This window comes from Simochromis diagramma, unplaced genomic scaffold (assembly GCF_900408965.1).
Source record: "Simochromis diagramma unplaced genomic scaffold, fSimDia1.1 OVJJ01000317.1, whole genome shotgun sequence".
NCBI classification, from domain to species: domain Eukaryota; kingdom Metazoa; phylum Chordata; class Actinopteri; order Cichliformes; family Cichlidae; genus Simochromis; species Simochromis diagramma.
In genome coordinates this window covers 1,658,580-1,935,912 of record NW_024386994.1, presented here as the reverse complement: position 1 = coordinate 1,935,912, position 277,333 = coordinate 1,658,580, and the positions used below count along the sequence as shown (strand labels likewise).

Here is a 277,333-nt window from a genome sequence, read left to right as displayed (position 1 = left end):
AATAAGGCGCTGCTCTTGTTTTTCATGTCTTCTCTAACACCGAACCTGTGTTTGCTTTACCTTCACAGTTCATGTGACTGCTGCACGCCAAATTATGGAAATTGGAAATTCTTGCTGTCACTTACTTGCTTACATAATAACCACTGGGTCAGTCTGAAACTTGTGTTATAATACTCAATGGAACTTCCTTCAAATTTAAAGCTGAATATTTTTTTTCTCCTTAGCTAAGTATCATTAACTCACATCATTATCTCTTATCAGTAGCAAGTATTTGAAGGGCACGTTGATAACATCTTAAAATCTAAATAATAACAACATTAAGATCATATGATCTTGTGTAATTTAGCTTCTTTTTTTTTTAAACACACTATATAAAATTATAGAATTATTCAAATTGCCATCTGTGTACAAAAAGCAATTACTAATGTAGCTAGATCTTTTTACATGAGGTTGCAGTGCATTATTAAACATTACTTATTTAGCATCAGCATTAGATTATTAGAATGACATATTCTTATGAGTGAAACTAAGACTGTTTTTCATCATTGAACCACTGCTTTACTTTTGCTAAAATGCCCTTTAAAAACTTACAACTTAAGACATTTATTTAGCAGTTATACATAAAGTCTGCAAATGTGACATAACAGTAAACTTCCAGTAGAGGGCGACACAGACAGAAAAACGCAAAGGAGTTGACTCATCATTACTTAGGATAACTAATCAGGTGACACCCCAGTTTTGATAAAATCACTTCTTTATCTAACGAGGAGGAAACCTGCTGAGGGCAAGCTGTTGTGAATGTGTGTGTCTCAAGCCATAAAACCTTTTTATGTAAGATGTCATGCACAGTAGCACCAGTTGCCTTGAAGAAATAGGCTGATGGTAAATAAAAGGATGTTATACTACTGGCCATATATATCAATATATTTTTCCCAGTGTGTGAGCACTGCATGAATTTCCTTTTGTTTTACCTTTACTTATGTAGCCTACATTGTTATCATCTACTCATACTAATGTTTGCAGTGCATTTATATTTATCACTCTTTAACATCTACACATTATAATGTCCCCCAACAGAATGTTACAAAAGAGCCAATGTCCAGTCTCAAATCCTGGATTATACTGGACACTAATTTGGCGAAACTCTGGGTATAATATACTAATATCCTTACCTGCTGAATAAAGTCTTTCATTTTCCCCCAAAAAATTCCTTTTTGTATCCACCATCAGATTTATGTATGTACGTAAAGTCAAACTCTGCAAACACAACCATGAAAGGATGTTTCTCCACCACCCTGTCTCTAAAAGCTTCTGACTTAATGCAGTCACAAGCTTTAATGCAGAAGCTGCTGTCTATCAAAGAAAGCAGCCATATTCTTGTATTATAGTACATTTCTCTCTTCTTGGTTTATTTCAAGCACTTTTAATCACACATTTGTTTCTTTTTGCTTTGAAATTTGATCAGCTGCGTTTTCATTTATAGCGATCTGCACTCATCCTTAAGATGGGCTGACCCGGTCACTAAAGAGGTGATGACTCACCATTTGTAGGGGCTCAACGAGCAAATAGAAACTATGTTGCTGTAAATACCCCGCTGAATCACTACTGTGTAAAAGTACAAGTTTTAAAGAGACATTTGATCAGATAGAGGGTGGGGTCTCATATCTGTATTAGACATTTAAAGTATTTTACTTTAATTATTCCATATCACAATAAGTCACCTTAACATGCTTTATATTGTAAAATAAAAAACTTAAGATTACAGCAGACCACCCACTATGAGCAAGCACTTTGTGACAGTGGGAGAAAAAACAAAACAAAACAAAAAAAAAACCTTTTTAACAGGAAGATGCCTCCAGGAGAAGACCAGGCTCAGAGAGGGTTGACTATCTGCCATGAACGGTTGGTAGAGTTGAACAAAGGTCTTAAATCCCTTTAAAAATCTGTTCTTTCAGGTGCAAAAATGGTTCTTTGAAAGATTTTCCTCACATCTAATTAAACCTCACTATGCTTATTTACTCCTAAAAGATTTGTTTTGTTTTTTTAAATGAAAAAGAGGGTAGGAGGGGGTGTGTGAGATAATGGCCAACCAAATACTGGAAATAACAGACGATGCTTCTTTAAATTCAAAATAGGCTTGCTTAAAATAGCCTGGGACAAATTTAACACTGCAGTAGGAACAGTTATATCATCCATAATTTTTCTTTTTACAACTCAGAAGACACCATTGTGATCGTCCCCTAATTATTACACTGAAGTACACTCGCATCAACATAACATCCTAATCTAATGTGGTTTGTTTCGTATATGTTAAAAAGAAAAAAAAAAATGTATACCAAACAATGAAAAGTCCTTTATTGCCATCAGAACATGAGTGAGAAAACCAGAGACAAAATCTGACAGAGTGAGGAGTCGACTGTACAACCAGCATCCACGCAGACGCACGTGCGCGCACGCACACACACGCAGCAGTCTTTCAACAGGACGCGAGGGATACAGATACATTAGGGAATACAGTACTCACACAATGAGGTATAAAGGTAAACACAAACATACCACGCAAGGCTTCATCCTCCACTCGCACACATGCAACTGAACCAAGGTACAAATACTCAAGTGTTCGATCATCCTCTAAAAACACAACATACAGGTGAGCAGAAATGTAAAACAGCAGCATCTGGGTCATCTTGAGTCAACCACACTCCCATTCGTCTGTCTCTCAAAACCTTTGGTCATGTGGATGCTTGCTCGTCATGCACAATGTCGCCCTTTGTAATTTCACAATTTAACACTTTTGAAACTCTGAAAACTTGTAAGTAAAAGGAACCGGTCCCTTCCTGACTCGTACCCGCCAACAGAGTGTGTGTGGGGGGTTGGGGGTCTGGGCAGATATATAAGTATTGGAGGGGGAGAGAGAGAAAAAAACAGAAAAATCAGTCACAAATAGTTCTTTTTCCTCTCTTCATGGTAGAGTTTCTACGTTAGTTGGACATTCAGTGTGTACATTAGCAGCAATTCTAGTGAATGAAACAATGGCTTTGTAAGTCAGATTAACAACACCCCTTTTTTCCTCATGCACAGGACAGGCACCACCTACTACTCGAATGGCCATGCAAGTTAGAAAAATAGACTGCAAACTCACAAGACAAGAGAAATCAAAGTTCATCTCCACAGAAGAGGTTGATTTCACTTCAGTTTTTTATTTCATATTTTCTACGATGTGGAAAGAGCAACAAAAAGAACTTGAGAGCGACAACCAAGACAACAGTAACAACATGAGCAGAGAGCCGCTGAGGTTTTCGAGTCCGTCTCTTACTCCGTATGCCGAAAACAAAGAAAACAAATAAAAAATTACCCCAAACCGCCAGGTACAAAAGACGGACAACCTCGCTCGCTCAGAGTTTTTGGGTCCTCTACTTTTGCACTACGCGGGCGACCACGCCGACCTGGTGTGTGTGTACCTGTAAATGTGGGCCTGTGTGTCGTGTGGCTCTCATGTCATTTTAAGCTGTCCCGTTCCCACAGTCTGCAGTCTCCAGGCTCTCCCCACCCCTTCCCACGTCACTAGCAGCACCCGTCCCAGAAAAGGTGGTCGCGCTCCCTCCCCCCCCTTCGTGTGCGTCTGGAGCTGTGCACTGCAGTGGTTTTAATCAAGACACTAAGTGTGGCTGGAAGCTAGCGCCGCCGCCCCTCTGACACAGAAAGAGGCACGGTGTAGTTCTCTCTAAGTCGAAATCTTAACAGTTCAAGTGTGCGGTCGGTCTGGTCTCAGCCCATCCTGTTTGCGGGGCTGCACCGGGGTGCCGGCCCTGGAACAATTCCAAGGACCTGAAACAGGCGAGAGGAGGAAGAGACGCATGCCGTGACAACGCCCCTCGGGGCTACGTTAGGTTTTCCCAACGTCATCCGCTCTCAGTTTAAAATTTTTGTTGTTGCCAAATGTCTCAACTGTTCACACACAGACAGACACACGCGCCGACCCCGCTCCTCTTCCATTCCCCCACACTTACCTCCCCTAACGCCGTCCGTTCTACGCGGAATGAGAACAAGCGCCTTGAATTTCGCGTTTGGCACCAGATTGAATTTTCCTCACATCGGCCACCCACGCCATCTGTTTCTGCATCCTCTTTTTTTTGTTTTTGTTTTTCCTCATCACTCCCTCACAGATCTGTTCTCTCCTTCAAACCAAAAACAGAAAAAAAAAAAAAAAAAAAACCTGGAAGAAGAACTCATTTTCTTCCCCTCAAAAACAAACTAAATGGAAAAAAAAAAACCTCAAGTTTTTTTTTTGTTTTTTTTTTATGTGTTTATATATATATATTTGTTTTTCAAATTCAAGGCACAATGTCTATCTGTATTCCAATCCGTCTTCACTCCCAGGTTCAGTGTGCGAACATGGCGTCACATGAGCCGGACTGTCTGCTCATACAGCTTTACATCTCTCCTGTGTGCACTTTAAACACCGTTATAAAGAGATGCGTCTGTTTTGGTTGAGAGAGCGACCGCCGAGTCGAAACCAGTGATAAACAATGAACAAAATTAACATTAACAGAAATAAAGACAAACAGTTCAAAACAAAAAACAAACAACAACAAAAAAAAACAAAAAAAAAAAAAAAAAAAAACGTCTCGTCCTGTTTCTCGTGTTTCAGTATTTTTAAAAATCAAGTCATATCCACCAGCTCTTTTTTGGCAAGCTAGTTGTTTTTTTCCTCTTTTTTTTCTTTTAAATAAGCACTAAGTACTGATAGATAGGATAGCATACACCGTTAACGTGTGGTTTTAAGTAGATGCGTTTGTCGTTTTTTTGTACTTTTTCACTCTCGTAGTATGAACTCAGGTATTTTGTCAGGTACTTTTTCACTCATCTGTTTAAGGTTTAAGTTAATGCAAGCAGGGACAGAGTTTGCCATGGAGTCTTGCTCTAGACTTGGGTTCGCAAGGGTTCGCTCGTCTCTTTATGAGACCCCGTTGACCAAGGTCAGGGTCTCGCTGGCCGAGGTCAATCCTTTGCTGGGGGAACGCTTCGAGGGCGTTCGCTCTTCCTTCTTGGCGGTGGTGCCGTTCTCCTGCGGGTGCAAAACGTAGATCAAAGTGAGAATTGTCACTGAGCTAAAGCTGAGATCACTGCCTTGTTTACCACAGAATTAGATCATTTTTCTGCAAGCAGGAGGGGAACACGGTGTAACTATGCTTTTTTTAAGTACATAATAGCTGCCCTCACCCTGAGTGCTTCATCTCATGAACAAGCTAAAACTGCAGTAGCCCTTGTTCTGCTCTGCTGCCTTGGTGAACGTAGCGTTAAGAAAGAAAGGTGATAACCAATGCTGTGAGAGATTATCTCTGAGGGGCGTTTTAGTTTCTGTCATGGCAGCAAAAGCAAAGATAGCCTGGCTAAGTTCAGCCTGCTCTGTGAGAGGAACTGTCCCCTGGTGAATCAATCACCTCATTCACTTAGAATGAACGCAAATGACAAAATGAACTGCAAAATGTAGCCGATATATAACCGAAACATCGGGGTGGGGGGGGATAGTGTCTGTGCATATGTCAGCTTGTACCTTGGGCTCAGGGGCAGCGTGGTTTTCCTTCTGGGGCAGGTTCTGTCTGCTCTGGGACTCGGCGCGGGATATGTAGTCAGCAACAGTCACTGGAAACATTGAAGTCTGTTAGCTAGAACAGCAGCTGGGGGTGTGTGTTCATTCTGAAAGTGGAAAGTAAAATAGCTAAACTAGTAAAAGGACAGCAACTCACCACTTTCTGGCTGTCTGTCACGGCTGGTTGAACCTCCCTCTGGGCGGTTGCCACGGTTACGGCGGCGGCGGCTTCGGTTGCGGCGCTGAGGCCGGGCTTCTTCATCTAACAGTCAAATTAGAAAATGTAGATAATCTCCCTCCAAAAGTTTCGGATTTCTGCTCGACTAACCACGAACGCACGGCAACAAGTTTCAACAAGGAGAACGCAACACCGCAACTCTCACCTAGTCCGTTCTCACTCGGGCCGGCCTGGCTGTCCGACTCTGCAGCTGCGTCCATGACACTAGGCTCCTGGTCGTTCCGGCGGCGGCGGGATCGTCTGCGGCGGTCTCCCATGCCTTCACTGATGTCTGCGTCAGCCAGCTCTCCTTCACCCTCCAGCAGGGAGTATGGATTACTGTCTGGGTCCTTCAGTACTGTTCAGGTGACAAAACAATAGTTTAACACTTGTGTATCGTTTCTTCCATTTAATGAGTGCAGTTTTAACATAACGACCTGCAATAAACCTTTTCTGACTGAAGGATGAAGCTTAGAGGTTTTTCAGGTTTTTCTCTTCACTTCATTAAGAGGACCACACCTTTCAGGCTCAATTACAAAAAACTGCTTGCCCGCTGCTTCTCGGAAAATCTTCAGTAGCTGCTTGCACCAAAAATACATTTGGTTTCTTAATCTTAAAGTTCTTATATAGACTGTTACTAAGGTGGATGTTCATGTTAAACTTAGCAGTCATAAATAAAGAAGTCAGCTCAAGTAAGCTGCAAGCTCGGGCAAGCTCAGGCTTCAGACAGCTGTAAAGAGAAGAAAATTGTTTTTCCCATTCTTTGTTATGATCTTTTGGGAGAAAAGGGATGCCATATGTGTCATTAGGAACAAAGAGGGCTACCTGAGCTGATTGAGTTCGAAGGCTTGGATCCTGGCCCTCCGCGACCTCGTCCTGAGTTGGATCCTCGGCCCCTACCACCCCGTCGGGATCCCCTCTCATCGTTGCCTATTCCACGGGGCCTCTGGTCTCGCTCGGTGAGGTCCTCTGGCTCAGAGGCATTGGACAGTTCAGAGTTTGTGCCTGCATTAGGTAGACAATCAAATAAAAAATTGTTTTTAATTTATTTCATGACTGAATCTTATGTTGTACTATAACGTGCGGTTGTAATAATACAACCGCACGTAAAAGTCAAATTTGAACTCTGTAACTCTCACCATATCCGGAGTACTGACTGTTGGAGGCCCTTCGCCCTCTGCCGCGGCCCCCGTAGGTTCGAGTGTGGAGTGAATTGGTGCTTTCATCTGTCAGGTAGCCTTTCTCTCGATCAACACCAGGGCCCCCGGTTCGGCCGGTAGGCGCGCGGTACCCAACCCCGATCTGACGGAGCTGCTCGTCAATCTGCAGGCGCTCAAGGCGCAGCTGCTCCACCTCCTACAGGTCGGGGACAAATCGCATTTAAGAGCCTGTTCCGAACAGAAAGGACTCAAGAGTCCACTCACACAAGATTATTCTGTTGGGCCTAGAGCTCCCATCAGCTGTGGGCCTTGTTTTGCTTTGGTTCTCTTAATAAGCCTACCGCTCACCACTAGGTGGCAGCAATTGGTGAAGTTCAACCTGAGCATTCTCACAGAACACCCACTTTTGTTCACCTAGTGATTCTTAACAGATGGACCGGCTGACTGCGATAAACATTAATTTATAGTCGAGGGTTGAACAAGCAGCTGTATCTGTCACACAGACACAGGCATGCCTGCCATCAATTGCAGGTTTTTTTTTTGTTTTTTTTTTAAGCAAACTGCTGCCTTTACACTTTTAGAAATGCACCCCCCCCCCACTTACTAAATCTCTAAAGGATAACAAAGAGCTCCACAGTCTGCTTGCTCACATGTTCTCAGTCAGTTTAAGTCACAGATGCCGAGTGGTTTTGCAGAGATTGTCCAGTTGGTTGGATCTCTGTATCATCTTGCTGGAGAGGATACCACATAAGCAACAGCCAATAAACCGATAACCTCTCCCACAGCCCTCTAATAAAACAACTTGACAGCAGGGATAAACTTAAAGGTATCAGTTTATCAAATTTGATGACACCTTCAATAAATTAAAAGCTTCTTTTTTCTTTTTTTTTTTTAAATAGTAGATGAGTGGGCAGTGGTGACTAATGGCAGTTTAGAAGTGGGTGATCTAGAGGATTTAGTGGGGAGAAGGGTCTCAGTTCACGGTGTGACAGCTGTCTCCACCAATGACAGCTGAACCTCAAGGGAGGTGTGAAGGAAGTGAGGGGCGACAGGAGGGGGTCTGATGTTATTTTTGAACACTGAGGGTCCAGATAGCTGGTAATCTATACTCAGGCATACTCTCCACCCCATCCCGTAGAGAGGAGCTATTTATAAAAGCACATGAGGTAAGGGCAAAATAAGGAGCTCTCAGCAGCTTTCCTCATGTGGAGCTGGAAAGTCGAGAGACAGGTGACCGATACACACCTACTCCACGTTCCCAAAGAAGAAGAAATAATTGTTGTGGGATGAACACATGTATTCAAATAAAGTCGAGGTGGCAGAGACAGAAAATACACTGTTTTTATCTTTTTCTGTCACAAAAAAAGACAAAAAACAAAAAGCAGTGGTGCCATCTACTGGTAAAAATGGAAGACTGACAAACCTGGAGATAGGACACGTGGTACTCCAACAGAGCCTGAGCGTTGCTGATGTTCTCCTTGGTTCCCACAAACACAAAGGGAACCATGCCCTGAAACAACAGCAGAGAGGAGGAGGAATTAAAAGCTGAAGGTCTTTTTTTTTTTCCCCTTAAAGAAAGGAAACAGATAATCATCAGTTTAAACAATGAGCAACTGAAGAGCAACTATATACTTAAATTGCACACTCAACAGGAGCATACCAACCCATCAGACCACAGATGGCTAACCAGCCCAGTATAACATATATGCTGTGCAGTGGGCTGTGTGTGGAAAGCAAAGCAAACTCTGTGACAAAACAAGATACAAAGCAGCAGCAGAACGAACAGAGTCAAAGCAGACAGCACATGGGACGCTTGCACGCTGCTGCAGTTAAGTAGCTTTTCTGATTGGAGAGACGAGGGAAGATGGATGGTGGAGGGGGGAGGGTTGGGGAGGTTATAGGAGGGTCTGGGAGAGCAGCCGATCGGTCCATTCACCTCTTTGCTGCTGGCAGTGTCGTCCCTGCCAGCCCCCTGCCTGCCTACCTCCTCGCGGGGAAGCTTTTTGTCGTTGTCTCCTTCGATCCTGACACGGACCACGCCCGACTTGTCCACAATCTCCTGGATGACTTTGCCGTTTTTGCCGATGACTTTGCCTGCGCAACGGGGAAAGCGGAAAGGGTGAAAGAATGTTCCAATCAGGAATATGGTGTGGTGATGAAGCAGAATGTCAGCAGCAAAATGAACTCAGGAATGTTATGTTGTTCACTCACCTACAAGGTTCCTGGGTACCTGAAAGTAGTCTTCCTTGAACTCGAGATACTCTCTGGCCTGCTTCACTGCCTCTGGGGTCTGTAACAACACAAACAATGCAGTGTACGGCACATAAGAACCAAAATGAAAGTATGCACAGCAAAAAGTTTTTTATTCCGTTTCAGTGCATTATTCTGCGCTAAAAAAAAAAAAAAAAAAAAAAAGAACCGTGGCCCTTATGAAGTTTCAATTTTATTTATACAGCACTAAATCCCATCAACAGGTGTCTCTACCTTACAGTAATACAGAGAAAAATCCCACGAATCAAATGACTCCTTTTCAACAACCACTTGGCAACAGTGGGAAGGAAAAACTCCCTTTTAACAGGAAGAACCCTCCTACAGAACCAGGCTCAGAGAGGTGCAGCATTCTACTGTGACCGGTTGAATGTCGGGGGGGGAAGACAGACACACTGTGGAAGCAGTGCTGCTCTAGCCAGGACTCTCACAGCTTTGCTCAGACTCGGATGTTTGCAGTACTTCTGCATTTATCCGTTCGTTGTAAGCTAGCGAGTTCTCATTAACTTCTGCCTGCTGTGCTGCCCTCTCTCATTCAATAACAGCCACATGCACAAGTCTAGTGACCAAATATACAATCTAAAAAGTTAGTGCTTAATGCAACTCTCACATTAATTAGATAAAGTAATTAAAATCTGTTTCATTATTATTATGCATGTTTTTAAATTATTATCTCCAGTGGCTTCTGGGGCAGGCGGGGGTGACTGGCAACGGTAGGGTAAACACTAATTGAGTTTAAGACCAAAGTCCAAATCTGAACACAGACTTTGACAAGCAGGCAGTTTAGCTTCTCTGCATTTCTACGCACTGGCAAAAACTGTGAAGAGTCAATATTCTCAATCCATCACTCATAATCTTATGTTTTAAGACATCCCTACATCCAATAAATCACCTCATGTCGCTAATTAGCCTATAATTGCCATCTCACACTGGCAACAGCCTGAATGGATCAACTGAATTGTTATTCCATTGGTCAAATCAGGATTAAAGTTTTAAAATAGTAAAAGAGAACCAAACAAATGTTATGGTTTCAGTGCTTCAGATGATATTTGCCCACCTACATTCACTAACAGTGAACTCTGTGCTGTATGTAAAAAAGGATCATTTGTTTTCTCCTGCTTGCTTCTCCAAAAACAGCAGCAGAAAGCCTCCTTAACCAGCGTACCTCTCCATAGATCCTGAACGTGCAGCTTTCCTCCTCCAGCTCGATCGCTGTAACACCAGGCACCTTCCTCGCTTGCTGGATGTTGGCACCGTGGGAGCCGATGGCGAGGCCCATCAGGTCCTCCCTGACCCTCACCTCCTCTTGGTACGCCGATGCTAACTGCTTACTTGTCTAGGAGAGGGGAAACGCAAGGTTGCTTGCCAAGATGCATGGCTAGGATTTAAATGATCAGGGAGACACATGTAGTTGACAGAATGTATTACCTCCAAATGTTTGGTGGCTTCTTCATTGCGGGACATTAGCATAAGCTTGGTACGGATGCTCCGGAAATGCATGTCGCTCAGAAGAGCTGCACGCTTTACTGTGGTTTCATTTGTGGACTGAAGACACAACATAAGACACACAAGGCAACAAAGGTTCAGAATCAGGTAAACCAATACAACAAAAGCCATAACAGACATTCAATGCCCAGAGCAAGAAATGCTTTGAAAAACATGTTCCTAAACCACAACAGACAGTCATCCGGGACGTGTAGTGCATGAACCCCTTATTAGAGAGCCCTGAACTGAAATTTGGGTTAATTCTACAGTGGTAAACATGGTGGTAGATGTCAAACTTTAAGGAGAGGGAAATTAAAAAAAGGTTTTTAAAAGTTTATTTTGGGCCAAAGGCTTCACATTTTTAAGTGGCTTTTATCAGAGTTCTCTAGCAGGTCCCATAGATGGTTTTTTTAAATTGAGATAATGCTTTAAAATAACTGCCCAAATAAAGCATTGCAGAATGGCTGCTGTGTGGCCAGACTTTTTTCTGGTAAAGCTATTCAACTCTAGCAAATTTATAAGACTTAAGCTCTTCGCAATTTACGATTCACACTTCTCTTTATTGACCACAATCCAAAGCACTGCTAAAATGCTCTTTCTGGAGCTGAAATGTTAACTCTTTGCCATCACTATGACACAGTTGTAGTTGAATTATTCCATGATTCAAATATCCCTACGCTGGGCCCAAACATCCAGGAGTTGGGATTTTAAGATGTTTTTAAAAGTTAGTCATGTAGTGAGCTCGACTTAAAACTGTTTACTTTCAGGGGATCTCTTATATTTCTTAAATACAGAAGCATTAGCAGAAGTATACAGTCCTATAGCCTTTACAAACATTTGTGAATGAATGTCTACACACTCACAAAGTAGCAGTGTGTGTATACGGTACAGTACTTTTGTGCATATAATGTTAGCAGCATTATCTGGATTCACATCTCTTCGTCTGTCTGCCTTCCCTGATGTTCACATTTGCGAGTGAGATTTTTTGCTGCTGCTTTGCATCATTTCTTCACGTGATGACATAAAACAAGGCCATTAACTTGATCATGAGGCGTCTGCTGAAGTGTGTGTTCAGAGTACTAACCAGCACGATGAGCTCATGTGTTTGGGCACTGTAGAAGATGCAGTTGGCTCCGATTGCTTTCCTGAAGTCTTTGTGAATGTTGTCGTTTGCACAGCTGTCGATAAAACAATCCAGAGCAGGGTCGATCTCGTTATTCGTTTGGCAGCACTGAATCACCATTACACGCATGATTGCTGACAACATATGAGAACTCTAAGGGAGCAAAGTGCTTGGATGTGTAGAGGCATGAGTGAGGGGTTGTTTATATGCAGGACTCACATGTCCCTCAGGTCTTCTGGGACGGGGATGGGGATCTTGTGGAAGGTGTTTCGAGAGGCAGGGCTGTTGGGGTTTAGAGGCCTGATGCGCTCTGACGTGACTATCTCGTTGTACGTGGCGTCGCAAGCCGCATATTCGATCACATAGAACTGAAAACAACACGGGAGATACAGATTTTTAATAAAATAGACAAAAACACAGATATATAAAGCTCCGATGGAGTCAAAGATGTCTCGAGATGCATCTCTGCGTCTTGCTGCTAATAAAACTACACTCTGTTGCTACTTTCTTCTATTTCATATACATAAAATCAAGTGAAAGAAGATGCATGAGAGTAAAGATACAGAAAAACACGACAAGTAGTGCAGAAAGAGTGCAGCAGCAAGACCAACACTGCACACTCCACGCTCAAAGGACTGAATTAAAGCCATCAGTCAATGCTAGACATTCCTGCAGGCTCTTATCAGACTGCTCCAAATAACAGCACTACAGCAGCAGCAGCAGCTCCCTTGGCACATTAGCCCTGCATAGCTGTCCTTTCCATATCCCACTGACCCACTATTCAACCTGCAGCTGGTGCCTGAGAGTCAGAGCTCCTTGTAATTATCTGAAAAATTTTAAAAAGACTGGTCCCGTGCAAATCCACTTTGACACAATAGGTCAGGGTGCAGAAGACACACAGAGTGAACGGGACAGGTAATTTGAATGTACAATGTCAGAGTCGATTAGGACAAACTCTTTGGGCCCATTACCCAGCAGCACTTCTTACTACTGGCCTATATTTATTTTACACACAGCATACTGCAGTACTCAGAGCTCCATAAAGACTTACTGGCAGTACAGCCAGAGGCAAAGTGAAAGACGACTGCTTACTGATTAATAAACAGAGAGGAAGCTGACCTAGGTGGATTCTATCACCGCTGCGTGATATCGTCTTCTCAATTATGATAGTTCCTTTCAGCTGAACAGCTCAGTGAAAGCCTCAGGAACTTAGAAACAGGAAGTAACTATTGAGTTTTCAACATATCCACAAAACAAAGATTAGGCTGGATTAAAAGAACAACTGTGTATTAAAATGTACTGAAGTGTTGTCTAATGATGGGCAGACGTTCAAACAGGGCTTGAAACGCAAAGGTAGAGGATGTTATACATACTAGTCACTCTTGCTTTATTATATAAGAGCAGGAAATATAATTTCAGTTTGTGTGTTTACCCACTTATCTCACTTGTTCAAAGATTTACTCTCAGCAAACACTTACTTCTCCCTTCATCATTCTGACCCGCGCCAGCCACCAGCCGCATGGCTCCTGTTCGTTGGCCCTGGAGTAAACCTGGAGAGACAGCAAACAAAAGCTGAACCACAGACAAAAGACAGAAACACGCTCATCCACTTTAAAATAAAAACAAATTGACTAAAAATCAAATAAATAAATAAAAAGCATCACCTTGAAAAGAGAGAATGAAGCTGTTTGACTTTGAATGGGACTAATTTAACCCAGAACACCTCAGGTATTAGTTTAGTGGTTAGTAAAAACTTAACGAAACACTTGAATGAACAGCTCCCACTAATATTATGTGGATTCCACATCTATAACTCCCATAGTCCCAACTTTAAAAGATTTTTGGCACACCTTAAAAAACCGTTGCAACGAGACATTTCTGGTACTTTTTATCTAGAGCCACGTGTCCTTAAACTTGCATTTCCATGAAAACAAAAACAAAACTCTAATGCTAAATAGATGCAGATGAGAGGTCTCCACGACTGGGACGTGTTTCAGTTATGGAGACATCTCAAAACAATCGAATGCAGCACTTAAATGATCTGCGGGGTCCTCAGATCTCAGTCAGGATTGTTAAACTCACATTAGTGACAAAAATTCAAATTTAACTATGTCACTCTGTAAAAAGCGTGTGGGCTGGATCTATGCTATCGTTTTAGTCCTTCGTAAAAGACTGCAGACCAAACCATGTTTATAAAAGCCTGAACACAACACATTTAAACAGTTACTTGATGGATAAGCACATATTCAACAGTCCAATAAACTCTGCCACACAGTATTTGATGCTTTTTATACAACTTCCTGTTTGTTACTGTTAAATGATTCCAGCTAGCGGATTAACTTTGGAAGGAACTGCTTCTTTCATTAGCTGTTAGAGAAACGGTCAAAAACACGTTTATTGGGTCTGAATACAACATCACCCACAGCAATAGAAACACATATGCACACATTTTATATACAATGTGTTTTAGATGTGACCTGTAACGTATTTAATCATTATATCAAGATCCATGATTCAAACTTCAGGCTTTTTAAATGAGCCTCAGGAACTCTGGTCATGTCTGAAATCACTGGGTGTATAGCAGACTATGTGATAATATACATCACATAACATAAACTGTAAGTACTTCCAATTAATAATGTGGAAAAAAGTATATGTGATCTAAAATGTGTACCTATCAAAGACTTCAGAATTTTCCAGGATTTTTGAAACGACAGGTGAAAAGTATCGGCGAATAATTATCTGACTGTCGGAGTGAAAAACAAGGCCTTGAGACATAAGGTCGGAAAATTTATGTGTATGAGCTGAGTCAGACATATGCAAAGAGCCAGGCCTCACCTCCACCTCCTCTCCTTCACCAATTTCCTTGTGATAGTCGGCTGGAGGAGGCAACCGCACGTCACTGAAGGGCAACTGTCTCTCTGGCTGCCAGCTGTGGAGGAGACAAAACACTTGTCAACCTACCGACAATCACAGGTAAATAAAACGCTGTTGGCTGAAGCTCTTCTAAGTCACGTCACACTCGGATTGTAATGGTATGGGTACATATTACCCACTCGCTGCTGTGTAGCACATTTACAGACATAATAACAATAACAGTTTTAAAGGTTCATTAGGTTTAATGAGGAAGCCCAGGGACCGTGGCTGGTCAGTAAGTGGAAAAGTTGTCATTTTACACTCAACAAGAATTTGAAAATGACTCAGAAGCAGAAAAGTGAAAGACGCAAAAACTAAAGCTTGAGATTAATATACAGTATATAGCAGCTCATTCAGTTTGATCTCTCAACTAAGTTCTTATAGGACTTTTCTTTTGAGCTTCCATCCTCCTTTGTGTTTTGTTTTGTTTTTTGTGGGTGGAGCTTTATTATGTGGTGTGGGTGGAGCTTTTATTATAGAAAGTAGCAACGATGCTTTAACATCGATAACAAAACAAACCAAAGGCATACAAATATCTTGATGTTTAATTGTTTATCCTCTACAGTCACCCCAGGACAAAGAGTATCAAGACTTGTTGTTCGTGTTTGTGTAATAGAACAACATAAGCACAAAATCCAGCTGTACTATACTTGAGCTACAACAAACCAACCAAACCACACTCACCAGCCACTCTCTTTGATACACCTTGCTAATATTGGGTTAGACTCCCTGACACAAGGCAGGATGGGATCCATCCTTTTGTTTATGCCCTACCAAATCCAAGACTCCTCAGTTTTGGACTCCTCCGCAGTGATTTTCCAATTTTCTCTAATCTGCCATTGGTCAGCCTGTGCTAACTGCAGCCTCAGTTTCCTGTTCTTAGCTGGCAGGAGTTGCACCTGGTGTGGTCTTCTGCTGCTGTAGCCCGTGTGCTTCAAGGTTCATCAGGTTATGCTATTCTGCATACCTTGCTTGAACAAGCAGTTATTACTAGTTACTGTTGCCATTCTATTGTTGTGTAACACTCTGGCCATTGTCTTCTGATTTCAACAAAGCATTTTCACCCAAAGGCCTCTTGCACCGGGATGAGCAGGGCGAATGGCCGGATTTGAGTCTGACCCGCGGCCCTTTGCCACATGTCTTCCCCTTTCTCCTCCCCCTCCCTCCCTCCCTCCCTCCCTCCGCTTTCCTGTCACTCTTCACTGCGTTGTGCAGTAAGGCTGAAAAAGGCCACACACAAACAAAACAAAACAAAAACCTCTTGCATTGGGTCACTGAATATTTACTTTTTCTGACCAGTCTCTGTAAAGCCTAGAGATGGCTGTGAGGAATATACCAGTAGATGAGCAGTTTCTGAAATGCTCAGAACAGCCCATCCAGCACAAACCATGTTAAAAATCACTTAAATCACCTTTCATCTCCCATTCAAACGCTCGAACTTCACCAGGTTACCTGACAAAGTCTAAATGCCTATATAAATTTACTTGCTGCCATGTAATTGACCAATTAGATATCTGTTAATGAGGAGCTGAAGAGATGCATCTAACAGAGTGGTTGGTTACTGTACAAAATGCTGATGCTTCCATACACTGATAGAATAACTGTGCACGTGTCCTTGCTTACGCAGGTTCTCGCCGGGAGATCCCTTTTTACACACCATTGGAAATAAAAACAGAGTTAATGTTGCACGTGTCAGATCAGGAACTCTGGCAAGAGGCTTATCAAGCACTTCACTTCCTGGTTAAATAAAGTTTTTAAAAAAATAATAGTCTATTTCATCTTTATCAACTGCACAATTGATTTTGCCTTTATGTGTGATAAACAGAGAAACAAATATTCATTCAGTCCAGTCCATTGAAAGGCTTGCAGCTGTAAACGCCACTCTATTAAAGCAGAATCCTTTCAGATTAAGAAAGGTTAGACTCCAGATTTTTGTAAGGATTTCAGTTATTCTAAATTCAATTAAAAATAACCTCACTTTCTTTGAGTTAGAGGCATAGGGTATTTAACTTGTGTGGTTCACTCGTTGGCTTGGAACATCTCGAACTGGTAACCTGCACAGAATTTCGCTACCTTGGCTCCCAAGATGCCAAAACAAAGAAGTTATCTGAAAGCCGCTGGTTTATAAAGCCTTGATGGGTTGACGGCTAAAGCTTGACTTAAGACTACTTCCCATCCTTAAGTTGTGGTGGAGGGTTAATGGTACAGGTTACGACGTAGATCTGATGCAGACGTATAATTCACATGTAAGGAACATTTCAGTTGCTAAATTATGAACCATACAGACTCTGCAGGTCATCGAGGGCCAGTTTCATTTATGCTCAGTCAAAATTAAACATGGAGATGCAATGTTTAGTTTTTATGCCGAACAAATTATCAATGAACTCCCAGAAACTGCAAACTGCTGCAACTCAGACCTTTCAAATCAAGCCTGAGGCACTTTGTTTACCACTATTAAATAAATTAATAACTAACTTCTTAAACTGTGCTTTACCTTTACTCCTTTTCTAATTGTTTTATTGGTTAAATTTAAACCATAAATTTAATTATAAGTGCCCTTACACCGTCTCATGCTTCTCAACTTAGCTCATAGACTGTTACATTCTAAATGAAGTACTTCTGATTGCCTTGGGGTTCAAATGTGTATTAAACTTAAACTTGAAACACTTGGTTGAATAGTTTGATATTTTCATCAATTTTGCCTCCCCATTCATTCTGTTGGTAGCAGACAGCAAAGTGCATCTGCCTTAAGCAACCAAGTCACGATTTTCAGTGCAAATTTAAATCAGTCAACATCAGAACAAAAAATATTTTCCACTAACCAAGTCTTAATTCTTTTTAAGACCTTTGATGGATTTACGTAAGACCTTTTTGCTTCTATTAAAGATTTATTTTTAGATTGATGAATTCAATGCCTTTTAGAATAAGGATGAGTAGGGACCCTTCAAAATGAGTCATCTTTTTTTAACATTTATATTCTAATGACAAACAACAGAAAATGACATTAAAAAAAAAAAAAAAAAAAATTATTCCGGGCTTCTCATTGATTTTCTTTCACAACCAAATTGTGGTGACCCCAAATGGGTCTCATCTTTCACTATAGACCAAAAACGTGTACAGTTCATTCACCATCTTATACAACCAGCTGCTCCAACACCTACGTGTGCTCAGGGAAAGTAAAAGGAGAAGGAAGGATGGATCCCAAAAATGACACAGGCCACCCTGTTGCCACCCCTCCCAAAGCACATACCATGGGTCACTATTTTTAGGAGCTCCCTGATCTACACGCTGAGCCAAGTAGATAAAGAGGGACGAGTTGGGTGGTGGAGGGGTGGTAGAAGGGGACAGTAGGTGGGGCTTGGAATATAGGAAAGCATGCCACCAGGGTGGTGGTGCGAGAGGTGGGGGTTAGAGCAGGAGGTGAAAAAACCCTTAGAGACATGTATGGACAGCTGCATGCCAAACACAGGTGCTGAATAGGACAATTTTTGATGCCTTGCAACATCCTAAACCAGGCATACTGCAGCTAAGGCTAAACAGGAGAGGTGCACAGGAAGAGCATACTTACTTGTTTTCAAACACAATTGTGAGCGAGTCTTCGTGGACATCTTTGATATAACCCTAAAAGACAAAAGAGAGAATTTTTATTCCCATGAATGCACAACAGAAAGACAGAGATGGGTGGGGCTGTGAGCATTTGATTTTTTTTTTTTGTGTGCATGTAAACAACACAGGCGGCTGTGAGCAATGTTAGACTGATACTGTGACTGGAAATACAAAAGGGAAAAAAAAAAAAAAAGCGCATCTTGGGCTTTTTTAGAAGCCAAGACATCACATCGCTGACACAATTCTCTGGCTGTGAATTCTGTGTTGGATAAAGTGACGAGGAACACTGACTCCTCCTGACAGCACAGACAGCCGGGAAATCTCTCACACACACGCTCACTCCCTCTCTCACACACACACACACACACACGCGCAAACAACAACAGAATTAAAATCCAGAAGCGAGCCCTCTTCACTGTGTGTTTGTGTGTGGGAGATTTAAAGACAACAATTTTACACAGGACTGTTCAAATGAGTGCGTGTACAGGCATCCGGGCCAGCCTACAGGGGACAATCATTTGCCTGCCCATTACGAGAGATCACTTGAACCTACTACTCGTCCATCATGGCTGTCCACAGATCTGTCTCAGCATGCCATAAATTTTAAGCAACCTACTCCCCATTTGTGGTGTGGGTGTGTCACGTCTCTCGGTGTGACACGACCATATATGGGACAGAGGGGTTGTACAAGTATTCTTGATGGTTTGTACTGTAGGGGGTGGGGATTCACCTGCTGGAAAGATGCTAATGTTCAACTGAACCTGGATAAAATAAATGTTTAGACACGAGGGAGATCCTGATGCTCCAAAATACTGAGGTATAAATTTGTACCTCAGTGTTTTGTTTCTCATTGATTATGAATTAAAAACAAAAATACCTATCAAAAAAAAAAAACCTAATTTAAGTATAAATTTCAAGATTCATTTTTATTTCAAAGTTTGCCTTCGATCCTTTCTGTTTCAACTTTCCCTACAGCTAGATGGTCAGGTCACTGTTGCAGCAGTTTGATGTCATCCGGCTACAGGACAAAATCCAACCCTGCTGACTTAGACTGCAGCAAACGGTGACATAGTTCTGGTTCTGGTGTTGGAGGGGCATCTTTCACCAGTACCTGCTACACTGTAGCTCATCAAGGCTGCAGAGCAGAAATTAAGGAAACCGTCTCTACCTTCAATCCAAGACAACACAGCTGTGGTCTAGCCGCAAGATAAGACAATTACTGGAGATGCAACTGATTTGTGCTCCATTATTTACTGTCACAAAGTATTATAGCATTAATTATTAAATAATTTAACAAAGTGTGGGTGTGCGCCCTGGGTACGGAAATGCTGAGAACACATAAGCTCCACACGGGAATCATGATACAGGAAGACAGAAACATGATACCACATTAAAAGTTTTCTAAAGCCACTTTGGTTTTGATTGCATAGATGTCACACCATTTTTATTTTATTTTATTTTTTTGCAGTCTACTCTCAGATATTAATGCTAACCACCACTGCCTCAGTTTTGAGAAGGTCCTGGTTAGCATTCACACCATCCATCCCTCTATACTATACGTCATCGCAGGGTTCCAGCTTCAGAGCCGATTGGCCTTTATCACAGAAGTCAGCAATGCCAACCGATCGGAGTTACAAAGTAATCACCCTTCAGTTTCCACAGATCACATGTGGTGAGACAGCTGTGTGCATGCCCTGTCAGGTTAACTGCCCCTTACACAAGGCACTGCTAGGTTTGTACTACAGTTGCCCGTGTCCACACTTCAGGCTTAGGCCAGCACACACGTGGTCACTAAGACCATTTGGAGAAAAGATGCCAGGTCTGCAACATTCCTCTCACAGATTTTTCAATATAACCAGCCACTGATCAGACTGGGCTTATAATAAAATATAAATAGATGAAAAGAAGGCAGTTTAATGCACAAGCTTCAGTGACGTAGAGAAAAAAAAGGGAATGTCACAATTTTTAAAAATTAGTCTTCTCAGTTTTCCCCATTGTGTTTTCTGCTGCAAAAGAAACCATATAGAGTGCCACTTTCCTGACACTTTAATAAACATGATGCCCATTCATAGCTCAACAGAAAACAATAAAGTGGTAACGGGGTGAATGGTGGTGGAATTGAATAAAATCCTTTTATATCCATGTGCCAATCACAACAGGAAAGGAGGAAAGTAGCAAAGCTTTCACCCCACTCACCTCCATCAAGGGCAAAAATATACACTAAAGAGAATCGCAGCTATGTGTCAATGACATCGGCTGAAAGAGCTGTGAAATAATGGACACAGCAGAGTTTCGTGGAAAGTGTTTGACGCCAGAGCCAAACTGTCACCCCGTAAAACAGAACAACAGGTGAGGCAGCATGAGGAGGGTAAATATAGGGTCATCACTAACCCACCATGTGCTCGACCGGCCAGCTGAAAGGTTGAGGGAAAAAAAGACTGAAGACACAGGCAAAGAAATGGGCTATCTGAAAAGCTGAATCAAAGATGTTCTCTAAAACTAGACAGAGGGGGTGAGGGTTAGTAGGGTTTATTTCCCTATCCCCCAAAACGGTTTAGTGTCTCCTCAATCTGAAGCTGGCCCTTAAACCTTACAATCTCTCTCACAGACCCAAACCTGTGAGTCTGACCACTTAAGACATCTGAGAAAAAACAAAAAACAAAACATACTTGATAGTATAGTTTGGCTGCCATCTTAATGTTACGTCGTAAACAAGCTGTGACACAGCAACAACAAAGACCTGAAGTCATGTGTCTGCATGTGAAAGTGATCTTTCTGTTTAAAATCAGGCAGAATTGAAACCAAAAGCGTCAGTCAGAACAATAAACATGAGACACGCCGTACAGCGCTGTAGCTGAAACCTGGGCTGGGCTACAAAGCAATTATGAAGAATGTGAGCTTTGATGTAGCATCACATCACACTTGCACGTAGGAGCTGCACAACAGCTGTCTGATCAGCAGCTCGCTGCCCTTTTTAAATGTTTCCATCCAGGGTTTCATTAGCGGACCTTCCGTGTGTCGCTTCAAAACTGTTTACAGCGTGTTTTCACGCTGACATGTGATAAAAGAAAATGAACACACATAGGCCATGCATGGTGATGTCAAGTGTGCCTAGCCTAACTGCTAGCTACGGCTAGCTGCCTACACCACAATGGCCAGCCCTAATTGAACGCAAAACCATCCCTGTTCGTCAGGAGTGGACCCACGCTAGCATTAGCAGAGTACCAGTTAGCGAGAGCTGCGCTCAGAAGAGCGAAACCTAACGTTTTGAGAAGGAAACAAAACTTTAACTGGGACAGCTAGAAACTACGTTTGTAACCTGGTTACCTTGTAGAAGGCCCCGTTCGAGCCGCGAACTTCCACGGCCAGCCCGTCCATACTTGTCGGTAGATCCCCACGGCTGTGCTTGTCTGTAGCCGCTGTGACTCCCTGCGAGTCCGGTAGCGTTACCACCCCCAGCTTCGCCGGCCCCTCGCCGCTACCCGGCCGCTTGTGGATTTCCAGTGTTTCGGGTGGAGGAAGAGGGGCAGAGGTGATGGGGTTGGGTGTGATGGTGTCAACTAATGCAACGCAGACGCCGTCTCCAGCACCAGTGAGGAGGAACCGCTCTCTGTTTTTGTCTCAGTGTCGGATTTGATTGCCGCGACCTAAAAGGGACCGCCACGAGCGATGGCGAGGTCTCGACGTGCGCGAGGAGAAACGAGCTAATGATGCTACCGCTGAGGATGCTAGCTGATGGGCAATTAGCTGGGAGGCTAGCTATCAACACCTTGATCCCGTCTGTTTTCAGGGATGCTAGTAGGCTAACATTTGATAGCCCGGCTGCGTTTGCCTGGCTGTGCGTGTGGCGCAGTCGCTGCGTTGAAAAGATTCTTTTCACAGAAGTCGTCACCGGGGGTCGCTTCTTCGGTCTATGGTGTAATTTTTCAGCGGTGTTTCTTTCCCAAAAAAAAGCATTCGTGATGCACTAGCGCCCGGCGATTCCTTACTCCAACTACCCGTTCCCTCAACACACACACACGCCGATAGAGTGAATCAGAGAGGGACTGAATGACCTCGAACACCCCACCCCTCTACACGGAGACCCACCTACCGGGAAGTCCAACGTTATAATTGGCCGAAGTAGCTGTCGGTTAGCTTTAGCTTTCATTAATTGGTCAAGCGAATAAGGGCTGGTCTATAAGCGCAACCAATCACACCCATAGAGTCGCATCCCAGCACAATCCATTGGTTTTATCCCTTGTCAGTTACAATTTTACTCGAATTGACTGGCTCCCATGTCTAAATTTGCCCACTCATTGATGAGTGAGGACCACTAGTTATTGTGTAAACAGCAGTAGAGTGAAGTTACTATTTGTGGACCATTCAAAGTTACATTACTCTGTTGAAACAGCCACATTGAGACTGGAAACGCAAACCTTTCCGTCCAGTGGAGATCCACAAAGTTTAAAGCTGGCTAACGCTTACTGGGATAGAAGTACACGCAGTGTTGGCAAATCTTAGGTAAGAAATCCTTCACTGAGAAGACCAGATATGGACAGGGACTGTTGCGAGGAAACAGCTGCGAAAAGCAAACATGAGAAGTCAGAGTTCATGTGGAAAAGACACTCTACAAGAATACCAGTATTGTGCAGCCCCATATGTACATATAATATGTATGGAAGAGAAACTGATAAATACAGGGGCTGATGTAGCCTGTAAAGACTTGACAGGCCCAATAAAAGAATAAATAAATAATCTACTTTAACAATGGTGAACATACTGGGTTTTATTGCCTGTAAATAAACAGGGCAGTGTGCGCCTTAGTCCTGCCAATCACCCCCTGCTAGTAATGTTCTGCTTGACATGTAGAAGGATATTTCCACGTCTTTGAATCCATTTTCTTTGCTGTATAATCAAAAACAGAAAAAGCAAGCAGGAGAAATCCCACAGCCAAAAATCCCCCAAATTTAGTGGAATGTAAAAACTTGATTGTCATTTATTAAAGCACAACGAGACATCTGCTTCTAATATCATATCTCCTTGGAGGTTCAAAGCGATGTTAGTTCCGTTGCCAGCAACCGCCGTGGTGCGAGGTGATCATACAAGCCCAGGGCACGAAAACAAAATCATCTTAAGGACGAGGAGACTGACAGCCAGCATGAAAACACGAGAGCCCCATCTCTGTCCAATGAACACCCTCTCCACCTAACTTGCAGCACATAGTTGATCATATATAATTTGACCATATACACATAATTTGAGTCATTTATTGATTTTACTCCCCAACATCGAGCTATAAGAGTCAAAGCACATTTTGATTATTCGTCAATTTTATTAACTGCTTGTTCAAGGAAAGCCCAGAGACACAGCAGTGCATGCCTTATCCTCTGTCATGTGGTTGTGAAATACCTGTTTGTAGATGGATAAGATGCCAATTATAAGGAACACAGGGAAAGAGAACCCAGAGGAGACAAAGCAAAAGTCCAACATCTTTAATCGGAGGTTATGCAGATAGTGAAGCAAACAAACCAAGTGAGCAGTAAGCAAAAAGTGAAGATTAAAAATCAATTTAAAAAAAACAAATGAACAAGAAATGAACTAAAAATGTGATACAATTAAAAGTACAACAGGAAAATTGAAAATAAAAAGAATATCGAGGAGCAAAGGACACAAAAGAAAGAGAATATTCTGATAGTGTCATAATGGCCAAATGCGTTCTTTAGCTTCTAGTTGTTGTTACTGTAATTGTTGTTTAACAACAACAAACATTCAGTTTTATCTTAAGCCATGTCACTTTATTAATATTAATGTCAAAGGACGTTTAGTTGTTAGTGGGAAAAGATTAAAATCTCGATATTTTCCGCTTCAACACCTCACGCTCTCGTGAATAGCACGTTGCCGTCACCCAGGGACCGCTGTATGACCACGTGGTCCAGTTAGCCAATAAGAAGGCTTCCGGCAAACGCGCGCAACTTGATTCAGGAAGTACGTGTTTAAGATTTCAGCTCGTCTTCGTGTTTGAAAGAAATAGTTCACAAATCCACAAACCTCCTGTATGTTTGGATACTAAGGACAATAATTAATTGGAAAATGTCCGGTAGTACCGAGACAGCAAACATATCGTCGCTTGGGAAGGGTGACACTTTGCATCAACAGGGTAAGAAGACAAGTGGACTGCATATCTACTAGTAACCCTATATTGTAGCAATAACAGAAAGTAGATGTAATAAATTAACGTAGTTTAAAGTATTATCTATTAATGTATAAATAACGATGTTATTGTTAAATACGAAAGTAGGCTCTTAGCTTTATTTTCTTGCCAAATTTACTATTGTCCGTTTAGTTTGGCCGTCCTTAATTACTTCTCTGCATTTTGTGCCTTTCCCCTCAGTCCTCGCCTCCTTTCCACTGTGTCACATGACTGAAGAAGATCTGATCCAGAACCCGCAGTTTTGTAAACTCCTGGCCACTCTGGCACAGCATGTGGATCAAACCGGACTCACCGCTCCGCTGAAAACAGAGCTGGACAAGGTATCTGTCGTTCCTGTTCCTATTTGTTCCTATTTGTTTTTATCAACACAGAAGTTAATCAGTGTAGAGTTTAAAAAATAATTCAAACTGGGTCATGGAACAGTTTTTCTTGTATTTTTTTTGTCTTGTACTATTCAGAAATGAGGAGTCATAATTTGTCACACCTCTATGGAAATGAGATTTTAGTTCACTCATTATGATTCAATAAATAGTCTGTGACTTACTGACCTCTACTGGCGAGAACTAAGAATTGCAACAACATGGATCGACCCTTTCTCTGCTCAAGAGAACAGTCTTTTTTTTTAAAACTGAAAAATACTGGAATAAAAGAAGCTGTTTGTTTATTTATAGTTTTAAGAGAGCTAACTTAACCTCTGTGTCGTTTACCACAGAAACAGATTATGTTCGAATAACCTGCTCACTGGCAAATTTTCTCCTGCAAAACCTGAAAAAGCTGTGTGGATAGCCAGACATGTAGTGAGCGCTACATGGACTAAACAGCTGGACTAAATGTATCTTACAATGGGTTTTGTGAATACAGGCTTCAGGCAGTCTGAATATGTTGTAACAATATTTCATTTCAAAAGCTTTATTTGCATTGGATTGGTCATCAGAAGCCACAGAGTCAGATTTTTACATGTAAAGTGGAAGTTTCAGGTTGGACTACAATGTTAAAATCACAGAAGTCTTTTATGTTTGGTCCATATTTGTATTACATTTTATTTTCATCTCCTATAACCTCGTCAGGTAACAGGTGAACGATTGCATTTAAAAATGAAACTGAATTCAAATAGAGACCCTGATCTTTATTGACGGGGTTACCATTAATGCTTTGGTTTATTTTTCCAGCACCCATAAAGGTGCTTAATTCAAGATGGAGCGACTCATCGTTACCTAAGCCTGATCAGCTGTTCTCGACTCCAAATCTCAAAGGTTCCTGTCTCAGTGTTTAGGGTCTGGCTCCAAGTTTGTTAAGCCTTCTTTCTAGAACTGGGACAGGATCTGACCGATTTTGTGAGGTACTGTGTGAGTCCTTACATGTGTGAGTGTTTTGGGTTTTTTTTTTTTCCCAGGCTGAAAAGAAGCTGCAGATTCAGAAACTTCAATGGCTGCGCTCCGAGAGCCTGCACAGAGGGCTGCAGGAGATGATCCAGAACCACTGTGTCAGGAAGCACCATGCCACTGTACCCCCTGACCAGAACATGGTACATTTCACTTTTTTACGCAGTTTAAAAGTGCATAAAGAGCTATCAGTGAGCTACGGACAGGCTAACAAGCATTCGTTGTATGTTCTTTGTCAAATTTTGAGCAGATTTTCATCTCGCTGTACGGCTGAAACGACTTTATTGAATGTTTTTATAGATAAACGGTCAGATAAAAGTTTATATTTATAGACAAAAGTTTATCACATGGAGTTTTTAATCGATTAGGAGACTCTTACTAATGATGGTCTTAAAAAAAATACATATAACAAACAAATAATGTGCGTTTGTTCCTTTGTAGTTCTATGAGACGATGGAGAGGTGTCTGCTGGTGGCTCAGTGTGTCAGGCAGCTGGATCCCAGTAACACAACAAACCAGGACCAGCCGTTGGTCCTGGGCCTGACCCCCCAGCTCGTGATGGAGCTCATGCCTTCCGAGAAGGTGAATCATAAAATTCAGTACATGCAAGTTAAAATCTGTTTGGGATGTGCTGCATCTGTTTAGCGTAAACTCATAAAAACATGCACACCACCAGAAACGTTTGGGAAACTTCTTTTAATATTCCTTTTCTTTTCTTTTCTTTTCTTTTTTTTGATAATGAATTCAAACTACAAACGCTTTCCTCATGGCCACGCTGTATTTTCTTTACTAGAATGTACAAAGACTGAAACAGGGTCTACCAAGACAGCTGGAGAAACATCTCAAAGAAAAGTGTCTGAGCCTTCTCTCTTACTATCAGCCTGAATGGGGTACAGCAGCTACAAACACTTTCACCACATGGCTTCATACCACGTCATTCTGTTCGCTCGACACAACGATTAACCTGCTGTTTTGTGATCTCTTCTAGAGCATGAGAGCGAGGGTCTAAAGATGACCAAGCTGTCTCATCTGTCAGCACAGCTGGACAAAGAGAAGAAAAGAGCAGAAAGTCTGAAGGAGACGTGCAGAGAAAACACGGTTCTTCTGCAGAGACAGACTGAGCTCTACCTCACTGTAAGGGAATGCTTTTAGTGGGGATATCGATCAGCAGGCCAGTCTATTCCATGCAGTTCTGTGTTTACTGTAACGCTATAATTTTACTAATGAATACCAGTATAGTGAATTACTATTCTTCGATTTAATTTTTTTACATTTTATTTCTCACATTAAATTTTTACTACAAAGTTGAGAAAAAAAGTAAGTTTTATGCTTTCATCAATCATCCCAGGCTCTTTCTTTGAGTGAGGGATTCAGCTCATTACATTAACACTGACAGTGGATTAGCAGACACCTGAAGCCAAACTATTGGTATCTTATTAGAAGTGGAAAAAGCTGGATCCATGAATTCCTGCACCTGTGATTTTCTGCACACTGCATCATTCATCAAAATGCTCATTCTGACTTGACTAAGTGGTTATTATCCCGAGACCAACATTTATAAGGTATCCTTGAGGAAAAACTGCATCAGCCAATCATTGTTGTCTGGTTCTGCTTTTTTATTTTTGATGAAATTAAAATGTATTACAAAGTCCTGATATGAGCAAGTCACCACACAGCAGCTTCCTTGGATAGTTAATTTTAAACTATTATATAAACAACTTGAACCGCAGTCAGATTTGATAAAACATGGTTTTAAAATGCTCGGGTCAGAAAGCCAAAAACATGGGGCGCTAGTAGTAATAAGCAAGCTTGCAAGTCACAAAGTCACAGTGCTAACTAGCTTCTTTTTAAAGTGATAGCACTGCAAACATGAATTGGTCGAGGCACTTGGGGAGGGGGGGGAATAAGGATATGCTTCGAGGAAATGTACTCACCACATTAAGCTGCATGAAATGCGTAAATGTGTTCTGTTTGCTTAGTCACTGTTTGCTCTTTTCATACACAGGAGCTGACAAAGTGCATTCAGCTTCTCCAGTCTTTCATCTTGAACCACAGGCTGAAGATCCAGACAGATCTGGACAGGAAGAAATTGGATTACTTTGAAGGCAAATGTGAATTAATCTTGCAGAAGATAAAGTAAGCCGTTTTCAGTGCTTCAGTACATCAGACTTGGTTTCTATATAAGGCCATTTGCATTACTCTAACGCTCTCGTAAATCAGATAGTTGGACTGAATTTCGTACTAAGAATGTTTTAATCCAGTGCTGATAGTCCAGTCGTGACTCATGGTCAAAAATGAGATGCATTAACTATACACACATTCCTGTTTCTCGTGTTCATTTTTAAAGGGCGGAGATGGTGGAAATCCAGCTGGATACATACACGCCTGACTCGATATCTGCTCACAGAAAAATACGGCAAGACTAAAATTCTTCTGTTGAAGCTACATTCTGACTGATCCCTTTGTCCAAACCTAACCAGCTCGTCGGATCTCATTTTCAGGGAGAAGCTGGAGTCTGAGCTGAAGGCGTGTAAAGCGGAAAAGCAGTCTGTCGAGTTAAAGCTGGCCTCCTTCGAGATCTTGGGCAAAGACTTTGAGGCGCTGGCCGAGGAGTACTGCAGATTACGGCAGGAGATGGAGATGAAGAACTGGGCACTGAAAGAATTCACCCAGTATAACAACTAAGTGAAGGGCGTATCTGATGCTGACACATGCCAGCCTTGCCCTCATCCCGCTCTGGAATTCCACAGAATGACATGCTGGCTTTTAATTGTTGGACACAAACTGTGGGCCTTTAGCCTGCAGTAACTTTGTAGCATGTCCATATTATTTCAGATAACAGGACCTCCTGAAAGTGCCACTGAAGTGGTTCAGGCTTTTTAGTTTAAACCTGCTTTGCATGATTCACAGTTCAAAACAGAAACAGTCTGATTCTTCTTCCCTCTGCCAGAGCTGCAACGTCCTTTGACATCATCTACGAGCTGAGTCCATTGATTCAGGATTAATTATTGATACTTTGCTGAGATCATCATGATGAGGGCATGAATATGAATTTGTGCCAAGAAGATGCAAAATGTTTGCATGACCTCCACATGTTTATGAGTAATGCAGAGATTAATAAAGCACTGTAAGAAGCACTGTTACAATAAACTTATAATATCTTTCATGTGGCTACATTAACATTTTGGATTGCTTTCTAATATTGACATTATTGTTATTATTATTAGTGGAAATTGCTACATCTTTATGGACACTGAAAAGTGTGCATGTCAGTTGTAGATGGAAGAGCATGAGTGAAGCATCTATTCAGTGCCTCGGTCCAACGTTGTCTGAAGATAAAAGTCTTCCTTTAACAGTTTATGTAACTATGTAATATAAATTTTCGATTCATTTATTAAACTTACTAACAGCCTGTGTTCATATTGTTGTGTTTCTTTGAGCTGACGGCTTCTCTCACTGCAGGTCCTGACAGGCACACAGCATCCTTTCATACAGGCTGGTGCTCATGTGTCAACACTTGATCCTAAATGAAATATAAACTTTGTCAGCACAAGAAAACTGAAGTGCATGCAGTGGGACATTAACATGAGTGTGAGTCAGCTGCTCTCATAAAGCTATGTACCTCTTAAACGATGCCTGACAAAGTTACCTTATATTATAATAAAAAGTTAAAAAAGACTGTAACTGAAACAAGCGGCCTCCCTCACTGCTAAACTGAACATTCAAACATAAAACTGAACCCCTGCAAACTACAGGTGGCACTTCGTTTGCTGCAGTTTGTGGAATAGTCCACAGGGTGGCAGTGTACTATTAGCTTTACCTGGAGCCAGCTATGCGCTCTAATAAATATATATAAAGGGGACACATACTTAATTTATTCCCGGCATTCTTTAACTCTTATAGAGCAGTTTTGCACATTTCAAAATAGTCCTTGTTTGTTTTATTCCTGACCTCGCCACAACCCCTTCTTAACTCCCTTCCTCTTCCATTTAAACCAAATTTCTTCCCATTGGCTGCCCCTCTGAAACAAAAGGTTTAATCAACAGATAGATAGATAGATAGATAGATAGATGACACACTGACAGTATGTTAGATATACAATAAAAACTAAAGATTAAACATCACAAAGTTCAAATTTTCAAATTTTCAAAGAAACAAACAGACAATTTGCTGTGGCGCTGTACCCTTGTTAAGTGGGTGGATGTGACCAGAAACATAACGTATACAGACATCAAACCATGGGCGTAGCAACTCTGTGATGGGCCAGGGGAGGATATTTTTCTGGGCCCTTGCCCCCACGTTATACCACATTCTGTGTGTGTGTGTTTATATTTGGATGAAGGGGAAATGGTAATGTTTCAGTCTTCTATAATCAGAATTTCATCTGTTCAGCTTTGCACTCAGTACAGCCCTTGATAACACCACTAAAGTCTAAAGTCATCCTGATCTCCTCTCTCCTTCCTTCCTTTTCTGAGCACCGCTTTTTTTGTTCTTTTTGTGTGTCTTGATAAACATCATTAACAAAAACAAACTCCTCTAAAAGATTCAAAAGAAAATTGTTGCACAGATAGCTGGTAGAGCTGACTTATGAGACGAATAATTATCAATTTGAAAATTCAGAATACGTTTTAATGACCAATACATCACTGTGATTTTTAATTTCCACAATAAATAGTTAAAACAACAAAACACAGCTTTAAGCTTCTCATATATTTTGAAACTGATTTTGTTTTTGTTTGTTTTTTGGAAGTCTTGATTGTTAATGTGCCTTTCTGTACATCACTTATTAAATCTCGTTTTTGTGATATTTTATTTATGGACTTCTACTTCTTTTTGTCGCTTATCCTAGTAATGTAAATTTCAGGCTTTTTTTTCAAGAATAAGTAATACCTAAAAAGCCCACCTGTGACGCTAAAAAATGTAATAAACTCTCCAAATGCGACCTGTGTTTGCAGTCCTTGTATGTGGACCGTGTTATCATCTCACACTGACGATCTTTGAATCTGCTCTCCGCCGGGGCGGGAGAAACGGAAGTGGGTCCGAGTGAAGCATCTCACGCTGTCAGCCCCTCTTTGGTCTCCTTCCAACATCATCAGCAGCAGCGGTGGCAGCACCACCACCAGCAACGGCCCCGCCTCGCGACGTGAACCGCTGGCTGGTTCACCTCCAGCACCGTCTCACATCTGGCTGTCAGGAAACAGCGCTGCCGCCGCTCCGTCCGGTACCGCGGCATGCTCATATCCGAAGAAGAAGAGGAAGAGGATTTTTATTTATCTAAAAGCTGAGCGAAATGTCTGAGGTGCGAAAATTCACAAAGAGGCTGAGCAAACCCGGGACGGCCGCGGAAGTCAGACAGAGCGTGTCGGAGGCTGTGAGGACCACCGTGGACCTTGTGGTGAGCGGAGCTTTTTAAAGGCTGGCTGTGAACCGGTCATTTTAGCCACCAGGGATAATGTAACTCATAGCCGACCCCCTCCACCCCCTCCACTCTGCCCTCCCCGAGGAGGATAAGCCTATACGGACTAGTCCTCCTTTCTAGGTGGCTGCTCTTCTTCCTGGACTTTTATGTCTGTTTTGTGAGTTTTCGCGCTCCGTCCGTGTCCTCATTATTACATCTTTCTGTAAAGCCCTGGTATGTCTGCATAACTGCCACTGCTGCAACCTGTGCAAAGGCTTATAAACCAGGGTCACTGTGGGAGCAGATATATGCTTTAAATCCACTCCACGTGGTGGCTTGGTTTTTCTAAACGGCCTTTATTTGAAATAAATAAATAAAATGACAGCGTCCTCCAGCACACACGCTTTCTCAGCTCTGTGCGGCTCCTTTTGTGTGCTGGCGGATGAAGAGCAGTGCCAGTTGGACAGCTGCAGCAGCATGGCTTCCCTGTCCCTGCCTTGGAGCAGTGTGTGTGTCTGTGTCTGGCTGTGAGTGCTCGCCTCTCTGTTTCTGCTGGAAATTGCTCACATTGTGCATAGAGAAGCCTGTCTCCGTAATTGCTTTTATCACATTTGTCTCGATGGTTGTGCAAAGCAGAAGGTGTTCTTTGAATGAACGTCGATGCTGGTGGCTGTCATTGGGATTAGGCGCAGTGGCTTGAAACGAACAGCGTTTAGTATCCTGCTGATGCAGCATTTGTGTGTCAGGGGAAGGATTTTCATAACAGTAAATCGAAGGCGTGACATTTGTCTTGAAGTTAAACCACAGTGATGTCAGCGCAGCATTAACGCTTGCCTAATAATGACTTGTTTTCTTTTTTCTTTTAACAAAATGCATCTGCTAACTCATCTGCTTTGTGTTTGTGTGACTGCGGCTTCTTGCATCTTTTTCCTTTTAGTTCTAGGTTAGTTTGGATAAGAGATAAACTCTTGTTCCCCTTGAGATCAGTCTCATGATGCTCATCTTGAGTTGTGTGATGTAAGGCGTTTCCAAGTTTAAAAACCCTGTGATAAGGCACTGATTGTTTTTCTTTTTACAGAGGTGAGAGTGTTGTGTGGTTGTGTGTATGTCTACTGTTTCCTGTTTTAAGGTTGGGCTGCAGCTGAGAACAAATGCTGTTTTGTGGAGGGTGCACGGCCTGTGCTAATTTCACATGGGGATTCCCTTGGGCATGCTGTGACCAATGCATCCTCTGTGACTGTGTCTGCGGATTCATTCTTAGCTTAGTCTCAGGAGAGTTGGTCTTATAGGAAGAGGACTCTACTCCTGGGCCCGAACAGGAAAAAAATAACTATCTTATCAGTTTCTAAGGAGAATGTTGAATAAAACTTAAAGTTGGGCTATGATACTCATTACAGGCTCCATATTTTTATTCTTGCTAGATTAGATTTCTGTAATTCATTTCAAGTAATCAGTATGTCTGCTGGGCCTTGGGGAAGCCCCTCACTATCTGAAGCAAGTTGTTTTGATCTCTTCTCTAGAGTGCATAAGGCAAAAACTGTTTGTTCCTAAAGTAGTAGTAAATTCTTTAAGTAGGAATAATTCTCCAACCGTCTTGAAGAACATTCGGAGCTCTGCTGTGGTTATCGGTCGCTGTCGAAGTGTCGAAACACTGCATCAGTCATGTTGAGGTCTGGGTATTGGTACATCCATGACTTTAGAGTTATTTTGTGAGATGGTATTGCATGGTGGATTAAAATCTAATAGTTCTTTTCTGCCTTCATAAATTCATCAATTTCGACAAGATCCCAAACACCAGTGAGTGAAATGCAGTCCCAAACCCTCATAAGAGCCTCTGCTGAGTTTTACACATGGCTGTAAAAACTCACTATTGGACTTTTCTCTTGAAGTCGTCTGACTTTTTCTCATCTCTTTAGAAGATCTGTTTTCACAGCTTGTTTGTTTTTGAGCGTTGTGTAATTTGACATACTCCAGCCTTTTCTCCCCATTTCCCTTCTCTAAGAGTGGCTTCGTGACAGTCCCTCTTCTATTGAGATCATTGCTGATGATGTTTCAGCGAACAGTCGATTAATCAGCTGAAGGCCCAGATGTGTCTCTCAGGTCCTATGTCAGGTCCTAAACAGGACATAGGACTTCCTGTTTCTTAAGGACATGACTTTCAGACACTGGTCGTCTGGTGTAAACAGCTTTTTAGTCCTGATACTTTTTCGCTTATTCTTCATTTGTCCACTTTCCTTCATTTTTTTAAGGACATACTGCAAACTATGTTGAAATATACCACGTTTTTGGCTAATAGGCTTTTGTTGAAATGGACATAAAAAACTACAGTTTTATGTTTGTGTCATCTTTGATATTTTTCATAGATTCAACAAAAGAAATGGGAACAAATTCTATGTTTTTGCGACAGGCTGTAATTACCAACATTAAAATTGGCTCTTTGCTAAGCTGTCTGTGCAGACATCCCCTGATTAGGTACCTGTTTTATGCTTGAATGATTCATATGCCAGCGTTATGTGGGTTAACGAAGCAAACAAACAAAAAGCACCCAGGGTCCAAATCAAGACTTTAAGGATCTTCAGAAAGCTCGCAGAACTATCGGTCGAGACCAGTTTAAAAGATGCAACAGAATCTGGATCCTTGGAAGCCAAATATTTTTGCACAGTATTATATATGAGATAAAACATAGAAAAACTAAAAGGAAACTACACAATGGAGAACATGTGGGTTTTTGTCTGGCCTCGAGCCAACTGTGTTCCATGGAAATTCCCATTAGAGATGTGTTAGTGGTTATTGGGCTTCCTGCTGTTCCTAGAAAGTCCTGCTATCAAATCCACATCTGTGTGTGTGTTTTGTTTTCTATTATATTAAATTGCTTTGAACCAATTGGACAATGATGACGTACTGATCCTAAAATTTAAACCGTGTGATTACCGCTCTGTGTTGTGCCGGTGTCTCTGGCGTTATTTAATCTGACTTGATAAATGTGAGTCCTGCTGTGTGTTCTCAGGTAATCTGATAACAAGTACACAGTGATTTATAATTTCAGAAAACAGCCACTGGGAGTTGCTGGTATCTGTGGTGTGTCTGTGGTTCACACATTTGCCTTTCATGCAAAAGTCCCCTGGTTTGAGACCAGGAGGAGTCATAAACCCAGCCTCAGGGGTCAGAAGGTAGTGTGTCCCACGTGTTGGTTGCAATGGATGAAAAAATAAGGCCAATATAAGGATCCATCTGCTGTAGTGCCCCACTGGGGAAATAAAGGAAGTGGGAAGTAGCTATAAAAATGTTGGAATCCAGCTTTTTAAATGTGAAAATGAAATATCTTTGGATTTTGGACTAGTGGCTCAGGAAGCCATCGATATATTGGCTGAATGTCGGCTTTGGCAGATATGGGGGTTGATGACTCATATCAACGTTTCTACAAATACGGTAGCATTTTCCAAAGTCAGTGGCCATTTAATCTGTTGAAGAGTGAAGAGATTTTTTAAAATCTATTTTATAAATGGAATTTTTTTTCCCTCGTAAAAAGAGATATTTGATTGGTCAAATAATTGAAAATTAATAGCTGAGCATCATCCTTCAGATGGATCCCATTCTAAGGGTCTTGGAGTGCATCTGATGGTAGTCCCAATAGGAGCATTGCTGCATATCCGCTAGCTCCCCAAGGACTGCAGGTTAGAGCAGCACGCCAGCTCCCAGCAGATCTCTGGAGCAAAAGAAAGACTTCCATTGCCAGCTGGCAATTAGCCTCCATTTGACTGCAGAGTGATAGACTCTGTGGGAAAGTGGCTAAATGATACCGAGCACTGCCGCAAAAGCCGTCAGACTGGAGAACCAGTCATAAGTGAAAACACAAAGTGGGAAGAGTCGGGCCTAGCTGATTGGCAGTGACTAAACTTTCAAAATAAATCGATGGCTAAAAAAGGAGGAATAAATGCCTAAAAGTTGTTCCTAATTCCAAGTTTAATCGTTAGCAAGTTTTTATGTGTGGGAAATACTGTACAAAAAACAAAAGAATTGGTACTGGCATGTGATATGAGTCATATTGGTATTTTAAATATAGCTTTGTCATAATCAGGGTATCTAAATAAAACAAGATGTCTGAGTGCATCTTGTTTCCATGGATTATTGTCAGATATTCTGTAGACAATCGATACAGAAATCTATAAATATATAGATTCATTTATTAATAAATTCTATAGATATCCTGTAACCCATGACATTACGGAGAACACAGAGAACAGAGACAGGTGTAACTAAGAACAGATATGCTTTTTTTCTAGATTAAGTAAAGATTAAAGATCAAGTCGTTGTTTTTTTTTTTTTTAAAGAGACAGGAAGTAAGAGAAAGATTAAGCAGACGTATGTTTGTGCGTCTCACTTACACACAGATTGGAGTACTTAGTGGGGTCAGCTGTGGGACAGTGGAGCTGCTTTATGCTGTATGTGACTCTAATGTCAGTGTGTGTATATACTGTGTAAGCTCCCCTCTTAAAAGTAATGAAATCCACTCAGTCACGTTGGAGTCGCGAGTGCCTTACATCTGCAGAACCATAATGGGACACAGACATCTGGGAATGCATGCTGCCCAACATCATCGTCATCATTGTAGTCCTATGGAGGCGGGCTGGGAGTTGTGCTTTGTACTCAGTGAATGTAGCTCACTGATAGCTGAGAGAAGTGAGTGTGTGTCCTAATTGGAGGTGGCAACAGTTTAGATGGGAAAGAGCCTCGACTGCTTTCAAGCTACACCCAAGTGTTGCGCTACATCCCTTTGATTGTTTTCAGCTCTCTTTGTGCCTCTCTGTTTCTCAATCAGTGACACCGCCTGTGGCTGCAAAGCTTCTTCAGTAAAAGCAGAACTTGCTCCTTCACAACTTGCTTCCTCTTACTCCCTCCTTCTGTCTGTAACGTGATCACCGTTGCAGTGGAGGCAGTGCGTGCTGCCGAGCCTGTCACCTCTGACTTGTAGCGCTGCGGTTCAGGCTTGTTGCACATGACAGGAAGCAGAGCTGCTGTGTTGGGTGCAGGGGCGGTGCACAGCCATATGTAATGGTTTTACCAGACTTGTAGGTGTTGTTTTGCTGCTGCTGGGTCTGCATGTAAAATGATAGCACAGATGCTACATAGCAGCATAAATAGGAAAATACTTAAATCCACATAGCACAAGTACCATTAGGGTCAGGAAGTTTTTATTTAAATTAGTGGTTTAAAAAATGCGAGACACAGGGTTTGTGTGGACTGCCAAGAAAGTCAGGCTCTGGTGGAAAATTGTGGAGGAACATGTACATGTACCACACTTCTTTCACAGGCTAAATTACTGGTTACTTTGAAAAGGGAGAACTTTCTCTTCATTTATGGCTCATGCACAGATGCCACCATATTCAAGAAGCCGACATGCATTCCTGAAACATGCACCCTGATTTGAAGATTTAGGGTTTTGGAGAAAACGAAAAGCATTTGTTTTGGTTTAAAAGGAAATAAAATTGATCAAAATGGCAATAATTACCATGTTAAAACTCAAACTGACTGTGTTAGCACATCTGAAATTATTTCTGTACAACTTTATTTGTACAGCAAATTTGAAAACACAGAATTACAAAGTGCTTCACGGTATCAATAAAAGCCAAATGTTAAAGATTAGAATACATGTTCCAGCATACAGACACACAATCAGCTGTAGGGTAACAGATTCATTCATAAATAGATGTAAACTGTGGCCCAAAACAAGGGGAAAAGATTAAGGTAAAGCAAACCTGTAAAAATGTGTTTTCAGCAGCAGTTTGAAACAAAGTTTAAGATCAGATCTGGTTCTAAAGTAAGAGCGTGGAAGTGTTAGGAGAGCTGGATCAGATGATTTGTGACGCTGGCTGCATTGATAGTCTCAGTAGCGCTCATGTATAAGCAGGAGCCTGTCCAAAGTGGATGTAGCTAGTTGTTTGTCTGGAGCATCATCTTTAGTTTCTTTAAAAATAAAGTTAATAAAGTTATCATTTGAGCCTGGAGTCATCTATTACAAGTCTTACCTTGGGGTCTCCCACTTTCCCCTCTGTTCTAGTTAGAGCTAGTCTGCAAATCTGTGCACACATTTGGATGGATTTTCTGAGCTCAGCTCTTCGAACAAGCATACAAGCAGAGCTCTTATTTTTTGCCTTTTCATCTTTTCTTTAAAAAAACAAAAAATAAACAAAGTGCAAAGTGGTCCCACACTTTTTAGCGGTACTTAACTAAACTGAAGAAGCCTGCACTTGTCTAAATCCAGCGCACTTTCGAAGATTGTAATATGCCCCAAAATATCCAATATGTCAGGAAGAAATTTGAGGAAACGATACAAAAAAACAGCTGGCATTTTGGTTTTGAGCTTCAACTTTACTTTTTCACACACTGTAAAAAATACAGCCTAAATAGGGAGTGTATAGCAATATATGAGATGTTGCTGAAGACATATATATTTTTTCAAAAGTGAGCAAAATATGTTTTAAGGCTCTTTTCATGCAATCAAAGGGGTGAATGCTATATTTGATCATAAAGCTGGATATTTCCAAAAGGCCTATGTGAGAGCTTGGATCCAGCCGGAATAATTGCACAGGTAAACAATCCTAATGATAGGCTTAACCTAAAGTGAAGAGAGAGGGGGGCAAGCAGGAGCCAAACTACTGCCTTTCTGTTGCAATAGAAGCACAAAGCTCTAATCTCAGCTACATGAATGGAAATATGACAGAGTACAAGGTGGAAAATCGCTCAGTCAGTCTCTTCCAGCTGCAAAGCTCAGTCAGCTCTTTACAACTTCGGCTCCTTATATTCCCCACTGCGTCTGCCCACTAAGCGTGTATCAGACTGTGTAGCAGCGGCTCACTAATGGGGCACAGACGCTGATCAAATCCATACAGTCTGATTTCCTCCAAGCAGCGTGGTGTCGCTGAGCCAGAGCCTTGTCGGGCTAAGCTTTTCATCACTTTTCTCTCTGCTTAACTTGAGCTTAAAATGGAACTTTGTTGGAATTAATTTTCAATCCTTCCAAGTGGGCTAGATTTATATGTCAGATCACATTCTGACCCAGTTGTGGAAAGCTACAGTGAACAGAGGCTGCATGCCTCTTTAAGACACCGTGGAAAGGCCCATTTGTTGTCATCTACTTCTCTATGAAACTTAAAACAGGAAGTCGCGATAGTTTGTTGTGGTATTTGGTTGAACTTGCTTTTTTTTAGTTTCATTATGTCTCTGTCAAGCTTTATCAGACTTCATGAATCGATGAAGTTGTTGCCTTTGCTATCCTTTCAGTCCTTACCTGAGACTTTATCTTCAATTTCTTCCTTTTTGTCATCTTTTGCTTTATTTCCCCCCCATCAGCCCACATTTCTCCCAGCAGCTGTTTTCCTGCACTGTGACAGCCCTCTGAACTTTGTGGTTGTGTCTTTAATCTCTTGTGGCTCTGCTGAAGCATGGGTGGTGAGGAGTTCCAGAGGTGAACACTCGTTAGCTGCTTTCAAACAGCAGGGGTGCGCAGGGCCCACCAGAACCACAGAAAAGACAAACATAATTGGTGCACTGAAGAAAAAAAGTTTATTTGAAACGACATGTGTTGGTGTCCTTTCCTTCCTCCCCCTTCAGGAGCAGCCAAAGATCATTGAACCGCTCGACTATGAGGCTGTGGTGTTTCAGAGAAAGGCTCAGATCCACAGTGACCCCCACAGAGACCTGCTGCTCTGCCCTGTGGATGATGTCTCGGTGAGTCCACGCCATCCTTCCTGCAGTTTCTCACAGAATAACCATGTGTCAGCTGTTTTTTATAACAGGTTTAAACTGTTATTTTGTATAGATTTCTTTTGTAATCTGCAACAGTTCTGTTTATTGTGCTACATGGAATATAAGCTTTAGATCTACAATATTGTCAGGTGCTTAGTTGTTATTATGCTCTTAGTTTAGTATCCTTATCAGTTTATTTCTTATTGCTAGCTAAACTTGCTAGCTAAACTTTAACTCTGTTTTGGGCCCCAAAACCACATTACACTGTTAAAATAGCAAAAATCCAAGGACAATATGACATTAATTACCGTCGTAGCACTTTAAAAAGTAACGATTTGAACATAGTTACTTTTTAAAGTAAATTTTTTGAATCTCAAGTCATTCCTGTTATTTCAAGAGTTACAATAGTATTCTCCCAGAAGGTTCAAGTTAAAGGAAGTGCTCATTCGCAATATAAACTAGTGCAGGGCTTAACCCGTCACATATGTTGCCTCTGTCTTTGGCTCCGTCTACGGCCTTTGATTTATGGATCTTTTACAAATATGTTACGCTCAAAGCACCTGCGCTGAAATTTCCACAGTAAACAGCCAAAATCAGCTGCTTTTTCAGTCTGTCCGAGTCAAAGAGCTGTGAACTATTACTTTCCAAAGGACGTTTTCCCATCATTAATCACTGAACATCCTCAAAACACTAGGCCCAGTTATTCACGGCTGAGTCCAGCTCTCACATACGGTCCAGTCAGGTATTTATTGCTGTTGCTTCAGACACATGTGGTTTTGTTCTAGTGGTGCATCTGTTTGTGTCGACTCTTCTCCTTCGTACTGAGAGAATTTGTTTCTCCGTATATTTGTCTTTTGTTTTCTCTCATTCTCTTTTCCCGTGTTTGATGTTATGAGAAATATCTCCATCATGCACCATGCATGTGAATCCACATGTGGCTCATTTTGTGTTTGCATGCGTACAGGAGTCTCAGATCTCCCGGCAGAGGAGGACCGTTGTTCCCTCTGTGCCCCAGAATGCCGAGCGGGAGGCTAGGAGTCTGTTTGCCAAAGAGGTACTACAGTTATTTTGCATTATATTATCATATATATCATTAATTACAGTCTGCTCAGTAAAGAATACGAGTAAAAATGATCAACAAAACAGGCTGTGTCTTGATGATTTCACACCAGCCTGCATGAAACTGACCCTGACGTGTTCCTTGGGAGCTCATAAAGAAACGGGAGTACTCACCGTCCAGTCGTAAACACGTGCTACGCTGATGAAATATTGTATTAGCAATGAAAAACAGACTTCTCTGGCACGATGCAGTCATACACTGCTGCTCTACCAGGCTTTAAATCTGTGTTCATCTGCCAGCCGTCATGACTGCGATGTAGCACGGAAACAACTGTCATAGGGGCAGTTAAAACAGACCCTGGGCTTGCTCAGCATTTATTGAACAAAGATCCATTCAGATGACTTGCAGGAGACTTTTTGCTTGCAGTTCTATGCTGAATTAAAAACACAAAAAGTCCACTTAAAAGTATCTGATGCTTTGCAGACTTGTATTTTGAGTTCATGAAAAATGATCGAAGTTGATTTGTCACCCCAAAATCCTCCTCCGTGATTTACAGTCATTAAAAAAAGGTCTGCTTGCTGGTATGGCTCGCTTTTTCCATTTGAACGTATCCACTGCTAATCCAGCTCTCCGTGTTCTGCAGTGCATTAAGATGTACAACACTGACTGGCACGTAATCAACTACAAATACGAGGCTTATTCTGGAGACTTCCGCATGTTGCCGAGGTAAGGAACATGAGACAGAAATGACTGGAATAAACTGAAAATGTAGTTTGGATATATGGGAAAATATACAGGCTAAAATAAGGTAAAACAGCCAGATGTGTAACATGCAGCGGATTTCCTCAGCTGGATCAATGTGTTAGTGCAGCTCTGATGTTCAGCCAGATGTTCCTTCACACAGCAGGTGCAGTCCAGATGTAAAGAATTTATTTCCATGGTGATAAATCTTACTGAGGAAATGACTTTATCACTGCAACCATGAATTTTGAGAAGTATTTTTGAACATAAAAAATACATGAAGGAGGCTGTAATCTGATCTAGCGTTACAAACAAGAAAGACATAAAGAACCCAGATATGTGACGTAGCTGTCCTCAGCAGAGGGGGAGAAGGCCAGCTTCATCCATTCACCCTCTGTTTTGTGTTTTTAAAGCAAAGGCCTGAAGACGGACAAACTGCCAGCTCATGTGTTTGAAATCGATGAAGACGCCAAAGACGAGGTGAGTAGAGCGGCCTGAGTGTGGTTAGATCACAGACGTCGTTCCCTACAGGGAGGAGGAATGATAGGCTATTGACTCACTGGGCCCTTTATGGACACATTGTGTCGCGTGCACGTGCACAGCTTTTAGTGCTCTTCTATAAATCTTGCTCAGAATTTCAAAGCCTTCTGCTCAGCGAAGCAGGTATTACCCGTGTCTTGCATGTTCCGGCTTGTCGTTCGACCCCTTCTTAGACTGACTGCAGGCCAGTGAAACCAGAACCCTTATAGTTTCTATAAATAGCTCTCATCAACCCTCCTCCCCCTGCTACCCTCAGGCCGGATGCAGATAAACTTAGACAGAGGAAATTTAACTGAAGGCAAGTAAATGCTGCTGCTCTGCTGGCTGCACAGGGAGGGCAGCTCAGGCTTCTGTTATTTTATCTCTGCATCTTTGTGCATCCATGTTTTGATAAGATGATAAGAATAGTAGCACCTTTTTACAGACCTGTCAGTTTATGGGTTAATAGCACTCAGTCAGTAGATGATAATAGCAGGTATAGACTTGAGTCGCAGCTGTCAGGAGGACAGCGAGAGCTGTGTGTCAGAGAAGGTACAAGAACCCTTCTTGCTCTGTGTTATGATTTCTGCATGTTGTATTCCTTCGAGTGGCCCGATGCATTACCATTATGTGTGTGTGCGTTTGTGTGTATGAGCGTGATCATTAACAGATTTGTTTTCTGTGGTGGTGATGAACAGTCCCATGATATTTACTGGATGAGATGGAGATGTTACACTGACAGGACAAAACCTGAATTATGATGAACTGCTTCATGGGATCCCAAAGAAATTCTCCCCACACACTGATTTATGTTCATGCTTTCTCACTGACAAAGTTAATACAGCTCTGCTCTAATTAACAAACAGTTCTCACAACCACAGGAAAAAACAATTGTTTCTTCATGGCAGAAAATACTACAAACAACGATATTAACGTGAGTTGACCGCAGTAATGAAATCCGTCTTTGCTGATTGCCAAGTGTTTGTGTTTGTGTGTCAGGACTCGGCATCGCTGTGCTCCCAGAGGGGAGGCATCTTGAAGCAGGGCTGGCTTCAGAAAGCCAACATCAATAGCAGCCTGTCTGTCTCCATGAGGGTGAGTCAGCACCAGACCTCCTGTCTGTTATCACAGCATAACAGCAACAAGTGAAACAACACAAACATGTAGAGGTCAGAATAGGAGCGTAGGTGCAGCTGCAATTTGTAATGCTGGAAAAATGATACACCGTTAAAGCTGCATCGATGTACGTGACTTTGTCCTGTAACACCGTCCCACCCAGCATAAACCCTCACTTTCACAGTCCTGAATAATCAGCCCACATCATTTTACTTTCCCAGTGAAATTGCTGCTACTGTGAACCAGTGCTATATGGATAAAGTTAAACTGAATTGAACTGAGAATGTTTTGAATGTCCAGGATCGTGCAAATAAGTTCAGCATGCAACATATGAGACGTAGCGCCATGAGAAACATACAAACCCAATTCTGAAAATGTTGGGGTGGTATGTAAAATGTAAATAAAAACAGAATGTAATGATTTGCACATCTCATGAATCTGTCATTTATGAACAAAGGAACACAGAGATAATTTATATGAATTTAAGGACTGGGACCACGCTTCGATGCATGCCCCTTCCAGTTCTCTGTCTACATACAACCCCTGTTTGTTCTCTTTTTCGTGCCCCTCCCTGTCTTTTTCAATTCATTCACTTCTCATTAATACATGAGAAATACTCTGAGGCTTTCCCCAAACCGCATCCTTAATTTGTGTACAAGCTGTCTGCCATTATCTACTAGAAATGCTGTCTAACCTAAATGAGGATATGGTCTCAGATAGTGAAAGTATATAAACTGTTGGAACTGACAAACTGTACCATTTTAAGAATAATATTTGCTAATTTGGAATTTGATAACAGCAACTCATCTCCAGAGTTGGGACAGTAACAACAAAAGGCTGTTGCTGAAAGACACAGCTGTATAACTTGCAGTATCCAGTGTATCTGCCCTTCATTCTGGAATTTTAACTACATTAGGAAGGCAGCACATGAGCTTGAAGTCACATGTCATAGTGTCATATTTTTGCTGTCATGAGTTGTCAGATGAGTCATACGAGATGTGCTCTGGATTGCAGGTGTTCAAGAGGAGGTACTTCTACTTGTCTCAGCTCCCCGATGGCTCCTACATCCTCAACTCTTATAAGGATGAGAAAAACTGCAAGGAAACCAAAGGATCCATCTACCTGGACTCCTGTATAGATGTCATCCAGGTAGACTCAGTACAATTAGGAACCCAGCAGCAGTGGATAAAGCTGTTTTCTCTGTTGTGACCATGTTGGTGTGCTTAATTAAACTCACTGTGTTTATTTCCCTCGTGCGCTCTCTGCGAGGTTTCAGAACTTGGCATGAGCTCCCACCCTCGTGAAATTCAGCGTGTTTCTGTGTCTTACTTTCCCTTGGGGGCTTTGGCTGCTTTAATTGGGCAGATCTGCTGCATTCCGGTGACTTGGGCAGAAACGTCAGCTTCTAGCAGATTATGAAGAGCTGTTGCTGGCTCATGGCACAGCCTAGTACCTTGATTGCTCCTCAGGCAGAGCTGACCTGGCTGAGAAAGCAGCCAGGAAGCTTTCAGTTTAATGAGCACGCTCAGAATATGAATGGGGGGAGTGAGGGAGTTCATTCTGGCTCATGGATTTAATGAGGAAGCTTGAGTTTAGCATGGAAATCAGGTTTTGTTTGGTCATGGCCGAATAGCATTGACTCTCAGTTTGTTTCTGAATTTAAGTTGAGATTCTTCTGATTACATTTGATTCCCTACGCTGTGCTTTTAACGGCTTATTTAGTTGTACCAAAGATCCTGTAATTCTCATCAGTTTCCACCTGTTAGTCAAAAATCAATCAAATATGATGTTTCTTCCTCAGAGTCCCAAGATGCGGCGGAATGGCTTTGAGCTTAAGATGCAAGACCGCTATAGCCACTTCCTGGCTGCAGACAGTGAGGCAGAGATGGAGGAATGGGTGGCCACACTGAAACAGGCTCTGCAGAGCAGCACAGAGGCTGGCCAGGACAGGAGGAACGGTGCTGAGTCGCTGGACTGTGTCCTTGGTGAGCTGTTCTACCAAACTTTGAGCAGTTACATGTCCACATTATCTTTCAGTCAACATAGTACTTATAGTCTTATTTAAAGGTTTCTATAGTTTCATAGTCAGTTTACTTTAAACACTGATTCTAACCACGGGCCTATCATGTTTTTTTCCATTGGTTTCCACGTTACAGTCACACATATGCAATTAGCAGGCGGACTCCTTCACCTGTAGCCCCTGAGACAATAACATGCTAGTATATCAGCTAACTGAGGAACAATGGAGTTTGTGTATACAGGACAGTGCAACAACCTTGAGCCACCGCTCACTTCTATTCAAGTGGACTTGAATAATGGTTCTCAAGACTTTCTGAAGGTCCTTCAAAGTCTTTCTTGGACTCAATCCTGAACATTGTCAGAGGAGTATTTTTTTGTTAAGTCATTTACACGGACGTGTGAATCGATCAACCATAAAAAAGACACTTAGGATAAGTAAATGTGTCTACATAGAGCAGACAGAGGGAAATAAACATTTTAAAATTGTATCTTTAGGCACTTTGTTGCAAAAACAACAAATGTATTCCCATTTATTTTGTTAAATCTACGAGAAGTGCCAAAGATAACACGCTGACAGGCATAAAATACTAGTTTTGAACCAAGATGATATCAAAAGAGCTATTAGCCAAAAACTTGGCATAATATAATTTCCTTAGGGATTAATAAAGTATTCTGATTCTGATATTACTGAATGGTGTGGAAAGAAAGAAAACTGAGGAAACTAGATAAGAGGAGAACAAAAGAAGTATTAGCATTAAGGGAGGGAAGCTTTATAGGGACTTGTAGTGTGCATGGTTCTTGGTGAACAGGCATTCATGTGGATTACATGTACTGATGTCTGGTTATTGTCCTTTTCCTCTCAGATGATGACACGGCCAGCCAAGGTAAAGGCGAGAGCATGCTGGAGAACTCGGGGAGGAGCTTGCACACTGAACTCATCAAGGTATGAAGGAATGATAGATGATTAATGAAGCTGCGTTAGTTGGGCCAGACTTACCAAGTGGGTCAAATTAGTGTGAAGCTGCAGAAATGTGCTGAAGGGAGTGGAAAGTTCTGTGGCTATTAACACCGCGCTAATTTATGAACACAGACCCAGACGGGTCTTTTCAGTAACCATCAGCAAATTCTACACAGAGCTGCTCTCTGCAAACAGCCGTGCATGTGTTAAAATATAAGGGTGAAGTCCTCCATTAGAAACTAAAGGGGGTTTGTCACCCTATCAACCTTTAGCATAGCATAAACAACTAAAAAAAAGAAGTGAGCAAACTTTAAGGCATTAAATTCAACTAAATGTACATCTCATTTTTGCATGTGTTCTTTGTGATGCTGCAGATATCTGCAAAAATCAAAGGAGAACAGTCTGACTCACAGCCACCTGTGGGCTACAGCTACAGATGCATAATCCTGAATACAGATCAGTGGTTTGTTAAATCACACTGTGGCGCTTCAGTAAATGACATAATAAGAAAGCATATGAGATGATTTAAATGAGACATTATCTAAAAAATGAATCGGAAGCAGAACAAGTTCAGCATCTCTTTTATTTGTGGTGCTCAGACAGAGCCGCTCTGATGTGTCTATAAACCCCAAACTACACAGCAACAACAAAGCCCTCTGTTGCTGCTGTTCCACTCTGTTTGCTTTGGGCCACTGCAGCAAAGCTTTTCTCTGTGCACGTAAAAACAAGGTCGAGTTTGTCTGCAGGCTGAGCAGACAGTGAGAACAGAGGCGCGAACAGGAGGAAGAGAGGGGAGAGAAATGGACTCTGAGGGCTCTTACCTAAACCTGAGGCTTTGATTGGGCTCCATTGGACGCCCTTTGTTTTCCCCCTTTTGTCCCTTGACTACATATCAACCTTCCTCTGTCTTTTTCTGTTTGTGTAAGTTTACAAGCAGCTCACTGTGTACACTGTACCAGACCATTACAGTAAGGGCTGCTCTTCTACCTGTGGTTGCTGCCTCATTCATAAATGAAGTCCATGCAAATAAGCTATAAAAATCTGTTGCAATAAAGTGTGCAAATAAAAGAGAAGGAACGCAGTGGCTGAAGTGCTACTGTTTAATGTGTTAGAAGAGTTCACAAAAGGTATCAGAGATAGTTACAGATTTTTTTCTTAAAATGTGAGAGTAATATACATATTTTGGATATTTATGTAGAAAGAAAATGTAAAAAAAAGCCAGACTTTTATCTCTAAAACATATCATCAGTTGATAACTTCCTGTTTATGTCTGCTTCAAGTGTTAAGCAGTTCGTTATGATAACTCTTTAACTCGGGGAGTCCTGAGGAGGCCAGGGCCCATGAAGGCATTGAATATTTTAATTTAGAGTTTTGGCGGGGACGTGGATCGAACAGAAACAGATGGGAATGCTGTTTGTTGTGGAAACAGTTTCTTCATGTTTGTTGTGTTGTTTGTCCCTCAGCCTTAAAGGGTGATTGGGGTATTGTTGTCATCACTCCAGCGCAACTTTGTGAACTCGATACCTCGAGAACGAGGCGATGTAGGTTTTCAAATTTACACCATTTGTTTGTATAGATAAATAAATTCATGGGGGAAAAAATTCTGCAGTTAAAAAAAGAGAAGAAAGAAACACCTGATGGATTTTTAGCTCGCTTACATCGCTGCTGTCTGTCTGCAGTACACCAGGGAGACAGACCAGCTCAGTAAGATGAACAGGAACGAAGGCAGGCAGAAGCTCTCCTCTCTGGATCCTGAGACACAGGTACAAAAGGTTATTCCTTTAAAATGCTTAGCTTTCCTGTGATTTATTTATTTCACTATTGATTCACCCTGTTTGATCTCTCCTCCCCCTTCCAACTCCTCATGCTCATCCTCCCTCCTCTCCGCGGGACCACTCTCTCCCCTCTCCTGCTTTCTCACTCTCCTCCTCCCTGATATCCAGAGGCTGGACTTCTCTGGGATCGAGCCAGACGTGAAGCCCTTCGAGGAGCGTTTTGGTCGTCGTATAGTGGTCAGCTGCCACGACCTCACCTTCAGTCTGCAGGGCTGCGTGAATGAGAAGGGCGAAGGTGTCCTTACCAATGTATGTCATCACCTTTGTTCCACAACACAGCTGTTCTGTGGTTTGCTACTTGTGCTACTGTTACATTAAACAGGTAAAAAAAGATGAATCATGGCCGCAGTTTTAAATAGGATGGCTTTGAGCACAGTCGCTCCATCTACCTGCTCTTTAAAGCATCAAGAGCTGAAGAGAGTTGAAACCAGATATTATCTCTTCGTGCTGAGACTGTGAGGTAGCATAATGGCTCATTATAGATTAAGACTCATGTTCAACAGAGTACATCACTACTCCTTCTAAAGGTATGTCGCCAGGTTGAAATCTATGGCTTTGACAGTGAATTACATCCTGAACCTGAGGATACGTTTCTTAACTGCAATACGTAGCTTTCCTCTTCACACTGCAGATTTTCCGCCAGCCTCTCCCTCTGTAGTGCTGCCCCACATAATACACCTTCATAATTCATGTCAGTCTGGCTGGAAGCAACGGAAGTAGCCAAACTAGAATAACGCAACTCGATATTGTTGCATTAGCACTAAAACAAATCTTTCTTTATTTAAGCCTGAGGCATGGAGGGTCATGCAGAAATGTTTAATGTGTGCCGGATGAGGAGCTTTCAGTAGCGTGAGGTAGCATTTTTGAGCATATGTGAGCTCGGCCTTTGTCAGGGCTTTAGATCGCTTTAGATATAAAACACAGAGCTAGAACAACTTCTCCCCCTCCTCCTTTTCCTGCTTGCTGATGCATTAGAAAGGCTGGCAGGAGAAATCATCTGACTCATTTGTGGTTTGGAAGCAGCACACGCTCTCGTTCCCTCCTCTTCTTCCATCCCTTCTTTCCCTCGGCGGTCTCAGACAGCTTTAAAGTTCACTGGATGGAGCGATTTTGTCCATCGTGCAGGAATTGCAGGTTTCCAAAATAGAAAACTTTTTGCTTGTGCTTGAGGATGACACACTGAGAGAATATAAATATTTTTAGACTTTTATCCATAAATATTTTGTCTGAATCTAGAATTTTGATTATTTCAGATTAGACAGATTAAACCTGTCCATTGAATCCTATTATAATAATTATAAATATATTCTTGAGCTCACACATATGACTCTCATGTTGTATTTAGTAAAACTTTGCATGTTGGTTGGACCCAGAAGTGACCATATTTGGGCAAAAGGTTGCTAGCTGATGTTAGCAGGCTGCATTACTGGTGGGAAGAGTGTGCATTATTGCTTAATTCATGCTAAAACTAAAGACTCATATGACCTGATTTCTGAGATTTTGTCTTAAAGTGAGATGTTGTAAAGTAATAAAGGTACGTGCTGGACTGCAGCCTGTAACCGTCCCTCTGCTGACTCGCAGGTGGAACCGTTCTTCATCAGCCTCGCTCTCTTCGATGTCTCCAAGAGCTGCAAAATCTCGGCCGACTTCCACGTTGAGCTCAATCCACCATCTGTCAGGGAGATGCTCACCGACACCTCCGCTCAAGCGTCTCCTTCATCTGACTCGGACGGTGGTGGAGGGAAGGACGGGGGACAGGGAGGAGTCCTCGTGAACGGAGACTCAGGGAAAGGAAACGGCCTGCCGCTGCTTCAGAGGGTGTCAGAGGCTCTGCTGCGCTTCCCCACTCAGGTAGGAACTATAATAGCATGTAGACAGGTGTCTGATAGAGAAAGTGACTGCAGCTGAGTCACACAGTCAGAACTGGGTGTGAAAGCTGAGTCACACTGGGTCATACAGATCTTGCTGCGTGGAAAACAAAATATTTTGTGCTCTTTGCAAAACTTTGGTGCTGGAGCTGGATTATTAAAAAGAGATCCGGCATGTTTGTCATCCTGCTGCGTTACAGGTTTAGTTGATGTGAAACTGAGACTGAACTCTGCTTCTGGTTTTACGTGACCTATGGTCAGTTAGCTTATATATAGAATACACTGAAAATGAGTGTTAATTTATTTGGGTGGGGCTTCCCTAATGACCGTATTGCGGCGGACATCCCACAGAGCGAAGAGTAAAGCAATCTGAACTTAAGCTGCTGTCCTTAATTATAAAGATGACGGTGTCATTATGTGAAATCCATAACAGGAAATATATGAAAAAACCCTAATAAACTGACATGTTGAAACATGAAGAGTCGATCGTTCTTACGAGAAGAGGGAAAACGTGTCTTTGAGTAACGCTCTCCTTCGACAGAGCAGGTAGAAGCATGCAGAAACTAAAAAGTAATGAGAGACTGACTCAAACGCAAGCAAATGATGGTTTTATGAGCTAGAATTTATAGAAATCATTTGTCTTGCATTGTTTTTATCACTTTCTGCACTTTTCTAAGCCAAGTTGATGGTTGGAGGCGGCCCTCTGTCATGCTTAGTCTTTAAAATGTCTACACACTGTTGAGCTCTCATCTGGTTCTGTCACATAGGTTCAGCTTTGCCATATTGGTTGCAGCTGGCCCAGCACAGCCCTGGCCTCAGTCAGGACTGCTGACACTGTGTGTGCAGTGAGTTAGCTGTTTTGGCCAGTGCATGATCTTTTTTGTTTTTTCATTCATTTCTCCACTGTCATGCTGAGTGTGTCACAAGCCAGCCTTTGGTCCCCAACCAGACCTAAAGAACTGTGAAAGGATCCCGTTCGGCTCATTCGGCGAACATTTGCAAGTGATTTCAGAATCACTTTGCTTCCTGATGTGAGCTCAGGCCTCGGGATGTAAGCTTTATGTCCTGTCACTTCGTTTTGCGGTATTTTAAGTCTAGAGTTTATTTGGGGAGAAATAATGTGCATGTGTGAGCGTTACTCTTGGCTCAGGCCCTTCTGCAAACATTTGCAGGTGCTGTGAGCTCGGCGGACACACGGCCTGTTCTTTACCTCTTGCCGCTTGGCCCGTTACAGCGATGAAGTCACTCAACAGGGCCGGTGCCTGGTATAAACCAGCAGCGGTTATAAAACAAGCTCACTTTCCATTTCCATGACGGGAGAAACGAGTTGATGAACAGCGCAGCAAAAAGCAGGAAAAAGCTCAGAGACGAGGGGATGAATCAGGGCAGAGAGTGACAAACGCAGGATTTCTGCAGCCAGCAAACCAGCAGCAGGGCCGCCTTAAAGCTACAGGCATGAAAAAGTTTCATTTTTGGACTTCTCTGCCAGAAACATCTGTGCAGCACCAGCAGAACGCACATGTACACACAAATATATGCATACAAACAGAGCGGCTCCTGCCTCTGTGATTAGTGTGCGATTATAGGTCTGCAGACCGCAGTTTAATTTAGGTGCATTGGGTGTGTTCCAAGGACACAGGCTTCACCTCTCATCTCTGCAGTAGCTCTCAGGAGGACGCCACAACCTCTGGACCCTCTTTATTACGCAAGTCACAAATCTTACCCATTTGAGTTTCAGCATTTTCAGCAGTGAGATGGTTTATCTTTGCACATAAAGGATGTGACACTGTTTATGAACTATGAGGAAAGTTTAATGCCCAAATGGAGCATTTACAAGCTTTTTTTTAACCACACTGTAAGAACTGGTCGACGATGAGCGGTGAGGAGCAAATAACGTCAAAAACTGAAAGCAAAAGCAGCTGTGTGTGGTTTTAAGGGCTGTGAATGAGGACAGAGGATGGGCAGGCTTATGGCCTGGAGTGTAACCCTGCTCTGTGTGTGTGTCTGTGACTGGCAGCATGCTAGCCTCCTTAAAGATAAGTGTTAGTAATGTCCAGATTGTTATGTCTGCATCTGAATCAGCTGCTTCCTTGGTACTGTCATTCAGTTTTGTCACTTATGCTTATGCTTTTTTTCTATTTCCAGAAATTTCTATTGAAGTTTTTATTAGTCATACCAGTGCGAGCAGCATAGCTTAGTCTGATTGTTGTTACTGTCGCCTTTGTTTGCTTTACTTGAACTTGGAAGCTTAAATGCAGACGCATCTCATCGGCCCTTAAATAGACGTGTGAGCACCATGTGGTTTTCCTGTACAGCTTTAGCATCAACCATTTCCCCTGAATCGATCTCACACAGAAGCAGGTGATGAATTTAAGAGTGACTTTTAAACTATCACACATTCATACAGCGCTTTATTCCACACCTTTAAATTCCTTTTACCTCTCTCACACACACCACTTGATTGAATGACCCTTCCAAACAGGAAGTCAGCAACCGTTCAAGCTTCTGTGCCCACAACTGTGTTCCTGGCATGACCACGTTAGGGATATCTGTTTTCACTGAGATCATACAGAGCCGTGAACAGACTTTGGGAGTGAGAACGTGTTGAGCAGTCTGATAGGTTGGCGTATCATTTGAAACTTTGGCCACGTCTGTAGTCAGAGTTTCTCTCCATAGAACTCGGCATCTCTCCTCTCCATTCACAGTAGCAGATTTCTCGGAAGAGCGTTCTAAGAAAAGACCCTCGAAAGCTGCCAAATCAAATCCCAACCACATGTCTTGATTGCTAGGCCTCCTCAGTCATTTCTCCCTCTCTTTTGCAGGGTATCTTTTCAGTGACTAACCCCCATGCAGATATCTTCCTGGTGGCCCGTGTGGAGAAGGTGTTACAGAATGGCATCACCCACTGCGCTGAGCCATACATGAAAACCTCTGACATCACTAAGGTACGCTGCCATCGATTTTGACCTCGTGGAGGAGACGGTGGAAACCGCTCCGGTGTTGACTTGATGATGTCTTTCCTGTGTCTCCTCAGACTGCTCAGAAGGTGCTCAAAGCTGCCAAGCAGACATGCCAACGCTTGGGCCAGTACAGGATGCCGTTTGCTTGGGCTGCCAAGTAAGACAGAAATAATTCATGAGTCAAACCTCTTAATCTTGTAAATAATCTGTTTTGATTCAACTCGGAGTGATCTCATGTGAACGTGTGCAAAGGCATGAGCATAATAACATGATACAATTAGGTGTAAAGCCTCATCTATTCGTCATAGAGGGAGAAAATAAGATAATATTTACTTTTTGGACCCCAAAAGTTTAGGAATTTCTCAACTTTGAGGTTAAATAAAGTTCGTGTAAAAGAACATTTACTTGCTTGCTGATCTAGTTTGATCTGGATTATATTGATAAACTTTATATTACAACATCCCAGTTATACATTTGGCAATAAAACCCATTCTGATTCTGATTCTGATGAAATTCAACATCCATAATGAAGAGCAGTCAGTTCTGCTTTTTATTAGCTGCTGTTGGAAGTGCAGCTAATGAAAAGCAGCACAGAAAACTTCCAGGAACTGTCCGGTCTTGACGTGAAATTAGAATCTGTGACAGATTTTACAAGCCTCACGCCCCACCCCCATCTCCACCCTCATCCCCACCCCCATCTCCACCCTCATCCACACCCCCATCTCCACCCTCATCCACACCCCAAGCCTCCAGGCCTAGTGGAGGCTTTCACATGTAACTGGTAATGCTGTGAGCTATAAAAATACTCCAGGCCAGCACAGAAGTCACACCTTTTTCTAAATGGTGTGAAAAATGATTAAGGGACTTCAGGCGTCATTCAAAAATGTTAGAACCCGCTGACATATATCCAAATATCCAGTAGAGATCACACAAAGACAAAAAGCCTCTTTCATACAACTGTTCTAAACTATAATCTGGAAGAAGAACAACAGCAACAAAAATATAGAAACACAGGGAAGCAGGGGAGTCTGTACAGGAGCAAGTAACTCTTTAATAGAACATACATGAAGAAAACAAGTGTTTTTAAACAGTGAAAGCAAAACATTCCTTTATACTTCATACTTTATACTTTATACTAAAATGTTGGTATTTGGTTGCACGTATGAGGCGAGAACTGTAATGAACCATGTGTGTTGTGGTTGCAGGCAGGTGTTCAAAGACGCTCAGGGCAGCCTGGATATGGATGGGAAGTTTTCTCCTCTCTATCGCCAAGACAGCAGCAAAATCTCGACTGATGACCTCATCAAGCTGCTGGCCGACATCAGGAAGTGAGTCAACACCACTCCTCTGCTATTTAAGCTAGCGCTTAGTTACTGTGGCACAAAACCGTCATCCAGGGGTACACTTATGCCTTTAGGTCTATATTTCACATGCCATTGCCTAAGAGGAAGTACCCAGGATTGTCATTAGGGAGTTCATCACATCTAAAGCACACTTAACCCTTAAAAGGACAGTGATCTTGTACTGAATCTCCTTTTCCCTGTCAGACCAGAGAAAAGCAAACTTCAGATCATCCCTGGACAGCTGAACGTCACCATCGAGTGTGTCCCGCCTGATTTCTCAAGTAAGCAGCTTTGTGGTGTTCACTGCATAAAACCCAACAATTCCATTAAATGATTTTACATTGGCCATCTCTGCATGGGATGCAAGCAGCTACCTGTCTGTCGAGTGTCTGGGTCTGATGTTGAGGAAATGATCTCCATTCCTGAATGATGTAGCCTGCAGATATGCAGTGGTCACTGCCTCTGATCAGCCTAGTATATCCCAGTGATGTTCAATAAGAGACATAAATGATTATTTAGCCACTTTCTGATCCATAAAGCCTGAACTATTAAGCCAGTGTGTACGTGGGTCTCCGTAGATCTGCTGAAACAGCCGCAGGGTGGGACGCTAAAGCAAAAATCGCACAAGCACAGGTTGGAGCAGACACTCTGTTCCTTCAGATTTCCACTAAGAGCGATCAGACTGGGCTATTAGCATGCTGGATGCTGCCTTGTAAAAGCCTTGTTAGCATGTTCTTTGAAGAACAACAGAATCAAATATTCCTGAATTAAAATTTTGTTAAATCTGGGAACTTTTGAGAAGTTAAATTTTTAGATCATCCGTATTATCAGATGGAATGATTCCCACAGAGAGCATGTGACACGGCGTGTAGGCAGCGTCAGGTTTCATGTCTGGGTTTGCGCAGTGAAGGGTTTGTTTTGTAGCTCAGAAATGACGTTAACTGACATGACACGAGAGGCAGGGACACAGCAGTGGAGGTTTGGTCCTCTGACTCGACGTGTACTCTGTGCCCCAGACACGGTGACGTCCTCTTACATTCCCGTCAAGCCCTTCGAGGACGGCTGTGAGCGGGTGTCAGTGGAGATCGAGGAATTCCTCCCCGAGGAAGCCAAGTACAACTACCCCTTCACCACTTACAAGAACCAGCTGTATGTCTACCCCCTGCAGCTCAAATATGACAACCAGAAGACCTTCACTAAGGTGCGTGAGTTAGGATGAAAAAGATGTGATGGGTGATGGTGCTGGTACATTTTAAATATTGCATGTGTTACTGGTGCATACTGAGAACGAAGCGTGCGTGCGTGACCGAGCTCAGAGACACAGTCGTTCTTACTGATCGTCTGCTTGGCTGACTAATGCCACCTTTCCTCCGTTGCAGGCTAGAAACATTGCCATCTGCATCCAGTTCCGAGATTCTGATGAGGAAGGTGCTGCTCCTCTAAAGGTCAGTGTGTACTGCAACATGTGACTTTTTCTAGATGCTGTTATGATAAAGGTCAAACATTTTTCAGGTTTACCAATAAACTGTGATTGTCTTCAGACTATCATTGACATGATATATTGATGTATGAATTTATAACCAGATGTGTAGCAGTGGCTGGGGGTTGGAGCGGACTCATCGCTACATGTTCATGCAATCTGTCCAGTGTGTTTGAGAAGTTCTGCACCTATATGACCTTGCTGTTCCCACTGTTTCTGTTATATATAGCAGATGGTCAGAAATGCATTAACCAAGTGCAACATTAAATCACCGCTGGCAGCCATATATAGGACAGAGAAGCAGCCACTGTGACGTCAGCCATTGCTAGCAAAGAGCTGCTGTGAAGCCTCAGAGCATTGTTACAGTTGCCACCTGGCTGTTGTAAAACTGGATGTGATGAGTAATTTGCATATCTTGTGGATAAATGAAAGGATGCTGCACACTAATAATTTATAAGCCTAATAGGGTCAGCTGGGGTCACGGCAGATAGCTGCCCCTCCCTGAGACTGGTTCTGCTGGAAGTTTCTTCCTGTTAAACTGGAGTTTTTGTTCCCACTTTTGCCAAACGCTCACTCACGGGGGGGTCGTTTGATTTTTGGGGGTTTCACTCTTTCATTGAAGCGTCTTCATAATACAGAATGCTTTGAGGCAACTTTTTTGTGATTTGTTGTTGTATATAAACAAAACTGAAGTGAATTACTTACAAGGTAGGCCCACTCTAATTCAAACCCTGTTTTGCCATCTTTTTTACCTTTGTGGAGACTGTTGTTTACAAAATGAACATTGTGCTGTATGAAATAAGATTTCAAGCTAGCGGCTGAGACCATAAACTCATCAGGAAAGTTGTTTGTGACCTCAAAGATCAACGGAGGTCCGTTTTTTCAGAGACGTTTATATGCACTAGGGCTGGGTATCGTCACTTATTTTGATTCAGATTCACAAGGTCCCGATTCGATGTGATCAGATTCGATTTGAATCGGGGAAATTTTGCCTCAGACTGTCAGAAATATTATAATTCTGATCATTTATCAGTACATATCCATATTTTTATGTCTATAAAAAGAAAGCTGACACTTGTGAGACTTTATCAAAGGTGTGAGCATCACAGCAGATGCCTTTATGTCAAAGTAGCTGAGGACAAAACACAGAAAAACATGTCAGAGTTTTTCCTGGCCTGTTACAGAGGTTAAAGAGTTACAGAGGTTTTATTAGAGGCACAGCTAAGTGTTTTGCAATTTGGCATCATTTTAAGAAGTTTAATTTTCTTCAGTGAACAGCAGAAATGAGGCTTTGTTGTCAGAAGTCAGTTAAATTAAGTGGCCGCAAGCGAATAATGCAGAAAACAGAGATTTTTAGATGCGAAAGTGTTCTTAAAGTACAGAGAGAGAGAGAGAGAGAGAGTTGTGCAGGAAGTTTCATTATATCGTGGTGGAAGCAAAGCAGCAAAAGTAAGAGGGAATTCATGAGGATGTTTATGACAAGCGAAATGTGAAGCGTAGTTTGGATCTTCTTTTGCTGCTGGTTCAGTCAATTTTGTTTGGAGACAGACAAAACTGCAGCTTCAGAGTCTAGTGCAAAAAAAAGGACGTAAACACAAAGCACGGACCCGCCAACGCATCAGAATCTGTGAGCTTTTGGCTTTTAGCCCCGATGGCATCTCTGCGTACGTGCCGTCGGGTGAGAAACCTGACATCTCACTGATTCTGATGTGTTGTGCAGAATCCGTGTACCTGCTCTCATTTGGTGTTTGGTGGTTGTCGAAATTTTGTGAGGTTTAACCTGAGATTCTGTCGTTTTGGGCAAAATAAATTTATATTTAAAAATCGATTCAGGATTTTAATGAATCGATATCGTGTTATTCAAGCTAAAATCGATTTTAATCAGAAAATCGATAATCTAAACCCACCCTAATATACACTTCTTTGCAGCCAGGAATCGCCCCTCTGCTGGCTGCCAGAAAGAATGCATCGGCTTCAGTTTTACAGACCCTGAAGCTTTTTTTTGACATTATTCTGTACATCATTTTTCTTGTCTTATGTGGAATATCTGTTTTTGCCTCATTACTTCTAGAGCTTGAAAAGGAGAGTTTATAGACAAGGAACAATGTATGGAAGAGAGAGTGACTCACATCTGTGTCTCATAGTTTTGTCAAAAGACAGGCTTAGGGTGATATCCTGGCTCTCTACATAGCTCAGCAAAGATAATGGAGAGAAGAACATAGGAAAGGTTTTGAAATGCTACAGTCAACATAACGATAAAAAGGACACAAGGAAACAAACAGAGGAAGACCAATACAAAAAAGTGAAGATTGTTGAAGAGGCGCACCAGAAGCCCGGATTATTGTTTGAGAAACAATAACACTGCAGTGGAATGTCCTGGGAGAGATTCGATCAGTGACAGGGGCCTCAGATATGATAAACTTTTCCTTTTATTGCTTTTTACAAAGTGGACTTGAGATTGCAGCTGAGGGGCCCAGGAGGAGAAGGGAAGCGCTCGCAGCAACCAGTTATTATAGCTGGCAACAGAAGATAATGAATGGTCACTCTTTTTCTCTCTGGCCACACATTTCAAATATTTGTGGTCGGAAATAGTCATCAAAGCTCTGCAGATTGTTTTTCTTTTCACGTTTCTTGAGGGAGAGAAACAGAAATTCTGAGTTTAACCACGAAAACATTGAGAATTTTCAATCAGCGGGCAGTCAGACATATTACACCGCAGCTAGAAAACACACAGATTGACCCAGACGTGGGTCAGACTGCGTTCCAGACAACGCTCAAAGTACTGTGAGGCAGAAAGCTGTTTACAAACAGGAGCAGGCGGCACACCTCTCGGGAGATTTAATCAGAGTTAGCGGAAGCTCAGTAAGGTCCTGGGGTTTGCATAAGATACAGCCGGACTGAGAGGAAATTCATTCAAAGCCTTATGGAGTCGGAATGTGAGGGCTGAAGAGGATGGAATTCTCAGAGGACGGGAATTTAAAGTGCATTCATTTCCATTTCATCGTTGAGAGACCAGTTGCTCCTCAATCCTTGAGTTCATGGTTGGAGTGCTCTCATTTTTGCACCAGTGGCCGACACTTTAAGTCATGTGTGGTACAGTTCATGTGCTAACATGCCAGCCTTTGTGATAGATAATATCAGAAGCAGCTCCTCCAGACCTCCTTCGGCCCCCATCCTGACTCAGACAATCGTAACTCCCATCAGCCTCTTTGCCTCTGCAGTGAGGGCTCTAAAGGTACACATCAAACCATGCACCACCTGCACTCATGGATCTCAGATCTTTCCCCCCGCCTCTTTCCTGCTCCACCTACAGCTTGTTTCCAGATTTTTTTTGGGATTTGTGAACCCTGTCCTCTCTCACGAAGCCTCTCCCATCCTCTGGGCTCGTCTCCTGCGGAGGCTTTCAGGCATTTGGCTCCTGTAGCTCTGTCCGTCCTGTTGGCTAGCACTGCACATTCATGTTCATTAGAGATGACAACAATAGTTAGCATCCTAATTACAGTATCAAGCCATCACAAGAGGTTGGAATTTTTTCCCTCGCCTTTGTCACCCCTCATTAGAAACATCCTGACCTGGTCAAGCTTGAGCTTGTTGCGAATTTTAATTTTTCCCACAGAGTTCTTGCACTGACTCCTCCTCAAAAGTGATCATCAGAGGTCAAAAGTCACCTTAAAGCGGTCGTGACAGTTCGCTGCCACACCCTGAGCCTGGTCCTGCCAAAGGGTTCTTCCTGTTAAAGGGGAGTTTTTCCTTCCCACTGTTACCAAATGCTTGCTCATGGAAACGGGGTAGGATCTCTATTATTAGAGAACCCAATAAAAGACCCTCTATTGTTGTAGGGTCTTTACCTGACAATATGAAGCAGCCCTCGAGACAACTGTTGTTGTCATTTATTGAATTGAATTGACTTGTTTGTGTCATCATGTCCTGGAGGAAGGGCTCTGCTGCTCACATAAAATAAGTCCGTGAGTTTTGTGCAAGGTTCGAAAACCCATAGAAATTGTCACGCTGTGGCATCTGTCTAGTCAGAGCTCAAACATTTTGCGATCTTAGGTCGTCCTTTGTAGTTTCTCAGGCTATGTTTAAATCATTGCTGATTCAAAGTGTAATGCATGATCCATACAGGCTTGCTCACTCCCTCGCCTTTTGTACAAATTATGGCAGTAACCACAGCTTCCTGAGCGCTTACTCATCACTGTGCCCGTAAAATCAAAGGAGTCCAATAACCAATGTGCCTCTTTGCCTTTCAGTGCATCTACGGCAAGCCGGGAGATTCACTCTTCACCAGCAGCACCTACGCAGCCGTCCTGCACCACAATCAGAGCCCTGACTTCTACGATGAGGTGAGCTCATGTTGCAGGCTCGACCTTATTTCTTCTATGGCATCGCCTTTCAATTCATATTAAATTAGATCAAGTTTGCAGATTTAGAGGGAGTTGAGTGCTTCCAAAAACTGAGAAATGAGTTTGATTTTTAAAAGAAATTTAGTTTATGCCCTTAAATCCTTTTTTTTTTCCCTAATTGGCCGTCTTTAGTACTGACATTCCTCAGCAGCACTGAGATAATCCCATAAATCCGTCTCAGGAATGGGCTGTGATCTCGCACTAAACTGACCCGACAGTCGGTGCGCACATGCACACACACACAAATACAGCTCAGCGAAAGAGGTACAGTTAGAGCGGTAGAGCAGAGGGGGTCCATATGGTCTTGATATCAAACGGATTAGGATCTTAAGCTCCCCCTGTGTGCACCCACATGCATGCAGGAACACACAGAAGTGCACTCTGTGGGATTTACCTTCACATTGTTCAGCTTCCAGTCACATCAACCAAAATTTCTGCTTCAGCAAGGCAACGATGATCTTTGTGCTTCTAAATCTGTCAGTCTTGTTAGTTCCATAGTGAAGTGCATTTAAAAGCAACATGTTGGACACATTTATAGTTACTGATATTATATAAAGGGTTCTGATTTTGTTTTTCACACCTAAAATTTGTTAACTTTTATATCTTAAGGATATATCTTGTCTGGTCTTTAGACTTTTGTCTAATTTACCGACAAGAGTAAATTTAAAACAGAACGATGCATGAATCACGTGTTCTGGTGATATAAATGTAAGAGCCGTGATATTCAGTCATGGCATTGACAGGCTGTTTATGACGATGTGGGTCTGTGCGTGTCATCAAAACTTTTTTGTGTCATTTCCTGTCAATAAAAAACAGCATGTGTGGTTGCAGGGAAAATCCATCTCCCTGTTGTTGCTGCCCTCTGGTGTCTCAGTGTCACAGCAGCAACTCCCAGATGAAACAATGCTTTTGCTGTTGTTGTTGTTTTTTTGATTTCATTTTAAACATTAATTAAAGGATAAACACATAAATAAAAAAGCACAAGCAAACCCCTTTCATTTTCTTCATGGAGAGAAAATGCACAAAGTGTTCAAATTCATGCCAGAAACACTCAAAAAGAGAACTGTTACACTACAAAAGCATCCCAAACGTCTCCAAACAGCTCCAGTTTCTGTTTCAGTACATGTGTCGTTCTCTGTAGAAGATGATTTGACATCTTTAGTGTGTGACATTTACTCCAAAACAATGCTGTTAGCCTTTCGCCATCTAAAAAATATCATTTTCATTGATGTTCAACTTTTTTACTCAAATAAAAGTGTCAAAGTACAGGCTCTGAAATGTACTCACAGTAAGAAAGTAGCTCTTTGAAGTTCTACTAACAACTTTCATACAAAGGTAACTGAACCGATATTAATATAATAATATCATAATATTAGTACATATTATTCAAATTTAAATTCTAATTTTAGTAAATGTAATTAGATGCAGTGAAACAACAACTGAATTCAACAAGATGTCAGCAGTTTCACTGTGGCAGATGTCCGTCCCTTACACTAAACTGTTTATCCTGACTTTATACCAGACAGAACACAGTTGGTATAAAGTTGGAATTCAGTGCATGAATCTAATCTTCATCAGCTTAAATGCAAATGCATCTCTGCTACACTTGATGTAACCTAACTCTGACTTTCTTTCTTATCCTTCTCCATCTCTGAGTGAAGCTGGCTCTCTTTCTTCTCTCCCTGTGAAATCCAGCAGGTGGACCTGTAGCTTGTAACACACTGTGTGTTTGCTGATGTTCGCTGAACTGGTAGAAGCGTTGCATTTAAAATGACCTATTCTGCAGCACAAGCTAGATTCTGAAGTACTGCTATCACAACTTACACCTGCACTCACCTGCGCCCACTTTAACTCCCAACTCTATAGATGATACTGCTGAAGTAACAAGTCTGTTATGAAAATGTAAGGAATAGAAACTACAGATATTTGTTTAAAAATGTAGGGAGTAAAAATAAAAAGTAGTCCAAAAAAGCTACTCAAGTAAAGTACAGATACCTGAAAATACACAAGATGGTTATTTTTAGATGCCTTTTGTTGATTTTATGTTAATTTTACCTCTTAATAATTTAGAGGCTGAAGGAAACCCTCACTGTCAGTACATTTTTGCAGGTTTAGAGAAACACTAACACCATTATGGTTAATGTAACCCCCCTCAATTTGAGCAAAAAAACATCAAAAAGACAACAAGGAAATCACAGCATGTGGCACATCCTTTAAAATGTTGCCTTGGCAGTGCTATGTAATACCTATATGGTATCCATTATTGGAATCAGTGCCTCTAATCTAAACATAATCGTTTATGTGTGAAGATTGAACTGATGGTGACATAAGAAGATTAAAACAGCGACCTGTTCCTCTGTGTGTGCAGGTGAAGATCGAGCTGCCGGTTCACGTGCATGAGAAACATCATATCCTCTTCACCTTTTACCACATCAGCTGTGAATCCAGCAGCAAAGCCAGCAGCAAGAAGAGGGACGGAGTGGAGTCACTTGGTGAGAAATTTGGCTTAATGAAGCTTTATTAAAATGTTGGTGAGCACATTATTTAGCTTGTTAAAATGCCTTCTTCTAAAGCTCGGCTGCTTTTGCATGTTTCAGTGGGCTACTCCTGGATGCCTTTGCTTAAAGATGGGAGGATGCAGTCGTTGGAGTTCCAGTTGCCCGTGGCTGCCACTTTGCCTGCTGGATATCTTTGTCAGGACACCAGGAAGGTTAGATTGTAGCCATGAAAACGTTCTGGTCAGCTCTGTCACTGTCATGCTCACGATGTTAAAGCGAACGTTGACCCCTCAGGTTTTAGCCCTGAAGGTTATTGCAGTTTTGAGGGAATGTGAAAAGTTTGCAGATACTTTATTGACTCTGTTTTGTCTATTATCTTCTTCGACTGGTCTCAGGCTGATATCAAGTGGGTGGAAAACGCCAAGACACTGTTTAAAGTGAGGACCCACGTAGCATCAACGATATATCCTCAGGTACAATTTGGTTCTTTTGCTTTTTTATGCACAAATGAAGGTTTTCAGGAACACTGACATCCTGTTTTGTTTCGCCGCAGGACCTCCACCTACACAAATTCTTCCAGCACTGCCAGCTGATGAGAACAGCATCAGAAGGCAACCCAGCAGAACTGATCAAATACCTGAAGGTAAGATGCTGTGAGGCAGTGCGTAGTCAGTTTTTTAGCTTTGGTCCATGTGCAGTTATTGATCATTTACAGTACTTCCACTATATGTGTCATTCGGCAATGCACTAACAGATCGATCATTTTTGTAGGGCGTGCATCATTATGACTACTTATGAGCTTTCACAGTCATTCAACAATCAAAATACCTTTCAGTGCTATTATACAACAGCCTCCATTAAAGCAATAAAAGGCTTATAACACAGTTTATTAAGTTAATAAGGGATATGGATGGATGATGGCAACCCCAAATGCAACAATGACAAAAGATATTGCCAAAAAACTAAATCTTTTTAGACATTAACCTCTTTTGTACTGAATTTTGTATGAAAAATCATAACTATTTAAATGCTAGAGGAAATCAGTTGAAGTATTTGTCTTATTTTTGAGAGTTTTTCCTTTGGGAAAACATTTTTATGGGAGGACTAACATTTTAGGGAGCAATTAACATGTGCACGTGGGGAATGAAGGCTGGCCCGGGTGGTCCGACCCAGCAGGCAAACTGCTGCAGGTCAAAGTTTTGCTGTTTTGGCAGCATAAGTGGTACCAACAGAATGTCATTGCAGCTAAGCCCATCTTTTTTATACAGTCTATGCTGTGAATATGAAGGAAATGTGTCAGCAATGTCTGACAGGGAATTTCATTACATCAAGCACAGAGATTCAGCTACAGATCAAGACAGATTTTCACATATATTTCTTATCAGATAAAATAATGCCGAGCGCTGATTTTATATCTAATAGGCTACAGTTTTTCAAGATCAGGGAGATATATATATTGTGTGGAGGCGTGTAATCACGATTCTTGTAAATATCTGGGAGTCAGAAGTAAAAGTGATCTTGTCTGGCCTCTTTCCCTCAGTGCCTACATGCCATGGAGACTCATGTCATCATCACCTTCCTGCCAACAGTGCTGATGCAGCTGTTTGAGGTGCTCACAGCCGCCACCAAAGAAGCCCACGAGATTGCCGTTAACTCTTTGCGGTCAGCTAAAAAACAAATTCTTTGTACTTTTACTGCTTTTACTCCTGATAAAAGGACATAGATTGAATTTCCATGCTCTGTGCCCTCAGTGTGATCATACATATAGTTTCCAAATGCCACGAGGAGGGACTGGAACACTACCTGCGCTCTTTTGTTAAGGTAAGCTGCCGCAAACACTGCCAGCCCGTGTCAGTTTCTGCTTGTGTCTATAAACTAAAGTGCTTTTGTTTTACTGTTCTCTCTCTTCTTCGTAGTACGTGTTTGTAACCAACAATCCTGCATCAGGAAACTCAGTGACCACTCACGAGTTGCTGGCCACAGCTGTAACAACCACCCTCAAGCAAACTGCTGATTTCAACACCAGCAATAAACTGCTCAAGGTGCGCACTCAGTCGCGCGGATAATTCATGCATCCGTCCACACGTAGAACCAACTTTAAGCAGCAGATGGTGCAACTCTCTAAGAATGGAAACGAAGGGTTCTGACAGCAGTTGTCACCAGTTTCGAAAGAGAAACTTGTTCAACATGTAGCTGCTTGTAGGACACTACACTTCTCATGTCTCTTCCAGTTTCCCCTGACTCACTCTGCTTGTAATGTACTCCCATTATATTCCTAGGAAGATTGCGTAATGGGTAACCTTTCGCTCTTTTCTGCAGTACTCTTGGTTCTTCTTTGAAACCATGGCAAAATCCATGGCTCAGTACCTGCAGGAGGAGAACCGCATGAAGGTTGGTAAAAAGCGTTTTTCGCTCAATAACGCTGAACAGTTCAAGAGTTTGTAGTCTTTAACTGAAAGTCTTATGTGGACTGGATGTTGTTATAAGACCTAGTCCACATATTGTTATGTCCGCGTAACCACATGCGATGACACAAAACACAGACACCCAAAGAAAACTCATTGTGTACTTGGCATTCTGATACCACGAGCCTGTGTTACATCTGAGTCTTTGCCAAAAATCCTAAACATTCAGCAGCAGGCCGAGCTGCGCTGCTGTTTGCTGCTATACAGAAGCAGCTACCCAAGTTATTTAGAGACACTATAAACCTTTTAGTCTTATCTATATGCTGGGAATGATCTGTCTTCATAATATGGGTGGCTGTTTGACTTTAAAGTGATGTATCATTACATGCTATTCCTCCCCACTCTTTAGATGCCACGGGCCCAGCGCTTTCCGGAGAGTTTCCACCAGGCTCTGCAGTCCTTGGTGTTGTCCATTATGCCGCACATCACCATCCGCCACTCAGAAATCCCAGAGGAGGCTCGCTGCATCAACTTGAGCCTGGCGAATTTCATCAAGGTGTGAACCCCAAAGGCTAAATATGAAACCAGCTCAAAGAAGACCTGTTGCTCATTTCCAGCTGCTTATTTTTATTCATGGACTTTGCTAGAGTAGGGCCTTTTACTGGGCCTTGCTGTAGTCATTCAAGGCATCCCTTGATTTAAACAGGCTGATTTAGCTCCTTCTGATTGGCAGCCCTTCATAAGCAGACTGTTTACAACGGCAAGCTGGTGAGGCTTTGTTCTTTAAGCAGCTCTTTAAGCCTAAGATAACCATTTTAGGTACTCTCTTTGAGGCCCTTTCCTTAATAGGGATCACTGTTATTTATATATGACGGAAAATTAAAAAAACAAAACAGGTTTGCTGTAATTTTAGTTCAGGGTGTATTACGAGCCTGAACTTGTTGTGATCCGTAAGATTATGTGTTACTGCTGTGCCTCAGGACACGACAACGCCGCCTTTAAATGCTGATCTCAGACAAAATAGTGCATTGTTTTGTCTGAGATCTCCATCGTTTTGCATGAATTTCAGCAGCTTGTTTTCTCGTGTCTGCTTTCTCTCCTCAGAGGTGCCTGACTGTCATGAACAGAGGTTTCGGTTTCGGCCTGGTCAACCACTACATGTGTCATTTCAGCCCTAAAGATCCCAAGGTACGTGTTCCACAGAGCTGGGCAACCTCACAACGTCAGAGTGGAGGTGTAGCACATGTGTGACAACCCAAGGCTTCAATAATTCAACAATAAATAGCACATATCAATAATATTTAATTTATTTGTTCAATAAAATGTTAATAAAAGTGATTTTATGAATCATACACACTGTTATTGATTATAGCTGATGTAGTATGTTTTCTAATAAAGGTTCTATTACTTCTCAGTGAGTCAGTTCTAATAAAGCCGCTTCCTGCTCAGGGGTTTCCTGTCACGTACAAAATTTCATAAACGTATTAAACCATCTGTTGTAAACACAAGAACGTAAATATTTTACAAACCTGTGGACAAATTGTTTACAAATCTTAAAATCATATTGTTGTTTGTTAGTGAAATAGACTGAATGGATGTTTCTGAACTCAGCTTTGTGCAGGCATACTCTTCCTCTCTGAGATCAGAAATGAATTAAATGCAATATTAAACTCTTTTAGCAGCTTTCTTGTAAAACTGTGCGTTTGAAAAATTCATGCATGATTGCAATAATTATATTCGCATTAAAAATATTATTACTGATGGATTAACCATTACAGAAACATGAAAAATGAGTTATTATAGTTTTATATTTATTAGTTTTATATATATTTATATATAATTAATTTTTAATTTCATTTTAAATGTTTGTTTTTAGTTAGTTTTGAGGGCAGCTCTTCTTATTTCAGTTTAATTTTAATTGTTTGAAAATGTTTAATTTTAGTTGAGTTTTTATTCGCTTCAGTGTCAGTTTGAGTCTTTATAATTATTACTGTACGGAGGGCATATGTCAGAGGCAAATTTAGGTTTTTAGGAAGTTTTTTTTAAGGTTAAAACAACAAAACAAAAACTAGTGAAACTACTCAAACTAGCCTAAAAAATTTTATCCAAAAAGGGGACATTTTTTCCCCCCCTGGAGCAATTTATTATTGAATTTTCTTAAACACGTGCATCAGCACTGCTGCATTCTAAACATCAGTTGCACCTTTATGTTTGCAGATTCACGGCATTCATTATTTATTATTAACCACCTTAAAGGACAAAGATCTAAAGTGAACTGAAGCGTGCACTGGGGCGTTTTCGTGACCGCCTCCACGACGTGCGTGTAGTCGCGCCCTGTCTCATGCTCACCTGTCGCTGTGTCTGATGTTGAACAGTTTCTCCCAGCCTTCTCTGTTTATGTTGTTTGGATTTGTTAGTCAAATGTGTTGCTCTCGCAGACGCCCCGCCGCGGGCAGCTTTTGATGTTACATTGAGAATTCTGTTTGGCCAAAATTTGCATATTTGTGTGCGAACCGCACTCTCGTCTGTTGGCCACAGGTGCTGACCGAGATGAAGTTTGACTTCTTGATGACTTTGTGTAACCACGAGCACTTCATCCCTCTCAACCTGCCCATGGCTTTCGGGCGCACCAAGCTGCAGAGGGTACAAGGTAAGAGCGCGCTGTGTAGGCCTACTTTTTACCGCACACGTATCCACTGACCTGCTGTCACATGACCCCAGCCCTGACCTTTTTCTGACATGCATCCACCACACTGATCCTATTAACCCGCCTGATTGTTTGGCCCACAAACACACCCACACACACACACACATTACATCACACCTATCCGCATTAGTCGGATCTCTGGTGAACAAGGTTTGCCAACACTTTATCGCACAACCCGTTTTACACGACACCATGAAAACAAACACTGGAGTGCGCGCTGTGGAAATGCTGCATGGATTGTTTACAGTTTTACCCCGAATGTCTTTATTTTTACTCCACCCCTCTCTGTTTTTTGTTGTTTGTTTGTGTGTTTTTGCTTGTGGTCAGATTTTATTCCGTATGCGACGGAGCTTTTTGGGCCCGTAGGTAGGTGAAGCCCACCGCACCCATTGACACCACCACGTTTGCTGACACCTTGCACATGACTGCTCCTCCTTGTCCTCACCTGCACTAACCACACCGCCGCCAGTCTCTGATTTTTTTTCCCTCCCACCCACCCTCATAGGGCACTCATTCCCCTCACACTCGGAATAATGCTAATTCCGGGCTCTTGCCTTCATTTTCCTACCAGGGCCCGAGCCTGCGTGCTGTAGAGGAGAGCAGCTGGGCTGTTATGGGAATCAACAAATCCTCTTTTCCTAATGCTTAATTCACTTGATTGTTGTAAACACCAGTCAGAAGCATCTCTCATGAAGCTGTGGTTCTCTCTCGCTTTCCTCCGCCTGTCTGTCTCTCTGTCTGCCTGCCCGTGTCTGTCATTAGAGGAGATAATTGGAGATGGTTTCTGTTTTCCAGGCTGCACTGCCTGTGTTAATATTAACCCAGGGCTGCTGTTGAACTCCATGTCATTGTTTCTGTTGAACTTCTCATTTTTTAGTGGTCTGTTTGTTTATTTCTCTTGTCTGAATAACACCGAAAGATCATTTCCAGCAGATTTCCTGATGAATTATTCAAGTCCGCTCCGCTTTGTGTGTTGTGGAAACGTTAATGTCCTGATGAATGTGTTCCGTGAGTTTGTTGCATAGTGGTTTGGAGTGATGCACTTTGAATGATTGAATTTGCCACACTTGCTTCTATCAAACATTATAACTACTGAATAAGACACATCATATCGTATAAATCTGCTGTGTTTGTGTCGGTGCTTGTTTGGTGCTTTTAATGCAAAGCGCTCTGAAGCATTTATCTTGCAAGGCGCCGCAAAAGAGAAAAGCCAGGAAGTAAAACTCTTGAGGGCCAAGTTGTGCACTATTAAGCCAGGATGTTTTTTATTTATAGTTATTTAGTAAAAATATGCAGTCTGAGGAGAAATTAAAGGAAAAAAACAAACAAAAACAGTTCATTAGCCGGATCATTGTTTACCTTATGAAACATTGATTTCAGCTTTCGTGACTGGTCTAAAATCTCCTATATCCAATCAAAATGCATGTGTTTATAATAAAATATAGCTTATTTACTCACATGCTTACTTTCAGTATGTTTCAGAACCTAATTTTATATGTCATTCTATCGTGTTTTAAGGGTGTGAGAAAATATGGGAATATCACTTCCTGGCCGATGAGACGACAGAAAAGAATAACCTCACCAGTAGTTCTAGGAACCCAGTTGTAACTCCCAGAATATCCAAAAAAAATATTTTTATTGGGATTCCCGTTTTTTTTTTTTGTCATTCACTCTTGCAGCTTGTCCACAGTTTCTGTCCTTTCCAGCCTTCAGCTGCCTTTACTGGGTTTTGCAGGGCTGGATGATGCTGGGCTGATTCTATCATGCTAACCTTTGTTTCAATAAAATTTTGTTCCCATTTTTCCTGTTAATAACTAAAAATAGTTAAATGTGTCGTGCAGACTTTTTGTGGTTTGAGAAGTGAAGCATACCAAATGAAGTTCAGAGCACTGCCCTAAGGGGCCTAAAGTGTGCTAGCAGAGTGTGTTACACAGCTGCTGAGGTCGAGGATTTAGGCTTTCCCTTTAACATCTGCAGCTTACGTTGTTACATTATAGACTGATTGCTCACAGGGAAAAAAAATGTTGTAAGAAGTCGATTCAATTAGATTGGAAACGGATTTTTACCAGACCAGAATTTACTGTTAGGAAATTTCACTTCAGCTCATCCTGATGCTCTCTCACTTCCTGTTTGGCCCAATCACAGAGCAGAGTCTGGAGTTCAGTTTGACGGAAGAATACTGCCGTAACCACTTCCTGGTGGGGCTGCTGCTGAGAGAGGTGGCTGACGCCTTGCAGCAAGCGCCCGAAGTGAGGCAACAGGCCGTGGGCATCCTCAAGAACCTTCTTATTAAACACGCCATGGATGATCGCTACACCGCTTTCAAGGTTAGGAGCATGTAAACAGAAATGAACTAGCAGAGGCAGGATGAGCAGGAATGTGGACGGAGAAAACGGCAGAACAATGATTTATTGTTCTCAACGATTCTGTTTCGGAACAATGCAAAATAATAATGAGTTCCAATGATTAAAGTATTTGATTTGGCATTTACCCAATACACACCTGCATTAAAAACAAAGCCTATCTTAGAAACAAAAGTCTGAAGAGTCTGAATAAGAAATAAAGGAGACATTGTTTAATGTGTAATACATCAATCATCAACAGAGGCCAAATGTCCTACCAAGTGAGCTCCGCATTTTTACCCATAAAAGTAAATGAAGTATGTGACACAGGTCACCACCTGTGCATACCTTTCTATTTTAGTTTAGATAAGATTGTCTCTTATGCAAACCACCTAAGTTAGAGTGCAGCCACAGAAAGGTAAGGGCTATGTGTAGCTAACATTAACCTACAATAATCATCTCCTTTTACTTGTTTTCAAATGTTTATGGTTTCAGAACCAGCAGGCCAGGATCTGTTTGCTGTACCTCCCACTTTATGAGCTGCTCTACCAGAACTTGAAGCAGCTTTCCGCTCAGCCTCTCATCTCCAGTCCTGGGCTGGGCCTAAACGTGAGTCACCTCACAACGCTCCTTTTCTTGGGGATTTCTGTGATGTAACTAAAAGTCAGCTTCACATATGAATTGGCTGTTGTGCTGTAAGATCTTCAGTCAGGCATAGACTTATTCAGAAGGAGTGATTGTTGTAATTCAATGGAATCATGAAGCATACTGTACAGTATGTACCAGTCTATTTTTATGACCGTGTTTATCAAAATAAAAATCTGATAAATCCTAAACGCTGTTTCATCTATAATTAGGGCCTCATAAGTTTCTCAGTTCAGTTCAAAAAGTCTCATTTACAGTCTTCCAGTTTCAAATAATTAGTTGCAAAATCCTTAATATGACAGCTACTTGTCGTATGAAGTACTAAACAAAGCCAGATACATGATGTAAAATCGAGGTAAGGAATCTTGACTTTTTCTCTAGCACGTGTGTCTAAACTAGCCTGTCTGACAGGACTGAAAATGACAAATGAATTAAAAAGGTTAGTTTACCTGTGCTATACAATAGGGCCCAGCCTACTGTGCTGTCGCTGTTGACCTGTTTTCAGTTCAGCAACATTGTGAGGCCTCTTGGTGGATGTGGAGTGAAAATTCAAAATGTTAATGCGAATTATCTTGCAAAGGTAAAGTCTAACACCTGGCTTGAAACCATCTGCCAAGGGCCAGCGTGGCCTGCAAAGCTTGGTTTTGGAGTGAAATTAGCCTCAAAAGGTTTACAAATGTGCGTGTGGTCTAATCCACAAACACAAGCTAACATTTACAAATGTTTACAATGATTTGTGTGCACATTTTTGAGTGCTAACAAATGTATACTCCAAACCACACACAAATACAGAGCAATTCAAACACAACGCTATTTTGAAAAAAATTGATGGGAGACGGGAAACACCAGGGTAACAAGTCACAGCTGAAACTGATCAACAGCAATGAGACAGGGGAGGCAAAACTACACGTCAACAAAAATATCAAAACACCAAACAGTGAGTGAGAGTTAACAGGGAAACACGGGAGGGGGGGAATATAAACTGAAGGTCCAGGGATCAAAGAAACAGACGTATTCATCTTTCTGATGTCCTGAAAGTCAAAGTGGTTGTTACAAAGATAGCTGAAGAAAGATCCCCGACTTGATCCCAGGACAAATACTCTCTGCCAAATCAAACATGCAGAGCTACCCGCTTTGGTGACCTCCTGTGGATAAGAGAGTAGTCAAAAGTAGCTTTTAGCTTTATTATTTGTTTTCCTTGGCAGATGACTTTAATGTCATGTAGTTTGAAGGAGCACGTTTCAAGAAGACTGCAAACCCCAGTGTCGCTGACGCCACTCCAGTACTGGGATTACTAGCATTACTAGCCAGAGCTTCCGAACTATTCCATCCCAGGGAGGTGATCATAAGACAAAATCTTGCAGCATGAACTCTGACCCACAGTGGGCACACATTCATGGGATCCTACAGACTATAAAAGTTTTAATGTCACTCTCTCCATTTTAGATTCAATTCAGTTGTTGCCAAATAGTGTACCGTGGTGCCAAGTGCAGTGGATTTTGTGAAAACTGGTCTGGTCTGGTATACAGATCAGTTAAAACCCAGTGCATCTACAGAAATGTACAGCAATAATTTTGGTAATTACTGTTAATTTAGGGCAGCTGTAGAATAATAAATTGGTGGTCCAATAGATGTATTAAGCACCGTACGTGCTGGGAATCCCTCCTGTGTAATGCAGGAATTCTCAGACTGAGTGAGTAAACAGTAAAAGATTGCTCCGAGGAAGCTAAAGTGGCACAATACATTCTGAACAAAGGTGCCAGAACTGTTACATTTTGTTTTCACCGTTAAAATATTTCCTCAAATTGCAGGAAATAGAATGTCGAACATCTGCTCTTGGTCTGATTATAATATTCGGAATGTGCCAGCTCACCTCTTTGCAACACAGTTTTCACTCGCTCCATCTTGTGGTTGGCCAGGGCTCCAGAGATGACCTAATATCCACAGACATGAGGAGGATCAGCACAGCGATCGAGAAAGAGCACGGTGAGTAGAGAACAATAGAAACCGTACATATGGCGTCTTCCTGTTTACGTTATTCATTATGATACAAACATATGGCTTCAACACCCACTGATCCATTAGCAGCACTCTGTCTGAAAGCAGCAGCTGTTGGCCAGACAGACATCAAACTTCTTAGCCAATCCTACAACATTTCTAGTATTTTATTCACTACCAACATGATGTTGAAATCAGATGAATAAGATCAGTATCAAACAGAAGTTGGAAAAATCCTCGAAAACCCAGTGAACGTGGGTGTTTTACTGAGTTACAGCAGCTGCTCATTAGGTCAAATACACGTTGACCTGAGAAGATTGGGAGGCTAAACTGTTTTTATTCTTCGAGACCAAAAGGGTTAAATGTTTAAAACAGGGACCACGTAGTCTTGCATTTTGGTAGCGTAAACAGGCCAAAATGGGGAGATTGAAAGTAAACAAATATGAAAATCAAAGCAGCAGAAGCAACAATGTAATCATCTGTAGTCTCAAGTAGAAAGCCTTTGTTTATTCCAGAAAAGGAGTTCATTAGCTTCTTATTCCCTGGTGACACAACAAGGGTTGTGTTCTCAGACATCACGGTGCTGGACTACTGCGTACAATGATGTTCACAGGCTCAATGGAATGAGTAATGGTGTGTTGTTCCTGTATAGCATATTGGCCCAAACATTTCCTGAGAGTCCTGACGTAAGAATGGTTTCATACGTTTTTATTTAGAATTATGAATTTGTTTAATTTTATTGGAAAATATAAAGAATTTTTCACTAGGAGCTACTGTTAGGAAGCTTTGTGAATACGAGACATGGAGTGTAGCCAAATCTGCAGTCTTTGGACATTTATATGTGTTGGTTAATTCATTTCCATTCATATTGAAATTAAAGAGCGCTAAATCACAACAACTGTAGCGTCACGGTGCTTTAAATTGTACAAAGAAAACCCCAACAAACCTATTTTGGTTGCAGGTCAGCCAACTCAGAATGGCCACGTTGTGAGGAGGGAAGACTCCAGAGGCTCTCTATTTATGGACCCAGGAACACCGGACAGCATTGAGGTGAGGTAACATTTCATTTTAGCCCAACAGGTTAAACATATTAAGGGCAGATTGTCAGTCAGTTCATTTTTAGATAAATAAACCTAAACATACCGTATGCAAAGCAGCCTTGAAACATGCGATATGCAAATTTCGGTTTAAGTGTTTTGTTCACTGGTAGGTTTGTTGTCACTTCCCAAATCAGGAAATTCTAATTAGTTCTGAAGTGCTCAAACTTTTGCGCTGCTTTGTTCCACTTTAACATTTTACTCACCGGACGTGGGCTTCGTGTAGGCCACGTACACACACGGCCTCGGCGTTACATCTGAAGCCTTCGCGGCTCACTTTCTGGCAATGATGTTAAAAAGCAGCTGCATGTTACTTTTGGACAATGGCGGTGTCTTCTCAGCAGGAAACCTCTGTAAACTCAGAGCCAACATAAACTCTTCTCCTGCTCTTCAACCATGACTCATTTAGGAAACATGTGACGTGGTTTGTACTGGAAAACGCCACCTTCATGTGAACCAGCGATCATTCGCGTTTCGTGATGAGATGCCAGATGAGCAGGCGCCCGTGCTTACAATTCAGTCGCAACGTGAGAAAGTGCTAGTCATGTGGATTTGACCTGTAAATGACAGTTAGACGAAACCCCTGACAGATTGAAGAAAAACACATAATGAAGTTTAAACAGAAAAAGCACTCTGAAGCTATATCGTCCCCCTAAGGCCAAGGTGTAAAGACAAGTGAAAAATGAATAGGTTCTTCCTTTTCTCCGTCTTTGCTTTTCTGCTTTTTTTTCCCTGTAAATCTGTATATTTTTACATCCACGATTCACCTCATCAGCATAATTCTAAGAATTGTTTCTTGTCACTGCTTTGTGTAATCAAAGGCAATAACATGTTTGTTTTGTGTGTTTGCTGATAAGAGATATTAATTGCGAAAGCAACCTCTCACATACTGTTTGCGCTCAGGATTTTTTTTGGTAACAAAGGTTTCATCAGTGAGCCTGTCCTCAAGTCTGGGTTTAAATAAATTATTCTCCTTCTGTAAAATACGACCGTTTAGATCCTCTGACACTCAAAGATTTTCCTCTAGTGCTGGTCCTAACCAAACAGGAAGTAGGAGTGCTTTAAAATGAGTTAACGAGCGTTTTCTGTGTGTTGTTCCAGCTGCAGAGACGCGCCTCAACCATGAGCAGCAGCACCATGCCTCCTATCGGCAGACTGGGACAATATGAAATCAAAGGCCTACTGTTCTCTTTCCTGCACATCGCCAAGACCTTGTCAGAAGGTCAGTGAGGCTCTATAGCCACATTGCACATCACTCACTCAGAACGTGACTCGACTACCTGTTCTGCTATTTCTGACAGTGATCGCTCTGGCGGACTAAAACCATATAGCCAAGTGTGTCCACTTTGTCTTTTTGCCCACAGACACTCTGATGGCCTACTGGAACAAAATCAGCCCTCAAGACATCATGAACTTCCTCAGTTTGCTCGAGTGAGTAGCTAATGAAACAACAGCCATATGTAAATATTAAACAAAACTATACGTGTGTTTTAACTGCTCTATCAGTCTTGTGTCAACATTCTAAGTGGATGCAAAAGGCGCCTCGTGCTTCATGTTTTCTCCGCAGGGTCTGTCTGGCTCAGTTCCGTTACATTGGAAAGAGGAACATCGGCAGGTAAGGCTGGAAAACAAAGCTGCGCCTTTGTATTATGTGTCATATTTACCTTATCTGTCAGCGCCTGAAATTTGAAACCCAAATAAATTTAGTTGAGTTTTAAGGAAGCAAGGTGCCAGGTCATGTTTCAATGAAATACACCTTTACTTCTCTTTTTTTAAATGTATTAAAATGTTCTGTTTGGTATTAATCAGCTTGTGTCGATCTTTTATTAATTATCAGGTATTAACATATTTGTTATATATCGTAATACATCCAGCTCAGTGAGAGTTACAGGAACAGGGTCTTATGTTATTCCTCTTCCTCCTTCCTTCTTGCTCCTGTTATTATTGATATAGGAGCCAGGAGGCATGTGTGTCGAAGCTGTTCTCGTCAGGTGGAAAGTCTCAGACAATGCCACCCATGCGCTGCAACCGTGCCAGCCTCATGCAGAGCAAGATACACCAGTTCAACACCATGGAAGCCTCCTTCACACTCAACATAGGTAAGCACTCCCACTAGTTCACATGCAAGACGTCAGGTTGCAAAACACTTCACATCTAAGATTCCTAGAAATTTACAGGAATTGAAGTCGTAATGGAACAGTTAATTCTTCCAGCACCGCACTAATCGTCAAGAAATCATGTGGGTAAAGTGATATAGATTGCATTTGTGTTCCAGCCGAGGGAGTCTGCATACAGTTGAGGTTTGCACAGGAATATTTCATATGAAAGACAATAATTCCACAACCAATGATTTGTTTGTTAAAGATTAGGCTTGCAGAAAGATTCACAGCAGCACAGGAGAATCTGGAGAGAGGCGGTTACATTCCTAATGTGGCACGCCTAGTCTGTAGTGACAGTCCTTCTTGTCCTTATGTTCACCTTTTCTGTTGAAATGAAAGTGTTTCTTTTGAAAGTGTTTAATTTAAGAAATGTATGAATGTGAAACGATTAGTTTTGCTATTGTTTTATTTGGTATTATTTGAGGACACAAAAATCTATAAGTAGTAGAATCAGATGCAAGGAACTGGAGGCAACTGGAGCTACAATAGAGCGTGCACACTAACACTCCCATCACATCATAAACCAAGTGCACGTTCCAATTTTGGCATTAAAAAGATAAAAAATGTTCTGTCTCAACCTCTGTCATGTAAGTGCTGCTGCATCACTGCCTGTTGCTTCAATCCTTCCACCACACCAGCTCCACATGTAGGCACTGGTAGGATGTTTGCTGGTCACGCTCCAATTTGTGTGTCATATTTGCTGGTGCAATGAGTAGTTGAAAAAGTGTGTCAACAACCTAACTGTTCAGCTCTTCTCTGTGCATGTGGACGAGGAAAAAGAAAACTTCTTAGTATGACACTAATTTCCCTGTAATCAAAAGGAATTTAAATGTATTTTATTTACAAGGTAATTAAGATTTTCCTGCAAATACTTAATACTACCAGTCAGGTTTTTACTGGAAACAAATAGTTAAACTAATTTAAAGTAAATTTTAATAGTCTGTAAGTAATACTTCTTTATTATTTGGTAATTTGTGGAAAAAACAACAGCATTTTCCCATCTTACCCTGTTGTAGGCTGTATTATGAAGGGGTTATTGTATAAGGTCACATAGGCCTGCAAATGTAAACTGGTAAAGAAGAACAGCCCTTATCACATTTATATTGGTAAAATAAAAGGACAGTTGAATGATAAATAATAAATGCACATCAGCATAATAAATTAAATAAAGTTGTAAAAAGGCAAGATTACGATTTATGATTATTTACATTTTTCTACAAAATTAGCATGAAATTATACACTACTTAAAATTATTTACAGTATAGTCATTTCTTTGTTTCCTGTAAAAACCTGACTTGTTATTCTAGTGTCTCTACCTTTAGGTATTTATAGGTAAATGTAATTACATTGTAATTTCAAATAACATTGGTTGAAATGACATTTGATTACAGGGGAATTACGCTGTTAGTCGCCGACCATATTACAAAGTGCTACTTAAAGAACTATTAGAAACTATCAGTTCTGTTGCAGAGCAGCAGTTTCTCAACCGTGTGACCACTGATTTCACAAGTGCTAAAGTGTGAAAATCACCAAAGAAAATTGTGCCTGTCTGTGCAGTGTCTATTTGTGTCTGTCTACACGTTGGGTGAGTGCCGAGTATTTGGTTGTGCATATGGGGTGGGAATGCACGTCTGTGTCCGCGTGTGCCTGTTCGTCTGTGTCTATATGTCAGGTTGGGTCTTAGACTCAACCTCTCTGGGTACATCTCAGGCCCTCTAAAGTACGGAGGCCTATCTCCCCTCACCACACTCCCTGCCGGTGGCTGATGCCCTCAGACGTTGGTGTGTTGGTGGTCCTTGTCGTCTGGGGCTGGGCGCTCATGTATGTACCGGCTCACTCCTGGTGGCCGATTGGCGGGGCCGGGCGCCTGTGGCCCGGCTGGGCTCCTTCCGAGGGGTGGGATGCCCTCAGACCTCTGGCCTCTGGGCCTGAAGCTCGGTCCTCTCTGGCACAGCTGGCTGCCGGCAGAGCCCGCGGGCACGCCACTGCAACCCCCTCTGGCCTCTGCTCCGTAGCTGCGGGGTGACCTCTCCTTTGGGGCTGTACTCAGCTCTTCCCAGGAGGGTGGCACGGTTCCCCCCCCTTTGGTGGTCCTCCTCGGGTCCTTGTACTCTGGGGCCTCTGGATATCTGGGGCCTGGATCTCCTCCATAGCTGCTTCATACCCTGGAGGACGGGGCTGTGGCTCCCCACACTCCCTAGCAGATCGTTACATGGAGAAACCTTTGGAATACAAGCATGCTGATCCACACAGGTGTGCACACAGGTGTACACACGGGTATTCACAGACGCGGACTACAGCTTTCTTGGCTGCTGCCTCAAAGCACATTGTGCGCTGTTTATCTTGCGTGCTGCACAATATCGTTTATTATTTAGTATCTACTGTTATCTACTGCTAGCTAGTTTATTGTGATGGTGCTGTTTTTTTATTATGTTGCTCTTTGTTGTTTGCTTTCTCTTCTGTTTTTTTTCTCCATACAGGTGATCCAGGTGTTTTGTTTGTTTTTGTTTTTCTCTCTTCCCCCCCCTTCTCACCGTCTCTTCTCCCCTTTGGTTTTCTTTCTCTCCCTCTCTTTCTTTCATTCTTTCTCCCTGTCCTATCCCCCAGTCATGTCTGTCCTGTTTGTAGCAACTGAAAATAAAATAAATTCATAATTATAATAAAGGTCAATCAAATGGACCAATATGGCAAGGCCATGATGATCCACTTGGCTAAAGATCCAAACGGGACACAAAAAAAAAGAAAGAAAAAAAAAAAGATGTGTTGTCAGCGAGATGAAGAGCGTAAGAACTGAGGGATGACCGGGGGTATATGCGCAGGAGGGGCTGTGTGTATGTCGTCACAGATCATCCACCTTAAAGGCGTGAATAAAGGTTTCTTCAGCCAGGAAATGCAAGGGCGCGATATCCCATACTTATGCGTTGTACCGAGTTGAATCGACTGAAAGGAAACAGTTCATCATGGGTTGAAATGCCGCTCCTCCAAGACAGAGCTAGCCAACTGACTCTCAGGCTGTGCTTTCTAAACAGACATTATCTTGAGCCACTGACCGCAGTATGTCGAGCTCTAAGGCCTCTCTGGTCTTCACGTAATGGATTTGCAGCAATGCTAGATTAATGCAACAGTGTGTAGAATCACCACGGAAAACGCTGTTGCAGAAAATAAATGGGCGTGTTCACCCGCATACAAACAGGGATTTGCTTTGCTGCATCTTAATCTTAAACATAAACAAAAGCTATGACAAAGCTCTGCTTGTGAACTTAGCATTAAAATCCTCTATAAAAAATTCTCTGTGGCTTTAATGCAGTGTTTGCTGTTTACAGGATTCTCAAAAGATTTGCATGTAATAACCTGTGTATAAAATGATTGTACATGTACCCTATAGACTGATGTGTCACATGTGTTCGCCTTGTTATTTTGCACTTTACCGAGAAACAAGTTGTTCTTATCTCTGGCTCTATGCTAATAATGAAAAATGGACTTGCGCTGGATGTTATGTTCTTTAATAACATTTGGTACCTACTAGGAGTATCTTAAACAAGATGTAATTACATGTTGATTTGTGCAATTAAATCAGTCAATGAAGCATTTGCCTAATGAGCTGTATGTAAATTACTATTTCAAAGCAAGCAGGAAATCAGTAAACACAACAATACTTAAGAATAACTTTGCAGTCATCAGTATTTTCTGGATAAAAGGGTTACAATTAGAATCTGTTCTACACCACAATGTGAACCATTAGCATGCACAGCACCTCAGGATTTCTTTATGTCTCCATGTGTGTTTCTGTGTTTCAGGGGCAGGGCCGTCAGAAGCAGAAATCCACCATCAGGCCCTGCTTGAAGGCAACACCTCCACCGAGGTCTGCCTCAGCATCCTGGACATCCTGAGTCTGTTCACTCAGTGTTTCAAGGTAAGCACTGCACACACAGTCCAACCACACAGATGGTAGATAAGCTTTTAAAGTGATTCAAATGTCACTGAGTCCTTAAATAAGTGATGTGCTTGTTATGAAATTTTGAGTCAGCCTCCGTGATGTTTAAGAGGTTTTCAGCTCTTAATAACACTCAGAGAAATCTTAATATGTATGCTCATCTTTTCTTTACATATTTCTGCAAGTCACCCGAGTAAGTGCTGAGTCTGATGTTGTCTAAATGAACGATTTAAAAAATAAACACATTTTAAACAGTTTTCTGTTATCTTTGTTTAACCTTTCGTGGCTCTGCCTGCTCCACTCTGTGTGTAGTAGAGGGACACACACACTTTTGCCTTTTATGTCTTAGTGAGGACATCTAATTGACATAATGCTTTCACTAGCGGCTTACCCTAACCATCAAAAATGAATGCATAACCCTAACCCCTAGCATAAATCGAATCATAACCTAACAGTAACCACATTTTGAGCCTCAAAAATGTGTTCAAACTTGTGGGGCCTGGAATTTGGGCCCATTTTTTGTTGTCGTTGTATTTATGAGAGGCTATTCAAGCATTTAAAGCCCGTTCGAGTTTAACCATCACCCCTGAGTGCCAAGCTAAACCCAAGTCCTAGTCTTGACCTCATGTTTCACAGTGGATGGATGTCTTTGCTGGATTTGTGAAGCTAATTTTTTCATCCTTCATGCAGGTTCATATCATTCTGGGAGAGTTTGATTCTCTGTTTTATCGGCTCTGCCTTTGTTTGACGTCACAGCTTCCTCAACTGCTCGGTGTTGTTTAATGCAGCTTACCTAAAGACAAAAAAACAAACCCAAAAACCAGACTTGGTCCTTTTGCTTATTATCCTTAAGTGGAGATATGCTTTCGAGACAGTTCTGGACCCCAACCAGCCTACTGAACATCTGGTGTTGTTCTCAAGTAGTCCTTTGGGGAGGATGGAGTGAAGTTGGACATATTTAGATGTCATTCTTTTTATTTGTTGGCAGCTGTTGTCTGGCTGGGTTTTTCTCAAGAAAGGTGCAACCAACAACCTACGCAATTCGCATTGCCACATTACAAGCAGGCTCACATATAGAAGCTTTTATTGGGTGTATCCTCATACTCTAGCTGTGGTTTTTTTTTTTCGAAACAGTAACTTTATCAATGGCTTCATCTGATGCGAGCATGAGTACTGATACTGACACTGGATCCCAAATTGTAGGGTCCCGAAATTGATGGGACACAGTAAAAATCAGCCGCTGCCATCAGTCGTTGTCATCTCGTTTGCTTTTAGTCGATGAGAACAGAATGAGATGCGCCTAAAACGTCCTTCTGTAAGCAGGCAGCATCGTTCAGCTCATAAGTCTGCTCACACATCAACAGTGATGTAGGAAATTGGTGAATATAGTTTGCACTAAAATTTTGTGCATCTATTCTTGTGTGTGTGTGTGTGTGATTCAGAACCAGCTGCTGGACAGCGACGGTCACAACGCACTGATGAAGAAGGTGTTTGACGTCTACCTGACTTTCCTCAAAGTCGGCCAGTCAGAAGCTGCCCTCAGACACGTGTTCGCCGCTCTGCGTGCTTTCATTAACAAGGTACGTGTTCACATTTGTACGAAGTGTTGCTGCAGTAGTAAAATCAGTATGACTCAGATGATGCCTGGAGCAGGTAAACATGCTGTGTTTTTGATGACCGGAGCTGATATACTTTTTTGTTTTTGTTTTTGCCACTGCCTAAAAAAACTTTCCACTGTGAACAATGAGATGAGTGAGATGTCTGGTTCCAGCCTTCACACAGACGTTCTCTCTCATTCCATCTAATAGCTAAAAAAAAACCATAGGTCACACTGCTCCAATAAAGTAACCTGGCTTTTCAGTGTTTCTCGTGTTTTCTGCCTCGTTCCCAGCCACCGGCTAGAAAAATGCTCTGAAATGTGTCTAATAGGGCTGCCACAAACGATTATTTTGATAGTCGACTAGTCACCGATTATTTTTGCGATTAGTCGACTAATCAGATCATCATCCATTGGACGTAAAACGTACAGCTTATTGCACCAGCAGCATCTGCTCTTGTATAACTATCATTAGTTTACAGCTTTAAGTGTTTAAGGTATGTGCTAACTAAAAATAAAGACAAGATGATAGTTTATTAAATTTTAATGAAATTTGCAGATTGTTTTGGAGAAGTTTAATAAATTCCTTGCTATCTAAAATATAACGGGACACCGGAGTATATTCTCGAGCATCTCACACTTCTGATAATCAGTTGTCTGCTTGACGTTTATTCAGCTGTGCAAAAACTATAACTTTAATCTCAGCCAAACCGATTTACTCAGGAACAAATAAAATACTGAAAAAAGCCAAACAATAACATTTTTAAGTTATGTATATATCATGTTTAACCTGAGTAGCGAAAGACAGCGGTGGGTTTGAAAACGATTTGCCGGGTGTCCGGTGTTCTCACGGGCTCTAGTGAGCCTTGAACCCCGGCTAGCTATCGAGCTAGTGGGTAACAGACGTCTCCGAAAACGTCGGAGCGCTTTTGAAAATATGTGGCGTCTTGATAAACTGAGCAGATATTTGAAGTTTACACAGCTACATTCTCGCCTGAAAATATGTTAAACGTTTATTTTGTGACCCAGAAAGAATAATAAGAGTAATATTAAAACTAACTAGCTGCTGCCATTGTTGGAAACTGAGCAGGGCCACGCTGGGCCACCCTATGAATTCTGGGATAGGTTGGGCCACGAAGTATACACCCGACCCATCCTTCAAATCTGGAGAAATGAAGGGCGCATTTGTCGGCCGCATTTGTCGGAGTCTTCGAATTTGGACAGCCTTCGTCGTGTCGCTGTAACGTAATCGGCCTACAAATGCGGGCAGAGGAGGATGCGGTTCCTGAATTTGGACACAGCTACGATACCGGACACTCGGTAGAACAAAGAAAACAAAATGAATATGTACAAAATCCAATACTATTCCCTTAAAAGTCCACACAGCCCCGGTAGTCAGCTCTCTTGGCAGAGGTTTGAGTGCTTGTGTTTAATTTAACAACACAAAAAACAAAAGCTTGTCTTTATTTGCTTTGGCGGTCGTCATTCATTTATTTTAAATGCTGGATGAAGATGTTAACACTATGAACGATGACCCCAAAGCTGTGAGCCCCTTCATTTCTGTTATAACAATAACTTACTTGCTTAACTGATGTGAACTTATCATAGATTGCAAGAGGCAAATATGCAAACATGGTTTTCACATAGGCAGAGCGGTGTCTCTGGGTTTTAGCCGCAGTTTTGTGTGGCTAAAAATCCACCACACAGACAAGCTGAGAACAGTCTGTTTGTCTGTTCTCAGCAGTCGACACACAGTCGCGTGTTTTTCTTCTTTCTTCTTTCAGTATTTGATCTTTCACACTCCAAACGGAAATGTCTTTACAGACTCAGTGATCTTTTGCTTTCTTCTGCACATCATGTTTATATATGTTGGAGTAGTTGGTAATAATGGAGCCTTCTCTGGCTCAATCTTGTGCTCCAACTGAGCGGTCAGATTCATCCAGGTATCGCACACATTTATCCACGCACGACACCTTCTAACAGAAGAGCTCGTCCTCGTATCAGAAACATATTGATTCTCCTTCAGCTGGCTTTCTTTGATCGGTTTCCATGTGGAACACATGCGTGAAACTTGTGCCGACTGTTATTTTAATCAGGGATTAGCCGCGCTCTCATCCGGTCTGCTTGTTTTTGATCCACTCATTTATGCTGCGTTTGGTAGAAATTAGGCCTTTGTTAGCAGACAAACAGAACTTTCCACTTCCAGAAGTGGATTTTTGCTATTGTGAGTATTGTGACTGCCTGAAAACTGGAGAACCGGTTAATGATAAAAAGGTGATATGGGCAGCGAGGACTTTAACAGCAGCATTCTTTTGCAGTAAATAAAAAAATGTAGATAAACATTTCAGATTTTCCCCCTCATTAGTTAGAGACAGAATATCAGTTTTTGTGACATTTTATTATTTATTTCGTCACAGGTTTATATTTGTAACTGCACTAGATTAAAACTCTTACCGGCAATCGTAATTCCTGGCAGCAGCGTGCTGTGTTTTCCTGTTAACAGCCAAACCTTTGCTGTTCTTGGCCACACAAACACTGGTAACAACATAGCGCATCGAGACTAATTCAAGTCTAAACACGACTCAAGACTTAGCTGGTACACAAGACTCATGAGGCAGGCATTGCAATAGTGTCCTTTAGTTCATCATATTATGAAATTATGAATTATGAAATTTAATAATTACACTAACAACTACAGTGTATCGGCAAAACATTTAAATAACTTAAAACAGTTCAATTTATATGTACTAGTTTAAACTAATCAGGGTCATTACAATGTGAAAGAAGAACTAAAATGTTAACAGGTCTGTCTTTTGTTACTTCCTGACAATAAAATCACCAAAAAAAAAAAACCCAAGCAAAACTTTGCAATAACCTTTTAACACCAAGTGTATCATGTTTGATACACAGGTTGATGATGCAGATGTTTTCTAGACCTTTGATTTTCCCCCCAAAACCTGAATAAATTTGACGTTTTACGATGTTTTGATTGAAACGTGCTGATGTCATCCTGCTTATTTTTAACAGCACCCTAATGTCTGACCTTTGACCTATGACGTCGAAGGATTATTTACCAGAGAAGCGTATTTTATTATCTCCTTTACCTAGTTGTCGTGCAACTCTCTCCATGCAGTTTCATGTGATATATTATTACTCAATATGGTTTCTTGAAATTTTTTTCAAGGTGAACTTTGACCTTAAGTGCTAACAATGAAGGTCAAATGCTTAGCCAACCTAGGTACTTAGCCTAGGAGGTCTACTATGTTTTTGTGAAGTTTGAAGATGATCCATAAAAAATTGTGGGTAATATAAAGTTTTTAGTTGTTTTTTTTTTAACGTTTGTTGTGGTTTCATTTTTATTTTCAGCCAAATCTAAATGGACTTATTATTAGTATCTACCATAACACAAAGTTTTAATGTGATATCTTCACGGTGTATCAAGCCCTATAATCCTGAGAAAAACAGGAATGTGACATAGAGTTAATCAGTGATTTATCGTTTTCCTGCTGTCTTTCCTACACACTCACTCTATTTTCTAACTCCAGCCCTGTCCTGAATCTGTCTTTAATACACTAACCCGTTGTCCCGCCAGTTCCCTTCGGTGCTGTTCAAGGGTCGCGTGACGCTGTGCGAGGCTCTGTGCTGCGAGGTGCTCAAGTGCTGCGTCTCCAAGCTGGCCTCTCTGCGGGCCGAGGCGTCGGCCCTGCTCTACCTGCTCATGAGGAACAACTACGAGTACACCAAGAGGAAAACCTTCCTACGCACACACCTGCAGGTAAAGTGTTAATGTTGACAACTGTTGACATTCAGCACTCGGTTTTCTTTTCTCCAAGCACACTCCTCTGAGCAATTCACGTGCAGTAAGGGAGGAGAAGAATGTAAAGTGTGTTTAATTGCAGACGGTCTGCTGAGTTTCTCTTTCTATTGTCTCGCAGTGATTAGTGCACATACTATTTACTGGATCGTGTGTGCATTTCCTCCTTTCATTTTCATCTTTCTCCGTGCCCACTGCCCCACCCCCTCCACCTTCCCCTGCTTTTCTTTCCCGAGTAGATCATCATTGCAGTAAGCCAGCTGATTTCTGACGTGGCGCTGACCGGCAGTTCACGCTTCCAGGAGTCTCTCTCCATCATCAACAACTTTGCAAACAGCGACAAGGCCATGAAGGTATTGTGGAAGTCTAGACAACCAATCACAGCTGGCACCAACAAACATTCATTGTTACCATTATTCACTGAGGAGTGTCCAGGTGGATGTATTGTAAAATCAATCTGTAGATTGATCTAAATCCACAATTTCTTCATAGATGATAATAATAATCAGCGAATGAGCTTTATTTTTATGCTCTTTTCGTGTAAATGAAGTGTCACAACAAGTCGTTACTCATTGCTTCATGATTTTTTTCACTATAATTCACCATTTTTCTGTAGTACACACAAAGCACGGTGCTTCACTTCACTTAACAGGACAGAATGTGATGATTAGGAAATCCCGAGGTATTAGTGTTATAATTCAAAAACAGTAATTATAGTATTAAAGTATTAAAGATGTTATGACTTGGGTTTTTTTTTAACTTGTTAATCAGGATTCAGACAGTCTAGTTAGCAGTGGATGATTAACCACCAAAGTATCTCTGTTTTTGTCATGAGTTGTTTGGAAGAGACTGTGAATTAGCCTTCGACGATCTTCGATGACCTGAAGGTTAATCGAGCCTGACTTAACCTTCAGGTTGTTCCTGCTTCGTTTCTCTTGTTCTTTCATGAGCGATTGAAGGGAGCAAGTTTCGCTCCCCTTGTTGTTTCTTTGTGTTCTTAAGAGCAGCCACACAATCACACTTGTGAAACATTATTCCTCATGAGAATTTGAATCATTGCTTGAGTGATGTAATTTGGTTAAACAGTAAATACCGCTCAGGAGGTTTAGATGACAGATTCAAGTTACTGCTAGGACTACTAGTGTGAAGTATGACGCAGTGTTTTAAGGCGTATAGTATTTACTGATTAACTTAGCAGAACAAAGTGACGATGAGAATAAAAAGTTTACGTTTCAATAATGGCAAATGTAATCTAGCACAAATAAGAGGTCACAAACAACCAGCTTGTTGAGAAACTGACTGGACTCTGCAGCATCATGGAGCTTGCTGGAGACTTCATCTGGATGAATCTGGATACATTTCACACCTCACACGGACCCTAACAATCACCCAGAAAAAATGCTGCTTTACTACGGACAAGTCCATAATAGATGAGCTGGCGTTGCTGTGCCACTTGCGTAACTCGGTGATATTCTTCCTCCACGCAGTGTCATACAACAGTTGGTTAATAATGACTAAATGATGACTCTGATTTGCTCTGACTAGCTGGTGATCTGGTGTTGTTCCCCCCTCCGGCATTTCAAACAAATTGGCCTTCATGGCAACTATCAAAGATGCAAATTACGACAAGTTTTGGCTCAACTTGCTCTTAATTGCTCGGCAAAAACGCTTTCGTGCGATTCCTGTAAATAGCTTCCTCCCCAGATACGATGCTCTGAAAAGGAAACAAATACACAGGAAGCACAGGCAGCAGCAAAAGCTACTGCGTTCACACCTTTAGTCACTAAATTGTCTCAGTGCATTGCTGTTGAGTAAACCCCAATATTAGTATTTTAATGCAGAGTAAATCTGGTCCTACGTCTCTTGCACCTTCTTGTGGGTAGGACCTTACATAACGAGCCAACCATATGCATGGGTAAGATTGTAATGTAACTGTAATGTAACAAAGCAGTAACACACATAAAATGAAGGCTGGAACACAATATGGATGACCTGCATGTTGTCTGCTGTCGCTCCTATCAGAATAAGAGCCTTTTTTTAGAAGATTAGAAAATCATCCCCCACGCTGCACTTAAAACGTTTAAAGGAGTTAATTTTAGTCTAGCAGCAGGATGCAGGCCACATCTGAAGGACAAAGCCCCGCTCCTGTTTCCTCCTAGATTTGTTCCCTTTTTAACCAGTGTCTGTATGTTTGCTGCAGTCCACAGCTTTCCCCTCAGAAGTGAAGGGTCTGACCAAGCGGATCCGCACAGTTCTGATGGCTACAGCCCAGATGCGAGAGCATGAAAAAGATCCTGAAATGCTGCTGGACCTCCAGTACAGCCTGGCCCGGTCCTACGCCAGCACCCCTGAGCTGAGGCGGACCTGGTTGGACAGCATGGCCAGAGCGCACCTCAAAAATGGAGATTTGTCAGAGGTATGAACAGGAAGACTGTGAGTGATTCTGACGTCTGTGTCTCTCCCTTTTTAGTCATTATCTTTGTATTGTTACAGTCATGTGGATAGCGGTCTGTAGGAGAATAACGCGGACAGGCAGGTTGTGTTGTTTGACCAGACATCTTTGATCGCACATCAATCACATTCACGCTGTCTGGTACACAGACAATGAGACCTGCAGAATTAGTCCTGCAGGCCATGTTTTCCTTTCTCAGCTGCAGTGGTGTTAAAGTTAATCCCAGATGCTGTCATTTCAAACTGGACACTGTAATATCTATAGGCCCAGCTCAACATGTATTTGAGTATTTTCAGCATTTAGTATTTTTATTGTTATTAAATGAAACTTTAAACATACAAGTCCACTTACTTTTTGCCCCCTTTTCTTTTCTTTTTGTGTTTTTGGTGATGCTGCAGCAAAAGGTTATTCAGGGTGACTAAGAAACAAAACTGAATGCTGCATCCTCTGCCAAATGAAACTCAAATGAAAATTTTCATATTAATACCGTGAATACATCCAGTCCCGATGTTGTACAAGGAAACGTTTGGTCAGGATTAGATCATGGGAAAGCGAGTTCAAAGGTGAAGACTGATATAGAACTTGACCCTGGGTCGTGCAGCTGATGCGCTGTTAAGTGCAGGTCAAGTGTATTTATTTGGTTATTTAAAAGTTGATATTTATATAAGGACTTTTCTCAAAGGATTTTTCAAACTTTTCAGTATAAAGTGAGCCAGTTAATTTAAACACTCCAGAGGGATTGTAACATTAGATCTGTTTTTATCTCTGCCAACGAGGTTTTTGGTAGCGTTGTGTGCGTGTGTTCTGGACTTTGTAGGTGTGTGGACAGCGGTCAAATTAGCGATGCAGTTTAGCAGACATCGAGGTGTTCAAGGTCAGCTCAGTGATTTATTGATTTATTATTGATGTGAGGGTCAACATGATAATAATTCTATGTAGAGCTGCTATTCTTTTTATTTGCAACATATAGGCGTAGAATTATCATGTTAGCTTATTGTGGCCTTGTTACATACAGTACAGTAACAGGTTATAACAGTTTAAATACACAACAAATTACATTTATGTGCAGTGTTCCTGAATACGTTTTTTGTACTTGATGTTTATTACTAAATATTTAAATAATGAATTGAATGCTGCACATGTAGCCACACGAAAACGAATTACTAATTAAAATCATGTCAAGTTTATCCACATGGGTTTCAACAGGATGAACATTTTTATGTACAATCAAATGAGTGAAGTGAAAATAACTGCTGAGCTTTTCAGCTACTGTCTATTCCACATTATGTCTCTTCCTGTGGAGAAACATATTGGGTTAAGCTTCAGTAAAGGATAAGAGAAAGTCAAAAATGGCTTTCATGCCTTAGAGCTATTTCGCACAGTCTGAGAAGACAGTTTCGTTTCAGTGGTAGGTATGGCTGTAGATATCTGCCTGAATGACTGAACACAAAAAAGTCATTAAATGCAGCCTCGAAAATCATGTGTAATGATGTTATGTTGCTTGAAATATTATTGAGCAATTGCCAGCTGCATTTAAACAGTGTGCCCTGGTGTTAAAAAGTTTTTTTCAGTGTGTTCTGTTCATGATGGCCTCTTCTTGTCTCCACAGGCTGCGATGTGTTATGTTCACGTGGCTGCGCTGGTTGCGGAATACCTGAACAGAAAAAGTAAGGTCCCCCGCCCTTCTGTACACAAGAAATATTTTGATCCTTCTTGGCATTGTGTGCCTAGTGTAACTGATCTGCTAGAAACTCGTGAAGCAGCCTTTACTGTGGACCTCCTGGTGATATACTTGGCAGTTTGTTTGTGGCTCGCTGTTGTCACAATGTGCAAACACTCCACAGCACAGTGGAGTCGCAAAAGCAAATTCTCACAATGCCGTATGTTATTTTTTTTAGGGTATCTTTATCTTATGCAAAACTGGCTGTAAGTCTCTGTAATCCGCCAAACAAATGTGTGGTGGATATGCTGACAACAGTTGGTAGACGACAAAGCTTATCTCTGAAAATTTGTTTAGGTTTTAGTCCAGCGGTATGTATGAACTGAAGCTACCTTCCATCAGGTAGATTAACTATCACCAGGCAGTTACAGCATGTTGGGAATCGAAGAATATCCACCTTTCATGTGTTTCATTTGGTTGTGGTTCACACCTATCTGGATTTTCGTGAGTTCTCAGTGTCACAAAAACACCTGCCACACCTGCTGGGGGAAATAAATAAATAAATAAATAGAAAATGTGTTTTGTAGAAAATGTTCTAGTGGAGGTTTTTGTGAAACATTTTTTGTTTTCCTCACTCATCTTTGCTGTTTGCTTACCAGAGTTGTTCCCCAGCGGCTTGGCAGCTTTCAAGAAAATCACCTTTAACATCGACGAGGAAGCTGCCATGAAGGAAGACGCCGGCATGCAGGATGTCTATTACACTGAGGTGTGGCACCTGTTCAGGAAAAATGCTTATTTAAGATTTTCTGAAGATATAGAGATCAACCCGACAACCCAGTTAAACAGTCGTTTTACCTCAAATAAAACAGAAACAAAAATAAACAGCTTATTTGTCACTGAATTTTGTACTTGGATTTATGTTTCTCAAGCAAAGCATCAAAAATCTGTTTGGCCATCTCTACTGTAGAGTGTTTGTTAAAGAGGACCCACTGTGCTCAACACAAATTTGGATTCAACCCTTTCATGCATGAATTATGACGACCTCAATCAGGATTTCTTTTCTTAAGTATTTTTATTTGTCTTTAGGCATGAAAAAAATGTTTCAAAGAGTTTTTTACATGTCCACTGGCTGACCAGTGGGTTGCTGGGTATGGAGTGACAGGTTCTTATGATACACGCCGGGTTACAGGTAGAAATCCAGTAGAATGATGCTCCCACTGATTTAAGTAAAACCAATATACATGTGTAGATTCATTCCAAATGGTTCTCATGTTTCCGATCTCGTGATATAGGGACGTGTTGGGTGCCCGGAAGTGTAATATACCAACGATTTGTCACCTAGCGTAAAATGTTACGCTATGGGAGTGAGAACGTGTTGGGAGTGACACATCAGTGTCCAATGTACTGGCTTATGTGCGAGTATACCATCAACACTGACACAAATACCAGAAAACAGCCTTTGAATAGCTGTAGTGACCACTATATGTGAAAGGGTTAAAACTGTGAATTCAGTTTATTAATCTAATAAAAAACAACATAATTTTTAGTTTTAGATTTCTAAAATATTTGGAGTTTTCTTGTTTTTATAACAAATGGGGTTTCCTAATCAGTGTGTTCAGCACCGTTACAGTGGTGGATACTTATATTAGACCTTTCAAATAATACGATGAGCAGATATAAGACATTTTTAGGATCCAAATGTTTCAGCACCGAAGATGTGAAGACGTGTCAGACTGAATAGGCTACTGTCATGGGAAGAGTCAACATTCACAAACAGGTGTTAAAAATAATAAGACTTCTAGCAGGAGCAGCTAAACTTAAATTTTTATTTAATTTTAATTTGGTCATGTTACATATGCAACACTGGCTGTGAGAGTGAACCATCTAGGAGAAACTTGGTCAAAGGGGGAGGAGCCTAATTGACTTGTTTCAGACAGAGAATGAACTGAGGGGCTGCCCCAAGGCTCAGTACAAACTGTAAATGATGCAAAGCTACTCTACCAGAGTCCACAAATAAAAGAGGAAATGAGCATAATGGGTCCCGTTTTATGAATCAGTGTTAACATTTTAAGGACATTTCTTTTTCTGCCATTGTTTAGGAAGTGTTGGTGGAACACCTCGAGGTCTGCGTGGACGCGCTGTGGAAAGCTGAGCGCTACGAAGTCATCACACACATCGCCAAACTTGTTATCCCCATTTATGAGAAGCGCCACGAATATGAGGTAGCGTGACATCATCCTTACACGCATCCGTCGTGCATAAGGCTGTGTTCCTGTGAGTGTCAGGAAATGGCCTGCATTTACAGAAGTGTCCTCTTTCACATGAAGTTCTCAGTAACTTTACCTGCACAGCGGGACGTCATTTCATCCCTTCACAGTGCATATTTTCACTTTGCGCACCTTTTCACCCTGTAAGAATTTGTGGTTGATGATTATTTCGGTTTGACAAATGCAGCTTTAGTGGATTTGGAGGGTTACTCTGGGAGTCATGAAAGTGGCTCTCTGAAGACCTGCCACGGAGAGTTTCAGTTTAAAATCAGCCAGAAATGACACCTTTTCAAAAGCGTGTTTTAAGTGTGATATCAAACTGCGCAAAACTGCAAATGACTTCAATGCAAACAAGACTTCAATGCAAACTGTGCATCGCAGGGTTACTGGAACTTGCATGTAACCATTTAATGATGCAGAAAATGCCTAAATGTTGTTGTAGGTGATTCTAATCTGCTGTTAAGGAATTTCAGCTGCTAGAACTTAGAAGCAAAGTTCCCTCTAATTTTTCACGTGTCTGAGCGAGCACACAAACCTCCTGAGCGATCCCTTTGACCACTGTGAGCGACATCAGACGTGTGCACTGTGGTCACGCCAGCATCGAATCCATCCAAGTTACATGGTTTATCAAAATAATCAAATTACAGCGTTTACATTTATGTTAGACTACTTTTAATTAACTGCTTTAACCCAATTACCATGAAAATAATGACCAATGTTGGGCAATTAATTATATAGTTACTTCTTCAAAAAAGTAACTCAGTTTGGCAAACAACAAAGTTTTTTGCAGCTATTTTTTTTAAATGCAGCCAAGGCGTTTTTAAATAAACATTTCAAACTATTTATAGAACAATCAGCTGTTCTGCATCAAATCTGATGCCACACAAATTATTCGTGTCACTCCAAAAAATATTTCTGTCGACTATGAGATAAAGGAGAGCAACAGCCTGATACCTGCAGGCCTGATAACAGGAGATGTATCACTCTGGAGTTTGTTTTTGCTCACAGGCGGAGAGCGCTTTCGAGCCTTTTTTTTTTTTTTTTTTTAACGCCGATTTCATCGTTTCTTCCCGCAGTAAATATAAACAACGACAGTATTCAGGAAGAAAACCAAACATTGCATTTTTTTTATCACAACTCTGGTTTTACGTGGCCTATCAACACAAACTAAAAGTCCAAACTTTTTCCGTCATTTGTTCCGTCTGTCCTGCTCACATCTCCAATGGTTGTACACGTTGTCATCAACGTGGCTTCACTCCACATCAGCCACGCCGCTTTGCCAGCTAAAACACCGGTGTCGGCACATAAGGACGCTGTCATAGCCTGTCAACAACGTTGATTGGCTGCGTATATACGGTAGGCATTATTGGCTGGACTATGGGATAAGGTGGCATCGTTCTAATCCCATATGGGAGCAGCCAGTCACTTACTAACACTGCAATACAGCATTGTTAAAGTTTTCATTTTAATTTAAATTCAGGTTAGATTTTTTTTGTGCGCAACGCAGATTTTCTGTGCGCAGCTTAGAGGGAACATTGCTTAGAAGGCATACCAAAGATACCTGTTTTATTGGTGACCTTTAATCTCTGATCAGAAACAAATATCAGCGCATTGATAATAAACCCGAGCTTCAGTGATTTACAAGTTTGCCACAGTTTGAGGTGACACAGATCTCTTCGGGGTCGTGGCAGGAAGGGAATCTGGCACAAAAATAAGTGGCAGCTGCCTGCTGTGATGACCCCTTGTGACTAAGAAAGCTGCCATAAATAACTATAACAAAAAGAAACTTTTTATTTATTTTAAATCTCATGTTTAACAATTTCCTGCTACGTTAACCTCTTGTCTTGCTTGCAACAGTGTTGCATTTCACTGTTATATTTATCTTCTCTGTCGATTTTTACCACCAGTTCATCATCATCATCATCTGATAACGTCTCTGACTGGAGCAGGCGGCACTAATAGGGATCATTTTGTGCAGAAGAAGAGTCATATGATGCATGAAACATCTCCTTTTACTTCAGTGCGCACCAGTCTGAAGCATTGAATGGTAGAGGACTGTGAGCGCTCACCGAAACGTTCCTGTGTGTTTAAAAACTTAAAGAAAAACAATTAAAAAATGCAGGAAGCATCTTGAGTTTGAAATCAGAGATGTCAGCATTACAATCCTGAGGAGCCACTGGCACTGGTGTTTGTGTTAGATTATTTACTGCTTCATAACTTCATTTCAGTCTGTCAAATACCAATTTGACCTTTCAAAACGCCCAGTGTTACACTTTCTCTCACGAGTATATCTGGTTATATTTTGTGCTTTTAGCAGCTCTTTGCTCTGAATGGAGGAGGTCTTTCGCGGCATTTCACCCCACTCTTTTCCTCTTTTTTTTTTAAGTACCTGCTTAACCTGTTCCGTCATATCTTTACTGTGCTCCACTGCGGCAACATGTTGTAACAGCATTGAAAAACAGCATGAACCAAATGTCAAAATGACAATGTGTGCAGTGCGTTGGCTCCTGCACTGGATGTGTGTGCAGCTCAGAAATAGCAATGCCTTCTTGGCGCCGTTAGTCTACTGGGGGCTGTGCTGGAACAAGTCTGATCCACAGACGTTCCAGTACTTAACCTACATCAGGGATGAGCGGCTAACCAAATACAACAGGACACCTTGACTGGTGTCCAGAGTCCATGCCCAGGGAGGTCATGGTTGGCGTCACACGATGTAGCAGCGACATGTTTGGCAGAGCTGTCATAATATTTTGGTTTGTCTTGATATACAGAATTGCTTCTTTGAGCCGTGGGTTTGCAGTTTTGTTTTTTTTCTGTATACAAAAACAAATAGACTTTAATTCGTGTGTGTTTTGCCGAGTTGCATAACTCAAATTCCTGTGCCGGCTTTGTGTGTACGGCCCACTTGCTGCGATAAACAAACAATCGCTAACAACAGGCGAGCTCTGATGGCATCTGTTCTACTTTTTCCAGAAACTAAGCCGACTGTACGAAACTCTGCACAGAGCGTACAATAAGATCATGGAGGTGATCCAGTCGGGCCGCAGGCTGCTCGGGACCTATTTCAGAGTGGCCTTTTATGGACAGGTGAGGTCAACAAGCAGCTTCTGAAAGCACCCACACACTCACGAAGACTGTGTGAAATGTAAATGTTGAGTGTATACGGGGCCTGGTGATGATTCAAATAATATAAATAACAGTATTAATAGTCTTGTCACCTCTTTGCTCACTTACAAAGAGGTGAAGAGTCGTCTCTAGTTTCTGCGGTAGTTTCATGTTAATGGAGAGAGACCAAAATCACAGAAAAAAACACATTATCGATTTGCATGTCACTGAAGGAAATAAACATTTGATCCCCTGCAACACAGAATTCTGGCTCCCACCACAGACTGGCTGTGTGCCCGCAGGTTGCAATCAGTAGTCACTCATTCAGTCAGTCAGTCAGTCACAGATGCTCCGGATCTCACATAGTAATGCGTCTCTTCCAGTCTAACCTCTCCACGACCTTGGGCAAGACCAAAGATGTGTCAAAGGACATCAGGGACATAAAATGCTGACATCCAAATTAATTTCTCACTTCTTTAGTTGATATTCTGTCTCTCTCCTTTAAAATGAAACTACCATAAAAATTAGCCGCTGTTCATTTCTTTGTAAATGAGCAAACTTGCAATTTAGGCAGGGATCAAATAATCATTTCCCCCACTGGGAGTCCTCAGACTTATGTGTGAAACTTTGCTATTTTTGGTCATTCTCGCCTGTTAGGTTTATTAGTGGCTACTTCTGGCTTCTTTGCATGTTTAAGCTAACAGCTATGTTATCGTTGGCTGGGAAGCCAATGATGTATCAGATATTCATTTCTTCTGTTCTGACACCATCCCAGTTGGGTTAGATAGATAGAGCTTCCTCAAAAGTGTCGATGTTATGCTTTTCTCTATTAGGCAAAAGAAGAGTTGTTTCATGTGTCAGAGGTTTCAAATATCTATTTACTCAAACTACAAAAGCAGGCAGTTAGCAGGAACAGCACGCCTGCTAATTTGTCTGTGCTCATGTGCAGGAGAACAAACAGGAAGAAATTACAAGCTGTACAAATCTCTTTGACGGACATTTCAGCATTGCAGTTATATAAATACAAAGCAGGATGTTCCGTGTTTTTTTATTTGAATGAAGCTGTCATGTTCCAGCCAGTCCATGTAAGGAAAAAGACGTCATGCTTTTGAACGTAAAAGAAGTAAATTGTTCGATGTGGGATCATTAGGCCTTGAAATGCTTCTCCTTATTTCTAGGGTAGTCAGACATTATTGTGTGTTCACTTTTCTGGGAAAATGTCTCAAATTCAGACTTTAACCCTGGTCTGCGAACTACTAAGCTAAATGTTCTGCTTCAGACAGTTTGTTCCCTCTTGGCTTTATATGATGTCTTTAATATGGCGATCTGTTAGCACAGAAGCCCCACCCTCCTGCTGCCTAGTCTTTCTATTTATGTGAGGACAGCCAATCAGCCAATCAGACATTTGGCTTGAAGGAAGAGGAACCAAAAAGTACTTTTTCAGAAGAATAAATGAGGCCAAGTCGAAGGTAACTGAGGATTATTTAGAACTGTGAATCAGTTTCTCAGCTTTGCTTTGTGTGATTCAAAGCTGTGAGTAAAAACAGTCACCTACACAATCTTAAATTATAACGGTTAGAAAGTGACTATAGGCAAGATTTGAGGAAGTTTGAGGAAAATAAAGCAAACATGTACAATGTGACATCCTTCAGCATGCGCCATGTGGTCTGTGACTGCATCTTTTATGATCATTTACTAATCAGTAAGGACATTTGTATTGAAGAAAAAGTTGAAAATTTAGTACTAAGCAGTTTTGCAAAGTTTTTTTTAAGTTGTTTTCCAATATAAATGTGTATTTTGAACAGGGCTTCTTTGAGGAGGAGGACGGGAAGGAGTACATTTACAAAGAACCCAAACTGACCGGCCTGTCCGAAATCTCCCAGCGGCTGCTGACGCTCTACGGGGAAAAGTTTGGGCCAGAAAATGTCAAGATAATTCAAGACTCAAATAAGGTACAGTAGATAAATGGAGGAAGGAAAGGGTGGGAGACGGTTGGAATACTTTAATTGGCAGGCTCCTGTTTTTGTGGAAAGCAGAAAGTAGCAGAAATAGAAATAATTAATTTGGCAGTGAAGCCACACTCGGGTGTTTACTCAGAAAATATCATTTGTCCAACATAAAGTGATCAGTTTCCACCCGTGGATTTTCAATGAAGTCCCAGTTGGTGGTTTTAAAGACTGTTTCTTTGTCTGCTTTTGATTTCAGAAGAATTCAGTGGGTTATCTAGTGATCTTTCTTTCTTTAATAACAAGACTTCATGTTGCTTCTGGATGACGTTCTCATTTAGCTTGCTGACTGTTTGCCTGCAGGTCAACCCCAAAGACCTTGACCCTAAGTTTGCCTACATCCAAGTGACCTTTGTCAAGCCCCACTTCGAGGAGAAGGAAGCGCCAGAGAAGAAGACGGACTTTGAGAAGTGCCACAACATCAGCCGCTTCGTGTTCGAGACGCCGTACACGCTGTCGGGGAAGAAGCACGGCGGGGTGGAGGAGCAGTGCAAGAGGAGGACCATCCTCATAAGTACATAGAACACGTTTAGAAAGCAAACACGAGAAGAACGTCTCATAGAGTTTTGCATGTGGATACGCCACATTAGTAACACATTCTTCCTCCGCCGTTGCACATTTCAAAGGCAAAAAAAAACACCTAGTAGCAGTGTGCAGAAACATGGGTCTTTTTTTTTGTAGTTGCACGTCTGTCTACTGAATTATCAATAAATACTGAACTGTATTAACAGCTGGTTACTGTAGCAAGTGACAGCTGGACATTAGTCTCCTCTGAGCAATGAAGAGCACCTTTTTTTATCTATTTATCTATTTCTGTTTATGTATGCTGAATGCTTGTATCTCTCATTGTTTGCGCACACAAAAGTTCATATGTCCACTTCTGCTCGGGCATGTCAGACAACAAGAATTCACCCCTACAACATGTCACTGTCTCTTCTTTTTTTGTTGATTTTTCTTTCATTGTTTGTTGTATCTGCAGCGTAACATGACCTAACAGGTTCTGCCTGCGCTCTTGTCTTTAGCTGCCAACACTTTCCCATATGTTAAGAAGCGGGTGGAGGTGGTGGCTGAGAAGCAGGTGGAGCTTAAGCCGGTAGATGTGGCCATAGATGAGATGAAGGCACGGACGGCGGAGCTGATCAAGCTCTGCTCCAGCCAGGAAGTGGACATGATCCAGCTGCAGCTCAAACTGCAGGGCTGCGTCTCTGTGCAGGTAAAGGCGAAAAAAACCAAAATGTAAACTTTCTCACATGTGCTGCACAGCTGATCACTCACTTTTATTATTATTTTTACACTTAGTTTTTCTGTGAAGAGTGAAACGATAAGCGCTAGCCCATCTTAACTAATAAAAAGGTCCAGTACAAGACAGCGCTGCTCATCACTTTGTATCTCTAGCTATCAGAAGCACACACCACATAAGGCAGGGAGATGAATTGTTTTGAATTTCACAGATTTTCTTTAATCTTAGAGAAAGGTCATTCTAAAATCTGTGTTGTTTTAGTTTACAGATTACCAGTGTTGGTCAAGTTACTTGAAAATGGTAATTAGCTACCAATTGCTGATTACTTCTCCAAGAAAGGAATCTTGTTACTTTACTGATGACTTATTTTCAAAAGTATTGCTGAGTTACTTTTTAAAAACATGATACATAATACATAAAAAAGCAATAGACCTTTCAACCCAGCTCTATTTTTCTGCATAATTCATCATATAAAATTGAATCAAATGAAAAAGCCTCTTTTTAAAACTTGTTTTATTAGTTTTAATCTTTTAACTTTATGCACATTGCATCAAGCAAAAATTAAATTATATGCAACAGCCTCTGACTGGAAGAAATGTCTTTAACATTTAAACCTATTTTCTGCATATTCCAGCATAGAAAATAAAATAATGTTTTGTGTTTATACTCACTCTTTCAAATAGATGCGAGTAAAACACAGCAGAGAATAAATAAAATCAAAGATTCAACGGCTCTTAAATCTATTTTCACCTGTATAGCAGGAGGGCGGCAGGCGGAGGTTTGCCCAGTGACCCAGCGGTCATGTCACATTCAGCGTGCTAGCTGTTTGCTCAGATTTGAAGTTAAATCTTTTGCTGTAGAAAGAAGTTTTCCTCTCACGCAGAGTGAACAGCAGATGCTAATGTTTTTGTCACTTTTTACGGAATCAAACTCAAAGTAATGTCAGTACTTCCATGCTTTAGACGCTGCACTGTTGTACTCTCTCCTGCACCTACTATACTGTCCATTGTTGTTGTTCTATGGCATTTCTTGCACACTCCCACTAAAATAGTATTTATAACTTATTAAGCATATCTTCTTTAGGGGGTGAAACCTCAGTTGACTGGCCATAGGTACCTCCAGATTAGTTGAGATAACAAGATTTACGCATAAATATCATTATAGATATTTCAGTTTTCTGTCTGTAGTTGACTTGTATTATTTCTGTCTTTTACATGATGATGAGTTATAAGTGTCATTCTTGAGTGAAAATGCTGATGGGGGGGGGATTGACCCTCCTCCGTTTGTTTCAGTCATACAGAGCACAGGATGAAAACGTGCAGTTACCTGGGAAATCCTCACTGACTCAGTAGTTACAAAGTAACAGCTCCATGGCTGAACTTCTGTCCGTAATAAGGCTGTAAATCTAAGGATGACTCAGAGCTCTTTCTTGGAATAGATTAACTGATAACCAGGCAGAAGATGTGCTAAACTGAAAATCTGATAATTTTGCTGGCTTTGTGTTTTTTTCCTCATTTTTCACAATCACCCAGCGGACATTACCCTTGAACAAGGCTGTGCTGGCAATGTGTCTGAAACCCCTGTTTTACTGTCTTTAGGTATTTCTCTCAGTGCCGCAGTCTTTCACGTTTTCACTCTTGTAGATCACCGAAGGAAATTCAAAGGGTTGATTCCAGAAACTCCCTCCAACAGTCTCCTTTTAGCTTTTGCAGTTTAACTATTAGTTATTAAATTAAATATTGCAGTTTTTACCAGAGGCTAACACACTTTTCCTGAAACCATTCACACTAAACAAACATTTCCCGAAGCTTATTGTCTGTACAGTCAGCTGGCATTTTTAAAGAAGTCAGACTTTGCCATCAGAGAAGACACGCAGGACTTTTGAAAGCTTCTTAGAAATCACGTTTACATTGCAAATGTAATTACTGAGCAACTACAGTGTGTCATCGTTTCTTGTGCGGTCTGGACCCGGCCACACTTTTTATTAACACCACATAGGATGTGTGGCCTGGTCAGGCAGTCTGCCAGCTTTAACCTTGGATGTCCCGTCAAGCCTTGCTTTGCATCTATGGATACTTCCCACAACCTCCCTAATGGAATTAAAGCGGTTTCCTTTCGTGTAGGAGTTTCTGTCAAAACACTCCCACTACTATGCTGAGAATAGATCCCCTGTTTACAAATGTGCAGTTTTTGATGACGAGAACAGGCTGGCGCTGCTCCAGTTCCCCTTCCTGTTAAAGTCACCTGAAGTAAGACTTCAAACAGATGTGCTCGTGAAGCGGCTGCTGTTTTGATGTACCATTTGTCCGAATGTTTACAACAGGTTTTGTTGTTGTGGTCTTCTTTAAAGCTCTTATGCAGGGCAAATAAGGTGTTCATCCACCCGACCTGAGTGCACCTCCTAAAAACAAGTACATCATTCACTGTACCTGCGTGATGGATGGGACTGAAATTCATAGCTCTGAAGTGCCTCTCTATTTGCCCTGTGACGTGGCATTTCAGTTGTTTCTGCCCGTGAGGGTAACGTCTCTTTTTTCCAGTAAGCTGACAATTCCTGAAACTTCTGTTCCTCGCTGTGATTGGTGGACAGTTATCTTTGGCCACATGGCCACAGGCTCGATGTCGGACAGTTCACGTTAGCGACCTCCACTCTGCTTCTCTTTTCTTCGTGCATTCTTAGTCTGCCATATACTTCCAGGCGGTTGAATGAGCTGAGGTGCTTTGTAGTGCAGACACAGTCCTGTAGCACTCTTTGCTTATGATTTGTTCTTGTGGAACATCAAAGAACTTCTAAGCATTTGAAGTTTGTTGCATTCCTCATCCAGATGGTTCAGGATAACTTTAACGCTACACAGTGGAAGGAACACAGTGTTCATGCGAGCACGTTTCAGGTGGCGATTAAGGGAGCGCTCGATTTGCTTTTGCTTCGCCTTCTGTCGGTGGTGCACGCATTATCAATATCGCTCGATCGTGTTCGTTTAATTCCGGGAAGCCAAAATCACGATTGAGATTAAAATTCGATTAATTGCGCAGCCCTGCTGCTTTTCTTAATGATTTTTCTTAATGATACTTTTTCTTAATGTATGCTTGACATAAACTGGAGATATACTGATGAAGTAAATTTCATTTACCAGATTCCATTGCTAATGTTACATGTAATCAGATTAAGTCAACATTTTGGGTGTAAATAGTGTTTTTTGAGTGCAACCTTCCTGGTATCTTGTAAGAATCTGCTTCACCAAATTAACTTTGCGTTAGCACTTTACGAGAAAGTGCGTTCAGATGATAGTGAAATGTGTTTGTTGTTGTGTGTTTATTTTATGACTCACTTGGGCAGAGTGCCAAGTGTTAACTGTGTGTATTTTTTATTATTAAATAAGTCCCCGTAAAAAACGAGTACAGAGCTGTTTTATTGCTGTTTATAGTTAGAAAATACAGACGTTCCTTACACGTCACTTGCAGACAGTCATAAAATCACTTGTATTCCCTGCAATCCACCCACCACGTTTGACGCTTGGATGAAAGATTGTCAAAATAGATGAACAGACTGACAGAAAATTCATGAGTTATTAGTAAGAAGCGATAGTGGTGAAACCGTGCTGGGGGCTGCTGAGAAAGTGAGTGGCATGTACCAGTTGTTATCTGCGTGCACTGATCAGTGAAGAAGAAGAATGCGTTACATTTTGAGGCATGTTTTTCTGCAGGTGAACGCAGGCCCCATGGCGTATGCCAGAGCATTCCTGGATGACAGTAAATCCAACCAGTCCGGCAACAAGAAAGTAAAAGAGCTCAAGGATGTTTTCAGGTATATGTCTGCTTTATGAGTAGAAAAAATCACAAGGGGCTTATTGGCTTACCCTCACTTTAACTTGTTGACATAATGTCTTTCGCTTCTGATTCCAGACGTTTTGTCGAGGCTTGCAGCATGGCGCTGGACATAAACGAGCGTCTGATCAAAGAGGACCAGTTTGAGTATCACGAGGGCCTGAAAACCAATTTCAAAGAAATGGTAAAAGAGCTGTCGGACATCATCCACGAGCAGGTAATTTTATTTCCCCGAGCGCAACTCATACGTCATTTGTCTGTGTTAGGAGTGGGAAAATCCCACAGTGCATTAATTTAACCTTTATATTTTGTTCCGCTTTGAAGAGGTGTGTGGCAGAGAGGTTCCTGCAAGGCAAATCAAAATGTAGTTCACTAAAAATTTATTTTTCCGCTTGCGGTGCACACAGGTGCAATCAAAATGACCACACTCATAATAAGGTTTGAAGACAAAAGTACCAAATTTAAATTTGGCTGCAATCCCCTTTTAAGGTCATTAAATGGTTCAGAAATGCACCGCTTCCAGCTCTATTGCCACATTTGGATCCTGCCCTGATAGTCCTGTTCTGACTGCCTACAGAAGCACTTTGTTGACACGCTCTGGTCTACCGTTTTTAAACCGACTTAAAACCACTATCTTGAAACTTGAATATCACTTTTGGGAAGCAGAACAAATTCTCATTTGGTAAGTGAGATCTGGTGGTGAGCCACAACTCACTATCATATCCAGATACAACAATGTGTGCACAATGGCATTTATGAAAATGTCAGGCCTTTGTACTAAATGTTTTCCCTGCGATGCATCAGGGCGCCGCACCACCATTTGATGTTGATTTTCAAAATCATGGTAAACAGCCCCATGATGACATAGGCAGCAAAGGCACTCATGAGCCTTTTGAACCTTCCCATTAAATAATGGAGGTCGGAAAGACATACAGATCATGTCTGTATCAGGTCAGTCGGTCCATGACCAATTCTGGACATCTATACGACGTCCAAGGTCAGAAAATCGGACATCCTGCCGTGACCCAACTTGGACGTCAATATGACGTTCAACATTTGAACGTTGGACTCGGTAATTTTTTGGGACATCATGTGGACGTCTATGACAGGGTTAGGAAATTTACATGATTGTTAAATGTAAAATCTTTTTATTTACATTTACAACATGATATGTATAAACACGGATTATGTATAAACAAACACAATTTATTATGCGTTAGCCTACTGATTTATTCAGTACATGTGGGTTGGTTTTTTTGTTATTGTGGTTTTTAATTTTCCTGCTTTAACTGGTTTATTTTTTTTTATTAATCAACTTACTTGTTTGTAACCAGTTTAAAACTTCATTATTTTTTTAATATTAAAAACTTTGAAATATATGTTAAAAATATAAAATAATAATGGTTAAAGTATTTAGAACAATGTTGGAATTCATTTCAATAGGAGTACAATGTGTTTAACAAGTTCAAAAGTGCATTTGCATTATATATAGTTTGTTTTTATTTTAGTGAGGTTGGTATCCTGTCTTATTGTAAAGAGTCTTGTCAGAGGAAGTGAGTGTGTGATCGGAAGTAGCACTGGGAGGAGTTGTGATGGAAAGTCCGAGAAGTTTGTGCGAGTGTGTTTGTATGAACTGGACTATCTGCTCCACAGTCTTTGTCGATGTGCACGTTTTGCAAACTGTCTGTGAGAAGCTCAGGACATTTCTGCTCCCCCGAGCAGCTGCTCACTGTTGTTTAGTTTAACAGCCCATCTGGAAACATGGGAATACAGAGCCTATACATGTGGAAGCATTACGAAAACGATATCTAAAATGAGTCTAAGTTTGACATTTAAAAGGCGTCCACAACGACCACGTTTGGACTATAAATACCCCGAACACGGAGGTTGTATGGACATCAACACTAGAAGTATAATAGACGCCTGCCGTTATAAAACAACCCCTTCAGTAGAGCAAAATTGTATGTCCAAAAGTGACTTTGTGCAGTGGGTTGTTTCTGGGTCGTTGCTGGACAGCTGTCAGGTGCAGGATGAAACCACGCAGCTGTAAAAGGTCAGAACAGGACTTCCAGGGACCGATCCCAATTCACTTCAGAAAGAGTCTGTCTTAGAGTCTAAACCTTTATATGCTGGACACACACTGAAAGATTCATGTGTAAAAGTCACTTCTGTGCTGGATTTTGCACCGGTGTGGAGAGTGGATATCTGAAAAGCTGGGCAAATGTCCACATCGGCAAACGAGCTGCCTGTTTTTAGGCTGATATTCAGAGTTACCCTAGTCAGGGTCAACAATGAAAAACTGTGCTTCATGCTCGATATAAACGGGAATGCTGGTGCGCTTATCATTCAACGTGAGCCATGCCAGTTAAGTTTCATGAACACAGGCCTGATTTTGTGAAAGCGTATGTTGAGATTATTTGACCCTTTCGGTTACGTAACTCACAGAGCGGTTTTCAGAAGCAGACTTTTGATTCCTCATTTTCACCACTGGGCACAACCAAACTGGAAGTGAGATGTGATGAGTGACAGTGGGAAGAAACAGTTCCTAGAAAAAATTATTCCCAGCGTTACAGAACACTGCTTGTGTCCTTTGCCTTCTAGTTGCACGGTCTTCAAAATCCTTGACAGTAGAATTTAGGCTAAACCAAAAAATGTTCGGCTTAAAAAACCAAATGAGTCGGCTCTTGTGAAACACGTCTGTGTTGCAACTGTAACAGCGATAAATGAGTTTTTATGCGTGAAAAAACTGGTCGGTGTTGCTCATCGCATTTGTGCATTAGTTTGACGTCTCTTCCCGTAAATGATAAGTCATGATGTATTGCTGCACAGCTGCCACACATCCCGTTGGTATTGTTAGGCCACATTTTCATTTGTTTTTGTGCCTGCCGATTTTTGATGTAACCAAACTAACTGGTCTGACTTTTTCTCTCCATTATGCTGGCCTTAAGCTTTAAGGAAAAAACCCAAGGTAATGTGCGACTGTGTGTGATTTTGTTTTTTTTTAAGTATGTGTTTGATTAACACTAATGATGACTGTGCACTTTTGCGGTCAATTTCTTCCAGACACCTTATGGTTAAATCTAAACGTAATCTAAATACATTTATCTGGATCCCCAAAAACATTCCAGCAGCAATCGATACCTGGGTGGTTAATAGTCAGGTCCTAATTAGAAATAAAACGGGATTAAAAGGAATGGATCCGACAAATGCTTGTTTAATGTCAAATAAAATGCATTCAGCTGGAAAGATCTTTATAATGCATTCAGAGGTTAAAAGTGGTTTGGCAGACGAGACACATTTTGCACACAGTTACTTCCTCCTTTGACAAACTTGTCAGATCACACTGGGACACACTGTCATCAGTAGCGCTACCGATGGCGCTGAAAACAATGCAAATGAGAGACGCCTTTAATCAAGTCCTGTTTACAGTCACACTGGTGTCCTGGTTAAGGTTTGACTATTTGCGTGTCCGCATATGTAAAAACAGAATCCCAATAAAAAAAAAAGGATCTACTGCCATCTGAATTATTCCCAAGCAAATTAGACTACAGGCAAACATACCATCCACTTCGCTGCCATCTGTCACCTTGTGTCTTATGTCACATGGGTGTGTTTTTAGTAGGAAGGCTTCTCTCCTTGTTAGAATAAAACAAATATAGTTTTGCACTGAATGGTCAAAGTTTTGATCCTGTTGATTTGAGGCGAGGTGCTGTTGTTGCGGGGTCATCGACAGCTGGGGAACACCCGGAGGATGCTGTGCAGCCTCACTGACTGCTGAATCATCTGTGGAATGAAGAAATATTTGCTTTTGTTTGCTTTACTGTTGCACCTTTTTTGTAAATATTCCTCGACATAGCTTGTTGACCCATATGGAAAAGATGTATATATATCTTATAAAGTTTGTATCTGTCTTGTGCGAAACTTGTATGAAAAGCATACAAGAGTGAAAACAGATGTAAGATCCCTTGAAAAATTATATAAATGAAACTTGTATGTTTTGGATACTTACTAAAACAATATATGAAAGTGGCCACTTTCATGAGTAAATCATATAAGCCTATGATTCACTATATGAAGTAGGCCACATCTTATGCAAGTATTTTATAAGTTTTTTCTATTTCTTTTCCATATGGGGAGGTCTGCTAACTGTGGAGGCTCAAATAGATCATAGTAATGCCAAGCTGTCGACAACCTTCCTCTGATTTATGAAAGCTCTGGCACTGCCTGGATGAATATCTGCTAGCTAAAGTAATTTTCATGTTGTTGCATTTTATCTTTCATAAAATAAATAAAGTGACATGCATTTTAAGTCGATAAGACATTATTCTTCATAACCTTTTTCACTAAGAGTGAAGATTTTAGTGACATCACCCTTTCCAGTGTTTAGTTTTCATTGGAATGACGGATGATATTTTTGACTTATTACAGGGCCTCTTAGTTAATATTATTCTATTATTTTTATATGAATATTTTTTAGATTATAAATATATATGTCACCGTATATCAAATTTTTCAAAGGGAACCTATTGTGCTCATTTACATTCTTGGATTCTATTAAAGCAGCTTTACTTGAAATCACAATTCAAGTTTGGGCAAGCACTTGGCGACAGTGGGAAGGAAAAACCTCCTTTTAACAGGAACAAACCTCCAGCAGAACCAGGCTCAGGGAGGGGCGGAGCCATCTGCTGTTTTTGGACAGGATTAAGACACAAGACAAAAGAACCCTTAAGCCATAATGATCCACTTGAGAAAAACACCATTGGGCATCTTTCTTGGCCTTCAGATAATAATTCTGATTGTAAAAGTAGCAAACGGGACAGGCATTTATTTTTATTTATTTTTTCAAAAATAAAAATAAATTTTTACTGATTGTTAAATGTATGCCTAAGACGTCTAAAATACAGATGTGGTAGGCTTCTCCAAGATCTGGTCACCTAGTGGTCACAGAGCTTAAACTAAATGGGGTGATTTAGCCAGTGTGATGCCCAAAGCTGGAACCAGCTGCCCACTGAGGTCAGGACTTCTCCAACTGTATCCATTGAAATTAAAAGAAGCTAAACCAGCTTTATTCACTATTGCTTTCAACTAACCGAGTAGCTGTTCCATCATTGTTACCATTGTCGTTTTTATTTATATTATTTCTGTCTTCTTTTTTTTTAAAAATCCTGTTATTTTTGTTTTTCATTTTTCTTGTAAAGCACCTTGAATGACTGTAGTGTTTGGTTCCATATAAATGAAATACCTTGCCTTGCCTTGCCTTGCATGACCTTCTCAGAAAACTATCTGCACTTTGTGGCAACACAGTACACAAAAACTGTGTTTTTGCTGCTTGGAATTAATATGCTTCATAAACACAGTTTATTGATCAACCATAGAATAATGCATCCGTTAAACACAATGTTTTATCCTGTAAATGTATCTAGCTTGCTCACAGTGCCATTAAGCCATTATTCTGCCAGTGCAGGCTTATGCCATTTTCACATCTCTCACAGTCTGCGCTTTGACTCAGTACATTCTGAAATGTTCTGCATTTGACAAAAAGTACCCCACTGTTGAAGATTATGGCCAAAATTCTGATCTTAGTCTCTGGTGAGGGCAGGGCGATGCAGGTGCACCATCACCCACTGTGGTGTAGGCCACTGTGCAGTACTATAAAGTCCAGCTTTAGTGTGCACTCAGCTTGCATGTGAAGAACACCAACTCACAGTACTCAAAGTGTGTGTCTGACACTGATTGTGCTTTTGTTTTGCTTTGACCCCAGATATACCCGGAGGATATGATGCGATCGCTACTACAGAACTCCCTCCATGTGTTCCGTGCCATCAGCGGGACGTCCACTGACCTCGGTTGACCTCCTGCACACCACCCTCCGTCTCTTGCGGCCACCCACACTTCTGTATATCCTTGCACTTCTCCCTTGAGGACCTGGATTGGTTTATAACAGGGAATTTGTCAGTGCAAATCTGCCCAGCTATGCATGCCAAAACATTCCCCCTGGTGAAGATGCCATTTGGCTATCAACGGCATCTTTGCTGGATGTGCAGTGGACAGTGGGGGTAACAGCTTGCGGCACAGCACTCAGATTTAGTCCTCAAACCACAGCAGCAGTAATTCTGAGAATGTATTACAGCAACACCATTTACGTGTCTGCATGTCAGGTTTAGGTGTTACGCTCAGCTGCATTGCACTTTTTTCCCCCCCACCTTTACAGCAAACTGCCAGACTGACTGCTGGTTAAACAGTTTTTCTATTTTCTATTTGCAATGCCGCCCTTTAGATCTATGCAGGACACTGCGCTCCGTCCCAACTTTCACAACTTGAGTCACCTTTTTAAAGACAGTAGCACCTTTAGATTGCGTGTCAGTGTTTGTGGCGAGAGGTTTCGTGCTACCATACCGGCTCAACTAGTTCAACTCTTTTATAAAAGGCACTCTAACCGAAAGCATTGCGAGACTCTGTCTGGCAAAGGGTCGATGTTTATGTGCTAGCAGCGCATTCCTGACGACTGAGGAGAAGGTGATAAACAGATAAGTCACAACTAAAGAGCAGCAGCTTATAGAGCGTCAGGGCAAAGTTACTACCATGTTTATTCAATGGCAGGCCTCTTGTGACTGCTCCAAAGTCACAGTGAAGACAAGACAGAGTCTTGGAATAAATCTGACAGGAGTGGCTTGTGTAGTTTAAAAGTTGTCAAGTGCATTGTTAAGACAAATCAAAATCCCTTTGGAGTAACAGTGTTCTGGACTGTGCGCGCGTGAATGCATAATATAGATTGCTAATTCTATTACAGCTTGAAAACAATCATTGAAATATTATTATTTTTGGACATTTGAAATGAGAAATTGACAAAGCGATGACAGCGTTGTGATGAGATTTACTTCAGTGCATTGAGTTATTAAAGACCTGATTTTGGATCCAGTGCCTTTGTGCTCTGTCTTCTGAAAAGACTCCTTTATCTTGAGTAATAAGAAGCCTCACATGCTGGTTATTCACAGTATTTCACAAGTGCTACACTGAAATTAGCAGACAGATAAATAATATTTAAGCAGATGTACATAATTTGTCAACATGCTGTAAAATAAACTCTGTATCCATGTATGTTTATATGTACTGTATGTATGGTGTATTATATAGCCACTTTTTTGGACTCTTGTTGGTCCAGAATCCGTCCTAGCAGAGATTTCTGTTTGTCATTTTTATTGCATTGTTTACTGAGGTGAAGCTGCTTGTCAAACTTCCTTTGTAAAATCCCTTTTTCAATAAAACCTGTGGGGGGAAAATACTCATTGCGTTTGCCTAAAATGATGTTTGAACTTAAAGACAGTAGTTGAAAAGATCTCTGTAGGGCTTTTTTAGTATCGCTCATACATTCTTTCTCCGCAGATGTGGCTGAGGACGCCGCACTGGCCTTTTAAAGCCAACATAAACAGTCTCCCAAAACATTTTCATTTCCATCACAGCTGGGAAAGCACAGGATGAGCGTATACAGGCTGTGTCCAGTGTAGGTACAAGCAAAACCCAATTATCTGGATATTATTTAAAAGGCTTTTAAAAAAAAAAGAATTGTCAGTAACTGAATCAAATGATGAAATGAGAAATTTGATTTTTGCTCATTTAATGTCAGCAACATTTTTTTTTAAGAGAAAACATATTTCACCAAGACAGTACCAAAGCACATTCCTCATATATACCAGCCTCGTGTCATAAGTTAAAAAACAAAAGTTGTTAAGTGTGACACTGCCTGTCAGCAAGCCTCATTGTTCAAAACACTTGAGCCATCATGAAATGAGGCCTGGAACAAATCCTACATGAGACGATCATGATAAAACTTTCCAAATGCATGAAGACGTAGATGATGAAATTATTCACAAATCACTGCACGTACAGCGCCCCGAAACAAAAACACAAAAAAAATGTATGGCTTTTGTCTGCACACTCGATTCTGCTTGTCCTAGTGAGAAACAGGGTTTATGACTGGATTATACTATCACATGTCTCACACCACACATGAAGTGTCGCAGCAGCAGCTCGCTCGGAGGTTTTGGGTTTTCAGGCTTCATTCGCTCTTTGGAAACCCTCGCTGGGGTTTGCTTGTTCCTCTTTCAACCACCGGCTGCTTTCTGCATGTTGAAACAGGCGAAATCCACCACAAAGTTTTCAGCAGTTTTCTTTACAACCGCAATTACTGTAGCATTAATTTAGTCTAATATCATCCACGGAGGCTTTGAGCTTGACCCATAACCGAATAAATCTGAAGTCTAACACAACTATCTATGTTTTTCTTGGCCTTTCCTGCACCCGTGTTATCAGTTTGGCCCACTCTATATTGTTTATTGCAGCATAAAGCCATTACCACATAGATAATAAGCTTAATGATTCACAGACTCATTTAGGGCCTGACGACTTCCTGGAGGAATGGATGGACACTTGCGGTTTGATATATCGCACTTAAGATCACACGCATGCGTAATGTTGCCCCCATTAAGAGAGCGACGGGAGCAGCTTCCTTTATTCCCCAAAACGATTTGTTGTATGGACGCTGGATTCCCGTTTCCGACAGCGTTTGGTAACCGAGGTTGCTTACGCATTTTCACTCCGTGACATGTCGTAGCTTCGTTGTCATTACAGTTTCCTCCCACTCGAAACAACTCCGCCCCGACCTTCCCGGTAAGGTTCAGTGGGCACGGAGACAGTTAAGGTGTAGCTGGAGTTTTGGCTTCGTTTTCTCGTTTCCCGGTTTCCATTCACTTTTTAGAGAAAAAAAACAAGCTTTTTTTCTTTTAACCTAGATGGTCTGTCGCCGGTATTTTTTCCTTTTACATAGATATATATACATTTATTTTCTACTTTGATTCCTAGAGGGAATCAAACGAGCTCCTGAAACGCTTCCAGGAATAAAGTCCGGACGCTTGGAGGCAACATGACTGTCGCTCAGCAGTTTTTCATCTTTCTCTGCGCGACCACCATGACTTTCAACTGTAAAGCAGGTAAAACACTCATTAGTTGTTATCCCAGTTTTAATAATAGTCTACATCTAAAAATTGTTCGGTTAAAGGGAACCTGTCGGTGAGCGTACCCAGCCCGTCAAACCAGACTTTAATTAGCATGTTTTAGACGCACGCGCGTTATTCGTTAACCGAGCGTCTCGAGCTCTCTAACAACTTGCTATTTATTAGCCAATTAAATTAAAGCACTTTTGTGGTTGTAGTTTGTGTGTTTTTGCCCTTGTAAAAAATAATAAATTAACGCATAAGTCAGATAATATTTAAATTTTAAATGTAAGTGCGTATTTTTATTTTTATTTATTTATAGTTATTTCTGTCTCCGCTTTCCTCTCACCTTATCCGGGAATCCCACCCTGAGGTTTCTTCCTCTTCAAGCTTTTCCTTTCCGCTGCACTAATAGCACTTGGTGAAGTGTTACTTTAAGGGTCTTGACCCTATTACATTAAGTGGTATTATTACTATTATTATTATTGTTATTATTATTGGCATGTAATGAATTATTGCTATGAATAAACGAATTGGAAAGCACATTAAACTTGACCTCGGTGGTTTTGCGTTGTTAATTCTAATCCCCAGTAACAAAATGTGTTAATGTGTTAGGGATCCCAGGATCTGGCTAATTCAGAGAGCTCTTTGGAACACATTCGCTGATGTCTTTCTGTTTGAGTATAAATTCAGAGTATATTTCTTATTCTTATGACTTCACTCAGTCTCCCTCGATTTTACCAAGTGCACCTTAACGGTTAGTTTGCGCTTAAAGAGGCTGTCTTTCACTGTACAGGTGCGCAGCGCAACCAGTTGCGGGGGAACCTGCACAAGTGAAAGTGTAACAATGACAGAGGCAAAATTTAAAAGGATGTCTCATATAATTTAAATTAAATCATCTCCCCCATTATTTTTGATTCCAGGACATCTGTCTAAGATATGATATCCCCCATTATGTTGTGTCACTTTGCATAAAAAGCCTGTGCACATATACTGTAATCCGAAGAAAACGTCAGCGTCACATTTTCAACGCCGAGCAGCTGCACTTTATTGTGTGATTGTAAGATAAATCTAAAGACGCATTCATTTTTATGACAAATGAATTTAAAATGACACATTCATATTTATAATCATGTGTTTAAAAAAAAAAACTACTAGGAATCACTGCTGTCCTTTTCCATGCCCAGTGTGGATGTCAGCGCATTTTACTACACCCTAACACTCCATGTGTGGGTGGTGCCGAGGACATTTTGCATATGATTCAAGAGCATTTCCAACCAATCTAATAGTAAAAACAGAGGTGGAGGGGGAATGTGAGGAATGTCCTCCAGTTCATGTACAGTCAGGTGATTTTCATGCTGGATATTTCCCTGATTTGGAGCAATTAAATGATTTCATTTTTCCTAGGTATTCCTAGGTACAATGACATTTTCTGTGAGTTTGCTGGTAATAAATCTGATCATCTGTTTTTGGAGATGACTTTGCCAAATTACTGCCAATCAACTACCATTATTGCATAACAGAAGCACAAAAAAATGATATATATAATGATGTATAATGATGAGAACAGTTACAGCTTTACAATCTTCAGCTTCAGTCCGAGGTATTACAAAACACATCAGTGTCACAATGAGTGTCACATGGAACTAATTGCAGACTGCAGCGAGTGTTGTGAAAGAGTTCGTGGGAAATGTCATTTCTGGCTTCGGTGGTAGCCCACCGCAATCGTTTCTGAGCAGCATTGATCATTTATGCAAAGCTGGGAGTAACAGCTCTTCTTATACCTGCAGATTATCAACTTCCCGAACCAACAGATGTGACATATAGGTGGGATGACCAATTTCAAGTGACCGTGTCCTGGTCCTGGAAGAAGCCAGACAATCTCCCGAAAAACTGTACAGTCAAATATGCAGTATCCAGATATGAACTACCGCAGTCAGTTGAGGTAATATAGAACTGAAAGCCAGCAGTGAGACAGGCTGACATTAGATTGGTGAAACAAAGTTTTAACCTGTATTTGGTATTAGTTCTTATTAATAACTGTTTTTTCCATATGTAATGACAGTTTTCAAATCTATAAAGAATATCCACTTGACCTATCTGGCATTTTTTTCATGTACCATAGACCTACTATCATCAAACGTATGGCAAATTAGTCCAAACATGTTTAACGACAATATGAAAACAAACAAAATATTAATCAAATTATAGTTTTTCACAATGGTGAATTTATTGACCTGATAAGTTAAAATAAATAAATAAAACATAATTTATATTGAACAATACAGCGCTGTAAATAACCCTAAAGTTAAGTTAAAAAAACACAAAAAGCGTCATTTATCTAAAAAAATGTTTTCTATTTATGAAAATAAAGTGCCCTTAAAGTGGATATCAGACAGAGTGCTGGAGAACTAAGAATTATTTAAATTTCACTAAATATATATATATATTTTTTCCAGCCATTGCCCCGAAGCCTAGTTAATCATTTCACAGTGAAGTACTTCACAGAAGATGAGCACTCTGATCACTGGAATATCAGCATTCAAGCTGTTCTAGATCCTGTGTGTAGTCACTGGAAGGAAAGCAGACCTGTGATCAAAACCATTAAAACTTCAAAGCGTCGCAGTAAGTACCAGAAAGCTGAAATGCTGATATATAATAACTTAAGTCCTTCTAGAATTATTTTTTTTTAAATATATATCTATGTGTGTGACTTAATTCTTTTGTTGTACTTACAGCTGAATTGGTGACGGACTTCAGATGTTCACTTGAGTCTCACAGAACAAAGTGTTTCTGGAAACCAGTCAATGAGTCAGTCAAGCTGAACATCAGCTACAGGTGAGCATAAAAGCTGCAAACAACAAAAGAAATGTAACGCAGTCTCTGTGTGGAGCGAAATTTTATCTAAAGAAAAAATATAGGATTAGTGCCGTGAATCAGCACATCATTAGTCAGGGGTTCTGTGAAAATGAACTACTGCAATACATTTCTGTAGCAGTACTCTGTGTATGGATGTTACAGAGCGACGAATATTGGACAGCAGTATTTTGTTAAAACCTGCTTGTGGCTTCATCAGAATCTTGTGCCGATTTGAATTATTTAACATTCCATCTGAATATTAATCTGGGAACTTTGAAGGAATTACATGAGCCATAATCTGAGTCACTGGCTGAAGTGAAAAAGCTTTTTATGTTTTTCACTTCTCTTGTTAACTCCTGATTCTGTTATTACAGGACTTCAGAGGAACATGATAAAATCAGAGCATGTGATGGGTCCACCGGCCATGAAAAGGATGTTTGTTATCTAAACGTGAATAATCTTAACTTTGGCATCTATGTGCTCGTGGAGACTGAAACTGGACGCAACACCCTCAAACCTAAATTTGGTTGGTGTTATTTTTAAGTTTTTATTGTTAATGTCATTCCAAACTGTGAAAATGAATATGAAATGTTAAAGTTTTTTTTTTTTTAACAAGTGTTTTGTTATTTCCTCAGTGATACCTTTACCAAAGATGAACATCGCAGAAGATAAAGGCTATCTCGACCTGACATGGGAAGATCGAGGTCCGGCTGTTGGAAAATGTGGATTAAACTATATTGTCTGCATCACCGAGTGCAATAACGTCAGAGTAAGTTCTCACATTGTGACGTTCTGCTTAAGTGTTTTATGAGACGCTGGAATAATCTCATAGCTGAACATTTCTATCAAATATTAGAAAAAAATTTATTTTCACATTTGTCTGTCTTAAATCCAGATATTATGTCAATGCTACAGTTGTTCCATACTGACAAAGTGCAACATTGGTTTTGTGTGCTTCTTATTTTTCAGACTCTCCACACTAAAGAGCCACCTCTGAAAATCCTCTATAACAAAAACTGCCAATACAAATTCCAATACAGTGTGCAGACTGATCAATACTGCATCCCTTTGTCCAGTGACCTCAGTGAAGTCATAACTCACGGTAACTGTCTAACCAGTATTACTAATTATTAATATGAGTATATTTAAATAATTATATCTACATTATCATGAGGTCCCATTATGTGCACACAGAGTTGTACAGTGGGGCAAAAAAGTATTTAGTCAGCCACCGATTGTGCAAGTTCCCCCACCTAAAATGATGACAGAGGTCAGTAATTTGCACCAGAGGTACACTTCAACTGTGAGAGACAGAATGTGAAAAAAAAATCCATGAATCCACATGGTAGGATTTGTAATGAATTTATTCGTAAATTAGGGTGGAAAATAAGTATTTGGTCAATAACAAAAATACAACTCAATACTTTGTAACATAACCTTTGTTGGCAATAACAGAGGTCAAACATTTACTATAGGTCTTTACCTGGGGCCCGTTCTTCGTACCTCGCTAAGTAAGTTAGCTGGATTAGATTGTTGACGATTTCGCGTGATCTTGGATCGTTCGGTTCCCCGAAGCCCATCGGGGACTTGCTGCCATAGCAACAGAGCCGTAAGCGTAAACCTGCTCGGGAGCAGGTTTACTTTATGTAAACAGGATTAGATCGCGGCCACGCAGGTATGTCCGCTTCATGTATACGAAAGCAACAGCAATATTCCACCACTGTTTCACCATAAATAAATAACATCAATGTAACTGAAGATAATGCAGCATTTGATCCTTTTATTGATTTCACACAGATACATACAGGTCATTTCCTAAAAAAGGGAAATGTACTATTAACATTCTATTACATGTATGTGATTATTACAGATGTAATTCATATTTCAGAGTAGTAATTGCAAATTACTTCGTGTAATCAAGATGGGAGACCACGGCTATAAAAGCGAAGGTGGATTTGGGAAGTCTGTCGTAGTCATGTCCTGTCCGTTTACGCGAGCCACCCATTGCGGAAGGTGCAAGATTGATAAGGAGAGTTTTCAGAATCCAGCGTATATTGCGGGACAGACAGGATCCTTTAGCTCAGCGCTACAGTGTGCTCATTGAGAGATATCGATATTCCCGTGAGGGTATTATTCACTTAACCAACTTGTTGGCGAGGGGGTGCAGGACCACCACCTGTCTTTTGTTGCTCTGCCCTTTTCTTGGTTGCTGTTATGAACAAACAAACAGATTATTTCAGGGTCTCTTTCCAAGAGACTAAAAGCAATATAAGTGATAAATATTACCATTCTGTAGAATATTCTTATATTTCACTTTTACTTGTTCCCATGTTCTAGTGGGTCCTGTTGTGGCTCTAATGTGAAAGGGGATATAATATAACATAACATAATATAATGTAATATAATATTGGATAATATAGTGTAATATAATAAATCTACCCTACCGCCTACTGGTGTTGGCCAGAGGGGCCGATGGCGCGATATGGCAGCCTGGCTTCTGTCAGTCTGCCCCAGGGCAGCTGTGGCTACAACCGTAGCTGCCTCCACCAGTGTGTTAATGTGAGAGTGACTGAATAGTGGCATTGTAAAGCGCTTTGGGTGCCTTGAAAAGCGCTATATCAATCCACTCCATTATTATTGTTATTATTAAATCACTTACGAGTTTAATTTGTCAGCAACTTTCTGCCAGCCCTCTCTCCTTGCTTTTGCAGCCTTTGCAGTGTTCCCTTGCGTTCTGATTAAACTCTGAAACTCCTGAAATCCCTCACTCAAGAGTTCTTGCTCTGCTGCCGAAAAATACCGAGCGCGCTCCTTCGACATTTTCGCCGACCAATCAGAGGGTTGCCGATCAATGTTTCTACTATCGATGCGTAGCCCCTTTTACGACACCCAGTGATCTCACATTACTTCATCCAGCTGTACTGATCGTCAACAGCAGGTGTGTTCGGGGAACCGGATTAGCGAGCTCACGGTTAGCGCGATGGTTTGATCTTGGATGTAGTAAGCGAGGTACGAAGAACGGGCCCCAGGTTTGCACACACAGTAGCTGGTATTTTGGCCCATTCCTCCATGCAGATCTTCTCGAGAGCAGTGATGTTTTGGGGCTGTCGCCGAGCAACACGGACTTTCAACTCCCGCCACAGATTTTCTATGGGGTTGAGGTCTGGAGACTGGCTAGGCCACTCCAGGACTTTCAAATGCTTCTTACGGAGCCACTCCTTTGTTGCCCAGCCTCGTTTCATCTTCAAAGTTCTCACTGATGGAAGGAGGTTTTGGCTCAAAATCTCACGATACATGGCCCCATTCATTCTGTCCTTAACACGGATCGGTCGTCCTGTCCCCTTGGCAGAAAAACAGCCCCATAGCATGATGTTTCCACCCCCATGCTTCACAGTAGGTATGGTGTTCTTGGGATGCAACTCAGTATTCTTCTTCCTCCAAACACGACGAGTTGAGTTTATACCAAAAAGTTCTACTTTGGTTTCATCTGACCACATGACATTCTCCCAATCCTCTGCTGTATCATCCATGTGCTCTCTGGCAAACTTCAGACGGGCCTGGACATGCACTGGCTTCAGCAGCGGAACACGTCTGGCACTGCGGGATTTGATTCCCTGCCGTTGTAGTGTGTTACTGATGGTGACCTTTGTTACTTTGGTCCCAGCTCTCTGCAGGTCATTCACCAGGTCCCCCCGTGTGGTTCTGGGATCTTTGCTCACCGTTCTCATGATCATTTTGACCCCACGGGATGAGATCTTGCGTGGAGCCCCAGATCGTGGGAGATTATCAGTGGTCTTGTATGTCTTCCATTTTCTGATGATTGCTCCCACAGTTGATTTTTTCACACCAAGCTGCTTGCCTATTGTAGATTCACTCTTCCCAGTCTGGTGCAGGTCTACAATACTTTTCCTGGTGTCCTTCGAAAGCTCTTTGGTCTTGGCCATGGCGGAGTTTGGAGTCTGACTGTTTGAGGCTGTGGACAGGTGTCTTTTATACAGATGATGAGTTCAAACAGGTGCCATTCATACAGGTAACGAGTGGGGGACAGAAAAGCTTCTTACAGAAGACGTTACAGGTCTGTGAGCGCCAGAGATTTTCCTTGTTTGAGGTGACCAAATACTTATTTTCCACCCTAATTTACGAATAAATTCTTTACAAATCCTACCATGTGAATTCATGGATTTTTTTTTTCACATTCTGTCTCTCACAGTTGAAGTGTACCTCTGGTGCAAATTACTGACCTCTCATCATTTTAAGTGGGGGAACTTGCACAATCAGTGGCTGACTAAATACTTTTTTGCCCCACTGTATGTTCGTGTTTTTATCATGTACTAATCACATCACTGACAGCATATTGATTCAATGATTCAAGTTTCACTTCATCTTTAAATTTTGTGTCAAACTACATGTTGGTGCAGATATTGTAATGTAGGCCAAATCAGCGTGAGGCTGCAATCGGAAATGCACCAATTAGTGTATAAAGTTCTGTGGGTGGGTAAAGTCGGGTCATTTTAATAATGACTCATCATCATCAGGAACTTTGTTCTTTTTAATTTACAAGAAAATAACTCACAGTCACTTGGACAGCAAGGAATCAAAGCAACACTGTCGTATACTAAACAGTATATTTTAAGGTTTCACATTAATCTAACACACTCCATAAAACAAATAAATAACTAAAATGCCTTTGTCTGATGTTGCAGTGTACCGTGCTACAAAAAAAAAAGAGTTTTGCAGGTGCTGGCTCACTAATTTGAGCTATGTTGTACAACAGGAACACGGCTAAAAGCAGAAAATCCCAGCATTCATGTGATGGGTGGTTGAGCTATCTGTTAGTTAGTGAAAGCTCTATACAGCCTTGCTTTTTAGCTGTTCTCCATCATGTCTAATGGCACATTTTAAAATGAATTTACAAAACGTATTGTTTGTAAACTTTGGAGCACTGAATTGGGATCATCAATTAGAAATTAGACACTAGCAAACCACTGTGATACACAATATTATGTGCAACACAATGTGCAAAAAGGTTGAAAATCTCCTAAAAGCTTTACCAGGAAGTCTCTCTTGTTCACTCCAGGGGAGAATAGGTCTCCAGATGAGATGCTGACTGTGATCGCCATCGTCGTCCCAATTATTCTTTCTGTCTCCGTCATTCTGTCCTGCTACTGCTTCCAGAGGTACGTGCCAGAATGATTTCAAAAGTGAATGTTTGTGTGCAAGTGCAGATTTTGCAAAATCCATGTTTTAAACAATGGTTTTGCACAGCATACAGTATTGTTGAGTTGATTTAGTCAGTATCAAGAATGATTTGTGCAGTAGCCTCATTGCACTCAGAGAGACATTAAAAGACTAATGTCAAAAGAAGCTTCTCCTACTGCGTCTGTCAAGCAATAGTTAACCAAATAAACACTAGTATGGAAGCTACCTGAGGAGGTTTCTTCTTGTAAAAGTTTTTTTCCCTCCTCACTGTCAGTAAATGTTTGCCCCGGGGAGAGGGCTGAGTTTCTCTTTGCTTTTCATGTAGTGAAAATATCTCCTGATGTGACTTTGGTGTAATTTGATTTTATAAGAAAAGAAGATAATAGAATTGATAGACCATGGCGAGTGGCTACTCTTGAGGACTCTTGAGGACTAGTGTTTAATCAGTAAACAGAATGGTGATGCCTCTGAGTGGAAAGGTTGACAAAACTACCCCACCTGTAGCCACAGGCAGGTAGGTGTGGCCTGCAGCAAACACGTAGCAAATAGCAGAAGGCTTAGTCATAGGCCCAAATGATTAAAAACCTCTCACCCTCTCCTGCCAGACTGGGCCTTTATACACACAGACACAGCAGAAGTGAAAGCACTATAACCTCCCATAGTGCTATGAACTCTTATGACTTAGCAGCTTAGTTTATTTACTCTAAGAAAAGCTTTCACACATTTTTATGTCATAACTTTATTGAGTCTGTGGCGTGATCTATGTGCAGGGTAAAATAATAAAGGTTCAGACTAGAGCCTGGCCTATACAGGATCTTTAAAACTGATATTTATGTTTGGTATTTTAAAAATCAGATATTCTGTTTGTTGTCAAAACATAAATAGATTTCTTTTACATTTATGTAGTCACTTATTTACTCTTTTGTGCTCTACATGACTCTGGATAAGCTGGTTGTTGTGTTTGTGGTGTGTTGCCAAGAGGGAAGATTCAGAGTGCCCTCTGGTGAAGAAACTCTGTAACATCATGGCATGGTTGTGGGGTGTTTTTCCCATGTGTCATTTACTGGCCGCTATTAATGCCAATGCTAATAGATAGGCAAGTAGCTAATATCAGCTGGTTATACTGAGACCTAAAGTGATTCTCCCAGCACCACAGACTGGTGTGTCAGGTAGAGCTGCATCGATAAAATAGGTAAAAATATGACCTACTCTGCCATTTTCCAGCTGTGGATTTGTATTCATGGACCTACTCGACTAGCTGTGCATGATCCATAGGTGGAAATAATATTTATCTAATACTGGAGTTTCATATCGTATCTGTGTGAACGTCTGAAGTTACAAAACATACTGCTGTGACAGCCTCTTTCTGCCCTCATCCTGGCTATAGAATTTGAATATTTTATTACTACTATAGCTTCTAACTATTTAGCACTAGCTGGTAATGAGGAGTGAAGGACTGTTTAAAACTGCTGCTTTAGCAAAAGTAGCAAAAGAATACTTCACATGAAACTGTATTACTGTAAAATTGCACATAAAGTATCAAAAATCAAAGGATTTACTTTGCAGAAATATGTTTCCCATCAGTGCTAAATGAATTAATATTATTGTTGTAGATGTTTAAGGTTGGACTTATTCTAAACACTTTCGTTCCTATACATATTCTGTTTAATCTACACTAATGCCTCATATCCTATCAAATCATAGGTTTTCATCATGATTTTAGCATGTATTTTAATATTCATCTATTCAAAAAGAATCAGAGCTGAAATGAAAGACCTGAGCATGGTCTAACTTGATTTAAGAAAATATCTATGGTGGGATTAAATAATTAATGAAAAATGAAGGTTGTGTATTAGTAAACTAGCTGGGTTAATTGTACGTTAGGTCAACCAGGGGGTTTCTCAGAGATATTGAAAGTGCCGGTAGAACCATCACCTGGTCAGCTTGCTTAACTTTATTAAATTTAAACGTTTCTTACATCACGCATGTCGGCCAAAGTGGTCACTAAGAAAAAAACCTCTTCTCTTACAATGATAAATGAGAGCGCTAACTCTTATTTCCACAACTCTTATTTCTGGTAACTGATCTCAGAGCAGTGAAAGCAGAGCCAGCAACAGCTTAGCTAGCCCGCTAATGTTTTGTCAGTCTTCCAACAAACACCAAAGATTTACCCACAATGCACATGTACAAAAAACTAACCAACTGCAAGCTGCTGAACACCTACCCGTCCAGATTTCAGTGGCTTCAGTGTTAATTGTGCTTCCAGAGACCTTATCCACTGGTGGCCTCAAGATGGCAGTGGTGTAAAGGATGGGTCCAAACATGCATGTTTGAGGAGAGGTCTGCTTTTTACAGTTCACCTGACATGCTCTGGGTGTGTTGTTTGTCCTGACTGAATGCCAGTGAATCATGTAAAAGGTGCAACATGTTTTCAGATAAGATTTAAGATCTTTAACAATTAGTTAAAAACTTAAATAAAAATATAATATTTTTTTTGATAAGAATTTATGACAAAAATAAAGACTATATACTCCTATAGACACTGTCCTGTAAGAAATCCAGATTTATAATAAGTGTTGATAAAACAGCAAACATGCAGACACACAGAAATAACACTAGACCTTCAAAGAGTCCCTGTTTTTTACACGAACTCCACCATCTTCCTTTTCTGCTGCTGTTTTCTTGAAGAAAGTGAATTGGTTCACTTCAAGACATAAAAACGACTCTGCTTTGAATCTCAGTTGGTGTTATCTTACCTGGCTAAAATACTGGAATAAAAACCAAAGAAACCTAGTTCTCACTTTTGGTTCTTGAAATCAATGAAAGAACTTGCAGGTATCTGTACTACTTCCCTGAAAAGTATTTGAATGATGGTTTAAATTTTCCATATGACGTTGTGTAACATGATTTCACACCACAAGGTACTTCCAAGGTATTTCCAGTGTCAGAGTCACGCCTAAACATGAAGTGTTGGGGTTTTGTGTGTGTGTGTTGCAGGAACAGGGAAATCTTTTGTCCCAGGATACCAGATCCTTCAACAATATTCAAGGAAATGATGATGACTGGAAACAGAGATTCTAAGGTATATACTTGAAAAAAAAGTCTAGTCAAATGCTCTTTCTGTCCTCATAAATACTAATTTTTACACTGCTGTGTTTTTCAGTCCAACTCTGAAAATCTGTACGAAGCGGTGCCAGAATCCACTGAACACATCATCCTTGTATCTGAAAACACAATTCCTCAGGAAATCTCCTAATCACACATGTTCAGAGGAATGCTCGCAGTGCAGATGGACTTGAAGGAACATATACATAGTAACTTAACAGCAGGTTGAAAACATTTAGTTTCACTTGCCTTTTTTCAGTTGAAAGTTTCATACCTGTTGCAGGTCTGACGTGTGCTGTGGGGCACCTCTGCTGCACTGGTGAACACCTGTGTCCGTGTTTGCATAAAAAGGAATTTCACCTGCTAATAAGTAACTCTGTGGGACAGTGCAGATCCACGCTGATTGAGCGTGCTGTGGACAGGATAAAGAAATGCAGTAAATCTTCGGAATTTGCTTCAGAAAAGCTGCCCGACCGTGGACCCAGAAATGTGAGTGGGATTGATATCCTCATGCTGAGGCAGAGGAAGATAAGGGGAGGCTTTGCATTCCCGTTGGAAAGAGAAGACCAGAGGAGGCTGATTAATCTGGAAGATGTTCTAGTGGTAACAAGAGCTGACTTTTCCCTGGATATCTGCTGTAAGTCATAAAATGGAAAGAAAAACAAGTGTAATCTTGTCACAACATGAACCTTATTTGTACAAATGAAAATTTGACTGCCATCCGGAGTCACCTGTGCAGGAATTAACTAGGATGCAAGGTTTTGGTAGCAAAAAAAGCCCCAAACTGTAGAAAATACATCGGGATGAGAGCACACTGCTGGGCTTTAGTGCTGGGTGACTGCGACAGCCTACGTATACTTCTCTGTTTTACCATTATTGGTGCATGTGAAAAGAACTTTCACCTTGTCCGTCTAAATATTCACTTGCATGAACTCTGCTGGCAGACATGTTTTGGATGGCATTATCTTACTAAAGTTAAGCTGTATAAAAGATCTTTGATGTGGCATTAAGAGTTTTCTGTCTTTGTACAAAACTTTCAAACGTTGTAAAGAGAGAAGTGATGTAAGTACTCCAAGAACTGTAAACATCTGAACATATAATAAAATAATTACAAACTTTGACGTCACACTGTCAACTCCGTGCAGCGCTATTTTGACTTGGCATTTAACACAACCAAATGGAAATATCACCTTGAGAGGGAAATGCTCTTCCTTGAAAAGGAAGGAAGGAAGGTGAAGTCCAAAGTAGCTCCAGGGGAAATGGGGGCTTCCAACACAACTTTTGAGCTTTAGAGACTTTTTGAGAGAGATTAAAAACATGGATTTGTTTGGGGGAGGGAAACGTGTGTTGATCTGTGTTTTGGACGTGATAATGTGGAACCCGCTCAGCCTTTCTTGTAATAGTTGCTCAAACAGAAATGAGCAGCTTGTCTCAGCATCTGGATGTGTGTATTTTCAGTGAGCAGGTATTAACCTGAATCATTAACATGTTTTTGTTCCTGAAAGACAGTAACAAAAAAATCCTACCCATTGTAGACTAAACTGGAGGTTGCAGGGGGAGATACTCCCCGAGGATAAGTACAGAAGCTCAGTTTTTTAGCTCATTCTTAAAACAATAGTCAGGTTCCTGTATGAGCACTGAAACAGGATCTCATGATGTAAGTGAAGAAGGGCAGAACAATAACGCTCTTTCTAAAGCTTACATGAGGCTTCAGACACTGAGTTTGGGTTTTTTATCATTTTTTAATGATCAACCTATTTTTCCCTTTTTGGCTGCTGTGAAGTCATAGCAAACAAAAATAGGCTTTAAATAAACTGACGCATTTGCGTGAAATCTTTAAAAAGTGAGGCCATTGCAATGCAGTTGTAAACCTGCACTTTGTTCTACTGGCCAGCAGGGGGAGTTGTTGCAAAAACAAGTGTATAAAGGTTTTAGGCTGGACATGTGGGTACTGTATGAGCACACAGTGTCTGTTTATCAGTCAGATCCAGCCCTGCTCAGCTGATTTCAAAACACTGAGGTGACAATGACAAAGAACTTTTTTACGCCACTAAACCATGTATTGTGCCACAGACGACAGTCCATTTTTATAAGTCTTTGCTTGAAGGTATAAGAGTGGCTGTCCATGCTCTTTCTCTGCCTGGGGAAGAGGGTCAGACATCAGTTACTTCATTACTTACACATAGCTAGTAGTGGGTTGGACCTCTTTTTGCCATCAGAACTGCATCAGTTCTTCATTGCATAGATACAAGATGCTGGAAACATTCGTCAGAGATTCTGGTCCATATTGACACAACAACATCAAATCTGCAGCAAATTTGTTGGCCGCACATCCATGATGTGACTTTCCTGTTTAGCCACATCCCAAAGATGCTCTATTAGACAGCAATCTGCTGACTGTGATGGTCATTTGACTCATCGTTATGTTCAAGTTTAAGTTTACGATGTTTTAGACCAGTTGGGCTTTGTGACACGGCGTGTTGTCCTGCTGGAAGAAGATGGGAATACTGTGGTCTTGAAGGGATGGACATGGCCTGCAACAATTCTCAAGGAGGCTGTGGCAGCTAAATCAACATTTGGCTAAAAAAAAAAAAGCCCAAAGTCCCCAAAATGATCCCCAAACCATAACACCACCACCAGAACCCTGAAATACCCATACAAACCAAGATGGATCCACGCTTTCATGGTATTTGTTCCAAATCTTGACCCTACCCCTCAGATTATTGAAGAAGTCTTTTGACCTTCCTCATTTGCACATCCTCAATTGCTCTCCTCCCCCTCCTCTCTCTCAGGAACGATTTCATTGGTCAACATAAACCAACCACACGTAGCATGAAGATAATGGACATATAAGTAAATACTTTTATGTGGGTGTCAAACATTTAACCTGTTTGCTATCACGGACGTGCGTGTTTGTGCTTTCAGTTTTTGAGAGGACAAAGGAATAAGACTGATGGGCAGAAAAGCGGAAATCTCAAACATGTTTTATTCACAATAGCACAAAGAAAACATCAGATGAGTGAACTGAGACGCTTTACTATTTCATGAAAAGAAAAATATGAACTCAGTTTGAATTTGTTGGCAGCAACGCATCCCAAAAAAGCAAAAAATAAATCAATAGGAACAAAAGACTAGAAAAGCAAGTGTTACTGGATGCAGCGCATTTATTCCACCAGCTGTTTTCAGCTGGATTTTCAAAGAGGCAGAGTTCCTCCGAAGAAAAGATTCCCGAGGTTCCCATTTACATCTGTACTGTTAAACAGAGTTTCAACATCTTTTTGGGAATTTGGCACCACAGCGGCATTTATTCAGAAGCTTCAGATATCTACGAAAACTAGTGAGGCAGGCAGCGAGGAAACTACTGTAAATATGCTCATACATGACGTGACCTTGCTTCCCACCTGCAGTCAAAATTAAATATAAAACGGCCATGTGTGACTCTCTCACTGCCCCGTTTCTTTGACTACACCAGCCAAGAATGACATGAGAGGTGTTATTTTTCAATTTTTTTAACTAATGTATCAACAATTAAATTGGGTCTACAGCCACGGCATGCACCGCTAACATGTAAAAAACATGAAATATGAAGGTACAAGTTTCACAAGACATCATTAAAATATTATTTGCATGCACCACGGTGTAATGGGCACAGATGGTAGCTTTGCAAAACAGAAAACTGTCTCTTAATGTTGTGACACGCTGAAACATCTCAAGGTTACAATAACAATAGCATGTGTTGAAAGCAACAACAGCTGTTGTTCCCGTGTGCCTTTTGCTCATAAATACGTGATCACACTCAGGACACCAGGTCCTACAAGGCATCACAAGCTAAAAACGCAATGACACAACATTTCAGACATTGCAGCTTTAAAAAGGTAAAATGTCCCTGATAAACTTGGATAGAACAGCATAACAAGAAATCTGATTATGTTGTCTTCTTAAATAACTGAACATCAAATGTACAGTAAAATATTGTTTTTTAAAAATAAATTTTAATCCTGTTGGAGTGATGCTTGTGAATGACTTGTGCAAACCTAGTGTTGTTAGCTGTCTACGCCTGCTTGGCTGCAAGAAGACCATGTTAGTCTACAACTGGTGCAGAGATGCAGAGTCTGATGTAAGCACATGGTTACACTGTGTTGGTGTATTGTGACCTTTGTGCTGCCCTCTTCAGATATCTCAGGCAGTCGCGTGTAAATACTTCAGGAAAGTAAACACTCGGAAAGCTCCTGGACCAGACAACATTCCAGGTCGAGTTTTCAAAGCATGTGCCCACCAGCTGGCAGATGTCCTGACATCATGGTGCGGCGACAACAACCTGCTGCTTAACGTCAGCAAAACCAAGGAGCTCATCGTGGATTACAGGAGACTGCAGAGAGGAGGCCACACCCCCATCCACGTCGAAGGAGCAGAGGTGGAGAGAGTCAGCTGCTTCAGATTCCTGGGCATCAACATCAGCGAGGATCTGAGCTGGTCACACCATGTTGGCGTGATCATAAAAGCAGCAAGACAGCGGCTCTTCTTCAGAAGATTCAGAATGAACCCCAGAATACTTACAAACTTCTATCGATGCACCATTTAAAATATTCTGACTGGTTTCATCAGCACTTGGTACAGCAGCTGTAATGCTCTGGACCGCAAAGCTCTGCAGAGGGTGGTGAGATCAGCACAGCGCATCAACAGGACTGAACTGCCAGCCATGCAGGACAGCGCTGCATAAGTAAGACGCAGCGGATCCCAGCCACAGACTTTTCACACTCCTGCCGTCCGGCAGGCAGCTCAGGAGCATCCAGACCCGCACTACCAGACACAGAGACAGTTTTTACTCACAAGGCCATCAGACCTTTGAACTGCTGATATTCCATACACACCACTACACACTCACTACAATTACAGGACTCTGCACACCGTCACTTCAACAAATGCCACTTAAATGCTCGTTGCACAACTTTGCACAACCTGTAAATACTCTTGCACAAACGCGTAAATACCAACTCGTCTCAACTCTCTAATATTTAATACTTTTTTTCTCTCCTTTTCTGCACACTCTCTATATGCTCATGTAAAGCTGAGGAGCACAAGCCAAAGAATTTCATTATGGATAAATGTGGCTACACTTTTTATCTGTACATGACAATAAAACGTGAAACTTTGTCCAAGCCTTTAAACGTTTTCACATACTTACAGACTACCTGCAGGTCTTAACACGTTCTCACTCCACACAGCACATTCTACCTGCTGTTGGGGGACCAGCAGCAGCCAATGTTTGTTTGTTTTTTTGTCTTTACGCCCCTGTTTGTTAGATTTTGTTTGGTTAGAGTTCTGAAACTTACAAATGTGTCTTAGTAGTTGTGCAAAGGTTTATCATAGGTTATTTGTTTTACATAAAAAATAGAATATGTGTACTGAAAAATATGACTTCTAAAAAAAGGAAGAAAGCACAACATGTCAGTGCGTGCGTCAGCGTGTCTACATCAGAAGGAGGAAGCGCACCACCCACTTCCAGCCTCCCACTATTTTTCTGTGCCTTCCTCCCAAGAAGCTGGAAGCGAAAGTAGATCAGAGACATGGCAGACGTCTCTCTGCTTTTGTCTTCTGAACAGCTGTGACCACACAGAGTCTGAGAAGCAGGGGACCCCGTTTCAAGAGCGCTTCCCCCGCTCTCCTCACAACAGAAACTCAGGAGATAGAAAGTTTTCAGGGGGAGAGCTGAACACACGGGATCAGCAGGATGTTCCCAAGTTTGTTAGTTCTGTGCTGCCTGTCTCTGACGATCGAATCCAGTCACGGTAAGACGATCTACACGTCCACGCTTACAACACATTTACCTGGGTTTTTGTTATTGCCTGCTTCTTTGACACCTTTTCCCAGTTTTCTCGCTCGGGTCATTTGCGGTGATTCCCACTAGTGACGTCACGTCTGGCATTCGCCACTGTGTAGCGGGACAGTAAAACGGACTCTGGAAAAAGAGAAAACTTTGTGGGAGAATGTGTTTCGTGTAAATCGCGCGTGTAAATCCTCTCGGCGCACCCCCATGTTAGTATTCCAATCCGGATTCTGTTTACGTGACAGAAACAGGAGGAATCTGACTTTTTTAAATTATCCACGTAGAAATCTGAAAGCAGGATCAGATCTGGTAAATAGACTGTTCAGCGGTCTGCGTAACAGCACCTGGCAGTTACGCAGAAGTGTGAATGTTCTCTAAGCCTTGAGGGAAAGATTTTTTTCCTCCTGAGTGACTGGCTCAGCGCAACAGCTTGCTTGGCGAGCCACATAAATCGTCTTTATTCGCTGATCCTGCAGATGTTGACTCATTTTCTGTTCTTTCTCCTTCTTCACTAAGGCGAAATCTTACCACCACGAAATGTGTCCCTGCGGAGGATTAACGACTTTGATCATAGCGTGACCTGGGTACCACCAGAGAATTCTGTCGGATACCAGTATAAAGTGTCTACAGATGCAAACGGACAAAAATATGAATCCACTGTAAGTACGCTTATGTGTGTATATGCTTACTTTACAACCTCGTATATTCATTGTGATTACACAACGTTTATACCCCATAATTTAAAAGTCTTTCATCAGTTAATAACCAATAATTCCCGGAAAGACCGCTGCTAAGAGACTGCAAGTAATCTCAGAGGCTCATTATTTGCATACTGCTGAAAAACATTTTCAGATATGAAAAGTAGGTTTGCGTAATTTCTAGATTTTGTATAGACAACCGCTATTTTAAGTTTTGAGGGGAAGACTGTGTTGTGTTACAGCGTACCGTTTCTCCAGCTGCACTCTTGTGGACCTCACATGTTTTAAGCCATGACAGCTATAGCTGTGTGTATGTGTGGCACTGAGTCCTGGGCTTTCTAGATCTAGCGTGGTAACCGCACCACTGTTGTCTTCACCCTCCACATCTTCTCTCAGCCTTTGGTGTTTCTCGGGCTTCTTGTGTTCCTTCTTCCTGATGTTTCTCTCTCGGTATTGCTACATCTATTACCACAACCCTTTTCTTCTGCATGTAGACCACAACTATGTCTGGTTGGTTAGCCAGTTCTTCAAACAAAAGATCTGGGATTGGTTTAGACTGTTTACTCAAATTAGTTTTTTTCTTCTCTTTTTCTCTTAATAGCTGGGCACTTCCTTAGTTTTGCAGGGGTTAATGAATGGAAACGTCTTAAATGTGTCTATCAGAAGTTTTTGGAATAAGTCATCAAGCGAGCCAGTGGTCGTCAGTGAAACTAATCCAGGTAATTCTCACCACTGACTCTGCTTTGTTGTAAAAAAAATGCTTTTGAGCCACATATGAAGCAAATTGCTGTCTATGTGTTTGATTATTAATCTGTGTCTGTGTCTCTGTCGCTCTCAGAGCTGGTGACAGATTTTCAGTGCTACGTCCACTCCCCAAAGCAAACAAACTGCTCATGGTCACCAACCGGTATCGCCGCAGATCTCCGTTTCTTCTACAAGTATGTGCTTTTTTATTATGCAGTTTAAAGAAATAGAAATTCAGCATTACGCAGTACAGGTAGTTTTGTAATTTTGCAACACTTCCTGATAGTCAGTGGTCACTCTGAGCTGAAGTGGAAGTAATGAGCCAGAGTTCAATCAGGGCTAAATTCTTGTGTTTAATAGCTCTGTCTTTTTTGCCAGCTGCAGGCTGTTTGTTGGGGGTGTGGGGATTTATGCATACAAAACCAAACCATATTTGGCAACGTAACATTAAATGAAGAGGGTTAAGTGTTAACTCAAGCCAACTGTAACACGCCGGAGCCCTGATATCCCAATGGACTGCCGTTTAAGGTCATGTATTTAAATAGGCAAAACCTAAGCAAATTAAGTAAACGTCTTCACAAACTTGAAACAAATATGTTGCAAGTAAAAAGAAAAAGAAAAAAAGAAAAAACAAAGAAACCCAAAAGCAAATACTGAAATGAACTAAAGCAACACAGCGGTTTTCTGCATGACAATCCATAAAAATGAAGTGATCTTGGACACAAGTGTGGATCATGTGTCCAAAAACGCATTTTTATTTATTTAACTTTTATATTGCCAATCCAGAGCATAAGATATGTTACCAGTTTACATAGGAAACCCAAGACCTGCTGAATTGTACAAAGAGAAACTCTGCTGCTCGTTCAGTGTAGTCCTATTGCCCTCTTTTGTTTTAAAGGGCACACAGAATTATCATAAATAATAATTTAACACACATATAAAGGAAGTGGCAGCTTCCCACTCTCACTCTCTTTGTCACATAAACAGCAACATGACTTTATATTAAATGTATGAGCCTCACCAAGGGGGAGGGGAGATGTGTCATGAGAGAGCATAAGAACATTTCTTATTAGAATGAGCAGCAGGACTCAGTTACACATTAACTCAGTTTTTGCATTGGCTGAACAAAACCAGAATTATTCACCCCTGCTCTTACCTAGGGCTGTCCCAGGGGAGGAACCTGGAGGCAGGTCTGTGCTCTGACACAGAAGTGCTCTTTTGGGGTAAAATGGTACATTTAATGTGCAGCTTGGTGATTAAAGGGCTCCTGCATTAGAAGAAGGTATTTTAAATTTTCATCCACACTGCCCGGTAGCCAGTCCATCAAAGATAATATTGGAGAGGTATATGTTTATACCTCTGTGTGGAGTGGGCCACAGAGCTCCACTGTTATCCATGACCCTAACACTTAAATGAGGTGTTTCTGCTGTGAATAACCTACCACACCCTGCGGAGTCAACTAACTTAGATAAATGTCTCGCGAGCTGTCGAGCGTAAAGTGAGAGGTTTCTGTATTACGAAAGTGGCTCTGTTTTTAACTGGCTAAATCACTACGCTAACTTGTAGCGAACACGTAACAAGTTCAGGAGCAGAGCATTTTTTTGTAAATCGGCTATAAGCACCACATTTTCACTGAGTCTTTTATTTACAGCATTTCAAGTGTATTATAAATTCTCTACTATATATATACTGGTGTTTTATATGTGCAGGTTGTTAGGCGTGAATACTAAAACCACTGAGTGAAGAGCAAACTGTGCCTAGTGTGGGTGAAATTTCTGTTATTAAAGTCTGCAACACAGTCAGCTGTGGTCAAGCTAATGTAATTGCTGGATGCAGGAGAGCTAACACACATCAAACATCACAGTTCTACAGTCACGAGAGCACTAACCTTGGGATGTCCCAACGTCCCTTTGATAACATCACACACACTCTTTGTATCTTTTCAGTTACAACAGTCTTTTGTCCCACCCGGCTGTTGCTGGCCAGGGAAGACTTTCCCACTATCTTTTTTCCAGGAAGCACCTGGCACTGGTCTTCTTGGGAGTTTCCCTAACAATTAGAGGTTAACTTAGTGAAACATCGTTAAGCATATCTAAGAAGTTTTCACCAGGTCATATTGACACACACACATCCTTCATCTAAGAAGGTCAAACAAAATCCAACAGTAAAGTTCTAAAGACCTAAATCTAAATGTGAATTTCCCCCCCGTTACACTAGCATTATAAGGAATTATAATCATTATATCCTCATATCATTATAAGGGAATGGGTAGGGGGCGCTCACGGGGATCATTTTTTGTGGCAGAAGAGTCTTATGACCTGTGAAATGCTGCTTTTTATATGAGCACGCTCAGAAGCTGAAGCAGAAAGCTCTGCTTAACAGTGATAACTTTGATCTCCAGCAGGGGTTTTAGGTTCAAACTTATATACCCCTCTGATCTTGCTAAACTCGTTGATTGACCTCTGGGAAGGTTTCAGTACACAAATGTACACAATGGCATTCACTTGGAGAGTGTTATTCCTCATTGTCCACTGATTTTGTCAGGATGCTGTTGAAATCACTCAAAAATGTGAGAATTGTGTGTTTAAGTTGTTGCTTCAAATGTGTTATGACTGCACTCTTGTATCCAAAGCACAAAGGCTAACTTTCACAATAGCGCCTCTATTGCCTCACCCGTCGACATCGTCGAGAAGTTCATTGTCAACATAAACTTTTTAAAGTGTCTCAGATAACGAAGGTGACAATGACAGTATTATGTGAACATCATGGTATTTGCATAATATTGTTACCAAGACGAGACTGAATCCAGAAGTCACTCCTGTTTTGTTAGGCTGCACAAAGACCCATTTTCCTATGAACTTTTGTCTTCTTTGTTTCCCAGTGAGAGCGCAAATAAGGAAGTAAAAGAAACTGTTTAATCATACAGTTTCATAGATGTTAAATTAGTATCTTAAATTAAAATGTTTTTGTTTTTGCATCACAAAACTTTACAAAACATTGCATAAAACTGCAGCATCGCTAGTCCACGTAGCAAAAGGCTGTAGTTCTAATGAATGTGTTGACACTCTAGGTTTCAACACATTCATGTGTCACAATTGTGTCCAAACTTGTACTGTAGGTACAAATATTGTACATGGTATTGATAACTGGCTGTTTCCCACCGGGTGGCTTCTTTGTTAAACACAGTTATTACATTTTGCATTTAAAATATCCAACAAAATGTCACGAGATTAAAGAAATACTTCAGATTTTATTATTTTATTCGGTGGCTGAGTCCCACAGTCTATGTGATGCTGTTGTTGCACATTAGCAAGAAACACATTTCCCCTGCTTATTCTATTCACCAGCACCGAGAGGCAAAATCATGTCAGTGTCTTATTATTAGTTCATTGTTTTGTCCTTTCCTTTTGGAATATACCGTGTGTTGGTAAAAAAGTAAATCACCTTTTTCTTTATGTTTCCAAGGTCTGAGGTTGAGTGGGAGGAAATCGTCAGTGGAATAGAAGAATGCCCATCGTATACTTACACTGATGGTCTGAGGACTGGCTGTTATCTGCCAGTGAACACACAACATATTATAAGCGTCTTGTTTAACACAACACTGAACAACAAAACTGTCAGGAACACCTTCCTTAAACACCTCATTCGCTTTGGTAAGCTGTGTAGTGGTCAGTGCTAATTCAGAATTTAAAAGTAATGCGAGGGGAAACTTGTGTTGAAATATTTTGTGCTTCCTCATTCAGTTTCTGGGGTATAATTTGTTCTTTCTCTCCTTTCTTGGAAATATTTTAGCTGTTATCATGATGGTGTGTGTGTGTGTGGGGTGGGGGGGGGGGGGTGGCATGCATCTGTGTGTATCTAGTAGTGTTTATTGTATGACACAATCTAGAACTGCCAACTTTTCGAAAGGCAAAATACACACTGGTTTGCATTATGATTTGCATTCAAGGCACCTCTGGCTAGCTTGTACTAACTGCAACATCTGTCTGTTATTCTCTGTGCAGTGAGACCACCGCCCCTTAACTGGAAAGTCGAGAAAAGTGGGAATCAATTTAATATTACTTGGTACCCTCCTGAAGTGATTGCACAGGACGAGTGGGAATATATAATAAATTACACTGAGTGTGGTCAACGAAAAGTAAGAATAACAACAATACTATCTTACTTTGTCTGTCACGTCCATTAGTTTAAAGTAATGTGTGTTACGATTGTGTTAAAAAACGAATAACTGAAAGCACTTAGAGAATGAGTTCCAGCATTAGAGTGAAGTTGGAGGACACGGTAAGGAGTTCAAAACATTGTGTGGGAGCTCATATAAGACATGGGGTCCTTTGTGTTAAAAGACGTCTGTTAGAGGCTAACTCATATTTCAGTGGACAGATTATATAACCTTTTTTTTTTTTTTTTTTAACTGGGAAAGTCTTGGAATCCCCAGAGGGGGAGGAGGAAGTGGCTAAGGATCAACTTCCAGGGCTCCCTCTGGAACAGGACTTAGCTTAAATACAACCTTAAGCCATGCTAGCATGATAGCTCTTGGTTTGGGAATAATGGTAGCCATCATATCCAGAGAAAATAAGAAGAGAAAATAAGGAGAAAATTACAGACTTTTCTCCAAGCAGCTGAAGCAGCTTTTTATTAAAAAAAAAACAACCCTCATCAGTTATAGTGGCGGTTGTTATTATATTTGGCAGAAATCGACAGGGTCCCAAGTAGATGAGTCCAAATTAAATATTTAAATTTGTCCTTTATGGTTACGTGCTGAATTTTGCAAACTCACTGATGTTTCTCTCAGGATGAAGTTTTAATCAACTGATTCAAGGCTCAAATCAATCGTTTCCCTCAAACACTTTTCACAGAGTCCAATAACACTAAAAGAAAAAACATCACACGAGCTGGACCGGGTCCCTCACTGTAGCTACAGCATAGCTATCAAAGCAAAGTATGGAGAAAAAGGAGAAACACCGTGGACCAACGAACAGTATTTTGGTAAAGTCATTTTCTGTTTTGTCTCTTTTTTCTAATCTTGTGTTAATAAAAACAGAATGCACTGACTTATTATTTGTTTTTAAATTATAAAGGCCAAACATTCTTCTCTGGGGTGGCTCTAGTGCAGGTCATCTGCTAATCAGAAGACAGTTTTATCCCTGGGTGTAAATGGATGAATGAAGCCGACATTTTATTTTCTCTATTAAAAAAAGCTGAAAGGGAAAAGTAACATCAAAGGCTGAAACATGAAACAGTTTCATTGTTGCTGAAATGAATGTTTATATGTGTTTGCATGCAGAAGCAGACTCAGGCTTCAGTCCATTAGTGTTTCTTGCGATTACAATCCCATTGGTGGTTGCCACCCTGACAGTCCTGACTGTGATGTGTTACCAGAAGTAAGTAAAAAGTCTCTTCTTCTTACTGAATGGATCCTGTTGTTCGTTGGCTTTGTTTTGGTTTTATTTTGTTCTGCTTTTTTGGGGCTGCGCTAACCTCTGATATCTAACTGTCTCTGTGTAGAAACAAGGATACTATCTTTCCCAAAGTACCAGAGCCTCGGGATCTCCTCAGTGATATCTGCGACAACAACAATAAGGTGAGTTTTTTGCTCTTAGGTGCACTTGTGTGCTCGTTTCTCCTTTTCTTTTTCTTTGTAAGGCCTGATAGTGCATGCTTCTCATAATCACCGAGGTACTGCAAATTCTTAGAACTGCATTTGTTGTTGTTGTTGTTGTTTTTCTTTGAATGCCAGGCTTTGGCTTTCTCTTAAACACTATCACATTTTCTTTTCTACTTCTTCTTCTTCCTCTTTTCAGACGGTCCTGTGCAACTTTCAGGCCATGGCGGTGGAAGAAGACAACTGTAAAATTGCTCTTGTGGTAGAGCCCAAAATCAACAAGCCAGACTGGTGATAAGTGCCCGACGTCCCCTCGTGCTCCCAAAGAAGAAGAGCAACTAGAAGCAGCTGCTGCTGCTTCAGCACTTTGTATTTAGTACTGCTAAAATCTGACGCCATGAGTCTCACAGGGAAATACAACACTGCATGTCTTTATCATCCCTATGGAGTGACACACAACATATACCAACGCATTAAGTTGATTCTGTATTCACAGCAATGGTCCCATGGCATTTTTATCCCTTATCAACATGCTTTGTTTGCACACCGAAGTGGTTCCTTTTTTGGAAATCATGTCGGTTACATAATCGAGCCTAACACAAACATCCATTTTAGTGCAGGGTCACAGCTTTGCATTGCACCGCCATGTGTCAGACACTGTGAGGCTCTTTGGACCCGTCTGCTGCTGATACAGATGAAACAACAACAACTGTAACCCCATCGGCAGCAGACAGTAGGCGGCACGGATGGTCGTGAGCTGAGCCTGAATGTTGAGTCAAATCAGAACAGCGTCATCCACGCATGTATCCCAACAGACTTACTACCTTTGCACCGCTTACAGGGCTGCGAAAAAGCATTTGCCCCCTTCCCGATTGCCACACTTAAACGTTTTATCAAGGAAATATTAGCATTAGGTAACACAAGTGAATATAAAATGCAGGTTTTAAATAATGATTTCATTCATTAAGGAAACAAATCTATCCAAAACTACTGTTTCCTATGTAAAAAAGTAACTAAAATGTAACTAAAAAATTGTTGGATGGCCTGAAATATGTAAGTGTGACAATCATTTAGTTGGGCAAATAATTTTTCACACCGCCCCAATGGTGTCACTGTCACAGCTTAAATGTTTTTACTTCATATATATGGAAGACTTACTGAGCCAGTCTGCTGTTGACCTGTGAGCACTGTCCCTGTCCAGCTGCCATTAACTGTATTAACTGCCTTGGATTTCTTGCAGCCTGGTATGCTGTACATAAGAAACAAAGACATGCCCAGCTTTCTGAGAGTATACAATGTAATGAATGTATCACTTAGTTGCCTACTTTACTAAGAGTAAAAAACAAAAAAACAGGGAAAAGATTTGCCGTCTTTTGTTTTAGACGGCCAGAAGGCTGAAAGGTTATACCCACATGTCCTTATGAATCATCAGCCTCATTGTTTAGTCTGTTAGTGGACAGTAGTCTGGGAAATACCTCATGCTCTTGGAGGAAGGAAATGGTGAACTTTTTATCAGAAGCAGAGGCTGTTAACAGCACCATGTTTCTCCAGCAGGCCTTTAACAGAGGATATCAGCCTTGATGAAAGTAACACCCTGTGCTTGTTTACCTTTTTACTTTTTTCTCAAGTAGAGATATAAACCACCTTCTTAAGTTTCTTTTTAACTAATGCTTCCACGTTTGCCCCGTAGCCAGTCACACGGCTGATTCGTCACCTCAGTGGTGCTCACGGTCGAATGTATAGTTTGGCTTCTCCTCCTGGACACTGAAACGCAGTGTAAAAACACAGAAGTCTTTGTGTGATAGTGTTTAAATGTTTTGATGAAATTATTATAGTGTTTAATGCTGAAAATAAGTTTATAATCGACTTTATTTTACTTCCTCTGATCTGCTTTTTTTAATGTCCCACAAGTAAGATTGTTTTTCATCTTTTTTTCTTTTTTGTGGTTTTTACACATTTCTCATGAAGTATTGAGTCTTTCTCGTGTTTGTTTGGGTTCATGTGGGACTTCCAGATAAGCTAACTGAGCTTAGACTTCATGTGGAAAATACAGAAATCTAATTTCTCCTCTAAGAAATTTTTTTTGCTCTAAGTCTCAGCAAAAAAAGTGAGTAAGTATATTTTTTCTCCATATGTTTCTCATCGTGTTAATTTTAAGAAGACTGTATACTAAATAATGCATACTTAATATTGTGTATAAATATAGATGGATAATAGATATAGAGAACTAACTGTTTATGTTTCTGTCCTCGACTGTTTCACAAGACAAATTGGACCAAACAAGCCATTTGATGCTGTCTGTTTTTTATCCTTTAAAGTATGCTTCCTGGCAGCTTGCTGCACTCTTCCTGGGCCCTGTTCCAGGAGGGAGGTTCAACAAAACTTCGACTTTAAAAATAAACTCTGAGTTGATTGCCTTTGAAATCGCAAATTTTTTCCCCCTTCAGTTTTCAGATCCAGAACAGTTGATCAGAGATTTCGATGAACTCTGAGTATATTTACTCTTTCATGTGCGTGTTCAGGATGTTTATTAAGTAGGGAAAGAAAAACCATCATCAATGGAGCTCCATTATCAGGATTGCCCGTGGGTAAATAAACAGCAACGCCTCCGTTTTAATCCTGTGGACCGAGGAATGTGAACACAGCGCAGACTGTGGCATTTATCTTAAAAAAACAAGAGGGGAGAAGAGAGATTGTAATGAGCTTATCATCACTGCCAGTACGAAAATTTGAATATGCAACATATCATTTTCCAGAATGTTTGCTCTTATTTAGTCAGCTTTAATTTTCATTAGATAAAGCCAGAATCCAGGCCAAATTCAAATTTGCCTCCACAATACGCGAACAGCTACAAGTTCTGCTTTTGCTCATCTTTGCTGTACGTATGTGGCCGGTCTCTCTGGCCACGTGGACAAACACCTGATAGGGGCACAACGTTCTCCACAGCCACTGTTTCTAGATGGCGTGGCAACATGGCGGCTTCTGCAAACCAGCGCCTGCTCCTGTTTATTTTCTACGTTTATGAGAATGCATGAATTTGTTGGCAGAGGTAACTGCACACGTTTCAGTGAGCAGGAGGCCAAGATTTTTTTTTATGTGTCGTGTGTTAGATAGTTTTTCTTTTTTTACACATTTCTCATGAAGTATTGAGTCTTTCTCATGTTGAATTGACAGTTTGTTTGGGTTCATGTGCGGGACTTCCAGATAAGCTACTTGAACTTGGACTCCAGTTTCATGTGAAAAATACAGACATCAAATTTCTCCTCTAAGTCTCAGCAAAAAAATATGAAAAAGTATATTTTCTCCATATGTTTGTCATCGTGGTAATTTTAAGAAGACTGTATACTAAATAATGCATACTTAATATTGTGTGAAAATATAGACGGATAATAGATATAGGGAACTAACTGTTTATGTTTCTGTCCTCGACTGTTTCACAAGATTGGACCAAACAAGCCATTTGATGCTGTCTGTTTTTTATCCTTTAAAGTATGCTTCCTGGCAGCTTGCTGCACTCTTCCTGGGCCCTGTTCCAGGAGGGAGGTTCAACAAAACTTCGACTTTAAAAATAAACTCTGAGTTTATTACCTCTGAGATTGCAATTTCAGTTCCAGAACAGCTGATCAGAGAAGTTCGAGGAACTCTGAGTATGTTTGAAATGTATATGTCATGTGCAGATGTAACTGCACACAAATCAGTGAGCATGAGTAAAACATGTTTTTTTTCCTATTCAATAATCTCGAAAAATGTCTAACTGTGCCTTAGTGTCCACTTTTTCTCCGAATAACTACATTTTTAAATGGATTTCCAAATATATTTGAACAACAGCAACAAATTTCCTTAATATACTATTGTGTTCTTTATATAGTTATTTTCCCCTTCTGTCATTTTGTCATCATACTGTAACCAACATGCACCTCAGTCGTCTGTACGAGTATTACCAGCACATAATATTTTGTGATCGGAATTTCACAATTTTGAATTTCGCAGCAAACGGTTTCTCAGATCCACTTCTGCAAATTATTTTTTCAAGGGTGTCGAGACAGTGTCAAAACTTAGGCAATACCAGCAAAGATTCAGAAGCAAAGCGAGTAAAGGCAGATCAAGTTTCACTGATTAGGGTCTCTGATCTAACAGAAATCAAAACCGAGGTATAGCGGGCTCAAAGAGCGCCATGTGTCTGCTGCTGGACGTAAACGGTTTATTTCCCTCTCTGAAGTTTCAGATCCCCTTAGTAGTAATGGCATCACACAACTTCAGAAGAACATGTTTCTCTTCAGTATAAGAAGGAAGTTGTGTAATCTGCTTGAAATAGAAAAATGTGTGACCTGGAGAAACCAAAGATTCTTTTCTATAAATGGTCTTCCTTACGTTTTCTGTGAAGTGGCTAGCTTCTGTTAATCTTTCGGTCTCTAAGCCTGCATGCATGCGATTAAACCAAAGTCCAAATATCAGCACTCAAATTTCAAGCTGAGGGACGTGTCTGTGCTTGTGGACTCTGAGTCTTGTGTCCATTTTAAGGATGCCAGTTACATTAGACTTGGGTGAATGTTCCTTTGCAGGGTAGACGTGGGGAAACCGGGGCTGGTTGTCACATTGCTGGGTGTTGCCACTTTAGAGGCCACTGGGGAATTCTATTGATATCATACAGTTTGTAGTTTTCATGGGTCAGAGTAAGTTTTCTTGGTTTTGATGTTATTGTATTAAAAAGATGAGACAATATTTGTCTTTTATAAAATGGTCACTTGTTAAAAAGCTTTGATTTAAATCAGTTTTTCACTAGCCAGCTAAAGGTTAAAACGTTGAGAGAAATGTTTTTGTTTTTCTTTCTTTCGTTTTTGTTTCTTTGTTGGAACAATGGTTTGTGTTGAGCCATACACCAAAGGAAGTATGATGTTGATGTTTTGTGTGCCAGAACTGATTACGTGTTGTGATTACCCCTGGCAATTCAGGGAGAGAGTCTAGATCAAGACTAGCAACCTTAAAATGGAGATCCCTGAAAATTTGCTTACCTGGATGATCGAGCACACGTGGAGACTTAAAAAGGTTTAGAGTCGGTTTGATATTGATGTCATTCACTGTGGTTCTTGTGTTTACGCTGCCTTGCTCACTATTGCGCAGGTTACCTTGTGGGAAATCTTGCACAGACTGTTTTTGTCTTTTAAAAGATACAGACAACTGCTTTCATTAAAAAAAAAATAAATATAAATGTTATCATTGATATTTTTATGGAATGTGGAAGTCGTTTTGTGTCAATTCCTTAATTTTACTTCTCTTAATTCACAATAATTACCACTGCTTGATCAGCAATTCATGCAGAACAAAAAGTGTAGCAACCAACCCTACTGTCAGCAAGACAAGTGTCTCCACAGCTGTACGACGGGACGAAACCCGGAGTGACATGGAATGAATCGAGATGTCTCACTCTGTGGTTTCTGGGGACGTGCACAACTGGATTCTGATGCAACCCTGGTGTAATGCCAGCAGGATGTCAGTCTCTTTAGTGAGTCTGCGCACCATTTCCACTCATAAACATAAAAACGACGGTGACGGTGGCCTGTAAAATTGACATTACACAGATATGAAATACTACACACAACAGCCGACATTAGAAAGCCATTTCATTTAAGCGTATTAAAGGCCGCCCGCTAAAACAGACGTTTAATTTATGTGACGCTTAAGAAAAGCCTTTAATCGTTTTCGTTACTAAATCCGTCAACTTACCGACACTCAGCCTAAAAAATAAAACGTTTGGTTATTTTGCTCCCACAAAAACCATTTTCGCTCTGTGGGGCTATTCTAATAGCTTGCGCTAAGATACAATAATAACGCTTAGCGTCTCGATGGTGCAGTTTCAAAATTAAAGCCCCAGTTACGAACACACGTTAAATTATTATCTGCAGGCTTCGCGGCTTTTATTTTTTAACACACTAATTCTGGATTTCCGCTTACACAGAGGCTAGCTTGACGCACTCCTCCCCTCATCGCTGTACAACAGCGGCCTCTCGTGGTCAAAACAAGGCACTGCCAATATGTCGGCTCAGAGTGGTCCTGATGCTGCGGGGATGCAGAGAGCGGCGGTATGAGAGGATGTGAAGTATGTAAACCTTGGCAGAGAGGGGTAATCCTGGCGCAGTCTCTGTGGCGCAATGGAATAGCGCGCTGGACTTCTAATCCAGAGGCTCCGGGTTCGAGTCCCGGCAGAGATGAGTCACTCTGTGTGCCGCACGGCAGACCTGCGATATTTTTCTTATCAAATTGTGCGGGTGACATTTTGATTTCATATGATCATGCTATTAATAGCGAGCCTTAACTGGGAGCTCAGAAGGTTGATGTTCAGCTACACAGAGCACACAAACATAAATTTAACCTCGAGTACAGATTTAATGCAGGAGCTGCAAACATGAGCCTGCCTGTTCTGTTCTGATATCCCAGTCTGATTAGTTTATGCTCTCCTTACGTTACCTTATTTATGTCCTCTTTCAAGTCCTCACGCCTTTGGTACTGATTTAGTATTTATGTCTCCATTTTCAAGAAGCTTAAAACCCATAAAATAGATTTTATAGGTATATTTATAGCCATAACATCTTGGATTTTAAACATTGGGATTTTTCCCCCATTATATTTCTGTGTTTAAAAGCTTTAGTAAGAGTTTGATGAAAGTCATTTTCCAGTACCTGTGACCAAACATAACAATCCTAATCCAACTTTGCAATGTATTTTACTGTATATACTGCACTGTATGTATTTTAATGTCTTTTATTTAAAAAAAAGTGAAAACATTTAGACTTTTGACTGTAGCCAGTGCAGTGTATTCATAGCACCGCAAAAGCTTTTATCAGCCAGCATGTAGATGACTTTATTATTAGTAGTATTATCGTTATTATTATTGTTATCAAAATATGATTACCTCAGGTTTTATCATTACTACATTTCGCCTCTAACATCCCCCGGTGAAATGTGTGCCTGCGCGCGCATATATTTTCGGGCATCTTGCTCTAGTAGTGGTCAAAGAACGCGCAGGGTAGGTCTGGGTCCTGAACGCAAGGGGGCGCTCCAGCATCAGCGTAATCCCCGCTACTTACAGCGAGTCGGGAGGAACCAGCTCAGTGTGGAGACCTACTGAGCTGTGACAGCTACAGTAGGCCTGTCACGGGAATCCGTCACTAAAACCACTCTCCTACATGATGTGGCAAGAATAAGGACATGGGGTGTTTAGTCACCACAGTGGCATCACTGCGCAGTCAGTATTATTCTAATGATGTCGCTGCGGATTCTGTTGCTATAATAATAATAACAGAAAAACTAAAAACCCTTGCTGTAACCCAATGCTTGTAGTATCTCCTCTTCTATTTTAGGTGCACTGTGCTTATATGTTGGTCATAACAACATTAGTTGTACACTACAGCCAATGTCATGACATTTGATTATAACATCGGTTTATTACTCTAAGCCGTCTGGATTCACATTAGTGTAATAATAAGTTTCTGTTCAAACAGATGACCTCACGTTGACCTTAATGTGTACATGTTGATAATTTTAGGGTTACAGCTTATTTCATTACCTAATTCCACACAGTAAGCAGGAGAAAACAAGCAGTTCGGGCTACAGCAAATGTGTCAAAATGATTATGCCTCTCTAAGCGGGTTTATTTTTTTATTTTTTTATTTATTTAATACCCCCCCCCCCCCCTTTTTTTTTTTTTACGGTGTCGGCCTGCTAAAGATCCAGAGGGAGAGGGAGAAGGGGGCAGTGCTGTGGCTCTGCTGACGTGATAGAAAGAGAGAGAGGAATGTGCCGCTAATGAGAATATGACGTCAAGTCGGACAGATTACTACACAACACCGGAAGTAGCGCGCAGGGTCACACTCAGTAAACGTTTACATTTATTGTATTTCACTATCATTTTTGTTTTTACGTATCATAGAAGGTTAAGAAGAAATTAACGGCATTCGAGCCGTTAGAATATTATTTCTACTCGTCTATTATTTGAAATGAGCTCTCACATTTTGTCAGAGTTCCCTAAAAAGTAAAAGTAATGCAAATAAAAATCTTAAAGTCACAGTAAACCCAACAGTATAAAGACCTTTCATACAGTGCCTCTGAGTAAATGCTTAGGAAGCAATGACATAGCTACTTAAAACCGCCTGCTTCGAATTTTATTTTGTTTTGACGCTCAAACCGGAAGTAAGGTTTGTCATTGCCGCTCGCTTAGCGCCTCGGTGTAGTAGAAAACGGACTGCCGCTTGAGAGAGCAGGAGAGAGGTAAAGAAAAAAAAGCAGTGAAATGGTATAAAACTCGAGCCAGTGCAAGCCTAGTAAGGGGAGAGACGAGGAGGGACAACGCCAGAGGATTATTGTTCTGTCTGTAATTACCGTCAAAGTCCTGTAAACTCCCGCTTTTTGATGCTGTCCTCACGGAGGTTTGAGCCAATAACGGACTTATTGGTCGGCTGAACCATGCAGAGGCTGCTCCTCCTGAGTTTGGTGCTGAGTTTTCAAACTGGTAAGACTACATTTTCTCTTTCTTTCGAGCTCGAATAACTCAAATGTTTGTGTGTGTGTGTGTGTGTACATTAAGCTCAATGCACACGGAGCCTGTCTTTAGTTTTTACTGTGCGGTCTGTGTGTGTAGAAACTAACGAGAGGGGATCTGATATGATTTCATCCTCATATGAACCGCAGCGATGGATCACCTTGTGAGCGCGTGTAGCTGCGTACGAGCACGCAGAGCGCGCGCGCGTGTGACTGCACCGCGGCAATTACACTCTTTTTTTTTTAGGATTATTGTCGCGCGCATCTGGCGTGCGACTACAGGCGTTCGATTGTGTGCGCGCGTGCGTCTAACTTGAACATGACTGGTGTGGCGCGCGCTCACCGGCCTAAATGACCTTTTGCGTATTTGACAAACTGCCAGCGCCGTTACTCAGACGGGTTGTGAGGCGCTGAGGACGTGACGGGAATGACAGTGATTGACCAGCGCTGCTCTACATGCCAGCAGCACTTCCACGCTGCTATCGCCTCTGAATGGCGTGTCAGTCAATGAGAGCTCTGCCACCATCTCCTGTAGTGATCCTCTGTGCTGAGAGGCAGCCGTCTCCCCCCCGTTTCCCCTCTGTCTGCCTCGCGCACACACACACCTCTCTCCTGCTCTACCTGTGCGCCTCATCCATTTCACCCTCTCCTTTGGCGTCCTTTGTGCATTTAAGCAGCAGTAGCCGCCATGCATCTGCACCCCCTCCCAACACACCAGCACACACACACAGTACCTGTGGGGTGCCAGGTATGCTATTGGCTTATGATAATCACAGCTGTAGCCGAGTTGCTAGGAAACAGGAGGCTGAAGGAGGATGAGGAGAGGATAATTTCTCTAAGCTACCTGTTTGATTGAGGCATATCTGTGTGTCTTTGTGATTGCACAGCCACAGCAGACCTCCTATACCCCCCCCCCCCCCCCCCAATACACACACACACACCCCTTCCCTCACCTTGGATGACTGGGGAGTAATGCAATGCTGGCTGCTGGGTGGCCAGGAGACCACTTCATCATAGGTAGGGGGCGTGTTTGGAGGAAAGGAAGGTATAGAAAAGGATGATGTCACCTAGTCTGCCAGGCTTTGTATTTTTTATTTTTTTTGCTTCTGCTCAGCATCCACCCAGTAAGTGCTGCTGAGGGTTCACATAAGCACGCGAGGATGTACACGTACTAGGGAGCAGGTTCGCCTTCGTCTACATATTTGCCAACCGATGCGGCAGCACCACCACCGATCCCCCTCCTCGCCACCCTGACCCCTTGTTACTGTCACATGCCGTTCCCATTTCTCCCCCCTCATAAACCATTCAGTCCACATGACTGAATGTGCATGAGACACACTTGCTCGCAGCCTGTTTTACATGTGTGAAGCCCTGCGTCCCATTGTCTGCTACAGCTGTATAATCCATTATTACTCCACGCTGCGCTCTCAAACCAGGAGATATCTGCTCTCTGAAGGCTCTCCCCGAGACGTGATTAGCAGGGCCGTACATGAGGGCTCAAATGTTGCCCAGAGATTTTTAAAAATTTTTTGCACTGGGCTACAAAAACAGAAGAGGAGTTGACATAATCCAGAAAGAGCTGGAATTCATATCACCTCCAAAGAGATAACAGTTGCTTTCGGTTTGGGAGCACAATTTCTTTTGCTTCTGATCCCCACTCTTATCTCTTCATTAGATGGGTAAAACAGTATTCCATAGCCTGCAATTTGCTCACATATAATTGCCTGCTAGTGTTAATGATTGGATGGTTATTAGTGGAGCAGCTAATTAAAGCTTTGGAATATCAGAATGTTCTAAGGTATTTAAAGTCAATGCAAGCGTTAGTTTGTCTGTACTAGCAGCAGGAGTGATTGATTCAGGATCCCAGCCTTGTATCTACATACCAGCCTAGTAATAAGTCCTGAGCAAGCGCTGCCATTAATGCTGCTGTTAAATGTTACTGCATAATCAATCATTGCGAACTCGCTCCTTTAACTTACTAATGAGCGTTCAAGCCCCGAGGTTGGACTTGCAGCACTGCACCTATAGCCAGACCTCGGGCCTGAAATGCTGACTCGGACAAAGGCTCCAGTGCAGGTGTACCATTTGTCAGCCTCTGTCCTTTTGTGCACATCCAAGCCACGAGCTGCTGCTGCCTGTACTGTACTCTCCAGCCCTGAATCACACAGCCGGGCTGTGAATCACAGACCTCAGACGGATTCCTGTGTTGTCCTCAGCTAAGAAAATATTCACATGCTGGAAGAGTCAGACACACTCAGAGGGGATTTTACACCCAGAGAAAGAAGGGTTCCTCAGGGGTTGTTTGATCAGAGAAGCAGTGGTTCAACTGCGATATGTTAATGACTCAAAGTGGGCTGTAATAGCTCAAATAAAAATGAAGAATTGGGAAAGGCTCATAAAGAATCCAGTGTGGTGCTAAAACACTCTGTTAAAACTGCTGATATACAACATTACATACATTCTTGCCAGTAATAATCTGTGGCATTTCCTCCCTCTGAATAAATTCACAGATTTCTTATCTCTGATTCAGGCATGGTTTCTTTTTCATTAGCATGGGAATATCCCATATCACACAACATATGGCGCTTTTTTATTGTCCTCACAATAAATAAAAGAAGGATTCTGTAGTTAGTCTGGGCTGATCTCACATAGACGAGCCTCACTTTTTAGCTCATGAATGCATACTAGGAAAACAATATCCAGGGATCAAAAGTTTGCCACAAAATGATGCGATTCATTTGTTTCGACTCAGATGATGGCTACGGGAAATTAAAAAAAGAGAGCGCAGCACTAGTAACTGATGAAGAATAAAAGTTCCACCTACAGAAACTTGTCCTCCAAGTGGATTACCACTTTACACAACTATTTATAGCGATATGATGCTTTTTGAAAGCTCGCTGCTACGGTTTTTGAGGCTAACGAACCAGTTTTTTTCCCCCTATACTGAGCTCTCTGTGGCTCAGAGTGTAGATCCGGAGTGACAGACTGTATGTAGCGAGGCAGAAGTCTGTTTTTAATTTTGATCCCAGTGAGCAGAGATATAGCTCTGCTGCATCCCACCGTTAATATGCGAATTGGGGTCATGGTTTTTATGTGATTCGAATGAAGCCTATTTACCAAAAAAGCATCTCTAATTGACATTAGCCACTGAAAGCAATCACTGAACCAGCTGTAATATAATGTACATGTACGCCCGTTGTTCCCCATTGGGTTCCATTCAATCAAGAAATTCTTGGCATCTCTGTCCCCCGCGGGTGTTTGTCAATGTGTGACATGTTGATTGCTTCTCTCAGTTGATATGTTTGTTTAAGGGCATTCCTCTGGACACGAGTGTCCTATTATGTTTTTTCAAGTGGCGCTCGGGAGGAGGAACGTACTCGCGTGCTCTCGGATGATCCAGCGAAAACCTCGAAGAAGTATGCAGTTGGATAATTCGCCGTCAGACTTGTGGTCCGAGATGAATTCGGTCAAAAGCGGGCGCGCTTACTTGCAAGCATCCTCAGCAGCTATGCACGTAAATGTTCCTCAAGTGAAGCCCCAGGATTTAAAGGCCTCATAATCTGATTGTGTTTGACAGGCCGGCGGCATACAAGTTATAAAAAGAAAAAAGAAAAAAAAAACTTCCCCTTAAAAATGTTTCTTTATGCACAGTCCCCCGAGCAAGAGAGAGGAACACTTTATCACATCTGACTGAATCTATTGGCCTTGTTATTTTCCAACATGGCACAGCCACATTTCTGTAGCAAGAAACAATTTGAGGTGATGGAGGGGTTACAGGAAAAAAAATAGAAAAAAACCCCCAAACTTTTGCAAGGCAGGAAGGGGGACAGTGAGAGGGGGGGGGTCGTCCTTTGGGCAGGTGGGTGAAGCAGGAATCGAGAGTGATTGCACTCTTTTTTTTGTTTGTTTTAGAGGTGGTGAGGTGGGTGGGTGGCGGGGCAGTATTGAAGTGTAGGACGAGGTTGTGGATGAAAAGAAAAGCGAGCCGGGAGTGAGGAGAGAGGGACCAGGACGAAGGAGGAGGAGTGGTCGGGAGGCCAGCGGCATAGAGAAAGGGACTATTACTCAGGCTCGACTGCTCCCTCAGTGGGGACAGCAAAGCTGCTCATTCACACAGAATATGGTCGAGTCCGGTTCAAAGGCTACGTTTGCGCTGGAATCACAACTGATTGAACCCACATCTGAGGTGCCAGCCGAGCGCTTCCCCCGCTCCGTCCCCACTGAGGTTAATTGCCATTAGCCGGTGTCGCCGTTAACTTTCTTTTCTGCTCGTCTTTGACTTTCTGTCTCAGCGTGATCCCTTTTCTGCTTACCAAAGTTCATTCTTTCTCGCTTTCTGTCCCCTCCTGGACTTCTTTTTTTTCTCACTCCCCTCCCCTCCCCACCTCCACCACCACCATTACTTCTTCTCTTTCCATCTACCCCTTTCTCTCTTGCTCGCTCTCTAATAAGTTCCAGATGTGGTTCTTGCATTCCTCTGGTCGGTGGAGAGAGAAAGAGACGGGGTGGGGGGGGGGGGGTAGGGGGTTGGGGGAAGAGTGTATGAGTCGGGGAGGCAGTGGGGGGAGGGGACAGGAGGAGAAGCACATGAATTAAAACAGGGAGCACATGATGAGGAAGAGGAGCCCATGTACTTTATCACACAAAGAAATGTGTGCTAGAAAACATGCACACACACAGAGGGAGAGCGTGTTAGTGTGTCTGTGTTTTTGGGGGGTGCGGGTCCTGTAACCTCAAAAGTTTTGGGACATTCTCCTCCTCCTCCTCTTCTTCCCTCTCTCCCCCGCCTCCTCCTCCTCACCCCCTCCCTCTTCAGGAATGTGGCCTACGCTGATGATGTCACTTCATTTCTCTGCTCTCCCAGTTTCTGCTGCTCAGCAGGGACAGGGTCTGAGAGAGAGAGAGATTTGACTTGTTCCATCCATCTTTCCTTTATGATAAAAGCATTAGGGTCAGCCGTCCAACTAAATCGGTTACCACAGCGCGGCAACGCTCGCTGTCCTCATGTCATGGACTATAACAGCCTGCAGGCTAAAATGTTGCGGACTGCAAATAATGAGCGAGCCGTCTTTTAGTTATAATAATCATCAATGGCTTCAGAGTCGAGTCCTTAAAACAATGTTCTGCGCGTGCTTTACTTTTGTCAGACTACAGCTGCCAACTTAATGCTCTACCCTCAAGGCTACGTTTACCATAACCCAGTGTGCCCAAGTTCTTAGAAGCAGATTAACCCAATTTACATTTTGCCAAGTCATCACGAGTTTATATGAAGACACACTGTATAGCCAAAAGTACGTGGACTTCAACAATTTAGGACAGGGGTGGGGAACTCCAGGCCTCAAGGGCCGGTGTCCTGCAGGTTTTAGATCTCACCCTGGGTCAACACACCTGAATCAGATGATTAGTTCATTACCAGGCCTCTGGAGAACTTCAAGACATGTTGAGGAGGTAATTTAGCCATTTAAATGAGCTGTGTTGGATCAAGGACACATCTAAAACCTGTAGGACACCGATCCTTGAAGCCTGGAGTCCCCCGCAACCCCTGCTTTATGGAAATCTTTCCTCAAGATCTTGGGCGCTGATGTTTGGCGATCTTCCAGTTTATCCCAAAGGTGGGGGGTGCAGCTGATTGGATGGAGGGTTCTGTGCAGGCTGGTCAAAGTTCTTCCACAACAAACTGATAATGTGATAAAGCTGGAATGTGTCTTTCCCAAACTGTTGGCAAAAACGTGTTTAAAACACCACTGCGTTATTAAATCATTTTCTCTAACTGGAACGAGTTAAAAAGAACAAAAACACAAGTGCACTACAGTTTTGGGGACTATACCAGCTGTTGACAAAGTCTATTGCTGTTTTGTGTTATTTTTTTCTTCCATGCTTTTGCATCATATTTGACATTTTTTGTATGTCGTCTTAAGAATCTGACTAGGTAAGTAAACCATGAGTCAACTGCAGTTGTGGAACAGCTCAACATCTTGCTGTTGGAGTCTGCTGAGTTGGCCACCATTTGTTTTGTTGTCTTTTGGTGGGAGTGATTTTTAATTTTTAAAAAATTGTATGTTATTTTTTAAGTTTTCCGTTCCAACTGCATTGCAACATATTGCCTAACACAAATATTTGGCCCACGTAGAAAGCTACGATACAGATCAGTGAGTTAAAAAAACCAGATGTTTGCTTTTGTGAAAATCGTTTTCTGTATTTCTTATCCTCGTCCCAGAAATCCTCGCTTTCTAGTGTGTTTTGGTATCCGCTGCTAACAAAGAAGCTTTCTTTTCAAAGAGACACGAGACACTGGAGGTGATATTGGACAGGGGGGAAGGGGGTGGGGGTATGTATGAATATTATTACACTCTAGCAGGTCAAGGCCCCCAGCTTTTATGGGATGCTTTTACTGACAGATGACATTGCAAGAGGCTACAGTACATACCAATAAAATTAGATTGCTCTGGATTGAATTAAAGCAGACCTTGGAAGGGCTGATTTATTGATGGGATGCTGCTTGTAAAATAGTCTTGCTGGATTCTGTCTCTGCACCATACTGTAACACGAGGTGGATTGAGGGACCTTGCCTGCTTGCCCGATCGCGAGGATTTCGGAGGCAGTGTGGCTGCTAACTATCGTCAATGTGGAACCACTGCTGGGAATCACAGGTTCATTATGATATTGATTGTGCCATTTGAATTCGGTGGCGACCCATGTGGCGCAAGCTACACAGTGCATATCTGCAGAGTAGCAGCTTGATATGTATGTATCCTCTTGTTCCAGCTTATCCAGAGGACAGCTATTGTTAGTTCTGCTCACCCTTGGTTACAGCAGAGTATCTTTTGTCAGTCGCTCGGCACGCTGGCCGCACAAAGGCTTGTGGATTACCAGCGACAGGCCGGCTTTCCAGCGATTGAGCATATTCATGTGGCCGTAATGTGTCAGAAGCCTCATCCGTGAATTATCATATTACCCACTAGTGATCATAGGGTTGCCATGGCCACTGTGTCTATCATTGTGTCAGTGGTCCTCACTGGGCTGTAGCCATGGTAACAATGTCTGTAACAGAGGTTTGGTACAAATAAAGCTCTTCAGATGTGAAATGTATGAGTGGAGCCCCAGAGAATGGAAGGGTGGCACACGCACACTTTCCCAGCGCAAATATTCATGGAAAAACGACTCTGCACACCTTCACAGGAGCACGTGTGCACACAGTTGTATCAAAAACGGGCAAACAAAGACCGAGGAATAATTTTCACCCCCCCTCTCCACCTGCTATTTCCAAATAAACCTGCCTCCAGAAGAAGAAAGATGTGCACAGAGATAGAAAGGAGGGGGGGATAAGGTGGAAGGTAGAGGGGAGAAGGAGTAATAATTTCTAAGTAAGATGCCTGCCAGACAAAAGAAAGTGAATAAGCAATGAGGAAGGGGCATGGCCACAAAAGAGAGGAAGAAAAAGAGGGGTCGCTAACTGCAAGTAAGGGGGAGGACGGCTAGGTAAGGTGACAGAGGAAAGGAGTGAGCGGGCAGACAATGCGGCAAACAAAGGAAGGAGTCTCTGAGTCTTTCTGTTCCCTCTCCCCTCTGCCCTAATCTTCCCTGTGCTCCGTCCCCACCTCCAGGAGACACCTTTGTGTTTGACTGACACGGTGTCAGCAGGCGCAGCGGGTCGCCTCCTTTCACTCGCTGCCTCTCTCCATCTATGTGACTTGCTTGTTCCTATAGCGCCGTCACCATGGTGATGGGTTATTATGGCCATCCTGCCAGGCGGCCATGTTGTTGAAAGAAGACAGGCACAGGTGGTAGAGTTCCCACAGCCAGCTAAATAAATGGAGAACGTGAATACACTTGAGTTAGCGCTAAAAGCTTTGGCTGATTTATCAATTAGACATTAATTGATCGTAGTTTTGATAGTGGAAGGTTTGTTTTAGTCTTTAATTTTAATATTTGAAACAATCTGAGCACTGCGGGGTAAAATGTGCTATAGAAATAAACTATTTAAGAATGGAGGCATTCAGCTGCGTAAGTATCAGGGTTTGGTTTGAGGATAAACCGAATCTGTCAGCGCTAGGTTTGGGTGATATGTTTTTACCCAATTTGCCAATCTGACATTGCCAGTCCAACAACTGGTGACTACAGATATGTTTGAAGAGTTGTATGTGCAACTGGTGCTTTGCTTCATGGTATTTAATATTGACCAGGTCTACACAGGACTTCATATGCTAGTCTCTATCTCAATTCAGCAAAAAGAATGGAGACTTCAATTTCCGGGGCTATTTAGCCATGAGTTTTCATGGAAGCAGATCACTCAGTTAGTATTATCTCCTGTCAGGCCATGGAAGATTATTAATTTGGGTTATGATTATCATTTTTTACTCAATGTCCAATCACAGTGAGGGGAGGAAGGCGAATTCTATACCAACCAAACGTCACATCCTGCTTGTAACAGTGCTGAATAAGATTGAAGGATATGTTAATGTCACTGTTGAGTGGGTCTACCGCTGCCTCCATGTGCCTGAAAAGCACTTACTAGATGGGCCAAACACATGCTTCGGTATACACATCCCCTCAGTGGAAATGTAGCAATGGAATAGACCAGGATTTATATGGCAGTTTTCCTGTCTTACTGATGGCCCAAAGTGCTTTAGACGACAAGACGTTTCATCTCTTGCATCACATACATTTTGTGCTGGCAAAACTTTTGAAGAACCAAAAAAAGACATAAAAATACTTATTATATTTCAGTGGCACGTGATGGGGATACATGAGGTGAGTAATAACAAACACACAGTGTTATTTCAGTATCTTAAACACTGATGTGGGTTCAGAAATACACAACAGGTGCTTCCCTGCTTATTGTTTGAAAGAAATAAGTAGTTTTAAAGAATCACCGTAGACTCACATGTGAGTATATTTTATTGACCTAACAAAGAGACAATTAATAAATACATTGAATAAATATATTTATTTAATGTAATTAAAAATTCTTGCCATTCATCGCATATAGAGTAAATTGAAATGTATGTAGGCTACATAGTCTGAGTATTTTTACACGGTGCGGTAGGGCTTTAAAACCTCATATATCCAAGTCAGTTTTTCAGGAAGAAAAAACAAATATGATCACAGAGCGACACACACACAGCTACATGTATGTTATATACAGCAAACAGCGAGAGGGTGAGCCAGTGCGACTCCTATGGCTGCAACTTTGTCCTGAAACAATGATGTCATCCTCCATCACACTTCACAGCTCGGTGTCTGTGGACCTCGCCGTCTCTTTGTTCTCCCGCTCCTGCATCTCATTTTCGGCAGCCCCTCCATAGCACCAACGCATCGGCCACACACGGCGGCGATATGGAATTAGAGAGATAACAGAATCAATTTAGAGGGGATTGATTAACGGCGAACAGAGAGGGAGTGAGGGCTGAAACAGAGAAATAATGAGAGCCCAGCGTAGCCGTCTGGCTATTAATTGAATAGGTGGAGGGAGGATGAGGTCATTGAAAAATGTTTTTTCAGGAAAATGGGTGTACCAAGCACGAGGGAGGGTTTCATCAGACACAGATGCACATACGCGGGTGCGCTCGTAGACGCGTTTGTACAGAAAACTTTTTTTGGGCAGTTACTTTACACGTCAGCTGTTGCTATGGTGACGCAAGTCCGTGATCCAGCCGAGGCGGGGGATTGGCTGGAGGAGAGCGAGGGAGAGGAAGGCAGGGGGACTTTGTCGGAGGGGTACGGGGAGGGGGCCAGACACAAAGATAATTAGATCGATGCATAACAATCCATACAAATGGCTTTTTATTTAATAGCATCTAATTCAATGAGACTGAATGCCACCAGTCAAGCCTTTGCCAGAACTGTGGATTGCATGGCATCACTTCCAGCTTTGTCTCATATCCCACTGAGGTGAAGCAAACGTGTGTTTAAAAGGTGCAAACAAGTTTTGACAGTCGCCACCTAACAGCAGAATGTGCGGCAATTTCAGAAATGGGGGACGTATAAGGAGCACACTCGCTAAAAATAGCTCTGAACGTCTTTGCACGCATAAACCTTTTCGGTGATTTTCAAATGGATGGTTCATTACCTTGCTATTAAAACACCATTGCGTGGTGCGAGAGGTGCTCCCGGGCTAAACTGCTGTAGTAGTTCACACTGTGGCGATGTGTGGCCATGCTTTTGGTGAGTCACCCGACGAGGCAGCATGCGCTCGCCTTTGGCTTTGTCTGTGCTTTGACAAGCAGAGGTTGGTGTCTCAGTGTCTGCAAGGGGCTGTTGTCCTTAGCCCCAGATTAATCCTAATCCCTTTCCAAACTTTGGCTAGGGCTGTACTTAATCCCAGACCAAACCGAGACCCATTCCCAGCGGAGATGAAGATGCGCCTCTGGCTTGATGGTTTACGCCAAGCTGTGGTGTGATCCATGTTCAGGAAACCGCCTCTGTGTGTCAATTATATGGTTGGGGTTTTGAGTGGTTGTGTTTATGTGTGCGTTGACAGGAAATGGTTTGCCCATGTGGCGAAGGTTAGGTCATCCTTGCAGCCTATTTGTGTGCGGGCGCGTGCGTGTCTGCAAGCATCCCTTTGTGACCGTAGTTTGTGTGGGGACAGGGTGCTCGGAGTCTCCCGGTGGTGTCTTGGGGATCGGTGACTCAAGGAAATCAGGACACACTCTAAATTTGTCACTGCAGCATAACCCACATAATGAGAGAATACAAGCTCTCTTGCATGCACTCTCCTGTCTTTCCTTCACTCTGGCTACTCGCCGCTTGTAGATTTCCTTCTTTAAACACACAGAGACGAGCACATACACTCATGTTGACAAGTGTTAACTGTGTAATATGGAAATCAGAAGGCGATGAGCACATGTTTAAATGAGTCAATGTTTTCAGTCTTCAGCCTTTGCATGGGTGTTTTCTCTGCAGATTGTGTAGCCTCCACTCAGGAGTATTCAGTTTGGATTATGTTTTTGGTTTACTGAGGGAATACCTTCAGCTACCGTTGCAGAGGTGGTGGAAGGAAGGATTTACTTGCCCTCAGGCTACTGTCGAGGTTGCGGGGTAGTTTAAACCCAGATAAACTCTCTTTACAACATGTATAACTGAGAAAGGCTTGTCACGCTTTTTAAGACGCTATAAATCCACACTCCGCATCCCAGTAATTAGCTTTAGAAAAGTGCAACTTTCATTTAATTGGGGTGCATGCAGGAAAATTAAAGGACAAATCTGCCATCAAAAATCTGCCATCGACAGTGATCTTTTTTTGTAATGGCAGGCAATATCCAAGCTATTTATTCCTTTTCTACCTTAATCACCTCTGCATTAATGTTTTATTTACATTAACTGCTCAAGGCACACTGGATCTTTACACACTGTACCATCTCATTAGATCCGGCGTATGAGAAACAGATTCCAGCCACTCCTTTGATTTATCTCGTGCAAAGAGAGCATGCCACACCAACGCACTGCAATCAGCATTTCTTTATTTCCAATGGAAACGAAGACGTTGTTCATAATGACAATCCCACTGAGACTTATTATCCCTGCTGTGTTTTTGTGTGTTTCGGCAATAGACTGTATAGACTTTTTTATGAAATCTCCTGAAGTCTTGATGGCAGTATTTTGGTTGCTGTCAGGTTGTCTTTTTTTCCTGGAGCCAAATGTAAATATATTTGGACAATAGGGCTGCCACAAACGATTATTTTGATAGTCCACTAGTCACCGATTATTTTTGCGATTAGTCGACTAATCAGATCATGCATCCATTGGACGTAAAACGTACAGCTTATTGCACCAGCAGCATATGCTCTTATATAACTACCATTAGTTTACAGCTTTAAGTGTTTAAGGTATGTGCTAACTAAAAATAAAGACAAGATGATAGTTTATTAAATTTTAATGAAATTTGCAGATTGTTTTGGAGAAGTTTAATAAACTCCTTGCTATCTAAAATATAACGGGACACCGGAGTATATTCTCGAGCATCTCACACTTCTGATAATCAGTTGTCTGCTTGATGTTTATTCAGCTGTGTAAAAACTATAACTTTAATCTCAGCCAAACCGATTTACTCAGGAACAAATAAAATACTGAAAAAAGCCAAACAATAACATTTTTAAGTTATGTATATATCATGTTTAACCTGAGTAGCGAAAGACGGCGGTGGGTTTGAAAACGATTTGCAGGGAGTCCGGTGTTCTCACGGCTCTAGTGAGCCTTGCCCCCGGCTAGCTATCGAGCTAGTGGGTAACAGACGTCTCCGAAAACGTCGGAGCGCTTTTGAAAACTTGTGGTGTCTTGATAAACTGAGCAGATATTTGAGGTTTACACAGCTACATTCTCGCCTGAAAATATGTTAAACGTTTATTTTGTCACCCAGAAAGAATAATAAGAGTAATATTAAAACTAACTAGCTGCCGCCATTGTTAGAAACTGAGCAGGGCCGCGCTGGGCCACCCTATGAATTCTGGGATAGGTTGGGCCATGAAGTATATACCCGACCCATCCTTCAAATCTGGAGAAATGAAGGGCGCATTTGTCAGCCGCATTTGTCGGAGTCTTCGAATTTGGACAGCCTTCGTCGTGTCGCTGTAACGTAATCGGCCTACAAATGCGGGCAGAGGAGGATGTGGTTCCTGAATTTGGACACAGCTACGATACCGGACACAGTTTCTTCTTCTTCAGGGGCTTAACAGCAGCTGGCATCCTTGTACATGCAGTGCTGCCATTTTTCTGTTTCAGTCCGTTATTACACTCTAGGATATCTAAGAGCATCTAGCTCAGTCTGCATCTTTTGGTACTCTTTTGGCTGTGTGGCTACACTCCAGACATAGATACCTATTTGAGACTTTTACTCACCAGAACTAAAGCAGACTTTTTCAGCAAATAGATCTATTGCACAAGAAATTCAGCTGACTAATTCCATTTTGGAACATGTATACAAAAGCTGGATGTAACCACTGTTACACTGATTTTACTCGCTGATTCTTTTGTGAAGCCCAGATCTTTTCTTGGCTTTTCTTAAACGTCTTGGTTTTTTCAAACCGGATATGATGTGAATCCGACTGTGAAGCTGGGGAACGCCCTGTTCTCATTGCTTAATAATTTGCAAATTGCTAGTCATTACCCAATCAGCATACCCTAGTTTATCCATAGGCCTTTGTACTAGTACAAGCCTTTTAGCAATGTAAGGAGTCTATAACTGTAGCCCATTAGTGATAATGCAGGTTTTCAGAACCTGGAAGCTACATCCATCTTTTATATACCGTCAGTGTTTTAGAACCAGCCTCCTGATGGGAGGAACTGCGGGCACTTAATTTTTCAGGTTCATTTTTCACTCGCAGTGTCTTCTGCTTGGTTTGAGCACATTGATTTGACTGTGCAGCTTGCAACTTTGCTTGATTTTTAAATCACAGCAATGAAAAAAACCCGTTAGAAAACAAACAGATCTAAAAAGAACATTAATCTGGCATTGCGCGCACGGGAGTATGTAACATAAGTTTTTTTCCAACGAAGCTGCACCCACTTCAATCAGTCAGGCAGCATACAGAGAAAAACATGGATACGAATCTTTAATAATGCAAATAACACAGACGTGTTTTTGTGTGTGTTAATGAGGAATCTGTTGCTTACGGTAAGAGGATATTGGAGGATGATTTCAGGCCCTTTAAGAATTGATGTTCTTTTATTTTCAAAACAGACAGATGTAGATTCTAGTTTGAGAAATGCTTCATGTTGATTTGCTAGTGTTAGACAGCAATCACAAGTTCCTTATTTATCTCAACACAGTGAGTCAAGCTTGTATTGAGTGCCCATTAGGAGGATCATGTAGCTTTGGACTAATGTGCTTGCTCACTACTGAGAGATGACTTTTCATTATTCTTAGTTAAAAGCCTTTAACTAAGAACATTTTACTCCCAACTTCTCAGGGCCACTCACTTTTGCTCTGTCATCTTTTTTTAATCTTAATTCATCGATTTAGTTCTTTGGGGTCCTCAGGGAGCAGATTAAGGACTAGAATATGTTTTTTGGGGCAACACACTGAATTATTCTTGGTATGCATGCTGCAAAGCTCCATCTGCATCCAGTTCCCTTTTCACCGTGTATCCTTGCACACCTCCTTTATCTTCAGAATATTAATGTGCTGCACTGTCAGGAGCCATTGTTGTGATTGGTACAGAAATCTTTTTGCATGACTGGGTTCTTTTGTATTATCAGGCATATTGAACCTCTGCAGATCACACCAAATATGACATGATGGGGAGAGAGTGCATGTCTGTGTTTGTGAAAGGGATGGGGAATGCGAGAGATGGGCACTGAGGGTCATGATGGGGAGGCAGGAGGTGGGGTGCGGAGGCATATGGCAGTTGTTAAAAAAAGTGAGAGAGATGGAAACCTTTGGAAAAGCGCTGGAGGGCTCAAAGAGAGTGTGAGGGAATGAGTGAGAAAGAGGGTGTAAGGGAAACAGAAGGGCAAAACAAGTGATAAAAAAAAGTGGAGTGGACAAGTGAGAAGAAGAGATGGAAATGGCAGAAGGTGAAGAAAAAAGGAGTGAGGGGAAAAAGTGAGAGGAGAGAGAGATGGGTGAATGGGGGGATGAGAAAGAGAGGGAGAGAGAAAGTGCTAGAGGGCTGATATTTAATGTGATAAATGAGTTGTGACAGCCCGCCTCAAACCCCCTTCCAACCAGCAAAGGAGAAGCAACACAGAAATAGAAAGCATTATGGGTAAAAGGATATATACGGCGTTATGTATGTAGATAGAAAGAGAGAGGTGTGTACACACTGTAGGAAAGGAGAGGTGGAGGAAGCAAAAGGACAGTTATAGACAGAATTATAGATGTACAAAGTGAAGGAGGCGAGTGGGGATGCATACATATACACCAAAAGCAGGGAGTGACGCGAAGCAATTTGGGTAAAGGACGTACAACGTTACAGAGAGAGAACAGAAGAAGAGAGGCAATGACAAAGGAGGAGGAGGAAGGTGGGGGCTGGGGGGTGTGTACAATGCAGCAGTGGGTTAATGATCTACAGTACGAGATTCTTCGAAATAACAAGTGGGAGAGAGGGAAAAAATGGAGGCGAGAGACCGAATGGAAAGACTGAAGATTTGAAGCAAATCTTGCAGCGGCTGTCTCTCGTGTATCGTACGTGCACCATGTCTTCAGGGGACACCTAATTACAACTCGTCATCGTACTGCATGAAACAGTGGCTGAAGCCCCCCCCCCCACACACCCGCTTTCCTCATGGTGGTAGTGGGCTACAAACTGGAGTGAGAGAGTGTGGTAGACAATGACAGCCACTGTAGTTTTGGTTGGGGAGTGGAAGCCTGGGAGATGACTCATAGGCAGGAATGAAGAAGGGAGAAACAAGAGGGAAACGAGAGGGAGGATCGGGGAGTTTTGGAGAAATAAAAGTCAGGAGTGAGGGAGAAAAGGGGGTGTGAGACACCCTATGGCTGAAGTTGTCAGTTTGATCTCCTCTCGTGAGTGAGCGTTGACTGCCTCTTCCACTTCATTCTTTCTCTTTCTTTCTTCTCCAGTTCTGCTCTGATTTGCTCTTTTCTGACACCCCTGTCTCACCACGCTGTTCTTTGCTGCCCTGCACTTAATGCCCACGAGCCACTGTGTGATCAAACGTGGTAATTATGGCCTTCCGTTGCTGCTGGGAGAATAAAGTTTGAATCAATTAGCCATAAAAGGTATAGGCCGATACACTTGAACGAATGATTTTTACTTAAGCTTCTCTTTAGAGTGTACACATAAAAATATCTTATAATTCCATAACTTATCCCTCTGTTTTCTCCACCAGTTTGGACAGCGAGATTCTCTCAGGAGCCAGCAGACCAGTCGGTGGTGCGGGGCCAGAGGGTGATCCTGTCCTGTGTTGTATTCAACTATTCTGGCATTGTTCAGTGGACCAAAGATGGCTTGGCTCTGGGCATTGGAGAGGACCTCCGAGGTGAGACATCATACAGCCTCCCGAGGCCCTTCTTTCACTCAGTTGAGCATGTGACTAAGATTGTTTTATTATTAAAGCTGATTCTGATATCTTTGGATCGCAGCAGCTCTCGGGCTACGTTTCATGCTGCGTCTTTAGAGAAGCAGAAATTTTGATAGTGTCTGGACTTTTTTTTCCCCCCCTGATTCTCCATTCATGAGGTGTCTGGCCTACAATATTTACAGTGCACATGGGTAAAGTTGTACTGTGCTATGGCACCGAGCTAAAAGTGGGACTGCAGAAGGCATCAAGGTGCTACAATTGTTTAGTTTCTTTTTGTTTTGTTTGTGTGACTTTTTCCGACAATCAGCAAAAATTGGAAATGCACAAACCAAAGTACATGCAAGGCAAACGGGATGACTGAATTCCACCTTAATGAGAGCTTCTGCACCTGCCACAAAGTCTGAGTAGTAGGGCAGTTATGGAATAGCTTGATAGCATGTTGAAAGGCTATAGAAATAGTGCAGTGATTTGCTCTTAAAGTTTGGAGGTTTTATTAAAAGTTCTTTAAAGCCATGTGAGTCTCAGCTGTGCTCTGGGCTAAATGTGATCATCAGCACAAAACTACCGTCTATGATGGCCTCACAAAATAAAATAGTTAGCAAGACAAAGTTGCTAGAAGCCTGGCTCCAACATCATGGCCTTGAGAGGGTTTTTCAATTGGACTGGTTAACACTGAGGACCGCCACTGATATTTGTTTTTGTAATGAGTTAATCTGCAGAGTACTTTCTTGATAGGGTAATGAATCGCTTTGTCTAAAAGTAAACCGGTAATAATTTCCATAACCCAATGCCACATATTCAAATGGTTTTAGTTGACCAACAGTAACCACCAAACATCATCCATTCAGTGTGATGCTGTGTATGCTAAAGAAAAGCAGTTAGACTTTCACCGGGTCTATGCTGTGGCATGGTAGAAACATTGTTGCTTTTGTTTCTCTTCTGGACTTTGAGAGTTTTGTTAATAAAGCAGAACACACTGCCACATTGTGAATGATACACTCTTGCTCAGTGTTACTAAAGCCTGTCTCATTGTAACTGTGGTATCTACTGGTTACTAAGTGTTTTTGCTGGAGAAAATGTTGGTTACAGGTGTGCCTGCGCGAGTTTCCCACAGTGATAAAAGAGGATACTGTCATATTAAAAAAAAGACACAGATGTCTCATCACTTACTGTTTATTACACTCACAAATATCCTTTTTGATAAAGTTAAGGCTGGACCAAGTATAGGCTGATAGGGGCTCATTTCATTGTTGGGCTGTTCTCCAGAATCCTGCGAGTGTCTTTACATTATAATTCAAAGCACCTTGAGGTGATTTGTTGTGATTTGGTGCTGTATAAATACACCAGAATTGAATTGGAATCAGATTGTTGTGGCACACTGTGTACATCTTTCAGCTTATGATATTTTTAGCCATTTCCTCCACATATCTTCAGTTTTTTTGATGGGAATTTCTAAACTCCCTTGGGCAGGTTTTGTAGACACCCTTCATTTTGACTAAGGAACATCACCACCTCTGTATTATTAGCAGTGGGTGACACTGATTAGCTGCCTGCTGATTTTTATTGAAAGGGCGATTCATCGCTATATACGTAACCCTCCTTCTGTTATGAAGCTCTCTGCCTGTACTGTTTCCATTTTTACCTCACATGATTCCTAGTCTGATTTTGCCTGACTTGGGCAAAACTTGGGGGCAAATGATGCATCTCATCGCTTGTTTCTAACATAGTCAGAACTGCACTGATTAGCCCAAAGGGACTAATGCTGGGGCTGTGCAATTACTGGTCTAAACAAGTGGGTACATTTTTAACTGATTGGTCCAGAGGGGCACTGCATCATCTGTCTCATGTTGTTGCCTTGCATTTGTTGTTATTGTTTTTCTGCAGATGTTGTCAATTTATAGTGTACACATTTTTTTCTGCTTGGCTCTGGATTACTTTTGTTTCACCATTTATTCCTCTCCTCTCCTCTCCTCTCCTCTCCTCTCCTCTCCTCTGTCATCTTATTCCTTTGTGACCTTCCCATCTAAGATCCCTTGTTCCTTTCTTTCTCCTTTGCTCTCCTTCTTTCAGCTGCCACTGTTGCACTGAGGCCTCTCTCATATTCTTCTTTTAACTTGTCGGGCTCGTCTCTCCTTAGCTTGACACACTCTTATTTCATCCCCTCCTCTTTCTGTCATCCTTTCTGTCATTTCTTTCTCCTTCGGCCTGTCCTTGTCTGTCCTGCCTTTTCCTCATTCCTCCTTACTTTAGTTGATTCATATTATTACTGTAACAGTCTAGTGCCTAAAGCTTGAAAAACAACCCCCCCCCCCAAAAAAACAAAAAGTGAATGAACACTGGCCACTTAGTGCACACATACTCTCACTCTGTGTGTGTTGTTTGTGTATGGAGCACTGTCCCTCTGCCCCCCACCACCATCCCTGCTTCTCTGGGCTTTTCATACGCTTTCTCGCCCTCAACATTTCACATGCAAATGCACGCATATACAAGGCACACGCATGCACAAATGCATGCAGAAAGAAGGACGCGCAAGGTTAGGCGAGCTGCAAGGCTCAGTTCAGAGGCTGCACATGCAAACGGCAGCAGAGATCTATTTTTTCACATGTGAACTACGTCTGGGCAGCAAACATGAATTCTGCACCATGGACTAGAGTCGATGTGAGTCCTCTAAAACGTTGCTGTCATAATGCATTCATCTTTTCCCCCTGCTGGGTAAAGAGAGCAGGGATGCCACCTAATGGTGAGAATGTATAGTGTATTGTCACACAACTGGGTTGTATGCTGGATGGGGGAAGGGAAGATTACAAGGCTGTGTCTCGTGTGTGTGTTTTACTGTGCATGCGCATCATGAAACTAAGTGAATGCATGCTTGTTTTTTTTTTTTAAATCAGTCACGTCATGTGGCCGTGCTTTGCTCTGTTGTCCTTTACGCTGATGGTTAAAAGGTCCAATTTCTACCTCACGTATGACACATATCTGATGATTTAAATCTGCGTGAACTTCAGCAAGCTGCAAGGTATTGCAGAATATGTTGGGCCCTTGAGGCATGTGACTATGGGTAGTTAGTATTTGAAGGTTCAAATATAAAAGATGAATAAAATAAAAAAACATAAGCACACAAGACAACATTGATACGTGGGAATAGATTTGAGACTACAGCTAAAATGTCAACATAAGAGTGGAAATACAGATTAAAAATGTCCCTGTTGCTTGTCTTTTTATTGTTTTCAGATGTGCCGGAACCCTAAACAGATATACAAAGCAAGCAATAATATAATATGCACTCTTTGTTTGTTGTGAAGCTATATCCTTGGTTTGTGTATGTGTGTTCCCAGCCTGGCCCAGGTACCGTGTGCTGCGGGTCCAGGAGTTGGGCCAGTACAACCTGGAAATCCTGTCAGCTGATCTGTCCGATGACTCCCTGTATGAGTGCCAGGCGCCAGATGCTGCCCTGAGGTCCAGGAGGGCCAAACTCACTGTCCTCAGTATGTTTGTGTGCATCTGTGTCTTTGCACATGACTATGGGATGCACGCAAGACGTGTTTGATTCTAACTGCGCTCTTTTTCTGCTGCAGTCCCCCCAGACGACCCAGTGATTGATGGGGGTCCGGAGGTACTGCTGAATGCAGGGGAGTCCTACAACCTGAGCTGTGTGTCTCGAGGGGCAAAGCCGCCCTCCATGATCGAGTGGCTCAAAGATGGTCTACCTGTGGAGGGGGCTAACAGCATCACTGTAAACCTAAAAAGATAAACCCACACATGAGCCTAGAAATACTGAACACACATACACAGTATCTGCAGTTCTAACACTCCTATATGTGCGTATCTCTCTCTGTCTTCCTATCCTCCAATCATCAGGAAGTGCTTCCAGACAGGAAGCGGGTGACCACACGGAGCTACCTGCCTATCCAGCCGGTTGACACCGATACTGGGAGGAACTACAGCTGTGTGGCCACCAATCTGGCTGTTCCCACTGGCAAAAGCACAACCGTCACTCTTAACGTGCACCGTAAGCAGTGATTTTCTTAATACAGACAAGTTAGCAAACTGAGAAGAAAAATAATGTATTCCACATCTCATTCAGATTCCTTGACTGAAGCATAAATACATATATTAACAGCAAATATTTACTACAGAGACAAACACAAATATAATGACTGTTCCCCCTGCTACTTTTATTATTATTATGTTTATGACAAAAAAGAACAAGCATCATAATTTTGAATGTATACCATCTGCCACCAGATAAAAGCTTTTATAGCAGCTATTAAGTAATGCGCGGCAGCCATTTTGCATCAGCCTGTCCTCCAGATTGCTGCATGCATTAGATGTGCTAGGGCCTGCTCTTATGTGAGTCTCTTTTGCTCTCTCTCTCCTCCAGATTCACCAATAGTGACCTTGTCCATTGAGCCTCGCTCTGTCCTAGAAGGGGACAGAGTCACTTTCACCTGCCAGGCTCACGCCAACCCTCCTATCATGGGCTACAGGTCGGCTTCATTCTCATTTTCAGCATGCTTCTTAAAGTAGCTGCTACAAAGTCAAAGTGACAGATTTTAGTTTCAGACTAAGTTATGGTTTCTTTTAAATCCACTCCGTGTACTCAGGGAAACAATTTTAGGTTTCAATTCATGTCACACATGCTACTCATCTTTGTGTTTTTCCGGGTTTTTTTTTTTAGTACATCTAACGCACTGTATTAAATCCTAGATGGGCTAAGGGCGGTGTGGTGCTGCAGGGTGCCAGGGAAAGCGTGTTCACCACCAAGGCCGACCACTCCTTCTTCACCGAGCCGGTTTCATGTCTTGTTTTCAATGCTGTGGGAAAAACCAACGTCAGCATCTTGGTGGACGTTCACTGTGAGTCACACTGTAGTCATCTCACTATGTTCAATAAGTTGCGGCCCACTTCACTCACTACGGTCCAGAGTCAGAGGGATAAAACACACCGTTGTTGTGTCTTTTTCTCCGAGTAGCTTTTCCCCTTTTAGTCCTACTGCATTATTACTCTCTCTCTCTCTCTTTCAATCTCTGTCTCCAGTCGGTCCAATCCTGCTGGTGGAGCCACAGCCAAAAACAGTAGATGTTGACTCTGATGTGACCCTCAACTGCAAATGGGCTGGAAACCCTCCGCTCACACTCACCTGGTTCAAAAAGGGTTCAAACATGGTAAGAAGCTAAGAGCCCACGCTTTGCACATTTTCCTCTGTACTTGTGCTCACACTGTTTTTACAGGTCACACTTTCTTCCCAAGTGTTTACAAAAGCGCCCGGTCATCGAAAAGCATTATGTTATATTTTCAAACACTATCTTTTATATTTATAACTTACATGAAACTAGGTTTTGATTTGTTGTCTATAGTAATATGATTCCAATTTAGTAACTCTATCCTGATCTATAATAAGCAAAAGGTATTAATAATATTTAATATTTCAAATATGTCAATAAAGTTCTTTTCAATTTGAATTTTAGAAAATCTGTTTGTTGACAAATGTCTGGTTAACTATTAGTAACTTGTCGCTCACATCTATTGTATTTCCCCCCAAAAAATGGTAAATTTAGTTGGTGTTTGCAAATAATAACCTGTATGTAAAAAATGCGTGTAGTGATCATGACATCACTCACTTACAAAGTACCGTTTTTTTTATGGAGGATCGGGAGATGATGATTTCATGATTTAATATTGACTTGTGGAAAAAACTATGAGCTAGAAAATAAGACATTAACACAATAATTCATTATCTGATCATTTCATGGACAATAAAAATGGGAATTATAGATAAATATTTCTAAATTAACTATTAATATATTAATAAATACTTCAAATAGAAAAAGGATTTACAGAAAAAATCTCAATAAACTCTCAATAGGAAACCTCATTTAACCTCATGTAGTTAAGCTATTGGATTAGCTGCTCCAGTTAGCATTTAAGTAAATGTTTGTGCTTGTTTAAGGAGACTTAACCTCGTGTATGACTGAGCCTGTATAAGAAGTATGCAAAGGGACACTGCAGTGAAATGATCCTCTAAGTGTGCTCTGGTGAACTCAGCCTGACCACCTGTTATAAATAACGTGCTAACATGGCTAACCGTAGCATCACTTTTAGCCTCATGTTAGCTTTTGAAAATATTACTAGCACTAGCTAGCTATCGTTTTTAGTAAGCTAATTTGCTTTTCACAAACAAAAAGCCTGTCACATTTACACACAGTGTTAGAGCAATCACTGAAACATACAACCTTTAAAATAATTATTAAAATGCTCTCATCAGTCCAGATATTACCACATAACGTTCTGATGCTTAAAAGACTTTAGACAGGGTGATTACAATGACAGAACATCAGTTCAGTCATTTCTTTTATTATTGATATTCAACAAAGTATGAAACACTGAATTATGAAAGTGCAGGAAAGCCAAGGACACGTGATTTCTGATAGACGGATCATAAATGGCCCAGCATTTTTCAAAGAATGCAAGCTGTCCAATTGTATGTTGGTATTGTTTCTGGAAATTGCACAGTTGGATTGATCAGTTCTGCAGAGCAGGGCATGGTACAGCTCAGGGATGAAAACTCTGTCTGTTCATCATCTACCTGAAATTGAGTTATTCATTATTTTGCCTGTTCTTATATCTTGTGCTGCTCAACAGAGCTGTAGACAGGTATAGACTTCTGGCTGATCTTGATGAGTGGTTGTTGCACAGAGGATGCAAAACACTGATGTTTGTCTCCTCGCCAGGATTAAGCCATCCCTCAGCTTTAAGGTGAAGGAAAGTGGCATAGAAGAGATTCAAGGAAATATTCAAATACGTCCCTCAGCAGCTGCTGATGAATTCTAAAAAGAAGGAGTCAAAAATACTTGCAGGTCACTTTCACCGTTCACTTAACAGTGACATCCAACTGCTGATAAATTTGAATAACTCTGATGTATAAAAGAACCTCAACCGACAAATGCATTTTCTTTACAAATGTGGCACAATTTAAGGGAAAATAAACAGGCTTTCAAATGGTACGAGATTTACTGACAATAAGCAAATCTACCAAACTCATACATCAGATGTGGTGTGATTTTGCAGGACTTACGGTATGTTATTAAACCTTTGATGGCTAGGTGTGCAGTGCTCCTTAAATGGTTTTCATTGCTTAGATTTGTGTCAAAGTGTGTGCACTTGTGTAATTAAGACAAATGAACAGAAATCAATAGCATCATCTTTAGCCTTTCTCTTGATAGAGCGCAGCAATACAAGGACTGACAGACATAATCGCCCTGTCAAGTCTTTTAAGGCTTCAAGTATCAGAAAATTATGTGTTAACATCTGGACTGATGAGCCCGTGTCTACTGCCATTTTTGTTTTACACACAATTCCTCTTTTTAAATAGCATTTTTGAAAATCAATTTTTTACACTGTAAATTTGAAATGTTTTTTTATTGAGAGTTATTTTTGTTCTGTAAATCCTTTTTTCTATTTGAAGTATTTATTAACGGGATAATAGTTAATTTAGAAGTATTTATATTTCTTATATATTCTTTCTTAAATATCTATAATTCCTGCTTTGGATGTTGATTAAATTACTGTCTAAATAAATAAAATAAACATCACAAAATGCTTTATTTGATCTCTGACTCTTCTGGACCTCCATATTTTTGGCCAACACCCTGCTTCTTTTTTTTTGTTTTGTTCTTTTCTGAGTTTAAAATGACCTGAGATCTAAGCCATTATAGAGGGAACCCTATTCTAACCTTTGCAGAAAGGTAAAGCAGGCATTTATGGAATGAATTTTGGTGTGTGTCACTTTGACTCTTTATGGATTATTTGCCAAAACTTTAACACAAGCTTTTAATAAAAGCAAAAATAATGCTTCTGTTTTGCCTAGGGTTAGAGTTATGGTGGGCACCAATGACAGCTCAGATCTCAGAGGCTCAACATGGGGCTCTTTGAGAATTGACTTGCGTCTGGAACCAGCCTCTAATGGTTATTCGGCACACTGCAGTTTCTGGCTTTATATCTGACTGAATTTTTGAGGATCAGCAGTTACCTCTTTGTGCTGTTGCTACCATAAGTGTCACCATGGACTGTTTGGTTAGCAATAAGGCTGTTTATGTTAGCTGCGGTGACTTACAGTGGGGAAGAGACCATCACTAAGACAGTAAAAGAAATGGGCTTGTTACATGTCTTTGTTTGGAAACTGTGATCTGCCTTGGCCAAAAACCACATCTGTATAATCAAACTCATTCAGGTGTTTTTCTTTCTACATGCTTACATATTTAGACATAATTTAACATGGCTAATTTTCAGATGGATTTGGTTGCTAAGCGTCTTCAAAACCTTTGTGATAGGTTAAAATTGGATGTGCATGTTTGCATTGTTGGCAATTTAGAGTCAGAGTGGAAGAACACGTATACTTAAATACTATCTACGATGGGATCTTTTGAGATAATACACATGGACCTTTTCTCTCCCTATACACTGTACATGTGGACCTTTATTCTGTTTATTCCTTGCTGCAGTTTTGCAGATGCCTTGTTTATATTTCTTTTTTCACTCCCCCACAGGTTCTGAGTAACAGCAATCAGCTGTTTCTGAAGTCGGTAAGCCAGGCGGATGCTGGCCAGTATGTATGCAAGGCTATCGTCCCACGGATTGGAGTAGGAGAGACTGAGGTCACGCTCACAGTCAACGGTCAGCAAACATCAACACAGTTTAATGTGTCACTGCTTGTAAACGAAAATGTTGTACTTTCGAAAAGGTCAGCATCTCTGTAATTGAAAAAAAAAAATTGCTATATGTCTAAAGTGGAGGGCACTTGTTTTTGACCATCCTACACCTCCTTTTGAACAGGTCCGTAAGGTCAACAGTTAAAAAAAGAAACGAGTGATAAGCTTGGGTTTAGCGGTTTTTAGTAGTTTCTTTTACATTTATGTTAAATGCATCCACATGTTCTCTCCCTGCAGGCCCACCCATCATTTCCAGTGATCCAGTCCAGTATGCCGGGAGAGGGGAGAGAGGAGAGGTGAAATGCTACATAGCTAGTACACCTCCTCCAGATAAGATAGTAAGTGAAAGGAAATGTGACTCATTTGTGGCAAAAAAAAACGAAGATAATTTTTTCTACATTTTAGTCCAGACCGAGAAAAACGCCAAACCAGGAGAAGCTTTGGTCACAGAGACAACAAGGTTGTGCCTTTTAGTCCGACAGCAGTATCTATTTTATGGTTACTGTACCTTCCTTTTCGTAAATGGTTCTTTTCCTGCATGGCGAATGCCTTTAGGCACCGACACTGTCCCCTTTTCTATTTGAGTGGTGACTCACCCTTAAACTCTCCTAGAATGTTCTTCCATCCCATCACATAAACAAACCAACACTAAGCCGGCCCGCTTTTAGCTCTGCGTCAGAAATCGTCCTGGATGCTTTCCCTGCTTGGTTGTATCACAGAAACGCAGCAGTAGTAGCTCCGCGGCTCCCCCGCCTCTGTGACTGATCCATCCTGACTTGCGTTGCACGCTTCTAATGCAAGTGGCGGTGGTTTGGGCAGAGAAAGATTTATAAAATATAAAAGACTGGGGAAGAACAGTTGTCCCAGTAAACGCCATAGCCAAGAGAATCTCCTTCTCTTGAATAAGTGGGCAGATTATGGAAACATGTGGGCTTATGTATAATTAACTCACCTTAGCGCAGTACTTCAGTGCTGAATAATACAGCTGCTTTTAGTGGCTTTAAGGTTGGAGGGTGTGCAAGATTCTCACCAGCTCATTCATCTATTACTGTCATGTCATTCTACAATGTTAGTGTGACACATTATAGCCAGTTGGCATTTTTAAAAGAAATATCTTAACAGCTACGATCACCCCTGTTGTGTTGAGAAAAGCAAATATTTAAACAGCGGTAATTTAAAATTGTTTTATTCATGTTTGAAAAACTGAAAATGTAGTGTGGCGATAGCACAAATCATTAAACTGCCAGTTACTTAGATCTTCTGCATTTATTAGCCATACTGTGAACACTTTTATGTAACCAGTTCTGTTTCAGATACCCTTTAATGTGCTTGAATACAGAACATTAATATGTATTTGTGCACAAATGCATAACTGGAAGCATTTGACTTGACTGTGATTTGATAGCTGGGGTGGGAATCATAAAGTAAGTCATAATAATATCCTCATATGTTTCCCATGGTAACGACGGTATCACAGGACAACTCCTGCTATAATGGTTGCAAGAGTAGGACTCGTCACAGTATTTATGTAACTTTATTATGGAGTGAAATGAAGTAGTGACTCCTGCACGGCTACAAAAAAATCATGACATTAGTGCAAAACACAGTGTGATGTTTTTTTTCTATACTGAGCAGGTCTTACACAGCTTTCCTGACTACAATGAATCTGCTCTTGAAGCCTTTTAATTGAATCTGATTTAGTCTAACGGGGTTTGTGCGTGCGCGTCAGGTGTGGGCGTGGAAGGAAAACGTGTGGGAGAAGGAGAAGGGGACGCTGCTGGAGAGGTACACAGTGGAGCAGAGCAAACTGTCATCTGAGGGCGGTGGCGTCCTCTCCACCCTCACCATCAACAACGTGATGGAGTCCGACTTCCTGTCCACTTACAACTGCACGGCCTGGAACTCCTTCGGCCCGGGCACCATGATCATCACGCTGGAGGAGACCGGTGTGTTTCACATATATTTAAAGAACATTTTTCAGTGTTCTGGAGAAAATCTCAACAATGAAATGACCATCTAGTGGGAAGGAGAAGTGCACACAATTATTCAGAAGTTTCACAAGGAAAGAAGACAATGATTAGAGTATGAGTTTAAAACAAAATATGCACATAAATCATAGTAAAAGCTGATTGTGTGTATGCATATAGCGACTAAAAGATGTTTCCTGCTTATATATTAAATTTTACATGTCTTGTTATGTAGCTTCATAAAATATTTGTTCCATTAAAGCCTTGCTGCTGCAGCGAAGAGCAGACATCTGTAACTCACTGTTCCTCTCTCTCACCCTCTCATTACAGAGGAGGTTCCAGTGGGGCTAATAGCTGGTGGGACCGTGGGCTCTACAATCCTCTTGTTCATATTCCTGCTGGTCCTCGTTCTCATTTTCTACCGGCAACGCAAAGGCAGTGAGTCATACTCTCCATATGCTTTCACATACATTATAAAGAAAATCTGCAAATCCATTGTTTCCCATGCCTTTTAAGGGAGCATCGCCGATTAAATGCTTCATTTAATGCCAAAAAACGGGCAGCAAACCAGAGAAAATCAAACACCTACGACTTCCTCTCCACCGTATGGATGCAGGTCCCCTCTGAACTTGTTCCCTTCAGCTCACGAAAACACACCGACTGACAAGCGTGTGTCAAGCTGCATTCAACCTCGCCGTGTTTTGCTTCCAGGTCGGCGCGGGGTCACGCTGGGTAAGCCCGACATCAAGGTAGAAACGATAAACAAGGAGACCCACAGCTTAGAGGAGGACTCTGGCAGCGTGTCCACAGCTTCGCGCATGGTCAAGGCCATGTACTCGGTGAGAAGCGGCAGGGTGTGTGCGTCTGTGTGTGTGTGTTTGGGTTGAATACTGTTTACACAGCCTGTAGTTGTAGAAAAAAACCCTCAGATTAACTCGGTAACCTCTTCCTGCACCACACTGTGGCTTTTGACTAAAGAAAAACACCATGTTTTTTCCCTTTTAATCTCCCCTTTTTAACACTTTCAATCCCATTTTCTCTTCTCCTGTCACACTCTGTCGCCTCCTTCCCTTTTCCTGTCTCCTCCTTGTTTTTGTTTTTTTTTGTTTTGTTTTGTTGTTTGACGGTTTAGTTTCTCCCCTCTGTGTCCTTCTCTCCTTCCAATCAGCCCTTTAAAGATGACATAGAGCTCAAGTCTGACCTCCGCAGTGACACCCTGGACACCCGCCAGGAGTATGACCTCAAGGTGAGATCACACAGATGCCAGAAACATTTGCGTATGTCAGTTCAGGAATGAGTGTTCTTCAAAACGTTGGAAAAAAGTACGATTTCTGAAGCCAGATTTTTCCTTTGGGCTAATCGTCTTTTCAGCAGAGATGTGTTCTGCCTCATTTGCTGGTGGTATGCTGGGAATAGTGTAAGTGCTGTACTCAGTATCTGTGAGAATGTTAGAGTAGGATATTTAAGATCAAATTTTTTCAGTGCAGCTGGCCTTAATTGCTGGAGCTCTTTTGGTCTTTTCTGCCTTTCCCTCTCAGTCCAACTGTGATGTAACTCTTCCCTCTGATTACATAGCGAGCTGGCTGCAGAGTCATTACAAGACAAAACATAGAAGAAGACAAAAACTCCATAAATTGGAAAGAAATGTTTAAAAGAACAAACCAGGTTCAAGCACACTCTGCCTATTTAGCTGGCATGAATCATTTACACATTTTGACACTGTGGGGTTGGGCTAAGGTGATGAATGAATTTTCACGCAAACAGCTGCCAAAATGTTCTTCTGAACTCCCCGCGCCCCCACCCTCCACCCACCATGAATATTTTGTGAGGGCAAACAAACCACCCCACTAGCTGAAGTGCTGCCTTGGATCACTTTGAAGAAACAGAGACATGAATCCGCCCCAGGAGGTTGTTAGATCACCCCGACAACTGCCTCAGCCAGACTGCTTTTTTAAAAAAATTTTGTTCTTCCTGCTGCCTGAAGCAGCAAAACAGTGAAGCAAAGTTGGGTCGGAGAGAAGTCTGAAAGACAATGAAATTGCAGAAACATGTTAGATTGAGCTGAAGAGCAAATTGCGATGTAGTGAGCAAGGAAAGCATCGTTTCATTTTTAACGCAGGCATCCTGGGGTCAGCCCTGCGTGTTGTCCTGCTGCTCATGGACGTTTAAATTCAGCAAGAATCAGAATTTCTTCTTATTGTTAACTTGACTAATCTGGTCTCCTGGGATACAAAATACACAATAAGAATACCTGCCAAATAAAAGCCCAAATTGTGTATATACACTGGAAAGTTGATATCTCTGTGAGTTGCTAACAGCAGTTAAAAACACACGTAAACATAACTGTAGAATGATGTACAAATTATACAGTTATTTGCAGTTTTATCATCGGTTCATTTTTGACAAAGCATTGATATTTCATTTTTAAATGGCCCAGTTATCGTCAGCTTTTTAGGACACCCTTAGTGTAATGTGCATTTTCTTGTTAATTGATCAACAGAAATGCATTTTATATTTGAGTGAAATTCATAACAATAAAACAAACGGTGAAACTTGTGTGTTTCTGTTAGCAAATATTTGAACTGAAACTAATGAGATATACTCAGTGTACTCTTACATGCTGTCCTCTTCCTTTCTATAATAATTTTGACCACTGGTTAAATATTGGTTATACATTTTATGTGCATAATTTCCAGCTTTTCATTAAAATTATTACGCATGCAAATAAAAGTCTAAATGTAAAAACTGACAAGCAGGGTGACACGATGTCACGGTTCTCTCAGCTGTCGGGTTTGATAGGGCAGTGCTGCAGACGAATCATGCAGGGTGCTTTAGCCTTGAGTGTCACTTTAATTTTTGAAGACTCCCAGGAAATCGATTTGCACTCATTTCTGCAAAGGACTCGAGCAGCTGAGTCACGATTAAGGAGCAAACTGGCCACACAGCACGATTTTAATGAATCTTCACCTTGATGTTAAACAGCTTAAAACTTGCGGTTAGCCCTGACCTCTGACCTTCCACGACTACAGAAATGTCTCTGAGAGAACAGAAAGGAACATGATTTACTACAGAGACCTTTGAACTTTGCTAAATTGTTAAAAAATCATTAAAAATAAACTCTCTGAACTCTTTTTACTCATTCTTTCTTTTGTTTCCTGCTGTCTTGTTTCTCTCTTCAGGACCCCACCAATGGCTATTACAATGTGCGAGCCTCCACCCACGATGAAGTCCGTCCTGCCTCCCATTCCACCATGCACTACTCTGACTACCGCTCCCCCACGGGAACACCAGGGGGAGCTGCATCTATTAGCAGCAGCACCGGTGGCTCAGGTGCTACAGCCAGCGGAGGAGCCCCAGGGCCCCCTGGCCCCCTAACGTCACCCGGACGCCCACAAGCCTGCTACGACCCGCGACCGCCTTCCAGACTGTCCCACATCAGCTACGCCCAGTTCAACACATTCACCCGTGGGGGCCAGAACCAGCAGCCCCCAGCTAACCCTGCCCCTGCCACCAGTGACTTCCCTGGAGACTGCAGCCTCTTGGACTCCACTTCCCAGCTGGCCTACGACAACTATGGATACCCCTCGCACTACCAGACCTACCGAATGGGTTTTGCACCATCCAGCTTGGCTCCTCTGGAAGCCGGCCCGTCTTACGAGATGTACGGGGTAGGATCTGGGGTGGGCAGCCCTGGGGTTGGGGTTGGCCCAGGAGGCCCAGCTCCCTCGGGATCAGAAACTGGACTAGGAAAGTACGGCAGCTCCACTCGCTTCTCCTACACCTCACAACACTCTGACTACTCCCACAGCCGGCACACACAGCGGATGCAGACTCACGTGTGAGACAGAGATGCATACCCGCCTCACAGTCTTAGCTGCGCATGAGGAAGCATCTTATAAATAGAGTCACACCTGAAAACACTCAGTCACAAATTGACATGCACACATTATCACACACTAACATGAACACACCCTACTAAACACAAACACAACTACAGAAGACAAAAAAAACATGACACACACACACACACACAGGCACAAAGTCAGACAACCATGCCCGTGAGACGGGGGTAGGGGAAACAAGCAAGGAGCGAGCAAAAGAGAGGGTGGATAGGAAGGAGCTTAATGAGACAAGGGAAGGGAAATTCCACAGTTTGGAATTCCCTCACTCCCGATGCGTTTGTAAATCTGAGCTCTGAAAGAGCGGACGGTGCAAGTCACAATCAAGATGGGTAATGAGAGCAAGAACCCGAGAGAGGACAAGAGATCGCTGATCTTTGGAGCCCATAGCCTTTGCTGTGAACTGACGTTGTAAAATGATGAGAGAGCGTCTTAAAAGCAAACTGAAAAACATAGTACAAACTGATCGGAAGAAACCTCAACCGGTGGAAGTCATTCCTGGCCGTCATTTTAACTTTTCTTTTTGCTGGTTGACTTATTCAGTGATCATAGAGCACATATACATAGTAGCCCAGCGCGCCCTCGTGTACAGTGGCACTTGGCCGTCATGCCTGTCAGGCAGGGTAGGGGACTGTTGGGCTGGGGTGGGGCGGGGGGGCTCGGGGGGGTTGTCGTCATTTTGCACTGCATCAACAGTATTCATGCTTAGACGTCTTAGACATCTATATCTGTGTTATGTCTTCTTTTTATTTGCACACAAGACTAGAGCTTTGTATTCTATTTTTTAACATTACAGAATTATTTTTGTCAGTGTAAAAACATGTAATGTGTACGTACGGACCAAAACTTTGAACGAGAGCGCACGTAGCTCGGGCCTGAGGGAAATCCACTGAGACAAGAGTGCCAACAGAAGAGCCTGAATTCAGGTTGTGTTTCACATCAGAAGGCTGTATCAGTGTATAAAAGAAACCTAGTGCCAAGTGTTCATGTTGTTCTTCACCTTAGACCATGTATATGCAGTAGAAGCTCCTACTATTGGCGGCTGTTGCTTTACAAACCAGGCTTGGGGGCCTTGAGTCATTCCCAGACAGTTTTTGTAGGCTGGAGCCTTTTTCTCCGAGCTCCGAACTACAAGCCTGGTGCAGACGGAGAGAGAAAACACAGATGTTGGGTTTAGAGTGGCCTTATAGAGGAACATGTCATACATTTCCATTTTTGAATCATTCCTCATCGTCCGTCTGCCAAAAATGGCCAGAGGAGAATGTGTAAGGAGAGGTTTAATGAAGGCTTGTCCACAATATTGACATGTAGTAGTGTATGACTGTGAGCGTGTGGGCGTGCGAGTGTGTGTGTGTGTGTGTGAGAGAGCGAGAGAGAGAAGGATCAAGGGGGAGTGCGTGGGCGTAGGCGCGCACATCGATTTGTACAGCGTGTTTGTATAGATGCGTGAATGACTGCGCGTGTACGGGAAGCATACTTTAAACACGCGGCGCCCCAAACGGAGCGCTCGCGTCACTATTGTATGCACTTGCGTGTGTGCATGTCTGTGTCTAAAAGTGTGTGTGTGTGTGTGTGTGTGTGTTTAAAGTATACGTCCATATCATTTCTCTCACAATCCTGTTACAGTACTTTTATACCTCTGGTAGGACTGTATCCTGTATTATTGTGTCTTTGAATTTAGAAAAATCCAATGTTTATCTTATTGTACTGTTCTTCGTAGCAGAGAAAACTGTTCAAAAGATGTACAACGAACGTTATCAAACTCTCATTTTTTAATTTCATTATCTTCAATATTTTTTAAAAATGGTATGTAATTATTTTTCCACAGTATTACATAAATAAAAGCACTGTTTTTTATAAAGTGTGGCATTTGTCATCTTTGAGTAGGTGGAGATTTTTTTAACATGCACTGCTGGAGCTTCAATTCTTCATTGGAGAGCCCATTATAAGTCTGTAGTATGTTTATAGATGGCAGTACAAAGTGTTTTAGAAAAATAATAATAAACTTTTAATACTTTATCTAATTTTGGGGTCCTAATTTTGGCTGGTTTTGTAAAAACATTGAGTAAGTTCAATAGCCTGTGATTCTTTTTACCTTCCACTGCTGTTTTATATCCAATGTACCTGCTAGAGGTTACCAGCATGGGAGTAATCATTCAAATTCTTCCCATATTTATTAGGATCTAATTATAGTTAAGTTTAAATACAACCAAGACTGCACATGGATTACTGACTGGATGCACCATTGTATGATAATATAAGTGCAATATCCATCCAGGACAGAGAGACAGACAACCATTCAAGCTTGTATTCATGCCTGTGGTCAAATTAAGAATAACCAATTAACTATTAGTATAACTATTAGTAACTAAATGATGGATTGGGATTAAATAAGTTTATGCATCTTCCTGTTCCTTTATTAACATGTAAGTTATTTATTATTATTAATGTTTTGTTTTCCTTTTGATTTGCTTTTTTTGTTTGTCCTGTTTTTCTGTTTTTGTACTATTTTAACATGTTCAAAATAAAGATACAATACAATACAATACAAATTAACCACCTGCATGTTTGTAGGCAGTGAGAGGAAGCCAGAGTACCTGGGAGAACATGCCAAATCCACTTAAAAGACCTCAGTGAGAATTAGAAGTGAGAATTATTGATGTAAAAATGTAAGTTATGATATTAAATTGTTACTTTCATTTAATAAAAGATATTTATAATATATATATATATATATATATATATATATATATATATATATATATATATATATATATATATATATATATATATATATATATATAATTCTTTATATTTTTAAATCTTCGTAGACATAAAAATAGAAAACAATGAATTGAACTACATTTACCGACAGGTGGCAGACACGACACCACGACTACAGAAGAGGAAACTCTTCTACGTCACTGGCCGGAGGTTGTCTAACAGCCAAGATGGCGGCCACAATGTTGAGGTCGCTTAGCAAACTCGGACGTCCTTCAACAAAATTGTTATTAGGCCATAATGTGCTGAGCCCTGGCTGTGCGCTGCTGCAGAACAGGTATGATAGCAAAAAGACAAACCGTGACTCCACGAGTTATCTTTGTCCTCATGACGGTCTTCGCTTAGCTCCTCACAGATGTGTATGCCGAGAGGCTCATGCTAGCAAAACGCTACATAATCCGGCTTTGCTGCTATAAAACATCGCAGGGCTCGCCCTGTGCAGTTTAGTACTATGAAACTAAATGGAAAACATATTCATTGGCTGCTTGGCTATAACGAGTGCCCTCAGCAGCTTGTTTAGAGGATAGGTCAGCATCTCCCACTGTCGGGTTAACTGGAGATCTGCTGTCAGCGTGTGTCAGTGTTTACTACATCGGTGTTTCATGGTCAGTGAGGTCAAAATGGTTTTAACGCATAGACAGAAAATTAAAGGTTTTGGCACAAGGATGAAAATAAATAGATAATTTGGATGATTTTGGAGGTGTAGTACGCTATGTTTAACTCAGCTCAGGGCTTCAGAAGGTCTCTGAACCAAATTCAGGGGGATATAAACCTGTAACTAGCATTATGCAATGCTAGTTACTGACATATTTATGCCTCTGTATATTTGCAATATTCAGCATTAATACGTGCTATTTTATTACCGTGGCTGTATGTTACAGGACTCATGCAGTGCTGTCAAAAACATGTACATGCTTACTACTTCTATAGGAGTTAGGAGGGCACAGAGCAGGCAGATGGTGCTAATCAAATGCATTTGAATAACTGATCCGCAAATGTTACCAAACTAGCTGTTTGCTAGTTTTAGAGCATTCAGGTGTGTGTTAATACAACGCCACATTCTTTCCAGGGGTGGAAATCCCAACTAATGCAATCCACGGTCAGGCTGTGCAGTGCTCAGAGGAACTGGAAAATCCCAAGAGCTCCATCTTAGACTGTACAGGCCTGAGTTAGCATGTTAAGTGTTTAAATTCATGACAGTTCCCAGAGAAAAAGTTTGCAAAGTTGCTTCTGAAACCCCCCCCCCAAGATTTAATTATCATTTAATAATAGTATGTAAGTTCACGCACAAATCAGTGATTTGCTGAATGACATCACTTACAGTTTTGGCATTGTCCCACATATTCTGGAGGATCTGTGGTTTTTTTTCTCATTGCATTGTTGCTCTCATGCTAAGTCTTTGGAAGGCTGTACCTTTTCTGGCTTCCTTTTCGTACACAGTTGTTTCAGTGTCTTCAGGCTTCTTTCTTGCATTATTACCACTTTTTCCACTTTACCTGGAGCTCAGCATATTTCCTTATGTAGACATGGGGCCTTGGCAGTATGCAGAGTGCACAAGCCTGCTGGTTCAGAGTGATTCTGATTTACTAACATACACACAATGGCAAGACCAAAATAGGCCGGTGCACACATTTCATAAACCTGATGGTAGTTTTGAGTGTGTGTTTGTTTTTGCGTGGAATAAGAGTGTTTCCATAATGTACTTATCTGCCTTCACACACATATGAAATTCATCAATAGGATTTAATATTATGTCTGCACAGAATTTCAGCTGTAACAGGTTCAGTTCTTCTGGGAAGGCTTTCCGCAAGGTTTAAGAGTGTGTTTATGGGAATTTCTGATCATTTTTTCATAAATACATTTGTGAGGTCATGCACTGATGTTGAACGAGAAGGTTTGGGTTTCAGTCTCTCCTTTAGTTCATCCCAAAGATGTCCCAAAGGGTTGAGGTCAGGATTCTATCCACGCCAGTCAAGTTCGTCCACACCAAACTCACTCATCCTTGTCTTTATGGACCTTGCTTTGTGCATTGGTGCGCAGTCATGTTGGAACAGGAAGGGGAAATCCCCAAACTGTTCCTACAAAGTTTGGAGCAGGAAATTGTCCAAAATGTCTTGATATGTTGAAACATTAAGAATTTCTTTCACTGGAACTAAAGGGGCCGAGCCCAACTCCTGAAAAACAACTCCACACCATAATCCAGTGCAGTCACACAAGTACCGTTCTCCGGTCAACCACCAAACCCAGATTCATCCTTCAGATTGCCAGACAGAAGTGTGATTGGTCACTCCAGAGAACACGTCTCCACTGCTCTAGTTTCCAGGGATGGAGAGCTTTATACCACTCAATGCAGCTGCTCGACGATAAAAACCGATTCCATGAAGGTCTTTACGCACTGTTCTTTAGCTAATCCGAAGCCCATTGAAGTATAGAGGTCTGTAGAGATTCGGTCTGCAGAAAGTTGGTGACATCTGCACACTCTTCAGCATCCGCTGACTCTGAATGGATGAGTGAACACTTAAAATGAGTAAATGAGGGACAGCTGTTTCAGTCGCAGAAGTAAATCTACAAAGTTTCAAAGTCCAAACCTCAACCTCATTGAAACACTGTCGGGAGATTTTAGGAGAGCCTGCAGACCTCAATGATCTGAAGCCACATTGTAAAAAAAAAAAAAAAAACTTGGCCAAAATTCCTCCACAATGACATGAGAGACTGATAAAGTGATGCACAAAACAATTACTCGACCTCAGTTCTGCAAAAGGTGGCCCTCCAAACTACTGAATCATTGACATATTTTGTTTTTCACGAAGAAAACTTTCCATCTCTGCATGTTTCCTTAATGAGCTACCTCTAACGATCAGTCCTCAGGTTGGCAGGCTCAGTTCCAAGTAACATCTGATAATGAGGTTAAGGCTTTAAGCAGCACGTAGGTAGCCTGAGGCACCACCTTTTTGTACTGCAGGATCGTGTTAGCACTGATAAAGGTCGCCACCCAGCCTCATACCTACATCGCGTTAAAAATAACCTTGCTGTGTTTCACAGGCAGAAACAATGGCAGCCAGATGTGGAGTGGACGGAGCAGTTTGCTGGTGCAGTCATGTACCCCACTGCTGTTAATGAGAAGTGGACACCGCCCCCGTGGAATGGTAAAGACTGCTGTTCACCAACATCTACTCGTTTCAAATATTACTTTTTTCTTTTAATTGTAACTGAAAGGGAAAATAATGAGCTGCCAAGACTGCGGGAGAGTTGAACACAGTCCAAGTCTAAATGTATCATGTCAGCCTTTGGCAGAGACAGAACGGTAAAACGTTTGACTTATTTCCATTTTTGTCCTCTGTGTTTTCTGTCTGCCAGCCTTCATTAAGATGGGAGGCAGGTATTCAGTGTCTGACTTGCGCGTTTCTATTTCCACAGTGCAGTTGATTTAAGATGTGCTCATAGTTTGGGCAGCTTGTTCCGCATTATGGTTATTTGTTTGATGAAAACAAATGTGCTGGTCTGTCAGACTGGTCGAACTTTAGTTTGCTGTTTTGTGCTCTTTGTTTTTCAGACAAAGATCCTCCTGCAGAGAAGGAGGTGTCCAACCTGACGATTAACTTCGGCCCTCAGCATCCTGCAGCTCACGGTGTGCTGCGTCTTGTGTTGGAGCTCAGCGGGGAGTCTGTCAAGAAATGTGACCCACACATTGGCCTGCTGCATCGTGGCACAGAAAAGCTAATCGAGTATAAGACATACCTGCAGGTACTGAACAATGGGATGACTTAAGTGGTCTTTGTACTCGCCAACTTCCAGCCATTACATACCTGTTAAATTATTTTGTATGCATGTAAGTGTAGGGGCAGTTTGTATTATTTTTGTAACCATCCTCATTTAAATAAAACACGTTCTGCTGCAGGCTCTGCCCTACTTTGACCGCCTGGACTATGTTTCCATGATGTGTAATGAGCAAGCCTACTCTCTGGCTGTGGAGAAGCTGCTCAACATCCAGGCCCCACCCCGTGCACAATGGATCAGAGGTACTGAGCATGAGTGGTCAAATATGAAAACTCCTGAAGAAAAAATATTTTAAAAAACTATTAAGTCTGTCAGAAAATAGAAAAAAATAAAAATTCTATAAATGAAATAAATATAGCTAGGGGCAGGGATAGTGGGTAAAGTGGTCGGAAGGTTGGGGGTTCGAATCCACTAAACGGCTACCCCGAGGTACCCCTGAGCAAGGTACCGTCCCTACACACTGCTCCCCAGGCGCTGGATTGGTGGCTGCCCACTGCTTCACTGAGTGAATGGGTTAAATGCAGATGAGTAATTTCCCTATGGGGATTAATAAAGTATACATTACATTATTGTTATGACTGTAAGATGAATCTAATTTAATGTTGTGCACTTTCATGGTACTTGCTCAGCATTGTTTTCTCTGGAAGTGTAAGACCTTCACTGGGCAAAAACAATGTTTTAAAGCTTGATTTCATGAGCATTTAACAAACGTTTACATTTTTTTGAGTTTCCAACAGCAGTTTTCTTTGTCTGGTATGTTTGTTTTTGACCCTTTGCTTTAAGATGCAGTTAAAAATGACACACTAGGGGGCGCTAACTAAACATAAGCGCTGCTACTGTCTTCTATTGGTCCATTACAAAGTTCACAGCATAGGCTGCACGGAGATGTACGCTCAGTGTGTTTCTGTGCCACAGACACGTGCCTCTCACCTTTAGCCTTGTACGGAACAAATGAGGTTTCTGGTAGAGATCAGGCAGCCACAATTGCACAACGTACATGAACTTGAAGATCTGAAAAGACTACATTTTCCAATGTGGAGAATTGGAAAATGTAGTTGTGGTTGCTTGGATTCTTCCTCAACAGGAAACAGTGAGAACCAAGGATCAGAGTCGTAGTTTTGTTTCAAAGAGGATCACTTTAAAGTCGTGTCTGGCAACAAAAAGCGTCAACTACTGTGTTGACTGTTGTGTTGTGTACCTGCCTTTAATGTTTAGGCTCTATTTGTGAAGAGTTAACTTGACATATGAGCTATCTAGAGCTAACAGACCCTCTGTTCTTGCACTCAGTTAGTGTTCCTGGAGCTTTTTTGTATCTGATTGAATTGATTGATTTGACCAAGTAATCACCAATCTAATTTCAAGAAGCATTGAAGTGTTTAAGTAGATTTTTTTTATTTTTATTTTATTTTACGTGGACGCTAACAAAACATGTTGAACTCAAAGTAAAGTAAAACTTCACCAGTGAGCAGCTGGAACCTGTTTCCAGTTTGTTGAGCTCTGTTCTGTGTCGTTTGTAGTGCTGTATGGAGAGTTGACTCGCATCCTGAACCACATCATGGCCATCACCACACATGCTCTCGACATTGGCGCCATGACTCCCTTCTTTTGGATGTTCGAGGAGCGAGAGAAGGTAACGGAACAACAATCACAAGGTGTACTGTGGTTCTAATCTGGGGATTGTTCTAGTTTTTTTGTTGAGTCAAGCCTGCTCCCAAAATCGCTGTATCTTTGATTCATAAACAGTAGCTATGTTCTCATCAGTTAGTGGCACAGTGACCTCCAGCTCTTCAGGTGTTTACTCAACAATATCCTGTGTATGAGTCAGGATGTGGGCCACGTCTGACTTCACATTTTCACTGAGTCACTGAAAGTGTCCCAAAAATGACAGGACTGTAAAATGAGTCAACCGTTTGAGTCTGAATCTTCTGCTGGCGATACAATGTGATGATCTGAAGAGAATCCTGGTTTACGGCATCCAGCGTAGCATGAAATGAGGAGTTTGTGGCTCCACGGTGATGTTACTTAATTCCGGGTTGCTTTGATAGTGAGATTCGGGTTGTCTGTGTTTTTAGGTCAGAGTGTTACTTATCTTCTTTTTGACAATACCCCACAGATTCACTAAGGGGTTCAGCCAAGTCAAGCAAACACAGTAGTAAGTGGTCATCAAAGGATTTGGTGTTAGTGAAATGAAAACTGCATCATCATAAATCCTGACAACAGGTGGAATACGCAGTCCTCCAAAATCTACGGCTACACGGTTGCATAAAGTACTAATATGCTGATAAAACAATGGTACCCCGAATAATCAAAGTCTAGAAACTTCACACTGAACTTCAAACATCTTGCATTCGGTGTCTGTTGACTAGACACTTGATTGCAGTGGCACCAGCCTCAGTCTACTCATTGAGAGTCTCAGTTGTCTCTCCCAAGAACCCCTCAGTTTTTGAATCAACTTCTTTTGAGAATCCTCTCAACGCTGCAGTCATCCCTGTTGCACACACAGCATTCTGTGAACAGCCACCATCATCCGCAGTGACCTTCTGTGGCTTAGCCTCCTGTTAAATGGTGCTTTCTGGACATTTGTCAAGTCAGCAGCATTCGCCATCGTTGTGTTTATGTGTACTGAACTTGACTGAGCAGCACACAGTATTTATACTGTATGAAAATTAACTGACTTAAATTCAAAGTGAAATATTCTAATAATTTGGTTATTGAGTCATAGACAGAAAATGATAGAAACATTGACGTTTCAGTGAATTGTTAGAATACATTACCTTTTCATTTTCCTAAATAACTGATGGTTATCACATTGCCACTGCTAGAAAGAGTTTTTTCAGGCTTAATAAAATTCTAAACACATTAGGTTGATTTGATTGTAACAGCATTCATCAGTGAAATGATAACCTATCACCGTGATCGACTGGTACATACGATTGTAGCTTTTCTTTTAAAATAGGCCGTCTAATCCAGCGTATGTATGTGTTGCAACAGAGCAGTTTGAGTTTTGCCACTAATCCTGAGACTGTGACACTACTGTACATGGAAATGTGTGTGTGTGTGTTTGTGGGGGGGGTTCTTTTTCTTTTCTCTTTAAGTCTTTAATTCTTGTCTCCTCTCAGATGTTTGAGTTTTATGAGCGAGTGTCTGGAGCAAGGATGCACGCTGCATACGTCAGGCCTGGTGGCGTACATCAGGTAGGAGAAGAATTCATTATGTTTTTATAACTAGAAAGTTCAACACTTCTCTAAACATGCTTTTTAAAATCTATCTATAGATACATATAGATAGATATAGATTATATAGATAGATAGATGAGAGATGAAATCTAAAGATCAGTATAATATTGTTGTATTTGAATATGTTTCAGGATTTGCCCCTTGGCCTGATGGATGACATCTATGAGTGGTGTAAGAATTTCTCCATTCGGATTGATGAAGTTGAAGAGGTGAATGACTCCATGTTCTCCTCAGTTCTCCACGAGCTCTCAGTGAGCTCAAGCACGGTGGGCGTGTGGAGCTTGTGGATGCAGTAAATTTAAAGTGACATTCATGTTGGATTTCCTTCATGCAGATGCTGACCAACAATCGTATCTGGAAGAATCGCACTGTGGACATCGGAGTGGTTTCTGCTGAGGAGGCCCTCAACTACGGTTTCAGGTAACCCATAAATGAAAGTTCACTGACTTATTAGAAAATTAAGTTACACTGATGACAATGATGGCTTCACTTGCACAGTAGTCAGCTGTTATAAATGCATTCTAAATGAATAAACAAACCCTCCTAAAGGGAAGTGACACTGCTGTGTTTTCAGTCTTAATAGTGGTGCAATCTGCCACAAACTTATGAAATCAGTTTGTATAATTCATTTAAATAGTCTCCTTCTGGAAGCTGCTAGAAATACATGTGTTTGTAAACCTTGAAATGCATCACTCTGCTTTTCCCACCACCAGTGGAGTCATGTTACGAGGGTCTGGAATCAAGTGGGACCTGAGGAAGTCTCAGCCATATGACAAGTACGATGAAGTGGAATTTGACGTTCCGATTGGAAGCAATGGAGACTGCTATGACAGGTAAGACTCCTCCAGACAAACAGCCCGAGTCTTCTCTATAGTAGCCCGGGTATGAGCACGCCAGAAGAATATTTGGTCTCTTTATTATATATATTCTTCTACTGTCTCTTATTATTGAGCAGTTTAGTCTTTTTGAAATGAAATACTTGTGATTTATGTGAGTTTATCTGTTGCTTTTTTACAAAAGGCTGCATATAGAACCAGGTCTTACCACTCGGCAGCTGCCATGGCGCATATCTCTGTTTCTGATCAAAGCAACACGATGTAAATTTAGCAGTAAATATGTCACCCAGTTTAAAACTCAGACGTTCAGCCTAGCAACAGAAAGCTTCACAGAGACATTATTGGCCAACTGTGTTTAAAAGGAATCCTGGTTTACGTGCCTACACGGTGAGAGCTTGATGCTCCTGGCTTTCATGAATGCAGCATAAATAATCAGAATGAGCCGTCACTCACAGACGGCAGAAGTTAGCGACCTCGTTTGTCCACAGAGTTTGACCTATTTTCTGATCACCCTCTTGGAGTGACTAAACATGTGGCTGCGTACAAAGCACATTGTGGTTCACCAGTCTCACTGGCATGAGTGGAACACATCCACTTCTGTTTTAATCAGTCAAAATGGCCCTGGGAACTATTTTTTTTCTCCTTCAGGTCGATTTCCTGTACTATACTATACCGTAATACTGTAGTTGTGTAATGCACTCTGAGCATGATGATGCCAGACTGAGCTGCTAACGTCTGCCCTCCACCTTCTCTGCAGAGTGTTTGAGGTGTATATCGTGTTGTGGCGTAGAGCAACATCAGTCCTGTGGTTTACTGCTACTTGTGTGTGTATGTGTGCGGCTCAGGTATCTGTGCAGAGTGGAGGAGATGAGGCAGTCCCTGAGGATCATGCACCAGGCGATGAACAAGATGCCAGAGGGCGAGATAAAGGTGGATGATGCCAAAGTGGCTCCGCCTAAGAGGTCTGAGATGAAGGTGTGTTGAGTAGAGAGCTTTCCTCTTTTGCTGTGCAGCCTGCAGGCTATTTACGTTCTTCTCTGTATTTCATCACTCGTGTGTTATTTCAATTTCTTGTTAATTTGTGTTCACTCGTCCTTTTTCAGAGTTAGGACAGTTTTATTGTAAAACTCAATTAAATTTGGCTGCACTCAAGGCTGGAAACCACCTGTACTTCCCCTCACCGTTGTAATGTTAACATTCCCTCAATATACACTGATGCTCTTTTCTTTTTATGCTTTTTTTCCCCCCACAAACTTTGTGTTATTTTGCTAGATGTCCATGGAGTCTCTGATTCACCACTTTAAACTGTACACAGAGGGCTACCAGGTCCCCCCAGGGGCCACATACACAGCTGTAGAGGCACCTAAGGTGAGAGCACTCAGTGTAGAGTATAAGGACAAACTGTGCAGTCATCAAAGTGTACGACTAAGGCTTTTTGAGTCTTAATTAGATGCTTATTGGAGTGTGTGTGTGTGTGTCTGTGTGTGTGTGTGTGTGGCTTGCAGGGAGAGTTTGGTGTATATATGGTTTCAGACGGCTCCAGCAGACCCTATCGCTGCAAGATCAAAGCCCCTGGATTCGCTCACTTGGTGCGTACTTGAAAATTTCACACGACACTGTGAAATATTAAATACTCCCACCATCAATTATTCAGCTCATTTAACGGCTTGTCCTCTAGGCTACTTTGACTTCATTAACTATATTTTATTAAGCGTTACGGAGCAGTTGTTTTTTTTTTTTTTGTCCAAAGCTCTCCTCTGCTTCCTTCCTGTTCGTCTTAGCTCATGGGTAAACGAGCTAATGCAGTTGAACGTCGTCATTAGAATTTGGGTTTACAAGGCTAAAAATGTGTTTAAAGTTGCATAAACAAACTAATTGAGTCGTTACTGTGATAACTCGAGGCTATAATCTCATGAATTAAGACAACTTTTGTGCTCTCGTGCATACTGGAAGCTTCACTTGCTCTAAATGTTACTTCATGTTTGCTTCTTTCTAGGCCGGTCTGGATAAAATGGCCAAAGGACACATGTTGGCAGATGTGGTGGCCATCATTGGTGAGAATGTCACAATAACTTAAATACTTGCAGACATGCAGAAGTGAGCGTGCGAACGGAGCTGCTTCACATCGAGTGTTATCTTCTTGCAGGTACGCAGGACATAGTGTTTGGAGAGGTGGACCGTTAAAGCGATACTCTTAATGTGTCGCTTCCCCAGCGAGGACTCTCTCTCTCTGTCACACCACTATCTTGTCAGACGGGCTTTCTTCCTGTTCTCTTTTCACTGTAGTGAGCTTTTTGACAGGCGGCTTCGTTTATCACCATTCATGTACAATGCCCAAATCAACCTAATAAATATTTTATGTCTGAACAGTAAACGCATCTGTTTTCTTTGTCCCACTGCGATAAGTTGACATCTTAAGGCTTCGTAAAGTCTAAAACACCCTCTTTTTTTTCTTTTTTTCTTTCCACGCTCTTGTGCCGCCTGAAAACAAATAAAGTATTAAAGATGACAGCAGACACCGACGCCTGAGTGAAGTCTTTCCTCTTGGTTGGTGTTAACAGGGGGAGTGGTCTGATGAGATCTGAGACAAATGGACTTAGAGCTCAGACCACAACTTCCCCTCTGAGCTGTAAAGCTGGGTATGCAGTAGTCGAAGTCTTTAGCGGAAAAAAAAAAACGCACCAAGCAGTCGTGTTTGCTCGCTGTTCAAGGAGCTGATTATCCGTGTCGAGCCTGTGTTATCATGGCTGGGTGGTGCAGGAACCAAATGCTGGTGGCCATTCCTCTGTGGATGTGTTTTGGGAGAGCCGGTGAGTTGACACAAATACTGGAACGCTTTGTTTTTATATCACCAGATTTAATGTCCAGAGATCTTGCGCTTGGTTTCAGTTTCCGAGAAAAATGAACAGTTTTTGGGTGAACGGAGGTGTAAAGTTAATCAGGATGAACATGATGTGTTTTTATTATGTGGTTGACTAGATTCAACACTGCTGTTCAATTAAACAGCATTTTTTTTAACTACACTATCCTGTTTACCGAAAGTTAGAGAACACTGAGGTTTTCTGACATTTGGCCTTATTCCGCTCAGTGTAGGCAGCAGATGTATTTACCACATTTTAGTTCCTGTGAGAAGAGAAACTGACCCTGCTGAGTTTGTTGCTTGTGGCAAGGGGTGTGGATGCTGGTCTATATGGCCAGTAGCAGCTTCTGCATTTGTTCAGCCACTTCTGCGTATGTAACAAATTCAGCTCCCTCCAAATATGGGAAACTGGTCTCTGACGGTGTATGTGCAAAAATCTTCTTCTTTTTTTTTTTTTTTTTTGTTAAGTAAAAGAGAAATAAAATCACACTGTTGTTCCGTTTTTAATCAAATACAACCAACAGTTAATGGGATCAAATAAACACATTTTTACAGGCTAAGCTGAAACACGTACAGGTTGTCGGCCCCTAAATCGGCCATTAATTTTGCAGACGGAAATGCGTCTGGTGAAGTTGCTGTGAGATCATTCTGGGATATTTTTTTGACTTTTTAATGGTTGTCAAATGTCGATGTTTGTCTTTATGCAAATGTGGATTATGATTTTTTTTTTTTTTTTATTTATTTTTAAAGAAAAAAGATGTTTTATTTATTTAAAGAACATAAGTGAGAAGGTAGCAGGGAACAGTTTCGTACTTTTATCCCTAAACATTTGCAGTTTGCATTTTTTTTTTTTTTTTGTCTCGAAAAACTGAACAGATTAACCGTGTAAGAGACATTTGCACCTTAAATAAGGTGCAAATGTCTGGTTCCATCTGAGCGGCCTACAGCTAGTCAACAACTGGTATAAAATTCTTAAAGAAAAAAATCTCTTCATGTTTCCTGAGTACCCTGCAGTTCTAATGCAAAAGGAAAAAAAGTAAAAGGGTCTCAGTCATTTTTATTTTTATTTTGAATTGCTGTGCTCACTGCTGATGCCCCAGAAGTCAGGAAAGAAAAAAGTGTCACTACATCACTATCAAACCAATAGCCGTCAGGCGACTTACATTTCTTAAGAACCCAACACTGCTTATGAAAAACCAAAGATGCCAAGAAAAAGTAAAGATAAACCGCAACATTTTAAGATCACATGCAAAAGTAATGGATACACCTGAGAGCAAGCATGTCTGTTACACGTGTGGCAGAAATTTAGTGGCGGTCCAACTTTACATCACACTGTTTGGAAGCGAGTCTCTGTGTGCACAGCCGTCATGTGATCAGAGATTTTAGAGAAGTGAATTTATGAGAAGAGCGAAACAAATTGTGAAGGAAGGAACAGACCAAAATGACGTTAGCTGTCTGGGGAAATTCACAATGAAGACATCATCCTTTCATCCAACTGCAAATAACTGTGTACACATCAAAGTTTTAAAGGCCTTAATATACTTTCAGTGTATACTTTCAGCCTTAATAAGAAAAGCCATTATTAAAAGTTAATTATAAACCATTCAGACTTTTTGACGAATTCTTCCTATGATCTCATCTTTTCCATCTGAATTTAACAAATTTGAGGAAATCCAACCCTCCGTGCTTTGACTGGCCAATAGCTGTTTTTGGAGTCATAAGACAAAACTTCTCTTTTCATCTACCTAATCTAAAGTTACACTGGATCTTTGTAATCACGCAAGTTTTAGTTCCTTGAAAAACAAAGTAGCTGTCAAAAAAAAAGAGACTAGTACAAAAACTGAATTATTTGGGCAATAATTACTTATAATTCTAAAAAATACTTATTTTAAAAAAGGTCAATTTCTTGAATTTCTTATATCCAGAACAGTTTTAGATTTATCAACACTTTTATGGATTATAAATGACTGAATATGACACGATCGCGCAATATTGAAATTACACACAACCTTCAAAGTACTGTAATGTAAGATCAATGCTTTTTAAGGCCGTTTGTTGCATCTTCTATAGTCAGTCAGATGTTTGTGATGTCAAAACATGACCCAGTCCTTTTGTTTGTTTGTCGACACTTTGCTTGTAATTTCTGCAAGATAAAAGAAGTTTTTATATGATCATAGAGTTAAAACTATCTGTTGAGTACTGTTCGGTGCTTCCACTATGTGGTAAACGTGCAGCGAGAAGAGCCTGTTGAATATTGTAGCGTAGGTTCTTATTCACTTTAAACTTTAGGCCTGAACATATTTGAAGTTTTCCTCCCATGCTGCTTGTTAGTCACACTTCTTTTAGTAGACGATCAACTGAGAGCACAGATAACAACATTAAGGCTTTTTGTTGTATCTTCTATAGTCAGTCAGACAGATGTTGGTCGTTGAAAGATACGACCCAGTCCTTCTAGTTATTTGTAGACAGTTTGCTTGTAATTTTTGCAATATGAAAGGTTTTTGAATGATTATAGAGTTAAAACTATCTGTTGAGTACTGTGTAGCGCATATTTGAAGTTTTCCTCCCATGCTGTTTGTTAATCACAGTAGTCGATCAACTGAGAGCACAGATAAGACACAGCATTAAAAAAGGCAACATTACCCCATATCTTATGCTATTTGAATGTATTTATGGATACATTGAAACATGTTACATGTTGCAGACTGACCGACAGACAGCGTTCTGCAGTTGCACAGAACTTGCTGCCATCGCTGTTTCTCAGTCTAAAGTGGTGGCAGCGCCATTACCCAACAAAACCGTGTTATCGCTGATATAAGTGATATATCAATGATATATAATCATTTTAAATTAATATATGATCTAATCTAATCTGCTAACGACATTCCCTTGTGTTTTCTCAGCGGCTCTTGCTGAGCCCCAGATCTGTTATATCCTGGATGGCATCCTGTTTCTGTACGGGATCATCCTGACAGCTCTCTACTGCAAAGTCAAGGTTTGCATATGATATAAATGTATATTTCTTTGCAGAAGCCTACATCAACACTAATATAAGGTTTTCATAAAGGTTGTATCCAAGGAAGTTGAAATGTATCTACAGTAAGCTATCATCAGCAAAGTAAAGCACACAAACTCTTAAGATGGTTATAAAAATATTCTCTTGACTGTGATACTTCTACATGCTGACAGTGATGATTTTAGATTTAAACTATCTTTGCAGCACAAGTACTTGGTCATTATCTTACTGCACTGCACTTCCTTTATTTGTGACAAACGAAAGAAGATATATCTAAAGCGTGTGTAATGTTGCTAACTCTAAAGTGACAACAGGAAATGCACGTATAGCTTACCATACCTTTAGAGTTATACTCAAACGTTACTGTAGTTTTTCTTTAATGTTCCCTAACTTTGCCTTCTACAGATCTCCAATGCTAAAGAGGCCGCTGGGAAAGGAAAGCCGAAGGGGGTGAGAATGGATGCAGACACACAAGTGCATACCTTACTGACACAGGCACAAAGAAGCAACACGCTGTCTAAACTGCAGACAGCAGCGACACATACACACCACAGCACAAAAGTAGCGTTTCGGTAAACAACCAGAAGGCAGAACTTCACCAGAGACAAAGATGAGCTCACTGGCCATGTCAAACCTCAGTGGACAAACCCTGAGGTCTGAAAATGGAGCAGAAACTGAAGGATGAAGCTGCCACACCATAGCCGCATACAACCACATCTACTTAGTTCATGACATATTTAATCCAAATCTCTATTAAGGACTTACTACTCAGCTTACTTTCGAGCTCGTGTAGACATCTGTCGCTCTGGGAAGGTTTAGAAAATGAACAGGGTGTCACTTAGAGCCAAAGAATCTGGTTTTAGCTATGTGGACATTTAACATTTACATGAAGCCAAGACAGTTTTATAAATATCCGTAGTTCTAAATTTAATCCACAAGCAGCAGCTTCAGTGACAGTTTTTTTCTTTCTGTCAAAAATCTGACTTGCACAGGATACAGAGATAGATAGTGTTCTTTTTCTCATGCAAAACTGGTGCGCTGCTTTACCCCCTTTTTAAGTCTATTAATTTCCTATTGCTAGCCACAAACTCTGCACCGCCTAAGCCACTCATGTGTTGCTTACTGGCTTCTATTTTTTCTTCTTCTCAGATCTGTAACTAGTTACTAAGAACCAAAAAAAACCCGTCATTACAATGTCCGATTTCTTCAATTTGTACTGTATCTGACATTTTTCTCTCCGCTTTCCTTGTCAGAATGTTGAAGAGGGCATATATACGGTGAGTTGTTGTGCTATCAAGAAGAAAACCAGCAGATAGTCGAATGCTGGATTATTATTATAATTATATTTAATGAATTATGGACTGAAATTCTCCTCATCCTCCCCCTCAGGGTCTCACTCCTCATGCAACGGACACATATGAAACAATCGGCATGAAGAAGTGATATGACGAATGACTTCTTTCTCTCTTTGTAATTAAATGTTGCACATCATACTCAGCTTAGGTCTTCAAGAATGTATGAGATTTTGTATATCACGGGTTATTTCCCTTTTGCTTTTAGAGATTCTAGAGGAAGTTTGGAAGGAGTCACAAACAGGGAAGTTGAGGCCAGAAAGGGGAGATTGCGAGAAATGCTTTTTCCTTGTTGCATGACATACTTTCATTGCTCGTATATTTAACATTAACACAAACTCAGTTTGACAGCGGTAAAACTTCAGAGATATTTTATATTATAATACCCAGTAACTGAAAAAAGAGTGATTTTTGCTTGATATTTTTATATATATAAATATAAACTCTTTTTTTATATAGACAAGCTGTACTGTCCATCTCACTTCCTCTTTTTCTTCTTTTTTTTGCTGCCCGTTTGTGTGAACATGAGAAATAGTGTGTTTTAGTTTTAGCCTCCCAAGTTCTGCTATTCAAAAAACAAGAAAACAACAACAAAACAGAACAGAAGAAGACATGACTGTTTTAAAAAATGCCGCAGTTTAAGATGTTGAATCGTTGTTGAGGAGTACAGAAAAACATAATCGTGCTTCTCTTTAATGAGCAGTGTTTCCTGTACACCACAGGATGGCAGCGATGCTGTCTTTGGTCCTCACCTGTGTGCTATCGAAAAAAATCATGCATGTTATTTTGTAAGTAAACTTCTGCCTGTAGACGCCTTAAAACTGTCACATGTACATACACACCAAACCTATTAAAAGTTTTATGTTAACATTAAATGTTGTATCTCCAAGAAGCCTCCAACCTTGTGATTTAAAACCCCAAAATAATAAAACAAAACATTACTATACTATACTAATAATGATTAGTAACTGGCAGTAGTTTTACTGCTGGCGTCCTGTTGGTTTAGGTGGTTACAGCTGCTCAGATTTATTTTGTAACAAGCTGTGAATATGCCAGTTACATGTATGCAAATTAACAAGATTACAAATACCATTATGTGCAGGGTGGTGTTTTATTGTGTGTTTGTGTGTTTTTCTTTTTAAATTGAGGAAGTCTTCACAGGAATTTTTTGCATAGTACTGATGTTTGTGACGATCCCTTTAAATTAAAGGATTAATTTGCTTTCTTTATGAGGGAGGAGGCACTAGTTTAGTATCAGGGTGAGTATTAAAGCGAAACATTCATTCTTTTAAACAGCGTCTTTGTGCCTGCTTTTCACCTGCCTCTCCTCTGAGCAGAGCAAGTAAAGACGAGAAAATAACTGTCATGTTGCCTCAACCAAACCGGAAAGGTGACTTTTTTTCCCCGCAGCTGTGTGCGCGTGAGTGTGTGTTTGTGGCTTGTCGGGTTGTTAGGTGTGTGTGTATGTCAGAGCGAGAGCAAGAGAGTGAGTGAGAGAGAGAGAGAGAGGGGTGTAGCTCAAACAGGTGTATCCCAAACAGGTAAAGCTGCGCCTTATTTTCCTCTAAAGGGCAAACATGATGGCGTGGGCTTAACAACCATACAGGACTCTAAACTCAAAGGATTTAACTTTTTCACAAGGACGGGGTTACGCACAGTTTTTCCATTTCTCAAAGGGATCTGGTTCTCAAAGAAAAAACATCTCCAAGGATGATCCGGCAGTACGAGCCATGAGCGTGCCTCAATGCTTCGAGCCTGCCTGTCAGTTAGGATCATATTACCTGGACTTATGAGCTTTCTTCCACTGCTGAAATTGTCAAAAGTTGTGCACAGTTAACAGCAACTCCCAGAGAGAATGACATCTCTGCTGAACAGACTCTCTCTGTGCCTCTTTGTCCTCCATGTCTTTGGTAAGATAAGCGCTCATATGAAGTCTGATGAAAATGATATTTAAACATGTTTTGTGTTCTTTTAATACTATATATCTTTATCCCCTGCCTTTACTGACCCCTTTATTGTGCTGTGATTGTTTAATGTGTTGCCTATGCGCCGCTGTACTCCACTATTCGCAGCGATAAAGCAGCTGTGTGTCACACATCAAACGCATCGGAAGTTAAAAAAGGCTTTTTAAAAATATCATGATGCACACTTTGGTTTTCCTGTACCCTATTACGGCCTAATACAGTATCTGAAGCATATTCATGAGCTATGTTTTGCAACCTCTAAAGGCATAGTCAGTTTTCTCAAGAATACATAGAGGAGGGCTGTTAGGAAACACTCCTGGCTTCTGTTTCTGGAAAAACTGGTTGCTGTTGATCAATACGCTTCTTTCTGCAGCATTCATATGAACTCTGTGGATCCTCCTAGTGTGTATGTGTGTGCGCTGCTTAAGTATAAATATGTCATTCAAAAATGTGATGATATGATAAATAATATCCACACAGCCTTCATAAGACTTTCTACTACATATACTTAAACACAACACCCAACGTTATAATATAATGTTGGTAAATTTACCCAGAAATGCAAATACTCCCATGTTGTCTACAGGTGTTCCGCAAGGCTCCATCCTGGGCCCACTATTCATTTCATATTTAAATACTATGTACAAACATCACTACTCAAATGTATGCAAAACATGTCAGAAGCTGCTGATGCACTTACAAAATACATGTTATACGGGTACTCCAGAGGTCTGAGTGATTTAAACTTTCGCTTAAAGCTCAAAGGGGATAAGGCCTGTGAGTCAGAATCAGTCAGACTGATCTGAGATAGAAGGTAAGGTCATTACCCACATTTGTTTGAAAACCTTACTGAAAGCTAGTTCTTACTTACTTCACTCTTTCAGTGTTTGTCAAACACTGTTTACTCAAAGTCTGAATGGCTGTGGTTTAAATTATATACCGCTTGTCACTGTAAAAACTGCACATTAGCCCATAAGCTGTGCAGCGATCAGAAAGGGGAGGAACTCTTTGAGAGATGGACATCAAATTGATTTATTATCAAATAAGATATTTATCTTTCTCAACAATAAAACTCAATGACACTTTAAAAAGTGTCCGCAGTCTTTCTGTGGACGCTGCACTTCCTCTTGTTTTTTGTCTAAGCTTTCTTTGCTGGGTGCTATTGTCTGTCACCATCTCACTATTGGCAGTCTGCCCTCATCTACCTACATACATATCTCACCATTGTAGAGATGTAAGATGTGTATGTGATTTAACGGTAAGAGATCCTGATCCCGATTTCTTATCTTTAAATGACAACAGTGGACACAGGGCTTTTTGTCATGACTCTGAGTACCCTTCCAGTTTCTACTGCATTTTAGTGTGTTTTTTGTGTAATTTATGTGGCTTTTTTGTCTTTGCTTCAGCCATGGACATTTTTGTTTTTAAACAATACATCATAATTTTGCCTGAATCAGTCCTTAAGTTTATAGATTGGTGCTATTATACATCTTTTGTGAGACTTGGGGTGCATGCTTAAAAAAAAACAAAAAATCTAATATTGTATGAGATGTGAACTTTGCAGGTAATTCATGGACAAAAATGACTTGGAAAAAGTTAACATGAACAGATAATGCTACACTAGACTGAAGAAAACCTTTCAATCCCATAAAAGCAGGGTAGGCTGGGCATCATTCCAGTAATGCAGCACAGGCAGATTCCAAAGTAGGTTTAAACATCAGGGTGACACATACACACACACATTCATGGAAAAAAAAACACACCTGTCTGATGAGAAGAGTCATCAGGTCTGCTGGTAAATGCATGATTCACATCGTACCCACGGACATATCTGAACAGATTCTACCGCATCAGCTACTGAATCAACGTCCAAACGAAGCCATGAATGAAAATATGAGTATTACTAAAAGCTCGAATGAAAACTAACTTATGTGGATAAACTGACTTATTCTAGCTGCTAGAAACCAGCTGAAAAGTTTAAATGAAAACAACCATTTTCAGTTCTTGTTTCCAGATATATATGAGTATTAAAAACAAAACTACACCTTGTAACCTTATTAGGCAAGCAAGCTGTTTTTAGCTTTCATCCTTTAGATGACAACCGGAAATGGTGGCATCGTAGTATCAATCAACTCCAGCTTGATCTAAGAGCAGCAATATGACAGCAGGCATTGTGCGTATAGGCAAAACTTCCACAAAATTGAATTCAGTTTTATTTTAGCATTGTGCCAAGGTGAACATGCACAAATGCAAAGAAGCATTAAATACAGTTTTAAACCGTGTAACAGTGCGCTGCACATATTGCAGGTAACGTGAAGGATTGTAGTCTGTTGAGACCAAACAGGTTAGCAAACTGAAAGGAGGAAGGAGAGAAAAGTTAAAAAAAAAAACAAGATATTTATGTAAACTTGTGGTTTGCACTAAATAATGCTGCTTTGTGACAATGAGACATGTGATACGATGCACTTTGTGTTAACTTTATGTTTTCTGGGGTCCCTTTGTTTGTGTGCAGACACTGAGCATTTAGTTTCTTTGAAAGCTTATCTTGAACAACTAGTTATACGACATATCTTCACTTGTACTGACTCATGCTTATGATATACAGCTTGTTTTCTGTACTAACTCTGTGCCTTCAAACCTCATCCGTTGCCTTTAAACACTGCCATTTTTTAAAACTATGTTGCTGCCAGTCAGACTAGTGCACACCTGTCTCTACCGAAACTCTGCTCCTGAAACACTATATTAATGAAATCATTTTAAATGTTGCTTAGTCCTTCCAGACAGTTTGGCGAAAAGACAAAACTACTATCAGAGCTGCATTAAACCCTGCAGCTTGTTGGCTCAGCTTAACAGAAAAGCGTGACAGTACGAGAAGCAGCTCTGGCTTCCTGTGCTCGGACAAAATAGCCACCCCACATAACCACAGCTTGCTTACTCAAATAATATATAACTCCGGCACAGCCAGGCCACCATTTTCCACACTATTATGCTTTTAATTGAACTGGGTCTTTTGATGCACGGCATAAAGCAGCTTCGCAAATGATTTATGGTTTAAAGTTACTATAGAACTGATGCAACTTCGTATTAATGTAAAACTGTATGCTTTTACTTTTCTTTAGGTAGCAAGTTGAAAACAGAAAATAAGTTAAAAGCCTTATCACCACTACAGCACACAAGTTACAGTAGTTACTGGCACATATAACTGAGACTTCTCTTTTTAAATGTACAACACTGTTTAAAAGTGTGATTTCTTTATATTTTGCCAGGAAAATTTAAAATAGATGGAATTATTTATATAGTATATTTATAGATTTAATAAGAAAAAACTGAGATTGTGTGTTTCTAACAAGCTTTAAAGTCACTATTTGGTCACTTTATTTTTTTTTTAACACATCCTGAACTCTTTCTTTTCTTCTAATTTTCTGATGTTGTTTTCAGGAATAGTTTTCCAGGCTTCTTGAAGGACATTCAAAACCCTTTTTGCTGCCTTTTGTTTCATCCTCTGTTGAGGTGATAGTTCTCCATTGTGTGTTTCTCTATCCAGAAATGCTTTTGCTGCACTCTCAGTGTGTTTGGGATCATGCTGAAAAATGAAGCAATGCCAATCAGACACTTTCCAGATGGTACATTTCTGTATTCATAATTCCATCAGTATTCCCGACCTCCTACATCAGTGGCTGAAATGCAGCCCCAAACCTTGACAGCGGCTCTGCAGTGGTGCACAGATGTTGTACCTCTCTCCTGATGTCCTCTGTACATATTGATCCATCTCTCAGGTCCCATCTCTTCTTTGTTGGACATTTTTCTGTTTCTCATGGATGTGACTTTGAGATTAAGATCAAACAGTTAAGGTTTTCATTTTCATGTTCATCTGCTGTACGTCTTTTTAAACGCCTGCCGCTTGTTCACTTCACCATTCTGAGATAGGCCAAGATTTTGGCTTCTAGCTCTTCTGGAATCAGCCTGTTGGTGCAGAATTGCAATGAAGCTGTGTTTTCATTTGCATTTTCTGTAGATTCAATTAAAGACATTGGAAAAAAATTCTTTGCTTTTGCCACGGGCTGGGATTAACAAGTTGCTAAAGACAATGTTTAAAATTGCTTCTTTGTTGTGTTGTGTGTTATTTGTAGACACAACCCTGGTTCTTCTAATATGTTAGGTGGCTTCAGTGATTAATAAATTGCTGTTAGTTGTCTTAATGAAGAAACAAAGAAACAAGCATTCCTTTAAAATTGTTATTAATAAGGAGTCAACTGAAAATGATTGAAAAGACAGTCAATGTGCAAAGAAAAAAGAGCTTCAGAAAGCCTGTAGATCACTTCAAAAGAGTCTGGGGTTTGAGCCCAGGCAGAGTCCTTCTGTGAAGAGTTTGCTTGTGTTTTCTGAGTCTCAGGAGTTCCACTTTCTGGTTAAAATTTTTAAAAATGTGGCACTTGTAATGGGATTCTAGTATTTACGACCAGCGTGCCAAGCTCAGTGTCACTGTGTTAGAGATGAACAAGCCACCGTGCCGTCAATTAGCTGCAAGTACTTGATTCTTATATCAGATGAATTTATGGTCCTATCTTTCTCTTCCAGTGACAGTGATAAAAGGAGACTTTGTGGCACCTCCTCCAAACTATTCCTTAACTTCCCTGGCGGAGGGAGAGACCATCCTACCCTGTCGCTACGAGCCAGATGCCGAGAGTACAGTAGTGCAGGTCACCTGGTTTCAGGAGAAACCTGATGGTACCAAGGAGCAGATCATCATCGCACATCATGTAAATGGAAAAACAGGTAACTGGCACTGTGTCTGAGCTCCAGTTCTCTTTCTGCCCTCGACCTTGTCTTTACGTCCTCTGCCAAGTGCTAAAAACTAAATTGTCACATTGAGTTACTTCCCTTTTCCTCACAGTGGGAAAATGTTTTCTTTATCAATCCCTCACAACGTTTCCTTGTATTGCAAGTTAATGCGTCTGTTTTAGCTGACAAGAGTTATTTAGTGGCTTTGTTTCTCCTCCCAGTAAACATATCATGCACCAAGGCTTGAGCTCATAAATGTCTAAAAGCAGTTTGCCAGAGATGCTGAAAATGTTACCGTGATATCAATAATTCAATTGATATTTGCACCGTTTTTATAGTTTGGTGTAATTTTAGGTGATATTGGAGTCTTTGCTCACAGAAGGCATTAGTGCCCACGCCGTAACGTAATTTCAGTTATAAGAGAGGGATTCAGACATGTGTACGGAACTGAAAATGCTAAAAAGAAAGCCTGAGGTTTGTTTTGAACTTGCTGGATTTAACTTTCTGTGTGGCATCCTTCCTCTTGGGTTCCCTAAACTGTCTTTCTCTTTTTGTCTCTGTCTGTCCTTAGCGTTCGGACCGTGGGCCGATCGCGTGGAGTTTAACAGCAACCAACCCACCAAGGACTCGTCTCTGGTCATCAAGATCACAAAGATCTCTGATGAGGGGAAGTACACCTGCCATGTCAGCACTTTCCCCTTTGGAAACTTTGAGACAGAGTTGTCACTCCTTGTCCATAGTGAGTCCTTCCATCATGACTCTGGCATACAATACACAACAGATGAGACAATATGTTGTCTTCTCAAGGATGGAAACTAATTCATATTGTCACCAGGTTGTTAGTTTATTAAGGCGTAGCTAATACATGACTAATAATGTAGTAACACAGACAAAATATGAATAACACACTTACTCATGACTGTATTTGTCACTCGATTAAGCATTTGTAGCACCTAATAAGGCATTACAAGTGGTCGTATTTTCAGGTTTTTACATTTAAGGTTGTAATTGAAGTTTATTGTTCAGAAGTATATTTTGTCGTGTTTCCAACGTTCACATTATCTTATCGTCTTACTGTCGATATATGGTTCTACACTTTTGAATTAATAAAACTAATCAAGTGCAAGTAATAATCAGTATATAGAATTTACAAGTGCTTCTAGCATTCAACCTCTAACAACACGTTTCCTCTAGTATGTAGCAAAAGAAGCCTTGATCAGGTTGCACTGAAGATTTTCTGCTTTGGTTTGAATTCAGACCAGAATCTACCTCTTGATTATTTGCTTATAACTCATTAGGAGGCAAATCAACACTAATAACGTTATTATTATAATGGTATCATTAGTGTTAACTGCATTATTGGACAGCAAAATCAGTCATCATCAGCTCTACTTAACTCTGAAGAAAATTGTTATTACTGCCTACAATAATTGATATTTGGTGATATAGCTTCACTTTTGTCCCTCTTTACGTTACCACACATGGAAAGTCTGACCGTGACAGCGGCAGCAAGATCCCACAGTACCGAACAGATATGGCGCTGATTAAAATAGATACAGTATCAAGAGGATGTGGGGTGGAGGAAGGTTGCTTGCATAAGCTTTAAGAAACTGTAGGGAGGTTAAAGCACTTTAAATAAATGGCTTTACATGAGATTTGCTCAGTAGTAAATCAGCTGAGATGTCAACACTGAGATCAGCTGTTATCAGCTGATCTAACAAGACTGCAGACTTAAATGAACTCTGACTGCCTGAAAAAAAAACTATGCTCACTTAATTTTATTACCCTGAAAGCATTCAAATCTTATTTGAGCTTTAAATATTTAAGCATAAGCAGTTATTGCTGTTGTCACCATAAAGTTGTTTAATACTGATAAACGAGGAAAGAAAGAAACTATGTATCATATTTCTTCTCTAAAAACGTAGCCACACGCTCTTCTAATTAGTGAACAAACTTTTGCTGCGACCCGCATGTTGCATAAGACCAGACACACTTACTTAGAAAGACCTTTAAATATCTGTTTAAGTGTACAGCTGCCTTCAACACTGGCTGCTGAGTGTGTTGATCTAACCATCATTATCTCCTCCCTAATCAAACACTGTAACCATCCCTCTTTCAGCTCATCCCATTTCCACAGTGGAATCTGTGACTGTGGTGGAGGGACAGGAATTCAGCCAGGTTGCTATCTGCCGCTCCGTAGCCCGACCCCTGCCTGAGCTCTCCTGGGACACCGAACTGAACGGGAAGTCGATCAATCGCACCTCAGACACCGGGGCAGTCTCCTCTCACTTCTCCCTGTATCCCCTGAGAGGCATGAATGGAAAGAAGTTGGACTGCCTGGTTTGGCATCCGACTTACTCGGAACCCCGCAGGTTAAAAAACCAGCTGGTAGTGCACTGTGAGTTTCCCTCCACATTACACCCAAACTGGACTATGTTTTAAAAATCAAAAGAGTTGAGATGATCCAGTAGTGCAGAATTGAGACACATTTAAATCATGAAAAACACAAGCATACGTAGAGTTAAAGCAGTAATAGGACCGATGTTCTCACTTCCTGTTTTTATCACTGTTGTGATCCCTTCAGAGTCACAAGAGACTTTCTGAACACTGTGTTGCTACACACGTTTCTCTCCATATTAGCAAGTCTAGCTCACACTACCTACATTTTATATCTATAAAACTCTCTTCACCTTTCATTTTCAAGATGAAGAGTGTGTTAAATATACATAAAAAATAGTAGTACTTCCCCTCCTTAATTTTTAATGCATTATCATTCACAATGCCTTACACTGACGTTAAGCCGTGGCAGTGATTTTAACTATTTGTAAAATGTTGCATTCATATTTGCATCAGCTGTAAGTCTGATTATTCCATCTCAAAGCGTTAAAGTTGGTAAATTATTATCCTTTCTCTCAGATCCGCCGCACGCAGAGGTATCTGGCTACAATGGAAACTGGTATGTGGGTCTGGAGAATGCTGCCCTGAGTTGCGTGAGTGGAGGAAACCCCAAACCACACGTCTTCACCTGGATCAGGTATGGTAGGATCCACCTATCTCTCCGGGTGTCTGCTGTTTGTATGACTAACTGTCTGATTTGTCTGGTCATGGTTGCTTTTATCAGAAGTGCCAGTTGTGATGCCAGGTTTGTGTCCCATGATTTCACCACTTTAATTTAATGTTTGGTGAAAGCAAATTCAGGTCATCACCAACTTACAGTTACTTTATTACTTATTAATTATGTATTAGTTACTATTACATACAGCAAGTCTTGTTGGAAAATGCTTAGTAGAAGCAACAGTCACTGTTGTTTACACATTAGGAGTTTACTTAAACACACAGAAAGACGCCAGACAATATGATTAAACTTACAAAACTTTTAATTACTACTGTAATACTCTTATGCTGGGTACACACTGCACTGCATGTGCACAAGTGCATACATGGCAAAATGAAAGAGGAATGGTGACACCACTGTGAATAGGTGAAACTGTGAACTGGAGTTACACAATGCCGGCAGTAGACTACACATCACGGTAGTTTCTTGTCTTTTGACATTCTTTTCATGGAAATGTGTAGCTAGTGCTTCCTCCCCAATAATTCCTGCGTACTTATGTTATTAAATCTAATGTCTGTGTCTAATTTATGAATTTATGAAAACTAACCCTGAATTTCCAGTTAAATGGACTAAAATCAACTTAAATATTGTATATTTTACATATCTAAAATATACAGTTCATGCACTTACATTTGAATTATATTTAAATATTGTGGTGATATCATTAGCATCAGTGTTTTTGCATTGATAATTGTGAAGGCCTTACATGAAATCCTCATAGTGTGCTTTTGCCATCATACATCTGTCAAATTTATTCCAGCACTTCACACAGCTAACAGATTTTAGCTGTGTGAAGTGATTTTTTTTTGCGAGTAACACAAAAGCACAAAGTTGCAAAAGCAAGTGAGTGTTAAAGAATTTGAAGAAAAGCTATCTGGAGCATGTGCAGACTGATATTAATCTTTGAGAGGGCTGTCAAAATTCAGAGCAAACAAAACAACTGCTGTATAATGCCCTCCGCTATCCTGGTTTAATTGGTCACATGACTGCATCATATGACTAACATGCGTCATTGTTTTAGAAAGTCTGCGTTTTTGAGTGTCCACACTGCGACGCAATAGCACCGTTTCCAAATGTTTGCGTTTTCGAGAGCGTTTTCAAAATGCTGCGTTTTCCATCAGCAAAAACGCCGTCTCAGTGTGGACGGGAGGCCAAAACGGAGAGAAAATGATGCGTTTTCAAACAAAAACGCATTAGTGTGGACGTAGTCTTAACCAAACAACCTCATTTCACTGTCACTTCCTGCTTCTGCGGCCTCAATGGAAGGCTGGAAGGCAGCTCATTCAGGAGAAGCCCTGCTTTCAGCCAGCTGAGGGTTTGACTCAGGTGTTTCAGTTCTTCTGCTTGAGTCACCAGCTGTCATTTTAAGCTGTTTGTTTCAATGCATTAATATATTCTCAGGGTGTGGTGTAGCTAGAAAAAATGCAGGCCTTGAAAAGCTGGAAGAGGAATGGCACCGATTAAATCAAGGCATGTGACAGTTAGGCTTTCACGGGGGAAAAACACGCAGAAAATATGTTTATCTATCTGAAGTTTTTGAAAGAAACAACAAGAAAAAGAGCAAATGTTTGGTTATGTTTTCGCTGTTTTGACAGAAAGTAAAGCATCTAATACTTTTTTTTATTAGTTATCAAAACAGGAACATACCTTATGAAAGGAGGTTTTGTGAGTAAAGATTAAGAGGCACACACCGTGTATACACGCTTACAGACTTATGAATGACTGTGTATGCACGTGCACACACACACACACACACACACACACACACACACAAACAGCACACTGGGAAAACCTGTTAGTAAATGGCGGCAGGTGAAGTAATAGCTGCTGTCACAGTGTCATGTTCCGGCTTGTGCCGAGAGCAGACAGATGAGACAGTTTCACACGAAGGAGGGAGCAGGAGGGGGATGAGAAGTAAAAGGGAAAGGGATGAGCAATAATCAGAAGTTAACTAGTAGGAGCAGGTAGGCAGGGGTGTAGGGTGGAGGAAAAGGAAGCAGCGTGAGATCTGTGTGAGATGTTATCATGAAAATGTGTTGCATATGTAGTACAAGTATATGGTTCCTCCTTTCTGCTTAAACGAGACGACTCTGTGAAACAAGAGTTCTATGCAACACACTTATGACATCTCTAATATAGATTACATTATAGAGTGGCCTCTATACAAAAGAAGATGTATTTCTGAGAATGTTGAAGTTGTGTCCTTTTTTAACTGTATGTAAAAGATGCAACCACGTCACCCAGTAGTTTCGGGGCTTTGCACTTTGAAACCTCGTTGTTTGTCTTTTGGTCTCTATCGCGCTACTTTATTGGATCTAGAAGTAACCATTTTTGCCCAAGAAGATGGCGAGATAAATTATTATTTCATACTAGGACGCTTGGCTAGCAAGCTGCATTCATAAACTGTTCCGGTACAATGTACAGACAGATCCCTGCTAACTAATTTGGGTATTTTAACATGGTTGTTTGTGGGGAATAAGTTCTCTCTGTGGCTGCATTTCTCAGCCCCACAGGTAGCTGTTTGATTTTTGACATGATACAGTAGATAAACAATGTGTTCAGCTACTATATCATTAAGTTCTCTTCTAGAAGGTACAGAAGTATAATTAGTGTTGCTGGTGGATGGGGTGTTCAATTTTCTTTAAGATCTTGTGGAATTGATTGTTATCATTATGCGAGCATGCCATGTCCCACTGAATTATTATCTAAATAATACAAGGTTGCAAGCTATGAAAGAGTCTTTACTATAAAAGATGGGAAAAGGTACACCAAAGTCACCCATTGCTTTCAGGTGGCTGTACCTTGAAGCCTTGGCATTATTTATTTATTTATTTATTGCTATCATTTGTTTACAGCCATTATTCAGCATCTTAGGACAGGAGGGTGGAGTGACAGTTATCAGCTAATGCTAGCAAGCTTGTTAACCATTTATATCCCATAGCTGTTGTGGCTAGCTAGCGTGTTTCTACTACTGTTTTTGTATGTACACACTATATTAACGAAGATTAATATGGAAGTAAATCAGTAATAAGAAAAACAAATATTTGACAAATACTTTGTGATATTTTTGCTTTTTGCCCCCAAGTTACCTCAAGCACTCCAGCTGGCTTTTATCTAGTGAGTCTAGGCTGCCGGATCACTGCTTAACTTATAATGCTGGGGGTGGAGCATCCACTTTGCAGGAGGTTATAAATCTTTGTGAGAGGAGTCTGATACAGGTCGATTAGTCAGCGAAACTCACTTCTGCATGATGACAGTGATAAGCACTTCTGTTTTTGCTCTTGCTATAAGCTGGTGTCACTGAACTTTCTTTGAAGTGGATCTAACATTGTTAGCGACTCGGACACTCAGCAAATAAACTCTAATTTATCTCATTTATTGGAGCGAAACTGCATTTTTTTTAGGACACTTGAGCCTAATAGGGTAAACATGTTTGTATGGGCTCTCTCTGGGTTCTTATCTGTTAGCCTTCAAACAGACTGACAACCTGTCCAGAGAGTTCAAGATTGAAGGTGACATTAATTGGTGTGGATCGACTGTGATGTAGTATTGTCTGCGTGCGTTCTCTCTACAGGAAGGATGGAGAATTGCCGAAAGGCGTCATCGAACACCCGAATGGAACGCTAGCTTTTGGACGACCCCTTAACCTTTCAGATGCGGGCACTTATCAGTGTGTGGCAACGAATGAAGTGGGAGTTGGAAAGACAGAGGTGGAGATTAATGTGGAAGGTAGATGGCAGCAGTATCAACATACTTGTCAAAGTAATATAAACTATGTGTATAGAAGTGCATATCCATTTAATTCTAATCTTTCTAACTCTACCTTCACAGAAATTGCCCCGAAGCTGACAGGTGTTGAAAAGGAGCTGATGTTCATTGTGGGGGGCGTGGCCATTGGGCTCCTGGTCTTGTTGCTCACCATCATCATTGCTGTCACATGTTACCACAAGCGCAAGAACAAGAAGCTAAAGAGACAGCTGACTGAGAAAAAGTATGAGATAATGTGATGTTTAATTAAGATGCGAAAAGATGAGATGAATTAATAATATCCGCAGGCTGAGAAGAATATATATAAAAATGGGGCAAATCACAGCTATTAAGAATATTCCAGCTGACAGATACAACAGCGGAGCGTGTAAAATTAGAGGAGCATAAAGTGTAAAATGCACAGGCTAAATGACTCTGTGTGGGGGACTTGTAAATTAACAGCAGGCACAAATATGCATGAAATCTAAATTTCAAAAATGAAGCTTTAGCATAACTTGAGCTGCCAGAGAATAACACACGTGGCATTATAAGCCTCAGTGCCATTTAGAAATTAATTTTTCTCTCTTTTTTTCCTCACAGGGAGGAAATACACACTCTCTCCAGACAAGCCTCTATCAGGAGAATGAACTCCACGAGTACAGACACCAGGAGAACGGTACGTTTGCATGATTATTCTCTCTCACTGCTCAGCACTGATCCAAATCAGTGGACCACTTGTATCACACAAACCTGTTTTCAACATTCAGATTTCACTCTGACTAACTCCAAATACTTCAATATAACCACCGGCATCTGTTAGTCGCAACAGATAAATATTCATATCTTCTATCAATAATACCATCAGTTTTAAAGTAATCAAAGCATAGTATGGTAAGGTTTGAATGCACAGATTTTTTCACGATTTAGAATTTTGTTGTGTTTCTTTTGATTGCAGACAGAGGAAAACATCCCTCTGAGGGTGGAGGGAACACTGAGGAACAGCCTGTCTTCCCTTGGGGTCAGTCTGCGTATCTATATAAATCTGCATGCAGGGCCAGGGCCTGGGACTGAGGCTTTACTAGCCAGATGCCAGATGGCTAAGTTCTGACTTTCAACATTTCGAATCTGCATGTAGTGCATCACAGCTTTTTTTCTCTTTCTCTTTTAACATCTCTGTTCCTCTCAATGGGCCCTAAAGTTCATGCTGAGAATTAGGCCAGACATTAGGCTGTTTTAAACTACAACCAACTACAACTGCAAGCCAGCAGCTCTAATTGGTGAAGTATAATGTAGCGTGGTGCAATTGGGAGGTTAGAAACTTTGTTACTGTGGACAGATGAATTTCCTCCTTTAGATAAGGTATAAAGCAAACACAATTGAGGGGAAAAGAAGTTTGGGTTCACGTGTTTATACTTCTTGTCCTCATGCTCATTTTTATTTGATGCTTAGTTGGTTTTCTAGGCTGATAATAAGTCCATGATTTGGCCTTTACAACTTTATCAGAAGAGCAAAAATAGTGGCTGATTCTTTTAAAGAGAGTTAAAATGACAATGTTTAGCTCAGACATATGTCACTATGTAATGTGGTGTTAAGAGTCAGTAGTTACCTTTCACATTTTAGTGAGATCAGACTGGTTTAATAGTGCTCTGTTTCCTGAGCTAAATTACTGCTGGTTGTAGCTCCTGTAATTAGCATGAAGACATGGGAGTGGCAGGCTTTTATGTTTCAGGAAGAATACGCTGTAGCATATTTCCCAAAACAACAGAAAACCCATTTAATTTCATCTGTAGTGTCATCAAATGCAGCTTACTGAGAAAAGAAAAGTAACATTTTGTATGTGGCTATTCCCATTTTTTTGTCTTTTACAGCCCAGTTCTTCTGCAAGGCAACGTTTAGGCCCAAAAAGCTACTTTTTAAAGCTTTCATTGCCTAATTGTATGTCAGGCCTGATTCAATCAGCACCTGGAGTGAAGTTTGGGGCCTAAAATTAAATCCCTTATATCTAATATATTATCCTTTTTTAAAAAAATATTATCCTAATATATTATCCAATACTGTCCTCCGAATTTCTTGAAAACGGTGACTAATTTAATGCAAATAAATAACAGACTATTTTCCATTAAAACTGAATGTATTTTATTATTATTTATATTTTTTTTAAATTATTTTTAACATAACTAATTATGTCATTTTTTTATTTATTTATTTAACATCAAACTATTGGCATCAATATTATGTCAACTCCTTTTTGGAAGACTTTATTGAAGACTTCCAGGTTTAGCTTTATAATGGTTAAAGGGATATTACACAGTAATACCAATTTTTTTCATCTGTCAGCAAGACAGCACATTTCCCCAGTTAATGCTAAGCTATTGTTTTAAAACCACTTTTTTTTTAAATATACATGTAAGTAAATGATCTAACTATAATCAGGGATTCTTTAAAAAATGTGTTTTTTATGTGAATTTGGGGAGAATGTTTGTAGCAATTCTGTTGTTTTGAGCATAGAATTGCTACAATCTATGCACCTAATCAGTGTGTCGAGTAATAGTTACTAGTGTTTTGTTTCCATGCCATAAACAGGAGCAGCCTCAGTGCCGTGACAGTCGATCTACTATCTCAGGCGGTCGGGGAGGAGGAATTGCGTATGACTCTCTGGGCAGACCAGCCATATACAACAACTCCCGGAGGGGGAGAGAAAGGCCTCTGGACAGAGACGAGGAAAGCCGACTCAGAGTGGAGAGATATGTGAAAAACAGCTCTTTATCTTTGGTAAGTGTGTCTTAGTGTGCGTGTCAAGGCTTGAGTTCGCCAAACTGTGGAATGCCTCGGCTCCATATTACTAACCACTGCACTGCATAGTTAACCTGATGATGATGCAATCAAAATCTGTTCTGTGTCTTTGTAGCCGGAAACTCACTACCACGCTCCTCTCACGCAAATGCCTCAGAGAATGCAAACGCCCGACTTTCTGAGGTCGATGAACGGCAGCCCCATTGTCCCACTGGATGTGGGTTTGCGACTGGGAAGCATCACCAAAAATCACCAACACCCTCCCGTGAGCAGCACCTGCCCACCCATAAGGGACGACGATGATGAAGTGGATGAAGGGCTGGGCGGTCCTGCCAGTCAAGAGCAACCTTTTGATCAAGACAGCGAGACGAACAGCTCTCAGGTGTCTGAGGCTCACAGCGTGCCCTGCCACCCCAGTAATGGCCTGTTAAAATACAAAAGGATCCCAAGCCCCCATCCGGTCAATCCCCACGCCTCTATAATCCACAAGGCTCAAATAGTTTAACAGCTGGTGAGAAAATAATACGTGAAACTACAGAACTGCACCGCTTTTGTGGATGCGGTTGACTCCAAAGCATCTTTAGGGCATTTCTTATTGCTTCCTGCTGTTTGGGTGTATTCCCCAAATGTTTGCAGAGCTACTGGAAACCAAAGACAATATCACACATTTTCCAGTGCAGCAAATTCAGCATCATCACCGATGATATTCCTTTCTGAGCTTTCACAACACAGCTGTTGCTCTAACCAGCTGCAGGTGAATGCCCGAGCTTATGAGGGGATATCGAAAGCACTTGTTGTGGAAAAAACAGGAAATACAGGAGGAGTAAACAAGGCTGTGGGAAAGTCGGTAAATCTAAAAAGGAGATTGCAACAGCTCTGTGTTGAGGGTGGACTTCTGATTTGGTTGTGGTGAGTGTAAGAGTAACTGCCTGTGTTACATTCTCTTACACAACATTGGTTGGGACCTGATCCAGATTTTTTTGGCTTGTTCATCTCTGGCCACACCTGCAACCTCCATACCTTCATATTGTCTTACTGTCCTGCCGCCGTAGGCACTGAGACAGTTTGAATCAGATGAAACCTTAATACCAAAACAAGATTAATGTCCCTTACATGTAGTGATCTGTAAATCTGTACAAATACACGAGTGATCACCCTTTTCTTAAAAAAACAAAGAACAAAAAAACCAAACAAAGAAAACTACAAACGCCTTTGAAATGGAGCTGTAATACTTAAATCTGAAGTTATAAAGACACAGCATAGTAACAACAGCAAATAAAATGTGCTGCATCCATCTGCCAGGTCACGCATCCTTCTGCCTCAGTGGCCTCTTTCACATGCACATAGTACATGTGTACTGCAAACATACTGATGTATACATATATAAGATTAGAGATGAAAAAGCATATACGAAGCATGCACACTTAATACATTAGAGTGCATTTATGTTCAGTCTGTCGATGTTTACACACACAGTATGAATGTCAACGTCAATGGAATCTGGAAAAGCTGCCAAATATTTGGAAAACATAGTTAGAATTGATCAGAGTCTGTAAGTATTCCTGGATTCTCACAAAGCAGATCATAGAAATGAAAAAAAAAGGTTGCCAAACATGGACTTTCTGTACAGTTTGGAACATTTCCTCCAAATGGACGGTGGACGGTGTCTTTCCAAAAGGAGTTTCACAGGGACATGTTACAGCCTTTGATTGCAGCATAAAAGCCAAACACATATTGTTTATCAGTGTACACATTTTTTTTTTTTAAATATCTGTTATGAGTATTGGGGAAAATGTGCCAAAGGGAAAACATGAAAAAAAAACAGGTTTGCTATTCTGACAAATATGAAGTATTATATTGTTTGTTACATACATTTTATTGTACAATTGTGTAATTGTATTGTTTCCTTTTTGTTATGTTATCTGCTGTAAATACGACTTTTTTCCGAGACACTTGTCTGATGTTGTTTTAGTTGTGTAAAAAGTGTGCTGGGACAGTTTGTGGCAAACTTAAAGTGATGTGTGACTATTATCTGGCAGCACCTAACAAATGAGAAGCCATTATGTCTGAAAGCAAATGCATTTGCAGACAGCGCCCCCTGGTGTATACTGCTGGAAAGTGCAGGGGCCTGACTGAGGCAACAAACTGCAGAACTAACCAACTATGAAAGATTGTGATCCAGATGATCTTTTTGGACATTTGCCTGGATTTCTAATTATTTGGAGAGCTTTGGATGGTTATCAGCTAGTACTGATGGGTTGAAATAAATGTATGTGGTTTTTCTAAAGGTGCAGGTGTACAGCACTTTAGTTACCCCTGTTCATTCATTTTTTAAACTATTTTTTATATTGTAGAAAAAACTGAAGGCACAGAAACTATTACATTTTGTAGTTTTCTTCTTCTTTGAGCTGCTCCAGTCTGTCTCTATCAACCGTCTGCATGTCCTCCTTTACTTCATCCATAATCCCCCTCTTTGGTCTTGCTCCCAAAGAACATCTTTGCCACCTCCACCTCCCGACTTCATCTCCACATCATACATCACAACAGGTCTCACTTTTAAACCTTCCCTTTTGGTTTTTTTTTGCTGCCTATGTTCACTGTCTGTTGCTTTGGTTGATCCCAGGTATTTAAACCCATCTGCCCTCACAGCTGAAATCAAAAAATGTTCAAGTATAACGCCAATTCTTGCCTCTTCAGTCTCAGTGCTCTCACTCAGTAGGTACTGTTAATTGCAGAATTAGGAGGCTAATTAACCTTTTCACTGCAGCTCCTGGGACTTCTGGTCTCCTTTCCCAGAGGCTCTCCTTGTAATAGGAGCTTCATCATCACATCAGATGGGTTTTTTCACTTGAAGAAATCTTCATTGCTCCTCAATGATGGCTGTGGTGCTCAAAGCGGGGACGTTGGGATACCGACAGTTTTTGCTCTTTTGTTGTAGTTATCGTAGCAAACTAAACCTTAAAGAAACGTCTTGGCCACTGAATAATTTACTATATTTTTAGTTCCTGTCCAATGGCTTCTATCACTGTGCATTGTCCATATATCCAATTGCTTCATCAGAGTTAATGTAGTCATCTTGGTTGCAACAGGATGAATATGTTTAAATGAACCAGCACCCACTGAGTCATGCTAACTGTCAGAGTCCTCGAACCACAGGCACAGCAGGAGGAGTGGCAGCCTTCCTCAAGGCTGGTTCTGCCCTACTTTGTTCCTGTTAAAAGGGTGTTTTTCCTCCCCACTGTCACAGAGTGCTTACTCATATGCGCTTGTTGTTGTGATTGTTGGGGTTTTCCTAAGAGTACTGTTGGGCAAGGGTGTCAAACATAAATCGGTCTGGTAAAGACTCCAGTTCAGACCACTGGACAGCTATGATAAATATGATGGAGTTTAATTTTTCCATGCATCTTAATGTTTTCCCCTCCCTTATGGAAATTCATGCATCAAAACTAATAAATAAACAATTAGATGGCAGGACCCTTTCTGTTTTTTTTTTAACTACTGATTCTGATACTATCAAAATGTCTCTTTTTTTTCATCCATAGTAACAAAACAAAACAAAAAAGATAAATAAATACATTTAAAAAACAGGATGTTTCCTGTGAATTAAGAAAAATGTTGTTTTGTAATAACAGGGCAGACTGGAGAATGAGCTACCAGTTTTCTTTTAGAAATGTAATTTGACACTTTTATTTCTTAAAATGTATGCCCAAAGAGAGACGCAAGAGATTTCTTACATTTATGTATTTATATTTAGATATGTTGTTGAAAGTGCTCTGCTTTTTCTAATACTAAGATCAAATGTGCAGTTAAACACCTTTATACTGACAGGAAAGGGCCAACTCAAAATCACAGAGGATGAATGTACAAAACTAATTGTTTGTGGTATTTTTACCTTCATCACAGATATTAAAGAACAGCCACTAACTTAATAAATAAAAACAAGCCATTTAGAACTAACTTATGCAGGGCTTTGTTAACTCCTTAGCCCTTCTAATTTTAGAGTGAATTAATGCATAACTTTCCCCATGTTTGCAATTAAACAAATTACCCCAAACCAGTGACTGTACAGGTCTGTGAGGGTCCATGGTTTTGTGGAAGGACTGCACACTTCACCTGCCTCATAATCCTGCCTGACCCTCAGAAAAGAAACCTGTTATAATGGCGTGGAGGGCTTTTTATATCCCAGCAACAACACCAACCCTTTGACAACACTACCAAATATTCTATTCATTTTAGTTAAAGTTTTTAATTAATAAAGAAATAAATGTATATTAAATATGGTATAATACTGTAATTATATAAATAAATGCATTATTTACTGGAAGCCTCGTACGACGCTTTAGCTTTGTTAACAAAGTCATTATTCATGCGAAAAGGTTGCCCACCAACTAAATGAATGAATGAATGAATAAATAAATAAATAAATAAATAAGTAAGTAAATAAAGTAAGTTTACCGTTGGCCTGCGCTCGGAAGTGTGCGACGAGTGATGTCATGCGGAGGGAGGAAACCGATCTCAACAGCTAAGATGGCGGAGGAGCAGCAAGAGTCATCACAGGGAGAGATGGAGGGTGAGAGAAACAGTTACACCAACAAATGTCAAGCAAAGTGCGCTGTCATTTCTCTTCTAAACAAAGCTCTTATTCACACGAGCATCTGTAAAGCGTTTCAGCCGTTACCTCCGTGCTGAATCTGGCTGATGTGCAGCGGTGAGGGGCACACAGAGGCCAGAGCTTCTGGGCTAACGTTAGCTAGCTGCCACTGCTACACAAAGAAAAAAAAGCTTGTTTAGTTAATGTCAGGGCAGCAGTGAGTGACAGTTCCAGAGGTTTTGACTTTTGGAAATGCTTAAAATGTGTACTTAATATTAAAGAAAAGACGTCGTATTTTTAGTTTGTAAAACTGCGACTGTCGTCGTGGCTAAAATTTGTTTTGTTTTCGCACAAGTCGCGCTAGCCAAGTTTAGCTGACTGACGTTAGCTTGTAGGTTAACTTGTTTTCATGTTAAATGCTGACCAAGGGCTAAATGCGCTCTTGTTTGCTTATTGGTGTCGGCAGGTGACGAAAACGGAAAGGGGAAGTGTGTCTTTGTCAATTGATTTATTCCAGATTTTATTACATTTTGTTTACATGCAGCTGTCTGGCATTATAACGAAATCAGTGGTTTCGCCAGTGAGAAGGAAAACACCGAGCTAAAAGGGCTTTTTGACAAAAGACAAACCTTTAAAGCAAAACGACATGCAGGACCTGGCGAGGTTACTTTTATTAAGATGCTAGTTCCTTACCTACACTGTATTACGGGTAATCAAGTTTATTTATTTATTTTTACATCCAAGATAATGTAGTCGCATTTAATTGTGATTGCTAAATCCAAGCTAGGCATTTTTAAAAATATCCTAGAATAACCAAGTAATATAAAGTTATTTCACTTTTAGTCCCTGGCTTGTTCGGGTATTACATTGTCACACAGCGTTGCAGGTGCAATGCAGGTACACTGACAGTGTCACTAGGTCACATCTGCTTAAACACACCAATTGTAAAAGTGAATGCAGTCAGAGATGGCACAAATAGGCTTGTTCTGAATCCCATCCAATACTGATACCTTAGCTTTGCTATCTGCTAATACTGACTAGCGATAGGATACCAGTTTTAAATGAATAATCTATATCAATGTGAGCAAGAGACTAGAAAGTATTCTTTTATGTTTCAGGAAACACAAGACTCAAGTTAAAACATTTCCTAACTTTGAAAAAACTAAAAAGGAATGAATAAATAAATATAATTCTATACAATTTTTGGTATTTGTTAGTGAATTAAAAGAAAACAGCTCTAGGATACACGTGGCAAAGTAAACACAGAGCAACACAGAAGTGAATCGAATGGGCTGGCTCGTTATCACTGATAGCCGGTCCAGTTTTCACGGTTGGTATCGGATCAATATCCAATCCAAATATTGAATTTGTGCAACAGTTGTTTTCCTAGTAGCAAATGCTTGCATCCTAACTTTCTGAAACACTAGAAGGTGGAACTAGCTTTCAGTTCATACTTTTTTCAATTTTTTCATTTTTTTAAACCACAGATCTGGGCAGTAGATCACATTAGGGTCCCTCTACTAAAGACGTTAACCTAATCAGTTTTTAAACATTAGAGTTTTCTCAGACTAGCATGCTTTGACGAAACATTAACACCTCTATACAGCTTGCACAGTTTGGGAAGATGGAGTTGTGCTTTGATACTGTAGATGTTTGTAGGGCAGTTTCAGTCTCAGTTTCAGAACTGTTACAGTGCTATTGTCTGTATATAGCACCATAAATGCTACTACATTTATGGTATTGTAAATCTGCTTCTAGTCTGATGTGCAGTTAAAATCCCAATGCCACAGCTTCACCATCCTCCATGTCGGCCAGTATGTCATTTAAGTACTACTCTACTCCTGAAGCCTCTTAAATATGTCACCCTTGTCTTACAGGAGTGAACTGCCTAGCATATGATGAGGCCATAATTGCTCAACAGGACCGGATTCAGCAGGAGGTAAGAAAGCCTTTAGTTTGGAAAGCAAAAAGAAATAAAGATGACTTCGTGTTATTCTCGGGATCCGGATGAGCAAATTTCCACATTCCACTGTCTTTATTTATTTATTTTTTTATTTATTTTTTTCACAGTTACAACTTCAGAAATCTCAGATGACAAGTGGACAGGGCTATAAAAGCATCATTTGCACTCTGAACACAATTGAGATGCATTTCTTTGAGAATCTATCTGTGCAGTAATTACACTGACCTTGACCTGTAACAGGCTTTATGTGCACAGCTGTGAGATTATGATGAGCATAAAAAGAAATGTCACTAATGCATAATCACTGACATACTGTTTAATAAAAAGTCTAAAAACAAGTATTGAGATGGATTGCAATGACTAATTTGCAATTTTGTGTGTGTGGTTGTGCAGATAGCCAACAGTAACCCTTTAGTGTCAGACAGACAGGACCTGTCGGTGCTGCAGAGCGAGTACGCTGAAGATGACACGGTTTATCAGCTCAAGATCAAGGTCAGTCAGAGCGCAGCACCTCTCAGGTTACTGCAGCCACACGTCAATCGAAAGTTTCTCTGTTTCAATTCGCAAAAACTGTTTTGGATCTGGTGTTACAGATTTTTTAAAATTATTGTTATTACAGGACCTGCACAAAAAATACTCGTACATTCGCAAGACGCGACCAGATGGAAACTGTTTCTACAGAGCCTTTGGCTTTGCACATCTCGAGTCCCTGCTAGATGACAGCAAAGAACTTCAGAGGTGAGTGCCAGAGTGGTTACTGTGTGTGCTCTGCTGGCTGTTAGTGTCTATGCTCAAATTCACACTTCATCATCATCTCAGACGATTTAAATGCGTTCTGCTGCTGTTCTGTCTGTTCAAGTGTGAGTGTGTGTGGGCAGTACACTGTGTTCTGTTTTCAATATTTTAAAATTCCGATAAGCACATAGGTAATATTTACAATTTTTACTTTTTAAATACACATTTTGTCTCATCAGGTTCAAAGCAGTTGCAGCTAAAAGTAAACTGGATCTGGTTAACGAAGGTTTCACTGAGTTTACTATTGAAGATTTTCACAATACTGTGAGTATTCTGGCAAACCTAAATGACTATTTTTGTGAAGTTGCTGCAAATGCAAATGGATGTCATCTAGTTAGATACATTTGTTTTATTGTCTGTTTTTTTGTTTTTTTTTTTGCATTGTTGCTGTAAATAAGCTTAAAAAAAGAGGTGTAAAACCCTCAACCTGACTGACAGCATATCATTTGTTATGTTGGTTAAGGTGCAAATGATTTTTCCTTATTGATTAGCCAATTTTAGATGGCTATCTGCCAGAGCACATGTTTTGGCCAGTTAAATAGAAAGTTGGCAAGTTGAGGCCTGAGTACATGAGTCTAAACATGTAAATCTTGTTTTTCTTGCTAGTTCATGGACCTGATTGAACTATGTGAGAAACAGCCGAGCCTGCAGGAGCTGCTGAACTCCTTCAATGACCAGAACGTATCAGACTATGTGGTGGTGTACCTGCGGTTGCTCACCTCAGGCTACTTGCAGCGACAGCATACCTTCTTTCAGCATTTCATAGAGGGTGGGCGCACTGTCAAGGAGTTCTGCCAGCAGGTGAAGGTTTTCCCTATGTAGATAATCATTTTCCTGCTTTTAAATTTAAATATAATGTACATAACTGTTGAACTGTTATGACAGACGTTATTGTGTAAAAGAGTACACTGTTTGCCATTCTGGTATAAAAAACACGTTTTATTGTCTGAAACTCGCACCTAATGTGCTTTTTTCTTCTCTTTTTCCAAGGAGGTAGAGCCAATGTCTAAAGAAAGTGACCACATTCACATCATCGCCTTAGCTCAGGCCTTGGACGTATCCATTCTGGTGGAGTACATGGATAGAGGAGAGGGAGGAACAGTCAATCACCACGTCTTTCCCGAAGGCGGAGACCCCCGCATCTTCCTCCTCTATAGACCTGGCCATTACGACATCTTGTACAAATAGCACTCCTGGCCACAGCCCATCTCATGCATCTCCTGCTGTGTGCCGCAGCAGCGCATTCAAGAAATCCTACCAGCAGCCATGCTGATGAAACATACATCTGTGTATGAGACTACACTCGTGTATTTGGAAAAAAAAACGAAAAAGAGAGAGAAAATCACATTACTTGCCTCATTTGCCCTTCTTGCCCCAAACCCCCAAATTTACCTTCAGTCATGACAAAATGATTAAATTAAAAAAAAAAATCTTTGGAAATATAGAAGTGACTCCAACCATTTAGAGTTGTACAGGGTTTTTTTTCTTTTGTGGTTGTAAATGTTATCTACTTGCTTTGTTTCTTTTCCTTTGTTACACTGCGTTTCATTGAGTTTTATTAAAGCAATTTACATCTTATTTCTTGTGTCAGTATGATTTTTGTTTTTCAGTTAAATATTGAAAGTTGAGAATAACGTTCTAAGTCATTTTGTGTAAACAACACTGCATGTTGATGCATATTTGATGTCAGAACTGTGCTGCATCCATCTGTAGGAACCTGGTATAACCATACTTGAATTGAAAGCATTATTGCATTATTCCTGCAGGGAGAGGAGAAAGAAGAATATGGGACTATACAGTAATAAATTGTATATGACCTACAAGAGAAAACGTACATGTTAACAGGTTTTTGGTACCTAGAAAGCGTTTGATATGTAGTTCTCAATATACAGATGTCAGTGATGTACATGGACAGCTGCTTTTCGACAGGATGGTTAAGTGGGTGTATGTTGTTTACGCTTGCACTCACACACATGCGCAGTTCCGTCACTGCAGCATAACCGAACCAAAGATCGTCTATAACTATAAAATACTTTGCTCTTTAGCATTTTATGGACGTTGAGTCCTGTTGGTACCAAGAAAAAATACCAAAGTGAGAACTCTTACGTTAAAGGTTAGAGTGAAACTAAGGCAAGATGTCTCCGTTTTTAAAGTCGTTTTTGTCCGGCAGAAGAGTTTTGGGGGCTTATTTGCGGTATCATTCTTCTCTAACTGGTATGTATAAACATGTTATATTTTTTTAATACCAGGCTAGCCTGACTGAGATGTGTTCATGACATTTCATGCTACACGTGACTGCAGACTAATAAGCTACAGCTAGCAACTAGCTACAACACCTTAGCCATTCACAGAGACGAAGGACTCTGCTGTGACGGGGGTGCAAGCTAGTGACGTATTCACTGAAAAAAAGCAGTTGTACCACGAGGTAGTCCTGTAGTACAGTCGGCTGCTAGTTTACACATTAAAGCCCATTAAAGGTCATCGTAGCTGTGTAGAAAGATGTGCTTTAAGTCTCTAATCGCAGTCCGCAGTGTGTCTTCTAAACAATTGAGCAGACCACAGTTGGGCAACACTTAGTCAAACACCTGTCAACAACATCATAAACCGCAGCTTCCGAAAAGCTGAACCAAACAGTAAAGCATGTTTATCACGTGGATTTGACTGAAAGGTTTTGTGCATCTTTACAACAATATCAGCAATGCATAAATGTATCTTATACACACTGCTGTTGTATAAACTTGGAAATCACATTAAAGTTGAGGGAACTTCCTCAAAAGAAACTATTAGTGTCTATTTACAACCTAAGAAAAGAGCTCAATCATGATCATGCTAAAATAACCGATGTTTTGTGTATTACTGATAACTCCTGTGTCTCATCTTTGTTTCACTGTAGCTGAACTGATTGAAAACATGGATAAGAAAGCAACCTGGGACCGCTTCTACACCGAGACCAGCAGCGGGAAAGCCACCTTCAAAAACTTTGAGTGGTTTTTTGGTTTCGATTCTGTCCGAGACTTCATCATGCCCCTCTTGCAAACTATGTCTCGCCCAGACGCTGCGCTCCAGGTGGTGGATATGGGCTGTGGTACGTCAGCACTGGGACCCTCTATCTACAGGCACTCTCCTGTCTCCGTCCATGTCACTTGTGCTGACATTTCCCCCATAGCTGTGAAACTAATGCAGGAACACATTCAAGCTAAAGCCATTCAACCTCACAGCTGTTCTTCTCAAATTGAGTTCGTAGAGCTGGACTGCACACAGCTTGATAAACGCTTCAGTCCTAGTACTGTGGACCTTATAATTGACAAGGGGACCACTGATGCCTTGTTAAGGTCCAGGGAGGGGAAGCGAAATGCCAGCCTGGTCTTGAAGCAGTGTTTAAGGGTGTTGCGGAGTTCAGGGTCCTTGCTCCAGTTTTCTGATGAGGACCCTGACTCCAGGCTTATTTGGCTGGAGACGGCTGCACAGGATCTGGGAGTGATGACAGCAGATGTTGGGGTGCAGGAAGTTGGAGAGCTAAGGGGGATCCATTACTACTGCTACCAGGTGACCCCTCACCCTGCTCTATAACTGAAACTTTTTACTCCAATAAATAAATAAAATAATACAACACAATTGTCATTAATATAATTCTTTGTGTAATATCATCTCTGAACTGTAAATCAGTGTTTCATGTTTGAGTTGCATAGATTTGGAAATCTCTCTCTTTCATTACTTGTCACACACTGCCATCTAGTGGCCAGCAGGCACCCAGCATCCAGGATTTCAATCCCATCCAGCAGAACACAACACTGTGATACAATTTGCAAAGTAAATGTTCTCTATACTTACATCATACATATGCCTCTTTTAGAGAAATATTTAAAAGACATGTAGAGTAGAGTAGAAACATTTCCAGGCCTGGAGACGGCAGTTTTAGGTACACGTTAGTAATGTTTAAAGCCCAGTAGTTTTGGGCGATCATATTATGGAAGTACTTCTATATATATCTAACTTATATATAGAGAGATAAGTAGGCAAAGTTGTTGTGATGTTGTGGCAGTGTGTTTTCCAGGTCACGACCACAACGCTCATTTCCTCTTTGTAAACAGAAGAGTAGCTCTAGGTACAAAGTACCAAAGTTACAGTGCACTACAATAGGGAAGAAAGAAAAGGGAAGAAAAAACATCAGCTAGACACATTAATGGTGTCCAATCAAATTAATAATTTTTGGCAGTGATGGATCTCCCGCATTCAGATATTATTTCTGATTTATTAATTCATGTTACTCAGATTTATTTATGAGAAACATCTAAATACCTTGCAGCTTTACATAATGCATTACAAATGTCATTCGGTTCATCCAATTCTAGCTTTTTGGGAGGGTGGGTGGGTGGAAAAGGTGTCTCTCTAACACAAACACAACCGCTCACACCTATGGGCAAAACAACCTAACCCCACTGACCCGCATGCCTCTGTGGGAAGAAGCTGGACTACTCACACACAGAGAGAAACGCCACAAAGAAATGATGATGAGGGATGCTTGTTGGGAGGTAACAGTGTGCCTAAATTGCAAATGCATTATGAATTTCAACCTGTCAGGCAGTAGTCCCATGCGTTTTCGAATCCTCCACCATCATACCAGTCTCCAAAAGACCGGACATGTCCACCTTAAACGACTTCAGGCCAGTGGCACTCACACCAATTGCCATGAAATGCCTCGAAAAACTGGTTCTCACACACATCAACCACATGGCCCAAGACACTGCTGATAGCCCTCAGTTTGCCTACCCCCCCAGTCAATCAGTGGATGACACGGTGTAGCAATACCCTTACACCACGCTCTGCAACATCTGGAAAGTAGCAGAATGTATGCCAATAGATTTATTTCTTGATTTGTCCAGTTTTGTTGTGGAAGGTGTGAGGTTAAAATATTCATTTGAAGTCTTCTTGAAGTGGGAATGACAAAATGCTTCTTCAGCTTCAGGATCTTCTTTGGTGTGATACTCCTGAACTTTGCCAACATGCCACCCCCTGGGACATACCAGTGGCCTTTAGTCTTTGCGTTGTTAGTCTGTGAGTATTGATTATTGCCACTCCTACTGCACTTTGTACAGATCAGTGAAAAAAGTATCAGGAACAAAGTATCAGGCTCGACTTTTTTGAATTTGTTTTTATTTTCTTATGACATAAATGTTAAAACACTAATTTATCCGATAAACTGTTATGGGAAAATATTAAAAAAGAGAAACAGTGTGATTAAAAATAGATTTTAGAGGAAACGCTGCTCAATCTGATGAATGTAAAATATGTATGAAAATACTCTGATTAAATATTAGCATGAATTTTAACCAAATGAAGCTTGTTTATGAATGGCAGCAACACAGTTCAGTGACTCATCATCATCATCATCATCATTGTCACCACCATTTGTAAAATCATTCTTTAAACAAGCTGAGAAATGTTACTGGCTCGTCTTCATCCCCCTGCTCAGCATTCATGCAGAAAAATGGCGGGTTGAGTTTTTGGGGATCGACTAATCCAATGACATTGTTATAGAAGCTGAAAAACAGAAACAAATGAAGCAAAATGAATCAGAGGATGCCAACAGTTTTCTTCAACCAGGATCACAGATTCTCAGAGACTTTAGAGTGTGAGAAAAAGCCAATGCCCTACTGAGGGACCCAGTTCAGTGTTTACTGGCAAATATTAAGGGAAAAAAACGCAACGTGACAAATAGTTTTGGAAACATGAATGAAAGTTCTAGAACAATATTAAAAGCCTTCTGCCCACTGACCTGTTGACCACCCAGTCACCGCTGCTGGTGTGGTACAGAGTACTGACGGGGATGCATCCAAACTGGGTGACAGTGGTAAAGTACTTGGCTGCAGAAACAAGAAGTGGATCACATGGGAGCCGAGGCAGCGCAACCAGACAAGCAGGTTTGTTTGTGCTCAACACAAGCTTATGTAAGAGAATGTCATGTGCTACAAACTAACACATGACTTTGCAATTTTTCGCTTTGATTTCCTCTTATTGTACCTGATCCCGTCTTCATCTTCTGCTCCCCGTACCAACTGTTGACCAGGACTCCCTGTCCAGGACCAGAGGAGGCGCCCAACACAACCTGGCCCATCAGGGTGGCATTTCTTGGAACTGCCAGCGGGTGGAAGTCAGGGCTCAGATGCTGCTTAGTGCATGTGCGGTTCTTGTTGTTTATTTTGTACATAACACCCTAGAGGACAGGGCACCATTACACAGTCATTTATGGTATCCAGGATAAACTTGAATGCAAATATTACTGCTGTGCCGTCGCTACCTCTCTGTACAGTAGAAGCACATCAAGGTGGTAGGTCTTATTGTCATAGAGTCCAAACTGTCTGAAGCGGATGCGCTCTCCCAGTCCATCATAGATGTACTTGGAGAATGCCAGCAGTTTCTGATTTGCAGTGGACTTTCAAACAGAGGCAAATGTTCGTCATTGCAGATTACTTCTCACAGATTACTCTGAATAACTAACAACTGCATTAAGTATCAGTTGTTATTGCAACACTCAAATGTAATCGAGGGATATGAGAGAAGACTTACCACAGACAGGCTTCCGCTCATCAGTGGCGGGTATCCTGTGAAAATTAAAGCATTTTGGAGGATTTACACTACAGATGTGCTACATTGCTAACTTGGTCATTCTACACTGAAGCAAAAACAAATCGGCACCATCAGTTCTGACGCTAAAGCAAGAGAACTGCTGCATTTGGAGACATTTGAAGAAAGAGGACTTTCTTCAGATGTTTGCGTACTCACTGCAATGCCGTGGTCTCTGAGCGAGACAGCCCACGGACAGGCACACAAGCAGGACGAGGACCTTCATGCTGTTCGATTGCAGATCTGAATGTTTTCCTCTGCAACAGCTGCTCATATGACACTGCTTCAAAAATATCACTTCCTTAAAAAACAAGCAGGTGATACTCCCATTCTGTTTTCGCTGCCAAGTTTTTTGTTTGTCATTTCTCAATACGCCAGTTATGTGAGAATAAAAGTCAAGGGGAATGTCTTTTAATAGTAGAAACTGCGTTTTAGCTGTTTTGACCCCTAACTAACAAACCAAGGGGAGGAGCTAGAAGGCTGACTGAAGAGAAAGTTGAGAGGATAGACTGCAGGTAGATGTAAAAGAGCAGCATTTGTAACCTTAACCACTCCCACCTCATATGTACACAAACTACTTTAATAAGCTAGAAACTATGTCTGCTGGTAAAGGTGACTAGTGTCACCTCTCTGGTGAACCAACCCAGAAAGCAAGTAACGACTGGAAACCAGCAAGGTAGGCATTAAACATAAAGACTTTTGATCCTCCAGGACTTTTTTTTTTACTCCTGAAACAATTAGGTCAAATTAATATGTTTTTTTCTTTGGCGTCAATAGACAGATTTTGAGAATACAGCCTTCTTTACCTTTTCTCATGAAACAAGAGACAAGAAATACACCGCATGCATTCATGTGTTACATTTGTACTGATGAACACAAGATGTGGCCACAACACAGTGTTAGAAAATGGGAAGTAAGAAAAGCAAATATGACAGGCAATAACCTGTTACAAAAAAAACCCAAACCAAACCAGATGATTTGTCGAACCGCTTTATCATTTTCGGCATGCCAAAAAGATTGCAAAGTTCATCCCGGTTAGAGATACACAGAAAGAACAATGAGGCCAAACTCGTCCTCCATGTTTCAAACAGAAATACCGGGGAGACAGCATTTTACATGCAATTACATGCCATTCATTTTTATTTATATAATGCCAATTTACAACATTGATGATCTCAGTAAGGTAAAAACCCGCCGAAGCCTTCACTGCAGCTTAAAGAACAAGCTGGTGAAATCTTCAGGCTGCTCTCCATTCGACGTCATCTCTGTTGGGCAGAAGTCGGGGGGGTTGAGCTGACTGGGGTCAGAAATCCCAACGACGTTGTTGAAGAAGCTGGTGAGCACAAAGAAAGCGACACAGCTTTTACTTGGACGCACGCAAACGTATTTCATTCTACATTTTTCACACTATAGACTTGAGAGGAAACGAACCCTGTCGCCATCCATCCATACTCTTGTGTCTGGTACATAGTGTTGACTGGAATGCATCCGAATTCAGTGAAGGTGGTCAGGTACTTTCCTGGAAGGACAGACATGAAATGTGTCCATAAACAGAGTGCAGATAAACAGCCAGGATGACAGTTCTGAACATTAGATGCCAACTCACCTGTGTTTCCAGGAAGATTTCCAGTCCAGGTGTTGACCAGGAGTCCTTCACCGGGTCCAGATGAGCTGCCCAGGACGGCTTGGGCCACCAGAGTTGAATTTATTGGGATTTCCATAGGATGGAAGTCTGCCTTCAGAGGCTTTTTCTTGCATGTACGAGCTTTGTCGTTGATCTCATACATGGCAGCCTGGTGCATGAGTTGTGGGGTAAGAATGAGAATTTCTTTTGCTGTTACATACAATATGATTCAGTCTAAAGATGATGGTTATTTCAGTAACTTCTGTTTGCTGAAGATGGAAATAACAATCAAAACCTAGCACAGAAATAACATATATGGGTGCTCACACCCAAAATTATGCCATAATATCTATTCTAATCAAGAGAAAGATGTGCTAACCTTAAACTAATTAAATATGCTGTCATTGTCAGGGTTTTTGTTTGTTTTTTAAAATATGGCCCGCTTTTTATTGCGTCAGTTGCACATGCTTACAAGTTCCCATTATATTCCATTAAAACATTAAGGAAAGAAAATACTTTCTTATAACATGTTGTGTCGTTGGCCTCATGCGTCTCCACTTCAGTAGAATCATATCAGCAGTGATTTGCACACTAAAACAAATATTTGAGACGTTCTTGTGTTTGCTTTGGTCACCTCTCTGAAGAGCAGCAGGGCGTCATAGGTGAAAGACTTGTTCTGGTAGTTCCCCAGCTCCATGAGCCGGATCCTTTGTCCCCATGCATCGTACAGGTATTTGGCATAAACCCACAGCTTTTCATTCTGTGTGGACTGGAGAAACAGAATGCAAGATTGTTGACATCTTTCTCGTTCACACAGAATATGAATGACAATTAAATGTGGTTGCACGTTTCGTTCAAGTACAATTTTCATTTTCTTTGTTTGCTTTCCACACTGTCAGACATGCTCACTCGCCATAAACATCAATCTGGACCTTGACCTGAGCACTGAAATGTCTGGACTTGTATCTCAACACCACAAGACCACCTCATTCCTAACTCTGATGCAATGGCTGACACACTTTTATTCTTTTTAAAATGCTTTTTACCCACTGTTCACCCAAACATTAAACAATGGGTCATATTTTATGTTTCAATCAAACATTGCTAATGCACAACAACAACAGAGGCTCATTTCTCCCTAATAATTAATAGCAATAGCAAAAGTTTTAAGTACACAAAGCATAAACTCACAACAGTGAGGGCTCCAGTCAGAAGGGGAGGGCTTTCTGCGTGAAATAAGAGAAAACAGAATTATTTATTAATATTTACAAGTCAGCAAGAGAAAACAGCAATGAGAACCCAACAGTGAGCTATCACTGTAACCACAACAGAGCTCGTCTCCGATTTCCTTTTTTACTTACTGCATGGGCGAGGTTTCTCTGCCAGGCAGCCTGCCAGCACGCACACTAACACCACAAAGAGTTTCATCTTCGAGGAATCCGCAGACTTTCTCACAGGTAGTTGCGAAGTCTCTGTTGCTCTAGAGGAGCTGCACTTCCTTATATATGCTGACAGATGACCAGACAGGCCTAGAGCTTCCGCGTTTTATTTTCAACCAACATCTGAGGGCTCAAGTTCAGATTCGGGTGTTGTCAGGGTGAGGTTGCAGTGTAAGCCCATAAAAGGAAATGTCTTTGTACATTAAAAGCTGGTTAATGTTTTTCAAGGGCAAGAGACTCATACAGCAGAGTGTGTGTAGACTGTAAATGCTTACAAATGTACAAATTCTGCAACAAAAGTGAAACATAACCCCATTATGACCACCTGCCTCATATTGTGTGATGCACTCTGTATCCTGACATCTTTCTATCAGAACCACATTTAATCTGAGCTACGGCAGCTCGTCCATTGCTCGTCCCCACGTTTTATCAGTGAGCCTTGGCTGTCCACGACCGAGTCTCTGGTTCACCACTGTTCTTCATGGACCACTTTTCATAGATACCCACACCGGCCACCGCAGATTGAGAACATCCCACAAGAGCTGCAGTGTTTGGAAATGTTCTGACGCAGTCTCCAAACAGTCACAGTTTGGCGCTCGTCAAACTCACGCTAATCGTTATGCTTGCAGTTTTTCGTGCTTCTAACACACCTTTGAGGGCAAAATGTTCACCTGCTCCCTAACATATCCCACCCACTAACGTCTGCCACGATGAAGAGACCATCGGTGTTATTCTTCTATCTGTAGGTGCTTATAATGTTATGCCAACTCTATTCATACAGTGCACTTACAGTGAGGACAAACGTAAAAAATACACCGCTTTCCAGTCGAATATTCATAACAGCGCTTAGTGATACTGTGTCATACTGCGCACAGTGGGCCAAGGGTAAAGCATGCTGTGTTTACAAAAGAGGGCAGCTCATAAAGCCCGAACAGGATTTTGGCCGAATGGGGACGGGTAAACATGTGCGCATGAATGACATCACTGTCATGTGACTGTAGAGGTGTGTGACTGCTGTCAGCAGACCTAACCACCTGACAGCTTTAGATAAACTTACAAACCTACTACTTTAAAATGCATTAATTACATATATAAGCCTATACAAAACTTATAGTTATGCTATACAAGAAGGCGTTTCTAATATTGCAGTTCACACACATCCTTTGCAAGTTATGCTATGTGTAGTATTACAGTGTAAATTCTCCGAATTGTTTTTGCTTTCATCATTGTCATCATCCTAATAATTCTACTCTTGGCTGACTCAGTAATGCACCTTGTGAGATGTTTTTAATGTGTATGAGCAGAGCATTTCTACTGTTATCATTTTCCATTTGGAAATTGAACAAATACCAACAGTTACAAGGGTATCTGACCTACAGGTGTAGACCTGCAGCGGTCATGTGTCGCACTGAAACGATGTCAGTCAGGTCTTTCTACTGTATTCACCTTGACCATGTTGCACACCCCTTGTAAAGATAAATGGACTATATTTACATTACACTTTTCCCCATTGGCAGTTTGCAAAGCACTTTGCAAAGGGCTCCATTTATTGACCTGTTAACACACACACAGGTACACAACTACTGGTGGATCTGCTACACAAGGTACTGTTCTGTTGTCAGAAGCCATTTTTAGTTGATTGTCTCTGCACTACATCAACCTCGCTGCTATAAAGCACGCTGCAGGAACTCATTCCTAGCACTCTCTGTAAAGTTGTATAATAACAACTCTTCATTCTGTGACAGGTGAACACACCTGTCAGGCGTATGGTCCCAAACACATTTTTGTATTATACCTTCATGCAGTTTTTTCTTATGATTTAATTTGTACATCTTATTTATTAATGCAATTTGCACTTCTCCCTTACAAATGTTTATTACTAACAATTACTAACATCATTTTTCTTTTTCTTTGTTTTTTATCACTGTTGTAAATATATAAATTCCTGCACTATCTCATAGTATAAGGGCCTTACCAGGCACCTGTGGCACTTCTTTTAACTGTGCTGTTTATTGTAGACTGTACCCTTCATCGTGCTGCTGTAACACATCAATTTCCCTTGTGCAATCAATAAAGTATCTATTTCAAACATCTATTACTCACTCATTTACTGGACCATATGCACCAAAAACATTTCAGTAGAGAAGACTGCATAATAATCATCTTCATGTAGCCTGTTTACACCGATTTTACAGTTCACTAAACATTGCTGGCTTCTATCATCAAAGTTAATTAATTTTTTTATCTATATTGTTACAAAAGGACAAAATGTGCAGTGATACAAACAAGAAAAGAAGACAATACAACAGTTGCACATATTTGCATATTTTATATGTCATTAGAATTGTGTGGGAGTCACATGTGCATGAACGCATTGTGTGGTTATGCGGATGTGCATTACGAGACATTTTGTCAAGTTGTGCAACATTACCGAGCAAGCACAGCAATAGAGGGATTTTACAGCCCTGGGATATTGGATCATTTTTCAGTCCAAAAGGAGTGGATCGGGGGACAGCACCACAAATAAAGGCCCTAGACTGGTTCCGAACTCAGGACTCTTCTTGCTATGAGCCAACAGTGCTAACCAATTTTGCAAATAAGCTTAACAGCTAACATGACATGTTTTTATATCCCAGTAAAAGGACAGACTACTTAAAATCTTCCATAATAGCATTCAAAACGACTTCAAACAGCATCAGGTGATTCACTCCCTTTCCAGTTAGGCAGCAATCCACTCATAGAGAGGAGACAGTGATGGATAACATCTTTTAAAAAATATTTTTTCTCTTATCAAATCATGTTTCCTTGTGTCTGCAGTCACATGATTTTTGTGACTTCCAATTAAAAAATAAAAAAGGTACAATAAGAAAAAATTCTGTCAGGTGTGAGATCTTTGACCACCTGATGAAAAGAGCCTAAGATGTTAACTGTTTGATAATCTGCTGACAATAATGAAACCACATAAATAATTTTGTAGCATTTGTCTTTTCAGATCCTTCTCTTATAAAAGAATGATCTCTTATCTCTTGTAACTAAATGTAGCACCCAAAAGCTCTTTGTAAATTTGTTACACTTCTAGTATTCCAAGAAAAGGGTGCACAATGCATTTATCGGTACATTTTAAAAAAAGAAAAGCAGTGTGAAAGTCAGTTCCAAAAACTTGCCAAAACAAGCCCCTTAAATAATTTTCAATTTTTTGTGGATAGCAATAAATAGTGTCCAACGTCTCAAAGTTTTTGAGGAGAAACGTTTGAGTTTGGGTCCAGTGGAGGTAGTTTGAGCAGGTGGCAAATCTGATTGCACTCAGGTCCATGCTGATATTTCAGGAACAAACTGAGCCCTCTGGCAGCAAAGTTAGAAGGACCCTTAGGGATCCTGGTGGAGTGAATCTGTGGGTCTGTGAGGTAGGTCAGTCCTTTGCCGTTGGCTGTCACCCATCCTGTGGAAAAATAAATGGATGACTACTAATCTTTGTCATGTGACAATATTACGTTCAGTGATAAGCAGCAGATGTCACACACCTTGTAAATCTACAACGACTTCCTGGCCACCAGAGAACAGGTAGGTGAAGTGTCCAAATGCGAGGCCATAATCTGTAGCATGGAACATCTTCTCCTTCTTTTCAGTGTTGTTGGTCAGTTTGACAAAGTCTCCAAGCATGTAGGGCTCCACGGTTACACAGCCCACAATCTCATCTCCATCCAGAATCTGATCACCGGAAAACAAGAGAGATATTTTGTAACATTTGAAGACTGTTTGGATTCTATTGGTAGTAACAATATTACTAAAATAAATCTTTGTTTTTAAATGTTACTAATCTCAGTAATCCATTGGCTCTATGTGTCTTTTCGGTTTGTGATTGGCTCTCAGCACACACACTGCTGTACTATTATATTGTGTTTAAAAAGATAAATGGCAGTACACAGTCTGGTTTACACTCAGTGAATAATGATAAAGGTTCTCTGTCTTTGGCCCAATTTAATAAATACTTTCCACACAGAATTAAATTTTAAAAATTTGCAGATCATAGCGTTTCCTAGACTAATAACCAACAGAATAATGGCTCGACTACTGTCACAAAAACAGATTTCTAGCTTTAAACTGAAAGTATTACATTTCAATCTGCTGCAGGTTGTACCACACTCTGGATGTTTTACAAATTAAGCACTTTGAATGCAACATTTGTTATCTCGAATTCCTTTAAATAAGTGTTTCTTCACCAGCAGTCCCTCACCAACAGGGCTTCTGACGGAATAAAGAAGATCTGAGCCATAACTTCTTTGTCGTAGAGACTTTTGTTGAATTCAGTCACATAGTACTGGGCTGTCATCTGTCGCTCCACATCTTTCAGAGGAAACTGGATCAGCTTTGGCTTCAAGTAATCTTTCCCCACATATCTAAGGACAAATACAGGAAAAAGATGAGACTTCAAGTCACCATATTTAGGTTGAACCAAGATTGCTACCATACTCGCTTAGCCGCTCCTCCTGGTGTAAAAACTGCACCCATATTGTTGTTCTCTGCGCGCCCTTCTCCCCCATTGAGTCACCAATGTAAACACAAGTTTCCATGGCTGTCCACAGTCCGGTGGCCTTGGAGAACTTTAAATGGAGAGCACCTAGATAGAGATCAACAGACAATTACAAGCTTTTTTGTTCTGTAAGACAAGGCTGGGGTTGATATATAAAAGCTACCCGCCTGCTGAACTCATTGGTGCTCATTTTCATGGAAAAAAAAGATCATCTCAGTCCCTTAAATGGGGACATAGACCTATGGTCACGAGCTCTGGGTAGACACTGAACGAACAAGTGGCTGAAATAAGCTTTCTCTGTAGGGTGTCTGGTCTTTGCCTTAGAGATAGCACCTCAGCTGGCTCCTTTCGATGTGGTAGAGTAGCGGGTTTACTCAGAGCCTCTCCTAGATGACTGAGCTCGAAAGGAGCCAGCTGAGGTGCTTTGGACACCTGATAAGGAAGCCTCCTTGGCATCTCCTGGGTGAGCTCCGGAGGGAGGGGCAGCCCCAGGACACAATGGAGAGATGATATCTCTCAGCTGGTCTGGGAACGCCTTCATGTTTCCCCTAGATAAGGTAGAGGAGGTAGCTAGAGAGGGGGTCTGGGCTTCCCTGCTTAGGCTGCAGCCCCTGCAACCTGGTTCCAGATAAATGGAAGAAAATGGATGGATGTAGCCCATTGAATAAGAAACTAAAGCCAAGCCATCTGTGAAGGTGGTAATTGGTCTAATTCTTATATAGCCAGATCTGTATGATATATATAGCATATAGATCTGGGTGTGAGCACAGAAGCCCTACTTATATGGTTTTAAACCTCCTATTTATGAGAGTGCAGCTAATCAGAAGAAAGTGAGGGAGGCTTAAAGGAGTCAGAACTGCTATGTATGAAGTGAGGCGCAGCCCAGTGTAGAAAGAAAATAAGGATTGTCATAAATGTGAATCATGCAAAACTATAGAATCAGATTCCAAGTATAAATTTAAAAGGGGAACTGGAAAAAAATGGTGCAAAATGAAATCAAAGCAATGGAAATGTCACGAGTGCTGAACATAAATATCTGTGCCAAACTCTGCTGGAATCCATCCAGTCGCTGTAGAGACACCTCACTCAAAACAGCAAATGTGAACATCATGGTGTCACTACAGGGAAAGTGACAGTAGAATATATCGTTTGGGGACGGGGAATGTGAGTGTTTAAAATTTCACAGTAATCCATCCAACGCGTGATCATACATAATATATTTTACATTTAAGATATTTTTATCTAGAGTGACAGAATGATGCTGACACCCTAGAGCCATAGTTCTTCTGTAGCTCACAGAAAGTACTGATGGTGACAAAGGAAGAGCAGGAATGTAAACTTACTGTGGGCAGTTTTGTACTGCTCCAACTTGAATTTTTTCTCGTCATTGTGCAACCTCTTCAGCAGACAATCATTGCAAATGCCAGCCAGAAGGGCTCGGTAATCCCATTGTGACAACAAGAATGGTTTCATAGGGACAGCATCAGCTACAGTGCTTGGGTCTAGGCAGCTGTAGCACATGGAGTTCTTCTTCTGGGGCACATTCTGCACCTCAGTTTGTTGACAACAACTTTGGTTCACCTCCAGGACTCCAAATGAACTCTTTGTAGAGGTTTCAGTGACAGGTAACAGTTCTGTGACAGCCTGGGATTGACTATTTTGCATTGCTAAAGTGCTGTTTGTTGCAGGTTGTACTTCAGTTTCCGCATTTTGGTAAACTTTGGGGCTTTTGATCGGTTGTGGTTTTAATAAAGCACGTATTTTCTGGTTTTTGCTCATGTGATCAGTAGGGGAATCATCTGTTTCAAAATCGACCGTTTCACAAATGAAGAAGCTCCCATCTGAATCTGGTGAATCGCTGTTTTGGCAAGCTCCTGCTTTGGAAATACTACTTGGTTGTGGTTTCCTGTATGTGGGAGAATTCAGATCAGCTGAAAGTTTTTCCCATGATGACTGGGAACCGAAACTGTCCCCAAGGGAGCAAGAGGATGTTATAGATAGCTGGGATAAGGACTGCACTACTCCTTCAGCTATTGCCTCAGCAGCATCAGACATCACGTCCTCTTCAGAGGTCAGCGTTTCTATTTCAGCTTTTATCATCTGAAAGTTTTCTGAATCCCTGCTCATGCTGGAGGAGGAAGTGGCAGGTAGTGCAGAACTGACACCAGAGTTACAACCCTGTAAGTTTCGCTTCTTGTTTTCATGGGGAGACTGTGACTTGTCATCTGACCTTTCTTCATCATCTTCTGTGGGTAGACAGCTCTGATTGGTCGCTCCCTCTCTATGTCCAATAGCACTGCTTCCTGTATAGCTTCTGCTGGGCTGAGGAGAGCCTGAACTTGTTATGGACACTTCCTGCCACGAGGAGCCAAGGATATCTGTGCTTTCAGGCTTTTGAGGCATATGCACGCTGGATGAATGTGAGCCTCCCTGAGCCTCTGTGTTGAGTGTGCCAGTGGTTGTCCAAAGCGCTGTTATACACAGCCTTCCTCTGTCCATCTCTATCTCATCTTTAGCATCCCTACAGTGTGTGTTAGTGGTCTCACACAGTGACTCGTGATACTTTTGGAACCGCCTCATTATCTTAGCGAAACCTGCAAGAGTAAAATTTACAGAGGTGTCTTTGACATTTCTGTAGCTGTCAGGGACAAAAGACCCCTTGTCTGAATTAAGGAAAGGCTCCACTCGGAGAAGCAGCTTGACTTGGGTGACCAGGTGCATGATCTCAGTGCACAGGCTGTCTTTGTCTTGGGTACCAGCATGGCAGTAACTGTAAAAACTAGATAAAGCATTTTGACAAGCTTGAACTGCCTGTGCTACAACCTCCAAAGGAGTTCCAAGCCACTTGTGAGTGACAGTGAGGGAATAGGCAGCTTTTAGAAAGGTATGAAGCTCCTGCTTGCTGGTTACCAGATCACCCTCTGCTCTGGTGAGAAGGCCAATTGTAAATGCTTCTTGTGCCTGCTGGAGAAATGACTGTCTTTGAGAATCTGGACACTCCACAGAGAAACTGTATGATAGCAAGCAGGTACCTTGGGTTGTCTAAAGAAAAACACAAACAGAGGAACAATTACATAACCACAGGAAAGATCTCGTTTACGATCCTACATTCTGTGCAAGTCTTTAGCCACCCCTCATTTCTTTACTCACTCATTTTCAGTGCCGTTCTTGTACCTGACAGTATTCAAGCATTAAGAAGAACCTAATGCAATGCATGTACTAGTACTGTGTCTACACATAACAGACAAATTATCATAGAACCAATTTTGTATCTTTAGGCATTTTGTTATTAGCAGTCTGTCACAAAAACACATAATTTGTTTCCATTATTTTGGTTAATTCTGCGAAAAAGGTCAAAGATAACACAGCTCGACAGGCATATATTATTATTTTACTTAGCATATCTTGCCATGGTGTGCGATTTGTGATTAAAAAAAACTGAGAATTGGAGAAGAGAAAAAGTGTCAGGACTAAAAAACTATCTACAGTGGATGAACTTTTTCTGAAAGTCTTATCTTTAAGAAATACGAAAAAATCCAGCAAAAGGTTGACATAGGAGCTGAGGGATGCATCTAGCCCACTAATGGATCCAGCTACTGTTTGCTCATCAAAAATGGAAATGGAATAGGAATGGAAATAACACACAAACTGCACTGAAAATCAGTGGCGACCAGAGTGACAAATCCAAATGTGAAATTTTTGGTTCAAATTGTCATCAATTTGTACAGAGTAGGCCAGGAGAGAGGTACAACAGCGAGGGTCTATAGCCATCTGTAGGCTCTGTCACTGGGGCTGCATTTAAGCCAGTGGTGTTGGTGAGCTTGTCAAAATAATGGAACCCAAACCTCAACATTACTGAAACACTGTAAGGTCAGTGGAACAAAAGCCATCCAGCATCCAAGTAAGAGCTTTGGAATGTCCTTTTAGAACGCTGAAGAGCTGTTCCCGAAAATTCCTTAAACAAATTAGAAGAAAGCTGCGTGCAGGCTGTGTTGAAGAATAAATATGGAATTGTACTGTTTCGCCCTCTGTACTATATTGCCATGTATGTTTACATGTGTTTAAATAATTCACTGCAGGTTTTCCTATTTTCATAGTAAAATATAAAGAAATGAGGGGTGGCTTCAGAGTTTTGCGCAGTGCTATACATCCAAAAAAAAGTTGGGTCACTGTATGTAAATATAAGCAAACTCAAAATGCAACAGTTGACAAATCATTTAAACCCTCTATTTACCTGAAAATATCATATCAAGACAGAACGAAATGATGATATTCAAAAAAGGTCATTTTAAAAAGTTGGGAGAAAAAGTGGAAACCAGTACTGAATGATTGTGATCTTTGAACTATTAGACATTAGCAGAAACCACTGTCTGGGTTAAGGAACTATGCATGAAAACCAGAATCCAGAATATCCCCTACCTCTGGGACTGAGGCAAAGGGGAAAACTTTCCTGTGGTCTGACTGACTAATCAAAATTTATATTTCTGACTGAATCGCTGACTTTGCATCCTTTGGGTTAAAAGGAGAGGAACCATCCAGCCTGCGATCTGGACACTATTCAAAGCAATGACATGGCTACACACATGTGAAACTTGCATCTCTGTGAAGGCCTTATTTATGCTGAACTAAGGCTGTCAGACACCAGATTTTTACTCTGTTATTATCAGTGCTAAAAACCACAATTACAGATTAAGAAGCATTAGTCAAATTCATCTCTAACTCGTGTTTTTTTGGGGGGCAAATGAATCACAATCAAAAAACAAGCGTTGGAAAGTGGAGAATCTCTAAGTAACTATACAAAACCACATAAAAATATTTAGTTTTTTAAATATCATGGTTATCATCAGTAAAAGAATACTGAAACATCCCTTATATGGATCAATATCATTTTGGGTTTTGGAGAAACACATTGCTTTTCAGGAAGGCCTCGCTTATTTCAGAATGAAAAGGCCAAACCACATTCTTTCAGGTATGTCAGCAGCACAGTGCAGCACTGTGGTTGCTTAACTGGCATGCTAAGAGTCCTAAGCTGTCACTAATAGAATCACCTGACACGTTATCAAACATAAAATATGGCAAAGGTGACTCCGTCTTGCTCAAGTAAAGTAAAATGCTTTATCAAGCAACAAAATTATTTGCCCTCCACGTCAGTTCCCAAACACAGATAGTGTTGAAAGACAAGCTGATTAACCACAGTAGTTAACATTGTTCAGTTCTCATGTGGTACTGAATTCAAAATCGCAAAAACTATCACAGGCTAAATACAGGCTTTAAAAATCGTTAAGAAGTTAATTAACATTTTAAAAATCCATTTTTTTGATGGAGCATTGCATTCAAGGGGATAGAGAAAACAGTAGTTGAAGACCACAACACAACCAAAATTATTGCAAACATGTGCCATGGTTTGCAATGAATTTCAACCTTAGTACATAAGTACAGAAATTCATGCAGTAACTACTTAACATTAAGAGTCCAACCAGAACCTAATGGAAATTCCTCCTCAAATAGTGACGCAGTTGCTGCAGGGTGGCAGATTAACTGCAAAATGACAAAGGCGCTCTGCAACCTTACCTTTACATAGGAATATCACCAGGATAAAACCAAATACAAGCAGCTGAGTTGAGCCCAGTGTTGCAAAGAAACGTGTCAAGGACAAGTTGCACTTATCACAGCAGACTGACTCATACTGATTGCAACATTTTGGCTGTTTGTGTTTATAAGTTAGACAGCAGTTATTTGCAGACCTTTAACAGTGTGTCTGAAAGTGATTGCAGGCAGTCTGAGTCTGTTCGCAACTGTTTGGAGACAGGTTGCCTCCCACCAGGCAACTTGTGCAATTGTTTTGTGATCAGACAGTTAACGCAGTCACTTAGGGTCATCTCTGGAGGTAAAAAAATCACAAGGTGTTTGCTGTTAGACTACTCTGGTGTAACTGAGCCGTAACAAGACTATCTACAAATCTGACATACATTCTTTTTGGATAGGTATTTATAACAATAATAATAATTGTCATTATTATTTATCTATTATTTAATCAGTCAGCAGTACCAATTTCATGCCTGAGTGGGGTTCTAATTAGACAGACTCAAAAAAATAAGTCTGCAGGAAGGAAGATTTCAATATTATCAACAAAACAGCAAACACATTCAATGAAGGATTGCCTGATAACTACTTGCTTAAACATAAAACTTTTGCTGGACTATGAGGATTCTCTATCACTGCAGGAAATAAAACTTAGTTCAAATTAGTTATGCTGGGGAAGTTTCAGTTATCTGCGTCAGTAATCTATGCTGATAAACTAGAACTCTAAAGGTCAATTGCAGGCAAGTAAACAGAGATTATTCAGTAGAAGTAACTTACCACGTTAGTCAAAACATACAGTGAAGTATACTGAGTGTATACCACTGCCATCTTAGCAGCTTGGGCTGCTGAGAGAAGACGATGATTTCCATCCCCAAGTAACGTCTGAAAAAATGGACAGAATAAATAATGCAGCAAATTTTTTTTTTAGAAAAAACAACTAATGAATGGAGATTGTGAGGCGGGCTTACAAAATCAATATCTGGATTAGTCCTAAAGGCATGGAAGTCCTCATTATTCATAGATACCAATATACTGGCCAGTATACAAAGGGAAGTTCCAATACCCTATAAAATAAACAGAGTTGCAGGTCAGAGGTTTATCACAGTGTGTAAACTGGGCCGACTAACATCTAAACCAGGATAGTCAAACATTAAACATAAGGCCTGGGGACCAGAATCAGTGTGTCAAAGACTTCAATCTGGTCCACTGAATGGCTTTGGAAAATGTGAAGGAGGACAAAAGTTTTATATTTTAAATGTATTTTCATAGATTTTACAGCTTCATCATGGCCATTTATACAACACCAAAGTAAAACAAATATCTGATAAACACTTAAATGACACAATCATTATCTACTATAGAAATGCAGTATTTTTACAGTGCGTTCAGAGTAAAAATAAAAACGAAGCACATTCTGTAAATTAACAAAGATTTTCCATTTTTTTAATTACAGGAAAGTTTGTCCGATGAGCTAACAGAATCTTTCCTGTAATTTTACACTTTTATTTCTTACAATTAAAGCACACAGCAGCATTTCTTCATCATGTAGAAGTTACCTTTCTTTTGCTTATATTCAAATATCCCAGAGATAAAATGTGTACTTAAACTTCTTTAAGCTGACACAAAGCAGAGTGTCCCACAATGTCAAATGAGTTTGACATCCCTGATTTAAACCTCAACCAACTATGCCAACTATGGCAACCAACTGATAGTATTGTCTGTGGTACCTTTTTGTCAGGTTGAGGAAGCGAGTAGTACCCAACCAAGGAAGCCCATATTAGCTCTGCAGCCTCTAACCACAGGCCTAAAACACAACACAAAGACAATAAAAAATAATCACAAAATAATGAAAATTATCTTTAACGTCACAAAAGTGATCTTACCCAGCTTTTGCAAAATCGTGCCACGCACTTGAACACTCACAGCCTGCACGAGCACCCGGTCACTTTCAGAGTGGTATATCCAATGACCTGCACATAAAAGATAAAGGCACATTATTTGTTTACTTTGTGGACTCAGTTTAATCCTCAATAAATGTCCGTGAAAAGGAACAGACAGGAAACTACCTGTCGTCCCGCTGTTGTTAATCAGGCTGCTAAGGATGTACTCTGCCTTCTGCAGTTTTCCTGTGGGGCAGATAATGATTATGTTTGCATTTACCCAGGTCTGCACAAGCCTTACTTAAAATAACCCTTTAATGAAATGTGGCAAAAATAACTAAGGAGTGAGAGCCGTTCATGTGCAATTTCCAGGTTATGAGTTTACGTCAATCACTATAATTTCTCCAAACAATAATTAGCACTAACATGTATCAAACAGGAGTTTATATAGTCGTTTCCAGCTCCAAATTGCTATTATTTCACTCTCCAAGAACGGCTTTGATTTATAGTTTAAAAAAATTATGTTTTTCTTATTTTGCTTTAGTCCATCCACTGTCTGAAAAAAAAGCTGCTTTAGCTCTTTCACCCCTCCCTACATGCCAAACTGATCTGTTGCCCCCTGCAGACAAAAGATTTGAACAGCTGATGGGTGGAGCTTCTGTGCTCGCAGCGTAGCTGAAATTACCATATTAGATAAATCCCGTGTCACTGATATCACACAGAGATGAGAAGACAAAAAAATACTTTAAAAGCATCGATCCCAATCTTTCACTGCACTGTACCCGAGTTAAAATAGACCCTGGCCTGCCGTATGACCAGCTGGGGGGCTATGGGGGTCTCGGGGTAGCGTCTGTGGAGAAGCTTGGCAATCTTCAGCAGACGGCTTGAATCATCAGTCCAGTAGAGGTAACGGTCCACTAAGAAGACAACTGCCAGTGCACAGTGTGCCTCCTCAGCTCTGATGCAGGCCTTCAGGAGATCCTGGCAGACACAGTAAACACAACGTTTGGGATTGTGCTTATGTTTTTATTTACAATGACACCACAGGGTGCCAAGCTGAATAGGTTATTATTTAATTATTACCAGTAGTTGAGACAAGTGTTTGCTGATGAGGTCATTGAGGTTGGTTTTGTCAGCGGCGCTGACAGACTGCTTATACTGCCACTTCTCCGGTGCAAAAGGCCATTTCATGTCCATGGCTTCCTGCAGGAGGGAGGCCAGTTCGGCACACAGCGAGTCTACAGGAAATAAAATCCAGATGAGCAAACAGTATTGGGCTTAAGATACACGGATGCTTTCAAAATGTATTCACAAAAGAATATCTTTACCTAAAGTGACTACATTCAAGCTACACGGGGATTACTAGTACATAAACTGACCTCTTTATTTGAAACTTTGACCATTAATATTAGCATCCACCATTAGAAAAAGTATATACAAAAAAAAGCATGAAAGATTCACATCAACGCAACGCAACACAAGGAAAAGCTGGATGGATTGCTGTTTAGAAATGTACTGCTGTTTGAACCAATAACAGGAAGTTCCCAAAAGGAAGACTTAATTTACTTAGACTTAGTTTAAGCTGCCTTGGACAGTTTTAGGTCTAAGATTCTAAAATAAGCAGCAAAACATCATTTATATGAAAAATCTAAGTGAAATGGAGCATGTTTTGTCCCTTGTTTAGCAGTAACATGTAACAGTACGTGTGTGTTGACCCTATAAGATGCGAGACACCAGCCCGCATTAGTTAAAGGCACATGCTTAACATCACAAAGTGTCAAATTCATGCCATGGAAGCTACAGAGCTGTACAGAGCTTATGCAAGCATAATTCCACCTCACCTTTGATCCTGACCCAAATCTCTGAGTATCTCACATGCTCAAACAACACTAAACAGCACCATCTTGTGTCTGACCTCTGCAGCTGCAGTAATTCAGCCGCTCTTGTGTGGTGGGCCCTGCCTCAGAAACCCCGGTGGACTGCCGACCTGCTGCTTCTGCTGCCCCGAGGCACTCGTCCAGTAAATCTCCCACCTCTCGACTGTCCATTGTGGCAAACAGACGCAGTTAGCTGTTTTCGGAAAGGAAAAAAAATCCTTCTCTCTTGGCCTCCTCACCCCTGTTCCTGTAAGAGAGTGATCCAAGAGAGGGAAATTCCATGAAATGACAATACTGTTGAAATATTGTTGAGAAAGAGCGGCTCCACATCCGGCCCGTTTGTAATATTTTAAAACATTAACATTACGATAAAAATGTAAAAAACAAACAAACACACAAATAAATCAACAAAACGCGTGATGAAATTGAACTTGTATACTTTTAAAAGGGGACTAAATATATAAATATATAGTGTTAACGGCCTAATTTGTCAGGACTTTTCAAAAACTCCTCATCTAGTTCATTTTAAAGAATTTGCTTATAACACATAATAATGAATGCATACGGACCTAAGTTTAGTTCAGTAAGAATATTCTGAAATTCTTCAATAATATGTCAGATTTCAAACTATATATAAAACATCGTTGTGAAAGTTATTTTTGGTTTATGAAGTCGAATGTATAAAACATACACTATTAACCGAACAACTTCTTCAGCCTCTTATCTATCTATCTATCTATCTATCTATATCTATCTATGTGTGTATATATGTATATATATGTATATGATATACTTGTACGTATGTTATTTCAATACACTTCTGCTTTTTGAAAAACCCCAACCACAGAAAGTATTTCTGCACTATTCAGTGTAACTTAGCCTACAGCTAATTAGCATACATTCGTAATTAGACACCTCGGTTAAGTGTGGCTAACCTCGAAGTATTTATCTCTTTTCTTTTCATGTAAAATGTATGAAAAGTTCTTTTTTTAAACGCACCTATGGTTAGTTCTTGCTCTCTGCGTCTTCCTGGTGGGGCGGAATCATGAAATGCTGCTTTCAACGTTTTCGGAAACATCGAACTTGTACCCCGGAGCGTACGATATTTGTTGCATTATTTAAACCTTGGTCTGTAAAACCCGAACATGAAGAAAGTAGGTTAGACTTAACATCAAAATACGTGGTATGATTTATTTAACTGGTTATTTTTCTATTTATAAGAAGAAAATAAAAAATTATTTATATTATTATTTATACCTGTCGTCCCGCTTATTTATAAAATACTGTCTAACAGATTTTTTTTAAATATTACTAAAGAATCTTATCAAATAAACAATTTTTGGTGGTTGTGCTTAAATTACTTCAGCAAAAATGCTGTATTTTTAGTATTTAATGTTTTCTCTGTTGTTTATACTTATTCCTGCGCGACCTGAATGCAACGCGTGACGTAATGAAGGGACACAACTGTGATCTACAGCAACAGGTAGCTGGGCTGTAGGAATGTGACTGAAATAAATAATTAAATGAATACATTTATGTATAAAATAATAAATATCCTGAAGGATCTTTGGGAGGACTTTTGAACTTTCGACGCATAAACCAAAATTCTAAAAAACAACTACATCATATATCATATATATATATATATACATCATATATATATATCTGCTAAACAGCACTCACTCACCAAAACATTTACATTTTCACGAGTTTTTTTTTCAGGTAACACACGTCCACATTTAATAAATATGTGATCCCGGCTGATAGGACGCCTCGATCTCTCAGAAAAGCGATCAGACGATGAAAAGCCCCGTGGACAGGTTGTGGCGGTGTTGCAGTCATACTACCAATAGGCGGGACTGTGGCTCTGCAGTGTGTTTGTGAGCTGCACAGCTGGAACACTAGAAGGCTGGCACGCGTTCCAGCTGCGAGCAGATAACTGAACTCGGCTGCCTCCGCTGCACCAACACGCATCACATCCACAACGTGCTTCCGAGTGCGCCACTAGAGAACTTGGAGACAGCCGCATGGCCAGTTCACAGCAGCAGCATTAATCCCCCGAGGTCGGACCCCAGTTGTTTATCATCTGATGACTTCTTGCGGGCTCCCATCTTTGCTGACTCTAACACTCGGTCGCCGAACAGACTTTGTGAGTTCGACAGTGTTACGGTGATGTAACGCTTCCCATATCAGAGCTCACTCCACAACTGTTGTCACTCCAGCCTCTCCTCTCAGAGCATGGGACGCTTCAAACTCTAAAGGTAAGAAATCTCCTATTTACTTGTTAGTACAACACTGGTGCCACTTTTTTTCCTTTTTAATCTGCAAGGTGGAGCTCAACTACGGCACATATTTCTTGAAGAAATCTGCTGAAACGTTACACGTCCTTTTCTGGTTCTGTTGCAAGCCTTTCACAACCTCGATAGGCTGACTAATGCATGAGTGCAAGTGTTACTTCTTTTGCAACAGTGAAATCGCGCATGGGCATGCCTGATTGCACCATCAACAACTGCACTGTCTGTCTGATAATTTCACGTCGATTCATTATGGAAAAAAGGAGGTGAACTTAGTGCTGCTGGGCTCAGACTTGCAGCTGCGGATACATCTACCTGTTGAACAGTGTTCAGACAGTGATGGTGCTATTCACAGGGCCCAGTGTGTGACTGACTGTGTGCTTGTGTGTTTGTGTATATCTAGCTTGCAAACAAAAAGCGTTGACGGCTGTGTGTAAGAATGAATGAAGAAATTCATTATCTTTGTGGCTATTAATAGACTCACTATAACCACAATATAAAGCTGAGATGCTTAGAGCTGCAGCTACACTGGCGGTGGCTGGGGTGGGGGTAGAGGGATGCCTATTTCTAAAATCTTTGTCCTGCTTCAGCTGGCATGAGAATGATGGTTAACAGAGGTCTGCTGGCACGCACAGTTACAGCTCAAGATGCCAAAGCTCCAGCTGAGTTCTTCTCTTTAAACCTTATGCATCTTTCAGAGCTGACAGCACAGTGAGGTGTGCTTTATATTGCACATGCACTGAGTCTCAGGATTACTGGCTGCTCTGCTACTAAACCAACGGATGTAATGATACCTGCATTGAAAAGGAATTTACCTCGACTGTAACGCAACACTGTAGGGCACATCCCAGCTGATTGTGATTCAGCAGGCCCGAGTGGTGAGTCAAACGAGTGACAGGTCAGGTGTAGCTTTCTCAGCCTTCAGTCAACCTCTTCATTGCTTATTTTCTTATGCAGACTGCAGCTGTCTTAAATGTAATCATTCAAGGTGATTTCGTGCCAATGCGTGCAGAGCAGCAGGGATTAGGAGGCATCTCGGAGTGTGTGGACGCTTACTCACACTGTAGCGTCTTCGCCAAGTTCACCCCAGCTTTATCCACCCTGAGCCGTGGTGTCAGAGCCGTGGGATTTCACTTGTAAGCTGGAATCCCTACTGATGTTTTTTTGCTGCATGCGAGAGGCTAAAACAGAGAAGTCACTTTAGTGTTTTCAGTGTGTAGCTCATTTGGCTGGAGCTACACGTTGCTGATGTAGCTCCCGCTGCTATTTTGAATATTGGACAAGCCTGCTTTTGTGCACTTGCTCATCCAGATTAGCAGCTGCTCATCCGGAGAATGCAAATGAGGCAGACATTCAGCATCAACCATCATGCGTGTGGCTCCCACTTACACACTTCTGTCAGCGACCAACAAATCAATAAAAAAAAAAAAAAAATAGTCCAAAGTCCATTTTGTCACATGCTGGCTCATTTGATCATCAGTCACCTCAAAGTCACCCATGGCCTCTGTGATCTCATGTACACAAACACTGAAGTGGTGCTTGACTTGAAAGGTAGAGCGCTTTAAAAAGACGGGATTTCAAGGATTAAAGTGCCTCCAAAAAACCGAGTGTAGAAAAAACTGAGTGGAAGAGATTAAAGTAGGAAATCTCTGCATCTCTGTTCTTTCGTGTTCTCCTCTGCTGCTGCAGTGCAATTACTTCTGGCCTGTGGAGCAGACACCCTTGATATTTAGCATCACTTCCAGCTGCCTCCTTCCACCTCAACCTGCAGTACTGGTGCACTTATCAGGAAAGCCAGCTATAATTGGTTGTATTGTAAAAAGCTTTGCTGCTTTATGCCAAAGGACCGACAGCAACAAATTAGGGAGGAAGGGATGGTGAGTTGAGGAAGGCAAGAACTAAAACAGAACGGGGGGGTGGAGGAAAATCAAGCTGAGAAGAAAATAATTACAGAGAGCAGACAATGAGCAGGAGCTCAGACATGTGCATTGGATATTTGCCATCACCGGGATGGATGGTCCTGTGCTCTGTCTGTCCTCTACCTTCTCAAGTTTGCTTTTTATTAGCTAATCCAATTTAATCCTCCTTGATTACCACCACGGAGGCCGCCTGAATGTTGAAGTCTTTTTTTGAGCTGTTTGTTTGGTGATGCTTTTAACTGATTTAAACACCTGAAAGGAGAATTTAAAGGCACGCGGCGTAGGCAGAGCTGGAATCAGACTTGGTGCGACTCCTACTAACTTGGCAGAAGAACAGCAATCCCAAAATTGTGACAACTAAGGATCTAATTGTGAATAGATGTGAACAGGGTTACTTCTAATTATGTATCAGCCTTCACAAACTGTTTTGCAAATGGTCTGCAAATAATTAAGCGGTCATCTGGGATATTTGGATTCCTCTGCTCCCTACTCAACTCTTCAGCTTGCAGCAAAGGCCACGTACTCTGTAAAAAGGTATGGCAGGAACACAGGAAAGAGAGGCGGCAGCAGAGGAGAGGGAGACATTCTGTAGGAGGGGAAGGTAGCGGGGGTGGGAAAGTGTCAGACCTGAAGAGCTATAAATCAAGCTGAGGCTTTGAATTCAATCAGATAGGGTGAAAGGCATTTGTGGGCAAATCCAAAGCTGATTACTAGAGAAGTTAGCAGGTGGTTACAATATCACCATTATTTAAGGTTTGGGCTGAGTGGGGTCGCTCTGCACTGAACAGGTGTTAGGCGTGCCTCAGTTTCAGAAAGGGAATCGAAAGTGCCTGCTATCCCACATCTGCTACCAAGTAGTCTCTACCTTTGTTTTTCCCACTCATTGTGTTTACAGTCTGTAATCTGTCAAGCTTTTTATCCGAATGTGCATAATATTTGGTGTGTTATGACTACAGGAAATTGAGGGCTTTGTGGTGTGCTCATGGATGTGTGCTGTTTTAGGGAGGAATACATAAACAGGAACTAGCCAGGGCTGTTAAAAAGCCTGCGGGGGTAAAAAGGAGGGTGGCTGTTTGAATGTGAAACTCCCAGCATTCACAACTAGTTCAAAATGACTGTTGTATAAAACCACTGTGCAGCTCAGTGAGCACATCTCTGACAGGCAGGAGGAAATGAAGCAGATAAACACTGCGAACAGAACAAATTGGCCTCCAGAACTGCAGTTTGTGCCTCATTCTGCAAACCGCAGGCCTTTCTTCGAAGATCGGAGTTTGTGAGAATTAAAACATGCAGCATCACTTGGTATGTGGCCCTAACCAGAAGCAGTTTTTACAGCAGCTGCACAGCTGTGCCTCCTTGTTTCTGAGTCAAGGGTGGAAAACAGCACCTTTGGGCAATATAAGTAGCTGAGATTTATATTGTGAAGGTGAAGCGGCTTAAAAAATACTTTTCAGTTTTCTTTTGTTCGGATGATTTCTTGCTTGAGTATAGCACGTTACTGCTGACTGTTGGTCAACGTTTACATTCAAGGCTTTGTGTTAGACAGGATTTATGAAGGAAAGCTTCTTAGATTTTGGGCAACTGCTCTTTTTGCAACAAGACTTCCGGCTCTCTAAAAGTCTATGCAAAACTAACCTTGTCCAGTGACCACCAAACTTTGTCCCAATAGACTCAGTCACTACTTCCAGGTCAAAGTTCATAATTTCATATTGCAAATTAAGGTTACTATTAGAGCGAGAAAGCATGGTCATCCAGGCTTATTGGCTAATGACTATCACTTATCAGTAGTGAAAAGATAGTGACAGCAAAAACACCCAGGTTGAGGCTTTTATGCACTAACCAGAGGGTGTTATCATTGTGACTACACCCATGTTTTACATCTTTTAATCTAGGGTTTAACTTTAACCTCATGTAAAAAATACAGAAAGCCTTAACCACAAACGTGTTTTTCTGCTCTAGAAGGTAAATATAGTATGTAACAGCTTGCAGCTACATAGCCTTGAGTAAAGATGGACAGTATTGCCTGGCAAACAGGGGATTACATGATTGTGTGTTGCACAAAGGGAAAACACAATCACACAACTAACTGGCTTTAGAGGTTCTCGTCTGTTAAGATAGCTCTTTGTTTTATTTTATTCTTTATGCTAAGCTAAGTAGTTTCTTGGCACCGCTTCACATAAAGTTTTTCTTACATAAAAGTCTGACAAAAGTGCAAATGTGCCAGTTTCGCTCTGTTTAGAAGACTCACAACTCTGATCAGGAAAAAAAGGCTAGCCTGGCTGCATTCAAGGTCATAAAATCTGCTAAGTTAAACCCTTGTAAGCTAACTATAGGTAGCAATATCCTCATATTAACTGTGGAGACATGCAAATAGAGTAAATTCCTCTTGGCAAATATATGAATGAATGTATTTCCCCTTTAATTTAAAATTTGGCCATTGGAGATGGAACACTTTGCAACAACAGGAAGTGATATCCCTGACTTCAGCAGAGCACTAGAACACGAACCCTGACCGAGGCATGCTTTGAAGTTAATAGACAGCTGGCAGGAATCAAACCCAAATGCAGAATTCCATAAAATGATGTATCACATTGGGCCTTTCACACAATACGCCATGTGGCCTCATCTTTTACTCATCACGCAGTGAGGTTTGAAAAGGAAGTTTTGTGTGTCAGAGGGATAAATGACAGAGTGAGGAAAAACTCTAGCATATAGAGGAAATATGTGTGAAAAAAATTATTCATAGCACTTACTCAAGCCCGCTCTGTACAAGTGTGTTTGTAATAAGGTAGCAAAAAAAGAGAAAAGTGTGGACAAACAGAAGAAGTTGCCACATCTCACATACACATAGCAGCACACCCTTCCGGTATTTGTTGTGAAGCAAACTTTCACATCTGGTAAAGGACCCATATTTGAGCAGGAAGCTTGAACACAAAGCAGTGAAAACAATCTGACACAATGATGCATTGTCGCATTTGGGGGGGTGGTGGCAGGAGGCATACATTATAACACATGAAATCAGCCACGATGTCCTCTCTGTCTCCTGCGTTACGTTTTTCATTTGAAGTCAGAAATGGGAGATATAAGATATTAATTTGAGCCAGATGTGGAGCAGGATGCGTGACTTTATTTGTTAAAGGACACAACACAACATCCCACGTGGGTAGCTGCTGTCTCCCAGCAGGAGGACATTTACATATTTTTCTCCTTTTCCCCTCTCTGTTATTTCAAGATTACAAAGAAGTGCTGCTTTTCTCAATCTTTTGAGAAGCATTAGCATGAGTGCTTCCATGTGCCTATAGAAATTTCCCAGTTGCACTTTAATTTCATATATCTCATTGTGTCTTCTGTCAGTACTAACCCTCTATACTTAATCTCTTTCCTCCTTCGGCCAACAGTATCTTTTTGTGTTTTACTGAGCTGAAGCACACTCTTCCTGCCTCCCAGTCTCTCTCTTTATCACCCATTCAAACATTCCTCCTCTCCTCCCTCTGCTTCAACCCCTTCCCTCCCTAAGGAGCAACTGTAGCTGCTAATCTCAGTTTGCAGCCGGTGCCCCCCCACTGATGTGGCATTCTGCGTGTCCAGGGAAAGGGAAATGTTTCCCTTCCTGCTCTCAGTACCCTACAGTCTCTAAATAGAAGCCTGCCACCAGCTACTCTGAAGAACTATATCTGTCCCATCATGCAACACCCTTACTACAACTGGGGGATGTAGGGGAATAAACAAGGGTGGTGTGTATGAAGAACTGGTTTTTGTACGCGTATTACAGTCTGTCAAAGACAGGAAGATATGATTTAATATCATATACATTTTTTTAAAAGCTAATATCATTAGAAAAGGTTGTCTGCCTGTGCCTGCTGTTATGTTACATTTTACATGGCCATATTTGTTAGTGGAAATCTAAACGTAATGCTATTACAGTTTCTAGCTGTAACATATGATGAAAGGAAAACTGTCTTAGCATCATTACCCACCAGTAAGTGGTTCACAAAAATGGAAAATGGAACAGCAAAAGTAAAAAGGAGGCGGATAAGAGGAAAAGCCCGCGCGGGTGAAAATAATCAAAGGTTTTATAGGAAATCTGGCCTCTTTTTTCTTCTTCTTTAAAACATGGTAGCTATTTAAGTCATTCATAAAGTATGTGACTAGACTATAAAACTATGTTTTAGTGTTGTTTTTGCATTTCTTCCACACAATAGTAAGAAACATTTACTATTGTAAACAATTATTACACGGTAGCCTCAAATTCAGAGCTCTTATATATTTGCTAAAGTTTTAGTAGAAGAATACTTAACTTATTTATTTCATACACTGAGGTTCATACAAGACTGACAGCTATAAGCAGCATCAGCATGACAATGTGCTCCATTAATTAATAATGTGTCTGCCATGTTGTTCAGTATGTCACATGCTTATATCTGAAGATTCACACCAAACACAACATAGAGCCGAGGTCATCTTTGTGTGTCTGCTTAAAGAAAGTTGTGACAAAAGTTGTAAGCACACAAAATATGAGGCCCAAAATGTACAATTTGGTAGTAATCCATCCAAACGTACTTGAAAAACGGGACAATTTGAATAAAGAATCAAATTCTGTTAAAATTGTGTCTATTTTCTTATAACTGTTATCCACAAAAAACTTGTTTTTCCCAAACGCCAAGGAAAGAGGCTACAACTAAATCAATGATTGTTAATTAGCATGTAGCATTTATCAGCGTGGAATTGAGTCCATTATGGGAATGTCGATAAGACGATGGACATGATTATTGCCTGTTTGTCAATGCCTTATCATCAGTCAGTACTTTAAGACGGGGAAGTCAATAAAGATTTAAGCTCTCGGTTTTCTTCTAATGTCTATAGCTGGAAAAAAATGTGTGCGTTTAGCATAAGCTCCTTTTAAGAGTTCTGCTGCTTTAAGTCAGCTCATAAACTCTGCATTTGAGCAGCAGAAAAGACCGCGGTCATATTTGGAATATCAGTTTTCACAGACATCCTATAAAACCACTATTTGTTATTATTAGTTATGTTAACCTCATTATTTTAACTACATGTATATTTCAGGTGCTTTTAAATGTGTCCAACAGGAGTCATCAATTCTTAAACAGTAGCAACAATAATATGTCAGCGTGAATTCACTGTTATGGGTCAAACTTCAAAAGCATTGGTGTAAAGTTGAGAATGAGCTGAAAAGCAGCTCGCCTGTTATTCTGTGACCGTGATATTGAAAACGAGAGAGGCAGTAGTCTGAAGGGGGTCTGACTGCGTCTAGCCGGAGGATGTGACCTTTTTCACTGCCCAGTAAACCAGCAGCACACAGCAGATTCTGCATGGCCAGGATTGACCAGGCACCCGTCAACTTCCCTTTATCCCCGCTGAGCCCCATCCACCCCTTAATCTGCCTGATCGATGGCCCCGGGTCCTCGTCACCAGGCAACCAAGGATGACACTAAAGCTCTCGCAGTGTGTGCTTCTTTACAATCAATTCGCCGCTTTGCAGATATCGGGACTGTATTAGAAAGACGCTGTTGGAAAAACACTTAAAGAATGTCTAGAAAAGAAGGGAGGAGGGATCCTGTTTAAGATAGATCAGTCTTAATTCATATAAAAACTTAGAGAAAATTGTTCTCTGGGTAATGGCAAAGCGTTCCTGTCAGCAGGATGATGAATGGTGTATTCACTTTAATTGGGAAGACACCATCATCATCAAGATGGGCACAGTGTGTTCAGCAGCGCCAGACTAGACTCTGCTAAAGCGTTGGTGACACTTTAAAACACCTCTGCTTCTCTCTTTCTTTTTTTGTTTAGCCCCTGAGAGATGGGCCCCACACAGAAGGAGAAAGTGGTTTTAGGTCCTCATTCAGTTTTGAGGATAGACACTTTTGTAATAAACACTGAAAATGCAGAAGTGAAACAGAAGAGCACATTTTTTCACAGGCAAGGCCATCTCAGCTCAAACCTAGATGATCCTCAGGCTTATCTACTGCAGTGAGGACTTCAAGGCAATTTTCATTCTCATTATATTCATGACATGCGAGCAGACGTAACTGCCAGTGCACAGAGCCAATACTGATGGAGTGTAGGCTCCTTTTTCTGAGCTAGGCATCACAGGTCTTGGTGTTTGTTTGCTGAGGTTTTAATACTCACATGCAACACTGCTTTACTTCCTGTGGTGACTTTAGCAACCCACCTTGAAACTTTCATATCTATTTACAGCAACACAAAAGCCTTTTTAGTTGTTCGCCATTTATCTTCCCGTAATCTGACCATATCGTTTCAGCAGTTTAATCTTGCCTACTGATCAGCGCTGTGGCTGATCACCCTAACAATGTGATGATTTAAATTGCGGTTGAGGATTATACTTCTATCTCTTTCTCTACGTTTGCTTCCCCCACCATCCCTGCAGAACGTGGCTGAGACAGCTTGTGAAGCCTGTAATTGAGTGTGTCCACCCACCGCGTTGCGGCAGAGACAGTGCAGTGAAAGGCTTCATTGTGTCAGGCACAATGGATACGTACACATACACATCACACCCTTCTCACACTCACAGAGCCACCACATTAAAATAAAGTTACAGCAGTGCACAGTGTGTTGTTGGGGACTTTGTTACCTAACTTTGTTACTTGAGCTTAACCTTAGTGTCATTTTTACACTTATAGTGTCATGAAAAAATGTTCACACCTACATGTTACAGACCACAAACAAATTTTTCTATTAGACAAAGTCAACCAGAGTAAATATCAAATATTTTTTAAATAATAATTTCATTCAGTCAGGAAAAAAAAGCTATTCAAATCTATCAAATGATGTGATAAAAAATATCTATCATGAAATTAGTTTGACTAGCCTCACCCAGGCCTGATTACAGCCACACCCTTTTTTATTTTTTTATTTAGAAATAATTTCAATTGAATTGAGTCGAGTCTGACACAGTAAAATAGGCTAAGAGATATCAGATCATGGAGAAACCTTGGAGCGCTGATGAACCAGCCCAAAATTACTTCAGAACCCAGAACAACTAAAAGAAAGTGTTCATGATTCAGTAATAAGAAAGAGACTGGGAAGAACCATCTGACATAAAAATAACACAGCATTTCATAAAAAGAAGATCCCACCAACAGTCAGACACTGCTGCTTCGTGACCTGGAAGGTGGTTCCTTCAATTACCTTGCTGTAATTGAAGTAACCATGAATTTTGCTACCAGAAAATCCTGCAGGAGACTGTCATCAGTTTGCGCCTGGAGGTTCAGGCCCACTTGGATTATGCAGCTGGACAATGATCCGAAACACATCTGCAAGTCCAGCTCCTAAAGCCTCAAAGAATTCCCAAAAAACCAAACAGAGATTTCAGAGAGACCTGGTCAAAATCTGACTGTCAAAGAATGACCTTAAACAAGCTGTTGATGCTTGAAAACTCTCCAACGAGGGTGAATGAAAGCAATTCTGCAAAGAAAAGTGGGGCAAAATTCCTCCACAGTGATGTGAAGGACTCCTCGCCAGTTATCGCAAAAGCTTGATTGGAGTTCTTGATGCCAAGGGTGGTGCAACCAGGCTCAGGGGGCAACTGCTTTTTCACACAGGGCCAGGTAGGTTTGGAGCCTTTTGTCTGCCTGCATTTTAGATTAACTTGGGTTATCTTTATTTAATACTACAATTATCTTTCATGAGCTGAAACATTTCAGTGTGACAAATATGAAATAAAGTAAGAAATCAGGAGGGAAGGCAAATCCTTTTTTCACTGCACTGGGCCGTCAATGTTTTGATCTGGGGCTATATAAAAATGAATCAAAATTACTAGTTTCTTTAATGGATGGATGGATGGATGGATACATTTGACCAATTAATCATGTCATAACTTGGAAGATGGTATATTTTGCTGATCGAGACACAAGTAAAGAATATGGGATTACTCCAAAATTGTTTTTTTGTTCTTCTACTGAAGGTATTTTGTGCTCAGGTGTGTGTATATGTTGTTAAAAAGTAACTGGTCATTAAGTTGTTGTTGCCATGGTTACTTGGAGCCAGACCTTACCAAATCAAGAAAAGCACAGATGCACATTTTTAGCTTGTTTTCTATGAATATGTGATAGAATGAAACGCATGTCAAAATATTTGCTATTGTGTCGTAAATATTCATCAAACTTTTTTATAGCCTGCTGCAGACAGCATTACAGCATGTCAGGAAAAGATAAATAGTGGTTTCCTGCTGATTGGGCTTGTGGCTTAGTATCTGGCTGATAGAAAAGCCACACACATTGGTGAAAACTGTTTATTATGCTTGGCTCCAAAGTGCAGTTATAAAGCATAGAATTGGTGTGTAAATGTAAAAACTGATTTTAGTTTGACGAAACAATCAGCCAGGATTATAGATCTGATTCTTTACTGATACAAAACTAGCATTGCCGCAGTCTGAAAACAATTTATTATCGAAGCAGTAATTTGTTCAGCTGGTTAAGATGTAACGCAAATATTTATGTAAACTTCTGGGCAAAACAATTTTAAAAGGGTCATATTTTATAATCAATCGTGTAAAAATTGGGCGTCTGTAGTTTAGGAAGTAGAGCTGGTCAGCTACTAACGCTGTAAATAGTCATTTGGTTACTCGCTGCAGCAGACACAAACTACACACATGGGTCCAAATACCTATTGTTTCTGCATTTTGCCACCAGTGTATCAAAAGATAAAACATTTTCTATGAGGCTTTAGTCAAAGATAACGTTGGTCAGCAGAAATCTACTATTGTGAATTTGCAGTATAGATAGAAGTAATCACAGCAATTGTCTGGCCAATGAGAAGCAGGTGTGTGTATATGTCTCATGAGGACCTCAAACGGACTATAATCCCTGGCTTCTTGGTATTGCCTTCTTTTTTTTGTTTATTCCTTCATCGATCCCACAAATTTGACAAATTTGGAACACAGTGCTTGCTGTTAGACAATAATGATAGTCACATGAGCCTTCATATAAATAGCTAAGACTAGTACTGCATTCCAGAAACCTTTGTTAGGAAGTGATGTCCTTCTCGATTTAGTGGGTTCCAGACAAAGGCAGGAAAAGCAGGATTTGTTTTGGTTCTTAGCAAAGTAGATCCATGCAGGTATCACTATGAATACAGCATAATATTTAAAAAACACAATCATGGATCGAACCTGATCAGTTTTCTGTGTACGACTTATTTAGGGAGTCAGAAATAAACAGGACTGGCAGTACGGATTAAAAGTTTGCAGTTTTACTTCTGTTTAAATTCAGTGCCGCCAGCTTGGATCGCTAATTAGGATATGTTGATATTCTAATTATTCATATTCAGTAAAGCACTATAGGTGTAGTTAAGACTAGGTTTATGTTTGATTGGTCCTGATATCAAGATCCGGCCTTTGCTGTGAGGACCAGGCTTGGTAAAGACTGATTGGTGCAACTGTTCCCTGTAAACTAAAGCCCTAATTCACCAACTCATTTCCCCACACACAACACTAACAGACTGCAAAAACTTTAAACTGTTAACCCCGAAAACTGGGTCACTTAAAAGGTGCTTCTATAAGTAGAATGAGTTCATTGCAGATTTTGCACGTTGACACCATGAATGTGTTTTGGCCATACTTAACCATCACATCAGATGACACTGACAGGCACATGTCCCAGTTAACTTACTGCAATGAATATGCCACTCTGCAGTGCTGAACAGGATATAGAAGAACTAACCACACAGCTATTTTAAGTGTGCTGCAGTAGCCAGAGTAAGTTTTGCTTCCCCTGTGTTTACTTAATAATTACTCCCCTCTCTTTTCATCTCCTTTTGTGTTCAGTGAGAGCCAACAGATTCAAACCACAGAGAGGTAAACGAGGGGGAAAACTGAGAGGACAGCTACGATGGAGTCCATATTATCGGAACAGTCTGCCACTGTGGACGAGCTGGTGGAAGCCTGCATCAAAGCCTTTGGTTGGTTATTTAAGTATTATTTCTTTTATATGAATTATTCATCTGCTTGTAAAGGGAGGCAGTAGAATAAAAAACACAAGCACAAATTGAACATGCTGAGGTATCTTCTTAATGACAGGTGACTCCCTGTTTTTCCTCATAGATGAGAAGGGCACTTTGAAGGATGCATCCTTGGTCCGCATGTTCCTCATGATGCACCCTTGGTATATCCCTTCAGCTGACCTGGCCAAGAAGCTCGTGCTGAAGTATCCTTCACCTCTGAGTGTTCTAACATCAGTGATAAATGTTATGTGTTTTTTTTGCTCAGTGTTTTTCTAAGAATGCTGCCTATGAATATATCTTTTTTCACACATAATGCACAGAGCAATGGAAATAGTGCCAGACTTTGTTCCCCTTCTAAATCTGTGAAATCTAAATGAGATTTTTGAAGAAGTTGTTGTAGTGTTGCGAGGAGCAGCTCGGTTGCACCTTGACTTCAGCATCAGATCTCAAGAGGATGGCTGCACCGATGAGCGCCGAACAAAAATATGCCACCTCGTCAAGTAACAAACCATCTTTTCTGACTTCTGCTCGTCTCGTTGCCTTTTTCTAAGAGATCTTTGATCTTTCCAAGTGTCATTTCCATTTATCCTTTTATCCTTTCTAGTTTTTTTCTATGGTCTTCTTCATGTGCTCCAATTAGGTGCTTTGTTTCATCAAATACCAAAACTATAATGCTATTTTAAATTATGAGTTGACCACAGCCCAGTCCTTTCAGTGTATGCCATCACGCTCACCTCTCTCTCTCTCCCTTTATTCTTTCTTCCAGGTACTGGATTTCTGAGTTTCCCGCAGAGTTCAATCTGAACCCGGAGCTGGCAGACCAGATCAAAGACTATAAAGACCTCTTGACCACTGAGGGCAATGAGAGGCAGAGTCAGCTCATTGACTTGGACAGCGTGTGAGTGAATAGGCCGCTGAATGCTGCGTGTGTTGTTGACAGTTTGAATGAGTGTCCCCATCTGCCGATGTTTATGTCAGCAAGCCCTTTATTGCCTGTTATTTGAAATTGCTGAGCTGTGCTATGCAGGGCCAGTGACCTGTCCTTTTCTGAGAAATGCCACTTCTATATGGCTGCGCTTTCTTTTATTGCTCCAAGGAAATGAATTCGTGGAGCTGATTTGATTTCTATGCCAGAATATCTTAGAATAAGCAGGGGAATAGCCTACTAAAAATAACTTCTACAGCAATAGTTGGAGAGTTGTAGTTCAGTCTACAAATATGAGGTTTCTCAGGGCTTTTTATATTGTAGACACATTGTACTATCATCATTTTCTCATGGTAGTTTTTCCTTTTTTTCCCCAACAGCCCTTAAAGGCCAGCTGTAACTTTTGCAGCGGCTATAAAAGTGATCCTTGTGTAGTTTTTTATGGTGCAGTTCCAAAAGACCTTAAAAGAGACAACTGTGCTTTTTCTCCCCTCTCAGGCCGTCATATAAATGGAAGCGGCAGGTGACCCAGCGTGTCCCATCTGTGTCCAAAAAGAGGAAAATGTCCCTGCTGTTTGATCACCTCGACTCCTGTGAACTGGCTGAACACCTGACCTATCTGGAATACAAATCCTTCTGCAAGATCCTGGTCAGTGTGACCATGGCTCTGTTTTTTTTTTTTTTTTACTGTGATGTTTACAGCTCTTAAATTCTCAAGTAACTCTGTGTTTACATGATTCAAGGCTCACTGCAGTTGCTAAGCAATAGTTGTTAAAATCAACTTTAACTGGGCAGTAATTATATTTAGTGACTGGAAATAGTGTTCAATTTGAGCGCTATTTCAGGAGGCAAAAGAAATGACTGGGTCTGTGCAGAATTAAACGCTTGAGGATTCTTTTTGTTGATAATTTATTCCAGTGGGATGATGCTCGTGGCACAGTAGGGACAGTGTTAATGGCGTTTCTTTTGTCTTTGTCTTCATGGCTCTGCTAAAATAGAGTTTTGCCTAAAAGGAAACAAAAAATCGAATTAATGAGGATCTAACAACGAGTACAGCTGTCATTACACAATATTATTTGTCTGCATTTGACTGATTACAGACAGTTAATATAATAATATAATTTCATAAACCAGGCTTGCTGTTTCCCATAGATTGTATTAGACAGACGTAATGGCGTCATCCAGTGTTTGTGGGGCTAATCGGACTGATACAGCATTAGATGCTCATGTGATAGGAAGTTGTCAATACCTTAATTGTTTTCTGTCTCGTGGCAATTTTAATCCAAATTTGACTTGGACATGCAGCTCTATTAGACACTTGAAACTAACAAATCAGACCATAAATGAATCGGGAAAGTATCTGCTGAGGTTATAAATACTGGATAATATTTCTTTTTGGAAACAGATGAGTCTCCGCCTGCTTTGACTATTAGAAATAATGCAGGCTTACGGTACTTCTCATTTCAGACTGTGTCTGTATTTTGTATCCAGTCTTGTTATTTCATTGTTTACAGTTCTGTGCTCAGCTAAGCTAACCAACTGCATATCCAGGTTTACTGTATGGACATAGGAGACTGTCTACAATCAAGAGGAATATATACAAAACAAGAGAAAGGCCTTTGCATATATGTTTGTTGTCAGGCATTTTCTAATATTCAGAATTGCTGTGGGATGTGAATATGATGTACTGTAATTTAAATACATAAAGGCTTTCAATGCTTTACTTCTCCTTCTAGTTTCAGGACTACCACAGCTTTGTGATGCATGGCTGCACGGTGGATAACCCCATCTTAGAGCGCTTCATCACGCTCTTTAACAGCGTCTCACAATGGATCCAGCTTATGGTGCTCAGCAAGCCCACCGCCCCGCAGAGAGCTGCTGTTATCTCCCATTTCATCCGAGTGGCACAGGTCTGTCTGCTGGGTCTGTTACAATCGGGAAAGCTTGGCGGTTCTGGGTTCATGGATAGAGTGTTAGTGGGTGGTTGTTGGGGGCAGAGAGAAAAAAGCAGGAAAGGTGATTTAGAAGCAACTGTGAAAACCAGGAGGAGCAGAGAGAAGTGGAAAAGTCACCGAGGATCTCTTATGACTTGCAAACAAATGCAAAATATACTAGGATTTCCCATTAGCAGCACAACTGTGTGAAAAAGGGAACATTAATTCAAAAAAGGCATTGGAGGTATTAGCATTCCAAGCTCCCTGCTCAGTGAGATAATGCTGCTGCCAATTTTGCATCTTTTAAAAATAAAGGAGATCTTTGGGATCAGTTCCAGCTATCTATGGTTTTTTTGTTCCTGTAGTTTACCAGAGTAGTTCTCTGTGACTCACAGCACCAAATAATCCTTACTTATCTCACGCTGAGTCTTGGTGCAATCCATGACTTCATCCACCGTCTGAAACAAGCTTCAGTCAGCTTACTTCTGACTGGCTGACCCCTGGAAACAGTGGGTGGGCTTCTGTGATGCAAAAAGAGCTGCATGTCTGACATGACCATATTACAAATATCCTCTCATATTTACATCACACAGAGTAGAAAAAATTGCAGCAGAGTTTTTAGCATAAAGCTTGACCTGTTGCCCTACAGTCATGCCTTGAGTTTAGAGGGTTTCAGGAAAATATGATATTTATGGTAATGGTGATATTTAAAAATGAAATATTTATTTTGCACATATGCTACAGACAACTGATTTTTCTTTCTGTTTACCTTTGTACAGTTATGCTTAAAGATTCTCTTACCACCTCCATAAACTTGTATTTTGAACATTTTTCATTTGCCAAAAAAGACAACAGACACACAAAACAGTTGTAGATATACTTGACTGACAGAATTATTGCAATTATTTCTTTTTTTTAAAATTGCTTTTCTATAGATGCTTCATTGATATTATTATGATGTTTTGTAGTGGAGGAATCTAGTTTCCAACTAGAGAAATATGACTGAAAACTGTGCCCACCTTCCTGTTTCTGTACTCAATCGCTATAGCGTTATGGTCGTCTGCATGTCATGATCGCTCTAATCCTAATCTTCACTTAATCTTAATACTTCCACAATTTCCTGGAAGAAACTGCCAGCTAGCTGCCCTGTATGGCTTTCCAACCATATGTCTGGAGACTGTCGTCCTTTCACTACAGACGCATGTCTTTAAGTGGCACCCGGGGCTTCTCTGTAATTGATTTCAGTTCAGCTTGATGTTATCGCTTGGTTCGGTCTGCCAGATGGGCTGAGTTTCCCCTCTACGCGACAACTCAGTCATCTAAGCCGTTAAGAGGAAGCTTCAGTCAGCCATAGAAAGTGCAGAAAAAGAATTTTCATCTTAATAGCCTGCAGTGCTCTGTGAATGCATGCTCATTACTTACTGCAAGTCTAGTGTGGGTTTGTTTTCATCTTTATGAGTCGCTTAGGTCTACTCCCGTTCTCCATTTATTTCATCTTCAGCAGAACACATGCTAGACGCACATAATGTGCTCTGTTGAGGTACGCCAGCAATCTAACACCTCTGCAGGGTTCTTATCAGGGGAAGCCCAGCAGAGCTCTCCCAAGTGTTTCAAACTGAACACTTAAGGTTGTTTGAGTGTTTCAGGGAGCTAGATACTTTAGAGGTGAGGACAGGATGAACAACTAAAGTTCGGTTGTGCAGACGGTGGATAATGAGCTCTTTCTGTGCAGCCCGATCCAAAGATCGCCATCAAACAGCGGTGTCTATTGGCCAGTCAGCCTGCCATTCTGTTTCTCAAAAAGCAGTACGCAGAACATTAGCATAACTAGACCCATTCAACTGGTCACATGATGTTCTGTGCACCAATTAAACTCTTTTATATTTGTCAGTGGTTTAATTTGGATTGATACTAATCAAAAATAAAAAGCGTGTTTCCTTATCCACAATATTAAAGCAGTGCAGCGACTGAAGTGTGCATCCCTTGGATGAATTGTAATGTGCTCTGATGACATTTGTTGTGTTGAATACACATTGGCCTTTGTGGTTGTGGATTGAAACAGCCTTCCAGCTGCTAGGTGGATATTCTCGTTTGTTATGAGATCCTTCGTAATAACGGTGGTGATCCCCACACTGCTGACTCACTGCCATCACCAGAGAACTCTTTGTTCTTCAGTTATTTGAAAAGAATGACTTGCCATTAGGCTTCATTTTATTTTTGCTGGCTGTTGGATAATGCAATTATACTTACTTTGCTCAAATGTGTACACATTCAGAATGCTAGTGTGTATATAAAGCTAGATTAATCAAAACTGACATCACCCAGATGTCAAGTTGAGCTAGTGGAATTACAGGAGGTGAAACACAGCACAGACTGAGTATCTCCAACTACAAGTACTAACACACCTGTTAATCAAAGTATCCTCAAGCCCAGCTGTCAGTCTTAACAGAAGCTGTTCACCCTCCTTACAGTTATTATGATGGGGGAATGATTCGCAGAGGTTAAAACAGTTCTCTGTCCCAGGCTATGCTTTTTAATTCTGTAAAGTCTGACTTTTAGAGCCAGCTTCAAGTGGCCATTATAGGAACTGCAGTGTTTCACATTTCCCGTTTGCTTCATTTTTCATCCCTGGAAATTGCGGCTTGATTCTGATTTTACTGTCAAAGGACCGCTGTGCCTGAGAACATCCTCACATACAAAGCTGGCTCAGTTTCAACCAGAGCAGATAACCATGGTAACATGAGCTGCACAGCTAACCCTGTTTGGTGAAGGTTAATTTGTGGCTTTATTGAGTAGAATGAATTCATGAATACAGAACTTCAGCTGATCTGTGCAGACATTTTAATGAAGCCAATGCTTAGTGTTAAATTCCCTTTTTTTTTGGTCCTCTTAGGATGATTGTGCATGGCTGTCTATGCAGTTAATGATTAAAACCAAAGTAACTATCTTTCCCATGAAACACCTTACACCAACTCCACACATTTCAACTTCTTTATATTCAGATTCTGGGGCAGTGCCGTGAATGAAGCCAGTTTGCAAACATGTGTCCAATGCATCAGCAAAGCTTAACACAATCTAGTTCCTCACTTGAATGTACAGAGCCGTGAAAAAAAGCGCTCTAAGGTAGAACCACTGCTGACCAAAAATAACACAGAGGCCGATTTCTCATTTATCTAAACCTCCCCCAAATCAACCAACTAACCAAACAAAAAAACCTGAAAAACATCTTGATTATCCCAAAGATTTTTGGGAGAATATTCTGTGGACTGACAAGACAAAATTTGAACCTTTTGGAAGAGTCAAATGTATTAGGCCATCAGTTTGTGCACTGAAGCTCAAGCACACTTTGTGCAGGATTATGCAGGACTGAAACAAACTGTACTGCACTTAAATTCGATTAAGATGCTTTGCATGACCTTAAATGGCGATTTATGCCCCAAAGTCCTCCAATAAGGCTAAGAGTGGGCCAAAATTAGAGCATACACATCTGAGAAGATCAAACCCTCCACAAAATTTCCTCATTCATTTTCCGCCCATTTAAAATGCCACAAACTTTGATATTCTCTGATGTATCCCAGGGCAAACACATGCTGGCTTCAGATGTATTCAGAGGCAGCACAGGAGGCAGTCTTATTGCACTTGACATTTCCTAAAGCTTCCCTCTGCTGGTTGTGTCCCATTTCGGCATCCTACTGGGAGCCCATCACAAATGACTCATGCTCATTAGTGTTTTTTTCTCAACTGCACACTTGCATTATAAATTCAATTGTAAACGTGGCTGCCTTCAGTTTATTGCACATTGTGTTCTTTGTGAATGTTCCACCTGCGTTTGATAAGCATACCGCATCACCAGTCCACTGTGTGCTAACTCTTAGGTGACAGGGAAAGGTGTGGCATGTTGACAGTGAAACCTTTCCCAGGCATCACTGATGAACACATGTATGCGTGGTGCAGCTACACTCTGCAAATGATGGCCTGCTCTCCATACTGCTTTGCAAATTGATTCTAAAGGTTGTTTGAGCTGAATCAAATGATCCCCTCTGGCAGCCCTCCCACGCAGCAGCGACCTCATTGATTTTCACTGAGATGCCAGCAGTCTGAAGGGCAGCGAGCAGCCCCACAGAGCGCCATTCACAAAGAGTTAGCCTAACTTTGACATAGACAGGTTAGAGCATTCACTAAATTCTTGGTATCCAGATTATGTGTGGATGTGTATTTGGCCTGCTAAACTCTTTCAGTATCTAACCCAGAAGTCTCTTCACCCTGTAACCATTTATTTCCATAGCTGCATCTTTCTGACTGCCTGTAAGTCTTTTTTCCTAACTTATACCACCCTTCTTTATCTTTTTCTCTCTCCGCCTTAAAAAAAAAAATTTGGTCAGCTTGCTCTTGGCAGTGTCTTACACATTCATAAAATATCTCTTCTTTCACCCTCACTCCTAATATTTCTTCCTCCTCCGTTCACAGAAGCTGCTACAGTTGCAGAACTTCAATACACTCATGGCGGTAGTGGGCGGCCTCAGCAACAGCTCCATCTCTCGTCTCAAAGACACGCAGGCCCACATCAGTGCAGAGACCAACAAGGTGCAGTAGCTGCAGCCATCTGTCATCTATTTCTGGCAACCGCAACCAGGCGCTACCAGACAAATTCAATGTTCGCTGCATGTCTGAGCGCTGAGCTAATAAGTGATAATGCTTCCTGATTGAGTATTCAGCAGCTTCTGTGTAAGCGGTACCAAGCTCCCTGTCTGTGCCCATTACTCCTACACAGTGTCTTTTTAGAACTATGAATTTGAGCCACATGACTAGAAAGTTAAATGCAACAGTTGGGCGAGTTACAGTTATGCAAGTCCATCTGGAGCAAAGTTTTCGACAATATTTGTGATGCTTCCAAATCAATCTTTTCTGAGACAGGCATTCTCTTTTCTGCTCCTCAAACCTATATTCCTTTCACTCTACGACAGGTTTTTAACAACTTAATTGAACTGGTGACATCATGTGGCAACTACAGTCAGTACCGCAAGCGTTTTTCTGAATGCTCCGGCTTCCGGTTCCCAATTCTTGGCGTGCACCTGAAAGACCTGATAGCCGTGCATGTGGCACTGCCAGACTGGGCCGACAAAGAGAAGACACGAGTCAACCTGGCAAAAACCCAGCAGCTGTACGCTATCCTTCAAGAGCTGGCGCTCATTCAGGCCACGCCACCTAACGTCGATGCCAACACAGACCTGCTCAACTTACTTACAGTGGGTATAAAGTTTGTTCCGAGTCCAAGAGAAATGTTTGGCTTCAATTACCTACCTCTACAGAAAGCAGTTAAAGGGGTAATAAGAGACAAATCAGGTCCCGAATCAAGTTAGTCATGATGAAGTGGCATTTGTTTGTCAACCAGACGGCTGTGAGGAGGTAGTAGGAGGAAACATTTTATTTCCAGCCAGTGAAACAGGCAGTCTGTTTGACTTTGTTCTGCTGTGATTCGACTGGCTTGTGGTCAGACAGACTGTTGTAGCCAGCTGGGACAAAATCTGTGCACAGACAAAAGTCAGAGATCATGTGTAGAGGAAAAGATTCAAAACATGAACATTCAATCACAAAGCAAATGGGATTTACAGATGTGGTCCACAGTGGCATAACAGAGAAATGGTTACTAAGCGTTTGATTGGAAATGCACTGAAAATGAACAGCAAGATGAAGCAGAAGCGAGACAAGCTGGGTTACTTACATTTGCACTTACATGATGTTGTACAGCCGTACAGGAGGGAAAGAAATAAATGTGTCACAGGCTGAGCAAAAATCACAAAACTAAATGGGTAAAAAAGAAAAAGACATCGTACATTAGCTTTAATGCTAACGCTTGGGTGCAGAGAACATTAAAGAGGGCATTTAAGTCAGCATTGTTGTTTTCACTTTCGTAACACTGCTAGCCCAGTTCCACTGTTTGAAGTGACTCATTGTTCTTTATCAGGGACAGAGAGTTGTAACCCCTGCAGCATCGTTTTCACTGAACTTTAAGTTGTTAACCTGCACTGAAACCTCATGTCTATTCCTTTAGACTAAAAAGCTTTCCCTGTCAGGTTGCTTTAGCTTTGAAAGTACCCAAGGGGATCTCAGTAGCAGCAGTCTCTTCTTTGAAATCTGAACAGTTTTTCAAGAAAGCCCTTTACCTAAGAGATCACTTTACTAATAGCTCAGCTGTATTTATTCCTTTACTGAGGGAAGAACTGAGGAGGAGGCATGCGTTCACTGCTGTTTGTTGTCATGTGTATTGCTATACTTGCCAGCAAGGTGATACAAAGGCTTAAATAAAACTTAGTGAAGAGGTGAAGCTTGGGTAAAAAGTAACAACAAAGACCTTTGTGTTAAGGCCTGCTTAGGATCAGTTTAATTAAAAATTGTAACATAGTGACATTGTGACATTTTCATTTTCATACGATTCTTACTTGGTTATCCAGATCAACAGAAATACAGTGGCGGAATTAATTGTTTGAACCAATGCTGAATTTTTCAGTTTGAGGTCTGGAGACTATATTTTGGGTCACTGTCATGCTAGAAGACCAATTCACAACCCATCTTCACCCATCCACAACCTTTCTCATGATCATCCTCACCCCGTGAGGCATGATCTTGCAGATCAAAGGCGACTGATGGTAATTTTATATTTCTTCCATTTCTGAGAAATCGCACCAACAGCTTTTCCCTTCCCACAAAGCTTCTTGCTGATGGTCTTCTGGCCCATTCCAGCCATGTGCAGGGCTGCAATCATGTCCCTGATGTCCTTTGACTGATCTTTGGTCTGGCCTATGTTGGCAGAGTGGCTGGAATGGAACAAATTGACTCTGTGGACAGGTTTGCTTTATACACATAACTAGTTGAGACCACATTCATTTGGACTGGGCTGTTTTGTAGTTTTACAATAATAAAGACAAAAAAAAAAAACTAAGTAAAAAGTATACACCTCCCTACCAGGCTAATGCAAGACTGTAACCAATGTTACCATGGTGCCAGTCAGTGACATCTGCTTTGACTAGTGGCACTCGGCAACAACAAAAGGAAATGGCTCATAATTTGTGGTTTGACAAACATTTTGATAGAGAGAGAAATGAGAGGGTTTTTAGAGAGCACAGTAGCACACAGGAAATATACAGCAGTGAGGATATCCTCAGCTGTTTTTAATTTACCCAGGGAAAACAGACTAAACTGATTTGCATTCAGACCAAAATATAACTGGACTTTAAACAAAAGGCAATGTTTTGGATTTACCTCAATGACTAAATAAGTCAGTATAAAGAAATATATTTTAAGCAAATATTTTACTACACATCCACTTGAAATAAAGTGGGTGTACTGTAATATCATGTAACAGTGAGTGAGAATGATACCTTAATTGTTGCTACCTGCTCTTTAGTTTGAAAGCTGAGGTGGTAGTGGCATTTTACAACTTCACAACCCAGTGTGTGTGTGTGTGTATGTCAGTATTTTTGGCAGATGCAGACAAGAATCTCCTGAATTTGAGCGCTTTCTGAATTTAAACAATCCTAGGAGATCAATTACTGGTAGCAGGTGTTGCTGTGAGATTGCAGCTGGTTTCTCGTTTTTTCTCCTGTGAAAATAAAAGAAAATAACTTGACAGCTTCTGGAGCTGAGAGGCAAGAGAAAAAGTTTGCTGGACAGAGTCAATATCCAATTATCTTATGCCAGTGCATATTGGAGTTGATCTAGCATGAGGCCTGCTGGGTTTGCAGCGATAAGATGGAAAGCAAGTCAATAAATCCTTCAAAATAATGAAAAGGGGAAGGCATGTTTTATTTTAGACAGGTAAAATAAGCAAACCACGCAGGTTATTTTTCTCTTCAGCTTTTCAGATGTACTTTGCTTTGCAACTGAACCTTTTCCCTGAAATGTCTGAAATTCTTCGAAATGACACGGTTCAATAAAAAGAAAATAATTTAGCAATTTTGTCCCAGCTGACTAAAACACAAGACACACAAGTACAGTGAGAGAGTAGGACTTAAGGAAAACAAAAGTGTACGAGGCCAAGCGTGGATGCAGTAGACGAGTACGTGTGTAGCAGCAGACCTAAACGTGTTAACCATAGACCGTATATGCCACATGTCTATGGTGTTTACAAGTGCAAAAAATAGATGCTGCTCTCTCACTTGTTGCTATAATGGCTCTGTACGCAAGAGATGACTCTGCTTAACAGGTCTTCTGAGAAATATGTTTCTGTGTGAAAGGGTCTTTGTGTTAAGTACTCGACAGATGCGTTCAGAAACTATATGTGAATACATTTATATTCAACAAATTGTTGTTATGAGATGCCTGGATTTAGGTGTTTGGATTATTGCTATTGTTTTAAATTTTCACAATATAAAGTAATTAAGCTTATACATTGTCTTTAAACTTACAAATTAACAGATGCATATAGATCCATGTTTATTGACTATTCTCAGCTTTGAACTACATTTGACAGTAAGTCACTTAATGGAGCTACTTCAGCTGACATCATGTGACTTTAGAGTTAACACAAGTCAAGTGATGACAACCTTTGCCTCCATTAAAGAATCCAATATTATATTGCACCATACAAGAAACTGGATCAATGCCCATTAAATAAAAGGTTTCAATGTGCGTATGTGGGCAGTAATTAGCAAAAGATTGCAATAAATGGTGTGCGCTCAGACAACGTGGCAATATATTTTTCAGAACGAAAGCATGCAGTTACTCTATATCACTATATATAGCAGGTGACAAGTGTTCTGAAATGGTTTGCAGATGAAATATTAGGTGACTTCTTTTGAGTTCCGTCAGCTAGCAACAATAAATGGCTGCAGGCTGCTAAGTGTTGCAGCAAATTGCTAACAGACCAAAGAACCAAAAAGTAAATTTATATAAGCTTTCCAAACTCAAATGTTAGTTCTAAGCTATGATGTTTCTGCACATTAAAGCGAAAGACTTTTGGGTCTTCCCCTCTCATTACATTTAAATATGTAGCTTGCCTTCACCAGTGACCTAGAACAGCTTCTGACTACAGCGGAAAAGGAGTTAAATATATTAAAAAACTGGTTTGATGTAAATAAGTTATCATTAAATATAAAGAAAACAAAATTGATTATTTTTGGCACTAGACAAATGAAAAATGTATCTAAAATAAGGTTTAATGGAATTGAAATTGAAAGAGTGTACGAAAATAAATTTCTTGGAGTGATAATTGATGATAAGCTGAGCTGGAAGTCTCATATAAACCATGTGAAAACAAAAATGTCAAAAACCATTGCTATTCTCTATAAAACAAAGCATGTCCTGAACAAAAAATCATTATACACACTTTATTGTACTCTGTTGCTTCCATATATGACTTACTGTCTGGAGATATGGGGTAATGCATATAAAATGAACACTCTTCCTATTTTCAAGTTACAAAAAAGAGCTATAAGAATTATAAACCAATCAAACTATATAGAACCAACTAACATTTTGTTTATTAATCTGAATACCCTGAAATTTTATGATTTAGTTGAATATAAAATGGCACAGATAATGTATAAAGCACAAAATAACTTGCTTTGCCCCAGTACTCAGAAGCTGTTCAAAGTCAGAGAGAGTCAATATGACTTAAGGGGAACAGATTTCTTTAAAAAAAACAAGATGAGGACAAAAATAAAGCAGAGATGTGTTTCTGTTAGAGGAGTTAACCTGTGGAGTAGTTATGACAGTGATTTAAAAAGGTGTAGTTCATTTTCCTTGTTTAAAAATATGTTTAAAAATAGAGTATTAGAAAAATATATAAATCAAGAATGAAAAGAGCAAAAAAACAAAAAACAAAAAAAACCTCTTGATTCTTTTGCTTTGATGTAGTTACTTATCTAAGGTGGAAAGTTTTTTTTTCTTGTTTGTTTGTTTTGTTTTTGCTTTGTTTTATTATTTGCTTCGAGCCCTGTGTACAGGAGCTGCATGCAAAAAGATCTTTTGTTAAAAGGGTAATAAGCAAATGCTTCAGCCAATACCTTTTGATTAGCCTTGTCTCATGCTTTCTTGCTTTGTGGTAGATCTTTGTTCTGTCTTCACTGAGATATTTGAATGCTAATCAATAAAATCAAATCAAATCAAATCAAATCAAACCAGTGTGTGAATGTGTGTGTGAATGGGTGGATGACTGCATATGTAAAGCGCTTTGGAGTCCTTAGGCACTAGTAAAGCGCTATACAAATACAGGCCATTTACCATTTTAAATATGTATAGTGCCTTAGCTAACTCCAGTAGCTTGCTAACACAGTTCATACTTTAATAGCTAACTAGACACAGGCTGCAGTGCTAGCGTAAACCACTGATGTCTCAAAATGTCATATTTTTAGCTAGCAAACAATATTTTAGCCTTTAGTTTAGGTTTTGTAGGACTGATTTGGAAGGTATGAACCAAAATGTAACTCTATAAAAAACTTTACTTTTGATGTTTATAGAAAAAGTATTTTACATTTAAGAAATAAAAGTATTCTTATTTGAAATAACTGCTGGTGTTAATACCTGATTTTACCTGATTAATGGAAATTACTTGAATTTTTTCACGTGCCTTTTTCACATTGGCTGTTTGTGCAGGTGTCTCTGGACCAATACCACACAGAAGAGGAGATCTATCAGATGTCTTTACAGAGGGAACCACGCAAGCCAGTGGTAAGCAGCATGGTGATATACTCATCCCGTGTGTTCCCAGCCCCTCACCTCTCATGCACTAATATTGCTTTTCTACAGACTTGCTATGATAGATAATGGTGATTTTAAGCGTGCCTTCTGAACCTCAGTCTAAAACTGCCTGCATTTCAGACAAATATACTGTAGACAATATTTATCTTAAGATATTAAAATATCAGAATTGTTACGCTGGAAATCTTTTTCAAAAAGTATTTTCATTCTGATCCACCGAGGTTATTCCTGACTTCTGCCCTGTGTGGCAGCTTTCTTTGCTTCACTTCCCTGGTTTATTATTGATCTCATGGTCTCTGATTTCTCATCAACTGTAGCAGAACTCCAGCCCTGCCCCCGCACCTGATCCCAAGCCCAGTATGATTGATGAGTGGGCCGTTTCAGTGAAGCCCAGCGCTGACCCCACGATCATCAAGAAACACATAGAGAAGATGGTGGAAGTGAGTTTCTCTGCTCCCTTCATATTCACATCTCTCAGAGCCTGAGAGGTGCTACAAGGATAAGGATAAAAATGAGCTGTGGCTGTACTCACCACCACAACTGTCAGAGATCAAAAGTTCAAAAACTGATACATCTCTATGCTTTTACCACTAAAATGATTAATTCAAAAACAATAACGCTCACCAGTGCTCTTCATTATCAAACTGCTGGATTATGAAATCATCTTTTAGACTGCATGAGTCTGATCTACTACATTTTATTGGGCTTGTCAAAGATTTAGCAAATGTCAGAGTGTATTTTTTTAGTCTTGCTTTCCGATAAGAGCACAAACCATAACTACCATAACTAGGGCGTATGTGTTTTGGTAACTTCTTCCCCACAAATGCACATCTGCAAATGAGTTGCATGACAGATCTACTCTGTCTGTAAAATTCTGTTTCAGCAAATGTTATTTTCCAGATGTGTTAAGTTGGTTGTCACCCAGTCAAAGTGTTAGCTTTGTTCTATCTACTGTATATATATATATATATATATATATATATATTTATAAAGTTTAAAGACAATCAACATTATTTAATAAATGTGACCTGCTGTGATGCTGTGGGTTTCTCTGCCTTTTAGGGAGGGGAATACTTGTTTCCCAGTTTGAACATTTTGTTTTTTAGGTTGCTCTGAGAGGTGTTATAGGTGTTAGTATCAGAACTGCTAATTTATCAAAACTACACAATAAACAAGTGAAATGCAGATATATGACCAAAGATGGAAAAGAAAATGTTGTGAAACTTGGTGCAGAGCTCATGCATGGACAAATCTGTGGATCTAAATTTTAAATACATAAATTTTTGTGTTATTTTTCAGGCAATCACAGTAATCACTTTTCCCTAAAAACAGCCTAATTACTTGACATCTTTCTTTTTTTCAGTCAGTCTTCAAGAACTTTGACACAGATGGCGATGGCAATATCTCCAGGGATGAATTTGAAGCAATCAGGAACAACTTTCCATACCTCAGCAAGTTTGGAGAACTGGACAAGAACCAGTGAGAATCTGTAGCTTTATTCATAAGCACTTTATAGACTGAGCCAACTTACAATCTGCTTTCTGTGACATTCATCTCTTTCTGCGTCCTCTTACAGAGACGGGAAGATCAGCAGGGAGGAGATGATAGACTACTTTATGAAAGCCAGCTCTCTGCTGAACTGCAAGATGGGTTTCATCCACACTTTCACTGAGACCACCTATGTCAAGCCCACGTTCTGTGAACACTGTGCTGGCTTTGTGAGTAAACATCTATGCCTAAAACTTAAACAGTAGCCATCTTTTCAGCTTGTGTATAATTCTGCTTTTGACCTCAGTCCATCCTAAAATGTTCATGAAACACAGTCCATGAAAAACTCGATTTTAGGCACTGACTCAGCTGTATGATTTATAAATGCCCCAGTGTCATGCACTTCATTATTTGTCTTGGCTGTCACTGTCAAGCCGTGGTAGCACAACTCTTTAAGGTTCCTCCTGTCAGGTCAGGGTAGTGCAATCACTTTGAGCTGCAGCCACACACTGCTGAAGTTGCATTCTGGGAAATATGAGAGGAAGTTAACTGGGTGAGATGATAACCCTCGTCTGTGGCAGTGTTAAGGGTGTGTGAGTGTGTGTCCTCTGGCCCTCAACGTTCCCAAAAGTCCCCCAAGGATCTCTGTGTTATTGAGACACAGACAGTGACTAAGCTGTAATGAGAACAGGCCTTTAATGTTGAAGTAGAGACATTCATTTCTTTATATTGCATTATAAGCGGACCAATTCTCGAGAGAGACGTACAGACAACCGTATGTGTTTCCATTAAAATTAAACATGTATACAGCAGCACGTTAAACTCTGGGGAAAGTCTGTTACTTTTAAATCGTCATGGGGGAAATTCAGAATACAGAGCAGGGAAAGATAAGGACCCTGGCAGTCTGCCTCTTCCTTTGGATATATCTGTGTGTGTGTGGCAGAGGTAGATACTGTACACCAACCACTTCCTCATCTGTCTGCTTTCCTCTTGGCTCCTGTGCAAACAAAATATTTTCCTGCAGCACATTTTTCAACACTTGCCTCAAACATGCTGTACAATTCCAGCCGGGCCTTCTGTAAACACCAGCGTCCAGTCACCGGTATTCACACAAGGATGTTCAGTCTGGTGCTGTGGTGCCTGCATTCTTCTTTGGTCTTTTATTTTAATTACTGGCTTACAGATTACAGAAGCAAGCCGACAATGCACCGTGTGCAAGCTTCTCCATCTCAGGAGGATGCAGCAGGCTTCTGGAAAAGATTCAAACAAGTTTTAGAAGAGAAATTACACAGAGTGATGCATCGAGGCTTTTTGACGCATGCTGCATCTCTTATTCTGTTTTGAGTTACGAGAGTGTTCATACCTTGTGACAAAAGATAAAAATATCTCATTACAGTCACAGATCTTTTGCAGGCTGCGTGTCTACAAACTGAAAAATAATAATGGACGTTAAAAACTACATGTTAAGTTTAACTCCCAGTCCTGAGCCTGATTCTGAAAGATGTAAAATAACGCGTCTACTCTGAGAATCATTTACAGTGAACAGTGATGCTTTACTGCAAATGATTTCACAGCCTTAAACATAATTGACTGAAAGAGGCGTGCCCGTCCACCAGGCTTTCCTGCCTGCTGCGTCCTGCACAGGGTCATGCTGCTGCTCTCCCTGTCCCTGTTTTTCCATGTGTGCACATGGAAAGCGTGGGATGTGTGCTCTTTTTTTTTTACTTATGTGCATAACATAAATTACTGCAAATTATTTTGTCTGACAGACTAAAATGTTAGTTCGATCAGTTAACCCCCTTCCTCCACTAGAGACAAAAAAATAGGGTACTTTTGAGCTTGTCTAGATAAAGTGATTCCAATTCCAAATTTGCACATTTTCTTCCATTATTTCTTCCACAATAATGGCCGATGTCAGTCACTTAGAAAACAACTTGTTCCCTCATTTGAAAATACTTAAAATAAAATGGCAATAACAAAAAAAGGTTCATGGGAATTCAGTAGAATGGTAAATGGAAACTTTTCTCGTCGTATAAAAGCCAAATTTTACCTTCTGTCACTTTTTTTGTGTTAAGCAATTTAGCAGGAACAGAATGACATTTGAGTTTTGTTACAGTCGGGGCATTAAAGACAGCACAGTTTCCCTTATTTGAACTTTCCTATTTGATAAAAGATTGCCTTAAAATACCTGAGAAATTAAATACACACTGCTTGTCAGTGCTGGTTCAAAACTCAGAACTGAGGCACTAGAAATGATTTCAAAAATAGAAACATAAACGTCTCCCGGTGCATTTTTTAAATATCAAATGTGTAACTACAGCCAGTAGAGGTGGCAAAGCTTAAATTAAAACCAGCATGTTTCCAGCTGTTGTTTGTAGTGTGTTGTGTTTTAGCGTCTACAGAGGCTTTAAAGGTCAGTCAGCGTAGGCAGGGCTGTGATGATAGTTGTGTTTGGATATTCTGCTCAGAACTAACTTCTCTTTGTTTTAAAGCCTCTGGCTGTGTGTGTGTGTGTGAGAGAGACTTTCTTTGTGTCAGTGTGCAAATGTGCACCTACAGGTGTATGTGGCTTTGCTGTCATTCATGTAGGTTTGTGTGTGTCTGTATGTGTGTACGTGAAGAGGTCAGGATATTTTGTGCCTCCTCAGATGTGCCAGTGCGGTGTGTGATCTCCAGTTCAGCTCTTTCATGTCATTGTTCCCCCACTGCCTGTGCGCTCCCTGCATCCCGCTTGATCTCGGTCCCCCTCCACCCCCTCTGTCCAGCCGGCCTCCCGTCTCTCTCCCCCTTTCTTTCCCTCTATCTCGCTCTCACACCTTACGTGTCTCTTTGCTTCATTGTACCTCTTTCTTGCCGTGCTTTGCCAAGTGCTCACTCATAGTTGCCTGTTTGTTGCGGTTTTCTCTGTATTATTGTAGGGTCTTTACCTCATTATATAAAGCACCTAAACAAAATAAAATCAGGATTAATGCCCAACCCCACTCCTTTTCCCCTCTCTTTTCTTTCTTTTTTTCCAGATCTGGGGATTTTACAAGCAAGGCTACAAATGTAAAGGTAAGAGAGGAGTCGTTCAGCTTTTGCTCGCTGTTTTCTGCACAAATAAACTTGTTCTAGCTAGAAGGGTACAAGCTTCAAGGAATTAGTGCCTTTTTTTTTGAAGCCATCGATTCCCATCTGTTGCACCTTCCACAGATTTTTGAGTGCTAAGTAAATGTCATCAAACATATCACACATTTAATTATATTCAAAGCCCTCTGCTTAAGCAGCTGGATAAACTCCATCACCGGAGAGCACACTATACACAATGGAGAATTATTTGCCCTTTCAGGCCTCCAAGTGGACCTGTGTTTGAGGAAGCTGGTTCATTTCACAAATGCACATACACAGAGGCCGGCTACCTTCTTAAACACATTTGCAGCTTGTCCACCCCCCCTCTGTGGACATGCTGTTGGTGGTCCGTGCTGATGTTGTAAAGCAGAGTGATGATCTGCAGACGTTAAACTCTCTAAATAATTTGCAACAAATATGTTGCTCTCCAGATGTCAAGCAAAGGTTTGGACATGATGCCGGATCTAAAATGCAAATAAACCTAGTTTCCATCTGCTGTAGTCTTTTAAGGAGTGATTGGATACAGCTCAGACATCTGAGCGAGAAAGGTAGGGCAGATATTTCATAGATGGCGTTTCCCTGCTTTTTCTGTGTTGCATAAACTAAATTCCACGTCAGGTTTTTGCAAAGATTTCTCAGTCAGCCTTGCCTACACAGTTTGTTCAGTTACTAGCGTGAATATCTCATTATTTAGAAGAAGTTAAGTATTGTGTTAATGCAATGACAGCTTGACAAACCTCACAGTAGTATTGTATTGTGTGCAGAGTCCTTGTGTATCGCAGGATGTAATGCTTTGTTGTTCTCTTGGAGCTTTGGAGGTCTAAGTAGGAGAACAAAAGGACACATGTGTTAACAAATACAGATATTTGTGTTTGAATTAGTGTAACAACTTTAAGGATTAGTAATTTCTTATTTTTCATGATGACGCCATGTTGACTAGGTCACGGCCATACCACCCTAAGCACACCCGATCTTGTCGGGCCTGGTTAGTACTTGGATGGGAGACTCGGATTAGTACTTCAGGAGAGGTAGAGCAGGTCATTTGCTAATCCGAAGGTTGGTGGTTCAATCACTAGCTGCTCCAGTCTACATGTCAAACATCCTCGGGGAAGATGTTAACACCAAGTTGCTCTCTGTTGTGTGACTGGTACATAGAAAAAGTGTAGCAAAAAGTGCTTGCGTGAATGAGGCAAGTTATGTAAGGAGCTTTAAATCTTTAACTTGTGTTTGTTATTAAAATACAAAGACAAGCATGTGATTGCTTTAAAAAATAACACAAGCAGATCCACACAAAGAGATCGATGCATTTCTCTGTGTATACAGACACACATACACACCACTGACCCTCACACTCTCCCGTGTCCTCTCCACTCTACAGGAGTGCATTCTGTGAGCCTGACTGAGAGTTTTAGTTCTGGCTTGTTCCATTAATGAGACCAGGGGAAGTCAATGAGAGAGCCCCACAGCCATTCATCCCCATTACCATTGTTAGCCCAAACTCAGGGAGGTAGACAGACCGGCAGGCACATAATTGAAATGAATCACCCACTGCAGTGCAGTGCAGTGCAGGAGCGCTCTTGATGTGTGTGGGTTGTCTGGTGTGTGTAATGGGGTAGTAGATGTCAGCTACTGAGATTTGAATCAGAAACCTCTCACTGTCTGAACAGATGTGGGGCTGTGCTCATGCCAGCATTCTAACATCCATATCACAGAAACATCTTTGCTTCTTTCTATCTCTTTGACGTTTTAGCAAGTAGGCTTCTTTTTTTTGCTTTAGACCTTAAGACTGCTCTAAGACCTCCTTGTTAAATTTGAATTGTCATCCCCCAGCTGCTTTGCTCACCATAGCATGAAGACTGGGAAAAGTAGCAACATTTATAGCTTCATATACATTGGAAAGACATGAGAGTACATGAGAGTTTAAGCAAAGACTGATAGGTATGTGTCATTATTTGGGAACTGACAAATATCTGTGATAATTATTTTAGAATGAAAAATTCATAGTGAGTTAAAGAAATAAGCATTATAAAAAAACCCAGTATGATCAAAATTAGTTATATTGCCACTATGTAGGTTGTTACTGTTTTCTTCTCTTGATATGATGCTTATCTGCACACTTTATAGTTATTTAAAGTCAGGTGACTACCACCAGTGACAGTGAAGAAATGAACCAGGAAAGATTTCTGTTGCCGTGGATTCCAGTAACTCAGGTGCTTTCCTGCTGCCTTGCTGGGTGACCCATCACTCCTCTCCTTGTAGACTACCCACAGCTGACAGAGCTGTTGTCGGGCACAGTCGGCCTTACCGTGTGCATGTGCCAGTGTTCGTGTGTCTGTACAGCATGTCGAAGCACTTTACTGTCACCGTTAGCTCTCCCGTTTGCCCCGTCTCATCAGTTTGCACCCGTCCCTTTGTCTGACCCTTCTTCTCCACCTCCATCTTCCTCTCGCCCCTGGCCCTCTCATCCTTTCTTCCTGTCTCGCCTGCTCTCTCGCCGATTGTCCCTCCCTCCCTTCCGATCCCCCCGTCCTCTCCTCCTCTCCCGAAACCTGTCCCTGCCTCCATCTTTCTCCCATCGTGCGAACATTCCCACTGCAGCCTGCGGGGTCAACTGCCATAAGGCCTGCCGAAGCCGGCTGGCTGTTGAGTGCCGGAAGAGGACCAAGAGCATCAGCCATGAAGCGCCGCCAGCTCTCCAGGCCAGATCCTACAGCTTCCCTCCTCCTGCTAACACCCCACCCAGCCTGCAGAACACTGGTAAGATGCATCTACATGCAGCTAGCATCCCTCATGTTTCCAAGAGGATGATTGCTGAAATGGACCCCTGCACATGTCTAAATACGTATTACATTAAAAATTAAAAAATGATTTGTGATTCCACTGATAACTGTCTTTTATAACATTTCTGATCCATTTCAGCCTTTTTGGATCGAGCCAGCCCTCCTATTTCTGGTGTATATATATACATACACATATATATATATATATCTATGGTCCTTATGCAACTACCTGCTGCTGGTTGTGGCCTACAGGCATAAGCAAAAAGCCCCCACAGAATAAGTGTATTTTTCAAGCATCGAGTTACTTGTTTTTAGAATATTGTTTCTCACAGGAATGAATACAGTACCAGCTAGCTTGATATGTGCACAGACCTTAAAGTTTGACCCCTCATGCTGATAAAATAGAATCTCCCATCGCAGGCATCAAAGATAAACAAGTGTAGCCCGGAGGAATTTTGACTTCATGTCACCACTGCAACACCTCCACTTTTTGATGGGGGCTTTTGTCTTCCTTTGAGTGTATGGGGAGCTGACATTTGGAGGGTTTTCTTCCAACAATAGAGTGTAATTTGCAATGGAAATGTAAATGGTCCACCACAGTGAGGCTAGTGACTCATAAAGGCAGTGTTTTCATCAGACATTAGCAAAAGTGGCGCCCTGCCTGGCTCAATTCTGTATCAGTGCAAACCTGCTCTATCAGTGGGCAGCACAATGCTGCCAGACGAATGAATTGGGAATGGTAAATAGACAAAGGCCGCACATTTCTGGGTTTTAGGCGATGCTTTGCATTTCCAGATGGCTGACCAAACCGCCACTTATTTCTTTGCCCTCACCTTCTCTGTTCCCACTAGTAATTGCTGAGGAGGATATAGAGGCAGTGGAGGAAGGAGTATTTGATGTCCATCTATAACCAGGTGAGAGAGGTGCACTTTGACCGCTTATTTGCTGTTTAATAGATAATTGTTTTATATGTTTTTGCTGATTAGTTATGTTCCTAATTAATTAAATGAGTTCATAGCTTCCATTTTGACCTGGAGGAATTCTTGTTGTCTGTAAAGCCAGCAGGACCTGACACAGTCTGTCAGCTACCACAGTAATCATTAAAAGCCTGGCTATCAACCTGTAGCTCTTTCACAAATAACAAATTGTGTGGAATTAGTTAATTAGCTACAGAGTTGCTGGTCACCTTCAAACATGCGTACATATTTCCCAGTTTTCTGGCATAACTCATTTCTCTTCCTGTTAAAGCCACTTAACCCATGCAACCGCACAGAAAACACACCAGTGTGTTGTCGTTTAATCCCTTTCTGGCTTGAAACCTCAAATGAAAGTTCACTTCTCTTCTCAGCTTATTCCCACAGAAGTGAAACTAGTTTGAGTTTGACAAAAACGAAAAGTATCAGAGTGCATAAAAAGGACCAGATATGGTATTGGAGATCATCCTGGAGATCTCTGTGAGAAGTAAACAAATATGTGGAGATTAATAATACTGAAATAATAATGATAATATTTACTCCTTTAAGGTCACTTAAAGGCGTTACAGATGTAGTGCAATAAAATCGTGCACATTTCCACAGTATTTCACACCAAGTTACACACAGGGAATGTCAGACTCGTGCCTGATTTGCTTAGCTCGTGGTCTTCCCTTGAAGAGAGACAGTGCAATTATTCACCGTTACCACAGTTTCCCACAGCCTTTACACAGCATCGTCTGACTGTCAGTGTATGACAAATCTTTGCAGGAGTCTTGAACTGAAGAGCGGTTTTGATGAACAGGCCGGTGACAGATCTTGGCTCTTTTTTAGAATCCCTCCTACGGTCGGTGTTCGAGAAGCCAAATCAGCCCCTTTCGAGAGCGAGACGGAGAATGTGCTACAGTGTGTCAGATTTACAACCCGCAGCGCTGAGGAGAAATTGCACTGAACACGATCCAGGATACCTACATGCTGCCACACGGTGGACACACGCTGCAGCAGCACTCCTCTCTGCCCGACTCACAGGAATGTGACGACCAGTGTGAACCGAATGTCTCTGTATGATTTCTATGAAAAAAAAAAAAGATGTGCATTTTGATTCTGTGTCGGCCACGAGTGTTACTGTAAAATACTTACTAAATACTTACTCTTTCGCTCTCTCTATATATCTATATCTATATATATTTAAAAGAAAATCCACAAAATTGTATTTTCTTGGTGAAATGTTCACGTCAGTGGAGTTTGTAAATTTGAGCACACTGCAGATTGGCGCAGTTGTCTTTTCTTTAAAACATAAAAGAGGTGCTGTTATTGCCAAGAATGTAAAGCTGCCACCCAGACTAAGCTACAGTCTCCTTTAAGTGGGAAGCTCAACTTTTTTCCCCCCCTCTCCTCTTGTTTGTTGTTTTGAAATACATTTCAGCGGACCAATAATAGGACCAATTTTGATGTCAGATAAAATATTTGTGGTGCCCGTCTGAAGTGCGATGACAACGGCAGCAAAGGAAACAGCTGAAAGAACCGTGGCGACGGCTGTAATTAGGATGGACTTTAATTAATGTTCTGTTCTTCGTCACATTTACCTGAATATCAGTAACTATAGTTATTGCGGTTGGTGTTATTTTCAGTATAGAGTACTGTCTTGTACCAGTGCAGTGACAGATGACCCATCCTCCTGCAGTACTGTGAATGTAGCAGAAACAGGAATGCTGCTGTCACATGAAGAAGCCCATTTTTCTTTCCCAGTAAATGCGTTGAGAGCTTTAAAGAAAAAAATAAATGAAATAATCAAAAGACCAAGATTAGAACTGGAGCCGTTTTTATTTGACAGCAGCTTCTAAAAACATTTTCCTGAGAAGTTTCCATGCAAGTTGTATTTTCGCTGTTTATAATCTGCATGCTTCTTCCTTCTTCCTCGTATTCTCCTGACAGATATTTTTTTCTATTTTTAAATTTGTAATTTTTTTTTTTTTACGTAGCACGCCAACTTTTCGTTTATTTAGCAAGTATGATGTCTTGAAATTCCACACAGAGGAAATGTTTCTGTCTCTTGGTGCCTGTGGAGAGATGACTTCAGACTTTGAGTGGCGTTTGCTTCAACTGCCAGTTTGTCGCTGAATGAGGCTCCTCAGTTTGCTGGTATTTATTTTTTTGGTAAAAAAAACAAAGAAAAAAACGAATATGCCTGTCCTGTGCCACTCCTTGCCTGACGATTGGATGTTTGCTGTTATTCGGAACGATGTCATGCTATTCCTCGTGGTCTGTTTCTACATGATTCCTCAGTATTAAATGCAGCAGGCATCTTTCTAATATGTGTTCTTGTTATGAGATTCTGTGACTAATAATAATAATAATGATACTAACAGTAAAATTTGTCTTGCTTTAGTCCTCTTTTCACTTTGTATGCTGAATCAAAGGTGTATTCACATAAATCTTTCTCTTCTTTTACTTGAGCAGGGAACACTTTAAATTAAAGCAGCTGCTTTGATCTTAAAGATGGTTGATTTTACTTAAACTTTGTGCTGTTACTATAAATACAGATAATGTTTCATAATGAAAGCTGGCGATTTTGGTGAAGAAGAAATTCTTTTTTTAAAAAATTGAACAATTGTGTCAAGTAAAACATCAAAGATATTCTTTCACAATTCATAAAAAGGGAGCTCTTTGTTCCCCTGTCTGAATCTGTCCATTCAAGATCAGCTTAGCTCAATAAAACAGACAAAGAGGTTTAGCAGAGTGGAGATGTGAAATCATTTAGTTAACACTAGCTGCAAACATGCTTAACTTCAGAACACTTTCTCACATTTAATACAAA

At 41.0% G+C, this 277,333-nt stretch overlaps 15 protein-coding genes and 1 non-coding gene across 26 annotated transcripts; 12 read left to right on the top strand and 4 right to left on the bottom strand.

The window, feature by feature from the left end:
• Positions 1-2,333: 2,333 nt before the first annotated feature.
• fxr2 (fragile X mental retardation, autosomal homolog 2) lies at positions 2,334-22,425 on the bottom strand. 2 transcript variants are annotated; one of them, XM_040040707.1, is made up of 17 exons: positions 21,696-22,425; positions 18,331-18,383; positions 14,685-14,778; positions 13,325-13,396; positions 12,066-12,214; positions 11,808-11,901; positions 10,667-10,783; positions 10,404-10,574; positions 9,182-9,260; positions 8,907-9,064; positions 8,394-8,480; positions 6,950-7,166; positions 6,636-6,815; positions 5,977-6,168; positions 5,751-5,855; positions 5,558-5,646; positions 2,334-5,068 (listed from the first exon to the last, which is right to left on the bottom strand). In XM_040040707.1, exons 1-17 carry the CDS (start codon positions 21,744-21,746, stop codon positions 4,958-4,960), a joined length of 2,019 nt encoding a protein of 672 aa, XP_039896641.1. In that variant the 5' UTR covers positions 21,747-22,425; the 3' UTR covers positions 2,334-4,957. The 2 variants fall into 2 exon arrangements, with proteins under 2 accessions (XP_039896641.1, XP_039896642.1); XM_040040708.1 differs by having other exon boundaries at positions 8,955-9,064.
• Positions 22,426-24,317: 1,892 nt separating this feature from the next.
• On the top strand, positions 24,318-29,372 carry haus4 (HAUS augmin-like complex, subunit 4). 2 transcript variants are annotated; one of them, XM_040040879.1, is made up of 9 exons: positions 24,318-24,507; positions 24,742-24,881; positions 25,955-26,086; positions 26,385-26,525; positions 26,737-26,833; positions 26,932-27,077; positions 27,949-28,079; positions 28,291-28,359; positions 28,445-29,372. In XM_040040879.1, exons 1-9 carry the CDS (start codon positions 24,441-24,443, stop codon positions 28,626-28,628), a joined length of 1,107 nt encoding a protein of 368 aa, XP_039896813.1. In that variant the 5' UTR covers positions 24,318-24,440; the 3' UTR covers positions 28,629-29,372. The 2 variants fall into 2 exon arrangements, with proteins under 2 accessions (XP_039896813.1, XP_039896815.1); XM_040040881.1 differs by having other exon boundaries at positions 27,949-28,048; positions 28,445-28,579.
• Positions 29,373-31,030: 1,658 nt separating this feature from the next.
• On the top strand, positions 31,031-108,426 carry dock11 (dedicator of cytokinesis 11). 3 transcript variants are annotated; one of them, XM_040040805.1, is made up of 55 exons: positions 31,031-31,338; positions 38,953-39,069; positions 40,052-40,141; positions 40,791-40,873; positions 41,302-41,368; positions 42,407-42,502; positions 43,538-43,672; positions 44,325-44,508; positions 45,406-45,485; positions 47,180-47,263; positions 47,444-47,584; positions 48,917-49,186; positions 52,026-52,148; positions 52,238-52,320; positions 53,369-53,491; positions 53,711-53,787; positions 54,523-54,707; positions 54,886-54,951; positions 59,237-59,329; positions 61,758-61,881; positions 61,987-62,099; positions 62,283-62,360; positions 62,441-62,530; positions 63,428-63,549; positions 63,639-63,708; positions 63,804-63,929; positions 64,207-64,278; positions 64,702-64,848; positions 65,397-65,480; positions 66,831-66,942; positions 67,327-67,365; positions 69,145-69,326; positions 69,837-69,950; positions 71,906-71,972; positions 72,946-73,034; positions 74,183-74,303; positions 74,446-74,512; positions 74,649-74,696; positions 75,035-75,180; positions 79,038-79,153; positions 80,617-80,754; positions 84,364-84,546; positions 84,825-84,938; positions 86,786-87,001; positions 88,647-88,704; positions 89,357-89,463; positions 90,797-90,919; positions 93,938-94,051; positions 95,875-96,021; positions 96,379-96,589; positions 97,098-97,288; positions 101,020-101,120; positions 101,219-101,357; positions 104,089-104,108; positions 106,902-107,008. In XM_040040805.1, the coding sequence occupies exons 1-54, from the start codon at positions 31,234-31,236 to the stop codon at positions 104,092-104,094; spliced, it is 6,177 nt and encodes a 2,058-aa protein (XP_039896739.1). In that variant the 5' UTR covers positions 31,031-31,233; the 3' UTR covers positions 104,095-104,108; positions 106,902-107,008. The 3 variants fall into 3 exon arrangements, with proteins under 3 accessions (XP_039896739.1, XP_039896737.1, XP_039896738.1); XM_040040803.1 differs by lacking the exon at positions 104,089-104,108 and having other exon boundaries at positions 31,032-31,338; positions 106,902-108,426; XM_040040804.1 differs by lacking the exons at positions 67,327-67,365; positions 104,089-104,108 and having other exon boundaries at positions 31,032-31,338; positions 106,902-108,426.
• LOC120739126 (interleukin-13 receptor subunit alpha-1-like) lies at positions 91,541-122,419 on the top strand. Of its 2 annotated transcripts, XM_040040810.1 has the most exons (12): positions 91,541-91,549; positions 96,225-96,229; positions 110,041-110,127; positions 111,921-112,075; positions 112,590-112,755; positions 112,869-112,968; positions 113,364-113,515; positions 113,625-113,758; positions 113,959-114,091; positions 118,067-118,166; positions 121,186-121,270; positions 121,352-122,419. In XM_040040810.1, exons 3-12 carry the CDS (start codon positions 110,061-110,063, stop codon positions 121,442-121,444), a joined length of 1,185 nt encoding a protein of 394 aa, XP_039896744.1. In that variant the 5' UTR covers positions 91,541-91,549; positions 96,225-96,229; positions 110,041-110,060; the 3' UTR covers positions 121,445-122,419. The 2 variants fall into 2 exon arrangements, with proteins under 2 accessions (XP_039896744.1, XP_039896743.1); XM_040040809.1 differs by lacking the exon at positions 96,225-96,229.
• A 4,386-nt stretch (positions 122,420-126,805) lies between these two features.
• Positions 126,806-137,758, top strand: il13ra1 (interleukin 13 receptor, alpha 1). The gene is made up of 10 exons (XM_040040811.1): positions 126,806-127,082; positions 127,637-127,779; positions 128,420-128,537; positions 128,657-128,756; positions 132,028-132,215; positions 132,567-132,700; positions 133,419-133,548; positions 133,847-133,943; positions 134,068-134,143; positions 134,364-137,758. Exons 1-10 carry the CDS (start codon positions 127,025-127,027, stop codon positions 134,457-134,459), a joined length of 1,140 nt encoding a protein of 379 aa, XP_039896745.1. The 5' UTR covers positions 126,806-127,024; the 3' UTR covers positions 134,460-137,758.
• Positions 137,759-140,299: 2,541 nt separating this feature from the next.
• On the top strand, positions 140,300-140,373 carry trnar-ucu. Its single transcript has one exon. It is a non-coding gene; the product is annotated as a tRNA-Arg (tRNA).
• A 1,985-nt stretch (positions 140,374-142,358) lies between these two features.
• kirrel1a (kirre like nephrin family adhesion molecule 1a) lies at positions 142,359-175,118 on the top strand. 3 transcript variants are annotated; one of them, XM_040040807.1, is made up of 15 exons: positions 142,359-142,670; positions 158,489-158,638; positions 162,016-162,165; positions 162,256-162,413; positions 162,539-162,689; positions 163,062-163,167; positions 163,388-163,536; positions 163,718-163,845; positions 167,227-167,353; positions 167,626-167,726; positions 169,118-169,334; positions 169,686-169,790; positions 170,067-170,194; positions 170,488-170,601; positions 172,535-175,118. In XM_040040807.1, the coding sequence occupies exons 1-15, from the start codon at positions 142,625-142,627 to the stop codon at positions 173,195-173,197; spliced, it is 2,493 nt and encodes an 830-aa protein (XP_039896741.1). In that variant the 5' UTR covers positions 142,359-142,624; the 3' UTR covers positions 173,198-175,118. The 3 variants fall into 3 exon arrangements, with proteins under 3 accessions (XP_039896741.1, XP_039896742.1, XP_039896740.1); XM_040040808.1 differs by having other exon boundaries at positions 142,360-142,670; positions 169,686-169,793; positions 170,524-170,601; XM_040040806.1 differs by having other exon boundaries at positions 142,360-142,670; positions 169,686-169,793.
• Positions 175,119-176,177: 1,059 nt separating this feature from the next.
• Positions 176,178-186,258, top strand: ndufs2 (NADH:ubiquinone oxidoreductase core subunit S2). The gene is made up of 14 exons (XM_040040852.1): positions 176,178-176,312; positions 179,078-179,181; positions 179,589-179,779; positions 179,934-180,054; positions 181,330-181,442; positions 182,932-183,006; positions 183,180-183,257; positions 183,383-183,468; positions 183,762-183,881; positions 184,730-184,859; positions 185,157-185,252; positions 185,390-185,473; positions 185,881-185,938; positions 186,031-186,258. Exons 1-14 carry the CDS (start codon positions 176,206-176,208, stop codon positions 186,066-186,068), a joined length of 1,401 nt encoding a protein of 466 aa, XP_039896786.1. The 5' UTR covers positions 176,178-176,205; the 3' UTR covers positions 186,069-186,258.
• Positions 186,259-186,480: 222 nt separating this feature from the next.
• Positions 186,481-192,001, top strand: fcer1g (Fc fragment of IgE, high affinity I, receptor for; gamma polypeptide). The gene is made up of 5 exons (XM_040040858.1): positions 186,481-186,694; positions 189,648-189,739; positions 190,166-190,210; positions 191,014-191,037; positions 191,150-192,001. Exons 1-5 carry the CDS (start codon positions 186,628-186,630, stop codon positions 191,201-191,203), a joined length of 282 nt encoding a protein of 93 aa, XP_039896792.1. The 5' UTR covers positions 186,481-186,627; the 3' UTR covers positions 191,204-192,001.
• A 310-nt stretch (positions 192,002-192,311) lies between these two features.
• On the top strand, positions 192,312-210,984 carry nectin4a (nectin cell adhesion molecule 4a). The gene is made up of 11 exons (XM_040040849.1): positions 192,312-193,022; positions 197,655-197,852; positions 198,430-198,597; positions 199,978-200,256; positions 200,775-200,892; positions 204,548-204,702; positions 204,805-204,964; positions 205,321-205,396; positions 205,676-205,738; positions 207,304-207,492; positions 207,629-210,984. The coding sequence occupies exons 1-11, from the start codon at positions 192,968-192,970 to the stop codon at positions 208,016-208,018; spliced, it is 1,851 nt and encodes a 616-aa protein (XP_039896783.1). The 5' UTR covers positions 192,312-192,967; the 3' UTR covers positions 208,019-210,984.
• A 981-nt stretch (positions 210,985-211,965) lies between these two features.
• otub1b (OTU deubiquitinase, ubiquitin aldehyde binding 1b) lies at positions 211,966-216,253 on the top strand. The gene is made up of 7 exons (XM_040040854.1): positions 211,966-212,083; positions 213,982-214,043; positions 214,461-214,559; positions 214,687-214,805; positions 215,042-215,126; positions 215,469-215,663; positions 215,853-216,253. The coding sequence occupies exons 1-7, from the start codon at positions 212,002-212,004 to the stop codon at positions 216,048-216,050; spliced, it is 840 nt and encodes a 279-aa protein (XP_039896788.1). The 5' UTR covers positions 211,966-212,001; the 3' UTR covers positions 216,051-216,253.
• A 187-nt stretch (positions 216,254-216,440) lies between these two features.
• On the top strand, positions 216,441-218,490 carry cskmt (citrate synthase lysine methyltransferase). Its single transcript, XM_040040855.1, has 2 exons — positions 216,441-217,076; positions 217,756-218,490. The coding sequence occupies exons 1-2, from the start codon at positions 216,998-217,000 to the stop codon at positions 218,430-218,432; spliced, it is 756 nt and encodes a 251-aa protein (XP_039896789.1). The 5' UTR covers positions 216,441-216,997; the 3' UTR covers positions 218,433-218,490.
• Positions 218,491-219,994: 1,504 nt separating this feature from the next.
• LOC120739158 (ependymin-like) lies at positions 219,995-221,933 on the bottom strand. The gene is made up of 6 exons (XM_040040856.1): positions 221,646-221,933; positions 221,430-221,464; positions 221,161-221,295; positions 220,884-221,076; positions 220,639-220,726; positions 219,995-220,403 (listed from the first exon to the last, which is right to left on the bottom strand). The coding sequence occupies exons 1-6, from the start codon at positions 221,758-221,760 to the stop codon at positions 220,280-220,282; spliced, it is 690 nt and encodes a 229-aa protein (XP_039896790.1). The 5' UTR covers positions 221,761-221,933; the 3' UTR covers positions 219,995-220,279.
• A 527-nt stretch (positions 221,934-222,460) lies between these two features.
• Positions 222,461-224,646, bottom strand: LOC120739159 (ependymin-like). The gene is made up of 6 exons (XM_040040857.1): positions 224,472-224,646; positions 224,302-224,336; positions 223,745-223,879; positions 223,093-223,279; positions 222,918-223,005; positions 222,461-222,819 (listed from the first exon to the last, which is right to left on the bottom strand). Exons 1-6 carry the CDS (start codon positions 224,536-224,538, stop codon positions 222,690-222,692), a joined length of 642 nt encoding a protein of 213 aa, XP_039896791.1. The 5' UTR covers positions 224,539-224,646; the 3' UTR covers positions 222,461-222,689.
• A 1,404-nt stretch (positions 224,647-226,050) lies between these two features.
• On the bottom strand, positions 226,051-240,223 carry alpk1 (alpha-kinase 1). Of its 3 annotated transcripts, none has more exons than XM_040040847.1 (14): positions 240,108-240,223; positions 238,459-238,667; positions 237,627-237,781; positions 237,326-237,524; positions 236,730-236,789; positions 236,547-236,633; positions 236,391-236,467; positions 235,632-235,727; positions 235,441-235,545; positions 230,424-232,122; positions 229,020-229,167; positions 228,784-228,946; positions 228,071-228,257; positions 226,051-227,988 (listed from the first exon to the last, which is right to left on the bottom strand). In XM_040040847.1, exons 2-14 carry the CDS (start codon positions 238,589-238,591, stop codon positions 227,777-227,779), a joined length of 3,321 nt encoding a protein of 1,106 aa, XP_039896781.1. In that variant the 5' UTR covers positions 238,592-238,667; positions 240,108-240,223; the 3' UTR covers positions 226,051-227,776. The 3 variants fall into 3 exon arrangements, with proteins under 3 accessions (XP_039896781.1, XP_039896780.1, XP_039896782.1); XM_040040846.1 differs by lacking the exon at positions 240,108-240,223 and adding an exon at positions 239,420-240,024; XM_040040848.1 differs by lacking the exons at positions 226,051-227,988; positions 240,108-240,223 and adding an exon at positions 239,420-240,028 and having other exon boundaries at positions 228,152-228,257; positions 228,770-228,946.
• A 341-nt stretch (positions 240,224-240,564) lies between these two features.
• On the top strand, positions 240,565-277,013 carry LOC120739154 (RAS guanyl-releasing protein 2-like). Of its 2 annotated transcripts, none has more exons than XM_040040851.1 (17): positions 240,565-240,681; positions 252,436-252,569; positions 252,712-252,814; positions 253,055-253,111; positions 253,378-253,509; positions 254,035-254,185; positions 255,273-255,446; positions 259,938-260,054; positions 260,435-260,716; positions 266,064-266,138; positions 266,489-266,608; positions 267,532-267,647; positions 267,745-267,886; positions 270,674-270,710; positions 273,363-273,521; positions 274,396-274,458; positions 275,350-277,013. In XM_040040851.1, the coding sequence occupies exons 2-16, from the start codon at positions 252,500-252,502 to the stop codon at positions 274,452-274,454; spliced, it is 1,794 nt and encodes a 597-aa protein (XP_039896785.1). In that variant the 5' UTR covers positions 240,565-240,681; positions 252,436-252,499; the 3' UTR covers positions 274,455-274,458; positions 275,350-277,013. The 2 variants fall into 2 exon arrangements, with proteins under 2 accessions (XP_039896785.1, XP_039896784.1); XM_040040850.1 differs by having other exon boundaries at positions 266,486-266,608.
• Positions 277,014-277,333: the final 320 nt, after the last annotated feature.

What these genes read in the sequence shown, in the direction of transcription:
- fxr2 (XM_040040707.1), bottom strand. Translation starts at nt 21,746, where the DNA reads ATGGACGGGCTGGCCGTGGAAGTTCGCGGCTCGAACGGGGCCTTCTAC. An exon ending in CCAGAAGACCTGAGGGACAT is followed by an intron (nt 11,902 to 12,065) that starts GTGAGTCCTGCA and finishes TTTTATCGACAG; the next exon opens with CTGTGCAAACGACAACATTC. An exon ending in AAGCCACCAAACATTTGGAG is followed by an intron (nt 10,575 to 10,666) that starts GTAATACATTCT and finishes CCCCTCTCCTAG; the next exon opens with ACAAGTAAGCAGTTAGCATC.
- haus4 (XM_040040879.1), top strand. Translation starts at nt 24,441, where the DNA reads ATGTCCGGTAGTACCGAGACAGCAAACATATCGTCGCTTGGGAAGGGT. An exon ending in TACCCCCTGACCAGAACATG is followed by an intron (nt 26,087 to 26,384) that starts GTACATTTCACT and finishes GTTCCTTTGTAG; the next exon opens with TTCTATGAGACGATGGAGAG. An exon ending in TTAATCTTGCAGAAGATAAA is followed by an intron (nt 28,080 to 28,290) that starts GTAAGCCGTTTT and finishes TCATTTTTAAAG; the next exon opens with GGCGGAGATGGTGGAAATCC.
- dock11 (XM_040040803.1), top strand. Translation starts at nt 31,234, where the DNA reads ATGTCTGAGGTGCGAAAATTCACAAAGAGGCTGAGCAAACCCGGGACG. An exon ending in CTCTGGATCCTGAGACACAG is followed by an intron (nt 47,264 to 47,443) that starts GTACAAAAGGTT and finishes CCTGATATCCAG; the next exon opens with AGGCTGGACTTCTCTGGGAT. An exon ending in AGAAGCGCCACGAATATGAG is followed by an intron (nt 90,920 to 93,937) that starts GTAGCGTGACAT and finishes TACTTTTTCCAG; the next exon opens with AAACTAAGCCGACTGTACGA.
- LOC120739126 (XM_040040809.1), top strand. Translation starts at nt 110,061, where the DNA reads ATGACTGTCGCTCAGCAGTTTTTCATCTTTCTCTGCGCGACCACCATG. An exon ending in CAGTGAAGTCATAACTCACG is followed by an intron (nt 114,092 to 118,066) that starts GTAACTGTCTAA and finishes TGTTCACTCCAG; the next exon opens with GGGAGAATAGGTCTCCAGAT. An exon ending in CTGGAAACAGAGATTCTAAG is followed by an intron (nt 121,271 to 121,351) that starts GTATATACTTGA and finishes TGTGTTTTTCAG; the next exon opens with TCCAACTCTGAAAATCTGTA.
- il13ra1 (XM_040040811.1), top strand. Translation starts at nt 127,025, where the DNA reads ATGTTCCCAAGTTTGTTAGTTCTGTGCTGCCTGTCTCTGACGATCGAA. An exon ending in GACAAAAATATGAATCCACT is followed by an intron (nt 127,780 to 128,419) that starts GTAAGTACGCTT and finishes TTCTCTTAATAG; the next exon opens with CTGGGCACTTCCTTAGTTTT. An exon ending in GACCAACGAACAGTATTTTG is followed by an intron (nt 133,549 to 133,846) that starts GTAAAGTCATTT and finishes GTTTGCATGCAG; the next exon opens with AAGCAGACTCAGGCTTCAGT.
- kirrel1a (XM_040040806.1), top strand. Translation starts at nt 142,625, where the DNA reads ATGCAGAGGCTGCTCCTCCTGAGTTTGGTGCTGAGTTTTCAAACTG. An exon ending in CGTCACTCTTAACGTGCACC is followed by an intron (nt 162,690 to 163,061) that starts GTAAGCAGTGAT and finishes TCTCTCCTCCAG; the next exon opens with ATTCACCAATAGTGACCTTG. An exon ending in GGTCACGCTCACAGTCAACG is followed by an intron (nt 167,354 to 167,625) that starts GTCAGCAAACAT and finishes CTCTCCCTGCAG; the next exon opens with GCCCACCCATCATTTCCAGT.
- ndufs2 (XM_040040852.1), top strand. Translation starts at nt 176,206, where the DNA reads ATGGCGGCCACAATGTTGAGGTCGCTTAGCAAACTCGGACGTCCTTCA. An exon ending in GACACCGCCCCCGTGGAATG is followed by an intron (nt 179,182 to 179,588) that starts GTAAAGACTGCT and finishes TTTGTTTTTCAG; the next exon opens with ACAAAGATCCTCCTGCAGAG. An exon ending in AGTATAAGACATACCTGCAG is followed by an intron (nt 179,780 to 179,933) that starts GTACTGAACAAT and finishes GTTCTGCTGCAG; the next exon opens with GCTCTGCCCTACTTTGACCG.
- fcer1g (XM_040040858.1), top strand. Translation starts at nt 186,628, where the DNA reads ATGGCTGGGTGGTGCAGGAACCAAATGCTGGTGGCCATTCCTCTGTGG. An exon ending in CTCTCTACTGCAAAGTCAAG is followed by an intron (nt 189,740 to 190,165) that starts GTTTGCATATGA and finishes TGCCTTCTACAG; the next exon opens with ATCTCCAATGCTAAAGAGGC. An exon ending in GGAAAGGAAAGCCGAAGGGG is followed by an intron (nt 190,211 to 191,013) that starts GTGAGAATGGAT and finishes TTTCCTTGTCAG; the next exon opens with AATGTTGAAGAGGGCATATA.
- nectin4a (XM_040040849.1), top strand. Translation starts at nt 192,968, where the DNA reads ATGACATCTCTGCTGAACAGACTCTCTCTGTGCCTCTTTGTCCTCCAT. An exon ending in TCATGTAAATGGAAAAACAG is followed by an intron (nt 197,853 to 198,429) that starts GTAACTGGCACT and finishes GTCTGTCCTTAG; the next exon opens with CGTTCGGACCGTGGGCCGAT. An exon ending in AAACCAGCTGGTAGTGCACT is followed by an intron (nt 200,257 to 200,774) that starts GTGAGTTTCCCT and finishes CCTTTCTCTCAG; the next exon opens with ATCCGCCGCACGCAGAGGTA.
- otub1b (XM_040040854.1), top strand. Translation starts at nt 212,002, where the DNA reads ATGTCATGCGGAGGGAGGAAACCGATCTCAACAGCTAAGATGGCGGAG. An exon ending in ATCACAGGGAGAGATGGAGG is followed by an intron (nt 212,084 to 213,981) that starts GTGAGAGAAACA and finishes CTTGTCTTACAG; the next exon opens with GAGTGAACTGCCTAGCATAT. An exon ending in TCAAGGAGTTCTGCCAGCAG is followed by an intron (nt 215,664 to 215,852) that starts GTGAAGGTTTTC and finishes TCTTTTTCCAAG; the next exon opens with GAGGTAGAGCCAATGTCTAA.
- cskmt (XM_040040855.1), top strand. Translation starts at nt 216,998, where the DNA reads ATGTCTCCGTTTTTAAAGTCGTTTTTGTCCGGCAGAAGAGTTTTGGGG. An exon ending in GTATCATTCTTCTCTAACTG is followed by an intron (nt 217,077 to 217,755) that starts GTATGTATAAAC and finishes GTTTCACTGTAG; the next exon opens with CTGAACTGATTGAAAACATG.
- LOC120739158 (XM_040040856.1), bottom strand. Translation starts at nt 221,760, where the DNA reads ATGAGCAGCTGTTGCAGAGGAAAACATTCAGATCTGCAATCGAACAGC. An exon ending in TCAGAGACCACGGCATTGCA is followed by an intron (nt 221,465 to 221,645) that starts GTGAGTACGCAA and finishes TAATTTTCACAG; the next exon opens with GATACCCGCCACTGATGAGC. An exon ending in GAAGATGAAGACGGGATCAG is followed by an intron (nt 220,727 to 220,883) that starts GTACAATAAGAG and finishes TTGTTTCTGCAG; the next exon opens with CCAAGTACTTTACCACTGTC.
- LOC120739159 (XM_040040857.1), bottom strand. Translation starts at nt 224,538, where the DNA reads ATGAAACTCTTTGTGGTGTTAGTGTGCGTGCTGGCAGGCTGCCTGGCA. An exon ending in AGAGAAACCTCGCCCATGCA is followed by an intron (nt 224,337 to 224,471) that starts GTAAGTAAAAAA and finishes TATTTCACGCAG; the next exon opens with AAAGCCCTCCCCTTCTGACT. An exon ending in TGACTGGAGCCCTCACTGTT is followed by an intron (nt 223,880 to 224,301) that starts GTGAGTTTATGC and finishes CTGTTTCTCCAG; the next exon opens with TCCACACAGAATGAAAAGCT.
- alpk1 (XM_040040847.1), bottom strand. Translation starts at nt 238,591, where the DNA reads ATGGACAGTCGAGAGGTGGGAGATTTACTGGACGAGTGCCTCGGGGCA. An exon ending in TTCCTCAACCTGACAAAAAG is followed by an intron (nt 235,728 to 236,390) that starts GTACCACAGACA and finishes TTTATTTTATAG; the next exon opens with GGTATTGGAACTTCCCTTTG. An exon ending in CTAATCCAGATATTGATTTT is followed by an intron (nt 235,546 to 235,631) that starts GTAAGCCCGCCT and finishes CCATTTTTTCAG; the next exon opens with ACGTTACTTGGGGATGGAAA.
- LOC120739154 (XM_040040850.1), top strand. Translation starts at nt 252,500, where the DNA reads ATGGAGTCCATATTATCGGAACAGTCTGCCACTGTGGACGAGCTGGTG. An exon ending in AAAATATGCCACCTCGTCAA is followed by an intron (nt 253,112 to 253,377) that starts GTAACAAACCAT and finishes TCTTTCTTCCAG; the next exon opens with GTACTGGATTTCTGAGTTTC. An exon ending in ATTTCATCCGAGTGGCACAG is followed by an intron (nt 255,447 to 259,937) that starts GTCTGTCTGCTG and finishes CTCCGTTCACAG; the next exon opens with AAGCTGCTACAGTTGCAGAA.